The 227710-nt window shown below is 33.2% G+C and overlaps 4 protein-coding genes across 7 annotated transcripts; all 4 read left to right on the top strand.

Annotated features, from left to right (window-relative positions):
* The first annotated feature begins 28673 nt into the window (after positions 1-28673).
* On the top strand, positions 28674-46456 carry LOC124357538 (AT-rich interactive domain-containing protein 2-like). The gene is made up of 2 exons (XM_046809430.1): positions 28674-28796; positions 46282-46456. The coding sequence occupies exons 1-2, from the start codon at positions 28684-28686 to the stop codon at positions 46439-46441; spliced, it is 273 nt and encodes a 90-aa protein (XP_046665386.1). The 5' UTR covers positions 28674-28683; the 3' UTR covers positions 46442-46456.
* A 20568-nt stretch (positions 46457-67024) lies between these two features.
* LOC124357539 (protein king tubby) lies at positions 67025-99757 on the top strand. Of its 2 annotated transcripts, none has more exons than XM_046809431.1 (10): positions 67025-67196; positions 72031-72169; positions 74994-75092; positions 78091-78233; positions 78586-78747; positions 83654-83878; positions 87551-87668; positions 90843-90995; positions 91134-91271; positions 99237-99757. In XM_046809431.1, exons 1-9 carry the CDS (start codon positions 67155-67157, stop codon positions 91265-91267), a joined length of 1215 nt encoding a protein of 404 aa, XP_046665387.1. In that variant the 5' UTR covers positions 67025-67154; the 3' UTR covers positions 91268-91271; positions 99237-99757. The 2 variants fall into 2 exon arrangements, with proteins under 2 accessions (XP_046665387.1, XP_046665389.1); XM_046809433.1 differs by lacking the exon at positions 67025-67196 and adding an exon at positions 71566-71673.
* Positions 99758-119664: 19907 nt separating this feature from the next.
* Positions 119665-170990, top strand: LOC124358360 (regulator of nonsense transcripts 2-like). The gene is made up of 17 exons (XM_046810662.1): positions 119665-119780; positions 127603-127666; positions 130780-130848; positions 133268-133438; positions 133875-134105; positions 136203-136392; positions 138404-138549; positions 140760-140852; positions 141572-141662; positions 144866-144996; positions 148594-148645; positions 151806-151950; positions 152860-153007; positions 154883-155101; positions 157298-157459; positions 170290-170463; positions 170862-170990. The coding sequence occupies exons 2-17, from the start codon at positions 127631-127633 to the stop codon at positions 170988-170990; spliced, it is 2187 nt and encodes a 728-aa protein (XP_046666618.1). The 5' UTR covers positions 119665-119780; positions 127603-127630.
* A 2364-nt stretch (positions 170991-173354) lies between these two features.
* LOC124357540 (Krueppel homolog 2) lies at positions 173355-213713 on the top strand. Of its 3 annotated transcripts, none has more exons than XM_046809434.1 (6): positions 173355-173468; positions 196645-196802; positions 198943-199124; positions 207391-207458; positions 208210-208343; positions 210261-213713. In XM_046809434.1, the coding sequence occupies exons 1-6, from the start codon at positions 173403-173405 to the stop codon at positions 210484-210486; spliced, it is 834 nt and encodes a 277-aa protein (XP_046665390.1). In that variant the 5' UTR covers positions 173355-173402; the 3' UTR covers positions 210487-213713. The 3 variants fall into 3 exon arrangements, with proteins under 3 accessions (XP_046665390.1, XP_046665391.1, XP_046665392.1); XM_046809435.1 differs by lacking the exon at positions 173355-173468 and adding an exon at positions 183556-183828; XM_046809436.1 differs by lacking the exon at positions 173355-173468 and adding an exon at positions 183611-183629.
* Positions 213714-227710: the final 13997 nt, after the last annotated feature.

The following is a 227710-nucleotide window of genomic DNA, read 5'->3' on the forward strand; positions in this document are numbered from 1 at the left end:
GGTTTTTTCTTGTTTGAAAAATCTTATTGTAAAAATATATTTTTATTTTTACTTTATTGAAGTGAAAAGAATAATAAATAAAAATGTCATAGAGACATTCTAAATATGACTCTTACAAAATACCGGAATAAAATTTATCAAGTAACTTCAAAACATCAAAGAAAAAGTAGATTTTTTGCTCAAATAATTACATGCTTGTTATTTTTTTAATTAATGAAAAATGTTTATAGACTTTTTAATAGTTCGAATTTAGTTGTTTAAAATCACTTAATGTACAACATGCTTTTCAAATTCGTTGTAATAATAAGAAAATATGCACAATAAGAAGATATGACTAGTTTAATCTAATGTAAGGAAAAATGTAATAGCCTACTTTTATCAATAAATATGATTTTGTACGCGAAACACAGGATGTAGAGTTAGTAGGCTATACTAAATAAATTCAATAAAATAGAACGTGTGTAGACTACATAAATAGTTTTAAAAAGAAGAACGCAACAGTAAAACAACATATGATGCCGCTCGTAGACCGCACCGTGCCCGTCAAAATTCAAACTCCACATATCGGTGACGGTGCGGGCACGGTGCGGCCACGACGGTCTGGTGTCGGTGCGGACAAGTATGGACTTGCAGGTTGAAAACTGCGCTGCAATTCTTTCACCGTATGACGGCCAGCATACGGCCGACTGACGTGTCGGGCCGCGGTGCGGTTATGTGTGTCCCAACCTTAAGACATCGTTTGCGTCGACATATATGCATTTTAATAAGTAGTTTATATGTGAATCAATCAAAGAGAAATGTAAGAAATGAATGAATGGACAAAATGCTAAGTTAAGCGGGAAAAGTTTGTAAGGTATAAGTGAATATACCTGTACCTGAGTGAGTACATGGAGTAAATAGTGCGATATTATCTCACACGTAGGCTCGTTTTCACACTCCAGTTTATTTGTACAAACAATCGTAGTTTGTGGATGGAAGATTAGGAAAAAGAAAAAAAGGAACGAATTGAAAGGTTGAGCAATGCGTTGTAGCGTGTAGATGACTGATGAAACTTAATCTTAAAACAGTATTATCACGAGTATGTGTTAGCTGCAGTCTCTGTGTAAGCATCATGGCTGAGTCGCAAATTTATAGGACTGTACCGGAGTTTGCCTTGGCTGTGGCTAATAAAGAGCAGGTATACTACTCGGGAGTGCGGCAATAAGAATCTTGCGAGTTTGTCGAACAACTGTTTCTCTACGAGTGTAGAAACCAAAGTTAGTATATCTGTATAACAGTTTTCAGTCATCCTAAAGTAACTTCTCCGTTAATTTGGTTCATTGCGATATACTTTCAAGAGCCTCACGTGGGCAAACTTGCTTCCTTTTAGAAGCCAAAATCTACACTACCAAGTTCTAGGGTTCCTTATATTTTGATTGACTATTCCTGCTAAATAAAAAAATAGCAAACACAGAACATAACTGCACCTCCTCCATGTTGATCATAACCAGGTATTGGACATTGAAAATCGAAAGGAGGGTTTAAATTAAAATATCGTTGCGTGTGAACGGCAGAGTCTAGTCAAAACTTTTGCACTAATTTGTATTTGTACAGCCAGATCTTCTAACTTGTAAACAGCCATTAAATCTGTTATTCTGTTACAAAAAGTTAAGTGCTACATTGTCGTGTATTTTTCATAATTTGATGGTCTATTGAATTACATATTAATAATAAGATCCCACGTGATATTATAAAATATTAAATTTCTCATTTTAACACTGACCGATGGATGAAGTGGTTGTTATAAGACCAACAGTGCTCTATTACTTGTCTGTAAGAATGAATGTTCAGTCCGCACAGCCGTCCTTTCCCCCAACAATATGGGCAGTGTCACCACCATTTAATGTTTGCTTTTATCTTGTGCACACGCACACAATCGCTAGTGAGGTCTATCAATAGGCGACAAGAGCACAGAGAGTTGCGGTATGCGGGCGCTGCGCTCGCCCTGGCCTGGCCTGCTCAGGACCGGTTTTACTCAGTTATGGAATGGCCATGCTAATGCTCCAACTAATGGCAGATTGTGCCCGCTAGCTCTTGCGGCCCACGTACAAACCCTATGTTTTCTATGTTTGCTCAATGGAACATCATATCTCCCATTTCTTAGTATCGTGTGAAAGCTAACATTTATTAAGCGTATAAATATCTGAAAAATTGGATCAATGTTTATAACAATAAGTATTTTTGAAAGGAATATATATGTATATATATATTGTTCCATATTGATATTTTCATACTAAAAATGAATTTCCAAATTATTTTTTGTTGAATTGCAAATTTGTCTTATAAGTAATGTTTTGTTGTTACGTACATCGTACATTTGATTTGTATAAATCGGAACATTAAAATTTTAATATTGTTACTATTTAAATGTTTAGTTTTTGTTTTAAAATTTAATATCTAATCTCAGCTACAATTACGTAAGCATCATTAGTTAACCACCGTGTTAAAGTAAGGAACATAAGCAAACAGAAAACTGTACGAAATACAACAATCATTTAGGAAAGTGAAGTTAGGGCATGTATTTAATGGGGTACTGGCTTGGTTTGATAAGTCAAGAAAAAACAGTATCTTTTGAATGTTGTAAAAAAATAACAAAACAGGAAAAAGAACAAATATTACATATTTTATAGAGAAATAAATTCAAATTACACACAGGAACAAAACTTGCCTTCTAGTTTTTCGTATTTTCGAAATTGTCTTGTACAGAACTGGGATTATTCAAAAACAAAAATCGCCTACTAAGTCTTCTAGTTCGATGTTGTAATTCGCCGACTGCTTACTAATTAGACAAACTTAGAAGGCTCTCACTGGCCGTGCTGAGCAAATGCAACAATTAAAGAGAGTAGACAAGAATTGTTGGTAACTGTCGAAAGTCTTTTTTTTAGAATTTGACATTTGAGCCCACCTTTATGGTCCGTTCATCCAGTCGGATGAGTTTGGGTGGTAGTAGCAGCTTGTGTTATAGACGGCCTAAGAGGTTCTGAGTAAAGCTGATTAGAATGATAATTATGCCATTCAATTAGCAAGATAGCGGAGGTGTGACGACAACGAAAAACTTGTTCAGAATGTCTAGTAGTGATTTTGATAGTTTGTATGACATTGACTACGTAGCAGAACAGTGGAAGGGAGAGTATAGTGAACGTTGAAGAAGACGACTGTTAGCAACACTTTTTGATGTTTACCGATCACTGGTATAATGTTGAAAATACAGAAAATTTCCAACACTGACGACGAATTCTATACGGTTTTGTTAAAAGTTGTCAACATTGATTTGTGTGCAGCGTGTAGTCAACTCCAGTGTAAACGCGGCTTAAGTTTTTTTGCAAGGAAGCGTGGATAGAAAGCTCAATCTACAGCTAAAGACAAGTTAACGCTCGTGACGATTGTTACCTGTGCACTGCCCGTGCAGCGTATCCTCGCCATTGTGTAGGCGTGTCGGTGAATAATGTCGGTTGCGAGTTGCGACGCACTTATTTTTTGACTGCGAAAGCTCTCGTCCTTGAGTTCGACATCCAGAATGATGTAAAGAATGCCGACCCGAGAGTACAAGTAGCACTGGCAGTCAGTTTAGTATGCTGGAGGTGCCGAGGGTTGCCGGTGCCAACACCAACGTCAACTGGCGGCAGAGTCGGCGTGAGTAAACATATTGATATCACATCTCTTGACGCCTGACACACCGTCCCTGCAGCAGCTGCCTGTGGTCTCCTCCCGCTACTCAATTGTTCCTTGTCATTGGGAAACAATTAAATACATTGTCAGTGAGGGTTGTTTATACAATAATACATATATTGCAGTAACATTGAACTATTTTAGATTAGTGTGGAGGAGCTAAAGTCGGAGTCCTTAGTGAAAGTATTATGGTGGAGCCGGTATAACATTGAAACGAAAACAATTGATATGTGAGATGAATTTATGTTATTGTTCAAAATTTCAACACGGTATAATCCATATTAGCTTTAGCGTCAAAGAAGAACAAGCAATTCCTTTTCGCTCTACTCCCGGCTCGCTGCCTTTGCATCCTCGGTATTAGTGCTTAGAGAGGATGAGTATATGTAATCCTGATACAATACAATGTATATTCTTGCTTTCCAATCCCTGTTCACTGTATCATACAAAATATCCTTGGTTCACTCTAGGAATGTTATACATTTGTATATGCGTAATCGGTATCGTATTCCAGTGTAAATGTATCCGCAGCTCCTTAGATGGTTTTCTCAGTCCCTAAAACATTGTGCTTTGTATTTAACTTCATTGCTTTTTGATTCCCTTTTGTCATGATCAGTTGCGCTTGTTTGTTTCCTACACGTTAGTAACTAAACGGGTGGTTCGTTGGTAGTTATGTTAGTGACCAGGCCTTCTTCAACTTTGATTCGTTCGGATGTACATATGCCGTCCCAAATTGCAAAGGGAAACAATTTCAAATACTTCACGTGAATATATTCGCTGTTCCTTTAAATTTAATTAATAACTGTGTTTCCTTAAATAATATACAGGATACGCTAACTTTTTTCAAATTCGACACTGACGGCGCCACATGCAGTAAAAGTTTAATATTTTATCATTGGTGTTTGCAGTAGGCTACACTACCCCTCAAAAGATTTAAATTTCCTGCTTCCACGAGAACTAATCTAAATATTTTCTTTCCACAAGAACTTAGTTTTGCTTATAAGGAACATTTTAAAACAAAAATATCCAAATCGGTCTAGCCCAACGAGCAAAGAAACCAATGAAAAGCCTTTCGTTTGTATTCATAGACATTTCATTGTTTATACAGTGATTTATGTTTAGGTTTTATACAATAATTATTCAAATCAAGAACTATGATTCACATCTTCAGCTTTATCTTGCATTGTTCGTCTGTTTTGGTAGTAGCTTCTCTCTTCGTCAAAGATCTTGTCGCCGAGAAAGAGGACCAAAATAAAAATATGGCTTTTAGATTTTGGGCAGCCTCCGATTAAAAGGAGCTTAACATCGGGACCTGTAGTAATGCCTGGAAATACAAAGCTGAAAAAGCGAAAGATAGAACGAATATACTATAGCAAGTATAGAACGTGTACTTAAACACACAACTAATAAGACGACCAATGTTCACGTGTTTTTGTTGTGAAACACATTTGACATTGACTGGCATAAATGTAACTGACGAATTTGTGCTGCATGTTGGTTGTGCGCAGAACAAATCCGAGCATCGCTACAGTAAAATTTAAGTTTTTTATTTTTCACGTAACATTATTTCGCAAAGTCTGAATCTCTGAAAAGCGTACAGATTTTTGAGAATATAATTTCAATGTCGGTATAAATAGTGCAGCAGTTTTACAATCGTTCTACAAAGACCCGACATTACCGTAACGGTCTGTTTGTTTAAATGTTGCTATGTTTATAGTGTTGAAACCTAAATGGCGTTGCCTGTCGCAGCTACCTATTTTGTCTTTTTGGAAAGTAAAGCATACTCTATGTATGGAGAATGCGTGCAATATGGGTGAGCTGTATAAATTAAAGGCAAAACGAGTAAATGTTTTCAAGTGGTTGTTGTTCAGCAACAATGCTGCTTAATCCAAGAAATTCTTAACAGTTAAGTCATCGGGGCTTTCCATTTTTCACGGGTCAGCAGGATGGTGTTGGGTTATATAAACAATGAACAGTGCAGAAATATGTTTATTGGATGTTCTTGGAGAAGCGTTCAGAGACCTATTACTTGGAAAATTGTAAATCTATTAGAAAGCAAGTAGATGATGTCGCTGTATAAATTTAGAATATTGCTGGTGAGCAGTGAGCAGTGAGCAGTGGGAGATGTGGCTGTCGGATGCCGAGCACGTCGTGGCCGGGCACTCGGCCAGACCCCGCACCTGGCCCTGGCCTGGACGCTGCTGTCACATTCTGTTCTGGGACTTTCCGTTAATGTTCACACTACACCTACACCCTGGACTCACACATGACGCGTCTAGAGTGTATATTATAAGCGATGGGAAGTGAATGTGCGATGTCTATGGCTACTAAACGTACTTTACAAGATAAGATATGACATTTTTGTTTTGTTTACATGTTTGTTACAGTTGTGGTGTTACTATAACGGAGTGTAGTAACTGTGGGCATTGTGACGCTCGGAGAGGCGATACTGTAAATTAGCGTAACGGGGTAAGAGAGGCGATGTAATATTGATCTAATGGCTATGACAGTGAGCGGAGCCCCGCAGCAGTTGTGTTGGCAGGCGGGCAGGCCACGCTACGACACGGGGATCAATAAATAAAGTGAGGGTGCCAACCAGCTGCCCGGCCCCGGCCCGCATACACCCACACCCCACCACTTTACTGATAACACATCCGCTCCGCTCAGTGATAACATGTAGATGTCCTGCATCTCTACTGTTCTGGGCTCAGGTCGACACAACTAGAAAAAATGTCTTTGATCTAACAAAAATCTTGTATTCCAAAAATAATTTGAAAATTCCACCAGATGGTCCAACATTATCGGGCGAGATGTAGTGGCGTATACTGTTTAATTTGTCATTTACATTATTCTTGTTTACATTCTCTGTCTTCATGTTAAAAATTGTGGATTACTATTGTCTGTCGTCTTACAGCCTCGATCTAACTAAATTGAAATTAAAACAATAAGATAGGTTATTAGAAAACTTTTTGTACAGGTAATTCCAGAGCTCTCAACTAACCTTTTAGTTATTTATTCCAAAGATAAACAGAAATGTCACAACTTTCAGGAACTCGAAAATTATCCAAACAGCCGTTATTTTCATTTAATTTACCTGGTATATAGGTTTATGACACGAGGGCCTGGTTACAGAAAAAGATAATATTTTACAAGCTTTGTTTTCAAAATGGCTGCAGCTTAAATACTTAAAACGTAAATATCTAAACGGCATATGATAAAAAAGTTACAGTTATTGTGCTTTACCTTGACAATTTCATTACAATTCCCATAATATTAAGTTTTTGGTAGCATCAATTACGTAGATAATTTTTGGTGCTCTAAGTTAAAACATTACATTGTTGTACTTGTAAAAATAATAATATCCTGATCAATTGTAGGGTTTAGGTATCCTTTACTTACAGTATGTTGTGATTAAACAAATTATTAAACTAGAAAAATAACTACATTATTCCGTAAAAACATAGTATTGCCAATCGATTTAATGTAATAAACTACCATAGCATTCCTTTAAATAACTTTATTTTATTTGAAGGTATTTGCCTGTGTATCCATGGTATACAAACTGGCCTCATACTACTTTTAGAATTATTGTTTAAATAAGTTTATTTAAGCAGACTAGCCGAAAGCTAATAAATGTTTCTAATACATTTTATAAATGTTTATACGTATTATTTTTTTCGTGTAAATACATTTGAGGGAAAATAGCGAATTGTATTATACATATTATTAGTCTTCTGATTTCCATGTAGCAATGAATATTAAAGTTTGGAAATAATTAGATAATTTACTGTATTTATATCAAACTAATTACCTTATTCCGTTTGGGAGTGAGGAACAATACTTTTCACTAGAAAAGTCGAGGAACGTCCAATCGTTCACATGGCATAATTTTATTGTACGTCGTTTTATTGTAACGATAACGAAGATAGATGTGACTTGTGTATTAAGTATAGAATGTTAGACAGTTCGCAAACACAGAAATGTATGCGTTATCGAAGAGGGGGTTGTTGTCTAGCCGTGCTATGTTTGTGTAACGATAACGATGATAGGTCTGTCTCGTGTACATGAGTGTACAGTGGTAAACAGTTAGGAAACACAGAATTGTATGCGTTATCGAGGAGGGGGTTGTTGTCTTGCCGTGCTATGTTTGTGTAACGATAACGATGATAGGTCTGTCTCGTGTACATGAGTGTACAGTGGTAAACAGTGAGGAAACACAGAAATGTATGCGTTATCGAAGAGGGGGTTGTTGTCTTGCCGTGCTATGTTTGTGTAACGATAACGATGATAGGTCTGTCTCGTGTACATGAGTGTAGAGTGGTAAACAGTTAGGAAAACACAGAAATGTATGCGTTATCGAAGAGGGGGGTTGTTGTCTTGCCGTGCTATGTTTGTGTAACGATAATGACGATATGCCTGCCTCGTGTATGAGTGTAGAGTGGTAAACAGTTAGCAAACACAGAAATGTATGCGTTATCGAAGAGGGGGTTGTTGTCTTGCCGTGCTATGTTTGTGTAACGATAATGACGATATGCCTGCCTCGTGTATGAGTGTAGAGTGGTAAACAGTTAGCAAACACAGAAATGTATGCGTTATCAAAGAGGGGGTTGTTGTGTCTTGCCGTGCTATGTTTGTGTAACGATAATGACGATATGCCTGCCTTGTGTATGAGTGTAGAGTGGTACACAGTTAGCAAACACAGAAATGTATGCATTATCGAGGAGGAGGTTCTTGTCGTGCCGCGCTACGTTTGTGTAACGATAACGATGATAGGTCTGCCTCGTGTATGAGTGTAGAGTGGTAGACAGTTAGCAAACACAGAAATGTATGCATTATCGAGGAGGAGGTTCTTGTCGTGCCGCGCTCTGATGAGCCGAATCGATGCGTGACACAGACTACAGCCGCCGCAGAACTGTTGCCGCTCCGTCCACATAAACACGTTGCGTCATTTTTTAATGAGAAAATATTATTCGATCATGATTAAATGTTTCAGTTACAACAAAAAACAGTGTACACATTTTTTTTGTTTTAACAGCTGTCGAGGATGGCATCATCGTTTAATGTTTAATGTAAAAATGCCTGGGATGAATTTTTAAAGTAGGGAACAATGCCATCTTGGACTCTAAAGTCGTGAAATAATAACCGAACGAGCTCTTCAAATGTAATCAACTGTTCTGTGTAATCATTGCTTCATAATATTTTGTTTTATTTATTTTGAGTAATTTGTTTAAGGAATAGATTTGTAATTAAGAATTCGTAATTTAGATTTCAGCGATTAAGTAAATGCTAATCTACCTTAGTGTCCTAAAACATAAAATCAGAGTTTGATTCTGATTATTCCTTAGAAGCAGTCAACAAGAACTATGATAGATGTAATTTTGCTGGAAAGTCCTTTTGAACGAATGTACCAATTCCAGCTCTAAAATAAAAAAAAAACCATTTACTATACATTTAAAATTTGATATAAAACCCATCTTAGTTCTCTTTTTAAATAAGTAGGCTTCTCCGATCTGGGATATATATATATATATATATATATATATATATATATATTTTCTTGGTCGGAACAAAATCATCTATGGAAAAAAATATACTAAGAACGAAGGAAATGATCGTGACAACAAAACAAACTCGACATTGGCGTCTGAAATATAATTCACTCGAACCAGCAGTGGTCAGAAACTTGCAAAGCCTACTAAATAGCGTACAAAGGAGCGGGTAACTACTAGCAGTGCAGATATAAGAGACAATTTAGTCTAACGTTTACGTTTACAATTTATACATTTAAGGACTCTTATGAAACCTTTCGAAGTTATCTTTTGAGAAGAGTAAGCTTCTCAGGGCAAAATCAACTTTGGAGCAAAAAATATTAAGACCAGATTACATTAAAATGACCAAAAGTATATACATAACATATAACATATCTTGTTGATCGTGGGAAGAAAGCAAACTCAACATTGGCATCGGAATATAATTAACTCCAACCAGAAGTGCTTATACATGGGCAAAACCTACGAAATTGCGTACGAAGTGGCGGGTAACTTTATAAAATAATAATCCGCGAAAAAGCTTATAAGTTAGAAGTTAGTATTGACCTAATGTCATTGCATTGTAGAAAGCTATTTCACACTTTAACGAAAACAAAATTGTGTATAGTCTTTACAGAATTACAGTACTTGATCACATTATTGACGTAATGCTTGGTGAGGTAAATAAAGTACAGTAGTTTGTTTCTATAATTATTTTAACCTGGATGTAGAGTTCGCTCTCTTGTAACAACATATAGCACATTTCAAATTGTTCCGAATGATGTTTGATGGAAAGTACTTGTTAATATAACAATATTGTTAAAACGCTTGTGGAGACATCTGTACACATGTCCATACGTTATCCGTCTATCTATTTGTACATTCATAACTCCTACTGGAGTGGTTACAACTGGCTAATTCAGCTCTACTTGTTTTCTCAATTAGTGCTAACAAACCATTCTTAAGAGTGAACTCTCTTTAAATAACCTGAGCTGTGTCTGTTAAGAACAAAGTTAGGTCAGAAACCTTTTTCTGCAGATTTTTGGTTGCAGGGCCGGCAATAGGCATCCGAATGCCTTTAATTGAAGTGTCTGTGTGGTTTATCATGATTAAGTACTTTTAAATTGGAAAAAAACTAACAATTTTTAATGGCTTGGAATACGAACTAAATGTATATAAAACTGACCTTAATAAAAGTCTGCGAACTTAAAACAGGGGCCATTAATGTATGTATATATATATATACATATACGTATATACATATTAAACGTCTGTCGTTTAAAATCAGTTCAGTATCAATCCAAACAAAGTTAAATACTCATAATAACAATCATGCCGAATACGAGGTCAGAAATGTTAAGAAATATAATTCAGATTGAAAGTTAAAATAGAGACAACGGATTATATGGAGTGTTAGCATTTATTACACAAAGGCAGTACGCCTATCTTCCTCGGAAGTGTTAAAACTGACACACTGCCCTATTAGTGTGGCCTGTGTGAGTCGAACTAAGTAGCTTTGCACGTTGCGTATGTCGTGTCGTGTCGCTTGTGTATGTACACGTTTGCACAATTAGACCACCGTCCGTTGTCACGGGCTACAAACTCCTTCTGTGATTTGATTATTTGAACTATTTTAACATTTAATAACATTCCTCCTTAGGATAATAATAGTTACTATTAAATGATTTCTCGGTACCAGTTTATGGTGTATGGTTGCTTGTTGCAAGGCTCTGCTTTATGACTGTGACAAGCAAAGTACTGAGCAGACGTAATAATTAAAATAAAAACATCGTACCTGGATCAAAAGGCGAACGTAAGAGATTTTAATTTTATATTGGTAGGATTGTATGACCCAACTCCCTACTTTTCCTTTTCTCCAACCACCCACTTCGTTACCACCGTTTTTACACGTAGATGTCACTATTAATAAAAATATGAACTAATCTAATGAGTTCGTAGATGATGATTACTACAGTATGTTAAAAAGGAGAAAATTATATAATAGTACAAAATTTGATTATGCGATTTAAAAATTGAATTCTCAACGTATTAATTCTTCATATTACATTCAATATTTCCAAACGGAGTTCACTTACCGTAATTACACCACATGGTGTATGTCTGTAAGATGAAGTATTGCGTGTTTTTTTTTCTAATTTTAACGTATCAAATGCTGAAAAACTACTTTTTACATGGACATACTCAGTTTGTAATATTAAACGTAGTGATTTTGTTACTACGATAATGGCGGTTATAAGAATTATTGATTTTCGTTTTGCTCCATCACCTTCATTAGATTTCTGACATTGTTTAGGTACTTGTATGATTTAAATTAAGCGTTAGCTCCGGGTTGACGTTTCTCGGTGGCTGGCGTGTGCACAGCGAGCGTGTGGAGACACACTCCACACCCCCAGAGCTCGTGCCGATTTTAACTGTCTTCAAGATAGCTACGTATGCGCATTCCATGTTTAATTTATGTCAAGAAATTTTAACACTTCACAAACTTAAAAATTTGTAAATATTTTGAGTATTAGATGTAGAAAATAATTTGGTATGTAAATAAATAAACTAAATAGTTTATCCGTTTTGCAGTTTTACTCTACATCAAAGGGCATGTGCGGCGTTTTCATTTTTTCAGTTTAAAAAACTGCTTTCTGTTATATATCTATTTACATTTGCTGATTTTAAAATATGCCTCTTTAATGAAGCTTGCTTGTATATACATTTAAAATGAGTATTTGAATAGTGAGGGGGTGGTATATTGACAAGTGAGTGTGTGCAGCGCGTCTTGTGTAGGTAGGTAATATCAAGATGCCTGTGCGGTGCCGGTGGGTTATGAAATGTGTGTGGGTCGGTGACCGTCCTGCCTTGCCGCCGCGCGCAGCCGCCGCGCGCACAGGGGGTCGGACAAATGCCAGCCCGACCGGCAGGCAGTCAAGGCCACCTCACTTCGTCCCATCTACATCTTCGGCTGGAGGACCGATCATAATCCTTTACTCAACACAATTATTTGTCGCCACTCCAAACAAGATTCTTGTTCACTTCTGTGTTGGGAGATTTCTCCATTTTAGGCCAGGTGGTTGTAGAGAATTTGCTATAAACAAAATCTGTGGTTTATCCTTGTTACAGCCAGGTCGAAAATGCGATATGTCGTCCAGTCAGGACATATTAATAATAATCACCATATTACTTCGATTTATTTTTAGATCCCTATAATAAGATCTCTATATATTTGCTGTTTCCCTAATGGACGTACTCGGTGTGACCAAATCACACTCACATCGGGAACGTCCCAGTCTCCCTTCTTGTCGGTTACCCAAGGTGTCCCGCAAGACTCAATAATAGCTCCAATCCTCTTTGTCCTTTATGTAAATGATCTCCCTCTATCCACTAGGGGCCACATTGTCCATTATGCTGACGATACAAGTGTAAATGTTGAAGTTGAATCCGCCATGACACTCGACCAAGATCTTCTTCAGCTCTGAGAAGCTTATACGTTTGTTTCAGGACAAATCTTTAGATTTTAACGACTAAACCCAAAATAATTCATTTCCGACCACAGAGGTCGTCCCCCTCCCGAATAACATTCCCATAATGGAGACGATAGCTGTGAATTTTGTAGGTTTTCATATCGATGCCAGCCAGCCTTAATTGGAAAAATCATTGTTTATTTGTCATGTTTCAAGTTAAGCAGGTATTCTTTATTCTGTATTCTTTGAATCACTTAATCTGGTTTTCTTGACAAAACATTCTTTTAGTCGCATAATTTGGTTAGTTTAGTTTAATTCTTTTTTGAGTCATGGCATCATGTTCTGAACTACCGCCATTAAATCTTCTTTCTAATGACTATTTAAATTACAGAGACGAATAATTCGAATAGTGGTGGCCTGGGAGGTCGGGAAAGCTGTCATGATGTTTGTCTTGCGAAGGGGCTGTTGACTCTACCTTCCATTTTCATATATTCTGTGTGTGTGCATACTTTCAAAACCCTAGATATTTTTCCAACCCTCGCCCACAGGTTTGAAACAATTCACAAAAATAACCATATAATTCCTATCTTCCGATCATATGTACTGAAAAGTCATCTTATGTATTCAGTATCTTAGACCAAAGTTATTTGTCTGTCTACCTTGAATTATTATATACTGCGATAATTTACCTTCGTTCAGATCGAACCTTCAAACATTTTTAATTAAAAAAGGTACTACTCTCTATTTGAGTATTTGACAGATTTGTTCTAGTTGAAATTCACTGTTCATTTCTTTTTAACCCTTTCCTGTTTAAAAAAAATAATACTAGTTGCTCAGCAGTAAAATAATATATATTCTACCTTAAACCTAATATTGACAATGATCTATGCAATGCATTTGTCTATGATGAATCAACGATTTGACTTTGACTTTTTAATGTACTTAATCTTTAACAACAGAACACAGATATAATTGTTACTAACTTAACTTGTATTATTAAACTTAACCTGTGTTAATAAACTAAATTTTCTAAATTTTTATGATAAGTGTTTAAGGTAGTTTTTTTTTATAATTTCACTGTACACTTACACGTATTATTAAGGTTCGTGTCTTTTTACATAGTATATCATCTTGCACTCGGCTACTTAGAATTATAATTTGCATTGCTTATGTAATTCATGGTGTAACTGTGATTATTAAATATTGTTTAAAACAGTTGTAGTGCAATAAAATTAAAATACTTTTTAAAATAAGCAACCTAAAATATTTTTATAACCGCGTGTTATGTAGTACCCACCCATACGTTTAAAACCTTCTTATAAAACTAATCCATTATTAGTTATAATTTAGTTGTTAGTTATAATGTAACAGGTACAAAATTAAATATACGACTTGGATATCACAGCTTAGATTTGTGTCATTCTAATATGAAGGGCAACATTACAGGTCCTATTACGTAGGTACTTTTTCCGTTATAACGCTAATAGCACATTATCTCATAGTTTTGATTCAACCTATCGGTTCACGTTAAAATAATAAGATTCATAGTTGAATGAGAATGTTGTATAATCTGTCCATCTACAACTTGGAAGTAGTCACATATCACAGATGGAGTATTATTTATAATGTGTGTGTGTTTTTTTTTAATTTTCATAGATATAAGTTGAGTTTTAATTGTAATTTTAATAGTTTTGTTGGAATGGTTGGTAGAGCTAAAAGAAATGTTGTGTCTGAGATATCAAGTATGTCGTTACCGTTATGGTATTAGTTACTAAACTATGCTTGGATTCTAGAATTATATTTTTCAGCTATGTCTTTCAGTAGTGTTCAGTTATTTTGTCTGTTAATTTTTGTTTTGAAAAACAATTCTTGGCTTCTTTATTATAGTTCATCTCAAACTGCCCAAGCACTCAGTCCAACTCCGGCGATGGTTTGTTTACACCCGCCTCCCTCCGTCCACCCTCCCCCCCCCACTCTCCTGTAGAAACCAAAACAAACAGCTGATCACGGCCGTTGACGGTGTCTTGCCTCCGCGCCTATGTCGCCGACTTTTCCGGCTCAGTCGGCGTTTACTTGGATTTATTACGAAACTTAAATTCGTTGCACAATTTCCATTAAATTTGTCAACTGCACAAGTGTTATACAATTTTTAACTGTGGATTCTATAACGTGGGTTCCACCATGATACACAGATTAGCGAGTAAATCTAAAGAAATTTATATTTTTCAAGATACGTAAATAAACTTATGCATATTGTTGGACAATTCACATAGTTGCTCATGCATTGTGGTTAACGTTCATTCATAATGGATGAATTTTATTTTGTTACTTTCACTGAAGCAATAATGTACCTCTCTTAGGATGAAAGAGTTGCAGTTTGTTACTGGCAATATAAAATGAATGGGAAAGTTTTGTTGTGGGATGTGTTCTCAGGAAATCGTTCTTTGCACACGTTCCAGGAAGGCGTTTTAGTTGACTTGGCTCCGTTCTTCCCGGAAAACTCTCACCAGCGGTTTGTCGGGCTGGTTTTGAGGTCGTCGTGCTTACTCTGTTAATACCGAAGTAGTAGTTTAAATGTTTTAAATACATTTACGAATTTTGTAATGAATAAACTTTGTTATAGTCTAAAAACATATTAGAACTCAAATCAACTGGTTTGAGTACTAGGAAAGGCATGGACAGTTTTCCGTTAGGTTAATAAATAATTTTAATTTCGTGCATCTCACAATGATCTATCTACTCTGGAGGTATTTCTAACTCAAGGTACATAAATACAGTAAAACTAATGCCTGGATAGGCCGCAGCGTGTATGGAGAAGCCGGAGTGAACGAGAATGGTGTGACAGTTAAGTCTGAGTGGAACAGAAGAGAACAGGTGAAAGTGTGGTGTGGTGTAGTGTATGTATGTACGAACTGGCAGGCGGCCGTGACTCACCGGTGTTGCCAGATCGGTGCACGAACCGGCAACAGCGCACGCCCCTCCGTCAGTGCATTTACACTATTGATCAAACCAGACTGCCGCTCCCGCTGCCGAGCGCCTTCCACTCTCAGTCGTTACATTATGTTGTAAATTCTCTTCTCAGTCCCCCCGTCCTCTTGACAAATACGGTTAAAAATAGTTTTATATAAATACTCGTATATGAGAAACTCGGAAGTACGCTATTTTTATATGCTTAGTATATTATTGTTTTAAACTCGGCGCGGCTGCATCACGTTTGTTTTGTACTGTATAAAATATCACATATACCATTATTAGTTTAGAAGGTTAGTCTGTACAGCATGTTGGTATGGCATTTCTAATGATAATCGTGTACTCGTAATACTTTCAAAAATTCAGAAACTACCTAATATTAAAACTTTACACGGCAATAATCGTTACGGTACTTTTGGTCTATGATGTGAAATATCGAAAATGCAAATTTGGTACAAATGCAAGTGGCCGCTACGTTGACACTTTATAGTCTAGTAGGTAATCCGCAAGGTTGACAAACTTGCCTAATCCATTACTCAGTACTATCTTTGTTCGAAGATAATTTGCATCGTCTTATGGCAATATAGTATTCACCGTTATTTCCGCAGTGTTATAGTGTGTTATTCAAGATTATATTTGTCGCTGCCTTATAAATATTCAAAAACTATATATTAAAAACAACCAATTAAATGTAAACGTCCATTGGCCTGAGAATTTAAAACGCTTATTTGTTTAACACGATCAGAAATAATCAACTGACAAGGGTTATAAGATGTTCCTTGTAAATGTGGAAGATTAAAAGTTATTTAAAATGCATTAATATATTTTGAAGCTTATGAAAACGTGTAATTTTGGGCCAATGTTGGGAAAATGTATATTGTTGCGAACTTTTGATGTTTGGAAGGTTTTACTGGCTGAGGTTGGCTAATGAACTCATAACATTTATCGTGTCCACAAGTCCGCATTATATAGAATAAGCCCACTTATACATACAAATATACATATACCCAAAACCACAAATATCCAAATATATTTACACAATGTTGTGTAACCTACTCTTCACTTGGTTGTTGTGTACTGTCGTAGGTACTGTCATATAAAATGAATAATTCTCCTGCCTTTTATGAAGTATAATTTAAATCGTGTTAATGTTTTCCCGAAGAGTTTTAGTTTGAATACAAACTATGATATATGATATATAACACAATTTTTATATCGTACAAGGTTATTTTAAGATCAAATTTCGTATAACAAAAACCTCTTTTAAACAATTTAAAAAAGTTGTAATTGTTTATTAGCAACTGCAAAAAAGCTGAACATTATCATTGAGTGACTGACTGGTTAGCCAACATTGACGCAAAAATTGTATGCTTCGGGATGTGGTATGGGATTGAAATTTGGTTGACTTGATACTTTCGGAGGCAGAAAATCTTCAACTTTGTTGATCAAATGGTCATTATTTAGGGTCCTAGTATCAGAATATATATTTTTGTAACGTTTTGTATTTATTTGAAGGAATAAATCATTACTCTCAATAAAAAAAGAATACGTGTTGAAAATAAAACATATTTTCCTTAAAAATAACTCGAATTTTCAATATAACTTGGAAATTAAGAGGATATATATCAAACCAGGTAATTCTGTTTAAATTTACGTCGTTCGGCAACGTAATGCTTGTGTGGAATATATGAGTCGATAAATTAACCCTCAATGAAGTGTCACAAAATTAAAAAATAAAATCTTGTAAACCAAGTCCACTATTGTTTTAATTACAAAAACATATGTCCTATGATACAAATAAGAAGTTTGGCAAAATTGGCAAGTAAACAAAATACATGAACACCAACATATTTCGGGTTGAAATAGTTACTATCATACATTGGGAGACAAGCTCGTGACAGTTTTAAGTGATATTCTTACTGATATGACTCGGAATATGACTTAAATTTTTGTAAGGTACACTATTTCTTCACTTTGGCTCTAAATGTATACTGTGGAAAAAATAATTTATAGACTGAACTCGTGTTGTCTATAATTATGAAGAGAATTCGAATATACATTTATATATTTGAACACCCAAACTACGTTTACTCTAGAAGCTTTCTAAAGTTGAATATTCACTGAAGCCGAATACGGGAATAAGCAAACACAGTTGCGTCAGCGTAGTAACAATAGTTGACTACACCAAGGTCTCACACGTTTATGATCTTATGCCACACACATACACAGGTACACTTTAAACTGAATTCATTTTGTATAGGCAAGATAACATGGTCTGCTGATAGTTTTAGAATTACCATTCAATTGCTTTGTCAAGTCACCCGTGCGCTGAGGTCAAGTTGGCTGGTGACTTTAATTGCAAGTTTTAGTGACTAGTTAAACTTTAATTATATCTTAGTTAAGGACTGTGCAGGGGTTTTTGCACAACGAGAACCATTCAATATCTTTGTGATAGCGATCAACATTCGTTCACGTTTCCTGCAGTATTTGCAATCTTTCCCTTTCATTAGTTCCAAGCCTCATAACATACTGTTATCAATAATATTTCATGTGTTTTATGGTAGTCGAAATTAAGATTGTTAACCACTAATCAGTTAATTATTTTAAATCTCATCTTCTTAGGCCTGCTTTGTTGTAGCTAAGATGTCTTTATATTTTTGTTTAATGTTTTTTTGTAATACATATAGCTTGTAACATTGCAAATTTTACTCTATAATAAACATGTATTTTTGTTACTGAAGAATATACAGTATTCGGTTTTATCTTTGCTGCAGATCGCGCCTCGATCTCCGCTGACAGGATACGTCCCTGTGGAGACAATTCAATTTAATTTTGTACACAAAATGAATATTAATTCATTTTCTTTATACGATACAAGAATCAGCGGACCAGTGCCATAGAATCGCACAACGTTAAACTACACTTTTTGTATTTTCATTTTTTACAAACTCCGAGACGGATCAGCCTAAGGCTGTATTACGATTAAGCTCTCTACATCATACTAATTGTGCTAAAACGAACTTCTGTTTGCTCGAAAGAACAATGAAATTGAGCATTCTATTGTTTAACATTTTAATTTGTTATTTATAACTAGTAAGAGAACACTGAAAGAAATGTGGTTGTTTAACAATTGTATCTTTAAAACGAGACATTTTGCAAAAGCCTAACATCTTAAAGCAAGTAAAAAATAGTTTAATAGGCTTTTGGTTTCCTTTAGGTTTATTATGGGTAGAATTCAAGATGGCTGCCTATTGAGTGTTCCAGTCAACTGTTGGCTGCAGAATAATACTAGTGTTCACGTCGAGATCTGCCCATGGATAGTTTGAGCTTAACTCGAGATGCTAGGTGTTGCCAACGTATAAACGAGTGAAGTAATAAAGCAGTGCTGCCAAACAATGCACATCGCGCGGGCTCTGGCCCGCTCTTCTAATTGCAAGGGAAAGCACACTCCACTATTGTTCTCTAATGATTTCGCCTCCCGTCGGCTTGTCTATCCGAACGGTCCAAGCAAGGAAGCACTAGTGTAACATTATCAGTTTCTCTTCTCTAACTTTGTAAGCGTCTGTCGTGCATCTTCTCAGCGACTCTAGACTTTGGGGTGCGTTATGAACTCAATATGGGTTTTTTATGCAGTATGCAATCAATTATGCTAAACCGAATAAAGTAAGTCTGTAACAACATGGCGACCTTTAATTCAAACACTTATCGTGTCAATCGTAAACGTAAAGTACTTTTGACATTGAATGTCATGAACTACCACGTTAATATGCACAAATGTTTCTGCTCTTGGTTTATTTGTACAAATTTGTCTGTAATAAAATGTATGAATTTGAATATAGATTTTAATGTTTTTCTGAAGATAACATTTTCTCACCATTGGCTTCACGATTATTAACGCCGGAATAAATTAATAATTTACCTGATAAGTACTACTCAATAATAAAATGTCTTCTTCTTTATTTAATTACGCAGTTACACACTTATTTACTGGTTTCGCCTTTCTGGGATTTAAGGCATGATCGTAGTCCAGCAAGTTTGGACATCCCAAAGAAAGTAATAAGAAGGGCAATTTCTACTTTTTTTTGAGATTAGATTGGAAATAGCGGTCTGCAGCTTACACCTACCTGGTATCACTCATCTTGCGAGTGTTCTAGCCACCCGGAAAGCTCAAGGTAGTTTGTACGAGGGTGTCTATGAGACATGAGGTTTTGTGCTAAACATCGAGCATTAGGTTTGTTTAAAGTAATCCTCTCTAGCGTCAATGTAATTTTGAGGTTACATTTTCCATTCATGAAAGCACTCATACAATCATTACGAGTCTTATCAATTTAGGCTCCCGATGAAAAGTGGTGACAGCACAAATGTTTTTTGAAGATTGTAAAACAAACACAAGTCGCACATGGCGAGATTGAGTTATAAGGGGAGGGGGGGGGAGTGTACTCTATCGTTTGAATACATTTTCTACCTCCTTAAGATTTTGCGGCAGTGTGCGAAGGAAGAATTGGCGTGATGTAAAATTTAAGTTTTAATGTTAAAGTCCTGAACAACTTCTGGCATTTTTCATTGTACCAGCTTACGGTGAAAGTTATTTGTCCTTCCAATGTAATAGCCTTTACTGGCTCCTTTACTTCCTGAAGAGAACAGCTACATTATTTTCTTTCATCGGTCGTTGTTTCTTGAACCATTATAGAGGATGGTTTCGTCTTCAAACACCCATATGCGACTCTCTCCTGGAGTTGGAACGTCTTATAATAGTATGTACGTTTCAACACCAGTGTTAATTGTGGGAAATAATCAGATGAAACACTATTATTTAACCAGTTGGGAGGGTCCTGCTGTGATTCTCACACGATCAAGCTTTCAGCTCATCCGTCAAATTGTGCGCTACCCGTTTACAAAATAGGTTATGTACTTAAAAGAAAAAACCTTGATGTATTGTTCGCACTACTACAGCGGATAGTATTCAAATTTTTTCTTTCATTAAGGAAGTTCAATCAATGATGAATAATGTAGTGTCTTTCCTCGTGGATGCAGCGCGCACTCGATTTACGTATTCTCGAGTGACAAGTAGTATAAGTCCTTCATTGAATATTCGTCGTCTGGAAGCGAAATTACGGCCGATTCGAAATTCTACAAATATGCAAACCGATTTTAAAATCATTTGGACAATCGTAGTCAGAAAAAACGCCTCTCCTCATTAACTTCGTGACTTCACGACATTGAACTTTCGGACAGGCGGGGGCCAAAAAGTACCCAAGTTGAAGCAAGTTGCTGTCATTTACTGATATAAACGCTCAGATTAAAATTCTCTAAATGAGAGTGAATAAGATTTGTGCAATATACACTAAATGAAGGTATCTCTAAACATTCCTAGTGCAATTCAGAAACGTATTAACATTTTTCTATGTTCTTATGAGTAGGATTCTTCCAGTAAACACTTAGTGGTTTCCACGTTTTAGGTACTGTGGGAACTTTTCTTATCGTAACTAAGGGGCTACCTCACACCCCCCTCTTTACAGGCTTGTTAACTAAAGAGTTATAAATGAATTATGATGAGTAAAAAGTGAATTAAAAAAATTCCAATTAACTTTTTAACTCTTTATTTTATAAACCGTAACTGGTACAACACTCAGTCGTCAAGGTGTGTAATCATCGGGTTTCGTTTCAATTTAGTACTCTGAATTGCATAGTCCGGGTTTGGGCTGTTAGAAAGCGAAAACGGTTGCGGAGACGGCGGAAACGAAAAGCCGTGCCGCGCTCCAGAGAAATCCATGGTTCACGTGCAAACCAAAAACAAACATCAGTCGACAGTCGCTGCCACGGCCGCCATGTGAAAGCGGCGGCTGCGAGGTGAAAGCAGAAAACGTGAAGCCAATTGAGAATAACCAACGATTTTGTGCGCCAAACACCAACAAATATCCTTTTTGAAAGTTGTCACTTTGGCATAGCTTTTACTGGTGTTTGTTTATTACAACTTTGAAATCGTTAGGTAATTGATTAACATTAATATTTGTTTATCCTGGACAAAAACTAAACTTCCTTTTATCAGCGAAAGAAAAAATACTACTAGTAAAGTGGAGTAATCACCCAAACATTATCAAAAATCAAATTCGGTAATATTACATTGTATAGCAAACGTCACAAATTTTAATCTAAAATTTCTTACATTCAAACCACAAAATTTCTCATTCACACATACAATTTTACACTTATGCACCTTTCATTCCTTCGCCAATATATCCCACTTTAAACAGCAGATATCAGTCGTGTAATTGGGCGGTCCTTCCCAGTTAAATGCTAAAATTCCCCTGCATTATAAAACGCTTGTCGACACCAGAAGGTGTTTATGGCGCATTTTGAAACGCCTTGGGCGTTAGGGAATTTTTTTATTGAATTTGGCAGTCTGTATAAATAAAATTTAACACCTGCATGTGAGGGCAGGTGTTTCAAAAAAACCACTGTTCTGTGGCTTGCAGTTCGTAGTGGATCTCTACCTGGTATCTCATGCGTATGTATGTCCCGGCCCTCTGGTTAAGCACACTTATACATACAAAACAAAAGTGGGTTTCCAAAATGTACATACACGGGAGAGTTAACAGCTGCAATTCCTTAAAAGCTTGCCATGCACGACTCTCTGAATGTTTATTTTTGCGATTGTATTAATGCTAATTTTCTTTAGGTTTGTACTGCAGCAGTTTCTTTCTTGAGATGGAATGTAGGTGGTAGGCACACAATGTACTGTAGGGAATTTCTATTTTCTGTTACTTAAGTAACAAATTTCTGCAACTTACACAATCTTAATATTACTATGAGAAGCTTACTTATTATGCATTGACAAAACGTTCAAGACCACTTACGTGTCTAGGCTACTCATGTTATGAGTATATGTGTAATTTAATTTACAAATTTGTCAAAAAATATACTCCCAAAGCCTAAATAAAACAAATATTAATGAATACGATTTATTAAATTTATTACTGGAAAGATTACCGTAAGTAGTTACGGTTAAGCATTAAACATGCATTTTGGCTTGAAATAATGAATTCTCATGTGAACGGCACTAAACGGTTTTCTCAGACCGTTCCCATCTAAAACTTGTGTTAAAGTTTTATAATACTCCTGGATAAAAACTTATTTATATTAAACATATATTATATAGTTTTTTTATATGTGTTATGTATAACGAATAAACAGAAACGGTTCATCGATGGAAATACGGACAATTTAGTAGATACAACTTGCTTAGAATATTGTAAACTCTATCGTACCATTGTTTTCAGTTTCATCGAGATCTAATTCAACCATAATATTTTGTAATCAAGATCTTTGTTTTGTACACCAACTTGATCTCTGTTTGCAGTAAAGAGGTGTACACCTAATCAAGTGCCCGTTTATGCCACGAAAATATAGATTCGTTTCAAATGGTCTCATGTTATGAGGAGGTGTACATTCGCTGATGGCTTAAAAGTAAATAAGGTCCTTAATCTCCCCTCACTAATTCACAAAAAATTATAAAAGACTGAATTTTTTTTAAATATTTTTGTACAGTGTTTCATTTTAGTATGCTTGATATCCAAAAAACTAGTGTCAGACTTTGTAATGCTCTGTACAAAATAAATTACACAGTAGTTGCTGAAGTTATGTTTCGTATTGACCTATGTTATATAATTATATTTATTATTATCATCTTATTTTTTCTATATGTTATCGTAACGTATGTTAAATATAAAAGAAATGTCCTGATTCTAATAAATCGTTAAACTTCATCTTAAAGTACATTTGATTATTTATTAGGATGTTGTCATGTTTATTTGTTAGATTGTCTGTGCATAAGACAAAACTCAGATTATAACTTACAAGAGGGGGGGGAGGTCGAGGATGTGCAGTTGATAAATACGAGTTATACAATGAGATGCATTGTTTCGTGATAAACTCTGTGTCGGTAGTATGACGGTACGTGACCGTGGGTCGCGACGCTCCTACGACGGGGTGGGTGAGCTGGCCGGTGCCGGTGTGGGTTGCAGATTCGAGAATGTAAACAAACCGTTTAGGCGCCTCAGTGTCTGGATCAGCTGTGGTGGTTTGCGTCATCCCCCACCTTACGGGCCACGCACCTCCACACTGGGCTGAGTCGCGGCTGCTTCGGCCCGTGATAAACGCACGTCCAAGGTCAAACATACTATCGTTGTGTGGGGAGGGGGGTCACTATTATATAACAGTAGACTGGTAAGTTGTAGGCCGCTTCGGCACTACCCACCAGTTTCAGGTAGAAATAGGGTTATTGGCTAACAAATATTACCCAGTGGAAATGGGGTGTATTTTAAATTCTGAATTTCCTAGTATATTTCAGATACTCACTGTTTGTATTAAATTACTGGGAAGTTTTATGCGTTATGTATAGGAAACATGATGGGAGGAGGAGAGTAATATTACTTGTCGTATACTGGATCATGAGATGGTATTTTCTTCCATCAGTACAACTAAGTATTTGCAGTTAAGTAGATAAGATTAGGTGAACAATATCTTAGATCCTAAAAAATATCATATATCTGAGTATTAGGCTTATGTTTTGGTACTTCTAATTAAGTTATGGATTTGTAGTGATATTACTAACGAAATTTACCTTTATCAACCTACTCATTATAAGTGGCCTCCTCCCATGTTTTAATATTTTTTTAACATTTTCGTCGTCTTGGCTAAATTGTTACGTGGCCACTGTTTGTTGTTTTAATCGGTGGGGATTTTTAAGCCTTGTATTTATCTGAATCTAGTTGTACATTGCAAGATGGGGCGTAACTAGTGATACATGTTAGTTCTTCCCTCCCGCCTTTCACACAAGGTATAATAATAAACCTTGTCCTCAGAAATGTAATGCAAGGTTTTGATTTCATGACTCTATGTAAGTGTTAGGCAGTATTAGATAATTGGTTAAACAAAATTATTTTCTCTCAATTTTAAAGCTTACTATAATTTATAACGTCTATTGGCTAGGTTTTATTATTAAGGTTGTGATGCATTGAGCGAAACTTCTTCCGTCAGTGTTGTTGATGAACGAATACTTTCTATAAGTACGATAAATGTCGAATGAGGTCACCCTGAGGGGTTAGTGTGAAAACTCTATCTGAGTATATCGATATTGTTAACATCGGTCCATTGGAAGTCCTTGTTTATGTCTGACAAAAAGTCGGCATGGTTACATTGATCTCATGAGTAACCATGTGGGCAAATAGAGAATTATTTATTAAACAGGGTGTTTGAAGACTTAATAATGTGACCATTCAAGTTTCAAACATTTAGCTCAACCTGCAATACCATTCTCATAAGAAAGCTAAACTGTAAAGGGCTTTTTCTGTTATATTGGACTGGATTACTGATGAAACGTGGGGATTAACGGGAAAACGTGGATCTGGTAGTTCAAAAGTTTCAATCAAACTTCACTTTGTTGTCTGTAATGTAAAGTTCAAATATTTTTATCGATTGTAAGTTAACTTGGTAAAAACGTTAGATTTATTAATTTACGTAGAAAATTCTCCTGAACTGGTTTTAATAAAGTACTGGCTTCATTAATATACAAGTGTTTTACATAGGTTACCTATGAAAAGTTCCAATACACAGAGGTAATACATTCATCCACCTCACAAACCATAAGATTGATGTCACTGTATAATGTATGATAAAGGTGATTTGTTTTCATGGGTTTTGATGCCGCATGGTTTTATGTTTTGTATTCGCTTGAGTAACATTAATATGACACAAGGAAATGTTAAGGATCAATGTATTGACATTTAAAATCTAAGCTTTCTGCTCTTAAAATATAAAACGTATTTATACTTTTAAAATGAGGTTTAATTGACCTTGGTGTTTAGTGCATTATTTCCCCACCAGTTGTGACTTAGACAGCAGGTTTCCGTTTCTGTATTGCGTCCGTCTTGTATAAACGATATGCTTTATAATGACACAAATGGGAAATTTGGTTTTTAATATTCATCTGTACTACCTCTATTATAGAAATAGAAAATGGTAAACAGTGATGGATTGGGAGTCGGTCTCGGGCCAGAATATTGTCCGCTGTAGGGCGAATGCGAAGCCTTAAGGCGTTTTCACACACTCACACACTCACACTCACACACTACTCACACACGCACGCACGCACGAACGCACGCAAGCACGCACGCACGCACGCACGCACGCACCCACGCACGCACGCACGCACCCACTCCACGCACGCACGACACACACACACACACTACACACTCACACACACACACACAACACACACACACACACACACACACACACGCACCAACTCACACGCACACGCACACATCGCACGCGCACGCGCACGCGCAACGCACACGCACCAACGCACACGCACACGCACACGACACGCACACACACACACTGTAAACCGGAACTGGTTTCCGGTTCCGGTACTCCGGTAGCAATATTTTTGAATGTTGTTTACAACTAAAATCCGGTCTGGCAAATTTACCGGTCCCGGTATCCACGGGGGGTCGGTAAACGTTAATGTTAACACAGGTCCAATTCACCGGACTGTGGGGGACGCTTCTTTAATCTTGGTCTCTTTTGTGTTGACAGTGTCTCTGCAGTGTATAGTCAAGGCGAAATTCAAATATGATTGTGTTCTTAATTGAAATGTTAGGATCTAAGTAAGCAAACACAGTGACGAATCATACTGAAAATAATTACAATAACATTGTGACCTTCTTAATTAAAAAAGGGTGTATAACCCACCCACCAAGTAACGCACACTTAAAAGATGATTGAATTCAGTATAAAACTACAGTTTTCTGTTTATACTTTCTCACTGAGATTAAAGAAGGTAAGGTGAAGTTACTCATATCTAGGATACAGTGTTCATCTTCATACAAGCAAAGTGTTTAGTGGACTATTCTGAGACGAAGAATCATCGGTCTTTGGTTTCGCGCGGTAGTCGTCTCTCACAAGCTTCTATTACTGCAGATTCCCGTTTATTTTCTCAACCTGTTTTCATTCATCTTTCTATTGGTAACTATCTAAATAAAATCGTTCGAATTTGTTGCTTAAGCTCTAATCTCGAGAACGGCTGGATCAAATTAACGAAAATAGACACTTTTTGACTTAAGTAAGTTTTCGAGACCATACATAATTTATACAATATATATTCTTGGTTTTAGAGCTACAAAGGCAAATTCAGCTGTGCCATCGGAAAAATATAACTCTTACTGTTCGAAACATAAATAACTTCTACATGCACAAAACCTAATATAAAGAGGTCCATCGCCTAACCTCTTACAATCTTCTTAACCATGAACACTTAAACAATATTTACCTATATGTATGATTACATAAGGTTTGAAAAAACATCATTAGGCGTTTCGCCGTCATATTACGTCATCAAGTGCTTTTATTAAGAATTTTTTCGATTTTTAAAATTTGTAAAGTTGCGTGCGTAGCTGTGGGTTTATAATAGCTAGTTTGGTATACATTATTTAGTATGGTATATGTCAACAAAAGTAGGTTCGAATGACACCACGGTGGCGTCCGCGTAGTACATTTAATGTGAAAAGTAACTTTTAATCTACAAAAAATTAAAAATAGCTAATTTGGTATAATATATTTGGCATGTTGCTTGTCAACACAATTAGGACCGATGGACGCCAACTGGTGACGTCGTAGTACTTTGTATGGTGAAAAGTAACTTTTCATATACAAAAATTTAAATAGCTAATTTGGTATAAATATTTGGTATGTTGCTTAGTCAACACAATTAGGACGATGACACCACGGTGGCGTCGTAGTATCTTTTAATGTGAAAAGTAACTTTTCATCTACAAAAATTAAAATAGCTAATTTGGTTATAAATCTCTTTGGTTTTTATGTTGCTTGTCAACACAATTAGGACCGATGACACGCACGGTGGCGTCGTAGTACTTTTAATGTGAAAAGTAACTTTTCATCTATCTACAAAAATTAAAATAGCTAATTTGTATAAATATTTGGTATGTTGCTTGTCAACACAATTAGGACCGATTGACGCCACGGTGACGTCGTAGTACTTTGTATGTGAAAAGTAACTTTTCATCTACAAAAATTAAAATAGCTAATTTGGTATAAATATTTGGTATGTTCGTGTTGTCAACACAATTAGGGACCGATGACGCACCCGGTTGACGTCGTAGTACTTTGTATGTGAAATAGTAACTTTTCATCTACAAAAATTAAAATAGCTAATTTGGTATAAAATATTTGGTAATGTTGCTTGTCAAACACAATTAGGACCGATGACGCCACCGGTGACGTCGTCTAGTAACTTTGTATGTGAAAAGTAACTTTTCATCTACAAAAAATTAAAATAGCTAATTTGGTATGAAATATTTGGTATGTTGCTTGTCAACACAATTAGGACGCGGATTGACGCCGACCGGTTGACGTCGTACAGTACTTTGTATTGAAAAGTAACTATTTTCATATATAACAAAAATCTTTCCATCGCTGTTATTAGATTTAATATTATCTGATTTAGTTCATGCATGTGCTTCATGACGGCCAAGAGGGTTTCTTTATCAAGCAATAAATTTATGTTCAACAGTTCTGGCTTGCATCAAATTCAGTATAACATTTGACAAGAATGTTTCGTTTTTTCATTCGGTCTGCAGACTAATATGATAACCGGAGTTTAATTTTATTTATCATATTGGTTGTGAGATTCGCAATTAGAGATTCCATTTTTGATTATTGCAATTATTTTGAGTTTGCACATATTTTTTATTTGCTTTTTCATTATGTTGTTTTTATTTTTTTTGCCCCCCCCCCCACTGTTAATTAGCCTTACAAAAATCAAATCAGTTAGAAAAATTTTCTGATCTTCCCATACACCTCTATAGTTTCAAATGTCTGGCATCACAGGAACCGTGTAATAATCTACTGTTCTAACAGTTCTGTTTGTATTTTTAGTATTTTGTCATGTAAAAATTAGTGGTTGGTGTGAAAAGGTCTAACACATAATTATGTATAACATGGTTAACAGGTTCGCAATGAGTGGGATCACTGTGTTGGAGAAACTTCAGAGTTCCCAAGATTGTGTCAACAGCTCTGTGGCTCTTAAACAAATATATCTGATGTTTAGTTTGAATCTTACAACTATGTTTTTAGTCTCCTGCAACTAAACGTAAAGCTATCCCTCTTTATGTTTCTGAAAGTTAGTGTAAGTCAATTTTATACATTTTTCAAATTTCATATTTTTCTTAGTATGAAGTGCAATAAAAATAATTATTTAATGTCCTTTGCACCATACACTTGTAATATTTATTATATAAACAATTATGAGGTTTTGTGCCTAGAAAAGAAACTATTTATTATTGGTAAATGAAAAACTTAGGTTTTTGTAATTTTTGATGATTTTTAATAACATTTAGTATACTGTTATTTTTTATTTCATACTTACGTAAAATGTATTGCAAAATCTTACTTTAAGATGTATATTTACTAATTATTAGCAATCTTGATTTATTCAATAAACGATTTTTGTGTAGAAACTAGGAAACGCAAAAGTGATAATAATGATTCTTTACTGCGGGCCAGTAAAACAACAATAAATTGTTTTTGCAAGTGTCATTTCATAATATTGATTAAAACAATCTATCAACCATTAAACCTATCTAAAGTTGTCATAGGCACAGTCAATTCCACATATGATTGTGTGGGAACCTAACAATATATTGTATTTTGCCATGTTTTGGATATCAGAAAAGGAGAATAGAATAATAATAGAGTGTAATTTTCACCCCAGCGGCCCATCGTAAACGGAGTTAAGTAAAATACCTTTGACTACAAAAAGTGTCGTAAAATCTTGATTTGACTAGTTTGAGTTCATTAATTACGTTTCATCGAAGTTGAATATTTTACAACAAAATGTAACTATAAACAATTTTTTCTTATGTTTTTGATGGGGTAATACAATAATTTTTAAACACTTCCACATTCTACGATTCGTGATTATTTAACCCATATAAAACAAATATTTTTTGAGTGAAAACAACACTCCAGGACGAGTGGTTTCTAAAAAAACCTTTTGAAATAGTTCAAAATAGGCAATAATTATACAGTAGAAGATCTTCGGTTCAATCTAATATAGCTAGCAGTAAACTTGGGTTTTCTTTCGTTGTAACGCAATGGTCGTGTCCATAGGGGAAAAAGGAAATTTGTTGATTATAATACTACGAATGGTAACGCTAAAAAAGTAATATATATTTTTTATTCCAAATGCCGTTCTATCACGATTCTGAATTTAGTTTGTTTTTTTTTATATTAAATATGTGTGCATATTAATAAAACTCATTTAATTTTTTATGGTGTAGAATCATGAAATTGATTGGATTGAACTATTTTGCTTACTTATACTCTTTAAGTTATTTTTTAGGTTCTTATACTTGTACGCGATGGTTGACGCCTAGTCGATAGTGTTTATTTAGTAGTAGTGTGAGCGGTTAGTCAGGGCTGAGTTTGCACGGTCGCATCCTTTATTGAGCGTTGATCCACCGTGGAGGCGCGATGTTTCTTTCGTTCCATGTCATACATACAGGCGCCGTGTCAAGATTATGCTTACTATGATGTATGAGTATACCTTCGACAAGATACCTATCGAGAAGATACCTTCACTCGAGGACCACTTCAGTGAGCGGTTAGTCAGGCTGAGTGGCTTTGCACGGTTTCGCTCCTTTATTGAGCGTTGATCCACCGTGGAGGCGCGATGTTTCTTTTCGTTCCATGTCATACATACGGCGCCGTGTCAAGATTCTGCTACTATGCTTGTATGAAACACTTCACGGGAAAAAAATATAATTATTTTTCCGACAAGATACCTTCGAGGCCACTCAGTGGAGCGGTTAGTCAGGCTGAGTTTGCACGGTCGCTCCTTTATTGAGCGTTGATCCACCGTGTGGAGGCGCGATGTTTCTTTCGTTCCATGTCATACATACGGCGCCGTGTCATAGATTCTGCTACTATGATGTATAACACATCACGGATCGACAAGATACCTTCGAGGCTCTCACGTGGAGCGGTTAGTCAGGCTGAGTTTGCAACGGTCGCTCTTTATTGAGCCGTTGATCCACCGTGGAGGCGCGATGTTTCTTTCGTTCCATGTCATACATACGGGCGGGCGTGTCAAGATTCTGTCTACATATGGATGTATACACCATCACGCGGATCGACAAGATACCTTCGAGGCCACTCAGTGGGACGACGCGACGTGCTCTCGTCGTACCGGTTGGAGCTTCATTGGGCCCACTCTGTAGAACGTTTTGAACTGTAGTGTGTGTTTTAGTGCTTCATTCTTCGATACGGGCCATTAATATACGAAGCGACGTGAGTCGATAGGGGCGTGTGATCAGTTGTGCCTCAGCAGTCGCGCCGAATGGTCCTAATAGAATTCGCACATTTAAGCTTTACCTTTTAACAAAAATATGGAAGGGTTTTTTAAAAGTATTTTGGTAATTTAGTACCTTGCACTGGTGTTTATTTATTATACAATGTGAGGTTAAAAGTATGGAGACACTTATTGAGTCTTTACATTTAAAACTTTTGAGCCGCCCTTCCCCTACCCAACATCTCATTTTGCGGGGGGAAGGAAACGGCAAAGTTGTAACAGTGACTAAAAAGTTCACTTCTATTCAAGAAAAAGGTGTCCGAGTCCCATCCCTCCATCGTTATCCATAACAAACTAAACAAAGTGCCATCCATACTCACCCTGTATACTAGAAGCTCGTTGCGATTATAAACTGTAGAATTAACACTGGGAAACTAAGGTTGGTGTACGGATCTGTTTCCAATCGGCACTGGATCTGTGATAGTCATTAGAATAAGTCCACCGTTACTCCCCCCCACTGCACACGTAATCTCGTCAGTTCAAATATCGACATTATCGAGTACCATTGTTATAGGCGTGTGTGAGCTAATATCGTGATTTACCCACGACGCTCTCGCAAATATGTAAAAAATAACTCGTGGTTTGAGCGTTATCTAGGGGATTTATGTGGGAATACAATGGCAATTTTAGTAAAAGTTTTTATTAAAAGTATCTGCGGTATAAAGGTTGCGAAATTTTTAGTTTCTTCAGAAATTCCTGCGACAGTTTCTGGGAAGGTGCACGTAGTAATAGATTAGACGAACGTGTGTACACAATTTTTATGTAAATCCGTTTTGTGGTTTCGGAAATTTCGTGATGAGAGTCAAGTCAGTGAGTGGATTTGGCATCATTCATGTATTTAGGGAAGTTGAATAAGAAGTTTTGTATACTATAGAACACAAGTGTTTCCCCAAACGTTTTGGACCCAAAGCTCCTCTATAGGGTCTGTACTTCTTTCCGCGGCGCTCCATTCCCTCAGCTCATTTTAATAGAGTCATGAATGATAACATTAAAGTATTGTAACTTTACTTAATTTCACATTATAATTTATTCACATCGGATAAAATATTTATCCCCTGTTTTCTTATTGTAATTCAGCCATCATAAAACATGAAAATAAAACCAGTGTGTTTACTAGATTATATAAAACTATGTACTATTCACTATTACATTTTTTTTTAAAGAAGAATGCTATTATTATATTATTTTTTGATTTGGAATAGTACAAGTAAATATTATAAGGGAAGCAAGTAAAAAGTACAAAGCGTTTAACAACATTTTATATATTGTTGTAATCATCCATGATCGCTTCATAAAAATTACAATTTAGCGGGTCAGATTATATCTACTCGAATTCGTCACAGTTAGTAATATTCGTTTAAGGTTTTACACAAGCCAATCGGACATATGTTGTTGAAAATTATATTCGAAGGATGAGATTTTTTCATTTGATTATTACATCAAAATTTGGGACTAATATTCGAAAACTGCAACACATACTTCCTTTTCAAGTATATTTAAGTCAAGTTTGGTTCTCTAGTTTGATTTCATGACTGCCACAGCTGCGAAGCCCTCCTTAAAAAGACTGGAATTAATAAAAATGATCAACACATGGAACGCTTTCCGGGTAATTTTGGGGTGTACTTTTTTCGACGTTGTACCAAAAGTCTAGCAATAATTCGGTTTTAATCCAGTCATTAACGAAGTATTTGTTTGGAATTCAACTAGTTGTTCACTGTTTTCAAAGTTTAAGATACACATCTTTGTTAAACTGAATTTGGTACCCACATTGAATTGACATCTTTGATAGGAAAGATGTTCATCAAAATTTTACACTCAGTTGAAAAGTGATCTTTCTTCAGTATAAAATGTTTCAAGGTGGGACAATCTAGTTTTAGTTTATTCACCTCAAGCCACGATAGCAGCTTCCGCAAATCGAGTTTCTTTTTAAAACCTTCCCACTTTGTCTGACAAGTTTAAGATTTGTATGTGTTCTTTTCTTGCAATTATTAGGTTCGTTCAAGTTTTTCAAACAAAATCAGTAAGAAAAAGGTATCTTCGACAGAAAGTTTTTATTCAATAAATTTTATCAGGTGTTGGCATATATTTTCGTGTCTCAGCTCAAACAGTCTAGAAGAAAGGGGGTTACCAAGAGACAACAACAAGAAAACTATTGGCGGGTAGATTCCCTTATACGATTGCAGTTCCTTTACTGAGGTGTTCCAGCGGTTAATTCTTTTTGGATAATGCAGTGGGTCCACAATCGATACATATCGCTTTCACTTTTACGGTGCTTGAAGCACCCATTTTGCGACCCGCCATTGAACTGCCCCCCCATCAGTAGGCTTCATATTGCAACACATTTTTGCCAGTCAAATGTCATGATTATTGGGCTTAAATGAGTGAAATGATGTATCAAGGCAACAAGTTTCAAAGAAATAGTGGTGAGTGCGCTTTCGAGATCTCTCACCATATATACGCTAATTCATGCGATGACGTAGCAATAACTTTTGTTTATGCGTAATTGTTGTTTAATATAATGGTAATTGGCGGAGCTGTAGGTATATTAATGATAATTATATAATTCGGTATTCTAATGGCTAATAAATCTAGTCTTAGCGTAAAGGAAATAATACATTTTTTTTCACACGAAATGGACACACTTAATGCTCAAACTGCTCCTGACAGAATTTTGATGCGTCCCAAGGCGACGCGGCCGTACATTGCGGGATGCACTGCTACAGAATAAAACGTTAGGAAAAACTATCTAAATACTAATACAGTGATGTATGTTGTTGTTCTTTTATCGTATGTACGAACATAAAAACTAAGGATTGAAATGAATAGCGTTCTGTTCAAACCGAAAATTATTCGAATTACACAGATGTAGTCAAAACTCATACTGGCTGTAAAAATTCTAACAAAGAAAATAAATTATGCTGGTGAATAATATTTATTACAAATAAAGAAGGAAATATCCCACATAAAATTATTTATACAGGACGAAATCGGGCTGAAGCCTACAGTCTGATCCACCGTAGAGGCGCGATGTTGTTTCCTTCCATGTCCAGATACTGCTGCTATTCGTGGGTGGAGATCGGCTTCGAACCATATTCAAATCAGGAAGGTTAATTACACGACATAATGTCGTAGTGAGGTTGTAGCTGCTTCATTTGTCACGTGCAGAGGACAAGAAAGGAACCTCTTCTGCTGCACTCAACTTCCACGAATTGAGTCGTTTAGTATTATTAAATAAGACATTGCAGTATTTTGGAATAGACTTTCTATATTTCGTGTTTATTCTGATTGCGTGATGTCAAGTTATCATGATGTTAAATAAAATGTGAATTTGTGATTTTTACAGCAGACATTGGTAAGTTACAAAAAAACTTAGTGATCATCAATATAATTTCTTAACGTTTAAGGACAACAGAAAATAAAACTGCTTGCTGAAAATAACATATTTAGGTCATAATCCTACAACGGGTTGGGACATTTCCTGTGCGTCATGATCAAATTGGACTGGAAACCCAACGTTTATACTTAGAAATTGGTGATTCCATAAAATTGTTCAGGACAGTTAGATTCAGAGAATATTAAGATAAAGGAGCCAATGGTTAATTCGCCACAAAGTCTACGTACATACCGACAGGTCGTCTGATGTGTAGTACTTGGATTTGTTCAGGGAAGTTAATTGATCCAGAAATATTAAGGAGCCAAATGGTTAATATCGCCACACGAGTCTACGTACATAGCGACAGGTCGTCTGATGTGTAGTACTTGGATTTGTTCAAGGGAAGTTAGATCCAGAAAAGAAATATGAAGGAGCCAAAATGGTTACCGACAGGTCGTCTGATGTGTAGTACTTGGGGTTTGTTCAGCGGAAGTTAGATCCAGAAATATTAAGGAGCCAAATGGTTTTAATGCGCCACACAGTCTACGTACATTTACCGACCAGGTACGTCTGATGTGTAGTACTTGGATTTGTTTCAGGGAAGTTAGATCCAGAAATATTAAGGAGCAATAAATGGTTACCGACAGGTCGTCTGATGTGTTAGTACTTGGGTTTTGTTCAGGGAAGTTAGATCCAGAAATATTAGGGAAAAGGGGAGCCCCCCAAAATAATGGTTACGACAGGTCGTCTGATGTGTAGTACTACTGGGTTTGTTCAGGAAGTTAGATCCCAGAAATATTAAGGAGCCAAATGGTTTACCGACAGGTCGTCTGATGTGTAGTACTTGGGATTTGTTCAGGGAAGTTAGGATCCAGAAATATTAAGGAGCCAAATGGGTTACCGACAGGTCGTCTGATGTGTAGTTACTTGGGTTTGTTCAGGGAAGTTTAGATCCACGAAATATTAAGGAGCCAAATGGTTAATTCGCCACACAGTCTACGTACATACCGACAGGTCGTCTGATGTGTAGTACTTGGATTTGTTCAGGGAAGTTAGATCCAGAAATATTAAGGAGGCCAAACTGGTTTAGTTACCGACAGGTCGTCTGTTGTGTAGTACTTGGGTTTGTTCAGGGAAGTTAGATCCAGAAATATTAAGGAGCCAAATGGTTTAATGCGCCACACAGTCTACGTACATACCGACAGGTCGTTATGATGTGTAGTAACTTGGGTTTGTTCAGGGAAGTTAGATCCAGAAATATTAAGGAGCCAAATGGTTAATGCGCCACACACAGTCTACGTACATACCGACAGGTCGTCTGATGTGTAGTACTTGGGTTTGTTCAGGAAGTTAGGATCCAGAAATATTAAAGGAGCCAAATGGTTAATGCGCTCACACAGTCTACGTACATACCGACAGGTCGTCTGATGTGTAGTACTTGGGTTTGTTCAGTGGAAGTTAGGATCCAGAAATATTAAGGAGCGGACAAATGGTTAATGCGCCACACCAGTCTACGTACATAACACGACAGGTCGTCTGATGTGTAGCTAATTGGGTTTGTTTAGGGAAGTTTGATCCAGAAATATTAAGGAGCCACCGGATGGTTAATGCGCCACACAGTCTACCCTGGAGATGGCTACAGGTCAGGGACAAGTCAGGGAAAAAAAAAAAACAGGACTGGAAAATCAGGGAAAAGTCATGGGAATCCGTTCTCAAGTCAGGGAAAAAGTCCAGGGAATTTCGATGTTGGTCAGGGGAAATATTTAAAATCCTTTACACAATAATACTTACTGCCGCTCGCGCCGTAATTTTACTTCTGTATTGTAAAAGAATCATTTAAGTCCTAGTCTTTTTGTACGTATTAAACTGTGTTCACTTTATTTTTTGCATTTTTTATATTTTTTTTTTTTTTATTTTTTTTGGGCCAACCCTGTTAGCCTCATCACGCTTTTTTCCACCCATTAATTGCCAAAAACCCTGGGGATTGCGTCGAAAAAAGTCAGGGAAAATGAAAAATCTTGGTCTGGGAAATCAGGGAAAAGTTAGGGAATTTTCATTATTGGACTCTGTAGCAACCCTGTCTACGTACATACGCGACAGGTCGTCTGATGTGTTAGTACTTGGTGTTTTGTTCAGGGAAGTTAGATCCAGAAATATTAAGGAGCCAAATGCGTTAATGCGCCACACAGTCTACGTACATACCGACAGGTCGTCTGATGTGTAGTACTTGGGTTTGTTCAGCCCGAAGTTAGATCCAGAAATATTAAGGAGCCAAATGGTTAATGCGCCACACAGTCTATTGTACATACCGACAGGTTATTCTGATGTGTTTTAGTACTTGGGTTTTTGTTCAGGGAAGTTAGATCCAGAAATATTAAAGGAGCCAAATGGTTAATGCGCCACACAGTCTACGTACATACCGACAGGTCGTCCGATGTGTAGTACTTGGATTTTTTCACGGGAAGTTTAGATCCAGATATGTTAAGAGGCTTTGGGTAGGGTTAAAATGATTAACACCCTCGTTCATGAATAGTTATACTAATTAATAAACGAAGTACACATTTTGGATTTTATCAAGAAAATTAGATTTATGAATTCATTCAAGATTTGTTTCCGCTAGAGAATTTGTCGGTTTAGGAATCGACCCATCCCTAGAAAATAAAATTGAGAGTATTAAATGTTGCGTAGATACATTTTTATTTATGCATGGTTAGAATGTATTCTATTGTGAGTTGGTTGTTTGTATTGTGTATTTTTTATGTGTAATTTAAATAGGTTTAGTTCTGTGGGTCCCAACTTATTACACAAATAGGTTTTGGTGTTAAAAAAGTAATGGAATAATTTGGTAGGAACTGGAATGGGACCAGTGTAGAGAGATGGGCAGGTTTGGTTGTGGTGACGTTGAGAGGGTGGGTCCGGCCTGCAGCTCACTATTGATCTGCGCGCTGGGCCGTCTCCACTCTTGGAGGACTTAGCCTAATAATGCTAATACACCGTACTAAAACTATCAGACAATCTTAATCTATCTATCGTACTTGTGTCGGTGACGAACCCTAGGCAACACTGGATCCTTGTTACTTAGTTTCCTGATTTGTTATTTATTGTTAGTATTACATCCAAATTATTCACAAGTGTCGGTTTTCATACGAAATGTACTCAATAATCTCAATAAATACAGCCGGTTTAATATCTCACACTGACAAATATATAGTTTATATCAAGATTTAAAATGTAAATCATCACGTTCCAAATAAAAAGGTAATGTATTGATTTACTGCCTTCTAATCAAAATTAAAGACAATACTAGTATAATTGATGTCAGGAAATGGAAGCAGGGAAACGAGGATATGCTTCTCACAATGAGTCCTAACTGCCTGTATACAGTTAAATTCATATAACTTTATATACAGTAGTTGTGTCTAATTTATACTAATTTAAATTTGTTGGATGGTCTCTTGTACCATAACTTGATAGAAATATTGCGGTAGACAATATATCGACTTGGTTTTTTTTATTTTTAGTCGATGATAATTCCCCGAAAAATCATGCAGGTACGGACCCAAAATGGCCCAAGGACCGGTCTTGGCCTAGGCTACGTCTCTTTCCGCAGGACAAACTAGTGCAATGTAAAATGGTGATTGTGATATTAAACACATACGACAGAAGTTTGTAGACTTCCCTTTGTGTTATCATTTGACTCGACAGCTGAATTTATATCACTTATACATTTGTATTGCTAATTTATTGTAGACAATATTATCACCAAAACAAACGTTCGCCATTTTGTTATTTACCGCTGTGTTACTTAATTGGTTTGTAAACCATTACGAAACTGTATAACGGAAGTAACATTTGCCTCGTTGTATCGTGCTACTGCGCTACAGCGGCCCCAAGGCGTTGATACGGAGTACGCGGATAGAGCGCGAGGAGTCGGGCAGAGGGCTTTGGTCCGGCGTCCGGTCTCGGTGCGGGAAAAGGTTCGGCACGACCTGCAGCCAATATATAGCATCCTTCCCAACCGGTTTGTGCTTGGTACAGTGTAAAGTTGCTCCCCTCACTTCCTCTCGCTTATACAAACACGCGACACTCGTACTTGTGCTATTATCGTCAAGCGTAGGTAATATTTTTTGTTAAACTGGTATATCTCATGAATATTTTCTAAGTATGTCATAGTTAAAAATGCGTTCGAAATAAAAATAAAATTAAAGTTTATTGGCACTTAAACTAAAGTGTATATGATGTCTATAGTGGTGTTCCATATTATACAACAAATAATGTATCCTCTCAGAGGGTATTATTTACGGATTTTAACTGTTATGATATAGCTCGACCGACGGAAGAACAATTCTGAATCAATTAAGAAAGCAACATAGTTTAAACAATGAACTAAGAGCGTAGTTAATACGTCTTATGTTCCATATTTTATCTTATTTCTACGCTGCGTGTGATATTTGAATTTGTCTTCAAAACGTTATTATTATGGAGTGGTAAAGTTTTATTGTGTGGAACGATGTTGGACAGAGTGCCAATCTCGGTCACAATAGTGTCAGGATATAGAAGCTCACGCAACGTTAGCCAATGTTCTGGTTTTATGGCTACTCCACAGCGCAGCGGTCCAGTTATGGACCCTTTACTCGTGTTGGATGGAGTACAAACCTTGGGTCACAATAATGCCAGAATATAGAAGCTCACTCAACGTTAGCCAATGTTCTGGTTTTATGGCTAGTCCACAGCGTAGCGGTTCAGTTATGGAACCTTTACTCGTGTTGGATGGAGTACAAACCTTGGGTCACAATAATGCCAGAATATAGAAGCTCACGCAACGATAGCCAATGTTCTGGTTTTATGGTTACTTCACAGCGTAGCGGTTCAGTTATGGAACCTTTCCTCATGTTGGATGGAGTACAAACCTTGGGTCACAATAATGCCAGAATATAGAAGCTCACGCAACGTTAGCCAATGTTCTGGTTTTATGGCTACTCCACAAGCGCAGCGGTCCAGTTATGGACCCTTTACTCGTGTTGGATGGAGTACAAACCTTGGGTCACAATAATGCCAGAATATAGAAGCTCACGCAACGATAGCCAATGTTCTGGTTTTATGGTTACTCACAGCGTAGCGGTTCCAGTTATGGAACCTTTACTCGTGTTGGATGGAGTACAAACCTTGTGTCACAATAATGCCAGAATATAGAAGCTCACGCAACGTTAGCCAATGTTCTGGTTTTATGGCTACTTCACAGCGTAGCGGTTCAGTTATGGAACCTTTACTCGTGTTGGATGGAGTACAAACCTTGGGTCACAATAATGCCAGAATATAGAAGCTCACGCAACGATAGCCAATGTTCTGGTTTTATGGCTACTTCACAGCGTAGCGGTTCAGTTATGGAACCTTTACTCGTGTTGGATGGAGTACAAACCTTGGGTCACAATAATGCCAGAATATAGAAGCTCACGCAACGATAGCCAATGTTCTGGTTTTATGGTTACTTCACAGCGTAGCGGTTCAGTTATGGAACCTTTACTCGTGTTGGATGGAGTACAAACCTTGGGTCACAATAATGCCAGAATATAGAAGCTCACGCAACGATAGCCAATGTTCTGGTTTTATGGCTACTTCACAGCGTAGCGGTTCAGTTATGGAACCTTTACTCGTGTTGGATGGAGCCCCAATCTTGGTCAGAAAAGCGTCAGGTTATAAGAAGCTCACGCAACATTTGATAGTGTTTCGCTTTTATGACTACTTCACAGCGGTCCAGTTTTGAACTTATTACACATGTTGCGCTAAACTCTATAGTTAACGGTCGACATCATACTTGCAGGCTATTCGTTGAAAAAGTAAAATTGCGATACGGATAAAATGAATTAATTATATTTTCCTTCTGCTTTTCTGTTCTTTGTCCACCTTTCCACTTACATGGCGTTAATTCAGTAAGTAGAAATAAACCAAAATTATTCATCCACTAAAAAAGAAAGTTCTTCTTAATCATAGATATGTGGAGAAAGCTCTTTATTAGATCTTAGCTATGTTACCTCGAGATGATCCTTTAATCTTAACGTAAGTATAAAATGTGTTGATACAAGGGATAAATTTATATGGACACACATAAACATCATAGTCCAATGACAAGCTCTGAATGCATAAGATGCGATCATTAGAGATACTGCTAAAAATGCAGAAAATATATGCTGGAACTTTTCATTTGGCGTGAAAATATCTTTTGGGGTTTTGTATGTGGCATTGAAACTGTCCACGTCGAACAGCATGATAAAAACACATCATTTCCACTGTGTATTAGAATACTTAAAGATGAAATGTATATCTGAAGATCGTGAAAAAAGCGTGAAAAGTTATGCAAGAAATAAAATGCCCGTAATGCATGAACAAGTCCGTCGAAGGTGAATGCTCAATAGCATGAAAAATGTCCATTAAGGAGAAATAAAATTGATTGGTATGTAAATCCCTGAGCAAGACAATGAACGTCCCTACTGAGGCCAATGCAATGCCCAAGGTTAAAAATATTCGTAAAAATAGTGATACAGTACATAAAATATCTGCCGAATATAATGGTCAGACTTCACACTCAAGTTGGTAAATGTGCCCTGAAACATGTAGGACACCCAATACATGAGCAATATGCGATACTTGAATATATTTAAAATAAAATATTTTAACCCCAGTGGAATTATTTCTTTTTATTGTTAAAACATTGCGTGATGAAACATGTAGGACACCCAATACATGAGCAATATGCGATACTTGAATATATTTAAAATAAAATATTTTAACCCCAGTGGAATTATTTCTTTTTATTGTTAAAACATTGCGTGATGAAACATGTAGGACACCCAATACATGAGCAATATGCGATACTTGAATATATTTAAAATAAAATATTTTAACCCCAGTGGAATTATTTCTTTTTATTGTTAAAACATTGCGTGATGAAACATGTAGGACACCCAATACATGAGCAATATGCGATACTTGAATATATTTAAAATAAAATATTTTAACCCCAGTGGAATTATTTCTTTTTATTGTTAAAACATTGCGTGATGAAACATGTAGGACACCCAATACATGAGCAATATGCGATACTTGAATATATTTAAAATAAAATATTTTAACCCCAGTGGAATTACGTTTCTTTTTATTGTTAAAACATTGCATGATGAAAAAGAATATTGACTGGGAAGTTTGACGCTGTTAGAGTTAAAACTTCTTGGTTTCTTTGCAACTTTTCGAGAAAACTTTTTGGAACCTGCCGAGTTTTGGAGAAGACGTTTTATGGTTTTCTGTTGGTGGATTGGAGATGCCCAGTGTGCCTGAAACTAGATTGTGATGGGTGATAATCATGAAGTATCATCGACTTTCTTGCTGTATGGAATCTCCTAATCAAATCAATCCCACCATTCCCTTCACAATTCCTACCTGCTCAAGTGATAAAAGTTCTAGTGCCATATATCCTCCCGATGGCTGTACAATATTACGACAAAGATGACGTGTTCAATAATTTTGCCATGCCCTCTTAATCACACGAATCTGACATATAAAATATTTAGTTAGGATTGTGTTGAGATATTATAATATAGAAAAGAAATGTATAAGTTGTGTATTAAACGTGACAGTTCAGATATCAGTTGGATATAGTTTAGTAGCCGGTATAAAAAGATAATGTCCACTGAAGATGAGGTATAGGGCATAATTATTATTATCTAGAGATCACAGAAACGACAAGAATATGTATTTTAAAGGTATACTGTGTTTGTTTTGAAGGGTTTGTTAGAAGTGGTATAAACCAGAGTTGAGCATATTTTTGCCCAATTTTAGGGTGCAGAGTTCAATATCTATTTTAATGAAGGTTAAATGTTGATGATGTCCATATCTGCTGTTGATAATTCGTGTGCCGTTCATTATATCGTCGAGGGCATTGTAAAAATATACATACTATATAGATTATGAATGTCGTGATTCGTTTAGGTATAGGCTGTCCTGGAGGAATGAGGTAAATAATAACTGTAAAAGTAAATATTTATTCTAGAATAATTTCCTCATTCAGACCGTGGCATTCAACTGCACCTTTGTAAAATAACTGGAACATTTTTTTTAACTAAGCTGCATGCAAATTTGTACTTAAAGCGTCACTTCCTGAATTCGTGGGTAATTTTCGTGGCATTATATTGTACAATTACTGTGTGAAAAAGAGAAACAGGGCCATTTTTGTTATGAAATTGCCTTCCGTAATACAAGACACAATTTTAAGTCTCAAACTAAGGGCATAAACTTGGAAAATCTTATTTTCTTTTATTCTAGTGCAATCTTAATACCATTAAAATTTCATGATTTTGGCTGAAATATTTAGTTTTATATTTCCACATTTCCACATTTTGGTTCATTCAAAGAAGAATGCATTTATTTAAGGAAACAAGTCCTTATATTCATCGTATTACTCTACCTCATAATTTGAAACATTGGGATTCATTAAAATTGAAGTGAGTTTGGCCATACCAATTTTCCTTTTGTTAATGAGCTTGTTCTATTCTTACTGCATCAACTCTTATCTAATCATTCAAACACGTTTTTGTACTTGAATATTTTCCGTTTTACTAAAATTAATACCCCAAATAAAACCACAAATAAGATTGTTCATTATTACATAAATATACAGTGTTAGATCTCTGCAAGTCAGAATATATCCAATTTATGTTTTAAATAATTTTTAGTTGTATCGTAATGTTGTATTTAATTTAGGCTCGTCCCTTGTTACTCTTCGCATTGTCTGAATGTATAAACTGTATCCGCTCTCCGATATTAGTTCAGGATCGAGAGCTCATTTGCGCTGATAAGCGCACAATCCAGTTTTTCTTGGAGTCGATAGAGACATTTCCCTAAAAGAAATTTATCGTTAACCGCGCCAGTTTGGATGGAGGTCGAAATGGGAGGTTATCAAAAGGGTTAAATATATGAATTGATAATCTTTACTCCGATTGTATGTATCTTAGATTGACACACTTAAAGCTGTCAGACGCGTAAATAAATGAGCGTCAGCTGACCCTTAAAATTACGATTTTCGGTCTCTTTATCTACTTATCTGATAGTGATATAAGTACGTAGTATTTATGACAGATGAGCCTGACGGTCGGGTTTAAGCATCTCGGAAATATATAATCTTTTCATTTCAATCTACACCAAAAACTAGCGTGGCCGACGATCTATTTCTTTCCTAGGAAAAAAGTGTTCTATAGATTTCAAGAAAACTAGGCTGAGTCCTTGCTTATGAAGTGCCCTCTACTCAAGACAATATCTTCCTTGTTCCATTTTGTATTTTTGCTCTATTTCGGGTGCAGTTTTCAGTGAGGGTGCAGGGATGGGCGAAAGGGTTGCTGCCGAGACTCGGACTCTGCTCGAGCGTGCTGTAGCAGGCGACGGCGGTGACCGATAAGCCAAGGTCGAGGCCGGTCGCTATCACAGGGCGCCGGTAGACCACGTGTCGCGAACCTCCCCTCTACACCTCGAGTGTTGTGTTGAATGGACGCCCCCTCCCTCCCCCCTCCCAAGCGCCGCCCGGCTGGCTCAATTCAGTTCCGGCTTGGCTCGGCTACGTACTACGGTGGGAGCGTGCGCTCGCTTGGTAGGACAGTACTTACACTTCACCTGGTAACTAACTCGTAATACCAACAGTTGCGGTAGTTTCGCGATCGGTTCGATGATCCTCCTACAAATATAGAACGAGGTTAATGTACTGAATTAATTGCAATATGACGTTATCTTTGTGAATTATACCAAGGGAATTCTATAGAATCAAAGAACCCTGCAAACCGGCTGCTTGCTTTGCTCACTAGTCCCAACAAACTATTCTGGTCCGCAAAAATAACAACCGAGTTTCAATAGCAATTGACCTTAGCCTCTCAATGATTGTGAACACAAAAATTTCTTCCCCAACTTGTTATCTACCTGATACCAAGAATCAGCTGTTGTTAACAGTTACAGCAAAAAGCATTGCACTAGTGTTCAAGTTAAAAGATTAATAACTATCCAATTGCATTATTTGTCAGGAAGACATGTTTTATAAGAAATCTGTTAATGTATATTTTCTGAAAACATCAAAAACAAACTAAATACTTCCAAGATATCAACATGTATTTATAAATATCATTAATACTAAACAGAGGCCGAATCATGAGTAAAATTGCAGCTCATGGAGCAGTGCACAGGATATATATCATACAGTACTACCAAGATATATATATATATATATATATACACACACATACATATATATGTATATGTGTGTATATATATATATATATATATATATATGTATATAATGTAGTACAAATCTTTTTAAAAGTAACGTTGTGAATTGATAGTTGTTTTACTGATAGCTGGAGGAGCAAGAGTTCTCTGTGTAATACACAAACTAATTTTGGCGTATGTAATCCCCTCTAATACTTATTTATTTCTGCTAGAGCGTTGTCAGGGACAACTAAAACATTGATTATTATTTTGGCAAATTTTTGAAATTTGTAAAATTATCATTCCCTGGAGTCGGTGAGCAACCCCTCACCCAGGAGACATAAAGCCTTTGTTGGGGTGCCGATTGTCACAGACCCCTTAAGATTTATATATTAGAGTATTTATTAGTATATTATATCTGGTAAAGTAATTAAGTACATTGAATACAAAAATAATACATGTGATAATTTTTATATGCATTAATGAAGTGTAAGTAAAAATCTCATAAAAACACATATCTATTATTGCTTTTTTAAACAATATTAAACAATTTTAATTGTATCATTAAGAAACAACAAGTAATGGTACATAACTTTGTGAAAACAAATTAATCACTGTAATCTACTAGTTAGCCTTAAGATTAGGAGTATTGAGTGGCCAATACAAATGTACTCGTATTTATAGCTATGGCAGTAATTATTTTTACTCCTCTCTTTACATAATTAACACCTTATTTTGCTCCACTGGGATTTGGACTTCTTTTATTTTTTTTAGCTTACATAGAATTGCTGTGAAAAGTTTTGTCAATTTCCTGGAAGTATCCTGGGCTCAAAGTGCAATTTTCTGTAAATAGGAGGCAGCATAAACATGACAACATGTTGACTCTGGAAGGATTAGGAAGTACAGCTAGCATATGTATGCCATTTCTAGCAATCTAAATACAATAACATTTTCCCCTTGATTTTGTGATACAGATGGTCTCAAAGATATGGCATATTTTCGTAATTACAAAATTCCTGTAATAGTAAAAGTTCTAGGTTTGAGTGTTGGTTTGATTAGGGGGCCGAGAGCAACAGAAACAAGATCATAGATTGAACAATGAATGTACATGAATATTACCTGTTCATTTTTATTCTTTACTTGCTGTTATTGACAAAAAAAGTTAGAGACAGCAGAAAAGTATCAATGGACTATTTGATGATTTACAATAAAATTGAAGGAAGCATATGTTGAAATCCATAAGAAAAAAATGGTTAAAATGTCCTGAGCAATATGTTTTGACTTTTTTTCACCAGTTACTTTTTATTTGAAATTTTTCTTGGGTCACTTGATGTTCCTGTGATTTTTGTATTAAGAACTTGTTTACTGAAATCACTATTAGGCCTACACTGAGAAAGTGTTTGTTATTTGTATTACAAGTTCCATAAATGTTATAAAAATGTTTAATATTTTGAAGAGTTTAGACATAGCTAATGATTAAAAACTTACCTCTCCTTGTGCTGTCCCAAACTTTTTAGGCATCAAGTCAGTTTTGTACCATTATTATAAAATTGTCGTTTTCTACAGGTATCTTGACCGTTATGAAAAAGTTCACTACTTGGGAGAAGTGGGAGAAAGAGCTAATGATGATGACGAAGATAATCGTCACCGTCGCTGGTCTGCAAGAGCTCTGCACTCCGTTCCTCTAACCTATAACTACAGTCAACACATTGTTAATGGTGAGTAAATCTGTTTATGCTTAGGTGTTATGTCTGCGGTCATATGTGAAACCACTAGCGTTAAAAGTTAAAACAGTGCTATTGTGTAAGTGTGGTGTATGGTTATTTTAAAACCAATTAATATGGAGGATGTAAAGAGCCTCATCAAATTTTAGTTGTTTAGACCAACATGTAGTTTTTAAGTAAAATTGATGTTTGTTGTGTACAAGCTCAATAATAAGCGAGTTATTCTTAGGATAACATTTGTAACAAAGTTTACAACCTAAATTTCACAGTTTCTGACCCTATTTCCATTAATCTCACACAAATTAAAAATGGAATCTTTTATAACATTTGAATGAGAATGTATTTTTCTACGTTAGGTAAGATCATTGATACAATATTTCAAACTGTTATTTTCATTTAAATAATCTAATTTGTAAAGCTTTCATTTTGATCATTATCCTATAAATGAAAGTGTACTTTTACCTCCAATGTACACAGTATACAAATATGTTGAAGACAGTATATAAAAACAGGTTTTGCATAGAAAATTATTCAAGTTCTGTGCTCAAATTAGCATTATTGTGAAAATATTCCCCAACAAGTAAAATTCATGGCAGCAATTACAATAACATAAGCCTAACAAGAGAAGTGAAAGTGAATAAGTAGCTACTAAAATACAAGAGAAATAAAGATAAGACATGGAAGTGGTGGACAGATTACCTGTTTACTCTTACAGACACACGTTCATGTGCAGTCCTCACCCGAACTCACTGTAAACTCTATGATCTGATCCCACCACACAGACCCTGCAGCTCTGATTGTGTTTTATTCCACATACAGATACGTTCATGTACCTAGGAGAACTTTAGTTGTGATCCTTACTCAAAGTCACTGTAAACTCTGTGATCTGATCCCACCACACAGGCCCTGCTGGTCTGATTGTATTTTATTCCACATACAGATACGTTCATGTTCCTAGGAGAACTTTAGTTGTGATCCTTACTCAAAGTCACTGTAAACTCTGTGATCTGATCCCACCACACAGGCCCTATAGTTCAGATTTTGTTTTTATTCCACATTCAGATACGTTCATGTGCCTAGGAGAACTTAAGTTGTGATCCTCACTCAAAGTCACTGTAAACTCTGTGATCTCATTCCACCATTCAGGCCCTGCTGGTCTGATTGTGTTTTATTCCACATACAGATACGTTCATGTGCCTAGGAGAACTTTAGTTGTGATCCTTACTCAAAGTCACTGTAAACTCTGTGATCTGATCCCACCACACAGGCCCTGCTGGTCTGATTGTATTTTATTCCACATACAGATACATTCATGTGCCTAGGAGAACTTTAGTTGTGATCCTTACTCAAAGTCACTGTAAACTCTGTGATCTGATCCCAACACACAGGTCCTGCTGGTCTGATTGTGTTTTATTCCACATACAGATACGTTCATGTGCCTAGGAGAACTTTAGGTGCGATCCTTACTCAAAGTCACTGTAAACTCTGTGATCTGATCCCACCACACAGGCCCTACAGTTCTGATTGTGTTTTTATTCCACATTCAGATACGTTCATGTGCCTCGAGGAATATCACTTGTGATTCTCGCCCAAACTCACTGTAAACTCACATTGCATACCTACCATAGTTTGAGCTCAAGACCAAATATTGAGTATTATTTTTGGAGAGAGTTGCACAATACAGTACAGTTTTTATTTATTTATAACCTTGTTGAGTGGTAGTCTACGTGATAAACATTACAGTGCATTGTATTGTCAAATGCTACAATATTTGATTTCTCTTCTAAAGTTTATTAACCCTACAACTGGCAGTCGCCTGATTATCAGTCGATATTAATGTTTCTGTAGTGGCAGTCGCCTGAAAATCAGTCGATTTGACACGTGCCTGTTTGACATCTGTTATAATCAATACACGAACTAAACTGCAATGATTCATATACCACTGGAATCAGAAATAGTTGCTGATTTGATCGATGTATTTTGTTTTGTTTTGTATGCCATGATTTAAGTATGACATATTGAAAACGAGAGTTGTTTGTAAACAGTCGGCCATTGTTGTTGTATTGTTACCCGGTCGCGTTATTCTTGTCCATCTAAAATGTAAGTTTATTACATGAAATAAGTGTTTTTATGTAATAAGTGTGTTTATTTATGCGTATAAATTCTCGTATATTGTGTTTTATCAGTTTATTTTGTCATGTTATGAAGAAATATATGTGAAAAAATATATTAGTGAGATTTTGTGTTCTAGGCTATGTGCAGTGTTGTGATAGTTTTAGTTAGCTTTAGGATCATTTTCATATGCGATGATCATGATATAAAGCTTCTTTATTTATTTTTATGGGCTTACTTTTAATGTATTTTATGAATTTTTCGAGTAATAATTAAGGTTTTGATGAATTTTTGTAATACAGTCGTATCCATAGCAACGAATTTAGCCGTATTGTACTATCTTCAGATTAGAGTATTTCATAATTGTTTTAATTAAAAAAAGTGTAGTAAACTATACATTTTCTAAAACTATAAAAAATTTTCAACATTTTGGGTATTTTGGAAATATTTTTTTTCACACAATATGTCTTTTATAGGTGCACCCCCACCACTTTTACATACCTTTTTTATTTTTTGAAAACAAACTTAGTAAAAAAAGTGATAAATTTCTTATATTTTTGGGTTTTTATTTCCATGAATAAAAAGTAAACTTTCTTGTGAAAACAGTGATATATAATACATATATAGGTTTATAATCAAATTATATTAAAAAAAAAAATAAAAACCAATACTACTGCAAAACACCTCAAAATGGCCTGCCACTTGAGGAAATTTCAACTGCCAGCTCGAGGGTTAAAACACTTTTTTGTTTGTTTGAAAGGGCAAAAAAATGGGATCATATAAAATAATAAAAATTATATTTGAACAAATAAACTATTTAGAGAAATATTAAAAATAGTTTGCTTAAATTAATGTGTTATTTCTTATAGTGTAATTAAATTGGTAGATCATGTAATTAACTTTGAATTGTAATTACAATATTATTATAATTAGAAACCCTAGTCTTGAAAATCAAAATTCAAATTTTTATATAACTATTTAAGAAAGAAAGAAAAGGAAATTTATGTTTGTAAGAATATGTGGTATCTGCAGCAGTGGGCGCCTCCCACACCTGCCTGATAAAAATACAGCTGTGCTCACATAAGTACATGTACATGACACGTGCAGTTTTCTGTCATTACTGTGACTGACTCTACAGAAGTAATATGTGGTATGTTGTTGTGGTGTCTGCAGCAATGGGCAGGTCTCAGATGTAAGAGACCTGCATGCTAAAAATACTGCTGTGCCCACATAAGTACATGTACATGACACGTGCAGTTCTCTGTCATTACTGTGACTGACTCTACAGAAGTAATATGTGGTATGTTGTTGTGGTGTCTGCAGCAATGGGCAGGTCTCAGATGTAAGAGACCTGCATGCTAAAAATACTGCTGTGCCCACATAAGTACATGTACATGACACGTGCAGTTCTCTGTCATTACTGTGACTGACTCTACAGAAGTAATATGTGGTATGTTGTTGTGGTGTCTGCAGCAATGGGCAGGTCTCAGATGTAAGAGACCTGCATGCTAAAAATACAGCTGCGCCTATACAAGTACATGTACGTGACACATGCAGTTCTCTGTCATTACTGTGACTGACTCTACAGAAGTAATATGGGATATGTTGTTTTGATTTATTTCTGTTTGTATGTGTATCTGCACGATATCTCGTAAGCGGACTATCTAAAGAATTGAAATTTATGAAGTATAAAGCTTCATTTCTATTAAAAGCAACATTTAATTCGATTACTCTGTATCCAACAAGAAATTTGATGAATAAAAAATATTTTTAACAAAGTCAGGTCAATCATATGACATCTCAAAGTGTGACAAAGTTGCACATGTAACCTCTATGGAACTTGAATTTTTGCATATTACCTAAAGGGAAAACTGTTACATGCAATATTGCACACTCTTGCCTTGTTATACATAAAGGGTTAACTCTATGAGAACGTTCTCAACAGTGCTTACACTGATCATTACAATAACTGTCACAGTACTTGTCTGTCTCTCTAGAGTTCTTTCCCATCATCCCAAACCCCCTGAACTCATCCAGATGTGGTATAAAAAGGTCTGCCTGACTTTGACCGCTGTTCATTGTTGTTGTTCATCGTGTGAAACTCTGGTTTAAAAAATTACGTTCATAAAATGAACAAAGGCCTATTGGTGAATAATCCTCTCCTCTAAATGTGATATATGTACACCAAATTGATTGTTACTCTTGAATAAAGCTAACAATTTTATTCTAAAGAAGCTGGTATACGCTTGTACCTATTAAAATGACATCTGATACTAAAGCTAGTATCGTGTGTGCAAACAGTGAAATACCCCCCCCCACCCCCCCCCCCCCCCACCCCCCCCCCCCCCCACCCCCCCCCCCCCCCACCCCCCCCCCCCCCCACCCCCCCCCCCCCCCACCCCCCCCCCATTTGTTGAGAACGACCTTTAAGCAGTACATGTCAGTAATACTGAATTATATAAATAATAATAATCGTTTACTAAATAAGTAATTGATAATTTGGGGGGTCCAGACCCCTTGGACCCCCTCGCTGGTTACGTTCTTGCCGCAAAGTGCAGTATGTGACAGATCTAGGCAGCCAAACGCCTATTTTAATTTTCGTGAACAATGCTGTGAAACGGGTTAGTATTTATTATCTGGATTACTTGGAATGAAATTAAAAAATGGTTAACTAAAAGGAGCGGGAAACGTGGGAAGCCTGATCTTAAGAACCATACATTAAATGAGCATTAATAAAGTTTATTGCAATTTCCAAAACAACTTTTTGAATTTTCCCAGTCACGAGAAAATTATAACCCCCAGAAACTACAACCACCATAAACCGAAAAAGTAGACCTATATATTATGGCCTTATGTAGTACCTATACTGCTATAACTACAGTAATTTAAAATATATTTAGACTACACTCTTGTTATGAATACATAATTTGTTTAAACCTTGGATGAGTTTATTACCCAGTCTCGGCCACTAAATATTTCTTGTTTGGATAATTTTATAACTTCACTATTATATAAATAACTTTTATTCTTGCACATTTTTTATATCTGTTAGGATTTCAAGATGGTGACTGTTTTGAAAGGAAGTAGTTATATCTTAGTTATTAGACATCATATAGCAAAAAAAAAAGAGGAAGCATGATGGGCCCACCAAAGCTGGGAACGGCCCTGATTTTAAGTAAACTGCCAATATCTTATACTTCTAATATCTATTTTTTATCCATTCAAAAAAGTTTTTTTTAAACGATCATCAAAGCTGGTAAGGAAATTTAAACTAGATCCATCCTCTGGGTACAATGTCTGGCCCATGTAATTACGGTAAAGACACATTCTGGTCAGAAGTATCGGCTGGTTTAAATTACAAATTAACATCACTTTTCCTTGAATACCGCTTCAAATGGAAGAAGATCATGGTTACCTCATTTTATTTATTAATTAAATATATGACAGTTTTTTTTTAATAGATTTATAATAGAACATAATTCAATCTTAATTTTACAAATGAAACAATTTTATAAGTTTTTCACTTAAAAAGAACTTAACTCTCTTAGCCTCATGTGAAGATACATGCAATGATATTTATACTTACTGTAGAGTAACATAGGGGCTGAAATTGTTAATATCCATTCAGTATACGAATGCATCAGAGTAATTACATTGCAATTAATGTTATATAAATAACAATGGGATAATAAGAATTATTTTGTTTTATTGTTATATTGTGCTCTTGGTCAGAAATGTATAGCAATTACCTTCAATTGGGAGGGAATTTATATTTAAATAATTTAATATGTGTATAAGACTTCCATTACACTACACTACACAGTACAGCAAGAAGCCATCGTACACTAGACCTGAACTGTGTAATGCACTTCCTGAATCACGGAAGAACCTGAACACACAACTCAAGAAACAACTGCAAGTCTGGCTGGTGGAACCACTACTACACATTCTAGGAATTTTTCACCATGACACAGATGTACTAATATTGTAAAGCATAAAGACAATGCTGTATTTTTGACACAATTACTGTTCTAATTAAAATTGTAAATAAAGCATTTTGATTGATTGATTTGTTTTACATTTTGAAATTTTTTACTATTTGTGTTGACAATTCCTTGAAATTAAATCAAATTAAAGTGTCGTTATTTGTTGATTATTTATCTATATAATATTCTGCTTTGCAAAACAACTTCATTAAAATTGACACATCATAAAAGCTATGACTAAACTCATATAATAAACTGTCTACTGCCACATTCACATTAACTAACACTACAAATATATGGTTATACATCTTATTTAAAGTGTAGAAATAAGTGTAGGGTTCATATTATATGTTACGAAGATAAAATTAAGTAAATATAAGTCTAAACAAAAAAATTAAAGCAACACAATTCTTTTAGATTATGTAAGATTGGTTTATTTTATACACAGGTAAAATAATACCATTTACCTTGTAGATTAATATTAGTGTAGACATAAACTACAATTTTTACAAATGAAAGTAATTTTGTCTTGAAGAAAAATCATTACAATTCTATCATATTTCATTGTCATAAGAATAATTACTGAAGTAACTTATCTACTTATATCCACAACATATTTTATAAACATGTTATGATCTTCATAGTGTAATCACCCGAGTTAAAACTTTAATGAGTCACAACAAACAAATTCACATTTAACTTCTTATCACTACAAACAATTGATTAACAACTTGGATTGAATGCCTTTTATTGCATTTAAGTTTGTATAGCCATACTGAAATCAAGTACTCTGCACAAGTTGTAACATATAGTTCTTTTATAGAGTTTTTATTATAAATCTCAAATTAGATTCATAGTAAACATCTGTTTGAAGCATAATTATTGTTGCACTCCTTTGTTAAAATAACATTGGAGGGGACTGAACATTGTAATTAATATTCTACAAGGTCTCCACTGTTATAAATTTATACTCATTATTAACTACAGAAAATAACCAATACAGAGTATTCGATACTGGAGTATAAAAGCCTTTTAAAAATCAAAAATTCCTGAATTATAGTGCTCCTTAGTTATTTATGTACACCAAATTCCTGTGTAGTAAGAACTGTGGATGGATACTTTTACTATTCTATACTTTATATGTTTATAGTAAATGTAATAAATCTTAAATTTTAATACATTGGCTTGTTTTTACATAAGCAACACATAGTGAAATGATGGGCTGTACACTTGGTTATATTTCTGATAAAAAAAATGTAATAAAATGTTTACTGATACAACAGTGGTGTTGTCTACTGTACTTTTATAAAAATGTAACTGTCTGGCGGTATTGATACAATTATATTGTTATTGGGTTATAATTAATCACAGGTTTAACTAATATTTCATTGATAAGATAAATTTGCAGGGGTAAAATATAGTTTTGAGAGCTTGAGTTTATTTAAATTTTTTAATTCTTTTACAGGTTTGTCGGATTCTTTACTGGTATCATAGTAAAAACTTTGAATAATGGAATGGAACATTACCACCAAATATTCTTTCACATCATTTGTAATGTCAGTATTCTATATATTTGTAGTGCCAGATTTACCACTAGGCTGACTACGTGTTAGAGTATCTATTTAAGGATTTAGAAAGGTAAAATCTTTTTTTGTGTTTTAATTTGTAGTTTCATTTTCACACAAGTTCTTAGTTCTTCAGGTGCTTTGTGGTACCACCATCTTTACTTTCGAACAGCAGTACTACAAGAAGATAGTTGGTCGGACACATACTCAACTATCAATAATGGATTGAATATATCATTACCCTTACTGTCTTTTATTCATATGAGAACTTACTCACTTTATGTTTGGTGGACAACATTCTTACTTCTCTCTGGTCCTTTGATTTTGTGATTACGATTCCACCTTCGTTTCTTCTTTTTTTATTTGTGCTTAATTCATAACTGGCAGGGAGACCTTTTCTGTTTGCCCTTACAGTACCCACGAGGTGGGTACTTCGGGCTAAAATATTTTTGCCAAGTTGCACTGATGTGTAGTAGTTTTCAACATATAAGATGTGCCCCTTATCGAAGTGATTGCCCATGAGTACCATGACCACTAACGTTGAAACTAGTTAATAATTTTCATTTCTAATGGTCCCTTTATCCATGTAAACTTTTTACTATAGGTATACCGCAACTGGTGACATAGTTTGAACATTTTTAACCTATTATACTGTCGAAATGAAAGTCGCCTCCTGAAGGGAATCGTGCTCTCGTCTATTACGAGATGTTGACCAGCAGATCTTTTGTTCAATAAATCTCGTTCAAGCTTAATACTAGAAACAAAATCTTTCAAATACGCACATCACGTTTTTCATCAGCATGGTCATTAAACTTGACAAGTAACCGAATTCTTGTACAGGTTGCCAGACCAATGTGATCCAGGGTTGATTTTCCAAACCCATGTACATGAGGGTGCCTATAAACTTTCTCATTTCTATCTCATCTGTGTGAGCCCATTTATTAAAAGTCTACTACAGCAGTTTAATCTGGTTTCTCGCAATACTATCTCAATAACCATAATATGAATGACGTCGTCAATAAGCAAAGCTGAGTAATAATCTACAGGCCTAGTGTTACTGGCCATATTTAAATGGTACTCAGAAATAGTATTACAGTAAAATCCTGTTGCCTACCTTTTAATTCAGTCCATTCATCGATCATCACCTCATCATTATTTTCACCAGAACCGTCACTGTTCACATTATTGGTTTCCGTTTATATAGCAGACTCATCTTCACCATCATTACTTTCATGCTCAAATTTGCTTTGCAAAAAGACCAAATCTTCATCCGTGTCATCAACATTTAAGACAAACAACTAATGTCTCTCACTTTCAATGTCATAATAAGGGTCAGGTTTGCTTCATATTGGACAGTTTAAGTCTTTTAATATGGTCGTCACTCACTTCTCTATTGCACATTTACTCAACTTTAGTTTACACCAACCAAAAATAAAAGATGACGCACAGACACTAGCAGACGTAATACAATTTTGGCGGGAACACTCTCGTACACCCACGGAAAAAGAATGGTTGCGCGGCGCACAGGACAATAGATAACAGCTGTCAATCATAGAAGATAACAGCGGACAAAAAAAACAAATGACGGTTAGATTTGGCTCGCAGTAGTATTTTTGATACAACATTTAAAAAAAAGTTGCACCGGCCAGATCTGACTGACAACGCGACGCTTCAATGCCATTATATTCAACAGATTTCAACGCATTTTATAAAAAAATTACTTTTTATTAACAGCTGGTAAATGAAGTACTTATCCAAACGTGGCAATTAAAGGGATGGGTAGTCAGGCGAGCACCACCAGAAAAAGAGGTTAATTTTCTGCCGGTTAGATCTGACCTTCATGGTAGCTAACGTGTTCAAGTATTAACAAGAAATATTTTACGGCGAAAATTCGATTATATTGTAGCTAAAATATAATATCACTCAACCGGAAATTGAGAGACTTGGACTCGAACCCCACCGAGCACGAGTTTTTTTTCATCGTCAAATAAAGTTCTATTTTATATAAAAAAAAAAAAAAAAAAAAAAAAAAAAAAAAAAAAAAAAAAAAAAAAAAAAAAAAAAAACACTATTTTATGTTTTAGTTCTCTAAACTGAGATTATAGAAAGATGTATTTCCATGTGAAAGACAATAATCGATATAAGCAAACGGTCACGACTGCCAGGAATTCTAATATCATTGTCTACTGCGCAGCGATATAGTGGTTCTATTACGTCAAAGCCACCCTGGACAGTAAGACGATGTACGAGTTCAAACGAACAAACCTCGGCCTCAGTAAACTAACAAAACTCATTCAATTAAATTTGTGTTAAAAATGAAATGTTTTACATAGTGGTTTACAAAAATATACTACAAAGATGACTTTCTTTAAGAACTCCATATAATTCTAAAATTACATACTCAATAACATACACTTACACTAATATTGTGTATAGGCATATGGCTTGCACTCTTAATCGCATTATAATTTTCCGAATTATGAATTGTAAAAGACGTTTAAAATTTGGTTGTAAAGTGCCAAACACCCTTTTTGTTGTTATCGGCATAAAAACAGATCTACATATTGTTCAAAGTCAAGTCCTGTATGAAAGTTTGTTTTTCTGTTGTCGTGTAACTGCAATATGAATAATTCCAATTTGTAAATGTTTTTATTTAAATAAAAATTCTTTCCTGATTCAAAATATTTTATTCAAGCCATTTAGACAAACAATAGCCTAAATAAAAAATAGCTACATAACATCCTGGCCCTCGACTAAAAATGTATTATTACAATTCTCAGTATTATTAATTTATCAAGCCTAATGACTCATATCAGCAATGGTATCAGTTATTGGAAAATCAAGCTATATGGATTGGAATATAAACCTTAATTATAATTTTAGTACGCCTTAATTATGATTGTAGACTTTTCTGAAACTGAGTGATAAGAATTAGATTTGTTGTCATGTTGTTGTTACAGGCCTGTTCATAATAATATTTATGTTTAACATGACATGCTGAATGTACTTCATGTTTATAGAAAAATCGACATGATTACTTAATCTCAAATTAGACTATTAAAATCAAAAAATTATAAAATTATAAATTAATTTGTCTCAGAACACTATAACATTATAAAAACAAATTCCAAAACATACAGGCTAGCTTTATCAGTGGCTTCGCACCTATTTTCCTACAGTCCTATCCCCCCCCCCTCACACTATAACTGAGATAACCACTAATAGTGGTTAAAAAATATATCTCACTTCCAAATAGTGAAATACCTAGTTGTAAAGGCCAGTAGGTCTTAGTTCTGAAGTTGAAGAGTACAACAGATCCTTAAAAAAGCTCATATGAAATAACATGAATTTTTATACAAAAGTTATGATATTTTGGTCCGTAGTTTATAAGATTTCAAAATTCATAAGGCACCGCTGCTCCAGATTTCACCCTCTGGAGCCTGATTGATACAAAGTGATCACAACGGGTCATTTTCTTTACATTACTCACTGATACAATCCATTAACCAGATGTTTTTCCAACCTATATACTGCAAAACTCCACATAAATAGGTATAGAACTTAATTCCCAGTTGGTTTGTAGCTCTGTTGTTAAAAAAATGTTAGTATTCTTTAGAAAGTTGTAGGCCGATTTATAGTTATAAAATCTATCTAAAAGGCTTCATAATGTTACTAATAATCATGTAGGGAGCCATCTTTCCTTATTGAAATATTTGGGAAAGTTGGAGATGGAAAAAGATACATACAATTTTGATACAGAAAATTAAAACCCTATGTGTGATTTCAATATTGTAGTAAAAAAACTATTTGACACAGGAAGGACAGAAATTATTAGACTACTTTTACTGAGTTGGAAATCAGAATGCATCAAAATAAATATCTGGGCTATTAGTAGATGTATATTTTGTATCCTCAAATGACTGTCTATTTTGAAGATTAGTGTTTTTTAGAAAAGAAGACATCTCTACAGACCAAGGGCATCGCCAAGGACAGCCCCCCTAGAGATTCTAAAAAAGTTACCAAATGTAAAGCAACCAAGGTTTTAAGTTGTTGGCTTGACTTGCTTGATCGATCATTCCCCTATGCGAAACTCAAATGAAATTATCAATCCCATTCCTAATATTTCCTACACTCAACTACGTCTGCTCTATGCTATTGTTAAAGCAGGAGAGGGGCGTTAAAATTATTTTTTAATTAACAGAATCAAAAAATAATCTGTTGACCACTATCATACTTTTCTCATTCTCCATATCAGCTTGCTCCTCCGCCCCTGGGCCATCGGCTGGTGGCGCCTCTGTTACAGACTACTTTAAATCTGATTATTATGAAATTTGGAAACAACTTTTGTATACATGTTAATTACATAAAAACATTCAACTTTCCAGGTTTATACTAAGTGTTTATTTTACACACACACACAAAAAAAACACCTTAAAATCCTGCAGACTGGAACAGAACCACAAACTGGGTATTTTGACTAATTTGATTTTGATGAAACTTGGTTATAACATATCATAAATAAACCAAAATGGCTACATGTAGCAGTTCAGAAAATCTTTAAGCAAATGTTACTTCAAGGTGACAAGTAGTTCTGACTTTGTTTTAAATCATCCAATAAAAAAAATTAACAGTTTGCTTAATTTCACTGAAGGCCATGACATCTTACATTTAGTTGATGCTTTAAGAGGCAGTAACACAACTTCTATCAAGCCGAACCCCAGAGGGGCGTACTGTAACCCAAAAACTGGAAGAGTGACCAATATAGATGGAGGGAAAAATGCACGATACATATACCCAGTGTATAGTCTATTCTCACATGTCATTATTATTACTGTGCTGACAGCTCAAAATTTGAGTGTGGAGCATGCACATTATATCAATCTGGTAAGGAAGAGCCTAAACACGTTTATATGAAAGTCATCTCTGAAGTGGAAGTGAACCCAAGATTGGTCTCAGTGCTTCTTGAGCCACGTAACAGTAAACCAATGAGCAACACAGTTTACAGGTAAAAAGTGAAATGTTTGCTGAGCCAGGATAATAGTTACGGATTTTATTTGATAAATTCAGGAAATATGAATTGTTCAAAAACTTGACTTTATGTCATGTACAGGAAGGAAATGATAGATCTAAGCCAAAACTTGTACAAAACTAAAACATATTTATGTAGTATGTTACCGCATTTAAACTTGGTGATTTTCATCTCTCCATATTGGTGTATACTATTTCAATATTTAAGTGAGATCCTTGCAATCTACTGTCATATTGCTTACGTGAAAAAATATTACCGATGTTCCCAAAACATTTCTAGAAATGATAAACTAAAAATATGAATAGGATCTGTTTTTAACAAAATCAGTTATTCTGTGTCATCTCTCTATTTTAGATATTAGAAAACGACACAAATGGTAGGGTAACAATGTTAATGTGAGATATGCTCCTTAAAAACAACAATACATTAACTACTTTCATTAGATTTAAGATCCCACATATAGTAATAATACCAGTTTTCAGCAGATCACTGCACTATGCTTGCTATTTTTCAAAAGCAGAAAATAATTTACTTTGAGAGTTTACAAGGTACGCCATCTAAACGAAATATCAACTTTCTGCTACACCATAAAAATTGTCTTCTACTGTAAATGTACAAAACCTTTTGGATTTTAATATACGTAAACAGAGTTATAAAATGAGCCTAGTTATAAGATCAGAACTGGGTTTTCCGTAACACTCACTGGGTCATTAGTTACCAGCCAAAAGTCTACTTTAGGAATATCCTGTTCACGTTGCTTATCAGTATAAATAGGTCAAGCATAAAGACTACTTATTGAAGGAGTAGCTCTTCTTATTGGAAAACACTATTTTTTATTATTTTATGTAAAAGAAAACAAAACTTCAAGAAAACAAGAAAGACATCTAAGATGCCGTCGAAAGGCATTGTGTGGGAAAATTAAAATTATTGGACAATTGTGAGTTTTCTTTTATAGAAAATAGCGGGCCCGGCGCGCTTTGCTGCGCATTTCAATAATTTTTTGCAAAAGTTGCCCGCGGCTTCGCACGCAATTTCCCGTTGAAAACAGTACACTATATTCACTTATTCTTTTTCTATCACATTCTAAACATTGCTGAGATAATTGATAGTCGTTCCATCGTGAGCCTCTTGGGCGTATTATGAAGGTATGTACCATATTCCTGCCTCTATCTAGCTGTTACCCACGGCTTCGCACGCAAATCTTAAGAACCGAAGTCCTTATATTACTTAGTAAATTTTTTTTTTACTATAATAAATTTTAGATTAAATTAGTTATATCTCCGATGCCACGATTGAGCTTGCTTTGTTGTCTCGATCGAGAGAATATGTACACACGGAGTTTTGAGAACCATACTTCTGTCAAAAAAAACAACTAAGGTTGATTTTATAACATTCTTTATATTTGTAGCCAACGTAAGATAGTAATTATGATATCTGCATTGCTCTTCTGATCAAGCATGAGCATGGTTTATATTAAATAAATATTGCAGTTAAAGGTGAATTTTTACGTCAAATTTGAATTGTATTATCTGGATAGTAAAGTCTATGTTTTAACAGTGATTGCAGAAACAGTTTAAACAAAATTTGTCGTTTCTCTTAAGCTTACTCTATGCTTTAAAACTATAAGTGTAATATATGTTTACAAAGAACAGCTGATTAAAAATTTGAAAAGACGTTAACATATGTTTGCTGCAATGCATTTCTTATGGGTATTTCTGTAACCAGTGGGGCGGAATCCTGAATCGGGAAAGGGATGGGCATAGCTTATAAACCTTCTCCGTGGAAAAAATACATATACGTACAAATTTTCATCATGATCGGTCCAATAGTTCACGATTCCATAAAGGACAAACATACAAACATTCATTTTTATATATATAGATGCTAGAAAATAAAGCAATTACATCACCATGGGAGGTCATGGATATTGAACCTCATGTACTTGTAAATTATATAATATCTGCAATGCAACAATATTTATACCTATAATAATTTAATAGTTAAAAAAGCAAAATTTGTATTCTTTAACTTTATATAAACTTTTCAAAAAAATCTCCTTGTACTTTTTACAAATATTTTTTTGTACACTAATAAACTTAAAATATTGATGTTATTAATTTTAAGTTAACTTGGTAAAAACGTAGATTTATTAAATTTACGTAAAAAATGCTCGGAACTGGTTAATAAAGTACTGGCTTCAATAATATACAAGTGTTTACATATGTACCTAGAAAAGTTCCCATAACAGAGGTAATACATTCATCCACCTCAAAATCAAAAGATTTTTGTCACTGGATAATGTGATTTATTTCCATGGTTTTGCAGCCGCAAGTGAACTATGTTTGTGTTCGCTTGAGTACATAATATGCCCAAGGAATGTTAAGATCAATGTATTAACATTAAAAATCTAAGCTTCTGCTCTTAAAACAAGGTTTTATTGACCGTAGCGTTTAGTGCATTCTTCCCCATTTTTCTGTCTGTATTTTTGAGTAGGACCAACTGTGTATATTGTTGAGTTGTTATATAAAAATGATCATTATCTTACACACTTTGTATGCCTATGCAATTGATTTATTTAATTCAAAGAGTACATTATTACTGGAAAGTTTGGTTATTAATAACTAATAAATATAATCAAACATTCAGTGTTTTGTAAGTGTAATTTAAATTATATTATTCAAATACTTGATGTATGTTGGTAGTTTCTTTCTATTAGTATTGTCACCTATCTACTAGTAGTTATGCAATTATAATGAAATATGAGTTTGATAAATCAAATAAACAACTTTAATATTTACATCAGCTTATATAAATTTGTCTCATTAGTTTAAGAGCCCAACATATGAAACGTAGGGATTCACTTAGTTGCTGTAATCTGGATCAATATCGTATTAGAAAATTTGAAATTGGCGCCTTACATATAAATCGGAAACTGGAACATTCCGTTACCGTTGAACTTTCTTCTCACCGACTTTTAACATTGGTTTTCCACTCTGTTATATTTTTCTTTTATACTCTATGCTGTAAAGCTTTGCCCCACATACTTCCACAATAAATTCCGATGTTAATCTTATGGGTATATTTTTGTACAGTTTAAGCTTACTAAAAATACATCGTACTGTTCTAGCAGTTAGTTATTCTCAATATAAAAACCAATAATATCATCTGATTGGTTATAAAAATTACATGACAAGTAAAATGTGATTTGTTTACAAAATATTTGTTTTACAATTTTTATTTTCTTCTTGGAAAGAAGAAACCCTACGAAGACTCCTGCACCAAATGGGATTTAAGTGGAAACGGTGTAACAAACTAAGAAAAATTCTTATCGAGCGGCCAGACATAGTTAATTGGCGTGCTCGTTATTTGAGAGATATCCAACGGTTTCGACATGAAAAAAGACAAAAATTTCCTGCTGTTTTCCCTTTTTTATGTTAGAAATCAAATAGAATCAACTTCCTCAAATATCAACTTGTAACTTTTAACTTAAACAATGTATTATGTATTCGGCAAATACCGTACTGTAAATTACCACATCTCACTTCAGTGATTATAAAATATTTAACAAAAATACTCTGTTTATTATATTTTTTTAATTATACACCAACTATTATAATATATTATCAACATATTTATTATAATGTATTATCAATATATTTCATGTATTTCACAACTTATTTTGGTTTATGTTTACATAATAATAAAAGTTCAATTTGAAATTGTGTTTTCTATTGCCAATTACCAAGTATCAAGTGTTCATCATGAAGTTTACTCCAGAAATAAAACTATTTATTAAAAAAATAAATGTGTTGAATAGGCTACAAATAGTGTAATAGTGATATTATGATAGGAAGAGGTATATTCAGAGGGTTGGGCTGTCAATGTTGACAGAACCGATGTTTTCGGTTGGGGTCGTAGACGGTGACGGAGAAGCGCCCCAGCAATGGCTGCCGCATTCCTCTCGCGCGCAATCAAGTCAGAGGTCTACAGTAAACAAGACAAATGTTTAAAAATGTTCTCACTATAAACTTCTTAATTGAGTCAAGTCTTAATTCTTCATGGAGGTGGGCATTCCGAATATTATAAATCAGTGAAACGATGAATCAAGGCTTTGAAAGAAGATTTAATGCTACTGCAGCATTCTCGATGTCTGGCAAGCATTGGCGAAGTTTGGCATAATGGCTTACTTAATAAATTATACCAATTTGGGATTATTTTGTACTGAAAAGTGTTTTATAATTTTTTTTTTACACATCTTCCGTCACCTTTTACGTCAAACTTCATAGTGTGGTTCCAACAGTCCTCCCAGTCAGAGCAGGGATTCCTTAAGGTTCGATGTTGGATTTATGTTTATATATATATATATATATATATATATATATATATATATATATATATATATATATATATATTTTCCTCTCCGACGTATCAGATTTTGTACTAAACAACTCTCGCTCTCTATGTTGATGACATCTACCACACTATGAAATAGAAGCAAGCAAAATTATTACAAACTGGTGTTACATCTTTGACAAATTGATTTAAAAGTGACATTAAGGCATTTTCCTAGAAAGATGTGTTACGCCACCGGAAATTATGATAGGAATGATGATGATTAAATAAATTAACATGGAACTTGCATACGAATATAAAATTAACACAAGCTTATGCATGTTTATCTTTTCTATTCCTGTTACTTAACAGGAATTTATTCTACTTTAAAGCCGGTCTGTGAACTAATTATTCATCAAACTACCGAGACTTCTAATAATGTGCGCCTGTTCAGTTTGGGGACTATGCATTTCTTCAGGTAAGGTAAACAACATTAATGGTTTCAAAATAAACTATTGAGGATTACATTTATTGTCCATGATACATTCAGTTATTAATATACCTGGAAGTAATAACCAAAATGTTAACTGGCTAACCAACAAACTGGAAAGAGTGACACACTATTTAAATGAAGAAAATCCTGATTTTGTTGTCACAGAACACGATCTCAACCAGGAAATCCTGCAAAACACCAGGATAACAAACTATTTCTGAGTTGGGAGTTTTTGTAGATAAAATCATGCAAAGGAAGGTGTACGAGCATTTGCAAATGGTATGGAAAATTGCGTTAGATTATTAAAAACAAACAGACCAGGCTCAGAACTGTATTGTGAGTCAGCATCAATTGAAATTTAAAAAAGACCACTCCTAGTATTAGGTGTTTACCGATAACCTAGTGCCAACCCTGATGCTGTATTGAATCACCTTTTTACGTATTAAGATGGCCTAACCACAGACAAACCAATAGTGATAGTGAGAGACACGAATATAGATATCCTGGAACAAAAGTAGTAATAATATCACAGAGTTATTAGCATGCTACAACATTATCAAACACAAAGCAATGAAATTATTACAAAAGTAGCTTAAACAGGCCTTTCACATCATACATTTCAAATAATAACATTAATTACCCAAACATCTCCATTCAAACGCCCAAAGAGAAAAGAAGAGTTTTAGTGAATAATCCATACCTACACCAACTCAAGTTACTCTTTAGCAATGAAGACTGCACATAAATTCAGGCAATACGTAATGGTGACACAGCCTATGGCTTAATTCTACAATATTCTTCAATATTATCTAGATATTGCCTGTCAATATGACACTTTTATCAAAAACGCGCAAAAGAATTACGTAAAGATCAAAATGCAGCTTTCATTGACCAGACGGACAACAAGTCAAAAGCATTATGGCAAGTCATAAACAAAGAGAGGAAAACAATTAAAAACTAAACAAAATGGTACTCTAGGGGAATGGTAGAGATATGAGTGTACCAAAAATATATTGCAAACAACTTCAATAAATTGTTTCCAAACACTGCAGAAAGATCATTAAATGGAAATAACCAACAAAACAACTCTGCTTCAAATTTTTACATCATACAACCCCAAATATTAGAAACATTCCTTGATTCCTGCTACACACGAAGACGTCCAGAAAACTGTAGATTTATTCAAACCAAAACCATCAGCTGGAATCGATGAAATTTCAACTAAACTAGCCAAGAGCTGTAAAGAAGAGACAACCATTCCAATAAAAACCTTAATCTACAAATCATTACAGCACGGAATTTTTCCACCAGAAACGAACAGCTACCGCCCCATTTCACTACTACCTGCGTTCTTAAAAATAATAGAAAAGATTGTCTTAGCCAGACTACTACTACATCTATAACAAAAACAATCCACATTCAAATTACCAACATGGCTTTTTGAAAGGTAGATAAACTACTACAGCAATATTATAGCTGATTGGAAATATAACTAACATACTGGAAGAGGGTTAAGATAACTATCCTATTCTTATAACTTTACCAAGGCTTTTGCCTGTCTAAACTTGACTGCTTACTTGGGAAATTGCATGCCCTTGGAGTAACGGGCACAGCACTAGTCTGATTTGACAACTATTTAAGCGATAGACAACAAATGATGGAAGTTAAATGCCTCTCTAATAATACACTGAAGAAAACTCAATCAACTCTAACCCCAATGCAGAGAAGGGTGCCTCAAGGGCAGTGCTACGCCTGGCCATATTCCTGCTGCCAAAAAACAACATACCAGACCAACTTAAAGATGTCTGTCAGATTGCTATGTTTACAGATGACACTGGCATTACAGTAGTAGAGAAAACAAATAAGCAACTCGACGTCAATGCCTATTGTTTAGTCTTTAATATGACTAAACAATACTGCTACTCTAATAATATCGTGTTGAACGAGAATAAAAACTCTGCAGGTGATTTATAACATTCGGAAAAGAAAATAGAGGCTGAACTACCTGAATTGAAGAAAGCAAAAAGCTCCTCGAAATACTGATAGACGGAAATCTGACCTGGAGAATTTATATTAAACCAACTTTGTTAAAAACTCAGTTCATGAACATATGTAAAAAGGTGGGCCAAACAAACAAGTGGGATTAAAGCAGCCAAAATTGGATTTTTTTAATCCCATCTAAGATATGGCCTGGTAATATGGAATGGAACAACAAGAAAATCTGGAAAGAATGCTCGTACAACAGAAAAAGCGGTTCTGTGCTTTGCAGTGTTAAACTACCAAGATAGCTGTCGAGAATCTTTTAAAGAACTAAAATTACTAACACTAACGGTAGTGGCACTGTACATAAGAGACGTCATTTGCATGCAGTGAGAACCAACCAAGACAGGCACAGAGATATACATGAACATAACACCTGAAATGCGATTTTTTACTACCAAATGGCCATTTATTATTTTTTTCAAAAAGAAGCTTAGCTACAAAGAGCCTTGTTATACAACAACATGCCTAATAACATCAAGAAGGAAATTGGACAACGACTGAGTAAACATTTTACATCGTGGCTGGAAGACAGATGTAAATCTACTCAGTGAATGAATTCCTGGAGAGATCCCTGGACTGATGAAGACAAACTTATATGACACATTTACAAACACTGACTAAGAATATGTACAATAATTATTCTGAATATGAATTTAATGATTTCTTACTTCTCAACTAATTTGAAGATGTAAAAATTATACAGTGGTAAAAATTTAAAGCAATTGAGGATTCAAAACAGATATTTTTATCTAAAATACTCCTGTTTCACATTCTTCATCAATCCTGTGTCATTCAGAAGGGTGACTTATGTTGTATGTTTTTTATTTGTTAGTCTATTCGTGTGTTTTTATGGGAATTCTACCTAATTTCATTCTTTTATTTTGTTATTTTGTTGTATGAAATAATCATAAAACAAAAACAAAAATTAAATAAACCCGTATTATTTATTAAATACATGTAAATTCCTCCTCAGTAAAGAATATAGACAATTTGTTTGTTTCTAGAATTATTCCTCTTTGAAAACTGAAAACGAGTGACTGAGTGAGTAGCTAAGGTTAAAATCTAGAAAACAAAGTTTGAAAACTTGATTGAAGTGATAAATTTGTGAGATATTGTGTTTTTGTTTACATTGTATTTTAATTAGAGTTTAATAAAATGAAATCCATCAGCATGAGGCAGCAGAAACTCGAACAACAGGTATGATTAATAACTGTTATACTCAGGGACTGTTGTCAATAATTAATTCTCAAAAGTCGGTCGTTGCTAAGGGAAAAGCTTAGACAATATTATCTAAAATTCGTTAAACTATGGTTTATAGTATTAAATGAATTGAAGTTTTAATACAAACCAGATCTATGTTAGTCTATTTAACACCACAAAAGTTGTCAGTCCCAAACCAATTGGCCTAGACAATTTATGCAAGACAAAGTTTAGATGTTTAGTATCTTTATTCCGTTTTAATTTTCTATGCTGTATTAGGTACGAAACCTATAGAATACTAATTAAAATTAAAACAAAATTGAGGACTAGGCCTATGTTTAGTAATAAAATATTTTTGGCTGTAACATATGAAATCCTGGAAACAGGCAATTACTGGACTGTAGTAAGAAGACTAATAAGTAGGTACTATGACAATCAGAATTATTAATATTTCTGATTATTTAAATTATAGAATAATAAAAGACCAAAAAGATAGACTTTAATAAGCGGCCTGCACGCACTATTTGGTTGTTGTTATCGAATCTATCGATAGTTTCTATCAAATTTAATAATTAAAATTTAATATTACAATTTATTTAACTTAACATATGACTTCAACCTATTGATAAATTATAATATCTATGTATACAATAAACAACGAGTAATATCTCTTTATTGGACAATTCGAAAATGGCGATGGATATGAGACTGAAAGTTCCTGGCAAGCGGTCATAGAGTTTGAGGAGTGGAATACCAGCAGACTATCCTTATAATTTTTTGTAACGCAGAGAAGTCCACCTGTCGGGTAAGAATCCTTTCCTCCATTTCACAAAAGCGGTTGCTCACAGCTATCCGGGCAAGTTGTAAGTATTGTAAAGTATCTGTAACATGTAGACCAGGTTAAAGTTGGTTTTCTCATTTGTAATGCTACTGTTAAGTAATTCTTTTGTTGTAATGTGTTATTCATGTTGTTAATGTATGTATGTAATTTGTGTTATATAATTATTATATAATATCGAAGTTGGTTAATATACCGAATTGTTCGATAATGACAATTGAATAATAAAATAATATAAGCTGCTTATTAAAGTCTTGCAGACCAAAATGTCAAACCAAACATTTAATATGTATTTTATATTATAGTATAATTAAGTTATGTTTTTATGTGCAGAAAGTAATCATTTATTGATAAATTAAAAACTATCTAAATGTGTATATTTATTAAATGAAAAACAAAGACATGAAAAACTTACTTCTTAGTATTTTGAAGGATAAACATTTGTGACAGCTTGTGACAAAATGCTTAGGCCTGTTCTTCATGACCATTGTACTTGTGGCCATACCACATAAATTATTCCAGTCTACTTTGTTTGAATTAATTTTACTCCTTAACTAGTTGGACTTTTAACGATTTGCAAGGGTTTTTCTAAACTTGAATAAAATACAAAGGAACACGTATTATATATCAACAGGTATACCCATGACTTATGACTAATCATGCAATTTCGTTGCCTTTGCATGTGGCTGTGTAATTCTGGTCCGAATGAATTATATTTCCGATGACAATTGAGTTTGCCTTGTTGCCATGTTCATAAAAATATGTCTAAAGTGATTATTTATGGCCATTGAAATTTACTCCGGCATTAGTATTTTTTGTGCCATAACTTAATTGATTTTGCCTTTTTTCCATGATGAAGAAAATATTCATACACAGGTATATATAATATACAGTATAGATATGTATATATGTTTTTTGCTGAAGTATGTAAAATTTTAATATTGAACTGGAAAACTCTTCCTAAAATTTACCTTGCAAAAATAGTGGATACCTTGTATTACCTTTGAAATACAGGTAGTTTTTTTTACCTTTTTCACAACTTTGCAGCTGGTGCTAACTACAAAATTACTTTATAAGTTGCTAAAGTCAAGTGATAAATAAAAAATTTATTTGTTATCTTGTTATCTATATAAAACTTTTATAAAACTTGTTAATTTCTCTAAATTTTTTAATGAAACTTGTTATTTTTTATTGTTATTTAATTTTAATATGTTGTCTGTTACATAGCCTATATTGTTTTCAACGTAAACCTAAAAAAAATGTTAAATTTTTTGTTAGGCTATTTTATAATTATTGCTAAAATGTTTGAATTTTCAATTAGTTTGTAACCCAAACTAGGACTTATGCCAAGTTTGACTGCTACCAGTTTGTGATTGACAAAACCTGTTGGTAGATAATTTTGACGTTGTCAATGCATGTAACTGCCTTACGACAATAAAGAGAGATTTGATTTGATTTGATACGATTTATTATAAGACACATAAATATATGTCAGGTTTAAAGTCCCGGTTGTTGGTTAAATGCATTATATAAGTGGAGATAACACTTATGTAAGTGGATATCTATAATTGATTAATGATTGGTGGATCATTTAGAAAAAGTAAGATGGTGTTTAAAAATCTAAATCTACAACTACCTACTGCATTTGGATTGTGCAATAAATTTTATTGATACAAGAGTAAGCTTTTTTATGGATCTGACTAAAGCATTTGACAACATATTCCATGACATACGGTACTTATAAATAAACAATTTTTTCGGCATTTCAGAAAATTCTTTATATTGGTTGTCTTATCTATCAATCATGAGTTAGTTAATTGGAATTAGGTCCTCAGAAGGAAGTCAAATAACTGAACAAAAATTAAAATATTTAACAGTTAAATATGGTGTACCTCAAGGCTCAATACTTAGGTCCTTGTTTTTATACTACATTCAATGAATGGTGTCAATAAAAAAAATCATAAATAACAGTTGAATTCAGTTGGTCTTATATGCAGTTTTAGTAGTTTTAAGCTAAGAAATATCAAGATCAGGAGGTAGTATGTAATAAACAATTAAAAACGTTCATAAATAATCTCTCAGTAACAGCTTGCTTTTAAATAAACAAAAACAAATTATATGTCTCTAAGACGCAAAATAGTAAAGCACCAAAAATAATAAATTTTATTGAACAAAACATTCTAAAAATCAACATTTGTATAACTAGATATGAAATAACCAGAATTGGTAATAATCTTAGTTATGATTTTCATGTAGAAAAAATAGGAAACAGAATTTCTTCAGGATTACTTACTTTAAGAAGGAGGGTACTTTTGTGTAACTTAGAAACATTCAAATCTATCTAATTTGCCCATGTGCACATTCTCATATAACTTACAATTTGGTAACATATGGGAGGACATATAAAAGGACCTTTTATAAAATTATTATTCCTCCAAAAGAAAGCAATAATAATCATAATGAATTTAAACAGGCTTCAATTAGTAAAGGAACACTTTTCAAAGTTTGGTATTTTAACAATTTTAATAGTGTGTGTGAATTTAAAATAATGTTAATCTTCATTTCACATAGTAAAGTATAGTTTGTTTTAACAGCATGTGTGAATTGTGTTCCTGTATTAATCCCATAAAGCCTTTTGATGAGTTATTTCACTCGTCCAAATAGCCAATAACAGTGGCTATTACAAAAAAAGCGGTGCTGAGGAGAGTTACATTCTTTGATAAGTGATGATTGTTCACAGCCAGAAAAAAATGTGTTATAAATGTGTATAAAAGCTTAAAAAGTGAAATCAGCTTGTTTTGATTTTCTTACTGAACTATTAAATTATTTAGAGTGCAATGGTGAGTGTTATCATCCGTAAAGAGAATGAACATAGAAAGAACATCAAAGGTAAACATTTATTGGTTTGAGTAGTTATGGTTTGTTTTTTTTAGGATTCAGTGATCTGTGACTTAAAAACTATGTTATTTGATAAAATTTGATTATTTAGAGACCTACTTTCAGATTTTTTCTTAAAAAACTAAATATTTTATAGTTTTTTCATAGGAAGCTTTAAAAAAAAATTAGAAAATTACCTGGAGATAGTTTGAAATAATCAATTTTCTAAATAGTACGTTAATGTGTGTATTATTAATATTTAAACTGGAAATTCAGGCCAAAATAATAAAAAAGTTTAGTAGAAAATGCAGGTAATTTTTCTGGAATTGAGTATAGCTAATAATGTAGAATAAGTTAATGTGAGTGGTTATTTGATAACCATAGGATTATTCAATCTTAATTTCTTCTCACTTCATATAGTTAGATTAATGAACATAAATATAATGTACACTGATTGATTTATTTTCATACTGAAATCCTTAATTTTATATTTTGTGATAGTTCACCAAAAAGTAAGTAAATAAATACATAAAATAGAAACCTTGTAAATATTGAAGAGTTATTATTATAGTACTAAGTAATTGGAAAATCCTGAGACAAGTTATGTTAATACGAGTGACCTTGAGCCGGCTGGCTAGAAGTTATCTGCTCATTGATAATGTTGGCATTTCAGTGTGCACAGTGGCTGGCCATTTACTATTCTGTCTCTAAATATCTCTTCAGAGAGCTTTAGTCATGTCTTATTTGGGCAAGAAATGGGTAAATTGTTTTAATAAGTTAGTTAAAATTGGTGTAATACATAAGATAATGTAAAGATTAACTGGTTTTTGACATGACTGTGTAACTTTGTGTAAGGTGTTTATCTTAAACAACTTGAAAAGCTAACAATAATTTTCAAATTTATTTGTTTTTGATTTGAAGACAAAATGTGAAAATTAAAAATAGAAGGTGTACATAATTTTTTGATTGGCTCAATTTATTATAATTAAACTTTGTTTAAAATGAAAAATAAATAGCATCCGAATCTGATTCTGTTCTTTTTTTTATATTTTCTTACCGCATACATGTGTACATAGAAATCAATGAAAATGTTTGATGGAGTGTATTGTATGACAGAGACAGCTGATGGAACAGAAGATGCGCCAGAAACGTCAAATGGCCGGGATGATGCAAGCTTCAGATGTTGCCAGCAATGCCCTGGTCAAGGGAAGAGCTGTTAGAGGATCATCGGCTGGCGTACGACGTGAATTGCATGGTATTTGTTCTAGTCTATTTTAGAAAATAATGAACACTTGGAGTGCACGAACATACTCATATGCCTACTTAAATAAAACAGCAAATTATGAGGAATAAAAAGACAATACTTGAGCTAATCTTATGTTTAGTGGGTTTTAAATATTAAAAGAAAAACAAAATTTTTGTTTCCATATGAATATATTTTTTATATGAAAAAGGAAAAATCTCTTAAAAATTCAATGTTATGGTTAAGGATTACTTAAGGAATGTAGCCTACTGTAGAAAATCAATAAATCAAATAATAATTCTTTGTTTGAAGTTAGTTTTGTGACGACGGAAGGATTGTGAAGGAAACAGGGTTTTCCCCGGACATTTGCCATTGTTCAGTGATACAAAAAAATCAGTAACACTATATTTCGAGATCTGCAATCTGATCTCTTCTTCATGTAAATAACTAATCTAACACGTAATTACAAACTATTTAAAATAAACAAATCATACCAGAACGTCGTGACAAGCGTAAGTCAGCAATCACAACCAACATGTTTTGTGTCAACTTCACTAACTCAAAACATGGACATGCACTTAATAAAAAACTAAACACAACACTAATTATTAAAATTGAACTATGGAATACAGCTCAAAATAGGTCTGCATTTGTCGACCAACCACCTACGACTGACCAGAGGCCAATAACAAATGGCGATCGTCACGGCAGAAATAAGGTTGGGGCAAAAAAAAGGAAGGGGACAGGAGTGGATCCTTTTTATATTATTGGTTCATGCTAGATGAACGTCTTAAAACCATCATCACTGACGCCTTTAATTGGCCTCCAACTATCCAGTCACAAGGCTAGAGAAATTAATTGTCAACTCTTCCACCCCTATATTAACCAGTTATTGTAGTTGACTATAGATAAACCTCTGCCTATCTGTATCTATCCTACCTTCGCGGAATGGTGTAGGACTTTAGCTTTTTACCTTGCAAACTTTTTGCATTCTTTGTTTTCAATTATAAACATTAAACAATTGAATTTTATATTTTTAAAAGTACTTCTTTGTTATTTGTATTGTTTTGTTACTTTTACTTATATTCGTATATATTTTAATCAATATGATGCTCGCCATACAATATTGTAATTGTCCATGGCAATAAAGCTATTATTATTATTATTATTACTCTTTCTTGAGAGATTACATTTTTAATTTGACCTATGTTTTGACAAATCTACTTATATTCTAAAATATTTTTGTATCTATTTTTTTTCCCAATAATTATTTATTATAAATGTTTATTTGCCAATATAGCAAATGCTACACCTACGTTGGGGAACGGCCCGTGGGAAATGTCAAGGAAATTAAATGGAAGCCTAGATCAACATGCATATAGTTTTAAGATACTTATTAATAGAACATTATATCGCAAACTATACTTTATAAACTTTATTTATTACAAAATAATGGCTATTGAACAAGATCAACATTTAATTTAACCTTAAATGGCCACCGATTTGTATAGGATAATTGTTTTTGGAATCATTCTTTAAAAAAATAGAGCATTTTGAGTAGGTATCCAAAGTGCACTCTTTTCTATAGTAAAAATGTCAGGTCATTTGCAATAGTATTTTTTTACATTTTGAAAGGTTTCAATATCAGACCTTACAATGTTTTGAGTAGTGTTTGATAATTGTAGAAATATTGGTGGACATGTTAATTGTCATAATTTCTATTTGATTCAAACTAAACTTTATGATATAGACGTAATACTTCACAGGGCATAGGTAAGTTTGTTAGCCAGTTTCAACCAATAACCACACTTCAAGATGGTGGCCATTTGCTTTTGAATAATATTTTATTATTAGATAAATCTTGTATTGAAAGAAATTCACATACATGTATGCAAATATAGAAAGGGAATTCACACTACCCTCTTCATTCCAGTTTGGAATTTTGAAATAAACTATCCTTTTTCCAAGCCTGAAGTTATGTAAAAATATTTGAAATGAAAAAATACCTTTTACATAGCTCATTTCTCTGTCATTGGCACTTAATGCAAGAAATACCAGTGGTTAGTTTTTCAGCCATTTGCTTGGAAAGTGTTATTATCATCATCATCATCATCATCAAGGTTTTTTTGGTTCATACCACATTCAAAAATTGCTAAAAAATTCAAATCTTGAAATATTTTGACCTTGATATGGAAAGCCGCCTTCAGTCAATAATGTTGGACCATTGTTCCACTTTATATATTGTATAATTTTATTTACCGATACCATCGAAAATCATTCTATTCATAATTAAGCCAAGAAAAACTCACCATTAAATAATAACATAAACTAGGAAACATGATTTATAATCTACATAAATCCAAATCCAGTCCTTTTACCCATTCTAACACTGCTTATCTGCTGTATGAAGATGGGCTAGCCCCTCTAGAACACTTAAGGACAGTATAAATTATATAAACACATTTTCTGGGTTTCAGCTCCACAGTCACAGGATTCAATAAGAGCCTGACCCCACCTAAAATTCCACTCCTATCCATGCCAGTACAAAATCTATTCAACAAAGTTCACTCTCTCCGAGGGAGTTGCACACCGCTTACTATTTCTGTTGGATTAGGAATCAGGAACTTATGCCTGCCATCAAACACATCCCAATACATTATTCAGGCCTTCAACTAAATGCAGTTTTTGAGAGTGATAGACCGGTCACCAGTTCTTGGGTTAAATATCAGTTTATGATGTATACAAGTAAAAATTGATTTATTGAGTTAAGTTGTTTGTGTTTTGCAAAATATTAACTGTTAGCCTAATTTATTAATGAGTTAGCATTATGTTTCAGGTTATGATGGTCCATTACAGTTCACAATGGCCGACACAAACAACCCTGATGGCAGTGATGTAATAACATTAACAGAGAACAACATTCAGAACCATCATGGTGAGTGTTGTTTAAAGTTCATAATCTGCAATGTTGAATTCACTATAAGTAATAATTATTATATACTTATCAACATCATTACAATATTTATTTATTACTTACTAAAGAATTTACATTTAAAAAATTTATTGTTAAAAAAATAAAACACACTACGTTATAGCAAAATGTTAATAGTGCAACACTTATTTTAATATAACTTCATGTACTGAATGGTAATGAATCTTTTCAAACTCTTCAAGAATACATATCAATGGTTATTGTTGGAAACGATTTTGCAGAATCTTTATAGATTTCTGTAGGCAAAGGGAAATGATTGGGGTTTTCAAGACATGACTAAATCGTGTGATAGCGTTCCGAATAAAAAAAAAATCAAAATAGCCAAAAGATATAGAATTTATTATAAAAAAGTAACTACAAGTAAGTACAAATATGTGAGACTTATATACGATACAAACATATACAAAAATAATAAAACTTGCTATATTCATGTTAGTATTTTTGGCAACAAATTTTTTAACCCTCTCCCGCTCGCATTGTTTCCAGGCGCTCACGGTGCTTATAACCTCAATTAATTCGCTCTGCCGGTCGCACTCGGTCAAAATACACAGCGCCTCAACTTACATACGTTCTGTCATTGTAATTAACTATAATTATATATATATTAATTATTTTACTATATATTGGTTCAATGAAGTTGATTGTACGAGACCAGGGAGGGGGCACACGGACAGCTGGGCGCCGGATTGTTTGTTGTGCAGTTACTTGGTGAAGGTCATTGTCTGGGTCGCCGTCACTGCCCCTGCCACTGTGATCACTCCGAACTACATCCTCAATGCCACCAACCACTTCACAAAGCTCTGGTACATCACTACACTCACTTGAATCGTCGCAATCGCTACTAATAACGAGATCGATTTCACTGTCACGAAGTGTACGACTACAACCCGCCATTGTTTCCGCACAACTAATATAAATAGCAAAATAATGGAATAAATCTACTTTAAAAGTAAAGTAAATGGTCTCCTGATAGCAAACAACCCGTAGTAGTATAAACTATTGCTACTCGAGAGCAGCACTTATCGGCACTAGTAGATAAAGCAGTGCGTGCCGATCTGTGCCGTTTAGGCTGCAGTGGCAATGTGGTGGCTGTGCGGATTCATGCCTTGCGAGCGGGAGAGGGTTAAACGAATAATGTATCACATAGTGTAGAATCTATGCTGACATAACTAAGAATTTTGCTATGTGTATATTTTTTTAGTTCACAAGATTCCTGCTCCTTGACGTTAATGATGGCACAATCACCTCCATACATAGCTTGGTGTATACTTATTGTAAATATCTGTAAATGTTGGCATTGGGCATGTCGTGCCACTTTCTCATTTTTGTGATTGACCAGAAGGCGAGTCTTACTGAAATGATAAAGAACGGAACAGCCTGGTCAAGATTTGACCACCTATTACCAATCATTACTGAATGATCTCGTAGATTGTCTGATTTAGAACTGACAATAGGGTTTTCCGTTATATATATTAACCATGGCTGTTATTAATGGGCAAGTGCCCACTCTGCCACTAGGGCACAAAGGTTTTTGGGCAGTTTGGAGGGTGCAGGAAGGTGAATATTTTCTTGACAATGTTATTACCGGTGACAAATTGTGTGTGTTCCAGTACGACCTGAAAACGAAACGTCAAAGTCAGAAATAAAGTTCAAAATGTCACACCTGCTCCTTTGTATCCAAAGAAAGCAAATCCATGCTGATTGTTTCTTTCAACCGACGTGGCATTGTTCACAAGAAGTTCGTGTCTACTGGAAATGCTGAAGTTCGCCTGCGAAATCGTGTAACACCACGTGCGATCAACCAATTGGAAACTTCACCATGACAATGCGCTGTTCCACTGTGCGACTGATGTGTGGCACCTGCTTGCAAAATTTGGCATGGCAATGTTGCCTCACCCCCTCCGTAAGCCTAGACATGGTTCCACCAGACTTTTTTTTGTTACCACGAATGAAAAGGATGCTCAAAGAACATCAGTGGTTGAAAAGGTGGCGACAAATGTTCTCAACAGTATTCCTGGAACCAGCTTTCAGTTGGCTTTTGACGAGTGACAGACACACTAAGTGTATTGATGCAGGAGGAATTTATTTTGAAGAATATTAATTAATTGTAAAAGATACCTGCATTAAATTTAGATTTTTGGAACCAGCCCCGATACTTATTGAACAGACCCTGTACACGTTGAGTTTGTTCTTGGTGGGTGCCTGTGACATTGCTGTACTAATTGCCTCTACATTACTAACCCCCTCCACACTTGGTGCGGTGTCGGCATCAGCCCTGTTGATTGATTACATCATGTGCATTGTACTAATCTCTTGGTGTTTGTTTTAGTGGAGTGTCACACTTATTGTTACAGTTATTCTAAATTCACTTTAATTTTAATTATATCATTACAACAAGTGCTTCAATATGTAAGGTAGTTATGTAGAAAAGTAAATTATAACTTTATCAATTTCATAAAATTTAGTTTAAATCTTGTATACTGTAGTAGTTTTGTAAAATGAAAACAGGCCTTACTTTCTTGACATCCCTAATGTATATAGTTACATACATATAATTATAACTTTAAAATACAATTTAATTTAAGCAACCTAGCAAGTCAGACATCTAGTTTCAAGCCCAATGGAACAATTGCTTTTTGTGAATCAGTCAGAATTTAACATTAAATCAGGCTAGTGCCATATCATCAAACATGAGGCAATAATTGGTCATGTTTTTATTGGTTTGTTTATTAGTTTTATTAGAAATGTGACAAGAGTCAAATACAATTAGAGCCTCTAATGTTTGAGAACATTTAAATGAAATTTCTCAGATTTATAATTAAATATAAAAATTCTGGCAATAGAGAATAATTAATCTTGCTGTTTAATATCTTCGGAGGTGAGAGACACAGTTTTTACTGGTGCTGTTATAGTTTGAAAATGACCAATGTTTGTGGTATAGATGTGGGTATCCTGGACAATGATGTGGAAGAGGAGGATGAGGAGTCCACCCCTGTGAGCCCTCAGTCCAGGACTACCACCCCGGCAGACACACCTGGCGTCATTGCTCCTGACGCTTCACCGTTCATCTACTCACCAACTGATGTAATGTCCACAATACAGAGAATACATTTAGTACAGACTAAGAAATGTAGCATGAAGTGTGGCTAGCACACAAAAGCACGTGGTACAGTCCACATAACATGTTTTGCTGTCACTCTTAGTGTCAGTAGCTTCAGTAAATGTATTGAGCTGGTGATTCTCTTTCATACAAGTTAGTTTGCTGTGTTCATTTAGTTGGATTTTAATCAATTAGCAGTGTTATTCCTAATTATTTGATTTTATTATTGAGTTTTAGTAAAACATCAAATATTGCAAACACTTTCTGAACCCTGATTGTCAAGCTTACAGAATGTACAGGCAAGATGTGTGTATTGACATATAATGATATGTATAGGAGCTGCAGGGGGACATTGTGGGCAACTTGGACAGCTTTGTGTTGCAACCTGCAATACAGCGTGGCCATTACAAGTGTCGCATCACACGAGACCGCAAAGGCATGGATCGAGGTCTTTACCCCACCTATTTCCTCCACTTGGAACGGGACTATGGTAAAAAAGTGAGTATTAACTCATGAAGTTTGCTGATTTGTTTTACCCATTGTTTTTCTACAACAAGGTAAAAACAAATATATCAGTATTGTTACAATAACAAGTTCGCTGTAGCAGGCAGATGCATAACACCACATGCACATAACAGACGTGACTGACAGCAAATCGTTATTATTGTTTACACTCATATCTTAAATCAGCAGTTCCACAAGTAGATAATAAAGGTCTGTTGCTGTTATCCAAATTAATTTTTTATTGTGCGATAGTCCTAATGTGTTGTACTATTGTTCTATCATGAAATAACCAGGTCTAGTGGTATATTAATTTAGCCGATTATAATCTAGAAACATGAATACTTTTAAGAAACATCTCTGATGATGAAGATGAGTAAAATTAGTTTTGTATTATTGTTACTATAACCGACAAAAAAATATTATGTTATGCTACAATTGTTTGTTTTACTCAGTAAAGTTCTCAGACACCCATCGTCAGCAATGAGAGCCAGTGAGTTGTGATAGTATTGCATGTTATCCTGTAACCCGTTGCCACTGCTGCACAGTAGAGTATTTGGTCAATTTATGCAGGCAAAATTATTTTATGACGTGAACCTATTATTCTTATTTGGAAACGTGTTATGAGTTGTTTAGCAATAAAAGATAGAATTGAAAAATAATCAAATTAGTGATGTTATTGTAATGCTCTATGGGGTAGGTGATTAACAATAATTAATCAACGAAAAGCTGCTGTTTAAATTATTTAGGACAAAATAAATAATAATTTTACTGATTTTATATAGTCTACAAGAATTATAAAACTATAATAAAAAACCATAGGCATCTAAAAAATTGCATACATAGAAGTATGTATAATCAAATGAAGTTTTATCGGTATGAATTTAGAATAAAGTAATGTAGTTTAGTCTTACAGAGTAATTTACCTGTTATTCTTAATAATTTTGAGAATATGAGCCCTCATAAATGTTTCTTTATTGATTTATGTAAAGCTTTTAGTGACATTGATGATTTAGCTGTAACATGATGTCAACACCCATTCTGATAACACATATTTCATCAGCTCTCATAAAGATATTACAATAAATAATGAAATGAGACATACTTTATTCATATTGTTCTAGGTTACAATAGATAGTATTGAAACAGTTTAAGCCATTATAAAATACAAATTTAAAACAAACTCAAGCCACAAGTATAATCTGTTTATGATGTAAAATTACCAATCATTACTTTACAGCTATAAAAAGTCCTCAACTTTTATACAAAATATATACCTTTAACAACTTTGTAAACTTTTATTTTTATTGGCACTTTGTTGTAACTTGTTGCAATTTTAATTGGTTCATACAAATGTTTGGTACAGACATCTAAAATTGATCTTGTTCTATATTCCTTGAAGCTGTTTTTGTAGGTTCAATAACATTTTATTTTATGAGAAATTGTATCAATACTAATTTAAATTTCTGATGTTGATAATACTAATGTCAATTTATTAGTTAACCTTTATATGACTAACAATTGTTTTTACAAATTTAAGGGTTAACATTTTTTATCATTGTAAGGAAAAACCAGGCTAAAATTATTGTAATATTTTCATTAAAAAATTTATCCAAGCACTGGAGAACTCAACTGGATTCTTGAAAACTTACTCAGAATTATACTTACTCCTCAATTCTATTTTGATGACGCTATACATATCTTGACAAAAGTTGTAATAAATATATAAATAATTATTTTCAACACTTTATTAAGGATTAGATAATATGCTATTTAGCTAAAAAAATATATAAATTTATATGTGTATAATTACTTATACATTTATATATATATATATATATATATATATATATATATATATATATATAATATATATATTATTGTACAAAACTGGTTTTTGTCAGTTTGTATCTGAAAAACAAAAAAATGTATATATGAGAAACCTATTATTTGGGAGGTTATTTATAATTATGGTATAATATGAAACAAGACTGACAAAAATTGAGTTAACTATTATGAAAATACATATAAAGAGAAATGTACAGTAATTCATGATCTATCTCAAGACTGAGACTTCTTTAATGTTTTTGCTAATGAAACACTACTACAGTATAAAAATTTACAAAGTAACATAAGATTATAAAACAAATTCTACAGCAAAGCATGGTACTACAAGGATGATGTTTCTCAGCTAAAACATCATTATTAGAAATTTATTTTTAATGAATGTTTTCTAATACAAAGATAAACATACATTTGGGAAATTAAACTCTTATACGTATATGTTAACAAAGATATGCAATAAAATGTTATAAAGTAGGTTTTTACTGTTATGTTATACTCAGACATGAACTATTTTACATTTTTTTAAGTCTGTACATTTTTTATGGAGTAAAACTTTAAAAAATACATACTTACGTGTAGTAAAGAATAGTTAGAACATGTCTTCTAGTAAAATTTTCTAGGTTTCTATCACTTCAGTGTATCGGCCCACTACTCGTCATTCGTCTTATTTGCACAGTCAATGTTTAGAGAAGAATATAGGCTAATTAAAAATTACTACTTTACTTAAAAATTATTTTAAAATAAAGCTGCTTGATAAGTTTCAGCACTCATCATTCATTACAGAATAAAGAGAACATTAGAAAATAACTGCTATGTTTAGTAGCCAGTAGTGCTGAACTTATGAGCTATAGACTTATTATATCTTGGCCATACAACTGGAAATACGAGCTGAGATAACATTACGGCAAAAATTAATCCGCGCTTCCTACAAAATGGTGGCTGCCAGTAGAGCTATATGAGCTCCAAGGACAAATTATAAATACTGCCTTTGAGTTCATGGGGTTAATTCTGTGATCCAAATCTTGAGTTTTGCAAGTGTAAACTTATGTAAAGCTAAAAACCATTCTATAGGCCTTTGATAACGTCACTTTTAGATGCACACAAATCATTTATGAAAAAAGTTCAATCGACTCCCACGGACTTGTTTAGTTATAATACGAGGCATGTTTTTAATGTAAGTACTGTTTTGATATAAAAAAAATCAACAAGTAAATTTTTCAAACAAAACTTTATTTACCTGAAAGAGCATTCTTTCCTCTACTTCTCTACATAATTTCTATTATTATTAAGGCACTTGTCGTATCTTGGGACCAGCTTTTGTATGCCGTCGTCAAAGAAGCTTGCCGCCAGACTGGACAACCACCACAGACGTTTTTACTTCTGCATCATTGGAATGACGCTTCCCTGCCAAATGCGTCTTTAAGTGCAGAAACAAATGGTAGTCGCTAGGTGCTAGATCGGGACTGTATGGAGGATGGTCCAATTGTGCCCAGCCAAATGAAGTGATGAGCTCTTGCGTTCGATTTGCTGAATGTGGACAAGAATTATCGTGGAGCAAAACGACGCCTGCACTCAGCATGCCGCACCTTTTGTTTTTAATTGCGCGGCGCAGTTTTTTTAAAAGTTTCACAGTACGCAGCTGCATCATCGTTTCACCGCGAGGCAGAAAATTGACCAAGAACACACCCTGTCTGTCCCAAAAGACAGTGCACATGATTTTCTGGGCAGAAATTGTTTGCTTGACTGAATTTGACTTTCCTAGGGGATGTTGAATGCCGCCATTCCATTGACTGTTGTTTTGATTCTGGTGTAACGTAGGCTACCCACGTTTCATCGCCTGTAACGATATGGCTTAAAAAAATCATCGCACTCGTTACTGTAACGCTCGAGAAAGATCAATGAACTGCCCAATCGTTTGGTTTTGTTGTGTTCATCATTCAACATTTTCGGTACCCACTGTGAACACAGTTTCCGATAATTTAAACGTTCGGACACAATTTTGTAGAGAACACTTCTTGATACTTTTTGAATGAGATCATCGGTAATGACTGAAGGTCGCCCACTTCGTTCCTCATCATGAACGTTTGTGCGGCCATCTTTGAAGGCCATAAACTTCACTGATTTGATGATGAATGTCAATTGCTTTTAAGCCTTTAGCACAGAGAAAACGAATCACAGCACGCACTTCACAGTCGGCGGGATTCTCGATAGTCGGCGGCATTTTAAAATCACGTAAACAAACAAAGACTCTATCAAACGGCCTCGTAATGGCGTCTGTGGCTTCCCAACCGATGTAGCTACACTACGCGCATGCACTAAACGGCAACTGCAGCGCTGCGGCGGCGTAATTTAAAAACGGTACTTACTTTAAAAACATGCCTCGTTAAACGATTGTAGAGTGCATACTGCACATAGAGGTTTCACCCTCTAGTGTCTCAGAGAAGTAATGCTTACAATGACAGTTTTGACGAGAACAGGTGTTAGGCAATCCTTTCACTTCCCAGAAAGAGGCCCATGAAGTATATTGCCGAAAATTACTGTCATCTTGAGGCAAATTTGATTTACCTAAATAATAAAAAGATTTATTGCTGTAAGTACAATGTTCAACTTCACAAACACTTTTCCGCCCTTATTTTTAGATGTAGAATGATGGGAATATCATATTTTAAACATTAAATTCAATTACTTTTCAGATAATTTTATTGCTTGTTTAGGATAAGTCTGAAAACTTTTTTGTACTTTTATCATGCGTAGTAAAAAAGTACATACTCTACAAGAAAAACTGAAAGAATTTAGGATAAAATAAGATATTTCCCATAGTTCTAAAACAAAAACTGGCATAACAGTGTTTGAAGTTCAACACCTTTCTTGTGGGGTGAAAAACTCAAGGTTGTTTTGCTACGACTGGGTCTGACAAGTGTTACAAAATTACAGACCTTCCTCTCATTGTATAGTCTTGGTATTTAAAATATAAACATGCATGATAATATGCACAGATATACTGACATCCATTGCAAAGAATAATTTGTAAAGTGTTTTTATTGAAAACTTTTTTCAGGTGTTCTTGTTAGCTGGCAGAAAACGAAAGAAAAGTACAACGAGTAATTACCTGATATCTACGGACCCCACAGACTTATCACGTGGTGGTGAGGCGTTTGTTGGCAAACTGCGCAGCAATCTCCTAGGGACGCAGTTTACAGTATACGATAATGGTTCGTCGCCAAGATCCATAGGTCCACGTGATGATGTAAAAGCCAGACAGGAGTTGGCTGCTGTTGTTTATGTATGTAATAAGTTTTACATGTAAAATTATATAAAATGCTATTACTACCTACACAAAGTTAAAAATAATCCTTTACTAGATTTAATATTTTATTTTAGTTCTGCATTTATTCTGACTAATTAATGTTGTTACCAACACTATAGTCTTTTATGTTAAATTATGAATGGAGTATAAATTACCATAAAAAAGTTGATTAATTATTATAGTATCGTGTAATTGATTATGAAATTATATTTACAATATATCAAAATTCAAACATTTGGTGATAGCAGGTGAATCAGTTTACAAAAGTGCACAATGTAACCTCTTATGAAACATGTAACTGCATGAAACCTGAAGAAGAGATCAGATTGCAGATCTTGAAACGTAGTGTTACTGATCTTTTGTATCACTGAACGATGGCGAATGTCCGGAAAAATCCTGTTTCCTTTACGTCCAGTTTATTTGAATAACTCATCCAAGGATTACATTAGATTGGATTGTTTATTATATTTAACTCAAACATGTTGCATAGTTTGTATTGCTTCATGTGTTTCTTATATTTCCATGTTTCTTTGCTATAAGAATGGGAGTCTCAAGTAATAATGTATAAACTGATTGAATGTTACCTGCCGTAGATGTCCTGCAAGAGATACTGGAAAAACACTTTCAAACAGTGGCATAAACAGAGTTGGGGCCATCCATACCCTTAACCTTATATTTCATTGGTGGGAGGGAGAAGATGTCTCTTTTTTGTTAAGAATGTTATCGTTTACAGTTGTAGAATGTTGGAATAGTAAGAACCAAAATTTGCATTCTCTATTCTTAACAAATGAGTTAACACTCATCTCTTATGTGTGTGACATTCATAAAAAAAAGTTATACTTAAGAGAAAAAACGTATTGATTGTGATTTGATACAATAGTCTAAATTACAACTACTGATATTGCTATGAAATATCAGCATTCAACACAAGAGCTCCCTGATTAATTTACAACAATCTTCTCTAGTTTTTTATTCTTGTTTCTGTAACCAATAAACACTATTACCACAAAATCAGTATTTTGAACATTTAATTTTTAATCTGAATATACAGGGTGTACATAAAGTCCTGCACAGGTATAATATTTTCTGAACGACAACAGATAAATCAACAAGATTTGGTACATCAACACTACACCTAAAAATATACTTTTTGAAGGAACTATGAGTTTTTTGTAATATCATGGGGACGTCCCGCAAGGAGTCAGAAGAAAATCTTAAATAGGAGCATAAGTCAATATGCACATCATTTTAAAGGGCTTATCTAGCAGAGTTTAATGCCGCAAACCGCACTCAAAAAGATTGATCCAGTACAAAATGGCGGCTGTTCAAAAGTTTTATTTCAAAAAGATGTTTACTTAACAAATGTTTTCAGAGTAAATGTTCGAATTGTTCACCTCCGGTTATTTGACAGTTGGAAAGACGCTCATAAAAACAGAATTTAGCAGGGCAACTTGAGGAATCGTCTGACATTCTAGAAGTATTCTTTTTCTCAGTTCATTTAAATTTTGAGGCTTTGTTTTGTAGACGCTGTCCTTAAGGTAACCCCAAACAAAATAGTCTAATGGAGACAGATCTGGTGAACGCGCTGGCCATTCTACAGACCCCCATTTTGTACTGGATCAATCCTTTTGAGTGCGGTTTGCGGCATTAAACTCTGCTAGATAAGCCCTTTAAAATGATGTGCATATTGACCTATGCTCCTATTTAAGATTTCCTTCTGACTCCTTGCGGGACGTCCCCATGATATTACTGAAAACTGATAGTTCCTTCAAAAAGTAGATTTTTAGGTGTAGTGTTGATGATGTACCAAATCTTGTTGATTTATCTGTTATTGTTCAGAAAATATTATACCTGTGCAGGACTTTATGTACACACCCTGTATATTATTAAACATATAGTTGGATTTAATCTAAATTTATTAGTAAAATGTATCCTTATGAGAGGATTTCATTTTTCTCTAACGGATGAGGGGAGAGCACTGAACATGCCACTGTTTTCAATTGTATACGTAACAAATTGTTTTGATTATTATTAAAAATTCAGCATATAACTAATTAATTAAAACTGTATGTAACAAATCAGAATCAACAGTATCACAGCACTAAATTAATCATCTACACATTAATTAAAACTCATTTAAATACATATATCATACCAATGTCAAACATGTATTAATTATAAACTAATTTGATAAGTTCCAAATTTTAAATGTCTTTTTTTAATTTCTTAGAAGTTATTTATTAAAAATACCATGCCTTGCAAACTGCACAATGTGGTATGAAAGTAAAGCTCCACCTATACTTCTTCTTAAATATTTTGCTAATGTGTGATGAAATTTTAAGATTTCACTTTATAAAATATAAGGCTCAAACCTTGTATTAAACTGATCGTACAATCCTCATTCAAAATTTTATGTTCACATAAAACCGTACTTTATAAATCAGCAAGGTACCAATAATTTTATAATTGATACTAAAATAACAAATAAATCCACTGTTAGACAAACTTACAATTATTTATTTCTAAATTTTGCTAACACATTGCTGACTAATGTACAAAAATTAATATAACATTACTATAGAATTGTCAATAAAAGATCAGTTGTTTGGTAAGAGATGAGCTTATCAGTAGAAATAAGAATCATTTTCACAAAAATTAGATTATTGCTCTCCCTTCTTCAAATAATAGAAAATGGTGTTTTATTAATTGAGATGAGAAAAAATTCAGCAATAAATGTTGTTACTTTATTGGTATATAGTATTATGCTTTGTTTGAATACATTTTGAGCTGCAACATATAACTATTCTTTTAGTTCTCCCAAGTACTACTATCATTTAATATTTTACTTATTCATTATTAAATTTGGAACAATTTATATATTTTGAAGGTTTTAAAAACTTATATCTCAGCAGTTAGTAAAAAATAAGAATTGTCTATTACTCCCCCAATTAACAAGGTCTCATTTTGAATGTAAAGTTGTATTTTAGTTTTCTCTTCAAATTATACAGTTAGTTTTTATTAAAAAAATACAATACAAAAAATAATATTTAAAAATAATTTAAAAAAAAATATAAAATGTAAGATTTAATACATTGACAGTAGCTTGATATTATTATGGCTGTTCTAAAGTAGGTATACAACTAGAGTCACAGTGAATATACTAAAGAAGCCAGATGATATGTTTGTAAATGGCCTAGCTCTTACAGAACTGGCTGTAGTGAAACGACCTTAAGTTTTACCCCATAATACCAAACATCAACCACTGTTACTCCCTTATTTTTGGTCATTAACATTGTGGTAGATGTCTCAATTTAAAGATATGATTAATATGCATTTACAGATTTTAGTTTGTATTCTAACGTATATAATATTTGAATGTTTAAATAATTAAGTACAAAAAAGTTGTGTGATTTTGTTTCTTAATAACCATAAACTGATGACCAGGAACTGAACAGTGTTTGGATGCGTTAATTATATCTTTAAAACCTTAGACTCCTTCCATAAATTCTAAGACTAAAAATAAAGTTGTATAGGTATTTGAAGTTTAACATTGTTCTTAACAGAGGCCGCAAGCATCTTGTTAAATACTGGTAGTAAATAACTAAAACAGTACAAGTGGTTTTGACGTCTGATGTACATGTTCAACAGGACACAAATGTGCTGGGATTCAAGGGACCACGTAAAATGACGGTCATAATGCCTGGTATGACACAAGATCATCAGAGGGTACAGATCACGCCAGTAGACGATAACGAAACTTTACTAGGTAAGCTTGTGATGTTGTCAGTGGATTATTGTTGACGTAGCATGGAACAGTCTGTAAATATTGGTGTGGTCCCAAGTACTGTATCATGGAAACCTTCCGTAATGAGCAAGGTACTATGATTTGGCAATAATGTTACCTGTATACGACTTATCATACGTCTATATGATGTTAATGTATAAAAATTAACCCTTAGTTGTGGTTTACTGTAACTGATACACACACCATGTATTTGTTTGCTGGTGTGGTTTGCTGTAAGTTTAATGCGCAATGTCAGTCTTGACAGATTGTAACATCCAGCAGGAATTGTTTGATAAAAATATTAACCAATTAACTAAAATCACAAAAATATTCCTGTGGCTGGTGGTGGCCTGTTACAGAACATAACTGGCTTGAAAGATTAAATAAGAATCATTCTATAAATATTGTATGCCTAATATTACATTTGGAAATAATTATGCAAAAAGTTATATAATTATTGTGACAATATACTACAAAAATAATACAGTTAGATTGTTTATAACTTAAATAAAGTACATTATTGGCTGAGCGTTACCAAAGCTTATCATGTGAGATGCTGGAAAAAAATCATTTCTGTCTCTATCCACACTATATCTAGTAAACAAATTGACTTAAAGACTTGAAATTTTGCACAAAGCTAACCATGATTGCATTGAGAACATAGCAGAATAAATAAACTTGTAAACAACTTACTCAGCACACGCATAAAACATTTTAACATGTAACATATTAACACATGTGTAGTCTAACTATCCCGACACATACAACATCACTTTATGATGTCTAGGAGTGTAAACATCTATTATTTAAATACTAATATGAAATCCAGTTTAATAAAAAAACTGCAATATAACAACAATTGTATAATAAAAACAAACAAAGATTTTAGTAACATAAAAAACGTATATAAAACCTAAAAGTAATATTCTGTTTCAAGTACACATTCTGTTTTCTGCTTTTATTAATTTAACTTTCTAACTTAATTATTTCTTCCTCCCTCCTTAATAATAAGTTTTTAAGTATCACCTTTTCCCTCTGAACGTTTAGTATTTTAGTGTGTGCCTCTTGTCATAATTAACCCTTTGAGGTCTCAATAAAAATTGCTTCGACTGTCCTCAGGTCGTATTTAATTTCTGTTAGTTTACAGTTCTTTGACAATACACAAATGCAAGTTTTAAATCCCTTTTTCTGCAACTTTTGTATTTTTTTCTTTTTATATATCAATGTAAATAACCTAAAAAGAATGTTTACATTATTTTATAGTATTTTTTTATAACTTTAAGTAACATTTAAAAAATATAAAAAAGAAGTATAAAAATATAAAAACATAATTTTTATTTTTTTATACATATGTAATAAACCAAAATTACATGAATACAGGTGAAAAGGCACTAGGATCTCATCAGATACATGTTATTCATTATATAATATTATATATAATACATTATATATATATTATAATTTTGCCTTAGTCCAGCCCTAGGCCTACTTTGGGCAACATGTCTAGCTCTTCCTCTTAGTCTACTAGTTTGTAGCCTAGGCCTAACTCTATTATTTGCATCTCCTTGTCCTACTTCTATCACATTATCCACGAATTGATCAAATTCTTCCCCATCATTACCTAGTTTCCAATCTAAACACATCACTTTCGTCGTCTAGGTTACCGTCATTTACCACAATGTTTTCAGAAGAATTTTCACTATGATTCAACTAACAATCACTATCACGGTCTTCTTCAATAATCTGTTTTTCATTTTGGATACTAATTTCACTGAAAATACTATCACAATCATCTAATTCATCTAATATTTCGTCATCGTCAGTAAAACTTGTACTTGGACCAGCCATATTTGTAAACACGGCGCAAGTGCAGATGTCAGTTGTCTTCTATTTTCACTTCCAATGCCTCCTATATCGTGAATAAAGATCGTCGTAGCATTCACGTAACCAAAATAGAAGTCCAAAGTACCGAATAACTCAAATACCAAACAGCAATAGGTTAGAAATGGACAAACAAAGTAGTGACATTATCCGGTCGACCTATTGTCGACATGCGAGCGTTCAGCGAAACTGCCGCGGTCGACTTATAGTCGACGACCGACCGCAAAGGGTTAAGAGTTGCTGCAATTTTATTTAAACTCTCAACCTCTTCTACTAAAGTATTAGTTTTATCATGAGATAGAAATGATTTATTTTCTACTTCATTTAGTACTAAGCAGTTTCTACAGACCCAATTTATTGCTTTTGAGAACTCATTGTATTCTTCCAACATTCCTCCAGCAGTTGTAGAAGTTGTGTGTATTGTATTCTCTTAGTAGAGTACAATAAGAGGCTCAACCTGGGTTTTGGTTGGTACTACTTAGTATATCACCATCTAATTTTGTGTAATCAATCAACATACAATTTTTTCAACAATTTTCTAAATCGGGTTTTTTGTAAACAATAATATATACGTTTGTGTAATTGTAATGAAATTCAAATAAAGTTCAAGTCCAAGTGAACCTCTTGTGTTTTTTCATTAATGCCTTAATTAAGACAAATCAAATCGACCCTGAGATAAAGACAAAATTCAAATACAAATTCAAGTCTTAATGAACTCGTGTGTTTTTTCATTAATGCCCTAAGACATACCAAATCGACCTGAGACTATAATTACCCTAAGATTAACTACACATAAGTGATCAAATGTTTTCTAAAGCACAAAATAGTTACACAACCCATTAAATAATACACATCTTTGTAATGCTACACAAGCAGAGGGGGGTCGCCTTGTCAGATTAATATAAATAAGATTTTATGAACTTGCAACTTGACCAATAATTGAAATTCTCAAGTATGAATGAATATTCTAGTCAGTTTCGTTAGTTCCAAAAATTTTGGTCCAAGCATTGAAATTGTATAAAAAATAAATATTTAGCAAAATCACAACACAACATAGATATACTACAATATACTACAGCAGACAGAATTAGTCTCAGGGTCTTTGTTATGTTGTGATTTTCTTTTGTGCTTCTCCTCACACAGCGCTAGGTTCATGGTATGTATGTTTATGTGTTTGATATAGACAGTGCTTGAAACATTGTTTTTTAAATGTTTCAAAAAAACCATAGAAAAGTCATCATTCACAGAAACTCTTTAAAATTTTATTTTATACAGAATGTTGGAGGAGTAAAAATATGGACAACCTGATAGAACTTCATAACAAGACCCCGGCGTGGAACGATGACACTCAAAGTTACGTTCTCAATTTTCATGGCCGTGTGACTCAAGCCTCAGTGAAGAACTTCCAGATCGTACATGACTCTGACGGTAACTTAATTTTCGTTTACAATTTTTGTTACATATAAATTGAATGAATAAATTTTAACGTTTCATTTCAAATGTACACTAACCATACACTGTACGACTATTATGTGCTGCAGATATCTAAGTATGTTGTGTTTACAGTGGACTATATAGTGATGCAGTTTGGGCGTATAGCAGAGGATGTGTTTACAATGGATTATCGTTATCCAATGTGTCCCCTACAAGCATTCGCCATTGCCCTCAGCAGTTTTGACAGTAAACTAGCTTGTGAATGAACATGTGAGTATTTCACTTTTTGTATAAGTCTTGTAACATATCTTATTTTCTTTGAAATAATAAAAGAAATCATTTATGTTCGAAAGAAACATTTGAAATTTATTGGTACATAGTTATATTTGGTTTAACACAAAGTAAAATAACATTTCAACTAAATAAGTTTTTGAAAATATATTCATAAATGTTACTATAACTCGTACAACAATGGCCGACTGACTAAAGTCACTGGTGAAGTGTCTCCTAAGAAAGTAGAGTTTTAAGTGGTAATACCCTAACAAATTACTATTACTTTGCACATAAATCTTACCTTGGAACACTTATAAGTAATTAACATAATATTTTTATCAAGAAAGTACAACTTTACCGAAGAATTACATAACCACTTCAATAGCAAGCACTTTTTCATATAAACATCTACAATGTAACATTTAATTTTTATACTCAACAAGATTATCTCAGGAAAAATTAAGTTACTGACAATTTTAATTCACTACAACAAAACTGTAAGAAAGTGTATACATGTTAATATTACAATGATGTCACAAACATTGCCAACACAAGTGGCTTGATAGAAGTAACTTCTACATCACAGACCGTTGACAAATAACTGCCTGGCCACCTGTGACTGGGGCACTGACCCACATCTGTACTCCCTATCTCATTGGCAAGGCACTAGGCTACCAATCAACCAAGAATATTTATTCTAACTGACAAATACAGTTAGGCTAATTAACTGATTACCAATCTCAAATTTACAACAATAGGAATCAGACAAACCTAGCTGGAAAACTGTTTTCTACATTTTAAACTCATAACACACACATTTCATATTTTAACAGAACTTAAAAAAATGCCCTCAAAATATCCTTACGGCTTCTGTGGAATTGGTATAAAACTCTCAGGAGTTATATGTACAAGCCAATGTGAGCAATGGTAATGAAGGTGTGAGCTATGCAGGTTATGAAAAAGATCCTAGAAAAAAAATTGGTTCTTTTCCGTTAATTCACTACCATTAGTTTTATGGTCTGGAATTCCGTTAATTCACTACCAATGATGTTTGTACTTAAATTAGATCAAATTTTGGTTTTCTTTAGCCAATTGTGTTAGTTAATAATAGTAAATACCTGGAGTGAAGTGATTTAAATAGCATCTAAAAAACATTTTACACGCCGTCATATGTTTTATTTATAATTCAAAAGGATAACCAATGTACAATTGTTATTGTTGTAAATAGTACTGATCACTGCGGTCGCATGAAGATTGAAATATGTTCCAACATTTTCTCAAACAAATTTTCATGTGAGTATTTCTTGCGCCACATGTACTCACACAAATAACTGTTTAACATTGGACGGTAAATACCCCATTGTTTCTTATTTCGTGATTTGACTTTACCCCACAAACATTCAACTGTGTTAGTGTGTGCTAAAGTCTCGGGATCAACAAAATTAATAGAATGATTAACTGTCAAGTGTTCATAGGTGTCTCCCAGTCCATGGTACGAACGCCATTCATCGGTAATAATTGTTGTACCCGGAGCAACATTTTCAATAATTATAGGCAGCAATGTACGAGCAGTTCTGTTTGGAACAGGCACAAGGAAGCATTCTTTTGTCTCCCGACAAATTCCTCCTAAAACCCATTGATTAGGTACAAACCTACCTGTATTGTACTTTCTCTTAGCAAAGCAACTCTCATCAATTTCAACGGTATTATTGGCCCCCCAATAACTGCATTATTGCTCATTAGTGTGTATTCACATACCTCGCGCATATACATATTCCAATCAACAGTTGTATTATGGTTCATGTCAAGTTCGTCGTCACAAAATTTCACTGAGGTGTACTCCTTGCTCCAACAGTAGATGAACAAAATAATTGTTCTGTACTACAAACTAGAGCCTGATAAAAAGGTATCAGCGCGCACTGGTTTGTATTCCCAACACGTACGTTTAGAACACGACCAACGATCTTGACTGTTACTTAACTGCAATAACATTTCATGGTTATTAGCACACAGTCTCGGGTTATGCAAAATACCTCTTACTTGTAAAAACTGCACAGCGCGTTGTTTGGTATCGACTTCACTAGCAATTCGCAACATGTTCATGGCTACTGCTACCGCAACAATGACTGTCTAGACTGGCTGCCCACCGCGCCACGCTGCTCCTATCGCCAAGAGATAAGATAATAAATCCAGGAATCCTAGACAGGTTTTGTATCAAATAGTTTTTTTTTTCAATGGCAGTGAATTAACGGAACCCGAGAAAAATGAATGGTTTTGTATCGAATAGTTTATATTTCAACTATTGGATTGGTTGGTAGTGAATTAACAGAAAAGAACCAAAAAATTGAAAAAAATGTGCCAAGGAGCCAACTGAAACATGGAAATGTACTAATTTTAGCTCGGGCCATATCCACTTACCAAATAATAAAGTTTATCCAATTTGAGCTGAGGCCTCGGACATCTTAAACACCTCAATTACAGAACTTGAAAAAAGGCTAGAAGTAGAACTTGTAAAAGTCAACTACCCAGAGGACTTAAAGAATGAGGATCAAAAACTATAGATGGCTGCTAAAATAGGGTCTGTTCTACTAGAAGAAAATGATAAGCTGAAAAAAGAAAACATCAAGCTTAAAATTACACTAACATAACTAGAAGAGAAATAAGAAGAAATAGAGAATAATGAAGGTAAATATACCCAAAATATCAAAATTCTCTATCAACAAAATAAGGAGTTACAAGATCAGCTTGATAAAGAAAAGCATCTTTGTCTAGAAACGCAAGCTATCTTTGAAGAGCATGATCTAAAATTACGCCAACATATTGATAACCATGAACAAATATTACATGAACATGAAAGGACTTTTTTTAACTGAAAAGGGAAATTGGCAAACATCAAGAATATCGCTTAAATACTCGACTACAACTGAGACTACAAGGAATGTACAAATCTCAGCATCTGTCTAAATGAACTGTCAAAACTCAGTAATAAACTAAATGAGTTGTATGTGGTATTGAAAGCAAGTGACACATGCTCAAAAAGCAATTTTGTCCAAAAAGATGCTGAAAAAGTAAAATAACGTAGCCCATCACCAAACTGAAGGCCAAAAACTAAAGCTAAAATGAATGTGTTTAGTATTTCCCTGCAAGCAGCTTAAATAAAGAATATTTCAAGCAGAAAACATCCATTTAAAACCTCCTACAACAATGAAAACAAGATACTGACCAAAGAAACTGGAGAACACAGAATATATGCCAAACCCTGAACCTCTTCCTAGGCTAAACAGAGGCTTTAGTATGAAACCTCCTTCCACAGCCTCTAAATTGGAAGAAGGAAAGCTTTTGAAGTTTCTTCACAAAGAATATTAAAAAAAGTAAGTAAAGAGCTGCACTCTGCACAAGATAAAAAGTCATCCCCAAGATAACCTATGGACAGACACCTATAGACATTGAAATATCTTCGAATACTGCCCTTAACATGATATATCAGTATTGCTTTGGAAATGATTTGGATGTTAATCCTTCTAAAACCAAACAATTAGGAATTGGAAGGCGGGCAGCAGATATACCAATTCTCCCTGAAATAGAAACTGACACACAAGCAAAATACCTTGGGATGACAATAGATGGAAACCTCACCTGAACATCTTGACAATATTAGTAAAAACATTAAACACCGCCCTGCACATTACAAAGTAAATAAAATTAATAAGTGATGATCATACAGCTAAAACACTACTTCTGTTTTTTTATGCACATCTTCGATATGTTCTAATAGTTTGGGGTATTTTTGTAACAAATTTGAAAAGGATCCTTGTCTTACAAAAAAAAGACTATTAGAATCCTCTGACCTCCAAAGCTGAGAATCCTGTACAGAAGCTTTTAAAGCACAGAATGTTTTGACAGTGGTTACACTATACATTCAGGAAGTAATCATCTATGTCGACGGTGAAGATCTGCCAAAACTGAATAGCATACACCAACACAACACAAGACATGCCACAAAGTATATTCTACCCAACCACCATCTCAGATTGTATGAGAAAATAACCTTTGTTAATGGGTAGAAAACTGTTCAACCATCTCCCCCAGGACCTGCGTTGTACGAATAGGAAATAATGCTTTTAAAATATACAAATGGAATAAAAGCAAGTTCTAGGATATAAATTGAATTAATTAATCGGGATCGAAAAATTTTGTATTGATCTTCTATAGTCAAAATGTAGAATAGTTTTTGTTAGCTGGGTCATTGTTAATGTCAGTTAACCCTCTAAGTGGCAAGCGACGTCTGAGACGTTCTATTTACGCCGCCGTGACGTGGCAAGCGACGTCTTAGAAGTCGCTTCACATTGCCGCTTATTGCTAGGCAACCGATAATTCTTTTTACGCCTAGTTTGCACAGTTGCGTTCACCACTAAATTTCAAATACATTTCATATAGTATCATCAAATAATCAAATAATCATAATGAAATAATCAATGGTACTAACTGAAATAATCCTGTACTTTGGGATTTTACCGACCACACCCAGACATGAATCGTTATTTGACATTTTGTTTCTACTGATTACTAGATTAGCGTAAAACAATATTTCGTCAATATAAAACAGGAATTGTCTTATCGCAAACCCCTCCCCATCCTCAGACAGAGGTCAAAGTCGAGCGGTCTAGTAGATAACGTGATTGCAGAGTCGCGTCGCTTTGTTGTACTTCCGTGTTTTACCTCTACATTTCTCCAAACACTAAAATTCAACAAAAACAAACATTACCAAACTAAAACTAAACTCTTTATTGAAAAAAACACTCAAAACTTGTTTTTATTCTTGATCACATTCCGCCACCCAAAATGGTGCTGCCCCGCGCTGATGTCAACGAAAGAAAAACATCCCTCGAAATAGTACCTATCAGTAAAATATCAAATTCTAGAGGGGCTGATCAGAAATATAAATTGAATTGTAATGGAAAGGCAATTATGTACCGTGCAAATCATGTGATGCCGCGCGGCCTGCCGTAATCGGGATTCTCGAGAAAGATAAGATAACATGGACAACAATACCAATTACAATACCTGGAAATGCTTGTAAGTTTTTAATTTTGTAATTAAAGAGTTTTTTTTTTGTTCTATCATGTTTGTATCTATACATTTATATTTTTGTGTTCTTCATACTGGTGTGGTCGGTATAATCCCAAAGTACCAATAATCCTAAGTTTTCTCCGCGGTCTGTTTTTTTTACTGAGGGAAAGGGAGGAAAAGGCAAGCAAGTTCTAGCGATTCTGACTAGAAAAAGTGTTTTTTCTAGATTCAGTTTTTCCCATATAACTTTTACAGTGTTGTAAATAGAAAAAATATTATTGAAGGTTTTTTGTTTAGAATTAAATTGTGAATAAAGGTTGCATTTAACATAATCTCCTAGGAATGACATTTTTAAAGTTACAGAACGTAAAATTGAAAAGTTTGGTGGAGAAAAAAACGTTTTTTTTGAACATTTGTGTGGATATCGTAAAAAAAGGTTAAGGTATGTAAAAAATAATATACTATGTTATTCTGTAGTTTATTAAAAAAAAAATGATATATAACAAGCATTGCTCATTTTAGAATTTGCATTTTATTTTTAAATTATTATAAGATAGTCCTGCTTGACTCTGAAAAATAGCCCGCCATTCCAGCAACATATTACCGCCACTTAGAGGGTTAAAGTAATTACAAACGGAAGGAAGTATGATTCTGATATTGCATGGATAAGTTGGTAATGGTACAAATAATTATTATTAATGAAGGTGATTTCATATACATTATAAAATGAGTATGTTTAAATCTTGAGTACTCTGTCAGTATCTTATGGGGACTAGACTCAGTCCGACATCTGTTGCAATGTGAATATGTAACCAAAAAAAGTAATTCAAATTCGTATTTGTTTGATGTAATGCCTCTGTAGGGCCTCTGTGAAAGGGAGATAGTTTAAAGCATTTTAAAAGTTTTATTACTTTCTAAGAATGCAACAGTTTGGGCTTAGGACGTCTTGATTTCTTGAGCTGAACCTAAATGGAACAATTTTGTGTTGACAATCTTGTGTACCAATTATTTAATAGGTTATAATGTTATTTTATTCATTTAATTTGGTCTTTAGTATAATATAACATCTTTTTCTAATTGTGTATAGAGCCTTTCTTTAATAAGACAAAAACTATAAATAAAAATTAAATTAGAGGAACATTTATATAGAGCACATTCTAGACTAATATATTCTTGACCATTTGAATAGGTATTTGATACAAAAGTATGGATTGCTGTAAGAGCAATAGAGGCTAGATATAAGGTCAGTGGACAGCTAGCTTGATTGGAGATCTGTGACAGTGGCTTGGGTGGGAACGTGGCCTCTTAAAGTTTTATTTGGCAAAATTCCTTATTGGCAATAGCAGTTTCAAGCTTATCTGTTCAAGGTGGGTAGGTTTATAAATTCGGGATCTATTATTAGAACTTGAGTACGATGATGCCAACTACAGCTTCCTACAGAAAGTGAAAAAAGAAGAAGGAGAGCCCAAGATAATTCCTTGAACACCTATTGTACTCAATTGTCTAGAAAATGTTCTCTGATCAGGAGATGATTGTTTTGTTGTATCCTCCAGACTGAGCCACCTTCTTGGTCTTAATCCTGTAAGAACAATTCATCTTAAATCATTTTTAAAAGCTTATTTTTTATTTTTAGATACAGAATAATAATTGGGAGATGTCTCATTTAAATAATATGATTACTACACATTATTAAAAAAGTGTACACTTTACAAAAATAATTAAAAAGCAATTGGATACATATTAATTGTATGTTTAGATGAGACATTTCTTAGGGATTTAGCTTAGTGGTCTCAAATGGATCGTTCACTTTTCATTTGAAGGGCTCCAGGTTCAAGCATCCGAATCAAGCAATGTCAAGCATGCTATCTTTGCAAGCAGCTCGCCTGCCCGGCCTTTGTTGGTGATTCGGAAGTCACCTTTAAGCCGTTGGTCCCCAAGTTGTGTTAGAAATAGTTTCTTACAACCCTAACTTTGTGAAACTACAATTCTTTACTTTAACCTTATTTCTTCGACCAAAAACTGAGAGTAAATGTATTTAAAGTTAACATTCTTTATATGGGGAAAAACTCAAGGTCCTTTCAGTACAGTCTGCTGTTAACGGTGGAGCAATCGGTTTTTATTATTTCACAGCACATGCCTTAAAATAACTTCCCTGGAAACATAAAAAATATATAAACATGTTTTTGATCACTCCACAAGAATTTACTATGGAATTTGTTATATATTTAATGGCTGAGCGATAGTGAAGTTTGTTACTTGTTACTAATGTGGGGGACATAAAATTTCTTTATGTCTGCATAATACCTCAAAAACTAAATGAGGTATAAACTTAAAATTTGCATGAAGCTTTGTTTCCATTTAGGCAAGTTCAGAATCAGAATTTCTTTATTAACATGAACATCGAGAACAGTTATGTGTCAGAATATACATATGATACATGGTAATAATAATACATGATTGTCATTTATGGTTGATTTTAGTCTAAAGTTTGGCCGATCTCTTCGATGAATCCTTGAACGGTGTAGATAGGAGTTCGATGATGTTACATGTTCCTCCCTGGATGTAGATAATTTATGAAGATACTTTTTAGACATGTATAGAAGTCGTAAAAAATGAAGGACTGTTATCAATTATACAATATTTTACCCCATATAAAATATTCTGTTTACCAAATACAGTATATTCAACATAAAATTAAAAATATAAAATTCATTTTTATTACATTTATAAATTATGTGTGTCACAGGATTTAGTTATTTTTATATACATGTGCAACCTATTTATTTGTTTATTGAATAATAATCTCAGGGCAATTAAAAGGGAAACTTTACCTAACAAAATAGCGATAAAAGTGCTATCAGTTTGTTATTGTGTTTCTTTTTTATTTTCTAGGTGAGGGAACAATCCTTCTTACTGTTTCAGAGGCGTCGGCCAGTCGAGAGAGATCTGGTGTCCAAGTCTCTTTTCTCATGACAATGAAAGTAATTTATTTTTAGATGTTGTATGTTCATGTTGTTTTTATCATTGTACAAAAGTAACAAATGGTTATATAACTGTGTGGTGCATTACCTGTTAAACCAAATATTGTTTAAGTATTTGATGATTTTAAATCTCTGGTGATTATGTGATGTATGTAGTCTTGTTACTATGTGTAGTATAATATGTATATGTTAGTTCCTATGTTAGGATTGTTTAGTGTTACCTGTTATAGTTTTGACTTAGCACTCACCGGACTATGTTATGCTGGGGAGTGTGTGATTTTATGATATGTAACAACAATTTCTGGCACACTAGCGGAATCTCGTTTTTTACTGTTCTGTGTTGTTGTTCACTATAATCGTTTATCTCTCCGGGATTAAAAAGGGTTGGATTTTTTTAATATTCAACAAAAATATAGTTTTTATTTTAATGTTTGACAGCTTGAATCATCCTTACCGGAAAATGGACTCTAGATTGTATTGATGTAAAAATTGCATTTATGTTGCTTGACAACCATTTAATTACAGTATGATCTTTACAAAAAGTGAATATAAGTAATTATTGTTTTTGCTTTGAAATTGTAATACTATTAAAGTGCAGAACAAACTTCTTAGTGCATTAAGTATAAAAAATGGCTAAAGAACTAAAAATATTATTATATTAATACAAAAATAATATTTTTTTTCAAAATTTTCAATTGTGGAAGCAAATTTTATTACTATAATGTATGACATATTTATATGAAACAACCCTAATTAATCTCAGTGGTAGTCAGTGATCAAAGATGCTACACACTCTCCACCTGAGATTGACACAACGCCCAAACATTGTATACTATTGATAGATCTGATCGTAGGGTTCTATTGTAGTTATTTATAGATCTGTTCATTTGACCTGTTCTAACTTTAGTCAGTGTGTTTTCAAGAAGTGTAATAGACTTTTAGGGATATCGTTCTCCTCTTTCAAACTGGTATTGCCAGACAAACGGCAGAGATCCATGAAGTAAACTGCTCCGATCAGAGTTAACAAACTGATCTAACAATTCCATATCAGTAAAATAAAATAGACCACTATAATTCCTACTGTTACTACTATTTTATTCCTTCAACGAGGTTTTTGTGTGAAACTATTTTACTAAAAATTATTGTATCTAAGTGAAATCTAAATATTTTAATTATATTTCTGGCCTTACTGTTGGGAGGTGCAGATTACTGGTCGGTACAACTAAACATATACAATCCCAAATAGTAGGTTAGATAGATGATAAAATTAGTATATTTTTATAATAGCCAAGCACAAAGCTCAGTAGAAAATTTCCAGGAGACCACGGACAGTGTTATTGCTCAGTTCTCTTTAACACTACTAAGTACTAATATTGTCAATAGACCTGTTAGTGTTGTCTAAATGCACTGCCTAACTAAGCACATTAAGTGTAATAAGAAGTACAGTCTAGATTTGAATGATTGTATCACTTTTTATGTTCATTAGTATCCTTGATATTTATAGACAGTGTTGTACATTAATGCACTTATCTAAGGAAAGACTGAAGTGTAACAAGCAGCAAACCAGACTGTCAAACTGGTGCCAAATCTTTCTACAAAACATAAGAAATAATATCACTTCCAGCGCAGTCAGAAGAGAGGTACATTTCATGTGTGGTTATCATCTCGAAATGTCAGATCGAAAATGCATTTATAGTTTCAAATATTGATTTATACAAGTTGCTGTGACAATTTTTTTTTGGCTAGGATATAATTTTCTGTCATCATGCTGTTATACCTGCTTGTCATACATGTTGCGTGCCAGGTTTGTGAATGTACTGTAGGGGAGTTCTCGCAATATCTCATTGACATACTCATTCAACAGTTCTTCTGTTTGAAAGATGGGACTGACCTCTTCAGTTTTTCTGGTACATTTCTGCATACAGGCCAATCTTTTGTTTGATGTCATGGAGATTCTTTTTCATGATGTAAGCAGACGTAAGATAAGGGTCACATGTTTTGATAGTGAATAGCTACTTGTTGACTTGTTATGCTAGGCACTAGATTGACCCTTTTTGATGATAAAGCCTAAATCCTAGAGAAATCAATGCATGTGTGTTGATACATCTGAAATTCAAAGCAACAGTTAACTTCTCAATGTTTACCTTAAAGCTTTTTCTAATAACTGCTAGGAACGCTTCAGTCAATCCTATATTAAAAATAGTAAACTCATAAGTAAACAGCATGAGTGAAAAAGGTTTATTTCATAAAGAGTGATGGGTGTTCAAAAATCTCTGATGTGCTCATAAATGTTATATTCTGATTTTATTTTAACTTTATACCAACCTGTATCAATAATACAATATTATTAAGTACATTTTAATGTTACAAATTGGGGGGGGGGGAAATACGTATTCAAGGAACCAATTAACTACTGTATGTATTTAATGGTGAAATATTTTACTTCTTTGTTAATAGCTGAAAAACTGGCAGCTGTTCACTTAAACATCATAATATTTTTTGTTATTGTGTATTTCAAATATTATTTTGCATGAATTAGACTGGTTTACAATTTCCTAAAACTATTTTAACCGTACAGCCGGTTGGGCTTTTAATCCCAATCACTAAGCCCTAATTCAAGAATTCACAAGAGGTTTGTTGTGAAAAATTGTAAAAAAATAAAGTTGCAATACAATTAATTATATAATTATAATAATATATCGTTACTTTCAGTAAACTACATCCCTAATAATAGGCTATGTACAAATCAAATCTTCAGTCAAAATTGCAAAAATTTAAGATTTGGAAAAGTTTGTTTTAAACACATATTACATTTTTATCTTTGAGCACAATGTCCAGTTCAAAACAATCGTAATTCTACAAATGTTATGTAGATTCAGAAAATACACACTTATAATGTAGCAAAACTTTAAAATGTGACTTAAATACAAGTTTGTGACATTGTATTTATTATGAGTTTTTTCACACATCTTTATCTTCTGAGACTCCCCTGTTTCTATCAACTCCCACTGTATTAAAAAAATATGTAATGCTATTTACATCTTATTTTGTGCAGTTGTAACAAAGCATTAAAGAATGCATAACATAATTGCAAAATTAATGATTAGTCTATGAATCATGATGCTTACTGGTTGTAGGGTTAATACAAATTTTACGTTTTTATTTTCTGATTTTAGTTTACTTTTAATTAAATCGTATCGAACCTGAAAAGATACATAATATAAAAGATGAAATAACTTTTGTTAAACTTTCTAATAAGAATTTCCTATGCATTACATATAATTAATCAGCCTCAAATCAGTCTTATCAGATCTGTGTGAATACTTTGGAAATTGAATCTGAATCCGAGCTGCTGTGACGTCTTCAATTCCAAGAAAAGATGGATAAAATTTTAGGATGTGTTGTGGTTGATATACACAGTACCGGTCATGATGAAACTTGGCGTAAAAACTTATGTAACATAAAATCTGAAAGATCATATTTGTAGGAATATTCAGTGAGAAATATTTTCAGTGGCTTCGATTTGGAACCAATTGACGCCTAATGAGAAAATGTTGGATAAGGGAAAAGAAAATATACAGATATTCAGTGGGATGATTGTCAAGTATCAGAGAATGACTTGGCTTAACTCTGAAGCCTCGTGACTGGTTCATTAACAAATCCTTTTACTCCATTAATGAATTTTTGTACAGAAATTATGAAACTCTGTAAATATTTAACATTGTATTGTTTTAAGTTAATATGACACACTTTCTAAACTTGATGTTTATGAAATAAAGAGATTCTGATTTTGAAGGAAGTATCTGGAAAATGGTAACTCTTCAAGATACAGAGAAAACTGTTCAAATTTATCAGGTTGAAATTTGTATCATTATGAAATTTGTGTTTATAAAATGTTACAATGTATTTTCTGTCTTGAGTTAACAAGACTCAAAGGGTTTTACTCATAACAACTAACAATAAACACAAATATTGAACTGATAAATTTCAACAATTTGTATAGTCACAGGATTAGATTACTTTTAGCAGATTCGTGGTATTAGTTTAGCTGACGATATTAAAACAGATAATCTGGAAACAATGATTTATTTATCAATCTTATTCGTGGGAGCTTGGTGGAATTAAAGAAGATGGTATTGTGGTTGTAAAAGTCCTCTCCTTCTTTTCCACTAATAACTAAATGGAAGAGTGTCACGAGAGAGCTCACTCTACCTGACTCTCTGCTGCTAAACATCTTCAGTCTCTTCAATTGTCAGTATTTATTAATTTGAATTCATTCATTACCATAGGCAATTAGCCAAATGGCTGGATTTGGCTAAGCAAAAAATTTAATTAGAGAATATATAAATCCAAATTTGAGTTTGTACTGTCTTATTGATTAATTATCTTTAATATCTAACTTTCAATTTTTTACTCACACAGTTCTGGGTTATATTACTCTAGAATAAATTATTGCCAAAATTGTAGGTACTTAAAGATTATTAATGATTTTTAGAATAATACAAATGAATTGAAACATATAGTAATTATTTGTTAAATAATAACAATAATCACAATGCTAATTGCTCATTTTAGAAGAAATGTTTTGTAATAATGTATGTTTTAGTCTTTAAATTGGATTGTCAGACCATTGTGTTCACTACTCAAAATATATAATAATATTTAGGTTATTATTTTTTAAGTCACATCACATAGAGTTTAGTCATATATGTATAGATAATGTACGAATATAAAAAAAATATTTATCTGACTGATAATTTTGTATTCGTTATATATTTTAACAAAGTTTTTGTATTAAAATTTGAAAATGTTATGTTATCACTATTCTTGGATTGTGTCTGCTCATGAGTTTAGTTTTCTCTTCAGCCTTTGTCAGTTGTGTGCTGGGTTTGAAACATTGTTTGTTGTACACAGTCTTCTAGACTGGGCTTAAATAATCTCTGGAAATGTAGCAAAAAGCAAAATATAAAATCTTAAATTACATAATGTTTTTAAGATAACAATTTTTTTTATCATGAAAAAGTGTAACATTGTTTTATAAAACTATTTGACTGTTGTCAGATAGTTTTTTATTGAAAACAATAAAATTACAAGGGAATATAAAAATGATATGCCATGAAAACCATACAGAATACAAAAAAATTCAGCCACCGATCTAATGATTCATTAAAACAATATTTTCACCTATTGTAGTGAGGCAGAGGATCTTAAAAGACAGCGAGAGAAAAGGATAGTTCAGTTTTACAAGTCTTAAAAAATGTAGTGTAAATATTTCCCAGCGCACAGAATCAGAAATAATGCACGACTAATGCAGGATTAAGCAGACTTATCACATTTTTAATGTTAACTAAGTGTAACCTACTAACTTTCACATTTCACAATGATTTTTTACTTTCTATGGGTTATGAAAACTGGGATCCTGGTAATTTGGCTTTAGTGGTGTAAATTGGTGTTTTAGTGGTGATAAGAGGTTATATAAGAACTGTTATTTAATGGGAGTGAATAATCTGCATTAAACACATTATGATTAATCTATGTTTGCTAATGATTTTGCTTTAGTTTGTGCTTAGTAGGAAATCATAGTGACTTTATTAAAATGCATTATAGACAATAGATAACATCTTCTTTGAATAAATATATTAATAATAGTTGTTAAAGTTGCTAGAAATCATTACAAAAAGTAAGGTAAACACATAAATAAAAATTGGGAAAATATTTTATTTATGTTTGTACAATATTATAACTTCTACAGTATGTATATTTTATAAGTTGGAAATAGAGGTTTGGAGAACATGGGTGTGTATATTGGTTTATTTTCTAACTTTGTGATTTTATTATATGTACTGTTTAAGTTGTGTTTTGCTTAGTTGCCGCAATATTCTTTGTTTAAAGTTTGTTATTGACAATGGAAGGTTTGAAAGCGTAATAGTATTTCGGACATTTGGCATCGTTTATATATTACAAAATGTATAACACTGATACAATATGTAACTTTACACTACAGTAATTTGAATGCTATGACAGGAAGAGTAGCAGTAACATTACTGATATGGAGTCAGAGCTCCATTTAATTGGTAGGCGATGCCGATTGGTAAAATTAATGAATAATAAAGTTTACCTGTTTTCTCGCTAGTTATAGGAGTGTGATGACAACGAAACTTTTTTTAAATAATCGAACATAAAATTTTAAGCACCAAAAGGTAACGTGAATCTCTAGGAACACATCATTATACAATATATCAAAAGCTTTATGTATGGTAAACTATGTGTCCATTCCATATGATCTGATACCAGGTGTCATAACACTGGCATGATTGCTGTTACTAATATTACTAATTCTTGTTATTGTGCTTAAGTAAATCAATCATTAAGTAATTGAACTACTGTTCTTTGGTGATGTATTATTTTAAGTAATTTGTAATTATCTCATTAAATTAATTCCAACTCGTATAAAACTATAAGGTATTTAGCTTTAGTTATTGGAAGCTTTAGAAACTTAAGATAGGCAACAATTTTAAAAATTGTACTAGTTTAAAAAATTGTATTTGTACTTATTCAGAATAATTACGTAAGATACACTTGAATGGGCGTGGTTATACAATGATAAACCTGTTGACAGCAGTTGCTTTTTAGTTTCGTTTTTTACCAAATGATAAAGGTTTTTATGAAATAATATAGTTCATGGAAATTTAGTTATGAACAGAGCGTATTATTTTAGGAAGAACAGTAAAAACAGCTAGACTGGTAAATTTTCTGTATTCTGTTATCTTAACGGACTATGAATTTAACATGAAAAAACAGAATTGATTGCACCATCTTAATCTGACCACTTCTAATTTAAATTGAGCTCTCCCACCAGAAAGGTGCTGTCCAACCTGACTGTGTGTTACTTAATATTTGTAGTACATCTTTTTGGCCCATATTTAAACCTATAATTTGTGTCATGTTCAGCTCTCAGTTTATTATTGCACAACTGCATTCAATATGTTACATCTTTTACGAATCATGTGTAGTAAATATTGTGGTCAGATTACTTTATTAAAAATATAACTGTATTTCTTCAACACCAAGTGTTACCTCTCTGGAAATTATATAATTCTATTAGCTAAGTTAAGTCTGTCAAACTGCTATTAAAAAACCTGACTTCAATGTTAAAGTGTAATATATTATTTACTATTATTTTTTGAAGTTACACAATTTTTTGTCTCAGTCGACACTGCTAAGAGCTGGGTGGGTCTTTTATTAAATCACTTCCCTGATTTACTCATCTAAAATTGATTGGTTATCCAAACCATTTTAAATTTATAGTGGTGGCTTAACCACTGAGGATAAAACCTCTATTAACTTCATGACGGAAGAGATGTCTGAGGTTGTATTATTATTAAATTTGTGGTTGGAATTGCGTATATTCATTATTTGGGAGCCAAATTTGTTTGTAACCTGAAGAAGTAGATATATAAGTTTTCAGGTCAATATGAGTATGTTAAAACCCAATACTTTTTCTCGGTGCGCACTAAAAAAAATATCTACCCAGCTTTAATAATGTATCTTCTTTACTCTAAAGTGCCTTTTCTTATTCATTTAAGCTATGAATACTTGTTCCTTATTTTAAGAATCTTATAATTATAATTTTATAAATTGGTTTAACATTTAACTACAATATAAAAATTGTGTGTCTTTTGGAATACAAACCAATATATTTAATGTAGTGCCTCAAAATGCCTTGAATATAGTGCCTGATATCACTGATGCAGCAGTCCTTATTTATTCTAGTCTAGTCGAGTGTAAATAACTATATAATAATCACAAAGTGTTTCTAATATGTTCTCTTGTGCCTTCCTCATCAGTATTGATGCACTGTTTGTGTACTTGTTTAAACATGTTTTGCTCATATCATTAGTCTTTATGCACATTCCATTAAGTTAAGATTTTATTATAGCTTATAAAGTTAGTATTTTTTTACACTTTGTCTAATTTAATTATTATTGATTTCCAGTAATAAATATAGAACATTGCACTGTTATTGTTAAAATAATTATGCATGTCTACATTTTGTAAGTAGTATTTATTCACAGATGACTGATAAACTTTGATTGATGTGTTGTTTAAGATTAGAAATTAATAATATATCAAATGTAATGACATTAATGTAGACGATATGAGACGAATAATAAGAAAACAATAATCAATGCTTTAATGTAATGTTATTATTTTATAAATAAGGGATTTTGCAAAATGCCATGTTGTGCTTGCCTACAATGCCAATAAAAATGTAGGATGTATTAGATCTCATTTATAAGATATTAAGATGAAAGAAAACGTAACCATTTTGGTATTTTATTTTATCCCAGTACCTCACCAATCATCAATAATGGACTGATACTTTAAAGTTTACGTGATGCATTAGTCATGTCTGACCAACAGATCTTTTAACTGAACTATGTTTGTTTGAATTGAAGTATCCCGGTAATTAAAGTATTTAATTACTTTGATCAATGTAGGTTAAGGAGGCCTGCACATGCATATATATATGAGTATTTTTCACAACCTTCATATTGGTTAGATATATCCTCTTTAATTAAATATAAGTGGAAGTAATTTACAAAACTGCATACGTTATGAAAATATGGTGGGCAGTACTGGCTTGTCTGTTTAGTTGGCAACGGGATACTGGAGATATTGCACACAAAAGCCACGATACACTGTGATTTTTAATTATTGCTTGCAGAAAAGTTTACAAAACAAACCAGATATGCACTGTGGTGTTCCAAGTGTTGTATAATTCAAGTAAGTAATTGATATCAACTGTTGCATATCAGTAAATAATGCAAATGAAAATAATATGCTAACCAACTGTGATTTTTTTTTTTAAACCATCATATAATATGTTGATACAGTTTGAACAAATGCCGAGTTATAAACAATAAGTAAGCGGAAGTGAAATGAGTACAATGCTTCTTTAATCCTGTCAATTATTAAGGTGGGGCAGACGTACGCAATTGGCTGCTTTCCTAGCAGTACCATGTCAGTCGGGCATTATTGGAGTGGAAGCTAAAGTGTTTATTACTTAATTATTTGTCACAAATTCTGGCCTCAAAGGCTGAAGTTTCTGAGGAATGAATAATCAAGAAATGAGAATGGAAGGAAAAGGTGCAGTGGTAAAACTTGCTCCAACAAAAGCTTTGAGAATTAATGCTAGAAAGAAAGGGAATCCCACTCTCTGTACATGCAATAATATTTTATACAACCCTTTTAGGATTGTCTATTTATCAAAAATATATTGCACATTCTAGATGAGTGTAGAAGCCAGTCTTATAGAAGGTAGAAAAACTACAAACTCTCAGCACGTGGAGTGGCAGTAATGATATATCTAAGAAGTTACACCTTGTATCTTTCTACATCTGCAATTTCTTACTTACATTTGTCCCAACTTTAAAACTGTTGAGAGTAATATCCGTAAAAATTCACACGCAAACAGATTTATTACTAATTATTTATACTATAACTTGGTATAATCCATATTTACACTTTTCCCATCTGTAGGAAATAAGTTAAGTAAATTTTATCAGAAATTAAAAGATGACTTATTATTATTTAACCATCCTCTACTATTATTGCTTGGTTGGTGAGGCACAACTTTGTATACTTTAAAGCTATTTATCCTTAGGGCTATGGTGTAATTAATTATTTTGTCAAAATGTAAGTACTAATATTATTTTTTGGTTTTATCTGTACAATATGTAGTAATATGTTTGTGTGTGTATATATATGTATACACAATTTATAAACAATTGTACATGTACGCTTTTATTTATTTATTTTTAGAATCAAGTCAAAAAATTAATAGTATTCTCTTGTTTATGACTGTTGTATTTACTATTATTATTACATATAGTCACAATATTTTAATCAATTATATTACTCAACACTCAATCATGAGTTTGCTCATTATATATTACATGTGTTGTGATCAAATAATAAATTCACTAAAATGACAATAATATTTTTTTACTGGAAAGGTTATGTTTTAAAATCATAAACTCACTTAGATCAAGGATTAATTTTGTATATATTTTGACAATAGTTGTGAGAAGTATATAATATCCCTTTAGGACCTAAAACTATGATTCAATTTAGGTCCTATGATTTAAATTTACAACTATGATTCAAAACTAAAAACTACGATTCAAATTAGTAAATTGAAATTGTTTGTAAAATAGGTAATATTATCAAGTGTTGGAATTGTTTGCTTCTAGGATGTTTCTGAATTTATTAAAATACTCTCAAGAACATATTAATTTTGCTTTAGGAAATTTCTCTTGACTATTAATTTTAGTACCTTAAATTCTCTTTTAGTACCTGCATCCTAAGTGCATTTGTTTATTTAGCTTTCATGTATAAACTATTCAAGCAATTTTACTGAAATTGTACATGGACATTCTTAGGTTTCCTGAGATGAACATAAGCCTATTCTTATTTTGTAAATCCTTCTGGACTACGCCCCATTGTTCTTTAAAGGAGAATAAATTCTATCTTGGTCTCTTAAGTTGTGTAATATGAATTCAAAGAGCCAGTTAAATTTATTCAACTGTAATGTGTAAACATTGTATTATGACAGCATGACCATATGTATAATTATTTTAACAAATACTTTCAATTTATTTTCATTTATAGAGTAAAAGCATAACAAAAGTAACAATAAAATGTTTTAACATTGTAGCAAAAAGGTAAACCAATTAATTTATTCTGGATCTCACAGCAATACACAAGACACTAAATGCAGTTTTTATAACAAAAAAATCACCGAGGTGATATCACATTCACAGTGAAAAATCATTCTAAATCGTAATAGTGTGGATGTTGATTTTAGTTTTTAATTTTCAGTAACATTATCTATATCCATACAATTTAGAAAACTCTGCTGTCTATTTACATTGTTTCTCAGAGCAAAATAGCAAACTCCAATTTTACGTTGAAAATATAATTAATTTAAACTGGAAGTGCAAAACCTGAAATAAGAATTACTCATACTTTTGCTTAACTTCTGGTCCTCTTAATCATGAACACTGCAAAATGGGTACCTAATGCATGATATAATATGACTAATTCCGCTTTAAAAATATCATAGGACTATCATATTAACTCATATTAAAAGTGCTTTCACTAAGAAAACCATGAACTTCGACTTTGGAGTTCCTTTACATTGATCTAAATTCGTTCAAGTGTTACTGAAATCGTGGAAGCTGTTCAAACAAATAACACAGAATGTTGCATAGAAATTGCGGACAAAGCGGCGTGTATGTACTAGTTTTAGTAATAAATAGAACTTAAAAAATTATGTATTCCAGGGATTGTTTAGTATGTTAAATTAGTTTTTGACCATAATATATTTGTATCATATTTTCAGAGTGATAGCAATTAACTTTGTGGAACTATTGTTTAAATTAGATATATTGGATTTTCGTAGCACAATATATAGGTGAGGGAAAAGTCTGGATACATCCCTGTAAAATTTGAACGTTGTGAAGGGGTGTCTTGTCAGTGGGGATGTAAATTTTAGGAAGTATGGCAATAGTGGTGGCTGTCTTGAAATTCACCTCCTTGATCTAGCTAAAACTTTTCAAATGAGAGGGGATTATGCGGCACAACATTCTGAACAGCATTATTCTCAGGAATAGAAATGTGAAGGCTGTTTTAAGAAAACTTAAATTTTGTAAGTATTATGACCTGTTGAAGTTTAACTATGTGGGTAACGTCAAAGTGTAGATGTGTTCAAATTATACTGTTTACCAATCCAAAATTTTATAAATGGCCAAATAATAAAGTAAAATTCTTTACTTTGGATTATCCAAGTCTGAAATGGGCATTTACAAATCCATATTCATAGTAAAGTCTCGATCTCTAGAATATATGTTCCTGAGAGGTTTTAAAATGATACAGAAATATTCTGTACTATTTCACCTGTTAAAATAACATAATGACAGCTTACTGTTTTGAATATCTTACAAATAAATCAGATTTGTTGCAACCTTTGTAAATAAAATTGTCAGTCAATAAAAGTAAAATGTGATCGTTTTATTTTTTATTTTAAACCTTGTCCTCTGCCAATGTTGTTCCCTTTCTTCAATCGTATTAAGTAAAGCTTGTATAAAATATATTATTTTGTGCTTTTTTAACATTCCTATTTTAGTTTTTTATGATACAGTATTTCATTATATTATGGCTCATAAGAATTTAGGTATTATTGTATTGAGCAGTTGCATGTACTGAATAGTAATAAAATCAAATTAAATTCAGATCTGAATTTTTCTGTATGGTAAAAATAATGCTTAGTGAAGTTATATTTCACATGACAGAAATCAAGTTTTTCCTATATGAATAAATAAAAAAGTTGGCTTTTTAAAAATATTCCTTTCTGTTTCAATATTTTTGTTAAAACAAGATTTAAATACAAATATAACTCATTTAGGACCAGGCATTTTTTAATATTTTTATGTGATACTTTTTGTGTGTGCGTGTGTGTGTTTGTTAATGAGCACTTTGGTCTTAAGGGGAAGGTGGACAACATAGCGTCCTTGAGGGCTTCTAGAATGAGTGGGGTTGAAGAAGTTATCTCAACATGATACTTCAGCAATTTTTTTTACTGCAGAGAGAGGGATCTTCCAGAAATCAGAAAGAGTGGAGATCAGTGTCAGTGGTTGAGAGAAGAGAGATAGAGAATTAAGAGGATGGCTGCACGGGAGCCGGTACTCATGACCACATAACATAGAGAAGAGCTGAGAATATGTAGCAAATTAAGGCCAAGAGAGAAGTGATCATGAGTGAGCAGCTGAAGATATATGGTAGCTCCTAGGGTATATCAATGTAACCAGGCATATCGAATGTGGGGTCAGCCAGGATCTAGGCTTTGCCTTGAAGACTTCCAGGAAGAGTTGAGTTTAGTGCATGATAGATATGGAGAGGGTTCCATGTAATTCAAATTCAAATATCTTTATTCATCACAGTATACGCAAGGAAAAATACAGATTGAATAGTAATCAGTGTACAGTATTAAATTAGTATAATAAAACAAACTTATTCTAAATTCGCGCTGTTTAAAAAATATTATTGAGTCAACAAATTAAATAAGCTTGAGTTAAGCTGAATTTTGCTGTAACTTTAAAAAACTTCAAGTTAATAAAAATGGCTAAATTAATTTTCTGTAAGGCATTTTTTAAGATTTTGATTGAAAAGGTGTTTTTCTTCTATGTTAATAATTTTAGGGGGTTTGAAGTTGCACCATAGATACTAATTCAATAACTAATATGAGAATGTATTAATGCAAAGTAAATTTCTTTCAAAGTGTCTTGGTTGCACATTTTTGACATTTGTGAACAGCTAAGATCGTTAAAACCAGATATAGTGATTTTAACAGAGCACGGCCAGAAGAAGGAAACTCTTGAGAACACCAGACTAACCGAATACTCCATGAAAACAGCATTCTGTCGAGAAAACCACCAAAAAGGTGGAGTAGCCATCTTCACACAGAACTCCATAGCAACAAAAACAGAAGCAGTTGACTTAAAGGACTTTTGCATTGAGATAATCTGTGAAATGGCTGCCCTGAAAATATCAATGAAGGAAAAAGTCCTCTTTGTGATAGGAATTTACAGGACCCAGGGTAATGTAGAGACAGGTCTTGAAGTTATAAATGATGTCCTGGAAGATGTTGCAGCAGAAAAACACTCTACAATACTGATTGGAGACATCAACATAGACTGCCTTGCCAAAAGGAACGACCACCTGGAGCTAACGGACACGCTTGATGGCTTTGGCATGTACAGGGTTGAGCTTCCTCCCACCAGAATTACACAAACCTCCATAGACTGTGTTTGCACTAACCTACCAACAGCAGACATAAAGGTGCAAGTACTCAACACCTGCATATCTGACCACACAGGCCAGATATGTGAAGTAGTGAGCGCAAGCACAGAACCACCAAGTGCCCCAATAACTAAAAAAAGGACCTTCAGTAACAAAAATATACTTGCATTCAAGAAAACCTTACAACAGGAAAACTGGACAGATATCTACAACACAATAGATCCAAACAATGCATATGCTAAGTTCAACACTACCATCCAACGGGCACTAAACCATGCATCCTTTAAGCATCACAAGGCACAAAAAGAAGAAAACTCCCACTATAAATGACCAAACAGCGACTGACTTAAAACAACAATACTTGAGAGTACAAAATGTGTACCTAGCTAGTGGTAGTGAGGAACATAAAAGAAGGGTATCAACCTTAAAAAAGACTATGACTTGCACCTCAGAAGAGTTAGACAGCAAATAAACATAACAAAAATAGCAGAGTCCAGCAACAAGTCAAAAGCCATCTGGGATGTAATCAACTCTGAGAAGAAATCAAAAGAAGACTCAAACAAACTAACCAACCTAGAGATTCAAGGACAGGAATCAACAGACCCAAAAGAAATAGCAGACTACGTAAACAATTTTTTCACTACTATAGCAGAAGAAACAATTAAAACCAACCATCAAGACACAGGAAGACAATTCCCATTGACAGCACCCTCGACAGAAATCACAAACTTAGTATTAACACCGACATGCAGGCAAGAAATTTCTAAAATAGTTAAATCACTCCAACCTAAATCATCAACAGGATATGACAACATTTCTTCCAAACTGTTAAAGGCATGCGAGAACGAACTAATAGATCCGTTGGTAGACATTACCAACAAGTCCTTCAGCGCAGGAATATTTCCTTCGGCACTCAAAATCGCTAAAGTATATCCAAAGTTTAAAAAAGACTCTCCTACTCAGGCAGTTAACTACCGACCCATTTCACTTATACCCACCTTTTCAAAGTGATTGAAAAAATAGTACTAACAAGACTGTTTGAACATCTTCTCAAAAACCAATTGCTAACACCCCATCAACACGGCTTTCTGGCAGGGAAATCTACTACTACAGCACTGATTAGCTTAGTGGAATTCCTTTTTGACCAATGAGAAGAGGGTAATGCATCAACAGCAATCCTCCTGGACTATAGTAAAGCATTTGACTGCCTGAGCCATGACCAGTTCTTGAATAAGATAACTAATTTGGGAATACAAGGGAAAGCAAAGGAATGGTTCTCCAGCTACCTATCAGGTAGAAGTCAGTTTGTGGAAATAGTACACACCTCAAACAACAAAACAGAAACAATGAAATCCCAACTACAACCAACCACGTGAGGGGTCCCTCAAGGTTTAGTCTTGGGGCCTGTTTTGTTTATACTGTTCACAAATGACTTTTCACAGCATATGCAGTTGTACTGCAATTCCCTTATGTATGCTGACGACACAATACTTCTGCTTGGGAGACCTAATGTAGAACAATTGGAGGTTGACAGCTTCATTGCACTGAATATGGCAGTTCAGTACTGCCAGAACAATGACCTTGCTGTGAACGAAAATAAAACAAAACAGCTAATACTGGGAGGACAAAGAGAACATAACGGAAGGCTGCCCGGACTAGAAGAAATCACAAACACAAAATATCTGGGTGTCACACTGGACGATAGACTCTCATGGACAGCACGTATAGACTTCCTCTGCAGTAAATTAAGTACAGGACTTTTTGTCTTAAGGCGAATTAAGAACACACGTGACTTGGCGACAGCAAAAGTAGCCTACCATGCCCATTTCATTTACAACTCTCAAATATTTTTAAAAAAGTTGGTAATAATGGCATGGAATTGCTGTATGGGGTGGTACTACCGCAGGAAACCTACAACGTGTCCTTATACTCCAAAAGCGAGCTATTAGAATCCTAAAAGACTTACGATCGAGAGACACCTGCAGGGAAGCCTTTCAAGAACTCAAAGTCCTCACAGTTATTGGCTTGTACATCTTAGAAGCAACAACTCATGTTTACATCAAGATGCCAGACCTGGCAAACAAGGGAACACAACAGCACCAATATAACACCAGACACGCCTCCAACTACTGTCTACCAATACACAGGCTCAGCTCAACTGAGAAGAAGACCAGCTACATTGGGGCCAAGATGTGGAATGCTCTGCCTGAAAACCTGAATAAATCAAATAAGCAGCTTTTTGGCCAATATCTCAAGACGTGGCTGCAAGAACGCCCATTTTACTCTTTAAATGAATTTTTCAATCGTTAACCCGTATTGTATTGTTGTATTGTATTGACCTGGTTGGACCTGTATTGTAAATTCTCTGTGACACCATTCTCATCTTGACGATGATGTAATAAAGATATTTTGACTTTGACTTTGTGTGAGAACATTATAGTCCAGATGATATTTTATTCATGAAAGATTGGACATGTTGGTTTCAACTTAAAATTTTATTAATAAACTCAGAAATTTTGACTCACCTGATATACTTTGATTGCCAGTCTTAACTTAAGATTAAGAACTGCATTTAGATTAATATGTTTTAAATTGTATTAATTTAGCTTTACTGAGATTAAATAAAAGATTCTTCTGGCTTAAAAAGCAGTTAATATCAGATTTAAAAACTATTTTTTAATCTTTGCCCCTTGCAACAAGGTTTGTGTCATGAGCATAAGAATAAAGGTTATTTTCTATAATTATGTCTGGTATTGAGCCTTGGGGAACATCATATTTGATAACTTAATGTTCGGATAAATATTTCTTTCTAATTTCATTGTTGGTATATGTTAGTTGTACATACTGTTTACGATTAGTCAAATAAGAACTAAACCAATTCAATTCTTTATTTATAGTTCCAAAATGTGACAGAACATTAATTAGTTTATCACAAGCTACACTATCAAATGCTCGGGTTAAATCCATGAATATTTCCAATGGTTTGTTTCCTTTATTAATTCCCTCAATAATATTTTGTATAAAATATGCCTTGGCAGTAACCGTTGAACTAGTATAAACCCATGTTAGTTGCCATCAATCTTTACCTGTAGTTTAAAACTTGTTCATTTACAACTCTCAAATATTTTTAAAAAAGTTTGTAATAATGACATTGGTTTATGGCTTTCACTTCTTGGTGTCTCCTTTTTTGTGAATAGAATCACCTTAGCAATCTTTAATATATAAGAAAACTTCCCTGTCATTAAAGATGAATTAGTAACATGTGTTAATGGAAGATTTTTCAATTACCATAGGTATTTTATCGGGACCTGTTGAATGACTGTTTGCAAATGAATTTATAATAGGTACCTACTCTATTCACCTTCCACTTTGAGCTTCAAAACAACCAAAGTTATTCCCTTTGAAGCTGTCTTAGGTTTGATCTCTGACATCAGAAATCTACAAGTAGAGTCAACAACATTTTTTAGTTTAATTCTTGATCAACATTTAACTTGGTTGCATGTTGATCAAGTTATATAAAAAAAATACCTCTGATTTATTTGTAATTTACAGAATGTTAAAAATGTGTTCAATAGATACTTTAACCCTTTTAGTGCCAAGCATAATTTGTTACAGTTATACTGAAAGTGCCAGGCCTTCACACACCTGTCTGTACCAAGATTGCCAGCCACTTTTGGCCAAAAATTACTCATTTTCTTTAAAAAACTCTAACTGGACCATTTTTTAAGATAAATTCCTATTTCTTTTTTTATATTACTCCTAGATAATTGTATTTTTCAAAAATATAATTAATTATACAACCAAATTTGTTTATTTATTTTTTCAGGTAAAAAATACTCAGTAAAAAATAAAAAAAATATATATTTTTTGAGTTTGACTTGAAATACAGTACAGAAAAAATCACATTGGCACAACATTAGGTACATGACTCAATTCCTCATTTAATTCTGAACAAAATCTCAAAATTTGAAAATGCTAACTTAAAAAAACATGTAAAATTTTACTTACCAGGAAAACATTCCATTTTGTGAATTAAATGTCAACTAATTTTTCTGGTTACTATAACAATATTAGTTAGTCAACCTTGCAAATATTTTTCACTTTTCATTATCGTATCTTGTTTTTGAAAGAATAAAAATTAATTGTTCACTTATAAACACTAAAAATAAAAAGTAACTATTTACATATATGTACACATAGAAAAATCATAAACAAAAAACTCAGCAGAAGTGTGAAGGGTAACACTTTGTGTGCACCCCTCTCTTGCACTTAACACACATATACAAGGATTTTTTTCTTTTTCCTCCTCCTTTAGGGCTCTCAACACTACAAACACAACAGTTTTTTTTGCTTGTTTTTTACTTTTTTAAAAAATTAAAAAAGTAAAATTAAAGTAAATTTAAAAAAATTAAATTAAACAAAGTAATACTTGGAAAGATTGCTTTATTGTGATTCCAAAACACTACTGATATGTTTATTTTAATTACTAAATATATATTTTTAATCTTTTTTTACAAAACGTCCTAAAAATAGGACGCTGGCAATCTATGCATAAACTGCCGACGTCCTAAAAATAGGACGCTGGCAATCTATGCATAAACTGCCGACGTCCTAAAAATAGGACGCTGGCAATCTTCATACAATTATCCAACGTCCTAATTTTAGGACGTTGGCACTAAAAGGGTTAAGACTCCTCTATTTTGCTAATGTAAACTCTGCAATTGTGTTTGGCTTATGCATTTATGGAAGTACATAAAAATTTAATTTAAATAAGATACTAATACTACAAAAGTGTATTCATATTATTTTGGACCTTGATTAGAACGATAGTCAAAGATAAATATTCTAGTTTGGTTATCATGATAGTTTATAGTCATTACATGTACCAAGCTATTCTTTACACTAATAAATTGATGAAAGCTAACAAACTACCTTTATTAGGCAATCACTGTTATAACCTAAACAAAAGGGCAATATAGCAACTGAATCCCATAAACTGGAACTTTGTAAAAAGAAAACAACTTACATCTGTAAATGCTTGACAACATTCATGTACTTTTTATGTACTAACATGAATAAACATATTTCAAATCAATACACCTATAGTACCTGAAGAGATCAAAACAGATTGAAACAGCATAACTTCTACAACAAATAATAAAAGTACTAGTCATTTTGTTGTAGATGTATTCTTATTCTTTGAACGAAATCATCAAACACGGGCAAGGTAATTATGATTCAAAACAATTTTTGATCGTTCAAACCCAACATTCATAGCTAGTCGGTGAAAAGCCATTCTAAATTGTAATAGTGTACCTGTAGGGACAGTTGGTGACTGCCAAGTTAACATCCAGCGCATTCAATGAAAGATGTCAACGTAAAGGTAAAACCATTATGGAACACAATTTCTGTTGCCATCTTCCTTTTTACATATGTCCAATTCTAGTCACAATAAATGACAAGAGATGAGGTCCTACCAATCACCTTTGTGAATCCTTTTCTTTTAGGAGTAGGATTCAATCCCACATTGTTTTGATATCAGAGACAAGTAGTATTGTCTGCCTGCAAGCTCTGCAATCATAGATTTTTTGGAATTCAGCTTAAGACAGCTATGAAGTAAGTCCACTTCCTGACCTTCATAACTGATCCAAGTATACATTTTATTAATTTTTTCCCTTACGTTACACAAATAACAGTTTTTAAATGATTAATTACATATGAAGTATTGTGTCTTACTTTCAATTAATACGTTCCTTCACATTAAATATTAAAATTACAGTGTTCTTAAAAAAAAATATTTAACTATAAATTAGAACTACAAAACACACAAATGAAACACATTTACACAAATACATGACATTTCTATACGTGAAATTTATGAAGTGGTTGAAAAGAATCAAAACACGTCATGGCTTTGAACTCGGCAAAGTCAAACTGAGGGACATCAAGAAGTTCTATGTCAAATTAGGATTTAAGGCCATTTAATACAATAGTATTGTACAATAGTGTGTCTTTGAGACACATATTTGATTATGTATCACAAAGACTGTATTGAGTGCCAGTCTGGAGAGCCTGAACCACAAACTAATAAGAATTATAATTTAAGGTAAAACATTGAAGAGGTTATATAACATATTTGGGCGGAGATCCTTTTCATCAATTTATTCTCATACTTAAATTTAAAAGTTAGGAATACTATCTTTCACCTGAAGAAAACAATTAAGTCATAATACTTACAATCTATTAAAATATTGTTGCAATCGGATTAGTAGTAGATAAATTCACTTTCTCCTAAAATGAAAATACGATAGTAGGCTATCTAAAGATATCAGGGATCAGCAAAGGACTAAACAGTAAAATTATAATATTGCGTAATATATACGACAAATGTTTATAACAACTACTATTACGAGCTTTAGAATGAGGACTATTAAAAGCAGCGAATAACTGTTTAGAAAAGATTAAGTTGGTCATACTGTTTGTTTACGTTGGCATTAAGATTATTCCAATCCTGTTATTTGAATGAGGAGAAATTAATTTATAGTTTGTGATTTTGTTGTAATTTAACAATTTAGTCAGCAGATTCGACTATGTACGTTAAGTATGAATTACTTATAACTAATTCAATTATTTTGTTTAATTCGTGTAATTTATCTAGTTTAGAAGCCAAAAGTAATTATTGATGGTCGGGTAGTAGATTGTTTATTTCAAATATACGATATTTGCAGGTATCACTTACTGATAAGGCTATTATTGTTTGTTCTATTTGGTGAATAGGTTTGTGGTGGGTGAGTAGTACAATGTATACATACAATGCATATCTGCAAAACTTGTAATGAAATGGGAAAGTTGTAAAACCAATTTGGGGATTTTAATATTGTAACACATCTTTACTTTAACCTCAAAAATGACAATTGGTCATTACTTGTTCAGGTAGCCAAATTATAGTTGATTATGACCATACTTACATGGGTAACATCAGACTGGAGGTTCATCCATTTCAAATTATCAATCCTTTCCAGTTGTCTTTTCCTAATGTTCTTTAAATAAAATCCAACATACTATTTACCTTTTGGTTCTTTCACAACTCCCTATTTTAAAAAGTTGTCCAATTCTGTTGGAATAGACTTTAATAAGCGCCCTTAATTGTTATTTGGTTGTTTTTATCCAATGTACTCTTACAATTTATTTAAGTGAATATATAATTTTCAACTTCGTAATACAATCCATTTCAAAATCAACCAATGAAAAAACAATTTTGGACCTTTTCCTCTCAGATTTTGATGATTTTTGGGATGGAAGTTGTACCTACCAAGACTAGTTAAAATGCAAAATTTTGGTAACTGTAAAAGTAATGGCCGGAGCGGTAAAATATGAGTTTAGGGTTATTAACTTATTGGAATCGTCCTACTGAACAAAACAATATAAGGTTTTACGGGGTGGAAATGAGAAATAACAAAGTTGTAGAACATAAAAAGTGGAACTACTTTTCACACGGGGAGCAATATTTGCATGTTGTATATCCGCGTCGGGCCTCACATGACCGTGATTCAACCTCATGATGACGTCATCAGGTGCGCCATCTTTGGAAACGTAAATAAAAAATAATACTGTAATGAGCAGAATTTTGACCCAAATGAACAAGGCTTTTTAAGGTACTTTGGGATTATACCGACCACACCCAGACATGAATCGTTATTTCACATTTCGTTTCTACTGATTACTAGATTAGCGTAGAACAATATTTCGTCAATATAAAACAGGAATTGTCTTATCGCAAACCCCTCCCCATCCTCAGACAGAGGTCAAAGTCGAGCGTCTAGTAGATAACGTGATTGCAGAGTCTCGCCGCCCGTTCAGCTGGTGCATCGCTTTGTTGTACTTCCGTGTTTTACCTCTACATTTCTCCAAACACAAAAATTCAACAAAAACAAACATTTACCAAACTAAACTCTTTATTTAAAAAACACTCAAAACTTGTTTTTATTCTTGATCACATTCCGCCACCCAAAATGCGAGTGCCTCCGGCCATCAGCGCGGGCTTCGGCAGCACCTTCGGTGCTGCCCCGCGCTGATGTCGACGAAAGAAAAACATCCCTCGAGATAGTACCTATCAGTAAAATATCAAATTCTAGAGGGGCTAATCAGAAATATAAATTGAATTGTAATGGAAAGGTAATTATGTACCGTGCAAATCACGTGATGCCGCGCGGCCTGCCGTAATCAGGATTCTCGAGAAAGATAAGATAACAGCGACAACAATACCGATCACAATACCTGGAAATGCTTGTAAGTTTGTAATTTTGTAATTGAAGAGTTGTTTTTTCGTTCTATCATGTTTGTTTCTATAAATTTCTATTTTTGTGTTCTTCATACTGGTGTGGTCGGTATAATCCCAAAGTACCCTTTTTAATTTCAATACAAATTAATTAGTTGTTATCGGGTTGAGACGAATGTCTTCCGGCCATCAGCGCAGCGACAGCCCGCTGTGGTGCTGCCCTGCGCTGATGTCAACGAAGAAAAACATCCCTTGAGATAGTATCTATCAGTAAAATATCAAATTATAGAGGGCTGATCAATATATATTGGTAAAGTAATGCAAAGTAATTTATGTAGAGTGTAAAAACGTAATAAATCATATAAAACTCAATATTAATATATAAATGGACAGTAATAGAGAACACTTACCATTAAAACGAAATAATCTTGTTTCGGTAAAAAATTATACTCCTAACATGCCTGACAAAACACTGACACACACAATTTGTCGAAGTAGTGGATGGTTAATTCATGATTGACAAGCACTCACTCGATCCGAACTACAACACACAATATCTTTTGAAGCACTGGACCACAGCCCTGGACTGCTCAGATAACAGATACGCTATCAGTCCCAGCTGCAGATAACATTGAAGTACACAGATATCGAGACACACAGTACACAAACTGGACATTAAAACTTAACTATTTATGAATAGTCCCACTAAAACCATGTTATTTGTCATTTGCAACCCTCTAAAACCATAGGCCTATATATTTTTGTTCAGGAGGATGAGCAGAATACGTTAATAACGTCAAATTTGTGATTTACCAGGTCAACCTTTAAACTCATAGATACCAAAATTTTATATTTTTCTGGGGTAGGGTACGATAAGCGGACCCGGTTTTATAAATCGAAATTGGCAAACAATCATAACCATCGATATAATCAATAGTACTGATTAATTATTTGGAACTATTAACGTAAATAATCTATAACAACAGCTGTAAACACTCTAAAATAATACATGTGGGATAATATTTCAATTTTACATAAGTAATTCTGATTATTAAAAATTGCTGTCAATTTTAGAAAACTACACGACGTTGCTTTTTTGTGGCTTTAACATGTTGGACTCGTACCGAAAACCCCATTATGTGAAATTTGTGGGAAAGAAACAACTGTAACTGTAAGAGGAGTAAATATGGTCGTCTTCAGTTTTCCTAGTTTTGGTTATAATAATTTGTTTGATCACTGTAAATATTAAATTCATATTTTAATTTAAAATATATGATTGTTATTGAGGACTATAGGTACTTTTATATCGATTGATAGTCAAGGATTTGAGAAGCGAATATTAGGTATCAATGACTATATTCTTCGATATAAAAAACCGGGTCCGCTTATCGTACCCTACCCTTTTTCTGCCTTTTCGTTTTTAAAAGCCAGTAACTTACAGCTTTTAAAAACTCACAAAAAGGCAGTTTTTGGTTATGTCTCGGTGTTTTCTAAACAATATAGCTAAAACATTATTAAAGCTAATGAGCTCAAATTTGTGGCATTCTTTTCCATTTGCTCTTTAATTTGTTATGTCACTTGACTATTTTTTGAATCCTCCCAAAAAACGGGTTTTGAAAAACCCAAAATACGTCCCCTTTAAATTTCTGAAAAAAATATTTTTATTCACGCTATAACTGATGACATATATATGCTAAATTTCAGAATGGGATGTATAGGTATGGGATCTTATTAAAAAAAAATTGTTTCTGAAGTACACACCGGTTCAGCAATGGTTCGATTGATGTGACTGAAATTGTTAAACTGTAATAACCAATACAATACAATACAATACAAATTCACTTTATTCATAATTTGTACATAACATGTAACAAACATAAATTGGTGTCAGTTTACAATATACCATACAATACAATAATTATGGTATCATAAGATAATACAAGGTGCATAATGCCTACTCAATCTACAAAATTTATATTCTAGGCCCATGATAAATCGGTCATTATAACGGTTATCATTAGATACAAGATTATTTTGTGTATTTTACATTTCAGTCCTTAAGGCTACTAACTAAAAACAAAAAACTCATCAAATGAATAAAGTGGTCTACTGATCAAATACTGCTTTAGCTTATTTTTAAAGTTTTGAAAATTGTCAATTGCTAAGATATCTTTAGGTAAATTGTTGTAAAATCTAATGCCTGCAACTATTGGTTTTTTCCTTGTGAACTGTAAATTAATCTGTGGAGCTGCCAATTGATTACGGTGTCTAGTTAAATAGTTATGGAAGGTGCCTAATCTAGGTAAGCTGTAATTAGCTTTCCTTACTTCTAATATCGTGTCTATAATGTAAAACCCATAAATAGTTAAAATACCTAAATCCGAAAATATTTGTTTCACTGACTCCTGTCTCTGTAAATTTAACATAACCCTCATAGCCTTTTTTTGTAACAGCAAAATACTTTGCAAATTAGCATTACTGGTTGCTCCGTACAAAGCAACACCAAAAGAAATATGCGAGTGAATATGTGAGTAATAAACCATTTTTAAAGTTTCCAATTACAATATTTTGAAATTGATTTCAATGCATAAAGACCAGAAGATATTTTCCTTTGAATTACCTGCATGTGACCATCCCAAGTTAAGCAGTCATCCAATGTCAAACCTAAAAATTTAATTTGATCTACTCTTTCTATTTGTGTGTTTTGAACCTCAATTTTTGGCTGTGGACTGAGTTTATTTTTGTGTGAACAAAATGAAATATATTTAGTTTTATCTGCATTAAGTGACAAAGTTTTTTCACAAAAATAATTATAATATTGATGTCATATTTTGGTTTGCTATATTTTCTATTTCGTTTAGAGATTTATGAGATATAACTAGGTTACAGTCATCTGCATACAAACACATTTTACTATTTAAATTTAATAAAGTATTCGGTAAACCTTTAATATAGCACAGAAATAATAGGGGGCCAAGTATAGAGCCTTGAGGGACTCCATATTTAATTATTTTCATTTTTGATTTAACAGAGGTTAGTTGCCCATTCTGAATATGAGGAAGTTCAACGTAGCCTATTGTTTTCTCTCTGATAGGAAACCCTCCCAGCATTAGTAGTTGTGATCACGACGTTGAGATATAGGCTATGTGTGAAGCATTAGTAATCGTGATTGTGATGGGTAGACCGCTGTTTACAATGGTATCATTAGAAGAAATATTTTCAATCTGAAATATGATGTATCGTATATTGCCTAGTTTTAAACAGGTGATTGATTAAAAACTCTCTGCCAAGCAATGCTTCTAGATGCTTATTTTATTTGACTAGATTATGTGACTTGTAGACAATCAGTATCAGCTGAAGGCTGCAGTATAGTAAGCGGCCACCAACACAATCGAATCGGGCACCAAATTATTGATTAGACATATCAAAGGAAAAAACATTCGGTACTTTGGGATTATACCGACCACACCCAGACATGAATCGTTATTCGACATTTTGCTTTTACTGATTACTAGATTAGCGTAGAACAATATTTCGTCAATATAAAACAGGAATTGTCTTATCGCAAACCCCTCCCCATCCTCAGACAGAGGTCAAAGTCGAGCGGTCTAGTAGATAACGTGATTGCAGAGTCTCGCCGCCCTTTCAGCTGGTGCGTCGCTTTGTTGTACTTCCATGTTTTACCTCTACATTTCTCCAAACACAAAAATTCAACAACAGCAAACATTACCAAACTAAAACTAAACTCTTTATTGAAAAAACACTCAAAACTTGTTTTTATTCTTGATCACATTCCGCCACCCAAAATGCGAGTGCCTCCAGCCATCAGCGCGGGCTTCGACAGCACCTTCGGTGCTGCCCCGCGCTGATGTCGACGAAAGAAAAACATCCCTCGAGATAGTATCTATCAGTAAAATATCAAATTCTAGAGGGGCTGATCATCAGAAATATAAATTGAATTGTAATGGAAAGGCAATTATGTACAGTGCAAATCATGTGATGCCGCGCGGCCTGCCGTATAATCGGGATTCTCGAGAAAGATAAGATAACAGCGACAACAATACCGATCACAATATCTGGAAATGCTTGTAAGTTTGTAATTTTGTAATTAAAGAGTTGTTTTTTCGTTGTATCATGTTTATTTCTATAAATTTATATTTTTGTGTTCTTCATACTGGTGTGGTCGGTATAATCCCAAAGTACCAAACATTCTAATAATAATTATGTACAATTAATTATTTGCCAGCTCTTTTAATGTAATCAATAATAATATTATCCAAAATCTATTCAAACAAAATAAAATAATTTGTATGGTAATCGAGTAGTGGCCGTAAGAACAAAGGCGATGGCAGTTTACATGTTTTATTCATGTCCCAAGCTCTTTAGCTTTCAAAATAGTAAAAAGTAACAGTAATGTAATGTAGTGAATATTAACTGTTACTTTGTTCTGTTTGTTAGATTTTATAAATACTCATAGCCTAGATATTTGTTTATTCATAACTAAACTATTTACTTTAACAGATATAAAAGCATTATTATACTACTATACTGTAATTTGAAATACCTGTAACAAAAATTTGGTTCGACATTTTGATTTCGGTAGTTCAGATAATCATTAATATAGATGATTTGATTGAGGTGGTAACTGCTTATAATACTGCAGCCCAGCTATTTATTACATCATATGTTGTCATTTTCTGTTTGAGTTTTGTATATACTTTGAATAGTACATTAAATCATGTTCAAAATGGGTATTTTGGAAAAGTGAATATTTTGTTCTTACATTTTGTAGAGGGGATGCAAACTTTTGAAATAAAAAAATTGCAACAAATTTTACATTTTCAAGAAACCCACAATACACAAAATACAAGGTAGGCAAACAAAATATTTTTTTGTAGTCCCCATTTATTTGTGAATGAAAATATACAGTAGAGCATCAATACAACGTATCTCAATGGTCCAAAAAAAGATTCTATTTATCAGAAAATTCTATATAGCATTGTTTGTTATATTGAGGTTAAATGCGGCCAATATTCACTACAAAGGGGTTCTTAAAGCTGAACGTAAACCTCTATGTAATGAATATTTCATTGCTTAATCTGAGCTTTAATGAGCAAATGAATTATAATTGTAGGATCTGTATATAAATATAGAATGAGTCAAAACTGGAAAAAACACAAATACTTTTGAAAATGATGTAATTTATTTTACACTACAGATTCAGATTCATATTCTTTATTGTATGTTTCATGGAGAGAATAAAAGTCAAAATGTGTGTTTATGTTACAGGAAAAGTGTAATAGTCAGTGTTTTAAAATTATTCTTTGTCTTCTTTAGTAAAGGTCTCTCTAAAAGTTTTTTCTCCACGTAGAAAGGTGTGTCTTCCAGCCAAGTTGTCAGTTTCCTACTAAAGTACTGTTTCTTTCTTGAGGTGGTCAGTCATATTGATACAAGTAGCAAATTATTTAATTTTTAAACTTTATGACAGAAAAATTAATAATATTGAAAATGTATACAATACATTTTAAGTTAATATGTTTTGATCATAGAAAATCTGTATTCTACTTACCATATAATTGTTAAAATATTTACGTTTCATTATGTACCCTGGCTTAACATGTTAACTGCCATTTAGTACCATTCGGTACGACGTTGTGAATTTTCTAAAATAATGTATAGTATCGATTGGTATCAGAATCAGACAGGTATGACAATAGTTACTTGTAACGTTTCACAAAATCAGTATTGTAGTGGATTTGGGATCTTGGGAGTTTGCATAAATGAAATGAACAGCTGATAGCTGTGGTCCCTTCTCTCCTGTAGTTGTCTAGCATATGGTGACACTTTCTTGAAGGGCTGTAGCTATGCAACGACCTTTGTCAGGATAACAGGGATGTTAGGCTGCTTGTAGATCGGTGTCGGCGAGAGGGCAATCAATCAATATTCATTGAGTAACAGACTTATTTTAATCAACTATACACCCAAGTAATAATAGTTTACTTTTAATCATTCAAATTAAGATATAAGTAATAATTTCTAATTTACGTTTGTTTTAAACAGTCTAATAATTAAATGAGTAATACACTTTATAGCATGGATTTCTTGATTTTCAATATTATTTATGACATACTACCAGTTTCAGGAATAATTTTGAGCCATCAAGGATGCTGCAGCTGACTGATACAGATACTTCCGTTGAAGTAAGCTATTATTTATTTACTATTTGTATTACATAAACATACGTTAGTGATGAACTTTTTTACAAAAATTATAAGGAGCTCAGATTTTCTATGTGTATATATATATATTCAATATAAAATTATCTGCTGAAAATTCCCATAATAAGTTTTAGAGATGAAGATGATTTCACTCCACCATATAAATAAAAACACTGTAAAAAATGTGATGGTTTCCTTTTTTGTAAATGTTTACAAGTTGCCAATTTTATATTGTCTCTTTAAAATAATACTCATGGTATGTCTGAAAATCTCATTGTTTTCAACTTATTATAAATACTAAAACCGTCCAAATATATAATATATTTTTTGTATACATAATATTCTATTGTATACCCATATCAATTTAATGTGTTTGTAATGTTAGTACATTTCCAGCCCTTTTTCTTGAATATTTACATTTTATTATAGATTTGTTAAAAATAAGAAATTTTTCTATTATAATTCAGTAGTAGGCCTATAGCAATGAAAGTATAATTACAGAAATAATAAGTTAACTATATATAACTAATTTTTTCAGTTATTTTATGTATACCTGAAGAGTTACACAATGTGCATAGACATCAATAAATGAGGACCAATTTTGTATCCTCTTTGATAACTTACTGCATAATGTACCTTTGTAGAACTAACTCCATAATGCACTTCTGTATGACATGCATAATGCAGTCCTCAGTTTATAGCAACATTAAAAAAATGTGTTAATGCATTTAGATTGTGGCTACAACCAAGTAAAAACTTTTAACATCTGCTATTTTGTATTAAACCTTATTAAGTGCTGTTTGTGGTGTTCATCTCGGCTAGAAAGACTCTTTAAACAGATTTACTGCCAAAAATGCCAATTAGTCTTTGGTGTTTGTTTCTGACAGGAAATTATCTCCCATAATGTTTCACTGTTATGACTTGGTCTGGACCAATAGCTGACTTTGATCAGTGTTAAACAAGTCTAGGAGTAGTAGCCTGTGCTTGTCTTATCCATATAGCATTTTTTTTAATTTTTGAAATGAGTCATAATAAATGTTGTAATCTACAAGCTCAAAAATAGTTCAACCATTAGTGAAATCATTATATGTTATGATTCTGCTTTTGAATCAGCATAGTAGTGGTATTACAGACCAGTGATAAAGTGATTTTGGATAAATTTTGATACTTTGAATTGTGTCTCAGACATGCCTATGAGTAGCCGTCATTTCCTATTTCTCAGGGCCAAACCAAACAATCAGAGCTGTCGAAAAGGGACCATAAATAACACTCCTCATCCAAAAAAATATGGGATGATGATTTGGTGATGTTTTAAAATTTAATCAGCCCACTGGATTATTTGTTCCCATGCCAGGACACAATATCCCTATTGATTATTTCTATCTAATCAGTGATGAGTCATTTCTCAAGTCAATTATAAATGAGTCTAATGCTAATGTTGAAGAAGTGTTTATGTCTTCTGGTACTAGCATTATTCCTGTATAAATTACTAGAAAGATATAACACTACCTGAATTCAAAACGTTGAACTAGGACTTTTATTTGTCACTTGTGAGTGGTAAAAGTGCCAAGCATCCAACGCTCTTAAATTATTCAAATGTTTTTTGCTCAATTTATGTCACGAGACAAGTTCTATTTATTTTGAATTGTTTAAAAAATGCAGGGCAATTTTGGACACTAGATATGCAAACAGATACTTGAGGAAATATGTACACTGTGGAAAGACAGCTTACTAACAGAAGACTGAAAAATACTGACAATAACGTCAATTTGTATTCTGGAAACCATCCTGTACTACATAATCAAAGACCACCCAAAACAGAGAAAACTACACAACCACTGTACCAGACAGGCTGGAGATTATACACCATTACAGATTATAGTACCAGTCCACAGATCAACTTTATTTGAAAAAAAGCACCATCATATGCTGGATTAAAATTATTCAGAAAACTGCTGCCATATCTGAAAGAATATCTGCAAGACCACAACCCAGAAGCCACGAAGAAAACCCTATGGTGTTGGCTACAAGACCGAGTCTTCTACACACCGGACAAGTTCTCTTTCATGGAACAATGAACCTTTACTACAGCATAAGTCATTGTTTAATTACTGTACAATTAACTCCACAAACTGTATGGGACTGTAACATATCTTAATAATATTGTTAATGAAAGAGATTGACTATTGTTTACATTTAGTTTTTGATATATCTTATTTTAATTATAAAGTTCATTTAAAGCCGATTAGCTTTACCCGGATATTGTGATATTAATGATGAAATATGCATATGATATAAGTATTGTTACTAATGATGCAAATTGACGTTATTATTACTATTATAAAAAGAAGAATTCTTAAAATATATAAAAGGACATTAAGTTAAGTAAATCCAAGCTGAAATAAAACATAAATGAAAACCGTCAATATTCATCATTCTCTCACATTTATTCAACAGGGAATGTTTTAAAATTATGTACATCTTAATTTCTTATGTTCAATTTTTTGTTGAATTTCTTCCACCTTCTATTTAAATGGTTTTTGATATTACAATACATATTTGAAATTGCAATTATAGAAAGTTTTGGGGAAGTAAACAATAACATTTAGTCATTATAAGTGAATATGTTTATAATAATAATTTCTGATTTATTAGAACGTAGTAAAGTCGTGGTTTTAGAAACCACTTTATATCCTTATTACGATTTTTGTCTTTTAAGGTTTCAAGAATTAATGGAGTTTTTAAATATCTGGAAGTATTATGTGAATATAAACATGCCTACCTCTAGAGTTGTCATGCCATCAGTGTTTTACTAATTAACCTTCTAAACTAAATATCGCTAATACTAATATCCCACCTAACGCCGGTAGGAATATTTTGTTAGAAATTAAAAAAAAAAGTTGTACCTCAGTGTGACATCAAATATTATGTTGGCTTTAAGAATAATTAACAGGGTAGATTAATGGAAGAGGGCATGTTGAATTTGTAAATGATACACTAGTCTTATTAAGGAAGTGTGTGAAAAAGTAAGTACATTCGTAGTTTGCCGGATGTCTTTGCCACTTTGTATAGTCCTAATAAATGGTATTTTACAGGAGCCCACCAAATCTGAGGAAGAGGTTGGGATGGATGTGGAAGATGATTTTAACCAAGATGAATATTCTGTATGTTGTGAAATGTTATTAATTTTTTTTTTCTTTGTTTTTAAATTTATTGAATTGTAGGCATAACCTGTTTGTGTTAAACCTATTTAGTGAAAAAGAATTTAACTCCCTATTGGACTATGAAAGTTGAAGATTTGTCTTTTATTATTTTTTTTATTGGCTGGCAAAATGCTAATGCACTCTCAGTCTTAAATCATTAAATAAAAAAACCTACCAATCTAGGCATAAATCTTTATAGTGACTGTTTTCGGTATAACTCCAGAGCCTGTCTACAGATCCTCCTCCTGCAGCTCTTCTTTGTGTTGGGGAAACCAATACTTCATTACCACTCTTCTTTCTTGGTTTTTAGCACTCTTTTTACAAGTATATCATAACAGAAACTCAACTCTGCCTATTAGAGAATTTGTTGGAGAATGCATTATAATGAAAGGTCTTCATTTTTAGTTCATCTTACACCTCAGCATACCTTTTTAGGCTAATTTATTGATGCAGTGCACCCAAGGCTTTAATAAAATTTGTTTATTCTACAGTTTTATTTGAAAAACTGCCTCCCAGATTGATTAGATTTTTTCATGGCTGAACTGTGTTGCCAGCCTGAGCACTTGTATTAATCAGGCAATGCACACATCTTCAGGAACTAGGGCTTTATTAAAAGAGATTATATTCATGGCATCCTCCTTAGCACCATCATCATGCACCTGTCTTAGAGAAGCCACTAAAGCTTTGATTTTGTACTTTCCACCGTTTTCTCTCCTATTATTATCCATTTTCCTAATTTTTGAAAAAAAAAACAAACATATAATATACATTTTTTTAAATCAATTCTACTTTATTAAAGTAGAGTTTCTTGTGAATGTGATGTTATATATCACATATGATAAGCATTTAATCTTGCTTTGTATTCATCTTATGAATTATTTTGTAAGTGCATTTTACTTTTATCTTAGCGTAAATGCTTCTCCTCTTCTGTTTCATTTGCAAGGTATTATGCATAATGTAGTTGTGGTGGGAAGGGTTGATTTAATGTTGAGTTTAATTAACTCTAGTTCACCTTCCTCTTAGTGCAGCATCTAGAATCTGTGATAGCGTCAGAATCTGAATTCTGTGATAGCGTTAGAATCTAAAGTCTGTGAGAGCGTCAAATTCCAGATGCTGCACTAAGAGAAACATTTACATTGCAATCTTTCCTTGGTACTTTTACTTCTCTTTCACTAAACACCTGTGCATTGTGTTGTAGTTTCTTTTCACTTTCCTTTGTCATTGTCCGTTTCAATAGCCGAGTTCGTTACCGTTAATCCGAGTTTATTAAGTTTATTATTTGAATGTATTGTAATCCCATTTATTATGGTAGGGAAAGTTGGAAACAATATATAGCTAGTTAAATTGATAGTTCATAATTTATTTACAACCAATATTACAATAGAAAGAAACCATATACATAAAAAACTCAGTTACTAAACAGTAATAGATAGCTGCTGTAATTAATTAAGTAATCGCTTTACATTAAAAAAATAACATCTCACAGGATTTGAATTTATTTATAAAATTTAAGCTCAATGAAGTAATGAGAAGTGGTTAAATTTAAGTAATGTATTTTTGCGTCATGATATACATACAGAGAGAGCTTGTAAGCTAATAGGAATTGAATGAAAAACACTTCTCTTTGGTCTAATAATCCATTGAAAAGTTAATAATTGGCAATAACGTACCATTCACATGGATTGTCAATTTAATTTAAGTCACTGTTAGTGATGTAGTAGGTATCATCTTAGTCTTAGGGAGTTAGTATGGGTCTTACATTTTTTAGAGTATGTATGTAATTTAGGTGAAAATAAATGTACAATTTGTAGTACGTATTTGACATTTTTTTTTAATGAGAATTTTAAGGTATAGTTTAAAAGTTAGGCGGAATCCGGGTAATTTAATTGTTCAATTAAAAAAAGAATATCACAGGATTTGAGTTTTTATGCAAAATTACATTGATTGAGTAATGAAAAGTGGTTCAATTTATTCAGTGTATTTTTTATCATGACGATATACACATATAGTGAGTTAACAAGGTAATAGTAGAAATTGTAAAAATGGATTAATTCTTGAAAATAAATTATTATATTGTAAACTTCATGCTTAATTTAGGCTTAAGAATTATGTCTTATTCCATAAATATAATATACAACAAAGCATAAATAGCAGATAATAATCATGTTTGTGATCAAAATTAAACTGACTGGTACAAATAAGAGGTAGGATTATATAAAGCCATAATAGTGCAACATTTATAATCCCAGGATCAGACAAAATATTAAAAATATGTGTAATAATAAATTAGAAAAATTAATGTTTTTCACTTTAATTGACTGACAATAACTTACGTTTGCTACAATAAAAGAAATGTATTAAGCTGAGTTTTATTTTTCAGCATTTAAAAGAAGAATTATTGACCTACCTTCAGGAATCAAAACATAGTTCAAATGCAAAATTTGTGTTGCTTGAACGGAACAATAGTGCAGCCTTACAACGACCCAATGCTGCTGAAATTGCTAAACGAGACTCCAGTATAAAAAAGAACACAGGTTTCATAAAAAAATTGGTAAGTAAACTTAAGACTAATAAATTTAATTAGGTAAATTATTGAGGACATGTGCGTAATATGTTATGTGTTTGTTTATCCTGTATGTCACATAGAAATGGTAATCACTCAGATAACTTTCTAAGCCAACCTGACAAAATAATGTAGGATATTAACAGTTGTGATACATGTTTCTTCGTAATTGTTCAAATTTTGTTCTTATAAGTATTATATGTTGTATAAGATTCCATGATGACGGTCTTCAGTCTTTAGAAGTATATTGGAGTGTAATGGATCAAGTAATGTTTATTTCTCAATTTTTGTGTGATTGAACTTGGTAAAGCTATTAGTAGTTTTTAAAGTTATAAACTGTATAAGATACAGTCTTTAAACGGCAGTAAATGGTGCATGACATCTACATACAGATACTGTGATAGAGGGAATATTTTTGTTTCAGCGGAACCTTGGGGCCACACAAGTAGACCAGCTGGTCATAGAGTGCCACAGTCTCAATCTCAGCAAATATCTGTCTGAGGCTGCGTCTGCCATTGTTGAAGCTAGAATCAAGTTTACTGACATACCTTCAGCTGTTCTGCTCTGCACCGAGATCAACTGCGTGTACCCTGAGTTCGCCCGTCCACTACAGGACGAGTTCATCAAAGTCCTTGTTGTAAACAAGGATGAACCTGTGAGTGTTTACTCTGTGTCGGTGGGGTTAAAATAGATAGAGTGGTATTGTTTCAAATTTAACCCTTCATACGCTGAAAGCAATTTGTATAAAATTGCTCTAATGCTCAATAAAAAAAAAATAATAATTTTTAATTTTTTTAGAGTTATATATTTTTTTAGGTTTATTGGTCTTGCAACTGCTGAAAACACATGATAGTTTTTGTATTGCTTTTATTTTATTTACATATGAGTACATTATATATATGTAAATATACACGCAATATATAAAGTCCAATAAACATTTCTGAAAGTAGCAAAAGTTAGCACAACAGGAATTCATATTATTTATACAACATTAGTAGATAATGAAGGGAACAAATCCATGACAAATATGAAATATATAAAGAACACAAAATGGTACAAAAATAAAAAAGGCACACTAATATTGGACTTGTGTGTGGTAAATCTCAAAACACTCATCTGGGTGGAGGGCAGGCTTGGCCTCACATGTTTTACATAGATGTATAGTTTATCACATTATCAATATGGATAACCTCGCATAATAGACAGCTAAAGCAGTATAGCAGGTTATAAACAATAAACAACAGTACATAGCGGCCGCCGGCAGCTGACTGTCATGCGCGAGTATTTCCGCTTAGAGCGTACAGCTTGCTCACTGGCGATGGCGCGGACTGACAAAGCAAACAAAAGCTTCCGTTGTGATTGGTCCCAGCTGTTTTGATGAGTCACGCTTCACATCGTGTAATATTAGATCACCAAATATTCACTCTCAAGCATTCTGGCGGCAATTTGTAGAACTAACGTAAATATATTGCGTTGTCAGGGGATTCCGCGATCTATTCTGCTTAGAACGTTTCGAGTTAGATTTACTCGGCGGAATATTCCGCTTACAGCATACGAAGGGTTAAAATTATATAAAAATCAATTTGTTAGGCAGTTCTTTTAATTTCAAAATTATATTCAGGTTAATTTAGGATTGTCTTAAAGTCAATTATAGGATTGATTTCAAACTTAAATTTAGTAAAGTAGAATAAAATAAAAATCCTTTGTTTGGTTAAATTTAATGCTATTTTAAAACTGTCAATTTTTTTTTTAATCTCCTGTTATTCAAATTTATTTTTATTAATATTGTTCGTAATAACGTATTTGTTTGTTTACTCACGACTGTGTACATGATGGATCCATCACCACATGGTCTGTCCAAACTAGCACCGAGGGGTAGTAGCAGTTCAGACTGTGTTCAGTGTTCATGGTGTACTAACTACTTTCAAGGGCTACGTCATTGTTTCCTATGATTTTGTATTTTTTTGTAGTTAAAATTGACCAATAAATTAAAATGTGTGGCAAAAATAAAATGTTATGTAGATTTTTGTCATTTTTAATAAGCTGTAGGAGTTAATATGATATTATATTTGTGTGGGATAAAAGTGTAAGTTAAAACCAATGTCAGATTTAAAAAAATTGTTTTTATTTATTAGAAATAATACTTTTTTTGTTGTATGTATGTTTTAGTGAGTATTTTCCAAAAATTATATTGATTTTGAATTATAATGTAATATATAGTGTATGGATATTACTCAATAAGTCATTTATAAATAAGTAAATTGTACTAACATTGTAGCACTCGTAAATAGTATTATAAATCAATGTTTCAAAAAGCAAATTCTAACAGAAAATATAATGTATTTGTCAAGTACTAGTCTGCTTTGATCAAAGGTACTGTTGTACCTAAGAATTTGATAAATGAATTTAATAATAGTTTTCTCATCAAAATAGTGGAGACTTAAAAGAATAGTTAAAAGTCTATGAAAAATTTAATATTTTAAATAACTATTTTCAAATTGGTTTGAATTTATTATCAAACTAATGTTTGTTTTACGATGGAAGGATTGTGAAGGAAATAGGATTATTTCTGGCAATAGTTCTAACAATTTTAATTTAAATGATTAAAGAATGGGGGGGGGGGATGTATATAGCACTAAGGCATTGAATAACCATGACTTGTCCATAACACCAGAATGCTTATGCTTTTTCAGCTGCAATCCTTCAGCCATTAGAATTAGAAATGTGAGCATTGATAAATTTGGTATGACAGGTGGCCAATGCCAATCGGCTGAGGGTGGAACTGTGTTTCTACGCTGAGCTGAGCCTCTGTGGCATTATTCCTGCTCGACAGTCACTTCCTGTTCTGGGCACAACACTCACTGCCCTCGCACAAGACAAGACTTTCAACACTCTCAGTCTGATCCTGAGCTTCTGCAAGCACTGTGGAGCTGACTTTGCTGGTTAGTTGCTCTTAACATGTTCATTACATTAAGTAACTGAACCATACTGGAAGAGACAACTTTGTCTCTGAATTATTACGTTATTGAACTGCTTAGATGGTTAGATTGTGGAAGATTAGAGGCCAGTACAGTCTGATAGATTAACATGTCCTCAGTGTAGCACTTTGTGTAAACACTGTAAAGGAATTTCAATCACCAAATAAACTGTATATTTATAACCAGTATAAATATACAATATCTGGAATATTTGTATAAATGAGAGTGGGTTACAACCCCCTAATCCCCCTCTATACCCTTTGGTCTTATAAAATAAATTTATTGAGATTAGATATTATGATATTACTAAATGTTAATAAAAACACTACTTTTTCCAAATTGTTTATTTTTCTTTGTTTGTTTTTTTTTTTAAAGAAAAAGTAGAAAAGATAAGACAACATTAAGACCACCTCAAGACACAAAACATGAATTTATTTGCACAACATACAGCACTTTTTCAAACCAAATATGCAAAACTTTTAAAAAGCTTACAAATAAAACTGTCACTCACAGAACAAGCAACAAATTATCCCAAATTTTAGGAAACCCTAAGGACAAAATTTCAAATGATAGTAAATCGGGAATTTATGAAATTGGATGCGATGACTGTGACAAAATTTATATTGGACAAACAAAAAGAACAATAAAAACATGATTTAAAGAACATTTATCACACACAAAATATGGAAGAGTTGACAAATCTGCTGTAGCCAAGCACTGCATTGAATCAGGACACAGAACATCAATTACAAATCTAAAATTAATAAAAGAAATAACAAAACCAATGAACTTGAATGCTTGGGAAACACTATAGGTGTACATAAACAGAAATAAAGAAAAACTCATGAACAATGAAGAGGGCCCTATTGAAAATTCCAATCTTCTTTTTTCTCAATTTATTCAAAAATTAAACTCTAGTCAAATATAATTTTTCATACTGGCTGAAATATTTCCAAAATTTTTGTATTTACATTTTTACACCATATGTTATTTTAATAATATTAATTGTAACAAACAATGTGTAAATATTTATTTGTGGAGTTGCCTGAAGATGAAACCTTTGGTTTCGAAAGGCCTCGTCCAAAAAATAAACAATTTGGAAAAAGTAGTGTTTTTATTAACATTTAGTAATATTTAAAGAATTTTCCAATTGCTCCAAGAGTTTACAATAGATATTATGAGTTTGCAGAAAATGTGAACACTAATATCATTGTAATGTTATGTTGAGTGTTATTTTCAAAAGATGCAGATTTAGATACTGATACGTTGTCTGTCTTTGGAGTTAATTTTCTGACAATTGTTTGATCTGTGTGATGTAATCAACAAATAGAACCTTGAATTGTTGTATGAAGTAACTGAGGTCTTCAAACAGGGTCTAGATATCAGAATACAGCCATATGCAGCTTCAGCCTCAAACATGTTTTAATGGAGGTACCAACAACTAAATCAGATATGGCCTTTCTCTCTTGTGGTTTATTCAAAACTTATATACAAACTCATCCAAGTCAGTCCATACAAGAGTGAATTTTGTAACATCTCTGTGACTGGTTTTTTTCTATTAATTCAACATCCTAATCCTGAAATGTTGGCCAATGAAGTTGTCTTGGTTCCAATGTTTGTTGTCTAATTCTGATATAATATATTTTATTGAAAATAGTCTCATACTTTTGAATTTAAAATAATATAAAAACATTGTAGATGCTTCACAAAAAAAAATTTAATTATTTGAGTGTTTGATTTTTAAATTAACTAATAGTATAGTCTCTTTTCAATTTATGTATTATCAAAAAAGAATAATGATCCAACCCAGCAATACAAGTTACAAACCCTGACCTGGCTCAAAAAAGCGAAGCCTTATAGAACTAGCATTCTCTAATTTATTTAGGTTAAACAGAAAACACAAAACATACATCTTAAAGATTTATAACTTTGAAAGTTGTTAACATACATTGTACAAGTGAGATTTTCACAACAGGACTGGTACCTCGCCGCATACGTCTGCTATGTGAACAATTCTCAGTGACATTGAAGAAAACCACTCTCCTGGGAGTGTCCAAACAAGAGAGTGTGAGGAACTTGCTCCATGACTACTATCTATCACTGTGTCGACATCTCTGTAACGTAAGTTAATCCAGCTTATTGTAATATGATAGGTTGTTTATCAGAAGTATGTAGTATGTCTAGCAATTAGTGATCATTTTTATTTGTTAATCCTTCTTATGTATCAGTCAGCATTATTATTATAAAGGTACAAGTCACACTAATCGCACTATAAATATGTAAAAATTACTTCGAAAATATTGTCTGAAATATAAAATAATTAATGTTGGTAGCTTGATGTATGTGTACTTGGGAGTACTTGTCAACTGTTTTGGCCCATCCATTCTTACTTACTTTTAGTTCACTACTTTTTCCAAGGGGTTAGTGTGGGGGTATCTTGCTCAAAATTTGCACAATTACCTCAGTTTTTCATGACACCTGTAAAGGATAGGTAAAGGACATGTTAAGAGTGGCTGGCATTTTTTATTCATCCATGAAAATGTCTTCAGCCCATACCATCCCAGAGAAGTGAGAAGAAATACTGCCACCTAGCCAAACTGGGTGCCACCCAGGTCTAGGATGACAGATGCTAAATCCATAAAGCGTTTGGAGTTCAGGAAAAGAAAGTATCCCTTTAACCTACTGCCAACTGATTAGAATAGAATAGGATTATAGGTCCTTGCACCTATACAGGTCTCCCATGTAATAGGTCACCTGACAGTGATATTAATGCCACATTAGGCATTCTTTTGGACATAATCACAAAAAATAGAGAACCATCCAATGGCAATGTTGACAGAATCGTGACAGAAAGAATGATCAGTTAGTTGAGACCTTGGCTTCACATAACGTCAAAAAACTGCAACTTGCGGCAACTAGACTCACCCCTTTTAACAAATCCTGCTTAGACTAGATATGCACTAATGTAGATATTAAGAAACCCATTCCAGAAGTTATCCATGCTTGTCTCTCAGATAATATTACCCAGAGACGTAGTCTTTTCATAAATTCAGAGTAATATACCAAGAATCAGCCGCTGCCTCAGAAGGAAAAACCTACAAGTGCTCAAATGCCTACTCAGTGAAAAAAATCGGTTGAACATTTAACAAGGTAAAGATGTTGATGTAGCTTTCGAGACTAATCTATGTAGTAAGACTCACTACTAATACAGCATGCCCACAGAGGAAAATTAGAAATCAGCCTAAATTCTTTTCAGGCACTGTGACTAACAGAACTGTGCATAATGTAATTTACTGACAAATTGTCAACATGGCTTAACTAAAAGGAGATCTACCATCTCTGCAATCATCAAAATGGCCGAAACTTAAAGGCAGCTTAAGAAGAGAAAAATTGAAGACTAGAATATTTCTTTAGTAAGGCCTGTGACTGCCTTAGCCATGATCTTATTATTCGAAAACTAGAAAATTTAAAAAAGTCACAGTAACAGCAAATGCATGGTTTGAAATCCATCTTGGGGGGCGGAGACAGATAGTTGAGCTGAGACGCACAGAAAATGGAATATGTAAACTTGCAAGATCCAGTCCCCAACTTGTTAGTCAGACGCAATGGAAGGTTGTATAGTGTAGTGATCATAACAGTTTCCTAAATATGGAGAGAGACACAATAATTGTTAAAACACAGTCCTGATTTTTCTATAAGATAGTTATCAACATCTGAGAAGTTTTCTATCAAGAGAACTGCTCCGGCTGGCAAATCATTATTTTTTGTAGACAGTTTTACAGCAAGAACAAATAGGTTTTGAAACTATTCAATAAATAGATTTATCCTTTAAACCTTCTTTTAATTCCTGAAATACATAGAAGTGATATACGTACATTTTTTATATTAAATTAAACTTAATACTATTAACTTATATTATATTAACTTAAAGAATTCAAGATTTGCTAACCACCATTAATTGGTTTGTGGTTTACCGTAGCGTTGTCACATGGCATCAAAGTTAAATGTTCTTTGCTCATTTTGAAGCCTTGATCCAGGGTTTCTTATTTTAATGCCAGACACTGATTTAATGCTTATGCCAGTTTCATCAATATTATAAACTTCACGTTTTCTTTGTTTTTTTTTTTAGTTTGGTAAATTCACACATATATTCCTCAGGTGACTAGTTATCTGCTGATAGTTGCTCTTTGGTTACCATTAACTTTCTGTACTACACACACATGTTAAGTAAAATGTAACATTTTATGTGTTAACCAGGTAAGAATTTATTTTGACACTATGCTATGTTTAGGAATTTTTTATGACAGCTAAATGAAATTGTTTATTTTCAGGAACAAGTAAAACTGTCAGCATATGAGAAGCAAAGCAGACAAATTCTGATAGCTAAAGGAGAGCTTCGCAGTGATCGAATCTCGACTGCTGAGGTATGTCATGGAATGTCCTTTCGTTACACTGAGCAAACTCCTATTATATCTCTAACACTGTACATTGCTGTAACAATGGCTACGACTTCTAGTATTTGTCTATTGTGATGATTCCTCTGTTACTGTATTTGAAATTCAGAATTATTTCTGGTTTATCAAAGGCGAGAGATACTAAATTTGAATCAACAAAATCATTGTACATTGCAATAACAGAATAGGCTAAATCAATAAAAGGAAGTAAGTTCTAACACATGTGAACTCTCATACGTATATAAGAATAGTGGAAAATTAATTATTAGAATGTTGAAGTTCTGAAGTAAAGAGATGATTTAAACGGATTTAATGGTATAAAAACATAGTAGAACGTGAACAGTTAATTTTAAACTGATTTGAAACAACTCGGTCGACAATGAAAATGCTTGGTTGTCAAAACATGTGACGGATGTTATAACATAATATAATAAGTTAATTTTGAATTAAAATGTAGAGAAAGAAACCGTTTTTATTTTAAGTGTAAGCAGGTGTTGAAACAGTGCACCAACATCCATGATTTAACCATATGGTAATGACTTAGTGCTACTATATGTGTTAACTTGTCTACAGCTGTTCAGGGCTTAAAATAAATAGCTAGGTCATTATCTATTATTGATTGGCTCCTTTAGTAATGTTATCATAATTTGTGCTTATAACCAATTATAAGGTTGTGTATCAATTTTAAGGTTATGCGTGCTGAGATCCAAACACTTCTGAGTGGAGCTGTAACTTTAGCTGAACTTCTAGATGTTGAGTTGCCAGATCTTCCAGATGCTGGTGAGTTGGACTGTGCTTGAATAAGGTAGTGTTTTTGCTTTGTAATAATTCTTAACAGTACTCAGTGTTCTATTTTTAATACAACAAACTCAAAATTCACGTTAGTACCTGAATACAAACCAAACTATACAAAATAGGAGTAAGCCAAACCACAAGTCACGTAACAGGTTTCACTGAGGTTGCATAAAAAAATCTAAAGTTTATGCACAATTTTAGTTATGAGATGTCCTCTGGACAGATTGACAATCACGCAGAAAAGAAATAGAAATGTTTACATTCTTGGGCAGACAAAAAAGAGAAATTATGCTAGCCTACTGAGTGATAGGCTACAATGGCACTCAGTCAAAACTCATAAATAGGCATGCACCATCATACAGCTCATTCTTGTCTATGTAGATAACCAGTTTCATGCGGTATTTAAAGTCTATAGAAGAAAATCTTAAGATATCTTGCTGATAGTTAGAATACATGTATTACTATGTCACATGTTAAAATTTCATATGATTGTATTCAGTTGTTTACGAATTAAATTTATTCTGTGAGTTTCTCGTACCTATAACATTTAAATATAATAATAATAATTATTAATACCTAATCATTTAATATAACTTCCAAAAAAACTTCATTCTCTTCTTTTAGGTAGATTTTGTAAACATTAGCCAACATATCTTCACTGAATATGATGCCCAGAGCTGTCAACAACACCTCCCCCCCCCATTCAAAATGTTTTATATGCAGGGTGTTCACAAAAGAGTGTCACAAACTTCTATGGATTCTAGTATTCGTCATTTCAAGCAAAAAATGTTCTATAAATAAAGGTTAAAAATGTGTTGGTTAGCCGCTAGTTGGCATTTTGTAATATTTATTTAAAAAATTAATATCTCTAGAACTAGTTAAGGTAAAGAAATAAAATTTGGCACACAGGTTTGAATAGATAAGTGGAAAATAGAAAAAAAACTTTGTTATTTTCTGTAATATTAACAAAATGGCGTCTGTTGACAAAGTTTTAAAGTCAAATAATAACAAAACCATAATATTTATAAAAACATTACATGACACCAATTATTTGAGTAATTTTATAATTCCAATGGAACTTGTTTCAATGAAATCTGTCAATGCATACTGATTTGATACAAAACATACTTTGCGAGCACGATCACATTAAAGGTTTGCTTGCACAATCCGGGAATAGCAAACATTTTGCTGTTTGATAGGCATCAGCTGTTTTACATAGTTTATATCAATTTTAAAAGATACTAAGTATTTTGCAATTTTTTATACCGATTCCATCGGTACTTTTCCAACGAAGTCAGTCAACGAATAAGAGAGCACAACCACTCTAAAGATACACTTGCACAAGCCAGGAGCAACACACGCCTGATACCTCTCAACTGTGACACTTTTGGCACAAGAGTCGATGATATCTCCTCTAGGATATTACAGATCTGTGAAGAGTAAAACTGTTTACTAGTAACAAACTTAATACGTAAATCCCTTGCCCAAGGTATGTTCCCTTCAAAATGAAATATTTCAAAGGTGTATACTCTTCATAAAAAGGGGAGTAAAAAGGAATTACAAAACTACAGGCTGTTATCACTTGTCTCAGCGGTATCCACAATTATTGAGACAGTGGTGGTATCGAAACTACTAAACCACCTGCAGTTAAACTCTTTTACTCCCAAAAATGAACATGGTTTCATTGCTGGAAAGTCAGCATTAACTCCTCTGATGGATATGGTTGAATGCATTGTTGACAATTTGGAAGCTTCAAATATTGTAGCCAATGTATTGCTAGATCTTAGCAAGGCCTTAGACTGTCTCGACTATGTCCTGTGAGAAAACTGAGCCTTGGGAATCACAGATATAGCCTTGAACTGGTTTGAAGACTACTTACATGATTGTACGTGATAGTAGAGCTAAAGCAAATAAAAAATTATCTATCTTCCCTGAGAATAAATAGGGGTTGAATGCTGTTTGTGTTCCAGTGCTGTTCATGCTATATACTGAACATCTTACTAGATAATTGGAGAACTTCTGTCACCCAATCATGTGTGCCAACGACACCGTTGATCACCTACAACAGATGAGTTGAAAGCATTGGAGGTATCCAAATACATTGCGATGAATATGGCACATGAATATTTCATAACAAAAGACCTAGTACTATTGAGACAAAACAAAACAACTGTTAATAGGTCAACATAACAATGATGTATGTGGCCTACCCAGCTTACAAACTCTGGGTGTGATCTTGGATGACTGGATCTCATGGCGTGGCCACATTGACTCTTATGCCAGAAGCTGAGTTCGTCTTTCTTTGCTCTGAAAAGATTCAGGACAATCTGCACTAATCAAGCAATGAAAACTGCATATTTCACTTTATTCGAGTCCCACATCAGGTATGAGATCCTTCTTTGGGGTGCCTCCTCTGACAATAACCTGAAGTGAGTACTGATACTCCAGAAGGAGGTAGTTAGGTGTATGGTCGGACTTCAATATCGTGAGAGCTGCAGAAATGCTTTTAAGAATTTGGAAATCTTGATGTTGCCGTCTTTGTACATAATGGAGGTCATCCTGTATGCTAATAACCTCGGGTTGCCTAGAAATGCCAATGCTCACAACCACAACTAAAGTTCTGCAAGTGACTTTGTCCTCCCAGTGTACGGAATGAGCCTATTTGCACAAGACCATCATATGTTGGTGCAAAGTTGTACAATCTACTTCCTTCTGAAATCAAGAAAGATAATAAAAGTTCCTTGAAGTGAAGACTACTTAACTAGCTCATGTCTGAAACCATGTACAGCCTGGCTGACTTTGTTGAGAGAGCAAAAACCGAACATTAAAAGTACATTTCAAATTTTGAAATGTACTTTGCCAATTACTCTACCTATTTATTGTGTATTAATGCATGGTGGGTATACTGTTCTTTAAGAACATGTAAATATTTTAAACTTTGTTCAACTGTTTCTAAGTGTTATTTAACATTACTTCTAAATACAAAAGAGTTGCTAATAACATATCAAATGAAGGTTAGCCCCTTTGGTAATCCAAATAAAAATGGTATAAAATAATGAAATACAAAAAAGATCTTTGTTGGATCAGATACTTTTTTGTTATGAATGAAAATTGATTTGCCACTAATCAATTGCAATCCTTTACATATTATAATTTATGTATAAGCTTAAAATTGTAATTTGTTGAAGATTTCCAAGACCTACAACTTGGAGATGGGGAAGACTGTAGTGGAGGTCATGTCTGGGAGGATGAGACTACTCGTTTATTCTACACTCAGCTGCCTGATGTTAAGGAGTATTTGGCACAACTTAATAAACAGGTACTTTGTTCTAATTAAATGTTAATGATTCTGGCTGTATTAGTTACACTACAGACCAATAACTACAAAATATGCTATTTTACAGAATTGAAAATATTGCTGGTCTATATGTGTTTAAAGTGCTAAGATCTTTTTTTTAATCAAAAGTGCTAATAAATGCACCAACATTTCTTTTACAAAACTAGAAACTCGCAAAAAATTCTTTTTAGAATTTCTAAAGTTAATACAATTACTTCTAGAGAAGCTATGGTGGTCCTAAATATTGTAATTAGTTAACTAATCATTTTAAAGAGAGTAATGATATTAAAACATTCTCCTCTAAATTATATTTTTTGCTTCTCCATAATAACGAAATAGAATTTTTAAATATAGTATTAATTAGATCCTTAACCCTAGATAGGAGACTATGTTCTAATCTCTTTATTGGTAGACATACTAAAATTGCATTTACATGGTAAGGCAGTTGGTGACAAAGAATCGATAAATGGAAGGTGAACTGGAGCTAAATTCAACATTTAAATAGAATCAACCCTTCCTAACATAGGTACTTTGTGTTGAAAACTCAGTTGCTCCACTGTGCTTAGAGATTGTGTCAGAAACATCATAGTGCACTCAATCGTGCACCTGAGGAGCCATTGAGACTGCCGCTTCACCTATTTATAGGTATCTCTCATGTCAAAACGATGTAAAGGTTGTTTTGAGCTTCTTCGCCTTTGGATCTCTTCAGATGAACATGACTCCAAATACCAGGACTCAAGTCTGACACAGCGTCAGATACCAGACACTGCAATAAATGGAAGGTGGACTGGAGCTAAATTCAACATTCGAACTAGCTAGTTGGTATCCTGTTGGTGTGTACAAATGAGATTCCTCAAAAAACTATCTAAAAAATAAATCAAATATATCAACTTTATTTGTAATCGATTGAATGTTTAAGTGAACTAAAATTAGAGATATACTTGACTGCAGTTCACTGGTTGTTTTGTCTGATGGCCAAACTATGGAAGTAGCCTGTTTCCCGACAGCTGCTTATATTTGTTGCAGCTACTTCTCTACAGCACTGCACTGTTCTGTAGGAGACATATATATATATATATATATATATATATATATATATATATATATATTAGAATGGTAGACTTTGACCAAAACGCCATATACAGTTATATCCGATATTATAGATTGTCTCTTGAAGAGTTTTTAGCTTGCCAAGGAAGTATTTATAAACAACCTTCACTCGGTGGCGGGGGTAGGTGAGCGCCCTTTGTCTAACTCTGACCACCTGTTCATCAGTTCTGCACCTCCTACAGAGCCATAACCAAACATATCTGTGGTGTGTATTACTGCTTTCTCGGTTGTCACAAATGCAGGTCTACTACGTATCTTGTTATTATTCTTCATTGTTTGGTAGTGTTGTGATTAGATTGAAATATTTATCTTGTTTTATAGTTCAACAAGGGTATTTAATTTAATTTAAATTTCTTTGAAATAAACAGTTTTTTAAACAGTTCTTTTTTATTTTTATCAATTACTATGCTAATTTGATGTGAAATGTCCTGTTTCATATTTTTTTTTATATTTTACCTTTTATAGTTTAGTTATAATCAAAATTAGCCTTGAACTTAAAGAAACAATATTTTTACTAGTCTTGGCGCTATAGGAAAGTTAATGGATTTATTAGTGGTGTGTGAAGGGTTAAAATGCATTCCGTGCCGGGTATACAAGTCTTTTGTAGCACTATTTATTTCAACTAATCTCACATTATATATTTTGCTGCTATGAAACATTTTCATTGTGTCAATTGACATTTTTGACTCATTATGTGCTACATCATTAGATCTGCATATGATAACTAACAAATCTTTATCTGATACTACCTCTAAATTGATTGTGACCCACCTGGTGTTATGAAACCGAGAGAGTGTTTCTTATGTAAATGCCATGATATATGTTTATCGTGGCTGTCAAATACATATCAATAATTTTCCTTTCATATTATTTTGTTCTTGAACCTCATCAAAAGTATCAATATCTATATCAATATCTTCTTGATAAAGAACTTCAAAACTATTTTAGGGCAGAATATAATATTTTCAATATTTTGTTCGTAGTTTATTGCATTTTTTCGAAATATTACTTTTTTCAGTCTTTTTATGAGCTTGTTTGTTATATGTTTTATTATTTGTCAATATGGTTGAAAATGTCTGTTCAAAGTTTTTTCATCTGTAAGATAATTATAATTTAATTGAAGCCTAAGTCCATTTGAATAGGTTTTTGTACAATCACTACAACTCTGATACACATTATATTTTTTAATCCTTTCAAAGTCATCCTTTGTTATTTAGAGCATTTTCAACGGTGAAGTGAAACCATTTCAAGCATTCACTTTTTACATTTGTTGCAACATTTTTAAAGCAAACACTGCAAGGATTATTATACTTGAGTTTTAATTTGTATTGAAAAAGGGGGTATTTAAACATTTTCAACAGTGAAATAGAGTTTAATAAATCATTTTACTGTGTTTAATAAATCTTAATATGCAAGATTTATCCCTGCAATAATTTTATACCTTAAGCTGCATTTGAACTAAGTACTTTCACGTTACAAGTTCAACGTAACAAGTATCCACTGAGCTATCACAACTTGTTCTGTAATTGAAGTTATTACAATCTGTTCAACCTATGTTAATAGTTATAGATTACCAGAGTCTCATTAATTTTGTGCTAATTGAGACTGAACACTATTAGAATTACAGAGTTTTCATATTAATTACAATGTACAGAAACAAGTAAATCTCTAGATTTACAGTACATTATAATTAACTGTTCCTATATGTATCAATTTGATACAAAAAACTGTGATTAAGTAAAGGAAAAGGTCTTGACAATAAAAACAAGTCCTTCAGATTGTTACAGTTTATTAAATCATTATCCGAGCATGAACAAGATTAAAATATCAATAGAATAGAGATTGATTACGAATTATCTTTGATTAAGTACCTAATAAAATTGATAAAGTGAGTTTATATGTAAAAGTAAAATTACTCTTGCTTCTTATGTGGCAGATACGTAGCAAAGGAGAACATGATGTGTGGTATTATACACTTTGTAAATCCCACAAAACATGCTTATTTTTCTAACCAAATTGGGATTTTACCATTAGATTTTCCTTTAAAGCACAAACATTAGAATCAAGATATATATATTTATTTAAAGTACCTTAATATGAAATACTTTTCAATTTAGTGAATAGTGATTACTTTTACCTTTCATTTGTACCTGATTTTGTATCATTGTGATTTTAATTCAAAGAAAATAATAATAATAGTAAAAATAATAAAGTAATAATCAAACCTCAATTTTTTTATCAATGAAATATTAAATTGGAGTAGTAGTTTTTGTGATTTGTTTTTGAAACAATTTTAAAAATTTGTATTCTCAGAAACAAAAATTCACTCAAGAATCATATTTTGTTAGTATTATTTCGGTATCACATGACTGTATTAAGTATAGTGTTATAATATTATAAATCACAGAAAGTTTGACAGTTAAAACAATAATCCAAATTGAAATTTTACACACTTCATGCCTGTTTCAGGAGGAATGTAAAGAAAGAAGTACAACAAAAAGTGAATCTTTTAAGACAGATGGTATAAAATCATTTTAATGTAGATTTTAGTGTATTGAAATATTTAATTGTTAGTACAAAACAGTTTAACCCTTTGGGTACTAGCCAAATTTAAATTTTCATTCTGAGGAATACCAGTGGTACCTGGGGACTACCGAAGGATACCGGACATATGTAGGCTATTATGCACTTTTTCACATTATTACATCTAAATTCTTTATTTTTTGTTAACATTTATCATTTTGTAGGCTACAAGCATCATAAATAATAATATTACACGAAACAAATAAAAACCAAGAAGTTATAATACATAATGTACTTAACTCAAAAGATTTTTCAATTTTGTCTTTAGAAAACATCTTAAAATAAATTCTTGAGTACAATACTACTTATTTTACTGAATACTAGAACTAAAACTTGTACACAAGCACAAATTTTTAATAATTTTGATTAAAAACACATCTTTTATCAAACTTAAAAAAAATGTCGAAACTGCTTAACAGCTGCCTAGTTGTCAATGCCTTCTATATTTGAACCAAATAAAAATAAAGAAGAGATAAATGTATTATTATGTATATACAGGATCTGTTCTATAAGTATCGGGACTGGTTCACTGTATCCTCAACGGAGCAGTGGAGGGGGTCCGACTGGTCGGCCTCAGTAGAGAGGCCCCCCACCACTCAGGCACACTTTAATTCAGTCACCTGCAGGCATGCGTTGAGACAGGAGGTGGATTTTTGTGATGTGCTTTAACACTTGAGAAATCCACGTCCAAGACCCCTCATTAAACAGGCTTAGGGGATGATGCCTTAAGCCGCACAAAAGTTTTTGAGTAGCACTTAGCGGTAAGTGTTTAAGGAAGGCCAGGAGCTCGTCTAAGATGATCACCGCGTTGGATGCCTGACGACCGCTTGAACCGATGCTCAGGTGGCCAAAGTGAAAATAGTGAAAAGTTTTGGCCTCTGACAGGCATTTAACCATCGCCCTTGTTAGTGAGAACCGGCCTTTTAGTTGGTGAGAACCGTTCACACCATTGTAATAGAGAATCTTGCGATGAGGAAAGTATGTGCAAAGCTAGTGTCAATAGTCTTGAGTGAGGAAAAAAACTTTTGTGGGTGGAAGTTTTGCAAAAAATTTTGGACTGTGTCAAAGAAGATGAAGGATTTCTCAACAACGTTATTACCGGCAATGAATCCGGGTGTTACATTATGGCCCAGAAACATAATGTCAAAGTTCAGAATGGCACATGCAGCGGTCCCTGCTTTGGAAAAAAGCTTGGATGCCAAAATCAAAACCATGCTGTTTTTTCTACTGACGTGGCATTGTTCACAAGGAGTTTGTGTCTTCTGGAAATGCTTCATTTTACGTGCAAGTTCTGACACGTCTACAAAATCTCACGAAATGCATGTGTGAACAGCCATTGTAAATAATTTGAAACTTCACTTTGACAATGTGTCGTGCCACGGTGCAATGGTTGTGCAATAGCTGCTGGTGAAATTCGGTGTGGCAATGTTACATCACCTTCCCTCCTACAGCCTACCTGACTACAACAGACTTTTTCTTGTTTCTGCAAATGAAAAGGGGGCTCAAAAGACCTCGGTTCGACTCCATCGAGGCGATTCAAGAGACAACAACAAAGGTTCTCAACAGTATTCCGGAAACCGACTTTCAGCGGGCTTTTGACGAGTGACACACGCCAAACTAAGTGTTTCAATGCAGGAGAAATGTATTTTGAAGATTATTAAGTAATTGTAATATTGTAAGATAACTGCAATAAATTTTGATTTGTGGAACCAGTCCTGATAACTTATTGAACAGACCCTGTAGGTCCTTAATCTATGTTTTCTTGTGAACAGCCCACACATTTTAATTAGTACTAAATATGATCAAATTTACTTAAAAATTAACAATACAAAAATAAAATAAAAAAAAATCCTGTTATCCAGACAGTTAGTATTTCTTGCCTGTTACAGGTGTGTCTGATTAACGTAAGTATTTATTTCTCAGCACTTCTCTATACGTCCAGATACCCGGACAGAGTACCCAGAGGGTTAATGTTATAGTCTAGGAGCCGAGAGCCAATTTGCGTTGTATAAGCACACAATTTGGCTATTCTTGAAATCAATAGAGGACTTTCTCTTGCAAATAAATCTATTACCTGTCTAGTTTTGATGGATATTGAAATAGAAGGGTATAAAAAGGATTAACTATAGGAAATAACAATTTTTCTCTGATATTGTTTTTTCTTGGTTTGACACTTCAAAATGACTGTTAGACACATAAATAACATATCAGACATCTAGTTAAAGAGACTAACAATGTATTATTTGTGTCAATTTAACAAATATGATCTGAGACAAAAATTATTGTTAAATATTTTTAACTCTGTCGATATCCTCCAATTTTGACCTCTCCCAAACTAGTGCTGCTAATAATTGATTTTTTTTCTTAGGGAAGTTTCTCTTTCAATTTCAAGAAAAGCCAAACTGTGTGCTAAATGGGCTCTCTACTCCCCTGGTCTATTAGTTTTAAAAGCTTTTCTTATATTTTCAAAACTAATACTAAAATCTAAACAACTCTTAGTAATTATTGGAGAATTTTCTTAATATGATTTACTGTAACTTAAATAGAAATTTGGGAAGGATGAGTTCGATTGTATTATTTACTTTAAAATATTTTAAATATTTTAGAATTTTTAAATCTTTTTTACTGTGTTGGAATAAAAGTATGTTTTCGTTATCATTGTTTTATAATAAAACAGCTCTGTTTGAGTATGCATTATATTTCCTAGTATGCTGATTAAAGAGTTTAATAAATTGAAAAATGTAGAAACCTACACAGTTCTTATTACAAAACTTAGTTTTATGTTTAGTTAGTTTTACAGAATATTTAATGGGTTTTCTGCTGGAGTGTAGTGTGGACATAAGTCAAACATGTATTTCAGATGGTGACAGTTCATATATACACAGTTCTTGTTACATAACTTAGTTCTGAGCTAGTTTTACAAAGTATTTAATGGGTTTTCTTCTTGAGTATGGTGTGGGCATAAGTCAAACATGTATATCAGATGGTGACAGTTCATATGTACACAGTTCTTGTTACATAATTTAGTTCTGTGTTTAGCTAGTTTTACAAAGTATTTATTGGGTTTTTTGTTTGAGTATGGCGTGTATGTATTTCAGATGGTGATAGTACATGCAAGAAAGGTGCCTTAGAAACATTCCTAAAACTATTGCCCAACTGTAGCAACTTGGAGATGGTAGACAATGCTGCACTTGAGTTCTTAGTTTACTTTAATTCCAAGATTGGCCGTAAGAAACTGACCATGTAAGTACAATTTACATGTTCTTAAACAAAGTACAGCAATATTAGGCATAATCAGCTACTCCAAATGTTACCTATGTACATCATTTCCCTAAACCTTGATTCAGAATATGACAACTAACTATATATATCTACAATAAAACTGAGAATAGATCAATGGTTAATTAAGACATGTAAAAGGCACAGAGGACCAGAGTTTTGTTTTGCTTATTACCCTTCTGCGTAATTCACCTAACAGTTAAAATAAAACTATTGGTGTTTTGTAGTAAACTTAAGTAATTGACAGTATCTACTTAGAGATCTCTAGTTTTCAGCCTTTCCTCTATTTTTATCAATCGTCTAAAATGAGATGTTACTATTAGGGTATTTAAATTTAAAATGTTATAGTTGTTCCTATTTTGGGAAGGGGCTTAATTGTCCCAATTTCCAAATGCCCTATAAAGGTTTACCAAAGTAAAGAATGTCCATTTGCACTGTTAAAAATTAGGGAGAGGGCAAGACTATTTAAACTGATGATAATGTTATTAAAAAATATTTATATATTTGAAGTAAACATTGAAAAATAGTTAATTGTATTATGCAAATTTGTACTGTTTTAATTTATCTTTGTTTTATTTATAACTCTTGTCAAAAACACTTTTGTCTTTCTTTTGTATACTTTCTTTTGCATTCCAATTAAGAGACAAATATTTCAGAAATTAGTTTAGGGCATCAAAATTGAAATAAAATAAACTTGTTATTTTATTATTTCTCAAAGTTAAATATTTAGAATATGCCTACCTACTTAATCACTTAATCGTAAATTTAATGCTAGACTTTGTTTCTGAAGCATCCAAATTATATCACTAGCCCTCACTTTAGATACTGTTGCACTTATCTCTACATAATAACATGATGTTATATATGAACCAGAACGCTGTTCATGGTGCCAAGGACTAGACTGGAACTGCTGCCTCTTTATGCTCGGTTTGTGGCCATCTTGAGTCCAGTGGTTCCTGATGTAGCAACCAACTTGTGTCAGCAACTGAAATCAGAAATGTTGAGACATATCAACAAAAAGGTAAACATTTATTTATGTCATCATAAATGTTGAAGCCATCACATATTTGAGCATGTTTAGTCTGCAATTAGCCAAACATAGTGTACTACAATTTAATTTACCTCATTACATGCCAATGTATCAAACTAAGCTGTATGTGACATTTCATATTAATTTGGAAAATTTAAAACAATCTACATTATCCACATTTTTTCAATATTTTACAATTCTATCTTACATTTCCAATAGTTTATTTTGAGTTATTATATAACGTTTTTTTATTTTCATTTTGTGTTCACTGGATTTGACATTTTATTGAATTCCTGTACATTGCATTTAATGAATGAAATGCTGGCATCTCACAACATGCATAGGCTGAATCTGCCATCAATGATGATAACTAACAATACAAAATTATTTATACAAGGAATGTCCAGAAAGTAACATACGTTTTGACATGGTACAGGAATGGGCGAAACTAGTGTCGCCATCTTGGTTTCAGAGTGTTTCTACACTTAGTACACAACCAGCCATGGTAGATTGTGCATCGTGCCTCTTGTACTTTGTATACAGTGGAGTGTTCAAATAAGTACTGCAATTGAAAATCCCACCAGTTGTGAAGTACGATCTGTGATAAGGTTTTTGCTGGCGAAAAATCACAAACCAATTGAATTTTATTGCCAAATTTGTGATGTGTACAGTCAAGAAATAATGAGTGGTAGCCAAGTGAGACAGTGGTGCAGTGATTTAAAAAATGGGCAAATCAGTGTTCATGATTAGCATCACAGTGGTAGGCCTACTCTTGTTAGTGATGGTAAAAATCAGCGAAATAATCCATGAAAATCGTCATTTCACAATTAAGGAACTTTCAGAACATTTTCAAAAAAAAAGAAGCTCAAAATGAACTCATTACATTCTTTGGACATCAGAGAATCAACACTTTCCACTATAGCTACGTTATGTGTAGAAAACTCGGTTGCTCCACTGTGCTTGGAGATTGTGTCTACCACATGGAGACAATGAGAATACATATTCACCTAGATAACACTATATTTTGTGGTCTAGGTGTCTGTGATGTTAAAAAGATGTAATTAGTTCATTTTGAGCTTTTTCATCCTGTCTTTATTTGAATCTCTTCAGACGAACATAACTCCAGATTTCAGGAGTCAAGTCTGTAATAGTGTCAGATCCCACTGGTTACACTAAGAGAAAGGTGAACTGGAGCTTAAATTAATATTTACATTGAATCAACCCTTCCCAACATAGCTACGTTATGTGTAGCCTGATAAAGTTGGGATATTCATCATAAATCAAATAATTTTCTCTCATTAATGAAACTATTTAAAACAAAATTCAAATTTACTTTTAATTTAGTTTATAAAACTATGTAGTTTGTCTTTCATTCAACTGAAAGCAGATATTTCTAAGAATTAGTTATAAAAAAACTAAAACTAAACTGAGTACCATATTTGAAAATGTTTTTAGAAAAACATTTATTAAAGTCCATTTACACTAGGTAGGCTATAGATTTTTTGTGTTTATACGTTTATTTTGTAAACACAATTTTATAAATATTTTCACTATTTCCAGGTTTTGTTATTTTTATAAAATTAAAACATCTTTTATATAACTTGTACCATGAAGTTTTGCCATGATTTGAAAATAGAAAAACAAGTAGGAGCTAAAAGAACAGAACATCTACAAGGTTCCAAATTTCAAAATTAGGATTATCAGTATGGTATCTATCAGTAACCACATATAGAAAGCTTGACAACATTTTCACAGCAAACGCAATAAAACTTAATTATAAAAATAATTGGCAACAATAAATTGTTACATGATAATTAGTATTAAAATTGAAATAGATCGCACTTACCACTTATTAATTTGTACCAGGACCAAGTAAACATAGAGTCAAAGAAGAAGACTGTTAAATTTATTGGTGAACTTGTCAATTTTGGAGTGTATGCCAAGAAGGAAGTGCTGCGTGCATTGAAGCTGCTCTTATACGACTTTACCCACCACAATATAGAAATGGTGTGTTGTCTACTGGAGACATGTGGATGTGTATTGTATGCAGCATCAGATACTCACCTCAGCATTAAGTACTATCTTGTAAGTACCTTCTAGCTATCTTTGGTGAAGTAAGTTCCATTTTTAAATATAGTCAACTCCTAACATTCAAAGAGATCAGGTATGTATTGTGGTTGGCCAACATGAGAATGAAAGAAATGTACAGATTTGATGCCAAGAGTACATGTATTGGGTATCAGGGTAGGGAGATATAAACTTATACGCCTAGTTTTCCTTCTTTCCTATGTTCTTCTCATTATGAATTGTGTGTCAGTTGGTCAAAAAGGGCTAATTCAGTTTTTGAGCAAAGTTTTAGATGGTTGTCAAAGTTTTACATTTTTGTTTATGAATTTCAATTTATGTTGGGTTTTAGTATAATATATATTTTGTTCCTATCATCTTAACATTTTTACTTTATCCTTATAACCTTTTAACAGAAGAATAACAATTTAAGACATTGATCCATGTGACCAACTATCTAATTAGTTTTGATATGAGTATTGTTAGAAAAGTAACGGGAATTTTTCAGTTTCAGGGGTTTGGAGATTCCGATTGTTCATTGCTTGTTCGTAAATGTTTGGCCAAAAACAGTACTGTAACGATGCTTCAGCCTCCATTTTCTACAGACATTGCTCTGTATAACTTTTATTTCCAAATATAAAGAAAACCGTAAAGGGCTGTATAACTTTTATTTCCAAATATAAAGAAAACCGTAAAGGGCTGTTGATTTACAAGCAAAGATGACATTAAAAGTGCAACACTGAAAGAGCTATCACAAAGAAGTTTGAGTAGTGTTTCGAGGATTGGAAGAAGTGCTGGCACAAGGGTATAATATCTAATTGGGTCTCTTTTGAAGATGACAACATTAATGTAGACGAATAAATAAGTTTTTTTTAAGAATTCAAATTCCTGTTACTTTTAGAACATATCTTGTATAGTTTAATAAATTTGTTACCATTGAAATAGGCTCTTTAAGTCCTATTAAATGTATTAATTATTAATCTGAATTTTTTACTGGTATAGTAATATAGGATTAAAATTAATTACACATAATTTATGTTATATACAAAGATGAAATTAAACAGTGTGCCACAGTAAGATTAAAACTACTTTACAGTATTATAACTGCACACAGTAAATCATTTCTCAATTTAATTAAAAAAAATAATCTTTTTCTATTTGGATGTAAAGTTATATATATATATATATATATATATATTTATTTATTTATTGCATTCTATGTTGCTTTTACTAAAAAAGTTAAATTGTAATCAGGTAAATAAAAGTCAACTCTTTGCCCTATTAAATAGCTCTGATTACCACCACCACTATGAGTTGGAGAACAACTAGAATTATATTTAGTACAAATTACACACAAATAAATAAAGAATGTTAATAAACAACTGTAAATTATTTAGGACATCTTTTGATTTGATTTTAAAAATTTTAATTCCAAACATATTATTGTTTTGAAATTTAGGAAATTAGGAAAATGTGAATTAAAAAATAAAGCATTAACACTTTGTTGGTATTTCCATGTATTTTTATTTTCAATATGACATATGAAACATGACTCAAGTGTGCAGACCGAACCATTGAGAGGAAATGCAGCATGATTAATGAGACTCCCAATCTCCCATTATGCAAATAGCATACTCGTCTTGTGGCGTGACTGTCCCGCTTGACCACAGTCCGTGACAGTGTTTTAGATTTGGACTGTACCACTTAACTTCATATGGACTGGATAGGGAAGGGTGATTCATGGTTCGATCTGTATTTGTAAGTCAGAATGTTAATGTAAAACCTAGGCTTACACATTCCTTAAAAAATCTAATATATAGCCACAACTAGCAATATATTTCATAATAATAATAATGTTTTTATGGAAGATGCAAACTATTAAAACAAATAAAAGAACCATTTTTAATACTGTTTAAACAAACTTATAGCCATGCAGATATTTTTAACAGGTATATTACATATTTATTCATTTCAATTAATATAAGAAACGTGATTCTACTGATTAGGAAGTTGAATTGTTCTTTTTCTTAGGAAACCATCCTATCTAAATATTATAATTTCTTTTGCAGAACTTGAGCACAACCAGTGTAATAAACAGTACACATAATTTTTAACAGTTATTTACCTCAGAGATAGATACATCACAGGATTTCCATCATTGTAGGTAGGTTCTTTATAGGATTATCTTTTTTTTCTAAATATACTTGTTTTGTCTAGGAGCAAATGATGAGGTTGAAGACAATTATGGCTTTAGATTCCCGGTATGTGATTCTCATAGAGAATGCATATTACCACATCTTGCCCCCTGAGAACACTGTTCTACAACCACCCGTCCAGCTGACACCACTACAGCATTATATCTCCAAAACCATCTATAGTGTAAGCATTTTTCAAGTATCTGTTTTATCATGCTTTGTTTTTTATCTTGGCTCACAACATTATCATTGTTTTTTTATTATAATAAATATTTTATTCTTCAGAATAAATAATTTCCGTACGGTGTTTTAATACTTTAGTAAATATTTCCTAAGATTTATAATATCTAGTAGCATAAACTGCCATTGGAATTGATAATTACATGAAAAGAGGGGATAAAAAATTATCTACTTAAATAACAGAACATAACCTTATTGTGACTGAATGTTACAACTGTACAATAGTAACCTTGTATTATGTGCTAGTCTTGGTTTATGTTTAGAAAGAAGTACTGTAGGAGGTTAGGTTTAAATATAAAACAAATCCATTTACAGCTGGTGTAGTAATCATGACCTGAACTATACCTCTTAAATTTAGCTTTTGAAAATATTATTGAGCTTGGTAAATCACAAATTATTTTATTCAACCAACTTTATCTTATCTAACGTAATTGAAATACCTCTACATTCAATATCTAGTCTGTTATTTAGTTGCATCTTTTAAATTATACGTGTATTCATTTTCAGTTTATTATTCTTTCTTGTTGCCTCACATATTTAAATTAATTTTCTCTGAGTATGTTTTTATCCTAAGTATGAGGTCCATTCAAAAAGTATTTGAGTAGTTATCATGTCTCTCATCATTACAGAAAAATGAATGCGATCTGGCTTTCTACTCTACCTGGCTTACATACAAGGTTTCTTCGTGAACTTGTGTTCATTAGTTCTGTGACAGCACTAGTTTTTATCACACGTACCTAGGTCTTCGTCACATTTTGATATCTTGGAAAATATCAATCAGCATATTTTCATCCAGTTTTATTAACACTTTGTACCCTGAGCCCGAGTATAGCTCGGGTCGTGTTATTTAATTGTATTATGTAGCTCAGTCATCTTATTTTTGGATTCAAACATTTTGATTACGTACATTGGTTGTCTAAGTTTGTTTTTGTTGGTTTTGAGATCCCTGGGTCACGTTTTAGTAATGATAATGATACTAATACGTATATTTTTCGTCGTACTACAAGCGAGTCTAGACAGCTGATCGTAGGCGCCGCGGCTGATCGTCGGTAGGCCTACTGTCAGTTTGCTTTTTAGTGTTTCACTTTGTGTGTTGTTGTGAGTCTTAGCGATGTCTTACTAAGTTTTCTACAAATCTTGCCGACAAATACTGAAGCAAATGTTATTATAATGAATTCTAAATGTGAATTTAACTGTTTGTAAATAATCAGAACATTAGTTTCTTACTGAATGAGTAAAGGCAAATGCAAGCAATGTGAGATTATCTGTATGTTTTGTTTTGTATTTACACTCGCTTTGTTCTTTCTTCTTGACTTTCCGTTGGTTTTCTTTTGTATTCTATACTTATTATTTTCGAGTTTAGATAATATGGGTGATGAAATCAAAAGTAATGCAATTCGCGATCTTTTGTTTGACTCCGAGTCGGAAAGTGACGATGATTTTGATACACACCTGGGACCAAATATTGATTTTATGAACGATCTAAACGAAAAATGTGCGAGATCCTGTATTTTATTCAGACCATTGCGCTTTAAAAATTACCACACTAAGGCGAACTACCTGAACTAACAAGCTATGTAGCAAAAACTTTTTTTGTATTTTTTACATAAAATTCAATATTATGTAATAATTTTATTTTGAAAATAAACTTTATATTTGTATACATTTAAAAAAAGTATGTATCTCTATCTTTAAAAAGATATATAATATGAGTTTATAACATAATTACTGTAATAACACAGAATTTTTTAAAAGCTTCATAAAACCCCCAGGGAGCCACGCCGAAACATGTATTAAGGGCCAAAGGTACAAAATGTTAATAGTTTGGAGATAATTCTGAGACTTATGCAAAGTTATGCTTTAGTGATAATTCTATAAGACATACACTCATAATTTATGAGTGGTTTAAATGTTTTAAAGAATGTTGTGAAAGTATTGAAAGTGACGAGTGGTTTGGAAGATCCACAATGAGGTGAAGTAAAGTAAACATTTAAAGAGTTTGGAAATTATTAGCAGAAGACAACTGGTTAACTGTAGAAGAAATTAGTGAGGATTTAGGAATAAGTATTGGTTCAGTTCACTCAATTTTGACCAATGATTTGGGTTTGAAATATGATTCTGTTAAGGTTTACTGAAATGCTATCACCTTAGCAAAAGAAGCTTGCATCAAGATGTTTTCTAGTGCTCTGGAACCTATTTAAAAACCATAATTTCTCATTACGAAACATGCGTTTACTCATAGAACCAACTTCAAGATATAGCGAAGATACAACAAAATGGGACATGGGACCCAACAATTTATCAAAGTTCTAAAAAGTGACTTCAAGCCAATCAGAAACAAGATACCTTAACTAACGATCCTTTAGGTGTAGTGTGCAACTATCACCCATAGCCGGAGAAAAACTGTGAAACAGACACTGTATGTAAGTCAACCAGGCTTGGGACAGAGATATGAACCAAGGAGTTTAAAATAAGAATTTGCAGTTAATCCATTTTTGGGCATTTTTCACATATAACACTAGTAACAAAATTGGTCACCACAGCCTGTGTGAGATGAAATTTCATTGATATGGCAACTTTAGTACAGTATTTGATCTGCATATATTTCATTTGAAAATAGAATCAGAAATTTTGGATCAGGAAAAATTGGGACTTTGAAAATAGATTTTGAGTGGTCAACGTGTTAAAATTTATCGGTATTAAACAGTTTTTTTTCACGTGTTACTTCAAGAGGTTATGTTTAGTATTAAACTCTACTTTTGTAAGTCAATTTATTTGTAGTTGTATTTTTTAAATTATAGTAAAATATTTGTTTATTTTTACATTTTGACAAAACAATAACTATTTTGAAAGTGGAAACCACACAATTGCTTCCATCCATGTTAACTGAATGCCACTGTGGAAATTATAATGTATTCCCGTCCAGATTCTATTTCTATTGAGGGCCAATGGTTTACGAGGGAGAGAGGCCCCTTAGTCATTGAAGATTATGATGAATTTCAGATTTGATGAAGGCCCCTCGTTGCTGCCCCAATTTGATATATGTCCCCCGGTTGCAGCGCCAATTGATGAATGTAAATTTGAAGTGATGTCAATTTGATGAGAGTGGCAGATTATAACGCCAATTTGCTGTGTGTCACCCCCACGTTGGTTGCGATAATTTGCTGAAAGTCAGTTCTTTAGAGTTATTGACTCACCATGTAGTTGTACGCCCCTTGTCACTAGTGGCACGTTGTTGTACCATGTTCCTCATCATGGTATCGGTCGCCATCTTGCCCAATGCTAGCTGTATTCCCTCGGTATTACTCAAAAATTATTAGATTTGAACGTCTCTGGTGTTATCACCAGAGACAAGTCTGTGTGTATGTCAGGGTTCCAAAATATGTTAAGTAATGATTACAAAATTTAACATCACTCCACACTTTTTATAAAAGGGATATTTAAAGAAAGTCAAACGAAGTGACCACGAGATTAATTTATTAAAAGTCACACTCTCAACACATATTATAATTTCACTCACCTTGCAGTGCTTTGATAATTTTAAAAGTCTAAACAATATCCCATCCTTGATTAAATTTCAATATACTATACAACAGATCATTACTATCCCAGGAGAACTAACACAACCTCCTTGCTTCGAGTCTGGTGGTAGAAGACTGAATCTCCGTATAAAACGACGGATACCGACTCAAAACAATACTCATCCCTTCTCTCGTTCAAATCAGCGTCTTCACGAATAAATTTAATTTAATTCTTTTTTTATAATTGTCGAAATTTATTACGTTTACTATAATTAATCAATTTAAGTATTTCTATTTTCTTTTTATTATTTTTTTAAAGCTTTTTATTTAAATTTTTAGCAACATGTGCTTTATGACGTCATCAATATACAATTCATTCATACCACAATTGGCTTTTCTGCGTAATTCTATTTAATGTTTTTGTAAAACACGAATTTTGGTTATGTTTACTTCATTTTAATTAATCAAATCTTTTCCCGAATAAAGTTCAATAAATTTCTTCGTTATTAAATAAATCTCAATTCCGACAACATGTGATTCACTGACGTCACAGTCTGCCGATTCATTGACGTCACAGTCTGCCAATTCCCCACGAATATTCAAATGTCGTAATTTGACCTGTTACAATTAGAATCAACTAACAGCATTGCATAGGAAACTGTATCAAAGCAAAGCTTACAATCATATTACACAAATTATAATGTATTAAATGTTTACACAAATTACAGTGTACATATAAATCAATTACACAAATTACAATTAATATTAAATGATTACACAAATTATAGTGTACATATAAATCAATACAATTAATACAAATATCAATGAATATATAAATCAGCTACACAAATTACAATTAATATTAAATGATTACACAAATTATAGTGCACATATAAAAATCAATACAAATATCAATGAATATATATATCAGCTCCACAAATTATAATTAATATTAAATGATTACACAAATTACAATGTACATATAAATCAATTACACAAATTACAATTAATACAAATATCAATGAATATATATATCAGCTACACAAATTATAATTAATATTAAATGATTACACAAATTACAATGTACATATAAATCAATTACACAAATTACAATTAATACAAATATCAATGAATATATATATATATATATATATATATATATATATATATATATATATATATATATATATATATAAGAACAGTACTAAAGTTTTAAATACTTTTAAATTAAATACTTGTAACCTCTATATGTTTTGAATATAATGTTTAACGTGTCCATTTCACATAACATAATGTTCAATACAAGTTAACTCTATTATACACTCACAAGTTATAATAATACACAAATACCTTGAAAAATCCTAAATATATTCTTACTGATAAACAATATTGTAATATCCTTATATTGTCATCTCCTACTGGAAACATATTACATATACTATCTACTATATTACATTATCCTTGTCACATCTTATTCTAAATATTTATACAACCCTATACTAATCTGACTTACTCTTATTCTATGAATCTCTTTAGTTCTCTTACATTACGGATCCCAAAGAATTCATTATTGTCTAGTCTGGTTAATGCATATGCATTTTCTCTTTTAATGCCTGCGATTACATATGGTCCTTCATAAAGTAAGAAATATTTTTTAATCTTCTTATCTAATGCATTTGATAAAATATGGTTTTTTACTAATACTTTGTCACCTATTCTATACTTAATTGGATTTAATTTCTCATCATGTCTTTTATTCCTTTTTTCTGCCTTACTTATTAAGTTTTCCCTTACCATTCTAATTTTATTCAAATGATTAAATTTACATTCAGTTGGAAATTTAATTATTTTACTTAGAAAATTATCAGATCTTTTTCCAAACATTACTTCATATGGTATTGCTTCAATGGTGTCCTGTACTGAATTGTTTAACACATGTTCAGCAAATAACAGAATGTCAGGCCATTGAGTGTGTCTTTTATGACAATACATCCTACAAATTTTATTTACTTCTTTATTTGTCCTTTCCACTATTGAACTTTGTGGGTGATAAGGTGTACTGTGATAAACTTTAATATCTAAGTTATTAAGAGTTGTGTTCCACAAATTTGAATTAAAACATGGACCATTGTCGCTGACTATTGCTTTCATTTTTCCTACTTGAGGTATAAACTCTTTAGTTACTTTGCTTAATACACTTCTACTGTTTGGTTTCTTTATGGCATATAATTTCACAAATTTTGAAAAAAAATCTACCATTGTTAATATGTATTGTACATTTCCTCTTCCCTTTGGTAATGGACCTATCAAATCTATTGACACCAAGTCTAGCACATTCTGAGATATTATATTCATTTGTCTACCTTGTCTTACATTCCCATGTTTACTCTTTTGGCACAATATACACTTTTTTAACTGTTCCTTTACACTTCTTTCCATATTCTTAAAAATACAATATTCTTTAAGTATATTAAATATTTTATGACCTCCTAAATGTCCATATTTTAAATGTGTAAAATTAACTAAATCCTTTTTAATACCTTCTGGAATACATACTTTCCATACATCACTATTTTCATCCTTTCTCTTAAAAATTATCCCTCTATACTCCATAAATATTTTATTTATTTTTCCATAATGAACTCCTTCGCTGTCATTTAAGATATTTTTTATATTTCTCAAATACTCATCCTGTTCTTGTTTTTTATCTAGATTCTTTAATATTTCCTTTATCTCACTATCTTTAAAACCTAAATCAATTTTGCTGTACAAAACCTTGATACTGTATTTTTCTACTGAATTTTGACTATCCTTCTGTGTAATCCTTGACAGTATGTCTGCTGGAATGTTCTCTTTCCCTTTAACAAATTCTATTTCAAGATTAAACTCTTGTAATGCTAAAGCTCATCTCAACAATCTACCATTTGTTAATTTACAACTTTTTAAGAATGTCAATGCTTTATGATCTGTTCTCACTATCACTCTGGGATGTCCTATTAAATATGATCGAAATTTTTTGCAAGTTAATACTACAGCTAACAGTTCCTTTTCTGTGATCGTGTAAAATTTTTGCGCTTGTGTTAAAGCCTTGCTATAAAATGATATCACCTGTTCCTCATTGATTTCATCTAACTGATATAATATTCCACTAATGTTAAGGTCACTTGCATCTGTATTTAAATAAAATGGTTTGTTAAAATCTGGATGTTTTAAAATGACTGCATTTAAAAATTCCGTTTTAATTTGTCCAAATGCCTTTTCTTCTTTTTCTGTCCACTTCCATTCTATTTTATTACTCAATAAATGATTTAACTGTCCTATTAAATTGCCATAATGTCTTTGAAACTTTGCATAATACAAACATAATCCATTAAACATTTGTAGTTCTTTTATGTTTGTAGGTCGTTTAAAATTCACTATCTGTTCAATTTTATTTTTATCCATTTTAATTCCTTCAGCTGAAATAATGTATCCTAAATAATTTATCTCTTTTCTTAAAAATTGTGATTTTTTTAATTTGACTGTTATTCCTCCTTCTTTTAATCTACTTAAAACCTGTTCTACATGTTTTAAATGTTCTTCATATGTGTTTGAAGTGATTAATATATCATCCACATATGTAGTTACAAATTCTGTCAAGTCATGACCTAATACTTTGTTTAACCCTTTAATGAACAACGCAGTACTAACATTCAAACCATATGGTAGTATTTTATATTGTTAAATTCCTCCCTTCGAAGACAAACGCTACATATTTTCTGGACTCTTTACTTAATTGTGTTTGTAGAAATCCTTGTGATAAATCTAATGATGTCATGTATTTGACTCCTATAAACTTGTTCAATACATCATCTATCTTTATTGGTGATTCCCTATCTGGTATTATGTGTTGATTCAAATTCCTGCTATCTAGACATATTCTTAATGACAGATCCTTTTTAACTACACATACCAATAGGTTAGAATATGGACTATCAGACTCCTCTATTATGTCTCCTTTCAACATATTTTCTATTTCCTTTCTTACACCTTCCCTCTTTGAATAAGGTATTGGATAGGATCTCCCTACAAATGGCTTTTCATTTGTTATATTTAATTTGGCCTCATAATTCTTTATACGGCCTGGTTCATCTGAAAAAATATCTTTATTTTTCATCAGTATACTTTTTAATTTATTTAAATCTTCATTTTCCTTTACTTCACAATGTTCTAATATTTCTAAAACCTGTTTATCCTTCTCATCATTAACTTTGTCCTTCATATTTTCTGTATGTGTTTTACATAGAAATTCTATGTTGTTCCAAGAATTTTTCAGCTCATCTTCACTTACTAATGTATTTATGTAATTGCACCTAATTAACTTTATACCATTGACTATATCCTCTGATTCACAGTTTGATTCAGTAAATTCAACATTTAACACTTCTTTATCTACCTCCAACTTTATCTTACCATGTTCAAAGTCAATTTTTGCATTGTGTTCTCTAAAGAAGTCACATCCTAGTATTATTCCCAAGTTCACTGCTTTAACTACTAGAAAATTTATTTGAAATAATTTATTCTCTATTTCCACCTCTATCATGACCTGTTTATCAATCTTTTTACTTCTAATACCTGTTACTCCTATTATACTTAAATTTGTTACCGGCAGCTCTAAAATTTCAAGTACACTTCTTTCTTTTATCTCATTATAATACTTTTCTGACATTATTGTCGCCTGGCTTCCTGAATCTATTATCATGTGATACTCCTCTTGATTTATTCTTCCAAGTATCTCAGGTAGTGCTTCTGCTACTGGTTTTATGGGAATTTTATTATAATTATTTTCATTGGTCAATTCATCAAAGATGTCATTCTCTGGTATAAAAGCTGTATTCACCCCTAGTCTTAGTCCGGATTTTTTCTTGTCTGATCTTATCAGATTTCTAAGCTCATTTGCTAGAATTGTTAGACCCTCTTTATTCAGATGTATTAAATCTTTACACCATTTTCCTTTATAGAATATTTCCTTTTCATATAATTTCACATTACAGTCTGTACTATCATAGTTATCATAATACTTCTCTGCCACTTCTAAAACTGTAACTTTTTCATTATTTTCTTTACTTTTTATATGTTCATTTATTCTTTCAAGTTTATTTAAATGATATCTGTCATTCTCACCTAACTTTGGTATGGGTGGAATGGTTACCAAGATTATTTTATCAGCTTTCTCCAGTAAAACCTCTACTAGTTTGTCATAATCATTACAAATATTTTTTACTTCTTTATCCCTTAATAAATCATTTGTACCTATCATTACTATTAGCTGTTTTTCTAAATTATTTGCATGTTTTAGCTCTCTGGTCAACTGTTCAATTGTCTGACCTCCTATGCATAAGTTAATTCTCTTTCCTCCTTTCTCTCTATATTCACCTCTTAAATTCATTATTTTTCCTCCCCAAATCTCCTAAGTTGAGAATCTCCTATCATTTGGTATCCCTCAAAATTAGGTTCCTTTTTCTCAATCGTTTCCTTCATTCTAGCCTGTCCTACCCATTTGTTTTCCATCCTGTTTTCCTCTAGTCATCTATTACCTCTCATACTTCCTCTTCCCCTTGTATATTCATATTGATCTCTCTGATGCCTCGTTTCGTTGTTTTCATACCTTTCTTTCTCCTTTCCATAATCATTTGTATCTCTACCCCTATTATTACTTTGTCTTCTCCTATCATTCTCAAACTCTACTCTCTCCCTATTATATGTGTTCCTATTGTAGTATGAGCCTACTCTAGTCAAATTATTTCCTCTAATATTCCCTCTAACTTGTGTCCCTCTATATGGTGCATCTCTATGTCCTAAATTCTTGTATTGATTTACATTTTTATTGAGTGTTGTCTCATTTCTCTTATCAAATGATCTGTCATGACTTCTATATGTGTCACTATTCAGTATATTAAGTTGATTCAACAGGTTTTCTAGATCTTCTGATCTTTCAACATTTTGGGCTGCAGCAATTGCACTACTTATGGTTCTAGGAACATGTTTGCTTATATATGCTAGGAATGTTCCCATGTCAATTCTAGTTTCTAAATACTGGCTTTTATTATAAAATTCCAATACATAGGTTACTAGATTATCAAATCCAACCCTATATGTACCGTTACCCATTAGTTCTTTTTCAAATTGTTTCTGTTCTCCTATGGACCAATATTTCCCTTTAAAACTCCTATAAAAACTGTTCAAAGTTTTTCCAATTATTTATATGCTGTCGCCCCCACTTTCCTGCTTCATTTTTCATATATTTTTAAAATTATCAATACCTGGAAGTCCCATCCTTCTCCATTTTTCTCTATATATTTTTTACAAGCTTCCAAAAATTCCATAGGATGTACATTATTTTTTATTGGATCAAATTCCAATAAGAATATTTCTGTGTTTGCTGGTTGGCTTATTCTCATGCCCACCATGCTTTGATTTCTCATCATATTTTCTAGTTGTGTTTGTTTGTTTTCTAATTTCCCTAAAGTTTCATCCAATCTCTTATTCAGGGATTTTTCTACCCTATTTCCCATGTCCTCTATTTCCTGTAAACTACTGCCCGTTACTGACTTGTTTTCTACATCCCTACTCGCCTTACCATTTTCTGTATCCTGGTCAAGTTCTAAGTTAGCTCTGTCCCTATCTACCCTACCATTTAATTCATCTAATCTTGTTTTAAATCTCTTATTTATCTTTTCTAATCTTTGATCTATTTTCTTTTTATCATCCTCAATATGTACAAACCTTTTCTCAATTTCCCTCATATCTTCTTCTCTTTTATCTTTTAATTTTTTATCTCGGTTGTAACCTCTCCTCTAACCTGACTTTTAAGTTTATTCCTCTCACCTTTGTTTTTCTCAGCTTGTTCGTTTATTTCAAGTCTGACCCCCTCCTCCAAGTTCTTTAAGTCTTTATTTAAAGTATTTAAGTCTTTATTTATCTCTACTCTCATAACCTCCGTAATCTCTACTATTTTATTGTTTAACTCACCTCTCATCTGTTCCATGTCTCGTTTTAACTGCTCATTACTTTTTAGAATTTCCGTTTTTAGTTCCTCTTTATTCTGATCTATTTTATAATTCAGATCCCTTAATCCCTCATTATTTTTATCCATCTTTTCATTCAAGTCCTTCCTTAATTCCTCATTATTTTTCTTTAACTCCTCATTATTTTTCTTCAACTCCTCATTATTTTTATCCATCTTTTCATTATTTTTATCTATCTTTTCATTCAGACTATTCATCATAGTCCTCATGAATGCAATAAGACCTTCATCCCTATCAACTCCTACTGGACTACTGACTCTGCTAACCTCATTCTCTAATGAATTTCTGTCATCTCTTGTCGACACCTCCTGTTCTACTGTATTAGGGGATGACCAACCTAAAAACCCTGTATCTCCTGAGCTATGAAGATCTATTTCTATTGGTCTAAATATTGGTGTGGGCCCTTCATTATTTTGTTCGCCTTCCATTTTGTAGCCTATGTTTAATTTGAAAATTTATATTATTAATTTAGGCCTTATTTTTGTTTTATTAGCCTACCAGGAAAATTTTACCAATTTATATTATAACTAGGTTGTTCAAAGTTATCAAACTTATAGACTAATAATAATTTGTCATACTTCTTCTAGACACACACCTGAAAATACAATTTACAATTATATAAAAACAGTGATTTTCACTTAGTCTAAAATATGCTACCACTAACCTACTTAAATTAGTTGTGGAAGTTCGAGCCCTCCAGTTGGTGCGCCATTTGATGAATTTCAGATTTGATGAAGGCCCCTCGTTGCTGCCCCAATTTGATATATGTCCCCCGGTTGCAGCGCCAATTGATGAATGTAAATTTGAAGTGATGTCAATTTGATGAGAGTGGCAGATTATAACGCCAATTTGCTGTGTGTCACCCCCACGTTGGTTGCGATAATTTGCTGAAAGTCAGTTCTTTAGAGTTATTGACTCACCATGTAGTTGTACGCCCCTTGTCACTAGTGGCACGTTGTTGTACCATGTTCCTCATCATGGTATCGGTTGCCATCTTGCCCAATGCTAGCTGTATTCCCTCGGTATTACTCAAAAATTATTAGATTTGAACGTCTCTGGTGTTATCACCAGAGACAAGTCTGTGTGTATGTCAGGGTTCCAAAATATGTTAAGTAATGATTACAAAATTTAACATCACTCCACACTTTTTATAAAAGGGATATTTAAAGAAAGTCAAACGAAGTGACCACGAGATTAATTTATTAAAAGTCACACTCTCAACACATATTATAATTTCACTCACCTTGCAGTGCTTTGATAATTTTAAAAAGTCCTAAACAATATCCCATCCTTGATTAAATTTCAATATACTATACAACAGATCATTACTATCCCAGGAGAACTAACACAACCTCCTTGCTTCGAGTCTGGTGGTAGAAGACTGAATCTCCGTTATAAAACGGCGGATACCGAACTCAAAACAATACTCATCCCTTCTCTCGTTCAAGATCAGCGTCTTCACGAATAAATTTAATTTAATTCTTTTTTTATAATTGTCGAAATTTATTACGTTTACTATAATTAATCAATTTAAGTATTTCTATTTTCTTTTTATTATTTTTTTAAAGCTTTTTATTTAAATTTTTAGCAACATGTGCTTTATGGACGTCATCAATATACAATTCCATTCATACCACAATTGGCTTTTCTGCGTAATTCTATTTAATGTTTTTGTAAAACACGAATTTTGGTTATGTTTACTTCATTTTAATTAATCAAATCTTTTTCCCGAATAAAGTTCAATAAATTTCTTCGTTATTAAATAAATCTCAATTCCGACAACATGTGATTCACTGACGTCACAGTCTGCCGATTCATTGACGTCACAGTCTGCCAATTCCCCACGAATATTCAAATGTCGTAATTTGACCTGTTACAATTAGAATCAACTAACAGCATTGCATAGGAAACTGTGCATAGTTGTCGTACATTGGGAATACTGTCTACTACAGTATATACTTTTTCAAATAAATTATTGAAATTAAACTGCAAAGGCATTATAAAAACACACACATTACTAGCTAGTAAAAGATGCACGAGAGATTATTTTGTAAAAATGAGGTAAAAAATGTGTTCATAAAAAAGAATAGTAACAGCTGCTAATTAATCAAACACTTTGAATTTTAATCTATCCATCATAAATTGATTATACATTTATTGAAACAAAAAACCTAAAAATGTTGAAGGATTTAATGGAGCCCAATTCAGAGACGATGGTGTTGACTGTGCTGAGGAGTCTGGACTGGGAGAGTGAGGAGACAGCAGCCTACACGGTCCAGTGTCTCACCAAGGCTTTCAATATTGGTTATTCTCGTATTCGAGCTCTAGCCAGCGTCGTTTCCATGCTGACAGACTATCAGGTATGTATTAAAGACCAGCAGTACATTGTAATTGTTTTAATGATTTTTGTGCCTGTAGCGGTATTGCTAAAAAGTTATTGTTTCAACAAAATCTGTATTTATTTGGTGATATTTCGTATATTTGCTAACTATAATTTTTTACTGTTTATTTTTAGTAGCTCTACACTAATTGGTTTTTGTTGATTTGTGTAAAAAGTTGTATGTGATATATTCGAAATTGTGCTGACACACAAAACAACAGCTTGTTTGGAACTGTATATGTTGCTCTGGCAGTATGAGTGTACAAACATATTATTTTAGCGTTATTAAAATAGTCTAATTTCTTATTAGATCCTCGTATATTTATAAGCTTGTGTTTTTCAGTGTTGTCTAAAGAAAGTGATTGCTCTATGTTTTAGGAGGAGGTCGTCTGTTGTGTGGTAGATGGAGTTCTAGAAGACATCCGTCTTGGTATGGAAGTGAACAAAGCTTCAATGAACCAGAGGCGAGTTGCCATGATCAAGTATTTGGGCGAGCTGTACAATTAATTACCGGCTGCTGGACACTGCAGATATACTCAGGGTAACTACATGAGAGAGTAGAAGTATTGGCCGATTCTGATTGTACAGTTGTACGATTGCTGATTGTAATCTTGTTCACAGGTGTTGTACTCCATGTTATCATTTGAGATGGTACAGGAACAGTCCAAGGTTGTTTGTGTTGATCCTCCGACCAGTATCATCCGGTTACATCTTATACTGCTGTTGTTGAATACTTGTGCCTTCCCTCTCTCCAACCAAGAGATCTACAACAAACTCAAATATTTTTGTACCTACTTCCAGGTTAGTTTTTATCATGTCATCAATATTGTTTTAGCAATATAAGATTTGTGGTGATCACTAACCTGAGTGTTAATCATGTCCATGAGAGGCCCCAGGAAATATAGGGCACTATTTTGGTGCTTCGCAGGAGCCTTTTGTAGAATTCATTTTATAATTTTTCATTAATATATATGTATAATATACATCATACAATTAAGTTTTCTTGTTAAAGAATAATTAATTTATCTGCCTGTGTAACTATAAAACTGATCAAAAGTTTTTTTTTGTAATAGTGTCTGAAATCTGAACGTGATATGTAATTAATTATGATGATAGACTTCGCATATTCTATTACCGTAAACTTTTCTAGTTTATAAGTATAATATTTAAGTAATTTTTATGACACTACTGGTGTATACAAAATAGATATTTAGTGAATGAAGAGATTTTCAGTTAAATTCTAGACCATGCTAAATGACCCTACATATTTCACACAAAATATCTCTTGTAATATTCCTTACTATCCTTGTATTCTTCCAATTTTGGTTTTTCTACTGTACTAAGGTTAATTTTGCTTACCCTGTCTATTACTTTAGATTGATTAATATCTTAAAAACAACAAGTTGCATTTAACTGAGTCTGTAAATTTGTTGTCAAGCCATGTACCATAGAATTCCTTATCTATTTATTAAATAGAAATGGATCCACAAGTTTTGCTAAGCTCTTCAATTCAGAAACATATGCATATACAGACTCACCTAGGAGCAATCGCGTTAATATGAACCTGCTCAGAAGTTTGAAAACTTATTTTCAGAAAATGGTTTTTTTTAAAGAGTCTGAGTCAAAGCTTGGTAATTTCTCTTAACATCAGAAATATAAACTGCAGAAGCTCCACCAACAAAAAATAATGAAAGAATTTATTCAAATTCTTATTCTTATTCTACTAATTCATAATTTCCTGTAAATTCCCCCACCCCCCCCCCCCCCCACCCCCCCCCCCCCCCACCCCCCCCCCCCCCCACCCCCCCCCCCCCCCACCCCCCCCCCCCCCCACCCCCCCCCCCCCATTGGTATTAACTATACAATGTTAGCCTGATTATGTATATAGACTATGTTTATTGCATAGTTGTATGTCTAAAGACAAATAAAGTATCTCAAATCTTGAAGTATACCAGCTAAGGGCTCAGTACTTAAAATTTCAGATAGAAGTCGCAGAGTACAAACATTTACTGAGATTAGTACAAGTTTTATCAATGTGACGGGACCAAATAATGTAACAATCTATATTGAGGCCAAAAAAAGAAACAGAGTTTATCCAAGAACGGCAACATCATCAATTATAACAATACTTTCAGACTGAGGGGCTTGTTGACGGAATTGTACAACGCCAGTCTTCTCAGTATTTAAATAGAGACCGTTGTGTCAAAACCATGACTTAAGATTTATTAGCTTAGTTGTTGACAAATTATTAAGAAAAAAATGAAATAATCTACAACAGCCACTACAATGTCTCCGCATATTTAATTAAAGAAGAATAGTAAGATAATTGACATATAAAATGAACAAGGGGCCAAGAATAGACCATTGAGGTACCCTTTTGGTAATTGGAAGAAAATCTTACTTACAAGGCTGAGTGCTTGTTCGGCCTTACTCAGAATATAACAGCATTAAATATGTTAAAACGTTATAAACAATTTCCTATAAAAGCCCTTCAAGAACTTTGTAGGTTACATTTCTCAAAGCTATGTAACATTAATGGTGGAGTATATTCCATATAAGTTGTGAATTTATTCATATACAATTTATTATGTATGTGCAAAACGTTTTTGACAAACCTTTTTTAAAATAGATTATAAAAACAAATAAAAAATGTTGCTGCTTGAATGTACTACATTCGATTTGATGTTTGATATTTAGAAGTTTCGTTTACTTTAAAATTTGGCAGTCCTGCACATATTCTGCAAATTTCTAAAATTATTCTCCTATTATATATTCTCATAATCCAGATGATCCTGAGATTGACATCTGGTAGAAAACTAAAATTAACTTCATAATTCTATTGTTTATTATTTTATTATGAAGTCACGTGATAGTTCTTATACAAATAAGTAACATATTTTAATTTATAGAAATATAAAAATGGTGATTTTAAAACCCGTGTCTACAAGAAAATTTAAAGTCGGTCCTGATGGATTTCCATGCCAAGTAAAATTAGATATCTCTTTTTATATTTTAAGAATATTAATATTTTAGAATAGTTTTGTTTGATTGAAAACGAGAAGGCTTCTTTGATATTGCACTTTTTTAAATTTGCACTGTCATAACATTGCAATTTGTAATATTTTATAATACAATGTTCATATTATTTGATTAAAAATCATGAAATCCGTTCAAATAGGCAGTGGTATCCATTCAGTTATCATTTGTCTATAATTTTACTTTCGTGAAAAATTAATACTTTTTGTCACTTTGAAGTTTTAATGTCAACAAAAATAAATGAGTGGGGAAATTCAGGCTACTCATTATAAAGCCAGTGGTCATCTGAAAGCTCTTCTACAGGACCGGCTCTATTAAATCACGAATATTTCAATAGTTTGACGTACTGTAGTTAAAAAGTCATTATGGTGAATTTCCCCTGGTTAGCCAAAGTACATTACAATATGAAACATCTTGATACCCACTCTCAATTTCTTGAAGAAAATGTTTTAACATGGGGATGTTTCCAGATGTTGAGACCTATTATAATTCGCTGTCTTAACACCAACCTGCATCAGTTCTAATACTTGATTTTTACCACCCAAGGCTTTTTGGTGAATAATACAGTAAAATGCCATTTCCAGTTTCATATTTCCAGCGTTTCCATCTGCATTAAAACACATCTTACCAAGCTCGATTTAGAGCCATAAATACTTTAACCTTCATCTGCACTGATTCCAGCCAGTATTTTTAGATATGTTGAATTTATAAATAGTTTAAATTGCTTTCGAAAAAATATCTGAAACAGTAACATTGCTACGATTCTGACCGTAGACCATACAATAATAGTAAAATAGCACAACAATCTTATTCTATCATTTCTAGAAGGCTTAAACTAACCGATACAACTCTGGATTTCAGTTGTAAGGGTCCAATTACATTTGCAATAATCCTATTTCATACTGCTAATTTTCCTTCGTGGTTGTAAACATACACTCACTGTTATATGTAGACGTAACTATCGGTCTGACTATGTAAACTATCATAGAAGACTACAGTTAATATTGAGCGCTATTATGATTATTTTAATATTCTGTAAGTTTAACCCTGTTCCATTGCTCCAGGGCGGATTACACATTGTCTCCGAAAGGGACACCATTCGTAAACCAAATACGAAAAGTAATGTTTCCTAGCATTATTGAGGTAATTTGTAGTAGTTTTTAGAGAACTGCATTTCTAAAATTGGCTAGCTTCCTGTTAAGTTTTGTATAGTTATGCAATTTCTGAATTATTTTCTAGTCGTATACTGAAAATAATTTCTAATTCTCGTAAATGAGAACGGTTTTAATAATGAAAACCTTGAACTTTGCAAACTCCAAATTACTAATTGACAGAAGCGTACTGTCACCAGGCCTCCAAAGGAGGTGGTGTAGCAATTGTTCTGAGACAAAATTTAGTTTTCATAAAATGTCCAATCAAAGAAACGACCGCGAAAGATTTATAAGCAGTTGGAATCAAAGTACAAACTAACAGGTCAACATTAAGTAAATTTGATAGGGATTTACAAGTGTCCCAGTGGAAATGAAGATAAGTTTTTTTCAAAATTCGAAGCGTTACTCACTGACCTGACTAACAACCAATACGATTACGTCTTGATGGGGGATCTCAAAGTGGATGCGATGTAAAGCAACCATCCATCCACCAAGTGACTAGTCGTTCTGCTGAGGTCATTTGGCCTTGAACTGTTGGTCAAAACTCCAACGAGAGTGACGTCTACAACACAGTCGGCTATTGATAACATCATCATGAACGTTGAAAACGTCACAGTGTCGGTGGTAAACACATCTATCTCAGACCACAATGGCCAAGAGGCTGTCATTAGTGGAAAACAAATCGCGAGAAAACCAAAAAGTACCAAAACAATAAGAGACACAAGACCAGAAAACATGCTCTCCTCAACGCTTCCCTTTTAAAAAGTGGAATTTTCTAAGTGTTTTCACACTCCGTAGAGAGCAGCACTTTCAAATTTTCGATGAATGTTGCACACCTGCTGTACTACAAAAACGATCAAAGTTTGTCCAAAGAAGGTAAATAATACTTGGGTTACCAAAGGAATTCTGGTTTCGAAAGAAAACTCAAGGTTTTCTCCGAAATAAACAGAAAAACAGCCAATGAACCGTTTTCGAAATCCTTTTTCAAAATTATAAAAAAATTTATAGTAAGGTGATCCAAGCTGCAAAAGCGTCTGCCACAAGACTGATGTCACAAAATCAATTATTTTTTCAAGAAAACGTTTCCAAAACTGTATGGGGCATCATTAACAATAATCATCAAGAATTCAAGCAAATCACAGTCAATATTGGGGACACACTTATGAGGGATCTAGGGATGCCGACGAGTTTAACAGATCTTTTAGCGTCTGATGCTTGTGGACGGGGCCCTCGTGCATCACTGCCACAGGGGAATTCCATGCGTAAACAGAGTCCAATAGCCTCAATGGATCTGACTCCCGTAGTTGAGGAAGAGCTCGAGAGAATCATTCAACAACTCCCAGCAAAAAATCAAATGATCTAGAATTGAGATCCATGTGGTTAATACAAAATGCCTAAGGCATATTGTGAAACCATTGACTCAATTAGTCAATTTGTCTTTTAACTCAGGGGGTTTTCCCTCTCTCCTAAAAACTGCAAATGTGCATCCAATTTTCAAGAAAGAAAGCCCCTGTTCAATAAATAACTATCGGCCCGTTTCAATGTCGCCTGTTTTGCACAAAGTATTTTTAAAACTTGTTCTAGAGAGGATGCTTTACTTCTTAATGAAAACAACCAGCTTTCCGAACACCAATTTGGATTCAGGAAAAATAAATTGCTGACAGATACAGTGGTGAGTCTGTTGGATATGGTTATAGAGGGTCTAGAAGATAAGGATCACAAATTTAGTGTGTTCCTTGACCTTTATAAAGCATTCGACTGCATTGACTATGAAATACTGCTTGAAAGACTGGAATCTCATGGCATCCGAGGTGTGCCGCTCTTATGGTTTAAATCATTTTTAAGTCAGAGAGCTCATGTGGTTCAGATCTCAAAAAAATTTTTCAAACCAATTCAACTGAGTTATAGAGTTCATCAGGGCTCTATACCCAGTCTAATCCTTTCCCTGTTATACGTCAACGACGTACATTCATCACTGCTGCTTGGTAAAATCGTGCAGTATGCTGATGACAGGACTCGCTGTTACAGAGATAACTCACAAGAAGGTTTGGAGCTACAAACCCTTGTCGATATCAACAATTGTGTGCAATATTTCAATTGCCTCAACCTTCAAACGAATTCTTCGAAATCCAATGTGCTGGGATTCGCACTGCGTTCAATGGACTCCCAATGTGGGTCAGTCGTCATGTTGGCAGATTCCATATTGGAAGAAGTCTACTCCTAAAAATTCCTTGGAATACTCTTCAATTGAGGGTTGACATATATTAATCACATTGACCATGTGTGCGCTAAACTGTCCTCAGAAATATATGTTTTGAGATCCTTGGCCCGGTACTGTCCCAGTCAGGTATTGATTGCGGCATATTATGGGCTAATTCAGGCTTGTTTTACACCCTGCCAGCGCCTTAGACACAATGAAGAGTTGCGTCCCTTTTTATACCCCTGCCAGCTGACTACACCCCCTCCCCTCCCACCACCCATACCATAACGCCTATACCCCGTAAATTTATATTTAGTCTGAAATGCCAGTTTTGGTTCGGGAGGGACTTTAGACTTAATGCCCTTTAACTCTCCTTTACAAATTATCCTAATTCTTTTCGTGAGCCTTCCCATTATCCACCACCTATGGACCTGCCGTGTCCCGGACTGGCAACCGGTAGCCGTGAGGTATCTACTGGCCTCCGGTGGGAATGCGTGTAACATACCTTATGGACCACCTACCCTCCCTTCTTTACATTTGAAATATTTAAATTATTTATAGTATTCGTTTAATCACATTTTATTTGGCTTATTTTCGGGTTGTTTGGTTACCACTAGACTGACTAGAGATTTATACAATAGTTTTTCCTGTTTTCCGTGTTGCAAAGTCGTCAATAATGTCTTTATAGTATAATTTTAAAGTAATATCGTTTTGGGTGCACAGCAACAATAAACCATTAAGCTTTTAATCAACCATCGACGATCTAATATCTGACTTCACTCTTTTCAAAGCTAAAAAGCTACATTCAGCTGTGCAGTTTGTCACAGGTAAGGTTATAAATATCCTAAGAGCGACCTCCAAATTGGGGAAAGTGTTTTCTAATCTGTTTGATTTTATGCAGGCATTCATTTGTTTGATCTTAGAAAGGTTCTCCAAAACCATGGTTACATTCCTAGGCAAAGTCTAGCCCATCAATATCGTTTCTGTATACTTCTCCTAACAGTTTAGGTTTCACAAGCCACCTCTTTGGAATTTTTATATTCTAGATTGTGTAAGATCTTAAATCTTGAGCCGAGATTTGTATAGGCATCCCTTCTTTTGTTGAGCTGCGAAGCTATGTTGTCAACAATGGCAATAAATACCCCAGTTCGAAATCTTTCTTGAGGAGATTTTTCTTCCATGCTTATATCCTCCTTTTCAATAACTTTCTTTTTCTTACTTTGTCGTATAGAGCTTCTTATTTTTCTGCAAGTTTCAATGTTTTGGAGTCGAAATCATCAAATACCTACATCTCTTTTTATTCAAAAAACGAGGATAGTGTTTTAAGTTCCTTTATAGCACCAAATAGGTCTAAATCTTGATTTTGAAGAGTCTTACTTGTTTTATCAACTCTCTCGCGAATTTCGTCCCAGATCACAGTTAAGAACGTGGTTTGGAAATTTCCAATTGTTATAAGAAAGCCAGCGGCTGTGCATTGTGTTTCTGGTGTCTGAGTATCGTCTTTATTTAGCTCTTCAAGAGCATCTTTTTAATTCATGTCGACTTATTTTTAAAGCCTGAAGGGCGTTTGCCGTAGCAGACCATCTTGTGTCACTCAGGGGTTTTACCATTAGTTTTCTCTGATTTTTCTTTAATCTTCCTTCGTCACTCTTTTCAATACGACTTTTTAGGATGTTCCACCTGTAAGTGGATGCCGAGAAAAAAAGCATACAGCCCTTGTACGAATGTAAAAAATATTGTGTGTTATCTGGACACGCCTGCTCGGCAGCAAAACACTCAGCAAGGTTTATTGAGTGCGCTGCACATGGTACATAGTCAGCAAGATCATTTTTACTTTTAATCATTGCCTGAAGACCTGAGTATATGCCCGATATGTTTGATGTATTGTCGTAACTTTGTCCAAGACAGTTCCAGCTCAAGTTTCTCAAGTAAACTGAGGGTTGCTTCTTCCAAACTTCCAGATTTGTAGCATACACTTGGTAAGAATTGTATCTGGCGTTTGTTGGCGCAAGTATTAGGCAATGAAACATACGGAAGTACTACAGCCAATTGGTCTGTGTGCTACACGTCAGGTGTGGAGTCTATAATTAAAGAAAGATAGCGAGCTTGCTTGATTTCATTTAAGATTTGTTTCAGCACTTCTTTGCTCATAATCTGAATAAATTCACTGAAAATGTCAGACGAAAGGTATAATACACTACCTTTGCCTTTGTTACCGTGTGTTGGGCGAGAAATGGATCAAATTCACTTATCAGCTCAAGACAGCCTAGAAAAAGTCCGTTTGACGTTTGACTTGATGAAATAAACACTTACCTTCGCAGGCAGGTGTTCATTTCATCAACAGATTTCCAAATTCTATAAAAAACGCCCAATCGCTCAGGGCGTTAAAAGCTCGTTTTAAGCGCTTTCTGGTGTCGAATGCATTCTACTGCGTTGACGAGTTTCTGGCGTTTAACTGGAAGACCGCCCAATTCGATGACCGACTCCAGCGCTGAAAGTGGGTTGAGATTGGCGAAGGATGAATGAAATGTATGAAAAATTATGTAAGTTTGCACGCGGTGGTAATTTAGTATGAGAGTTTAAAATTTTGAAAAAATGTTGACGTTTGCCATACAATATGCAATTGTTACGAGCAGTTAAAGATTTGATTCAATCCTTACAAAATTCGAGTAGGATCGCTTGTGTAGATTTGTTTCATATTTATTTAACGCAATATACTACTCTTTATACGTTGCTCAACGTCTAAATACTTAACTAAATTAAGTAAGCTTGAGAAATAAAACTTAGTAGCTAGTGCGTGCAACCGCGCGCGCGCGCGTGTATATTTGTGTTCGCGCGCGTGTATGTTTGTGTTCTCGCGCGCTATATTGTGATATTTTATAAATTTTATTGGATATTACGTAGTATGTCTATAACTTCATCGTATTACTATCAAGTTTCTATGCCTACGCACAATTTTAATCTCTTGCGATCTTCAAAAGTCAACCATCAACTCCTATCAAAATCCCATACCCCATCTTCATCGCATTAGAAACCTTTATCCTCCGAGTATGACTGTTTTCAAAGCAGTGTACTGAAGCTGTAGGATATGAAATCCTACTTTTACATCTCTTATTCTATCTTGTAATACTACAAGGTCTATAGGATCAAAATTGAAAACAAAATTTACGAAGATCAATTTCAAGTGGCTAACCAATTCAATAAATACTTCTCTACCGTGGCTACAATGAACTCGTCATTTAAAGAATCTCAGTCACACGGAAGAGAAGTCAGTGATCCGGTTGCATCCATGGCCTTGGCTCCTGTGTGGGAGGGGGAGTTAGCAAATGTCATACAGAGGCTGAACACAAAAAAAGCCAGTGACGCCAATGGGATGTCAGTATGGCTACTCAAACGTTGCTATAAGCACATTTTGAGACCGCTCAAAAAATTGATCAATTTCTCATTTGAAACTGGAAATTTTCCATCTTCTTTAAAGACTGCCAAAGTCATTCCGATTTTCAAAAAAGACGATCCTTGCCTCGCAAGCAACTATCATCCAATCTCAATTCTTCCTGTGTTCAGCAAATTTTTTGAAAAATTATTCTATGAAAGACTGGAAAGCTTTCTAGAAAAAAAAAACAAAATTCTGTATCCAGAACAATTTGGATTCTGAAAAAAACAAATCTACAATTGACGCGGTGAACAGCCTTCTGGACAATGTTGTCGTGAACATGTGCTAAGCATATTCCTCGATCTTTCCAAAGCCTTTGACTGTGTGCATCACGGGACACTGCTGCAACAGTTAGAAAAATGTGGCGTCCGGGGTCTCCCACACTTATGGCTCACGTCTTATCTAAAAGATCGAGATCAGCGTGTGATGATCTCGAGCGTCGTTTCCAGCCAAATAAAAATGGCTCATGGTGTCCCTCAGGGATCTATCCTTGGACCTCTCCTTTTCTTGATTTATGTCTTTAGATTGAACTCAGTAATCCAACTTGGGGCACTGGTTCAATATGCTGACGACACGACTCTCTGTTTCAAAAGCAATTCAAAACAAGACCTGGAAATCAAATCTTTTGTGGGATTGAACGCATGCATTCAATATTTCACAGAATTGAACTTGACAACAAACCAGTCAAAATCAAGTGTCATCAATTTTTGTCTTCGTCAGCATGATCATCTGATGCGACCTTCTATCTTTGCGTATGATGCCCTTTTAGAGGATACAAATTCCACAAAGTTTCTGGGGATGTTTCTTGACAGAGGACTGACCTGGAATGATCATGTTGATAGCATCTGTGCTAGAGTTACCACAGGCATATTTGCCCTACGGCACCTAGCAAAGTTCTGTACCCTAGAGGTTCTAAAAGCGGCCTAATCCATCCACATCTTGTATATGGATTAAGCCTCTGGGGAGGATGTGCCAAAAACAAAATGGAGCGGGTTTTCAGGCTCCAAAAAAAAGCAGTCAGGATAATTTTAAAACTGAATTATAGAGAGTCGTGCAGGGCATCTTTCGGGGAGCTGGGATTGATGACATTGCCCTGCCTTTACGTTTTTGAGGTGATCGTGTACTGCAGATCGAGATGTGCCTTGATAAGTGGCAGGGACGTTCACCAATATGAAACTAGAGGCAGGGACAACTTGCGAACTCATCAACGCAGACTGACATTATCGCAACACCTCCCTCAGCAGGTGGGTGTCAGACTAATCAACAAGCTCCCTGACGATATCAAAAACTCCAACGACCTCAATCAATTCAAAACTCGTCTCAGACGCCTGTTGGTGTCTAAAGCGTTCTACTCGATTGATGAATTCATGACGAGCCGTTGGGATGATTGAAAATCATGGATCCGAAGTCTGGGTGATTGTGTCGTGAGAATGCTGAGATGTAAGTATGACTGTGAGTGAATGTGCAGTTAGGATATATTTTATGATGCATTTGACTATTGCAATACAATGTTATATATTGTCAAACACGCAATAAAGAGATTATGGATTATGGAGGATAGGATTATTGGGAGAAAATTTCCTCTCTTGTAAAAAGGAGCCATAAAATCGCACATATGGCACAGAGGATAATTTCACTTGGTGGTATTAGTTAATATTGTCATCTTAGAATTTAAATATTACTAAATGTTAATAAAAACACTACTTTTTCCAAATTGTGTTTACAATTATTTTTTACAAATAATTTTACAATTTGGAAAAAGTAGTGTTTTTATTAACATTTAGTAATATTTAAAGAATTTTTTAATTGCTCCAATAGTCTACAATCTTAGAATTTGTTAAGTATAACTAGAAAATTATTATTCTGTTTCTTGTCCAGGAGCCGAAGCCAAGTGTATAAACACGCAATCTAGTTTTTTTGTGAAATTGATGCATTAATTGTCCCTAAAAAAAGAAATCAATCGTCAGCCGCGTTTGTTTTGGTGGAGGTTGGAATGGAAAGGTACAAAAAAGTGAAATTTCTTAACCAATACTTATGTATCTATGTCATAGACATATCACATTTTTAATGTTTGTATTTTTATGTAGTATTTTTTTAGCCCTTAGTATACATAAAATCAACAATCATATACAAAATTCTCGGTACTTCGACTTTACCATATCGAAAGCTAAGATACTCATACAAAATGAATGTTAGATCCAATTACAAAAAGATACTGGGCAATTTGAGTCCACTATAAGAGTCCATTATAAGATCCACTTTAATGAAATTTGGATAACGTATAAAAAGTTTAAACAACACAAGTCAATAACAATTATTACTGTTTAAAAATAGAAAGGAATATATTCAAAGGGGATAAAATCTTAGACAAAGAGATTAGTCAATATTTGAGATTTGAACTGGATTTGAACCTAATACAGAAACGTAAGCCCCCTGGTACGTATATGACTACATGAGTCTGTACATTTAAAGTTTACGCTTGAACTGCAACACGAGTATAGGTCTACACACATAAATACAATATAGTTATAGAATAGGCAAGTAGCTGGAGTGTAGGCGAGAGCAAGAGCGAGACACGATCGACACAGCTTATGAACAGAGACAAGGAGATGCTTGTCCCGCCACTGCGCGCTACTCTCTCTACTAAGGAGAGGGCCTCTTCTTCGCGCAGCTGCTCAGATATTTGCTCGTGCGAAGATTTCTTAGCGAGCGCTTTATCTATAGTATGTTGGTCCATATTTAAACGGTATTTATCTAAATGTTTTTTGGAAGTTTAAGTAAAGATCATTATTGGACGCATAGAAATCGTTTAGCATAAACAAAGCAAGCCAAGATAAGCTATTAAATCAAAAATACGGACCAATACTATTAAATAAATGTACATAGTATTTTTCAAGTTATATTTTTACTTACTTTACAAAATAAACTGCGCAAACCAACTTAATATTAAAATATGATATCTTTAACTGTGTTAAAAATTGTAAACAAAATTGTTTTCTTTTGTAAAGTGTATTAATATGACAGCCTTACTTTCAAAAGGTTTCGTAACACAAAATGTAGTTTATTTGTTTGATCGCAGTTTTAATTTAAGTGATATCTACATATTAGTTAACCAATATAATCCCCATTTTCAAGATTACATGGTAATTATTCCTTATACATTATGCCTATATAACATTTAGTATTGGCTTAATACACAGCTGATGGTAAAACAGCCTGAATGCTGGTCGAGCCATATGGAACGGCCATGATATTAAAATTCAACTTCTGCTAAGCAATGAAAACACATGACTGGATAATTTTGTGACTGACGACGACGTGAGAAAGTGAGATTATTTTATTGTCTGTTGAAATTTTGTCCGTAGATAAACTTAATTTATCTCACGCAATCCTTAAATGTGTGTGCGTGAAGAGTGAAATATTGAAATCTGCCACACAATTAAGCCTATTGCATTCTTATTTTAACTTTTTTTTATAATAATACAAATATTAATTTAGTCCTACTTTGATATCCATCAACAAAACGTGAGTAAACCTAATGTAGTGGATTATTTTAATGTATTTTTTATTGAATAGAACATTATAAAATAAGGTAAAAGGTAATTTAATTTTACTTTCTGTGAAGATATATTCATTTTAAGTATGAGATTCTTCTGTGAATTTAGTCGTGATTACACTTTGTCTAGTGACTTCTTCAATGAATCATCTCTAGTTATTTCCTTACATTATTGCATGAAAATCTGAGTATAATTAGCTGCAGACTCAGCTAAATGAAAAGCCTTCAGCAAATATTTGTTTTTATTTTCATCCAGGTCAAAAACTTTTCTGGGCAATGTTGTATAGGGTAGCTTAGATATTAATAAGAAAGTTAGGTCTAGAACAGTTCTGGATTAAGTTTTGTTGTTTCTTCAAATAGAGGGGAGACTTGAATAAGCGGCGTACACTCGTTATTCAATTATTATTGTTATTGAATCGTTCAATATTATATAATAATCATTTGCAACAAGAATTATAATACATTAACAAAAACAATAGTAAGTTACATAATAATTTTAATTAAATTAACTAGCCTAAACATAACAGAACCAATTTTGTCCTAGACCTTCAGATCAGAGAAACTACAATAATGGAATAAGCATCCTACACTCGTTATTTGATTATTATTATCAAACGATTAGATATATTATGAAACTTCAATATTGTATAATAATCGTATGTAAAAGTAGTTTTTAGTTACACTAAAAACAAGAATAATACATAACAATTTTAATGATATAAATTTAACAATAACATTTAAAAATAACAAAACCAGTTATGGCCTACATATCAGAAAAACATTACATTACTTACAGCTTGCCCAGATAGCAGTGATCAACCGCTTTCGTGAAATGGAGGACAGTATTCTCTCCATGGATAATCGGGAGCCAAACTCACGTGTATATATAGAAATATCTCATATAATTTCCTCATATTGATCACTATTTTTGAATTCTCCTACAATTAGTTACTACTTGCTGTTTATTGCTTACTGAAACCAAATAATATTAAAAGCCTATGGTTATATTTAAAATTACAGTATAGGCCTAGTTGGTATGTTTTTATTTTTTTTTTAAATTAATAATCTAATGATGAATAAAAAACTATCTAAGCAATGTTTATTTACAAAAAGTAGCAAACAAAACAGTGTAACAGCTTACACTGTTAACTACGTTTTGGGCAGAGTACAATAAGCAGTCCCGGTTTTTATCTTGCTTATTATAATCATTGATACTTTATATATGGAATAACAGAACTATCAATCCTTGGAGGAAACAGGATTTTTCCGGACATTTGCCATCGTTCAGTGAAACAAGAAATCAGTAACACTACGTTTCGAGATCTGCAATCTGATCTCTTCTTCAGGTAAAGAACTAACCTAATACATAATTACAAACTAGGTTAAAATAAACAAATCTTACCAAATCGTTGTGGCACGCCTAAGTCAGGAATCACAACCTACATGTTGTTTGTCAACTTCACTAAATTCTCTATAAACATGCACTTAATAAAAAACTATACAAAACACTAATCATTAAAACTGAATTACGGAATACAGGTCACAATACGTCTTCATTCGTCTACTAACCACCTACGACTGACCAGAGGGACTAGCCAATGGTAATCGTCACGGCTGGCTAAAACAAGATGGCGGAAATTAAAAGGAAGGGGGACAGGAATAGGCCCTTTCGTTACTATTGGTTCATGCGAGATGAACTTCTTAAAACCATATTGTGACTCCGCATTGGTTTATTAAAAATATCTGATCCGTTTGATACTTTTGGTTTTCTCTTTAGTTCATTTTTTAGAATTGGCAACCAAAGCGGCCTAATCTAGACTGATGGCGTAGTGTTACTGATTTCTTGTTTCACTGAACGATGGCAAATGTCCGGAAAAATCCTGTTTCCTTCACAATCCTTCCATCGTCAAAAATAACCTTCAAACAAAGTATCAATCCTTATCAATGTATCTAAAATACCAAATTAAGTCACATGTTTCAAATTAATAGAAATAGTTTAAACAATTACGTAATGTCATAAATACTAAAGAAACCATAACCATTAATCAAACGATAACATTAATACAGGTGAAAGGAAAAATTCATTTAAATAGTAAAGAGAATGTAACAACAAAACATCTTGAAACTGAGAAAGACATGAAGTAAATCATCTTAAATGTTATATTGTTTAGTTTTCTAAAGTTAACTATCTTTTTTTATTTAAAAGAAGTTACTTAGAGATAAAAATTGTGTTTAGAATATGAAAATGTGTATACAGTTGGTACAAATGATTTTTTTTTATTGTGTAGATTAATTACTATTATTGGTTGATTATATCGATGTGTATAGTAATTAAATATCATTTGATAATTTGGACATAAAATACCGGTCTACTTATCATACTGTACCCTACTTTTTTACTATTTTGAAAGATAAACGTGTCCAACACCTTAAAACATAAATAACACATGTGGGAATGAACCAGTTCTGATAACACTTTCCTGGTATTAGATTGTTGAGAAACTGATAACAAGAAAGTGAGTTGGGTGGACCATAGGGGCAGGAACAAAAGATTAGATTATCAGATAGACTGATATATTTATCAACATAAAACTGTAACTGTACAGACTTATTTCTGGGAAGAAATGAAAACAAAACCACCTAATTAGTTATTAACTTGTTCATTCTCAGTTATCATTAATTACAAGTAGTCTATTTGTCTCAATATTACATAGTAATTAGTTATTTAAATTTTGGTATACAGTAGAAACTAATTAATCTGGCCCTATATCGGGATTAGTAGGGTTGGTTTACCAAAATGCCGAATAAGTGGGTTGTGATGGAAAATGCTCGGGCATTTATCCATTTTATTATGTAAATAGGCCTTAATAATAAGAAGGGTGTTCAGACCACAACTAAATAACTTTTAACTCCCTCTTCCTCTTTTTTTATGTATATATATATATATATATATATATATATATATATATATATATATTGTTCTTCTTCGATTTTTAGAGCTATTGAAAATTGTGATTTACTACTGCTTGAGTGTTGGTTTTGTAACTGAGGAAAGAATTCAGAGTGACAAGAACTTTTAGGTAATTACTTTATATTGGGTTAATATGTGTACTACATATTTATACATAATAGGCTGTTAGTAGAATTAGAAAACAAATTAGGTTCATAAACATCTGCAATAAAGGATGGACAAAATCTATGTATTGTAGGTAGGTAAAAAATTAATTTCTTTAATGTTTAATCACTTAGATTTTGGTCACTTCTTACTATTTAATCACTGTTTTCAGAAGGCTCTCCATCAGTGTTTTCTAATTAAGTGTCAAGAAGGTCTGGCTCAGTTCCTGATTCTCCCTCCACCTCTGCGCTTACCATTTGTTCTTCACTGAATAAAGCACCTTCTTCTCCTTGGTCTTAACTACTCTGAAGAGTCTCATCAGTTTTTTCTGTAGGTTGTACTTAGGCGTTTCATGCATCAATTCCCAATTGTATGTGAGACATGTTAACTTTGCTGCCCTCTGAGATGTAAGCCTGTTTCTCTTCCTGATGTGTATCCAGCCAAAGGTGTTAAAGGATTGTTCTGTGGTAGCAAATGAAACAAGGGCCCCAAAACTTTTTATCACAACTTCCGCCAATTCACAAGTTCTCGTAAACCTCGCCGCTACAGTAAAGGAGTTACAAGATAGTAATTCTTTTCCTTAACATCCACTCCTTTCCATACAAAATTCCTTCCGAGCTTTGAATTTAGTCAAGATTGCCTTTTCTTCGGCAGTTTGCAGTGGGGAGGTTGGTAACTGCTGAATGAGAACTGTCTCCATCATTGAATTTTCTGACCACCCTATGAACTCTAGAATCATTGGATTCAAAAGCCGTAATCAAATGAACAATTGGATTGATCAACTCAGTCACTTTTGATAACAGCCAATGTTTGTAAGATAACTTTGTTTGACTGCAAATTATGAAGGCAGAAAAGATGGCTCCCCCACCTTGTTTTCCTGACTACTTAAGTGAAATCCTATCTTTAAATGCATTTTTTCAGCAAATTAAACAATACTAATAAAACATGGCTGTGTTTTACTGTTTTGGCAACCTCAACTGCATTTGCTATGCAAGTTTTCATTGTGTAACAGCTTAATATGTCTGAACACAATAGGTGTAGTAGGTGTGCTAGGCAACCAACAGATAGAATACTGTATGAGGACACTTGTCTTTTTTTTACCAAAGGCAATACAGCTTTCATGTTAGCTCCATTAACATCAATCGCCACCAGTAATTTTTCTGTTCCATACTTCTCTATTATATTTATCTTAAGCTGAGGAAGGTAATCAGCATGGTTACTGTTGCTTTTAGAACTTAATAACTCACCACATTATTTTGGTAATTGGTTATTGATAAATAAGGTACTTTGGGATTATACCGACCACACCATGAATCTTTATTTGACATTTTGCTTCTACTGGTTACTAGATTAGCGTAGAACAATATTTCGTCAATATAAAACAGGAATTGTCTTATCGCAAACCCCTCCCCATCTTCAGACAGATGTCAAAGTCGAGCAATCTAGTAGATAATATGATTTCAGAGTCTCGCCACCCGTTCAGCTGGTGCGTCGCTTTGTTGTACTACCGTGTTTTACCCCTACATTTCTCCAAACACAAAAATTCAACAAAAACAAACATTACCAAACAAAAACTAAACTCTTTATTGGAAAAAACACACAAATCTTGTTTTTATTCTTGATCACACTCCGCCACCCAAAAGCGAGTGCTGCAGCGCGGACTTCGGCAGCACCTTTGGTGCTGCCTCGCGCTGATGTCAACGAAAGAAAAACATCCCTCGAGATAGTACCTATCAGTAAAATATCAAATTCTAGACGGGCTGATCAGAAATATAAATTGAATTGTAATGGAATGTAGGCAATTATGTACCATGCAAAAAACTTAAATAATCATGTGATGCTGCGCGGCCTGCCGTAATCGGGATTCTCGAGAAAGATAAGATAACAGTGACATCAATACCGATCACAATACCTGGAAATGCTTGTTGATTGATGGAATGTTAGTTCTGTTACTCAACTACATCGTTTTATAACGTTCTAAGTTCATTGAAAAAAGTTTAAGCGTTGGGGGCATATAACGGAATCTGACCCCATTAACAATTGATAATCGTAGTAAGTTTGTAATTTTGTAATTAAAGAGTTGTTTTTTCGTTCTATCATGTTTGTTTCTAAAAATTTATATTTTTGTATTCTTCATACTGGTGTGGTCGGTATAATCCCAAAGTACCATAAATAATAGTATATCCCATCTCTTGCAGCCATTACTCAAATATCAAACACGTAACTTAAGTTTGTGTGAATTAATTTGGAACAATGTCAAATTGAATTACTTTATAGGCTTTTAAGATATTATTAATTATCAATATCTATAGGTCAAATATTTGTATATTTGATAGTTGATTCGATTGTTGTGGTGGCTGCTTACTATAATGCAGTCATTTACCGGTTGCTGGAATAGCAACAAACATTTTTGTGAAATGGAAGAAAAGATTGTCTCCATGAGTTAGCAGGAACCAAATTTACATCCTGAAGCCACTAGAAATAAATATTATTATTTTTAAGAGACATGTAACATAATTTTCTCATATTCATCGCCATTTTCAAATGCTCCAAACATTAATCAATTCACAGTTATTCTATGGTAATACGTTTAAAATTTTTGTAATTAATAAGTTGAAATCTTATGTTAAGTTAAAAAGTTGTAATATTGAATTATTCATTGGATAAAAAAATTGAAATATTCTATAAAAACAACCAAATAACGAGTGTAGGCCACTTATTAAAGTCTACCCCAAATGGAATGTGCAAAGTGAATAGAATAGCAATATTAATTACATACAAGTTAGGAAAAGTCTAAAACATTTCCCAAAAAGATAGAAAATCAATCAGTATAGGGAGTTTTTAATGTGTACTACCGTAGATAATCAGTCATGTAATTGTAATCAAAAATTCACTAAACTCATGTAACCAACCAAAACCAAAACATCAAATCATCTAATCTGTTTATTTATTGATTAGAACTACTTAACATTTTAATTGCATATGTGACGTTCATTTCAAATTATTGCCAGTTAAATAAAATATTGGTTAAATTAACTATAACAAGTTAAAATATAATAAAATGGCATTTTAGAAAGTATCTAAAGTAAAATTGCAATTAATATGTGTTATTTATATCAAGATATATTTTAAAGTGGTGATAAATGGTGGTGATCTATTTGAGCATTTTTTTTAAATCTGTAAGATACGATTACCATTAAAACAGGCATAATAAAAATATACTATTAGTTTGTTACAATTAACAATCACAATTCGATTTTTTTAAATACTAAAAGTTATAATTACAAAATATTTAATGAATAGTAATCCTCTGTCCCTATCAAATTACGTATTGTTTGTTATTAAGCGATATAGGTAGGTACATACGTACGTATTGTAGATAGAGCAGATAGGTTTTTACTTGAGTAGAGGTACAAGTTGATACTGGGGAAATGAGGGTTGCTAATTGTATAATTATTTATGTCAGTTCAATCAGACTATCTCTCCCATTCTTCATGATCTTAGTCTATTTGTTCAACCCACAGAGATGAAGGTTAGAGTATGAGAAGCACACCCGGGTTTTTATCTATATTGAATAGTTAATAAACTCACCAGTGTAATGAACCGATACTGATTAATTAGTTAGAATAATTTACATAAATCATCTGCAGCAGGGTAAATAAATTTTCAGATTGTAAACATTATATCTAATCTTACTCCATATAAGTAAAACTGATATTTAGCTTTAGAAAACTTACCAAACTAGCTTTGAAAGACAATAAACCGTGTTTTTCTTATTTTCAATATGTTTTTTTAGTTGTTATGATTTCTTTATTATTTAAATGTGTAAATTTTGTATTACATATCTCATTAAGTATATATATCTCCAATATCTCATGAAGGAATGTAAAGAAATCTTTGACAACAGCATTAATTTGGGGGTTTTCTGGCTAATCACTTATCTAAATTGTCTTCACCAAAACAAGGTGAGATATCTAAGAGAATTCTTTTAGATATTTTTTGAAAGGTTCAACATATGTTCTCAGTTTCCAAAGTTAATTAAATGGTTAGAACAAATTTTTTTATAAGCAGTTGTAATGGCCAACTTTTCATTGTCAAAGTACATGAAAATTGACTACTCAGTTCCACGTTCACCCTGCAGTACGGAGCGACCATAAGCCATATTATCCAAACTGCAGTTCTCGTGGTACTATAGGTAGACCGTTTACAAAAAGACCTGGGTGATTTGAGTTCACGCAGGGTGGGGTAAATACCCCTCTGACACTGTGATGCCGCCCTCTCCCAGTATCCCTACCACTGCTCGGCATTAGCTCTATCGTATCTGATTGAAACGGCTCAGTCGGTCTCGTCACTGCTGCGATACGTTCAGTTGAACGGGTCAGTTCAGAGTTACTGAGCCTTCCTGCTAAAGCGTGTTATACCATTCATCATGTTGACCAAACAAAATGAATGACTGAATATAATGACCAAGTGAACGAAAGAATCCGCTTGTAAAAAAGTGTTCAAATAGAGGAAGAAACAGCATATCGTACAGTGAATGGCTAGATATATATAACAATAAATGTATTGTTTCAGGAATCTAGTAAATGTAAATAGATCTATTAAAACTGATAAAAAATGTAAGTGTAAGTTACTAAATACATTACTAAAAATTTTAAATGTTAATGCTTATAATCAATGGATTTCTTTGATTGATATGCCCTTGATCTATCACAAGTAAAGTTATTCCCTTACAAATGTTTTAAATAAATTACTAAAAAAAAACAGACGACACATTGCTCGTTTGAAAATAATTTATTTTTATAAATAACAAGATATTTTATATCCAACCGATTAACTTCCCACCACTTTTCATGATACCCAGACTGCCTACTCCCTGTGTTATACGATTATGCTTTTATTCTTAATCGGTTAGCATTGAGCGAAAGGAACGACTGCTCAATTTTGTGGACCTAGTATAACCTAACGCATAAACTTATAGTTTTAGTTAGTTCCATATGATGTTAAGCTATTTTTCATGAATAAGGGTTTTAAATGAACTTAATTATAATATTTTAAGTTATTGGAATTAAAAATAATATATCTGATTTGAAAAAAATAACAAATTTATTCAAGAAAGAAGAAGAGATGTTATCTTCAAGAGATGAAGAAGAGATCAGATTGCAGATCTCGAAACGTAGTGTTACTGATTTCTTGTTTCACTGAAATGGCAAATGTAATGGCAAAACGCAGTACTGCTCAGAAATTTGCTTCTGCGCAGGTTTCTTTACAAGCGTTTTATCTTTAGCTGTCCTCAATATATTGAATTCCCGGATCACGCTCGGTAAACACATTGGATCAAACACGTTATTTCAGTCATACCAAAGTTTTGTCCATCTCAAATTTATTCCTTGAGTTTAGACAACAAATTTTTCATGAAGCAGGTTTCTGGTTCTAGGTATAGTCTAGTTACACGTTACAGTTTACATTACTTTTCAGTTAAATGAAATTAATGTGATAAATTTAAAGTATTAGCATAGTTATCACTAAAAAAATATTAACCCTAAACTACAAATGTATTTATTTATATAAATTGATATTGGCAGTATATAGGCTAAGTTACCTATAAATTTTTTACACCTCAAATAAATTTTGCAGTCATATAAAATTAATAATACTAATATATTTTGAAGTATTAAAGTTCTAAAACTATTAAAGTTATTAATAATAAAATAATATTAAACTAGAAAAGTATTTATTTGTTTTAAAAATTACGCTCAATTGTGCTGTTTATTTTTTGTATTATTTTATGCTATTTTACGTTATATTTATATTACATGTTACTATGTTGATTACCTTGCTTGATTTACTTTAAAACAGTGACACTGAGAAAAAAACTATAAACATATTTTACAGTATGTAATTAGGTTATAAACACAATAAATTAAAAAAAAAATACACTCATCACTGTACGCAAGCAAGCTTAGTCCTATACAAAGCACGTCCACAAAGGTCCGTCAATCCCACCAAACTGATGAATACTTTGATTTGACTTTGTTTACAAGCATCTTGGCAGCCATCTGTTATTGTTGTGTTTAGGCTGAGGAATTCTAATAACAGACAGATAAGCCTGTCTAAGATAAGATAACATATTCTTTCCTGTCTTACCTTTACCCTGTTCATAACAATGACCTTCCAATGTAAGTTTAAAAATACTCAGAGTGAATCAGTGGATAAACTGTATATTATAAAATATTTATCATCATATTTGTATCTATAATTTTGCTTCTGCAAAAGCTAGAATCTTTTTACCGTCACTGCAAAAAACTTGTCTCTTGAACACTATTATAACAAAGTCATATTATTTTAATGTTTCAGTATTTAAACATTAATTCGGTGTGAACTAATTTACATATTGTATTATAATAAATTATAAATTCCTTTCACACCAATATTTGTTAAACCTTTTTTTATAGTGATGCAAACATCACAGATAAATAAAACACATATGAACATAAGCTAAGGTACAAAAGGTGGGTACAGTAAAATCTATTTGCACCTTTGTGTGGGTTGCAAGGACAGTTGATGCCTAGTGTAGACATGATGTTACTAGTAAAGATAGTAACATGAGTTTGTCCCATTAGACCTGTACTGCACTGTGTGTATATCCCATTAGACAAGTAGTGCACCGTGAATGTGGAACTGACTATAGGAGTTGGTCGTACCTATCCAGACGTGTTTCCTTTTTTGCTGTCACAAGTTTACAGATATAACGCAATGCTGCTGAATCGAAAAACAGAGAGCTCGTAAAATAAAAAGCATTAAAAAACATTCTGTTCCTTTTATCCAGGGGTGCCCATGTGATCTTCTGCTATTTGAGGGCTATTAGTGTATTTTATTTATGTGAGGACGTTTTGATAAGTCCATGCAAAAATAGAACGTGCTTATTTTTTTCATGATGACAATATTTATTTGTCAATATAGTCTCCTCTTGGATATAAAGACCTCATTCAATGCTATTCTATTTTGTTATTCTGGTTAGTAGGATTTGACCAATTCCAGAAAATAGACACTGGTTCCAGCAATTATATCTTGGTTTAAATTTATCTTGCAATCTATCCAATTTTTCATTTAAGGGAACAAATAGTAGTCTGAGGGAACCAACTCTGGAGAAGATAAGTGATGAGGATCTAGTTGGGACCGTATTTCCATCTATTTTGAGACCACAACTCCATTAGGAATGAGCTGATGCGTTGTCATGAGTACTTCCAAAAATTAAAAAAACATGTTTTTGGAAAATTTTTTTGTAACTAAATATTTAATCAATCCAATAACAATACATAATATGCACCTGTAACCATTGTACTGTTTTCCATTTAGCCAACTATTCAATTATTCTGTGTCATTATCATAAAACAGTTCCTGTAACTCTCCTAGTTGAAGAAACAGTCTTTGCCTTTTTTGGTTTACCTCCTCATATTGCAAGCCATTTATTAGTTTTAGATGTTTAGTAGTGCATCCAAGTTTTATCCACAGCGACAAAATGGCATTAAAAGATTCCAATGAAATAGCTGTAAATTAACCTTGGAACACTTCACACATTTTCATTTTTAATCAACTGTGAGCAATCATGGGATCCATTTTGCAGATAGTTTTTACATGTTTAAGTTGGGTACAAAATATTATGTGTCCATTCATTTGAGAAGTCTACAACTCTAGCAATGTCAAGTAAGAATATTGAGTTAAGCCCCATTTCACCTTCTGCTCAGTGCATTGCCTGAAGTCTGACACTGTTGTAGACTTGACTCCTGAAATCCGGAGTCCACATCCACCCGACTCCTGATTTCTGAAGGAATAACCTTGACAGGGCATTTAACAAGTTCAGTATCATTTGTGTTCATATGATAACTCCAAAAAGTTTGAAAACCACCTGTAAACTGTTCTAATCAAGGGAAAAGGCATAATTTTTAAAGATGTTCTTTCTAGGTACATGAGGTACTGTTGAAGCCTTTCCAGGATTTTTATGAACCTTTATAAATTTTAGAGACAGTGGTGTTTTTCTAACATTCTTATATTTATAATTAAAACGAAGGTTTTTTTAAAATCAGAGTTTGATTTTATTTAAATTATTAATTAGTTAATGATTTAAATGTTTCTAGGATAAAGGAGCAATATAGCAGGGGACAGAAGCGAAGTAATAATTTACTAGGGTAAATATTCCCCACTTGATGTAAGGTCATCCACTTGTCATTACCAGTTGTCATGTAAATCAATACATGACTTGGACTAGTGATTATTACTATTGAGTTGCTTCTTCTTTTACATTATTATGATTAAAAATATCGACATTCAAAAGAATTCATAATTAATGTAATGTCTATTATATTCCCTCTCGTAAACGAACCCCAAAAACATTATAGAGGTTAAAACTCAAACCGAAATAAATTATTAAAACTGTAACATTTTAAGATGTAAACCAATCTACATAACCTCACATCATTCATATTTACCGAGTTTTATTTACCGTCTTAGAAAAAATTTAACGAAATTCTGTTTAACACAAATATTCAAAATTTTTATGTTTTGCCATTTTTAACAGTAATAAGGTAATCTCTGCTTTGCTGTTCAATTTTATTCATGAAGACCTGTAAAAGAAGATGCTACTTAATGACAAATAGACAATATTCTTTATTTGAAATTTCTTAAAGAAATATAACGGTGTCATCCTCAACCAGTTATTACTGGTTGAGGATACATCAATAATAATTAAGGTAAATTGAAATGGTCATACCAAAATATTCTCCTCATTTAAAGTGTTATGTAAAGAACTGATCAATTTGTATTATATAAAAGCACTACTGTACAACAAATATACTTTGGTGTGATAATAAATCACGAATCTGTAATTTTATTTAGCTTTACTAGAGTATTCTTATAAACTTCAAATGTTCTAGGAATGGCCGATGAAGTTAGGTAAAAGAAAACACGGTTTTGCAATCTGTATTATAAATATTATACAATCAGTAAGAGAATCCGAAACTGTAACTTGTCCCAAGTCTTATCTTCTGGATACTTAAGAATAGGTCCACTAAATTAAATTGTTCAAGTAGAATACAATTTAAAAACAGAAGATGGTGAGGTAGTCTTTTAGTCTGAATTGATTACTATTATATTATTTTCATTTATGCTACAGAAAGTCCAAGATACAAAAAGTTTATTGACAATCATTAGGTTTTGATAATTCACATCACCCAATAGAAGACCATTTTGTGAACGTATGAAAACTACTTAAAAATACTAAATTGTGTTATTTAAATTTCATTGATGTATGCTCTTTTTTGATTAAATTACAATTTAGTAATTACTATTTATTTGCTTAGTTAAAATCGCACAACACCAAAAAAAAACTTATTTCACTCAGACTTACTTTAACTTTCAATTCTTCCATTTACACAACATACCATACCATGTAAGTGTGGTACACCTACAAATGTGTGTGTTATATTGCACGATTTTAACTACAACAAAGTACAAACGAAGTAATTGAGTGAATTCAATTTTATGCTGTAGTCTGATGATGGAGTGTTAAGATACAGTGTCACAACACCCTGCCGTTTAAACATAACTTGTTAAACTAATGTTCCAATTACTTTACTTGAAATATTTTGAAGAATGTGATGTGTGTGTACAGATGGGGGACAGGCAGGAGAATAGTGAGCAGACCGCCCAGCCTCGTGGTTTCGAGGCTCTCAAAATTCACACACTGGAACATAAAGTGGATGTTGCTTTGTGGACTACTCGCCTTCTCACAATCTTCTTCACACTTGCTTATTTCATTCCATTGTTTGGGTGAGACTTGTTTTTTGTCTAGTAAATAATAATTTCTTACAGTTATATTTTATTATCTCTGTGTATTTACAGGCATAGTGTATGCATGAAACATTCAGTAAATGGTAAAATATGGCTAAATAATGTCAGTGCTGCATGAACTTAAATAAAATACAGGACAAACTTTGAAACAACCTCAACAGATATTTAAAATTGAAATGGGAGTCCCCTTGCCAATGCTTACAATATTTCAAAAATTGGCAAGAACATCTTTCTAAAGTTTAAAGTGTATGTTACAGCTGATTGCAATCTTGAAAACTTTGCATATATAATGTTTTTTAAATTGGTTGTGTCAGACTTTTTGATCATGTATGTTGATATCCATTGATTTCAACAAATTTATACTATTGCTTAATAGAAAGCATAACCAAGAATGATATCAAGAGGTTTCCCTAATCAAGTTTTAACTAATGATACATTGTATTCTTTAAGTCACAAAATGATCCAAAACTGATATTTTATCCTGAATTAGAGATATTTAGTCAGTGGACTCATAACTATCAAGGAGATTTTTGCTCTCAGATTCACAGATAGTTCAGACATCGCAGCAAAATTACTTCTGGCTTTACCAAACCTGTCGTCAATCTGTAAATAAAAGTAACCAACAACATCCTTATCTTGATACTGCTATAACAGTTGTTCTTGGCTACTTGTTTCTTTGCGTTTTTAGAATAGTATATTAAATTGATTGGTTTTTTTAACAAATAGGAATCATAATAAATATTGAATGTTTAAAAATCATAAAATATGTAATTCCTTTGTTGATTAAGTTTATATTAAAAGTAAAATTGGTATAATATTTAAAGTAGTCTGAAATTGGTTTGTTTGTTATAGCAAAGTAGTTGAAATCAATTAGAACCAGAAGACAGGTTATGTAGGAAATGTGATGACCCTGTCTGACATGGTCACTATACCAGTTCTGAAGGCCTCAAGTAGGCCAAGGTCAACTGAACTTGTTTTTCCTTACATTTTTTAACAATTAAATACTATGAATAAATGATAGTTTATTTACATTTTTTAATTAGTGTATACAAAACACAATAATACAAACAAAATTAAACTTAGTGTAGCGTCGATTATAATTATTCATATCATGGTAATTTATTTAGTATACTCAATCCATTAATTAAGAATGTTCAAGTTAGAAATACTTATTGTATGGTTTGCTTTGATATTTGATGTAGGCTGATTATATAAGAATTATTACATGTATTTACACACTACTTAAAAATATGGACTAAGATTTAATTAACTCTTTTAGTGCCAAATCCAATTTTTAAGATTACAAAATTGTTTTATATTTTTTATGTTTGACAATGAGAAAGAGTAGTTTACTGGTATTTTATGTAAAAATAGTGAGTATGTAGCTAACATATACTTAATATGAACAGCTTCTGAAAATTTTATTAGTTTATGTTTAATATTGTGTTGGTTAAGACTTATTTAGGAACAGAAAAATACACAAATTGCCTAAACATACTTATCAGTAGCTAACTGTAATGATAATTAGCTATTTATCTGATGAAAAAAATCATCAAACTGATATCACTTTGTAAAAAACACATTTAAAACACAAAAGTAAGAATGTTCCATAATAATAAAACACTTTTTACATTCTTTTTTCAATGCACCTTTTATATTTATAATATTTCCATCATATTTTCATGAGTAACATTATGTTTACTATAAAGAAAAAAATAAACAATTTGAACTGACTATATATTTATGTTTCACTTGGAGAAAGTTTTGCAAAGATATTACTATAAGTTGAAAAAATATGAAATGAAATTGTGATGTTTTATTTTTGTTGTTGGTACAACAGTTTGAAACGATATAGCGTTACGCACATGACACTGAAAGGGTTAAAATATATTAAGATGGAGCAGTATGTAGTAGGTACTATTGTTAACACAGAAGAAATGTTTATAAAAACCTGTTGTTTAGTTTTTCACAAGGAACTCTCTTTGGTCATTGATTGGCGAAGACAGAAGACATTTCCAAAAATAAGTGCTTGTATGGGTGTTATTACAATAAACAAATTTCTGGTAATTTAAATGAAGATGACTTTAATGACCTCAATACCCAATAATGTTGTGTTTAGGAACCCGTATAATGCGTACTACAAGGTCTTGATGGCTAATGCTGCCACCTCTGCCCTGAGACTACACCAGCGACTTCCTGGTGTCTCATTTGACCGAGAGTTCCTGTCTCGTCTCCTCACCGAGGACAGCTGTCACTACCTCTTCTATTCACTCATCTTCCTCTATGTGGCTCCTGTCACTTGTATCCTTGCCAATTGATGTTTTTAACATTGCAAAGTGTACATTGATATAAAAATGAAAGAAAACTTACTCTGATGATATGTCTGATCTGACTTTCAATTTCACTTTTAGTTACATAAAGTGAAATAAGTAATATTAAGTGTTAGTTATACTGGCTAATGGCACAGTGTAATGGGTATAGTGGTTATTGCGAGATAGCCGAATCCAGCAATGTCGAGCGTGGCTACTACTTGGATGGATGACTGCTGAGCGATCCTGTCCTTGGGATAGTCCGCCTGCCCAGCCATTGGTGGTGGTTCGGAAGTCACCTTTAAGCCGTTGTCCCCAGGTTGTGTTAGAGAGGGCTTCTTAGTCCTAAGTTTGCCTGGTAAAATGAGACTTCCTTTACTTTACTTGTACTTTTTTTTTAAGTTAAGCTTTTATAATAGTTGTTTTATAAAGAAATTTTGTAACAAAACATCAAATTTACAACCAAACACAATTATATTTAATAAGTTAAAAATAACAGGGATACTCCATTTTAGTTATAAATGTAAAAATCTTTTTTATTACTTTCAGATTGTCATGATATGTATTTTATCAATACATTTGGTCCTGATATTGAAAAATATCTTTCATAAGAGTTACAAATATATCTTTATGTCACCTTTACAAAATATACAAACAAGTTTACAAAATTAATATGTTATATCTATATATTTAGTGGGCTTGAAATAAAGAAGGAACACTTTTATGTAATTCTCTGCTATGCAAGAATAATTTAACTAAATTACAATTAAAACTATTTATTACTAACTAAATTTAATTAAACTAAAAAATATAATGTTGCAATATCAGATTAGTTGCTATGAAGCTACAACTAATTAGATAAAATATAATTACATAAAAATGCAGTTTCTCTTTTGTATTGTTTTAGTTCCTGCTTCAATCAATTTGTATAAATTTTATTCCATTGCCTTTTATGTTTATTTTGTATAGCGCAATAAGCCATGACAAATCAAAATCAATGGAGTTCTATGGACCAAGCAGAGGCAATGTACCAAAGATTCAAGTTTCAAGACCTTTATATCATGAGTTATTGCATAGACAGACAATGAAACGAAAAAAATAGGAAGGTTCTGTGGGGTCTTTTATAACAAAATTTAAGTTTGTTCTACAAACTTATTATTGCCTTTAATTTGGCTTAAGTTTTAAAATGCAGAATTTATCCCAAATTATACTCTTTTAAAAAAGAATTACAATGATTACTTTTGGATGTTTAAATCCCTTCTATGTCCAATAAAGAGGATTAAAAGGAGGTGAAGCCATACCGGTACTACATATCACCCCAGCATGTTATCTCATCAACTAGGTAGTAACTAACTAGTACAATATCTTCATGCAGGTGGTTTAATTATTTATTGTCTTCCACCTTTTGATTAATCCCATAAATATACTGATATAATTTTACTGGCCCAACAATTTTCATTGACCTCCCAAGTGACCTTCAGCTTTTGGTACCCCCCAGCTTTAAAACAAATTTAAAGAGGTTGATTACTTTGAATTTTTAATAGATGACTTTGAATGTTGATGTACATGTAAATTGAATTGTTTTTTTGTGTGTTAATTTTAGATGTATTTCATGAATTTTGATGAGTTCTTCAGTAAAGCAGACCTTGTACTAAGTAGCGCTCGTGAATAAAGACATTTTTATTTATTTAGTTATTATTTAAATTTTATGGCAAACATTTGGCCTTTTTGATAGTCTATCATAAGATGTGTAATTTCTCAAAAGCCCTCACTCTCCCTTTGTGCTTCTCCTCTCCTCATCCTTTTTAACATCAAATTGCAGACCTTAAGGAAATTAACAGATTATCCAAAAGTAATGGAGTGAAGTCCTCAGGCGGAGTGACACTTCAGAACTTTTTTATTTTGTTTGTTTGAAACATATTTACAAAAGAAGTTTTGAATGAATGAATGAATGAATGAATGAATAATATTTATTTCCCAAATACAAATTAATAACACGTACAATGTATCTATATTACTATAAATCCTACATCCATTATTAACATAATAGATAATCATCTAAATATGGTAAAAAACGGCTGCAAAATATTCAATAATACTATTCCATCAGGGAAAAATAGGGTCTACATGGGCAAGTAGCCTGTGCGTAGACCCGAGCCATTATGGCAACGATATAGGAACGGATTTTTAGAAAAAAAAATTAGTTATATGTGATAGAATATTTTGTAATTAAGAAAAAATTAAATAGTAAAACAATAAAAGAAATACAATACATTAATGTTTATAGTTTTGGAGCAATCAGTTAACGATGACAACAAACCCACCTCTTTAAGCTAAAAATAAAAAAATAAATAAAAATATATCAAACCATAACAATCTAATATCTGTCGGATACAACTATTTCCTTCCAGGGGCAGCCGGACGCAACAATACACGACGCAATGACTGAGGGGTAGGTGAGGGGGGTCAAGGTCAGGTCCGCCTGTTGTACCCGGTCACAATGAGGGCCTCGACTTCCTCGTCACTGAGACTGATAAGCAGTTCCGACACTTTCCTTTTAAAAGTCGATAATGCAGTTGTTTGAAAAAGTTCTACGCCTTCATATTTTAAGCACAAATTTCGGTAGAGTAGTTGAGAAATGTAATAACAATTAGTAGTTGAAAAAGATTTAATAAGATTGGAGGTAGTAATTCCTATGTTTCTAGAGTATCTAGTGCTGTAATTATGAGTAATTGGAATAAATATTTCGGTAAAATTATTGAACGTGTGTATTAATACAGTTTTAATGAAAATTTGTCTGACCGTAAAAACTCTAGTCTCTTGGAATAGGGTACTGGTCGGGCATCGCTTACTCTTCCTAAAAGCAGCTTTTAATATTGATTTTTGAATTATACTAAGGTTATGAATTAAAGTTTTATTTGCTCCACCCCACGCAATAATACCAAAAGACAGAATCGACTGTACAAATGCAAAATAAGCTACTCTAATTTCGTTTACGTTCAGAATATTTGTTAACTCTTTAAAAGCAAAAATATATTTCCTTAATCTGTTTTTCAAATACTCAACATGTTCCGTCCATTTCATACGATTATCAAATATAATTCCCAGATATTTGTAACTGCTAACACGCTGTATATTTCCACAGTTACAATTAGTGTTTGTGTAATTTCCACAAGAGTGAATGGTCAAGTCAGAGAGTACATAATCTGATTGTGTAGACAACGAAATTGGCATAAATTTAGTTTTTGAAATGTTTAGTGTTAAAATATTTTGATCGAGCCATGTTTTCACTATTGCCAAATCACTTAGAGCATTTAAGCGTACTTCATTCCAGGTCTTTCCCCGCGTTAAAATAAGAGTGTCATCGGCAAAAAGAACTAATTTACTTGTTATATTCAACTTAGATATATTATTGATATATAATAGAAATAAAATGGGCCCAAGTGTGCTTCCTTGGATCACTCCGTAATTAATGGGCATTTGATCGCTGTTGACACCACAGATCGTTGTTATCTGTCGCCTATCTGTGAGGTAGGACTGGAACCACGAAAGAGCGCCGCCCCGAACACCCACAGCCTTAAGCTTATCTAAGAGCTTATTCCTGTTTACAGAATCAAATGCCTTTTTTAGATCTAAAAAAATTAACATTAGACGCTCTTGACCTGCTATTGCTTGATTTATTTCTCTGCAGACATCGAATAGAGCATTTGAAATGTTTTTGTCTGACCGGAATCCATACTGATTCTTCGACATAATATCATGAGTAAAGAGATATTCGACCAGCTGTTCTTTTATTATTTTTTCCAATATTTTAGACAAAACACTTAGCAGAGATATCGGTCGGAAATTACTTTTATCGGTATATTCGTCGGCTTTATGAATCGGTATAACTTTAGCTATTTTAAAAATATTTGGGAAAGTACCAGAACTAATGCTCAAATTGATTAAGTGTAGTAAAGGTTTGCAAAGAATATTTAAATTAAATTTAAGAACTTCAGCTGAAATGCCATCGCAACCGGGGGCAGACCCTCCCCGCAGACCGGATACATGACGTAAGATGTGTTCCTCTGTAACAGTATGCAGTGTGAAACAACTGTTCTGTCGGTAGTCCTCGTCAGTCACAACTGGGTCGCCGCTAGGGTTAATGTTGTTTGCTAATATTTCGCCTACATTCACAAAGAAGTTATTAAATTCGTCTGCTACATTTTTAAACAAATCGTTGTTTACATTAATATGTGGACAATATTTTTGGATTTTAAAAACGTCTTTTTGTACATCCCTCCCTGCCAATTCTTTAATAATTCCCCAGAGAATTTTTGGATCTTTTCCGGATTGATCAATCTTTGATCTATAATAATTCCTTTTTGTTTGCTTGATCAAGTTACTGACATTTGCGCGATGTGCTCGAAAGATTTCTCTGACAATTGGGTTAAATGGTTGTTTTTTTACCACTTTACTTAATTTATCCCGCTCACGTATTGCTCGGATTAGCTCATATGTGATCCATGGTTTCAATTTTTTCCTTCTCGTCTGTTCGTTTTTTACTACTTTTTTAGAACTTTCTATTGAGTTTTTGATATTTTCGCATAAGATATTAGCACAACTATCGACTTCCAGACAGTTCAGCACTGCCTCCCAGTCGGACTTGGCGAGGTTGTCAGTGAGTAGGGCATGGTCTACGTAAGTGCGAGGGGGGAGTTTAGTGTCAGTGTCCGTAGCAGTTTCTGTTATCGTAAGGGCAGTACTGTAATGGTCCGTGAAAGCCGTCTGGAAAATGGCGGCTTTCACCTTGGTCATGTCACTGTATCGTACGAAAATATGGTCGATGCTGGACTGACTCTTTTCAGTTACTCTGGTAGGTTTATCAATACATTGTACAAGTCCCGCTTCAACACAGCAGTTTTTATATTCGTCAATGTGTACGTCATTTTTTAGTAAGTCCAAGTTTATGTCTCCTAGTAATATGCACATTTTGTTTCTACCCATAAATTTATAATAATTGTGTAATCCTTCCAAGAACATATCCATGTCACTGTCAAAAGTCCTGTATAAAGCTAGTACATTAAAATGTTTGTTAAAAGATATAAAATCTAACGCAATACCGTAAACGTCCCCTAAAGCCACTTGTTTTACAGTTGTAGATAAGTGTTTCCCTACATACACGACCACTCCATCGTTCTTGTTCCGTTGTCTGTCAGTTCTGTGACAGTCAAACCCCTCCAGTCGAGCCTCCGCCCCTCCCCCACCCACCAGCCAACACTCCGTCAAAACTATCGCATCCAACCGACATCTCAACGATTCTATAAATATAGCTAATTCATCAAAGTTTTTTGCATATGATCTTATATTGCAGTGGAAAATATTTAGGCTGCAATCCTCCAGATTAGTCGTAAAAAAATCACCATACTGATTTATATTCTTCAAAACTGAACAAGTGATGGTAAAAAGGTTAGTGCCGTCATCATCAACTACGTTTTTGGTTGTCATAAGTTCCGCACAGCCCACCTGCCCAGCCTACTAATACTAGCATATTTACAATTGTGCCTTAATTTAAAAGTTGTAACATGAAATGTGTAATACTACTTGTAATATAACAGCATCATTTTTTAATTTACTCGGTCTTTTAGACACTTATCCTCTTATTTTAAATTTTAGTGAATTAATACTAAAGTGTAATGCGTCGCACAATGATTACAAATAATGGGAAATAAAAATGTAAAAAATAAAAAAATAAATAACATTTATGAGTATTGGTTGTTATTGATATTAGATGTTATACATAATTTTTACTATGACGGTTAATGTTTATTATGACGGTAGATATTTTTACTAATTACACCATTTTGTATATTATTTGATACTTTCTAGAATAAAGATATTTCAGTTACAACATTTAATAAATAATAAGAAATTATAATAATTAAACAAAACATTCCCTGTGAGTTTAAAAAACCAATGACAAAAAACGAATCATTTCCTAAATTTAAACAATAAAATTTACTTAAATAATAGTTATATATAACAACTAAATATTATATTTCTCACAACATATCTTACAAAAAGAACACAAATGCTTTTTAAGTAATTAAAACAAAACTTACTTGTGGATTTAAAAAACAAACATACAAAGAATAACAACAAAACAGAGGATAGTCAACTTACTTAAGTAATGGTTTTAGTGAACAAAAATCTTTCTTTTAAATCCTAACTGCTGACACTGCATGTATTATAGACAGACAGAGATGCACATTGTGAAATAATTGCAGATAGATAATACTCCCGATTATGAATCCTGAGGGATTCACAATCAAGGATAATACAAATAAAAAACAATCTTGAAATCTTTCTTACGCTTTGAACATCACTTGCCTTGCACTATGAATTAGCTTGATTTTTAATAGTTAATTAATTAAATTTATAATAAATAATACTGTTTATGAGGATAAAAAAGCTATGTACTCAATTAAACCAAAACAAAATTTAAGATTAATAATAATAAATATATAACTCTAATCTGTTATTCTTAAAAAAAACAATCAAACTACCACAGTATCAATACTTGCGGTCACTTATATTTGTCCATCTCCTCCATCTCCAGCACTCTGATGGCAGCATCCTCCTCCCTGGGCTTGATCAGGACCTTACCGTTGACAAAACCAGCGTAGTGAAGCTTTCCCTCTCGCCGCAGTCTTCTGGCCCTTCCAAGCAGTGCCTTGTTACTGGGGGTAAGGTGTTCATTAATAAATACACTGGTCGCGGGGAACGAAGCTGCGATATCCGAAGCCACAAGGTTTCTCTTGACTCGTGCGGCAGCCAGCCACATCTCCCTGACCATCCTCGACGTAAACTGCACGATGAGAGGCGGGTGTGTGTGCTTACGAGAGTACAGGCGAAGGCGGTGAGCAATCGACACATCTCCTCTGTTGTAGGCGATCCCGACGACACTTGCCACTTTCCCGAGGATCTCGGAGACATCCTCCCCCTGCGTCTGTGGAATGCCGATAATCTCCAAGTTAGATGACCGCGAGTGTTGCTCCACATCCCGCAACTGAAGCCTCAAGACCCGCGACTCGTCTGTCAACAGTCCATTTTTCTGTTCGAGAGTAACACAGCGCTGCTCTAACTCATTCTGCCGTCTGTCTAAATTTTCCACATTGGTTTTCAGCGACCGAATATCTTCTGATAAAAGATGGATTGAAGATCTGACTTCATCAATTTTAATTTCCATGGGAGGATTTTTAGGGATTTTATTGCTTCTAGGATTGTCTTCTTATCGTCGTCTTCTGTACTTCGGACTGATGGTGTCGAGGTTGATTCGTCCACACAAACATCACATTTCCACGTTTTATTTTTCGACTTTGTGAATTGAGCAGAACCAACACGTGTACAAGTAGGATGAAACTCCAATTTACAGTCTGTACACTTTGCCACAATGTCTGTTGACGCAAAATCCAAAACACACTTGGCACATTTACCCGACATTTTGTGCAAACACCACGATTTAAAAATGACACTGAGTACAATTTATTAAAAATATACGAATAAATACTCGGCACAATCAGTGAGCGGGCCGGACAGGATTAGGCACGACGTTAGCGGACGAAGTTCACTGCAGATAAGCGGAGCACCGCACCCATCGGCTGCCTGATAACGACTGCACATCAGTTATCATCACATTTCTTAAAAATCCCATATTTTTATGGTAATTGCTGCATGACATGACAACCTATGGTCAATTAGCCCAGATGTTATGTTGTAAGTAATTCCCGAAGAGCTGAAGTTTTCCTGTTGATATCCTATAAAAAGATGTAATGTAACTCTACAGTATCCGATTCTCCCCCTGATGCAATTCTCCATCCCCTTTGAACATCAGTTAACAGTCCTTCAGAAATTCTGATACTCCAAAAGAAATAGAGTGAACCTTTTTAAACCACTTTTATTTTATTTCTATAAAGCAAAAGAAGTATGACTAATATTCAATGATGGTGCTTATAAAAAATAAATAAAAATATAGAATTAGTAAAAACCATTGCATGGTTTGTACCCAGAGTTATGCCTGATACATTGCAAGTAATTGTGATACTCTGGTACATCCACATTCAAGTTAATAGTTGTGATTAATAAAGGTTAAATAAATATTAATATTGGTTTCATTGTAGAAATCAAGTTTTCCTGTTTTAATTTTATGACGTTTGTAATAACTACTAGTTTAATATTACAGTATTTTTTTACTCGAACTCTCCTTAACAGTTTACCAGTTGCTCTGATGCCGGTGTTCTTGTTTTCCGTGATCCACTTCTCTAGTTACTCTCTCACTCTGCTAGATGTAAGTAAACTATTATTTAATTTGGTTAATTACAGAATAAAATCGTTAAAAATAACATAATTACTTTTATTAGTTCTTCTTGGGTACCAAGTGGTCTAGAAAAATAAATAAATTAATAGATCATAAAATACTGCAATATTTTTCCTCTGATTTATATTATAAAAGTATAAAATGAATTCTTTCAGAAGGTTCGTATGTGATCAATTCTTTTCTGTAATATATCTCAATTTCACCATTTTCAATATTTTAGTTTTTTAATTAATAGACAAACACTTATTAATTACATTATAAAGATAACATTGTAAAATAAAATTTGCACAAAGTATGACGATTTTTGTTAACAAAGAAACGGGGGAACTGAATGTCTTATCAGTCAAGTGAACAAAAGCAACAAAGAAGCAAGCATCTGTTCCAATATCTGGGTATGAAGTAAACAAATGGTGAGGAATGATATCAGACATTTTTTATATATATATATATATATATATATATATATATATATATATATATATATTCTAAAAATGTAAGGTTAAAAAAGTAGTACTAAGTAAAAAACTTGTATCTGTCAGATTACAGAAAAATACAAAAAACTAAAATAGCAAGCAATAGATCACCAGATCACCTGTTTTGTAGATCACAATCAGGCAATAGATCACAATTCTTGTGTCTTGGCTAACAAGGAAGCTCAGGCACTCACTAAGTTTAGTTAGTATAAATATTTTTGTTAACATTATCACATTTGTGGTTTCAGCTGATGGGACACAACTCATGGTGGGGAGCCCGACTCCTAATTTCTCTTGTTGAGTTCCAGTCCCGCAATATTCTGCGACTCATCGCCTTCTCTGAGATCTTTCTCATGCCTTACACAGTCATTCTCATCTTTTTGTGAGTACAAAATGAACTCTCTTCAGTGCAAATAGTTACAGATGTCTATTTAGTAATGAAGTAATACACACTCACTATGGCACAAGACATGTACCGACTTGAGGACAGTTCGAACAATAGTTAGATACAGTCCATCATCTGCAATCAGTGTGCTAAGTAGAAAGATTGAAGTTATAAATAACCCAAACCTAAATGTTACACTGAAGTTAGTAACTATGAACAGTAAATATAATTAAATAGTTTTATGCTAGTTCTGTATAAATGGTAGTTCTTTCTTGGGTCTAGCAATAAAATCATGTTGGGAACTGTTGTACCAGAGACACGCGTGTGTTGTAACTGTCTGTGGTCAAGGTGATTTTATTATGTATATTGATGACTAAAGTCTAGGTCAGACTGAATGAATATTAAGTCCGTCAGTTTAAATTCACTGTGGACCATACCACACCATTGTAGCCACAAGTATTGCTCCACCAGTACCCCCTAAATGATACGGTGACATGCATTGTGGTTGCACATTTTCATTCACAGTTTCTTGTACAATGCAGTGAGTGTGATTAATCAGCTCCCCATTAACCCATTGGCAAACTTTGATGGAATGTTTCTGTCACATGATGATACACACCAGAAATTCTCAACAAAAGCACATGGAGAAGAATCAGAATAACAAAATTGTGAGTGAGCTATCTGCACATCCAAGACATTGACCATTTGTGATTAGGAGACCATTAATGTGGCCTAAACTTTTCTCTCACTCAGCTTTCGTGAAGTCTCATATGGGTTGTTGTCATCTCAGCTTGCCAGGATATGGCTAGTGGCCAGCTGTTCTGAAATTTATTTTTTAAAGTATCCTGTGGCCATCTTGTAAGTTTTTATCAATGACAGGTTAAACAGGCAAAGGCACCTCATCCCATCCAAAGGACAACCAAGCTCAAATCTTATTAACCAAGATAAAAAATTCTTTATCACATGAACATTAAGTACAGTCATATAATCTTGTATATAATATAATAAAAAGGACAGTTAGGCCTTTGCTGTAGACTCCACCAGACCAGAATGGTTCCTTGACCAGGAAGTCTTGAAGTGTTATTTCCAGTGCATTTCCTGTTAGTATTTGAATGTCTTCAGGCAAGTCGATTTCAGAGTTTTCTCCCCACATAGAATGGTTGTTTTTTTTTTACTATTTTTGTTTTAAAAGGACAGTTAAGTGGGGAGGTAGAACATATCTGGAGGTTGAGTGATGTAGTCATGAACATTGTTTATGTATCAAAATTGAGTCTGTCAACATGTAGAATTGGTTTGTATATTTAATGTGCAGGAAGGTTAGCATGCCCATATTTTAATACGCTTCTCTGCAGCTTTTTCTAGATTGGCAAAGAATCTTCATTTGTAGTGGAAACATTCTTTTCAAGTTTCCAGAGAGCTGTCCCAGATGATTAGATCATATCTAATGTGGGATTCTACCAGAGCATAATAAGCAGTTTTTGCAGATGCCCACTGATTTTAGACACTCACTTCATGACATACACAGGGTGTAACTGAAATACACTGACAATTGCCTTAACATACATTTATAGGAATTTTTTTGGGTTGTTTTGACTTCAGGAACAACCTTTTGAAGTTTGTCGGTGTATTTCAGTTACACCCTGTATACCTTCATATATTTTGTTGGAAACTAGTTAGTTGCTTGACTGTTATTTTAGCTATATTGTAGTAACTAAAAGTCTAGACTAGTGGCTTGGCTTATATTTAGACTTATTCTTGATTATAAGTTTTTGAAATAGGTGCACACTGTTTAGATTGTCGAATTGAATACTTTTAAAGACCAATATCAATAATAATTAACTTAATAAATCAACCTTAAGATAGAGTTTATTAATTATAAATAAACCAAATCAAAAGAGTTATGGATCTATACAGGGGCAAAGCTGGGTTGCTGACACCATTCGTGTACTATCACTTCCTGTCACAGCGCTACAACTCGCAACGCAACCCATATACCCGCAACATGTTTCATGAGCTGCGCAATGCAGTGGAGGGGATGGCCAACAAGCCCAACATGCCAGGGATGGTGCGCAACGCACTCATGTCCATTGTGGCATTTACGTGTCGCCTAGCTCCCCCACAACGCCCAGCCCAACAGTAATTTGGCTTGGCATGTCAACACTATCTATAAGATAATTAATTATAAGACGATAAAGACTTGAGTTTCTTTGATACTAATATATATAACGTCTTAATAGTATTAAGATATCTCTGTGCAGTCTATTTGTTATTAAATGTTCAGCCGATAATGTTTGTTCTCTTAGTTCATAGTTAGAAATATTTTATAAAAGTTTGTAAATGATTAAACTGTTTCTATCAGTTTCTAAAGCTAACAACAGTTTTGCTAAGTTAACAAGGAGTGATTTTAATAAACATTTAATCATTACTAAATTATTAATTATTATTATTTAATTATACTAAATTGTGTTTGTATCAAAAGCTTATCATATTGACAATTAATCAAAATTAATGTGTTGAACTAAACAAGTAAGTATTTTATCAAATCATCACAAAATTTATTCCTTTCTCCAAACTTAAAGTCCTATTGGAAAAATCTTAATGCGTAGTAGGATTAAAAATCATTCTTTTGTGATTAATTTTAATGTTGTTTAAAACAAACATATTTATGCTATTTAGTGTCTTGTATTTAAAGACAATGATTATATTATTCGTAAGTTTATTATTGAAATTTGAAAAAAATTATATTTGTTAATTATTTATTTCATCATACTTGTTTTGTTTCGGAATCCATGACTTCTCTAGAATGTGAACTATTAGATTTGTTTGGTTGTAAATGTTAGCCAGGGCCATTATGCTGTACAGGAGTTATTAGGATTTCCATGACATATTTCCTATTTATCCAGTTCCTCTCATTAGAGAGCTGAGTGCATTATTTAATAAACGTAAATTATTACATAAATATGTTTATAAAATATTTCTAAATGATCTTTCAACTACTGGCAAACCATTCTCCCCTTTTATTATTATTATATTAATGATTGTCGGTCATAAAAATTTAATTTACGGAAACCATTTACCATTAAATTAGAAGTACTGTTATGGAAACAAAGATGGTGTAATCCATTTAAAAATAGTGCCGGCAGTTGGTGACCAACATGAAACTATCTTTGTTGCAATATTATAGGCTATTTTGGGCATGACCCCTCTACATGCCATTCTTCATATTGCCATATCTAGAAAATTATTTCAGTGGGATTCACAAGGGGGTGTGGAATGTCAACAAGGTAATAAGGACCAACAAGTCCTCCTCTGGAAAATGTCTGAAAGTTAAGATACTCATTAAAAACCTTAAAAACATTTTAAGAATGTGTTGATAAACTATAATTCTCTGATGCAAGTTTATGATAGATTCTAGATAGACAAGTTCTAGAACATGCCCTAAAACATCCCCAGCAAGCTGTAAGATTTGTATTGTTTATTTTTTGGCCTAGAAACAATATTTCTATATGACAATAAGAAAAATACCATATTCAAATGCTTATTCATTTAGTGGGCTTTCAAATCCATGTTATCTAATTTAATGTAATGTAATAAAAACACATTAATAAATGAATATTACTTTATTGATACAAAATTTATTTCTAAAATGATCCATTCTGCCATTTAGACAAAACATAGATCAAAATATAAATGAGTAAATGAAGTAGGATTTGGACACTTTTTTGTTCTTTAATGTAATTAGTTACAGAATTAATGTGTCGCCACCAGTTTAGTGTTGTTCAAACATGTTCATTTAATATTTGTGAACTAGCAATTGAATCAAACACCGTGCAAAATATGGTAAATTAATAGGTCTATTGTCACATATTTATTACTAACAAGTAATTATTTCAATGCATAATTAAATTAAATTGTCATTGGTTATAACTCCATGTAATCTGCCGGTAGACGAAAATCCTCAAAACTCAGAATGAATATATTGCAGAGGATAGAAACAATTTGGCTCTTATTTTGGGCTAATGGAGAAGATACCTTAATAGCACTGTCCAATATTACAATGTTTGGATTATTTCATTATTTGCTATTTGTTTATTTAGATGAAAAATATCAAACGTAGGTGGTTCCACAGCTAAACAAACCCGAAACAGATGGTGACAACCAATTATGTTGAAATTTACATGTTTAAGTTTAAAATTCACCCTTAACATATCACACAATGCCTTTTTGTATTTTCTGATTGTTTTGCATCATCATTAAAATATCTCCAGAAACATAGATGAAGAGTAATTCATTGTTTATTAAAACTTTTGATGATATTAGCTTACGAGTATATTCTTGTTTTTATATTAATACATAATATTAACGGTTGGATAAATATTAATTTTTAATATGCATTTTTTATACTTTTTTTAAATTTTACAATATTTTGTTTGGATTAAATTTAATTATATGAACAATGTTTTTTTTTATAGAGGTTAGTCTTAGTATTAATTAATATTTTATAAAGGATTTGGGATTATTAGAGGTTATGAATTATGTTTGTATAAGTTTCAGTGTAAGTTACTAATGGTTAAGTTGTTAATAGTTCATTTCAAAGTCATTTGCTGTATGTGTATAGATGTTTTTACCGTAATTTGAAGAAGTCAGTAAACAAAATTAATTTTGTAAGATGCAAAAATATGTATTATACAAATTAAAGTATAAAATAATTTTAACATAGACATTACCATAACACTCTTGAACATGATGTTATTTCTAATGGGTTTTAGAAAACTGTATATAACGAGTAGCACCCCAACTGAACTGCAAGTGTATACAGGGATAACATTGTTTTAACACCATTGTCTATTACAGGCTAATCCCGCTCAATATCAAACACATTTCAATATGTTAAATATTCAGGCAACTTGTGTGTCTTTTATAATTTCAGTTTACCTTTTAAACCTGTTAAGAATATATATACATTATTTTTCATCTGTAATAAAACCACTTTCAAATGGTGTAGTTTCTTTCAAATTAAATTCTTGACTGCTTTAATGATTGCATTACTCCTTTACTATGCACATACAAAAATGTTTGTTATTTAGTTGTGATTGAGTTAGTTGTTTATGATTTGATTACAAAATCGTGTGTTGTGACAGTGGTGATGCACGTAGTACAGTTACTGCCCAAAGTATTTTTCTACTCACAAACATTCCCAAGGGATGGTGCAGTTAGCTGCAAAGATAAGGACATGGAGCAATCCCTAGCACTGCATTTTTGATTGTCAATACATTGTAAATACAATTTATATCTAAGATTTTCTCCCTACCCTTAGGTTCTTATTTGTTTTGTGGTATATGAATTTGAATAAAAAGTATGTATTAAGTTGTTGTGTTCTTTTAAAACCGAATTAAAACTATAGATGAGCCGCTTTGAAAGCAACCTATTCAGTGAACAGTCGGGGGGGGGAGGTTGATAAAGAGAGAAATATGATGAGATGTGGAGAGGGAGAAAAAGCGCAGACTCAGTTCTTACCAACTACTCTCCAGTCGCCACTTTACCACTCGTCGGATATGTGTCACAAGCTGACGGTTAAACTTAATTATGGGATGGAATACTTATATTAATATAAGTTGTATCTAAATCATAATTTTATGTATATATAAATAAATGATGAAGTTACAAAATATTCAAAAGTTGGCAGTACCAGTGTGTAGAAAAACATTGACTTTATTCAAACTGTGTACTGAACAAAGAGTTACATATCATCTGTTTTACTAAGCCAGCAATGTTAATACACAGCTGTTAACAATAAGCATTTGTTAGACTTCTTAATAGATTATACTAACATATTAAATAGATGAAATGCACAATATGTTAACAAAACTAATAATATTTGTTATTCCTCAACAACGAGAATAACAAAAACAGCGTGATTCTCCAATAAAACCAACACAGGGAAGCAAAGCACTCAGTTTCAACTTGTAAAGGAAGCAGATCGAGCAGTGAAAGGGGGTGGCGGTAGGAGAGTGTGGTGGGGCTCCTCTCCTCCCTTCCCCTATGCACAATAAATTTTCACAGGTCGTTCTCAAAGCGGCTCATCTATAGTTCACTTATTTTAAAGAAAAACTTTGAATAGTTCCAATTCCTAACTATTCAAATTTTTGAATTGATTATTTTGTTAAGAACTAAATTTGATCCTCAAATTAACAGTTAATCATTATTTTTATTCTTATGTTTAATATTCCATTTAAAAAGCATGATTTCAAATGTAACCTACAAGCACCTTTATCATCTATGATTAGTACCTTCACTTTGGCTCTATACTAAGTGATCTTAAGTAGTCTAACACTGCAGCATGCACACTATGTATTATCACAAACATTGAAAATAATCTCAAGCAGAGATGGAGATTTTATTTAGTCATTTATTGCAGAAATAAGAGCATTGTGAAGATCAGACTGTGTAACCCCTCATGTTGATCTAAACACACAAACATATGGGCAAGTGATATGCTAGATTTTATACTTGAAACATCGCCAAACCAAGGCTACAAAGATCTGTATATTGTAGTATTTTTAACAAATTCTTTTATTTATTTATGTTTCATGACCTCCTGAATATGAAACCACACCTGGTTAAAAGTTTTACGAGGGGGTACCCAAAAAAAACCGGAATTATTTTATAAAAATTATATATTATCAAATTTTTTACAATACGACCTTATCTCCTTCAAAATAATCTCCATTACAACTAATACATTTGTCCCAACGGTATTTCCATTGATCAAAACATTTTTTGTAGTCATCTTTAGAAATGGCTGCAAGCTCGAGCTTCGTTTTTTTCTTAACCTCTTCAACGCTGTCAAATCGTTGACCTTTCAAGCCTCTTTTCATGTGTGGAAATAAAAAAAAGTCGCATGGAGCTAGGTCAGGCGAGTAAGGTGCGTGGGGCAGCGGAACCATGCCGTCTTTGGCTAAAAACTGCCTAACTGAGATGGCTGTGTGTGCCGGTGCGTTGTCGTGGTGGAAGAACCAGTCTCCACTCTGCCACAAATCGGGTCTTTTCTGGCGAACACTGTTAAAATCTTAAAATCTCCAAATAAAATGTTTGGTTGACAGTCTGACCTGGAGAAACAAACTCAGAATGAACAATGCCTTTAGCATCAAAAAAGCAAATCAACATGGTTTTGATGTTTGATTTGACTTGCCGACATTTTTTTGGACGAGGTGAAGATGGCGACTTCCATTGGCTTGACTGTTGCTTCGTTTCTGGGTCATAACCATAGCACCATGACTCATCACCAGTAATTACCTTTTCCAGAAAATCGGGATCATTTTCGAGATGTTCTTTCAGAAGGCGGCAAGTTTCAACTCGATGTGCCTTTTGATGGTCAGTCAGAAGTCGAGGAACAAATTTGGCAGCAACCCTTTTCAGTCCTAAATCTCCTGTTAAAATTCGCTGAACCGAGCTCCAAGTTAACCCACTACTCTCTGATAGTTCCTCAATTGTCTGTCGACGGTCGGTGAGCACAAATTCACGAATTTTCTCAACATTTTCGTCCGCTCGAGAGGTTGATGGACGTCCAGAACGAGGTTTGTCTTCAATTGACATGTCGCCATTTTTAAATCGAGGGAACCACTCGTAGACCTGAGTTTTCCCCATAGCATCATCTTTGTAAGCTGTATTCAACATTAAAATAGTTTCTGCAGCATTTTTACCAAGTAAAAAACAAAATTTCACAGCTGCACGTTGTTCACTTAAACTTGCCATGACAAAAAACGAAACAAGAACAAAACAGGGTTAGCGAAAACAGTCACTACGAACGAACAGAATGCACTAGGACAACGGAACTGGGGTCACTGAGCTCGCAATGGGTTGCGCGACACACGCCTAGCGGCAGGAATGTGTACTACACGCTGCCGGCTGCCAGCAATACAATTCCGGTTACTTTTGGGTACCCCCTCATATATAAATGACTAGGAGTCTCATTCTTGATAGTTTCGAATTTTGGGAAACATTATCTTCAGGTTAAAGATACTGTGATGGAGACAAGAATGGCCCCATCCTTTGTAACTTGTTTACGTTACTTCTTGAGCAAAACTTTTTCAGTACCCAAATAATCAAACCACTTAAGTAGTTCAGATGTACAGGGTGCCCCAAAAATTGGTGTCAAAAGTACAGTGGTAGAGCACGCCTGAAGGTGAATAAATAAGTTAAAACAATCATGTGATGCATTTATTTATTGTTTTCGAGTTATTTGTTTTATAACTTTTACGTTCTTGGTTATAGCAACTTGAATAGTTGAGATAGTTGTCTTTTTTCAATATTATCTTGGGATTAAAATAAACTTAACTGAATGTTTAAACATCTGTAATCCTGAACAATTCCAAAATTGTTGAGGATGTATGAAAATAAAATCTACATAACTCCTTTTATCAGACATAATTTTAGAACAAGATCGTTAGTTTTCTCTAATCTCCTATTAAAGTCACATGTTTGGCTCTATGAAATTTTCATATGTTTATCTTGTGCACTCAAGGTGTACAAAGGAAGGATTTATCTCTCCGACATCAGGGCGCCGTCCCATTGGCCTCTAAGTTGTGAAAATTCTTATAAGAAATGCATAACTGCAAACATGTTATTAATTGTAATTAACTAGATGTGTGAACAAATTGTAACAGGACAGCAAAACCACATTTTAATAAATTTAACTACCATTTAAAATTTTTTTACGTTTATAGAATTAAAAGCATAATAGCATACATAATTAGTAAGCTTAAGAGCAACATTTCAATTTTCTACTTTTTCTGAAATCGCTGTTGAGCACAAAGTTTATCCATACATGAAAGTTATAAATTTTATAAAAAATATACTTTTAACTGTACAATTTAGCAAATATTAAGCAGTCGGTTTCTCAGACCTGCGTATGTATATATCTTCTTGATGAGGACAACAAAACAATCTCAACTGTGGCACCAGAAATCTTAGACTGGAAGTAGATTACAATGGTTGAAAGTAGTTGCTTTATGACCAAAATAGGCTTCTCAGTCCTGTGTATGTATACATAATTTTCTTGATCAGAGAAACAAAGCAAACTCAAATATGGCACTAGAAATACCTTGTTCTCTCACGACAAGAAACTTAGAAATTGCACCTAGTCCTTGAAGAACCTTTGTGCTGCTTCTGGAGTGACAGGATATTTTGGGTGGGTAAGGATAAGGCTGCCTCCTGTCAAGATCTATGAGGAAGAATTTAGGGCATTAATCTCAGTCATGTCCCCTCAGAAGAGGGGAAGCCGACTCTGAACCAGCCTCTCCAGTCCAGGCAGGGGGTGGCATGCTCTTATATCTAGGCTAGCAAGAACCTTTGACTCTTGGAGGAACTAATAATAATAATAATAATACTATTTATTTGCCATAAGAATCACAAAAGATCATTGACAATGTCATTTAGCTGCTAAGTAAGCTTAGTCATGAGTCCATCACATATTCAAACATGGTCAATCAGTATTTTATAATCAATCAAACACAATATTAAAAAGGATTACAAATTACAAATATTATATGTTAACTACAACCTAAAAATATTTACATAACTAATACAATGTAAGATTACACCTTGTGAAAATCCAAACCATAAAATTCCCTGCATAAATTAACATAATGATTTTAACATAATAACCCTCCATTTAACTGATACTATCCAATATAAATACCAAACAGTACCCATCAAATACTCCGTCAACAACAGCCTCTCTCTGCATCAGCTAAGTATACATCCTTCAAGCAAAGACCAGCAAAACATGATTAACAAAAATGATTATTTGTAACAGGCCTCGTGCAAAGTTCTAAAAGTCTATTGGATCAATGACAAAAAAGTCATCTAGTTTATAAAGGGGATGTTCTAATAGCCAGTTATAAAACTTGTTTTTAAATTGCAGGATTGGATATTTATCCATAAGTACCTTTAATTTATTGTAAATTTTCATAGATATAATGGTATGGCTACTTTGGCATTTACTCAGTCTAGAAAACGCTATGAGGGCTCTATCCTTATTCCTTGTATTATAGTTATGAATATCATAGTTATATTTATAACTACTTTTATTTTTAATTGCATATAGGGTTAAGTCATAAATATAGAGATTAATTACTGTTTGTATTTTCATTTTAATAAATAAGGGTTGACAATGTTCATATTCTTGTGAATTTGTTAAAGCCCTTAAGGCTCTTTTTTGGAGTATTAATATTTTCTACTATTCTGCTACAATTTCCCCAGAGTATGAGCCCATAACGCATTATTGACTGAAAATATGCAAAATATGCTGTTCTGTTATACGATTCCGGGATTTTATTAGTGAGACTCCTCAAGAGATAAATGATTCTATTTAGTCTTGGATTAATCGAGTCAATGTGTTGGCTCCATGTTAAATGGTTATCAATAAACACTCCCAAAAACTTGACTGCATTAAGGTAATCAGGATTCTCAGGGATATTATTTTTTAAACTAAATATAATTTTTTTGGGTTTTATCTTGGTTTAGAAGAAATCCATTGGCATTGAACCATGTGGTGGCACCCTGAAGAGCGTTTTCAGTTAATTCTTCCAAAGCATTAATGTCTGCAGTGGAATTCACCAGAGTTGTGTCGTCAGCATATAATATAGTTCTGGCTTTTATAAAATCAGGGAGGTCATTTATTGATATTAAAAAGAGGAGAGGTCCCAGGACTGATCCCTGAGGTACACCGAAGTTGACTTTTAGTTCTTGGGACCAAATACCATCAATTAGAACTTTTTGACTTCTATTTTGTAAGTATGATTCAAAAAACTTAAAGGGGGAGTTTTTCAATACCATAAAACTTAAGTTTATTTAAGAGGTAGTCATGATTGACACAATCAAAGGCCTTGCTCAGGTCACAGAGTGTGGCCTGAGCATAGGCCTTGTTTTCAAATGCCTGAAAGGCTTCTTGTACTAATTTATCTATTGCATCTACAGTTGACATCCCCCTTCTAAAACCGAATTGTGTTACATTAAGGTAGTTATTTACTGGAACTCCAGCAGTCATCTGGACATCCAGCAGTAGACTAGACCTATTGAACTACCCTTACTCCCCAGAATTTCGCTATTTGCAGTTAGTGATGTGCTGTTCCTCGATATTCAAAAGGTTGCTAAGGTTTAAGTGACACATCAGTTATTGCTGTACCCAGTGTGGGTTCAACTGGAAGGTATAAACCAACCAGAATTGAACCCCTGGGGTTGAAATACCTTAGACCGGTTTAAATTACAATGCCATAAGTATACCTTTCTTTGATAGATTTCAGTCCTCAAAATGTAGTATTTTATTTGTAACTAACATTAGTGATGGAAAATGTATGAAAACCAGTTATCCTATCAATCTAATATTGCTGGTCTAAATAGTTCGTGATTAGATATTTTGCTGGAGGAATGTGATATTTCTGGTAATGATAGTGATTTACCAAGCAAGGAAATACTGAATTGTTGAAATTCATGCCTTTATTGTGTGAACAAATACTTTTATACAGTTATGCATTGTGTTTGATCTCTGGTTCATAGAAATTAAAACAATGTTTATGACCATAACAGGTCAAAAGTGCTGTATTATTCTGAGAAATTAACCGCATCAGTTCCAGGGTTAAAGAATTTCAGAATGACAATAATTAAACCTCTTGTAATACGTAAGTCTAATTTTAAGCATAAAGAATAACTCATAATTAGGAATCTCTTTGACATCGATTCTGTGTTTCCAATACTATTATTGTACTTTTTTATAGAGTCTGGGATACCAATGTCCTTATTCTTGAGGAATAGAAAAATGTACAAACAGTCTGTTACAAAATAATTTTATTCTATATACAATCTTTATTATGATATTTAGACCAATTATTTTTTAGAAGTATAATATAAATTAAAAAATGGTTTAAGACACATAGTTCACTTAATTGTTTCGACACATCACAGTTCCATCATTGGAAAGGACTAGACTAGGTGTAAATTGGGTGAAAGTAAAATAAACTCAAAACTAGAAATTATTCTCATAAGTTGTGCATTAATTAAAATAAAAGCACACATTGTGTTATAGTTTTCACATTTAATGTATTACAGTTACATGTATACTACAATCTAAATACATACTGATGTAAGTGATCTCAATTGTTCAATGAAGCACATAACACCTTTTCATGTTCTAAAGTACCCTTTACCATGTTCACCCAAATGGAAGATTATTAAAACAATTTTGAATATTCTGCGACTACATATTGGACATAATAATTCCTTACATATTGAAGGACAACGCAATATGTAAATTTTACCATACTGTCACTTACGCCTGTATATATTATAACAGTCGAAGTGTGGTAGTGAAAGAATGGAATACATTGTGAATATTAATATTAGAGTGTTATTGCAACACTTTATTTATGGTAATATCACTGTTTGGAACAAGGTGTGAACTATGGAAGTACATTTGAGTTTGAAAATCTCTACTGACACAGTTATTCTATCACGTAAGCTAACCACACATCAAAAAGTTAAAACTCTGCAATTATCTTATTATTAGCAGATAAATCAATGAGTAAAAACACGACAATTACAGAGATAATTGTCGTTGCTAAAAATTTAGCATTTGTACTTTTACAGAATGAGTTCCTGATTGTTAAAACAATTTGAAACAAAACAACCATGTGATGCACAATTTATCACCTGATAAGAAAATATTAAACATTATGTAACAATGCAAAAATTGCACATATTAACAATTGTTAAAAACCAAAATTGCAATTTTTTATCTTGCTATACTGGACTTGCTAATGTACTCAATGTTGAAGGCAAATACAGTCAAACTTGGATAACTTGAACATTTAAACCCCTTTAGTGCAGAGATAATATCAAATCCATGCTGAAAAGTGCAGAGTTATTTTTTTGTGTGACTTATGTGAAAAGTGCCAGAGGTTTTTGGACGAAAACGCAAGTTTTAGAAATAAATTTACCTAAAATTTATTTTTGTTTTACTTATTTTTAAAGGTAAATGAATTACGTATCAAAAACTATTTAACATTCAAATCGTTATATAATTTTTAAATTAAAAAGTTACTTTAAACAGCAACATTTCCACGGAAACAAAATAAAAATCAAGTTTGAGGTGGAATAATTCTTATAAAAAATTGTTATTTTTAAATTTTAATTCTTTCATGATAAATAGAATTTAAAAACAACCCAAAATCATGTGTAATAACATAATATTTTACCATAAACAAAATCTTTTTAAATTGTTAATTGCTAGTGATTATTTTCACTAAAATGCAAGGGTTATTCTCACTAAAAAAAGCAAGGTTCCAGAAAAAAATTCACCTAAAATTCATTTTTCATCATTAAAAGCTCCTTTTTAATTCTTTTGAAAGGTAAATAATTTTCCATCAGAGAATATGTAACAAATAAGACTTTTTTACGGAAACAAAATAAAAATCAAGTTTAAGTAAAAATAACTAATAGGCCTATAAGAAAAATGTATTTTAATACTAATTAATACATAATAATTTTAATACATAATAATATTAAAAATTTTTTAATACTTTTATGGTAAAGAGCATTTAAAAACACCCTAAAACCATGTGTAATAACCTAATATTGTACAATAAATACAATTATACAAATTATTCAAGCGCTAGAGGTTTGTGTTGCTAAAAAGCACAGGGATTTTGGAAAATATTCAGTTAAAATTTATTTTTCACCACAAAAAGCTCTTTTTTAATTCTTTTCAAAATTTCAATTCTTTAACCCATTGAGTGCAAGGGATCTCGCTCTGAGACGAGACGGTCCTACCCGAAGAGTGCCGGAGTCTCGGAACAAGACGATTTCTATTTCATTTGTAGTGTTGCATTTTAGTTAGTCGTTTACGTCACTTAACAGCATTAAAAAGTAGAAATAATAGTTGAAAAGGTTAGTTTAAGTTTAGTTCATGTATTGGCCTTTGGTATGATATCAGCCAGTATGGGATAAGTTATAGAGGTACTACAAATGAAATATAAATCGTCTCATTCCGAGACTCCAGCACTCAAGCTTGTTTTTTTACATCGTCTCGTAACGAGATCCCTAGGACTAAAAGGGTTAAATTCATAATGTTGGATAATTTTAACATTTAAAATTCATAATGTTGGATAATTTGAATGTTTCTGTCAGTCCGTTGACTTCAGATTCGTACATGTAAAAACATCTGTATGATTCGAAATCTTGAATAGTTAAAAATTTTGTATTGGTCTCTTGAGCCTTAAATTATCCAAGTTCCACTGTATAAAACAGCTCCATACACAAGCATACTGATGAGTTATATATAGTCATCCTGAAATTCTTTCATATTAGATAAATAATTTCTTCTTGCTAATATATATACTACTATATATTTACACACAACATTTAGAAAAAAAAAAAAAAAAAATTGGGTAATACTAATCCATTTAAAGACCAAATAATTCACTGGTTTAGATATGTTGATGATGTATTATGTCTTTTCAATGGAGATGAGAACCAAGCAGAACAGTTTTTAACATTCCTCAATTCTATATCACCAACAATTAAGTTTTCAAAAGAAATCCAAAAAGTCAAAATTAATTTTCTTGATATAAGCATTTCTAATCTTAATGGAAATCACTCATTTGAAATTTATAGAAAAACAACCCAAACGGTTCTTCTAATACTCCATCATCATCCTTCTTCATCATCCTCTAACCATCCATGGAAACACAAATTAGCAGCATTTCACTCAATGATAAACAAAATGTTAAATATACCAATGAGTGATTAGAATAAAACTAAAGAAATGAGAATCATAAATATCTGTCAAAAGTGGATATCAAATCCATATTGGAGACAAAATGATTAATAAGAAAACAAGAAAAATCAATAAAACCAACATAATATGACCTAATCCTAATAATAATGAAATTCAGAAATAAATATATGTACCTTTCAATACTAAAATAAACAAAGCTGTTTGTAAAACCTTTCAACATTTTCCATCAGTTACCAAACAAGAATTATACAAATAATCTGGAGTATACAAAATTAACTGTAGTGACTGTGAAAGCTATTATTTTGGACAATACAAAATTAACTGTAGTGACTATGGAAGCAATTATTTTGTTAACACAGAAATGTTTTGACACAGAAATGTTAATAAAAGATTTAAAGAACATATACAAGCTTTGAAAACAAATAACATGTCTACAATAAAATCATATTTCGCTGAACATTTATTAGAAACTGACCATAACCACACAAATGTTGAAATAACATGGAAATTTTAGATATCAAAAGGAAAGGAGAAAAATTAAACACAAAAGAAAAATTACAAATCTATCTAAATTATAATAAAGATCCTCATAAAATTTTAAATAGCAATCTGAAAAATAAGACAAACCCCAAAAAATTAAAATATTAAATACAGAATACTATTCAAAATTACAACTGTATCCTAAAAATTTAACATCTGTTTAAATGGTCCACATGTGTATATTTAGTTGTTTATTATTTATTTAGAGGATGTATACACTGATGATGGTTGAATACCAAAACACATGTCCGGAAATAAAAAAGGTTTTTAGTTGATCATTCATTATACTAATATAAAGATAGCCATGTAATGTGGAGTTAGTAACATAATAGATAAATAATATTTCTATTTTATTTAATTAAATATTGGTAGAAAACAAAACAAAATTAAAATAAATGTTAAGTTTCAAAAGTGTAAAGGTTTGTTATAAATATGTTATTTTATGAATGATTTTACATAATCAATAATGTTGTCTCATAGTCAAGAATCTAAGCTTCCTATTGTTATAATAGATACTATAAATGTTCCTTCTTCCCAGAGTAAGAAATAAAACACTTAATACATCTCATTTACTTTAAAAATGTATCAGTATCGAACAAGATATCAAGCAAACAGTTTGTATTGCCTAAGGAAACTTTCTTGCTAAGAGTCTGTGGGCATGTTGATAAATTTGTATGAAATTCTTTCACAAAGAACTGATATCACTTTGAATTATCACAAAAAAGACCTTTGCATCTCCCTAACTTAAATTTGTATCATCAAAATCTGAGACTTTACAGAATCTGATCATATTTGAGAGTTCCTGTTCTCTGATGTCCTTGGGGTTGAGGAGATGTGCCCCTAGACATAGACATAGACAAAGACATTTTCTTTATTTGCAGTTTCGTCAAGAAATACAATAGCGTCAAACATTTTAAAAATGAAAAGAAGAAGAGAATGGACAGTTTTCAGTTCTTCCATTGCAGGAACTCTTCCAGCGTATAAAAAGGTTTGTCGATCAGCCATGCTGTCAGAGCAGTCTTCAGTCTTGTTCCCGTTAGGGTCCTGAGCTCCTTTGGCAGGAGGTTGTGGAGTTTTCTTCCCATATACGCTGGTGTCTTCTCGTACAGTGTGAGGTGATGGCGAGGCATTGTGTAGTGTGTGGCATATCTGGTGTTGTAGCTGTGGATATTTGAGCCTTGTGAGAGGGTTCCTGCATCAACATACAACACTACTTCTTTTATATAGAGGGAGATGACAGTCATTATTTTTAATGTCGCAAAAACTTCTTTGCATGAGTCTGTAGAGTTTATACCAGCCAGTATTCTCACTGCTCTTTTCTGCAATACTAAGATGCGTTTTGTGTTTGTTGCTGTTGATGCTCCCCAAACAGCCAGCCCATATTGCAGGTGTGACTGAAACAGTGCATAATAGGCGATCATAGCAGTCTCTAGACTACCTGATTGTCTGATGCGCTTTAGAACATATATACAGGAGCTGAGTTTAGCTGTTAAGGCATCTATATGCCGAGACCAAGAGATTTGGCTGTCTATAATTACTCCAAGAAATGCAGAGTATTCTTCCAAAGACAAACCAGGCACAGTTTGAACCAAGACCCCTCTTCTCCCGAAAGCCAGCTGCTTGATTTTAGAAACATTCACGGCAAGATCGTTCTCATGGCAGTATTGGTAAGCCATTTCCAGAGCAATATACGACTGTACGGCGAGTTCATCTGGTGAGTGTTCAGCAAGTAACAGCGTCGTGTCATCCGCATACATTACAGCTTCACAGTGTTCTCCCAAGTACCGCGGCATATCGTTTGTAAGCAGTATGAACAACACTGGCCCCAGTACCGAGCCCTGCGGCACACCCCTTTTTATGGGAAGAGGGTTTGATCTTATAGCCTGTGAGAGCCCTCTATTTATTTCTGTCAGCTCTACCACCTGACTGCGACCCTCCAGATAACTTCTGAACCACTTCATAGCAGTACCCCCAACACCCAAACTTCCAAGCTTGCCAAGGATCAGACTGTGGCGCAGGCAGTCAAAAGCCTTACTAAAGTCCAGCATAATGCCTGTAACCAACTTTCCTGATTCCAAGTTTTCAACAATGAATTCAGCTAGAGCAATGATGGCTGATGTTGTAGAGCGGCCTTTAAGAAATCCATGCTGTCTGTTTACCTGTCAAGAGGTGGTTAGTCTCACAGTGATTCATGAGTCTTTTGAGAACCACTTTCTCCATTACCTTGGAGAATGTTGGGAGCAAGGAGATAGGCCTGTAGTTACTGGCTTCCAGTGCACTTCCTTTCTTTAGCTTAGGGTAGACCTTAGCTTGCTTAAGTGCTGAGGGGAAAAGTCCTTGTGTCAGGGACATATTTACAACATGTGTCAGGGGTGGTATTAATTCAGTACTGCAGTGTTTTAACAGTTTCGCTGGTATATCATCAATACCAGAGGATGTTTTAGGTTTTAATGTGTTTATAATATCACTGATTTCTTTCTCATTTGTGAGAGGTAAATGTTTATTTTCCTAGGAATCTTTTCTGAATTTTAGATATGGCAGGACAGTTTAGCCAAACATACTCTGCTGATTCCTCCTCTTCTTCACAGAGTCTGTACTCATCAGTCTGGCTAAGGCTCACCTTCATAAGGTGTTTTCTAAGGGAGCCGTGTCCTGTCAGCATCCCTATTATCATTCTTATATCCTCCATACTCTGATCTAAGAGAGATGCCCACCCATGGCCCGGCAATCAACCGAGTGTTACTCTATTTTCCTTAGCCAGTTCTACCAGAGCATTCATGCATTCCCAGACTGCTTTCGAATCAAAGAACAGGTACCAAGTGCCTTCAGTGCAGCCTGGCTGTCAGAAAGTATTAAATATTTTGCTCTTTTTTGCCTCATTTTTAAGAGTCCTCTGGCACACGATTCTATTGCCATGACCTCCACTTGGAAGACTATGGTGTGTTTTCCCAGGGGCACTGCTAGGTTAACTCTGGTCCGTACATCCGAATCCCACCCTAGAGTCAAGGTGTGAACCATCTGTGTAAAACTTCTGGACTCCTTTTGTAGGGTAGGCCTCCTTTTTAATCTATTTCTCCCTTTCTTTAATAGAGACTGTATATTGTTTTTCAAAGGAGTATTTCTTAACCATTGCTTCTGACACATTGGTTAGCATTTCAGCCTCAGGAAATTACTGGGTTATTTTCATGTGACCTTCTGAGGAGGTAGTCTTTATTACCTTTGTACCTATAAGCTTCATTACATTTAGAGCGGCTGTTCTCATCACCTCCTGCCCCAGAGGAGTGTATCCCAGGACCACTTCAAGTGCCAGGGTTGGACAGGAGCTCATCGCTCCTGTGATGCTTATGCAAGCTAGTCTGAAGACTCTGTAGCCTCTTGGCAGCTGTTTTTTGTTCTACTTTCAGCCACCATATTAATGCAGCATTGGCATTGAGACCATTGGACTTATAATGGTTTTCAATCTGTTGTTCTGGCTGTTACAAGTAAATGTAACCAGTGTTTTGTAATCGTGTTTATGTTGTAATAATATTTCGTCAGTGTTATTTTTATTGTAAAAGGCTCTATTGAGTGTTCTTTCAAGTGAAGTATCTAACAATTACGATACAATTGAATGCAGTTATGGGTAAAAGTTGTGTAGTAAATGACTGAACTCTTTTCATTTTTAGGCCTGTGGCATCATGTCATATTGGGTTTTATTTATTATTAATTCATTTACAATTTTTTACATTCCAAAATGACTCTTAAAACTTTTTTTAAATGATTTTTCTTATTATATACATAACTAATTATAATGCATATATTTTTTGGAATCTGAACATTCTAATAAAAGTGACATATTTTTTTGTATGTTTTAAATTTTTATTAAAAAAGTTAAGTATACCACCTTTTGAGACCAGTATCAATGTTATTTTTATGAGTTTTTGAAAATATCTTGTGTTCCACCAAAATCTGCTTACCACTGAGCAGATTTCAAACTGACAGTAAGAGAGGGTTAACAGACCGATGAGTGGTGAGCACTTTAACTACCAGA

This window comes from Homalodisca vitripennis, chromosome 3, assembly GCF_021130785.1.
Source record: "Homalodisca vitripennis isolate AUS2020 chromosome 3, UT_GWSS_2.1, whole genome shotgun sequence".
NCBI lineage: Eukaryota > Metazoa > Arthropoda > Insecta > Hemiptera > Cicadellidae > Homalodisca > Homalodisca vitripennis.

Coding starts and splice junctions, on each gene's coding strand:
- LOC124357538 (XM_046809430.1), top strand. CDS start 28,684: ATGTATAACATGGTTAACAGGTTCGCAATGAGTGGGATCACTGTGTTG. Junction 28,797..46,281: donor CTTAAACAAATATATCTGAT/GTTTAGTTTGAA, acceptor CGTTTTCTACAG/GTATCTTGACCGTTATGAAA.
- LOC124357539 (XM_046809431.1), top strand. CDS start 67,155: ATGAAATCCATCAGCATGAGGCAGCAGAAACTCGAACAACAG. Junction 75,093..78,090: donor CAACATTCAGAACCATCATG/GTGAGTGTTGTT, acceptor TTTGTGGTATAG/ATGTGGGTATCCTGGACAAT. Junction 90,996..91,133: donor GATCGTACATGACTCTGACG/GTAACTTAATTT, acceptor TTGTGTTTACAG/TGGACTATATAGTGATGCAG.
- LOC124358360 (XM_046810662.1), top strand. CDS start 127,631: ATGCTGCAGCTGACTGATACAGATACTTCCGTTGAA. Junction 133,439..133,874: donor CAGGTTTCATAAAAAAATTG/GTAAGTAAACTT, acceptor TTTTTGTTTCAG/CGGAACCTTGGGGCCACACA. Junction 151,951..152,859: donor GGCCGTAAGAAACTGACCAT/GTAAGTACAATT, acceptor TATATGAACCAG/AACGCTGTTCATGGTGCCAA.
- LOC124357540 (XM_046809434.1), top strand. CDS start 173,403: ATGGTGATTTTAAAACCCGTGTCTACAAGAAAATTTAAAGTCGGTCCT. Junction 173,469..196,644: donor CTGATGGATTTCCATGCCAA/GTAAAATTAGAT, acceptor GTGTGTGTACAG/ATGGGGGACAGGCAGGAGAA. Junction 207,459..208,209: donor ACTCTCTCACTCTGCTAGAT/GTAAGTAAACTA, acceptor TTGTGGTTTCAG/CTGATGGGACACAACTCATG.